We start from the raw sequence: 288,358 nt of genomic DNA on the forward strand, positions 1-288,358 counted from the left end.
CAGCGAATGACACACATGGCCCGTGAAAAGAAAGCGGCAAATTTAATACCTGAAATGAGGACAGCTTTGCTTGGCGAACTTGAAGAAAAAGAAAGAAACATGGGCTTGAAAACGAGGCTGCGCATGCATAGAGAGTACAACTGGTACACAAAAAAAATTGAAAGTTTCACATACTATCATAGAAATATAGCTTGTTTTCTACTAGTCAAGTTAGTTCTCAAAAAGAACTGGTTTTTTTTTTAGCCCCAATGCCTCCACGGTCCCAGACGGCTCCCTGCGTCCTTCGAGAGCCGGCATTGCTTTGTCAGAGAGAGCAGCTTACATGCTGCTCTCTCTAAGAAAAAGCAATCTGATTTCCTACTTGAAAGAGAGAGCAGATTAACTTGCTCTCTCCTTCAAATAGGAAAGTGGTTTGCTGTGGTAAAGTGGAAACCGCTACGTTCCCGCCTGACCATAGCAAACAGCAGTGTCCCAGGGGTAGGCACCCCGAGACACTGCAGGAGCCGGCCCTGGGAGGCGGTGGTCCCCGAGGCCATCAAGGGCTCAAGGAGGGGGTCCGTGTGACCCCCTCCCAACATTAAAAAGCCCCGGGGGTGCAGGTCCCCGGGGCTGAAAGGTAATTTTACATATTACTGCCCCAGGAAGGTGGCGATCCCCGGGGCATGTACGGGGGGAGGGGGAACTGAAAACATACTTTTTTTTAAAAAACCTAGGGGGTGGCGGTGCCCGGGGCTGCGGGGGGCCTTACAAGCCCCCATTATGGAAAAAATTGCCCCCGGGATTTGGCCCCCCCAGGGACTAATTAAGAATAAAACAGACTTATTTTTTTCCTTTTCCACCGCACACACGTACTATACGCGTATCCCACAATTTCTTATTTTAGCCTGAGCAGGCCTAGAAGGTCAGGATGACTCTACACTGCCTCCTTTCCTTATTTTTCAACTTTGTTTTACTGTTTTCTTGTGACTCAGTTCTACCGAGGCACAAGATGGCTGCCAACACTTCCTGGTTTGGAGTGTTGACAGACAGTTGACATCCAATCAGCATGCAGCTCGTGCTCGTAATTGTACGGATTTCCATACGCGTGCAGTACTTTGTCTGTAGATATCACTATGATTTTACTTTTTATTTTCTCAGGAACTACTGAACGGATTCACACCATTTAACAAAAAGCACAATCTGCGAACTGAACTCTACCTCTCTGCCAAATTTAGTGTAATTCTGTTCAGCCATTCAGGCTGTAGCCCTGGCTAAAGGTTCCTATGGAAAATTACATGGGGAAAACATGTTTTGGGACCCCCCTTTTTTCTCGGGCCCCACTTGATCAATCACCCCCAAACTTTCAGAGAAGGAGCGGAGCAGGCCATTTTCTTGGAGAAATTCGCGAAGATTCGTCCACCAGCGCCAAAGTTATTCCAAATAGAATGTTGTGGATTTCCTATGGAAAGTAGGTCCTACTTATAACTACCTATTGGCGACCGCCAGTAGATAATATATATATATATATTTATATATATATATATATATATATATATATATATATATATATATATATATATATATATATATATATATATATATATTTATATATATATATATATATATATACTTTTATAGTATTAAGTTGAAAAATAGCCTATTAAATGTAATATAATGCCAATTATATATTTGTAATCGTAGTGTTACATTATATATATGTATATTTAAACACACACACATATATATGTATATATGGTGTGTGTTTATATAAGTAAATATTGATATCTTGTATTCAGTATTATTAAAATGCATTTAATTAAAAATGTTATGATGTTACATAAGAGAATAATTTCCAAATTACAATTTTAAAGTATATATTTCTATATATAAAATTATATGTTTGTATTTGTTTAAATATATTAATGTCAAAGGTAATTCTCTTCAATATTTTTTAACTTAGTATTATAAGTATAGGACATGACATATTTGAAAACGATATTTTTAACACAATATTGTTTGTTCAACATTGGGTCAGTGATCCAGGAAAAAACTACAGCTGAGGAGGCTGAATCCAGGGCCATATCATGTGTGTGCAAAAATTGGTTTGCACATCACCACTAGAACAGATGCCGGCACGTTTCTTCAATGCTTGTATGTCTAAACCACACGTGCCTCTACCACGTAGACCGAACCACAAATGCATCTCAACCATTCATTCCTTTACCTCGCATGCAATTTTGTGGTAAAGGCATGAATAATAAAGAATGTGTAGCTAAGGTCGGGACCTCCCCTCCCCTAAACTACAAACACACTGTCCCTAACCCTTAATATACACCACCCCAAACGCCTCCCACCCCCACACTGTCCCTAAAACTACTCCAATCCCTTCCACTGCCCTTAGGCCGAAAAAACCCTAACCCCTATTTGTTTTTTTAAAACCCGGACACCAGCCCAAAAAACTATCCCTCCCTCTCCAGCGCCCTAAAAACTACCCCAATACCCTTAGTCCTCCCCTTGCCCTGAAGCCTAAAACCCTGTCCCTTAACATCCACTACCCTGACCCCCTCCCACCCTGTACTGCCCCTAAAACTACCCCAACCCTTTGCTCTGCTCTTAGACCTAATACCCTAACCACTAATATAGAAAACTACCTCAACTCAACCCCAGCCCTGAAAACTACCTCGACCTTCCACAGCCCTGAAAACTATCGTTGAACCCCAGCCCCGAAATTGAACCTGAGCCCCCCAGCTCTGGAAACAACCACCGTCTCCCAGCCCTGAAAACGACTCCCCCCCCCGCACCCCGCAAACCCATTCAAACTACCCCCACCAAACCCGGCCCCAGCCTCACTTACCTCACCCTGTCCTCTCTTCCTGGCGTCTTCCTGCTTCCGTCAAGCTGCAGCCAGCAGTTACACCGCGCAATGCCTTAATCACACATATGCGTGGTTAAGACAAGCGTAGAAATGCTTGCATAGGTGGAACACACATGGCTCTGCCCGCGTTGTTCTGACTGTTTCCCTTCTGCGATTTCTCTGACTAATCACTCGCCTTCTGATGGGGTTGATGATGATGCGGTATTGACAATTATTTAATCAGTTAAATGCCCGTTGTATGAAGCTGTGCCTAGCTTAAAATATGATTAAAAATAGGAAGACTTTTTTTATATACTGTAGTCCCATGGAGGAACAATGTCATGAAGTCTGTTTTACGGGAGAAAAATATAATCTGCACACCAATGCTAGTTACAACAGTAGACGTGTGCGCAATTGATTAGTATGCACATAACTCACAGAAACATGACTGCAGCTGTGCAAACCGAGGTGCGCAAATCAATTGTTGCACAAGTGCATATTGCTAGTAACTACCCTTGGTGCAGTCAGTTGCTTGTTGCATACTCTAGAGCGCGGCCTACATGATTCTGCTTTAAAGCTCTTGGCCAGGCAGTACCGATCTCACTTCAAGGAGTCTCTGGAGCATATTATCAAGGGGGTGTATCTCCGCTTTTTTGACTTTAAAAGCCAAGAAGGCGGAGATAAAATTATCTCCCTATTACCTAGCTGTCGCTAACACCAGTTAGCGACAGCTAGTAGGAGATAGCGACCATCTTGGACCCCACTTTGCATGTCAGTGATATTTATCACTAATTACATGCAAAGTGGGCGTGCCAAGATGTTAGCGACTGAAAACAGTCGCTAACATCGCTATCTCCTATTACCAACTTTTGGAGATATTCGCGCTAAGCGCGAATATCTCCAAAAGCTAACACCTGCCCTGAGCAGTTCTTAGCCATGTTATCCAATGGGAGGTGGATAACATGGCGAAGAGCATTAGCTCGGTAATGCATGAATATCGCAGACTTTTCAGCGATATTCATGCATTGCGGCGATTTTTATCGCATTTGCGATAAACCTTGGTAATACCAAGGGTTATTTGCGGTAAAAATCGCCGCAGCTCAGCGGTAAGTTTTTTCTCTAACCAAGCAATAGTGATAATTATCGCTATTGCTTGGTAATATCCCCCCTTTATTTTTCGCGATTGTAACGATGTAAAATAAGGTAAGATGACAAGGTTTTTTAGTTTTCGTTTTTTTTTTTGTCGTTTCACTTCACTTCTCCTGGGCTTATGAACAATTACAAATGGATATGAATATTTCTGCAGAAACTATATATTGAATAGCAGACAAAGTTGTTTCCTGTTAAAACATCTGTGAATTCCATTTCATCTCGATAAACAATTAGCAATATCATTTTAAATATTTTGAGCTGAAAGTATTCCCTGCCATGCCTGCAATAGAAAGGACGTGTTCTGATAGACTACTTAGACACTTCACTGTCAACACCTGAAGCAACCGTTCATCATTTACATGCTCCATCACTGCCTTAGAAAGGGCTGCTTAATAAGCCTTCAGAACCACGATTTTAACCCCTTTGTTCAGCAGAGGACAATTCTTTTAGAAAAGTGAAGCAATTAATTTAAGCTGCCAAATATGAGAGGAATCTAATCCTTTTTGAAATATCAAATCAGTCCAACTTAATTTGAACTTAAACGATTTTTCTGGTCCCTCTTCGTGTAGATACCTCTACAGTCAATTAGCATTGTCACTTTTCATTTCGGGTTTTCATATTCTGGTCGCTTCCCATTAAGATCGTATTAAGTATCATCGTCGTGGTCAGGCCAAACCTTTTGCGCCCACTGCACAGTTTCAGGCGAGGACACTGACAGGTTTTATAGGGTTGGCATTTCCTGAAAGGTTAGGTTTTACTGATAGATTTAGTCGATATTATGCAGCACATTAGTAAGTGAAAGTGAGAACATTAAAATTCTACAAAAATGTGCTTCACGCCTTAAGTGAACTGACTCCAGTCAGTCCCATTATTATCTGTGCAAGTTCGGCTGAATATCGACCTTAAAATATTGAGCAAGAAAAGACATTGATATTGTGAAAGTAAATATATAGGTAAGTACAACGTCACAATTCTTAGCTCCTCTTCTTTGTACCTTGAAAGTATATACTTTGTCAAGGTGTATGTTTGTAGAGAGGGAGTCAAGTAGAAAAATGGACAAGCAAGCCATTGATGAAAGGAGGGAATATGTTTGTCCGCTCAAGGTTTTTTTTCCACTATGTATAATTAATTAAAATCATTGCATGGGAAATACACTGCATTGTTTAAAAATAAATTGTCCTTCAAATTAGACATTTATACAATGGAACTGGCATTGGACAAATTATTAAATTAATCCAGGACCGGGGCAGTTGCTCAGGAAGAAATCCTCTTCAGGTACATGTGGGAATGGGTAGTACGCCCATGATATGGCTAGAGTGCAGTTACTGCATATGTGTGTGGAAAACCTTTCTAAAGAAAAGCAAATGAGAACATGTGTATGTACAATGTACATATTAATAGGCTGCATTTTATGGAGCAGGATTTGCCATGTACAACAAGTCAGTTTCTGGATTTCCAAATCTCGCAGTGTCACCAGGTGCAGTGCTGTGGGCGATCAAACCAAATATAGGTAACAAGTCAAGCAATAAGATATTGAAGAATTCTTAGCAACCTAAATAAGCACCCTTTTATACAAGATACAAGGATCTTCCTAGGTTTGACACTTTGAGGGTTGCGACGAAAAGGTTCTCTGGGAGCTCTTTGAACTTTGTGATCAAGATTGATATCTTCCTTTCCCCTCAAGATCGTATTCAGTAGCAGCTTGATAATAAAAGCCTTCATATCTGACCCTTCCTCGGCTTCTGGGACGTTCAGAAATCTCAAGTTATTCCTTCGGGAATGATTCTCCACTCTCTCAATGTCTTCCCTTAGTGTTTGGTTTTGCCTTGCTAACTTAGTGATCTCAGAAGCATTCTTCGCCACATCCTGCTTTACTATGACCTCCTCTCCATCTAATTTCTTTGTACGAAGGGTTACGTCATCCAGTTTTTGGGTCAACTCCAAGCAGGATGCTTGTATGCCTCTTCCTTGCCACCCCGGCTTCACCTTAACCATTACTTTAGCTCCTTGTGTTGATCCTGGAAGTGTATCTGGTGAAATCGGTACAAAATTTGTCTTACCTCCATTGTTCCTGGTCCTCAAAGTGTACCTGAAGGAAGCCTCACCTTTCTTGGTAGTACCTGTTTTCATATGCGAGGGTTGCCACACTCTCTTGCTTAGCTCTTCCCACTTCCACACTCCTAATGTGTTTCTCTGGTCTCCAGCTGTCTTCCTTGCTGCCTCAGAGGGCTGCTGTCAGGCTCAACTTGTTCTGTCTCTGCCCCCAGTCCTAACACTGTCCTCCCAGGTATGTTGGAGCTCCACTGCTGCCTCCCTCCATCGCGTCCCAGGGAATCCGAAAATCGGCCCCTGGCTCCCAGCAAGCCCACCTATCTCGCTTGTCAGTGGCATTCCACAATGTTGTAAGTTTTGAATATGTATTTTCCGATGGCAGACATCTCACTTGCGGCTCTCTCCCGAAAGCGCTTTCTCCCAATGGCGCCCGTGGCCATGACCGTCTAGCTCACAGCCGCCATGTTCCCCCTCCAGCGGCGGGCTTCTCCCACAAAAACTTAAAAACCCCAACCCATCACTGCTGACAGTATGAGCCTACTCATACCCACAAACACAGATCCCGAACATCTGCTCATTCACTGGGACCCTTTCACAACCCACACCACAATTGCCATCATAAAATCTGTGCACTCAGGATAATCCATGGACCCCCTGTCGGATGCAAGACGATTGATGATGAGCTCAGGAATGTCCTGAACACCTCCATCACCATGGCCTTCCCTGAGGACCGGAAACATATAGAAGTGAGGCCCCTCCTGAAGGAACCATCTGCCGATCCAGCAGAACCGTAGAACTTGCAACCCATTTCCCTCCTCTCTTTTCCAATGAAAGTTCTCTAGAAGGCAATTGACCAGCAAGTCACCGAACACCTAGAACACAACAACCTCCCGGACCCCTCTCAGTTCAGAACCAACCACAGCACCGATACAGCCACGGACGACATCAGGGTTCTCTTGGACTGTAGTGAAATGGCAGCCCTCAGCCTTCTGGACCTATCAGCAACCTTCAATACCAGATCACATCACATCCTGATCAACAGACTCCACATATTGGAATCAAGGGAGATGCCCTCAAACAGATTACCTCATACCTCTCCCGAATAACCTAGAGAATTTGTCTCCCACCATTCACCTCGGAACCCAAGACGACCTTCTGCAGCATCCGCCAAGGATCATCCCTCAGACCTATGCTCTTCAAAGTGTACAAGACCCGCCTAGCCAACACCGTCAGTTCCCACAGACTCAACATATTTTCCTATGTCAATGACACCCAATGCATCCTCTTAATGTCATAAGACCCTTCCAATACCAGAGCTAACTTCCACAGATGTATAATGAACATCGCCGACTGGATGAAGGACAACTGCCTTAGGCTTACCAAATACAAGACAGAAGTCCTCATATTTAGAAACAACAACTCACCATGAGACAACACATCATGGCCCACAGAACTCACCCACCCCTGACCCGACAGACTCCCGCAACCTCAGCTACATGTTGGAAAGCAAGCTATCAATGAAGCAACATGTAAATGCTGTGTCATCTGTCTTCTTCCAAACTCTGCACAAGCTTCGCAAAATTCCAAGTGGTTCGTAGTGAACACTAGGAGGACCATCCTACAGGCTCTCATCACCAGCAGGCTGAAATATGGGAACAAAATTTTTTTAGGAATCAACGCACTCCTCCGAAGAGGTTACAGAAAGAAAAACACTCAATGGCAAAACACATCCTCAACCTCCCGAGATGGACCCACATAACACCCCACCTTATGCATTTACACTGGCTCCCGATCCAGAACAGATGCCAGTTCAAGATGTTGACCCACACATACAAAGTCCGGCACATCGCTCTCTCATCCTTTGAAATAGATGTTCAGACTGGTGTCGACCCCTCACTGCAACTAAATAATAGATTTTCTGCTTTAACTGGGTTGGAGGTGTGTACCTGACTAAAGACCTCCAAGCCCTCTAATAATGAGCCCTGTGTACTTACCCATTCCCCAGCAAAGGTAGTTCAAAGGTCCATAGGTGAGATATTCAACAATTTCTTATCTTGGAACATCGCAGGGCTGGCAAATAAGCTTCAAGACCCATTGTGGATGCGGTTTGTGAGGCAATTTTCAGTAATTAGCTTCCAAGAAAGATGGTCAGTGGATTGCGACCTATTTTTTGAAGCCTTTAAGGCTTTTTTTGTCCCAGCTACACCTCCGGTGAGTGGAAGACCCAAGGGTGGTCTAGCTGTATACATATCCATGGCTGTCGAGTGTCAGATTCAGGTTGTGTCAACCTCAAACCCAGGAATACTGGCATTGACAGCCGAAGGGGGGACATTAGATGGGGCGTTATTAATTTGTACAATTCTGTGGCCTGTCCTCATGGTGCTTGTAATATTATCACTTTGGTAATCCCACCGTGAAAATACAGGTGGAAAGGGATTCGAGGGCCCGTAGCGGGCCCCCATTGTTGCTGCGCTGGGCGGTACACATGGACCCCTGCACTGCTTGGCAGGCACCGCATGGTGCCTGCCATGTGAGGCAGGGAAAAGCAGTACATGCAATTTTAACACTGCATACGGTGCTACAGCCAGCAGCACCGTCACCAATGTTAAAGGCCCTGGATGCATGGTGGCATGGAGGAAGCGCAGCGGACGAGCGCAGCGGGAGCGCCGTCTTCGCGCCGAAGTCGCGCACAAGTCAAGCCCGTCTGCGCCTGTCCGCGCCAGCACGGGCCCAGGGTCCAGTTCCTCTGCCCACGATTATGTAACCTATTCTCGCACTGCCTTACTGCGGTTGCGGGGGCCTTCTTGTTCCTCGAATATCATTTTTAACTGTCACAATGCGCCCACCTCTTGCCCAAATTGCAGCCTCTCATTGGAATCTTCCATTTCAAGCATAGACTGTATGTCTTCTACTTTTTGGAATATTCCCTCCCGCAGTCTCAGTTCCCCCTCCACTCCGCCCAATCCCTGTTCCCTTCTGAGGTTTATTAGTATTAATTGTCGATCTCTCTCGAAACACAAGAGAGATATTTTTGACCTTTTGGAGACTGCTAGCCCAGCTGCTATGTTTGTCACTGAAACCTGGTTAAACGATAGCTCTGGCCCTGACATCGCCATGGCTCTCCCCAATGATTACACCTATGTTGGGCGGAACCGGGTTCTTAAAGATGGCGGGGGAATCGCCATTATTTTCAAGAGAGAATTCTCTTGTAAATGGGAAGACCTCGATTTCCCCAACTGCGAAGCGGGTCTGTTCAAACTCTTACTTACTCCTCACTTTACTTTAACCGGCATGCTGATTTATCGTCCGCCGGGCTCTACTAGTAGTTGGGCCTCCTCCTTCCCTGAACTTATTGCCCCTTTCTTGGCGCAATCAACTAATTTTATCGTCGTTGGTGACTTAAACATCCATTTTAACTCTGCTTCGTGTGCTATTTCTACACGCCTCTTACAGGATCTTGCAGCCTTAGATCTTCATCTTCACAATTCCGACCCCACTCACAAGGCCGGCAATCTTTTGGACCCCATCATTTCTAACCTCACTGGTATTTCCTACCAATCCTCAACGCCGGTCACCTGGTCGGACCATTTTCTTGTTAACTTCTCAATTAAAATGACTATGGTTAATTCCTCTAATCCCGCTCTCCCTCACAAAGCCAGCAGGAACTGGAAACGTTTAGACATAGCCAAACTAAACTCCTTTCTTGCCAACTCAAAACCTGCGTCTTCCAGTATAACTACTAAAGAGCTACCTACTGTCAGATTGTGGTTGACAACAGCGTTGGATTCCTGTCTCCCGACGCAAAGAAATAAATCTCAAATCCATCTCCCACCGGCACCATGGTTCACTGACGCACTTCGTCAAGAAAAATCCAATTGCAAAAAATTGGAACGCTTATGGCGTTCCAACTATAACTCTGATCAGAAAGTAAAATACAAGGCTGCCCTTAAAGCTTATCACTCGGCTTGTGATAGCGCCAGAGCCAATTTTGCTAATAACACTATTCTTACGGCGCAAAATAGACCCAAGGCCCTGTTTAAAATAGTTAAAGAGCTTTCAGGTGCATCTACTGCACCTAAGGATCCCTGTCTGGACACTGCCCAGTGTGATGTTTTAGCCACTTTCTTTGTTGAGAAGATTGATAAGATCTATGATACTTTTAACTCTACTCCTGTTGCGTCCACTTACCCTGATCTAACCTTACGCACTCCCCCTCCTGCTATTATCCCTTGCTCCATTTCCGCTATTCCCCTACTTCACGCTTGGGATCCTATCTCCCCTACGCTTTTAAAAAAGTATCTGCAAGACATAAAATCTGGTTCCCCACTTGACCCAATGCCTCCTCAAGTTCTAAGCTCTTTGGACCCTGCCCTACTCCATATTATTTTGAAGGTTCTGAATGCATCACTAACTGAAGCTATCGTTCCTAATGAATGGAAGCACGCTATGGTGGTCCCATTATTAAAAAAGGCCAACGCAGATCCCAACAACCCATCTAACTTTCGCCCCATTTCTTTGCTTTCATGTTTCTCTAAAATTCTAGAGAAACACGGTAATTCTTTGCTCAATTCCCACGTCGAAACCTTTAATCTTCTTCATGGTTCTCAATCCGGGTTCAGGGCTGGTTTTTCTACTGAAACCACTCTCCTTGGTGTGTCGGAATCCATCAGACAAAAGGTGGACAATGGGGAGACAGTGGCACTCATATTGCTTGATTTGAGTGCCGCATTTGACACCGTCTCCCACTCCATCTTGTTGTCCACCTTGAAATCTGTGGGTGTCGATGGTTCCGCCCTGGCCTGGATTGCTAATTTTCTTTCTGACCGCACGTTTCAAGTTTTTTCTTCTACATCTGTTTCATCAATATTCCCCTCTAATCACGGTGTTCCACAAGGGTCTATCCTCAGCCCTCTTTTTTTTAATTTGTATGTGAGACCTCTTGCTTTTTTGGCGGAACAGGCAGGTCTTACAATTTATTCCTGTGCCGATGACACTCAAGTCATCTACTCACTCTCCACTAACAAAAATCTCCCCTCTTCCTCCCTTTAAGTTGGACTAAAACAAATATCTGCATGGATGCTTGAGCACAAATTAAAACTGAATGGGGACAAAACAGAACTGATCCTGTTTGGCTCTGACACCTCGCTCTGGGGCCCACAACATTGGCCACCGGAGATGGGCCCTCTACCTACCCCAACTACGACTGCTCGCAATCTTGGGGTCCTCCTTGACAATCAATTGTCCTTCAGGCAACACGTCGTGAAAGTCTCCGCCACCTGTACCACCATCATCAGGTGGCTGAGGAAAATCACATGGATGCTGCCTGTTGACACCCTGAGGACTGTAGTCCAGGCTCTTGTCACCTCACGCCTGGACTATGGGAATATCTTACTCCTGGGTGCCTGCAAGGAGGTTACTAGGAAGTACCAGGTGGTACAGAATATGGCTGTTCGCCTTTTTTGTAACCTACCCGCCAGAACCCCGGTCACGTCTCATATGCGTAAACTGCATTGGCTGCGAATTGAGAGCAGAGTCAAATTCAAGGCACTATGTCTCATGCACAAGATCATGACTGGAAGAGCTCCATACTACCTATCTGTTCTAGTGCAGCAGTATATCCCCCCCCGCACACTTAGGTCATCCACCCAGAATAAATTTAGGATACCTCGTGTCAAGAGAGCCAAAATGGGAGGCCGTTCGTTCTCCCTGTTAGCACCTTCTCTTTGGAACTCCTTACCCCCACCTCTGCATTCTGAAATGTGCTTCTTGACTTTCCTTGAAGGAATTAAGACCTGGCTCTTCAATACTTAAACTGCTGGTCTGACGCTCCTCTCTTCCTGTATATCGTTCTGTTTGCCTTAGCGCCGGGAAACCTCCGGGTAGCTGCGCGCTTAATAAATGTAATTATAATAATAATAATAATAATTATTATAATAATAATAATAATAATGCGCCCCCCCGTATGGTGGGCGCATCGTAATTGTGGTGGTGGGACCGCTGCATGTCTGGTGGGCATTCCCGAACACTGCAACAATTTCCGCCTGATATCGTAATGAGCCCCTAAGTCTCTTTTCTTGCCTGTTCCATAACGTATTCATAACACTGACAATACCTGACTTATGAACATTGAAACAGATCTAGGTAGCACAATTATACCATCTGTGTCATTTGACAGTACAATGACTCAATTGGAACAATTTTGAACAGCCCTCTCAACATTTGACATAACACAAAGGTCAGCTTCCTCCAACTTGCGGTTACATTCTTGAATATTAAGGCCTGTACCTTTTAAAAATATCTCTGCAGGCACCAACTACTCATTGACACATTATTCCACTTGCAATAATTGGAAATTCAGTGTTCACTGAAGCATCATCAATGTTTTGGTGAGTTGACATCTCCAAGTTCATCAATTTATCAAGTTGCACATGTATAAGTGTCAAATGTTTGATGCAGGCATGGTCAATTGTTCCATTTGTATATATTCACCTGATTCTCTCACAATCCTTGACAGATTGGTCAAGATACCTGTCAAAGACAATGTGCAGTTCTTGCAATGTGCACACTGACTTTTATATCTTCAGAACAGTCTGAATGATCTCTCCAAACATTTGCATGGATCAAAATTTGCAATTGTGACATATAGTCCACAACAACAAACGTTTTCAATTAGGACACCTTTTCGAAATAAAGTTCTTCAGGTGAACGTTTTTTTAGCTCTTGTACAAGTTTGTCCTTCATTGGATTGGTTGCAGCATCTCCATCAAATTGTACGCTTGTTGGAAGTAGATCATGCAATCAAATGTCCTTGATAACTTCACCCCTTTCTTTTGCTATAACCATCTCTCTATATCCTTGTAAAAGCTGATTTTTGTATCCTGTTTTGTGGTGACTGGTTTGACGAAACTCTTACTATGGCAATTAAAGAGTGGAAATGTATCTTCAGTGATTAAGTCATACAGCTTTTTCTCTATCAGTGCAGATCTCTCCTGCTACAGTTATGTGTATAGTTTCAATCTATGATCAAAGACTTCTACAAGATGTATATTTTTATTTCATTATCCACATATTGTTTGGTCACTAAGTTGTGTAGAAGCACAGGCTCAGTCATTTCAAAGGGGGTTCCTTGCGGCTGCATGAAAAGAAGAAGGTTGTTAACATGTTTAATAACAAGTTCCCTTCTCTTTCCCACAAGTTTGGTGATAAGGAACCGTTTCACGATGGTGCATTAATTTCAAATTTTCTCATCTCTCTGTAAACATTGCAAATAGAAATGACTTCATGGTAAACTAGCTGCCACTGAGCAACATAGTCACTTTTATGTGTCTGACCAACAATTCCCTTGGAGCTTTTCTGTAATCTATGGATTGTCTGTCCAGTTTCAAATCGAGAGCCACACCATTAAAGTTTCCTTCTCCGTCTTCTACCAAAAAATGCCTTCAAATGAATTTTCTGTAGCGGTATTGTTTTTCAACCCCAAGCCTCTTCACTCTTTCCAAATACCGGGACTCATATCCCAGGTTGTTTATGCAATCAAATTTTAAAAACACAGTGATCAGTGACTACATTTCTCACGAACAGCTCCCAATCACCTTCTCGATCAACATTAACCAAGTTTTTCACTAGAGCTAGTGTATTGAACATTGCCTGGCTTCACATTATGTCTTTTTAATGAGGTGCACCCTGTGCCTTGCTCACTTTTGAGACAAGATATGCAAAACCTAATTTGTTGTTCTTGTTCCAGGAAACAGTGTGCAGACATAATATTGAGTTTTTAATATCAACGTGCAGAAATATTGAGTCCTAAATATCGTGAGTGAGAAATATCGACAGCAAGAATATTGTGTTCAACTCCAAGCAGGATGCTTGTATGCCTCTTAAGGTAAGTAATATCTATTTTATTTTAAAAATATTAAAGTGTTTAATATCATTTGAAAAAATATAGTTGCTAAAAATATCGATTTTTAAAATAATTTTATGCATTTTAGTATTTATTTTAAATGTATGTGATATATGTTTTTGTATCAGAATTTTTTATATTTTTCAATGTATGTGTTAAATTTTTAGTAGTTATGAAAAAAAAGATTTTTTGCTTTTTAGTTCTCTTGTGGGTTTTGAAGGGAATAGGGTTGGGAATAATTACATTATATTAAATTAATGATTCTTTTGTATTTATTTATATTTATTTAATTTAGAAGTTGTAGTGTTAAATGTGTAAAGGAATGTATTATTAATTAATTTATTAGTGTCTGGTGCACCTGGGATATAGCTGGGCCACTAGATCGATTTTCTAGAAACATGGATTGTTATTTTGTATTAATTTATTAATTGCTAATTATTTATAGTAATTGTGTAATACATTTATGGTGAGTGTTTTTGTGTTTATAGGTGTAATGGATCGGATGTAATTTTTTAAATTAATGAATTAATAATTTGTTGTTCATTAATATTAATTAATTTATAATCTATTATGTTAATTGTGAACTATTAGGTGTTGGTTTTGGGGTTTATAGGGGTAAGGGGGCAAGTTTTTTTTATTATAATTGTTAATTAATAGTAATTAATTTATTCAAAATTAACTGTGGCAACTGTGTAATTCATTTTAGGTCTGTGTTGTAGTGTTGATATGGGGAAAAGGACAAGACATAATAAGTATTTAATTATTCATACATAGTTTTAATTAATGTTGATTATTTGATATTTATTTTGGGTAAATATTTCTGTGTGTTGTTTTTACTTTTAAAGGGGTAAAAGTGGGCATTAAATAAATTGAACTTACTTTACAATTATTTGTTTATTAGTGATAGTTTTTAAATGTAAAAAATAGTTTTAATTGTTTCATTTAATATTTTACAGTTTAATTTAAGTGAGTGTTGGGGTGATTATAGGGTTAAAGTGTGGGTAGTTAATACATTCTGTATTAGCTTTATTTTTATTATTAATATTAATTTTGTAATTGATAATTAATTATGTCAATTATGGAAGTACCTTTTTTATTTAGAAAGGTCTTGTGATTTGTGTTATATGGTAGGAAATAAAATTAATACATTTATGTAATAATGAATGTTTTTGTTTGTAAATATTTTCTAGAAATGTATCTATTATTTTTTGTTTTATACTATTTGTTTTATGTAATTAATAATATAATATATTTTCTTTTTACCTATTAAATATATTGGTATTTTTATTCTCTATCATATTATTATATTTATATATTTATATATTTATATATTTATTTTTATATTTTTATTTTATTTTTAGTTTGTCTTTATTTTTGAACTGACTGGAGTGTGAATAATAATTGTATTCCTCCTCTATCTAACACTTTACCAATTCGATTTCAAAGCTTTATTCGAGCAATATACTCATAAAAGCACAACATACATTTAAAAAATACAAGAAATAAAATTTACCCTTTTATACATTCAATAATAAAAACCGTTGTGCAAGCTTTAACAGGAAAAGAGTAAAAACAATTTTATACACATTTGCGCAAAAATCAATGTACATTAAAAGAGATAGCCCTCCGTCTGATGGACCATGCCCACCCCAGGTATTTTGCTGTTCCGACAACAATTGGCAAATCAGTGGAGGTACAAATAATTCTTAGCGCCTCAACACCACTAGATGTCCCTAAGTTCCTACAAACGGGAATTAACCATACTCTTCGAGGGGTTGCGTATGCCTTACAGAGGAATAAAAAGTGGCCTATGCTTTCCTTGGCTACACCACACACCGGGCAGCACGAGTTGGTCGTACTCCTCCACCTGCCTGTCAAAGATCTCAGGGGAGAGAACCAGATCTCAACAGGAACATTAGCTTCCTGTCTCCTGGGACAGTAATACTGTCCCAGTATAATTCTAGGAATGGACTCTGTTTAATTTCCAAGAAGCGCCCCCCAAGAGTCAGATCTCGTTCTACTCCAGAGTCTGCCATCAATCCTATCCCAATATAAACTTTTGATGGTGCTTTTACTAGGAAAAACTTCCCCAGAGGGATTGTTCCAGAGATTGTAGAGGCCAAGTTCACCTAGAGCGGCCCTGAGGTGTTTAAGCCATGTTATTTTATGGAAAACATCTGCTTTAATTATTGCAAGGAATCCATCGGCATAGTGTTGTATCTCTGGGGTGGTCCAAAGGCGTGGCCAATAATGAATTGGGCGCAATCTTACTCGGTCACTAGCTGATCTTCTCCCAAGATCAAGACCAAGCGGGATTAATGGGGTACTCTGGGGGAGTCCCGTTATACCCCTAAGAAACCTGTTCTCTGATGTCTGCAAGGGAAGAACCTTGTCAAAGCCCCATAGTTCCGCCCCGTAAAGGGCAGACCCAATGGCCTTTGCGTCATAAACTGCCAGGACTGCTTTGATAGGTTTATATTTTTATTTTTTGTGTTCAACCCTTAAAGCTCCTGCGATCTGTTGGTGTTTTAGGACCGCCTTTTCTATATGATAGGACCACTTTAGATTGTTGGTGATCTGGACCCTGAGGTAAGTAAATACACTAACCACCTCTAACTCGCAATTATTCAAAAATGTTTTTGGGCAGGCTCTACGCTTAGGCGAGAAAGTCATCAGCTTGGTCTTGCCCACGTTCACTTCCAAGCCGTGTTCCCCGCAAAAGTGGTCAAAGATATGTAGGGCGCGCTGCAGGCCACCCGGTGTTTTGGACAGAATTAATGTATCGTCGGCGAACATCAGGATCGGGACCCTGAGGCCCGCCAACGATGGTGTATCGACACAGGCATCCAACATCCGAGCCACAATTCTAATAATAAATAACGAAAAGAGCAAGGGTGCCATTGCACATCCCTGGCAAACACCACGTTCAATGGGGAAGTCGGCGGAAGATTCACCGTTCGTGCCCCACTGGACTCTAGCAAAATTAGCCTCGTGCAGCCTCATAATTAGGGTAAGTAACTCAGTTGGGAGGCCAATTTCACTCAGGACTGCCCAAAGCTTTCTCCTGGGGACCAGGTCGAAGGCAGCCTGCAAGTGGACAAAAGCGACAAACAGGCTGCCCCCGCCAAGCACAACCGTTCCCCATTGAAGTAAGGCAAACCGAAACACCTGTTCAACCGTACTTGTGGCCCACCTAAAACCAGCCTGGTAAGGGGACAATGCGCTATTCTCTTCGACCCAATCCATTAGCTTGTTTACCACCATTTTCCCTACCACTTTTTGAATGGTGGCAATCAAGCTTATCGGCCTATAGTTAGCCGGGAGGGACCTATCCCCCTTTTTATAAATGGGTATAGTAATCGCCCCCTTCCATACTTCTGGGACTTCAGCCCCTCTGGCGATAGAATTTCCCAGGAGGAAAACATACCTGACCCACCGACCCATGTCACTCTTGAAGACATCAGAGGGTATCCCGTCAAGACCCGGGGCCCTTTCCCCTTGGGCAGCACATATTGCAGCTTCTGATTCTTTAAGAGAGAACAAGTTCCCAAATGCTAATGCCAATGGAATCGTTTTCACAAACCCAACCTCCTTAGATTCTGCATATTGGGGTTTAAAGTATTCTACCCAGGCACCCTCGGCGACATTGTTATCGGGTTTATTCGGAGTACCACCTCTACCCCACTTTAATAATTTCCAAAATAACCTGGAGTCCTTACACTTTACCTATTGTTGCACTCACTGGAATGGGAATAGTAAATGAAATCTCTCTGCTATCTAACACTTACCCTACTTTTGCTCTCGTTGGAGTTGGAATAATAATTTTTAACGTTTCACTATCCAGCACTTTCCCTACTGTTGTACTCATTGGAGTGGGAATAATAATTGTTACCTGTCCCCTATCCAACACTTTCCCTACTGTTCCACTGACTGTATTAGGACATTTAAGTTTAAATATTGTTAAAAGTTTAATGTTTTAATTCAATATAGAATGTTTTTTGATTATATTTTAAATTATTGATATGCATATATATACATTTTATTTTTAAATATTTTAAACTTGAATAATAGTCTATTAATATTTTAAAGTAAATATATATTTGTGTATACATTATTATGTTTGTAAGTTTATCTTTTTTTAATTACATTTGTTTGTTATATTTTGTTAAAATGTATATTAAATGTATTTTTACTTGTTAAAATTGGTTTTAATATTTATTATATATTACTTTATTTTATAAATATTGAAATCGATATTTTGTACATCTATATTTCTTACATTAATATTTCTTAGTCTATATATTTGTACTTAGCTGGTTAAGTATAGGGAGTTGATAATTTTGTAGTCTAAATTTTTTCCTCAATATCTTTTACATCAATATTTGTGACATTGTTGTTGTGTCAGGGAAACCCAGAAAGCATTCCAATGCAATTTTTTATAGCCTCAGATATGATAAGCCTACCTTGTAATGAACTAACTTAATGAGTTTTGCTTAATACTGACTGGACAGTTTGGCTACAAAAGATTTCATCCTCAATAGGTGCATTGTCTATGTCACATCGACTGAGATAACTTCCTGCATTCTACAAGGCAACTTTTGTCATGTGGAAAACGTCATTAGATAAATATCAACACATTCTACTGGATTGCTCATAAAAATGTCAGTTATAATACCAAAAACAACTTAATCATAAAAAATGTGCAGGATAGACTGGTCTTCAAGCTGGGTGTGTACATTTTGGAATTGTTTTAGAGCTGTGTGTACTGTTGCGTAATTTATGACTGGAGATGGCATTACTGGTAAAAACCCAACCTTCGTCAGTGGGACGGTATTCTGGGTGTTCAGAGCAAGAATTCCAGCCCACAAAGGAATTGCCTTTTATTCATCTTTCAGTCTACAATGAATGTGATAAATTCACTTACATCAGCGTTGCAGACTGCAAAATCAGGTAGCAGAAGATCCATGTCCTCACCCACTTTTAAACTGTCTAGTAGACTGGGGCATGCTGATGGCTTGTAGTGATTTTACACACATTGGCAAGGCAGTTGGGATATACATTTGCAGCACTGTTTGTTACGCCTACAACTGACACAACGTATTTCTCAGCAGCTACTTCATTGATACAGTCTTTAAAAAGCAACATGAAGTGATCATTTGTGTTGGATGTTCCAGACAAAGAACTGCTCTCTTCAATATCAAAATTATCAAGTGTACCAATTGTAAATCCATTTCTGGTAAAGTGACTTGGTAGCAGTGTGCTATCAGATTAAGAATATTTTGCAGCATGAGCTGTTCTGTCATTCTAACTTATTGATATACCAATCGTATTCATTGAAGTGATTAGTTCGCTACTATTGGACTTGTCATAGATTGTGCGAACACTAATCATGTGTAGCAGAGTTTTCTTTTTGCTGTGATGTAATTAATAAAATAGGATTTAGGAAAGGCAGTATATTTACACAGCATATCCCTGTCGGTTCATCGGATTGGCTTCCATTTCTTTGCTTATATCTTCAGAACCATTATCAATGTTGTCAGCTTCTTTCTGTTCCAAAACCAAGAACTTTAGTTTGTCACCATTTTGATTTGCTGACTTTAAACAATGATGTAAAAAATGTTAAGACAATATCAGGCATTCTTGTTAACTCCTATGACTTGTGGAGCTCTGGAGCATCACAAAAATGTTATTAAGTTTAAAATCTAAATGTTTCAGTTCGTTTCCAGAAATGGTCCCTGCTGACTTGAATGCATCCTGTGATCATATTTTTGTCAGCAAGAACATCAGTAGTCAAATCAACTAAGAACACCATAAGTGGCTTATTCTTTTTGTTAGTCTGACAAAAACAAATTATTTTATTGTACATTCTCACCAGGGAAATGTTGATTTCATTAAAATGGATAAATACAGTTTCATCAATGTTGACCATTATTTCTCTGATCTCACTGAATGTGAACCCCTAGCCAGCACTGAAGAGTGGTTTTCAAAGAGTGCAAAGCAAACTTAACTAAAGGCTGTTGGTTATGTTGCTGCTGGGAGCTCATTGTACATTCATATTTTTGAATATATGCACCATGCAGTTCAGGTGGGGATACAAATCCACTGCAAATACCTTCACCTCACTGTTTACATCAGCTACTTGGCTTAAAACGTAATCTTGGAGGAAACTTGCTGCAGATAAAAATGTTTGAACTTTGAGACTTGCAGTTGGCCCTTTTTCTGGCTAAACCCCAAATAACACATTCAAGATCCTCTGCTTTCTGCTCAGTTGTTGGAGGTGGACAAGGGGTAGCCATCTATCTTCTGAGTGGATGGGCCTTGGGTTTGGTTGTTATCGCTTTGTCAGAAAACTCCGATTCTTGTTGTGATTCACTGGTTTGTGCTATTTTTGTAACCTATTTTTTTACAGGCTATTTGCATTGTACATGACTTGTAGCACTTGTTGTTAGAATGATAACATATTTGATCCTCTTCACCCACAGTTTTAATCTTTTGTGAACTTTGTCTTGATGTATTTCTGCAGCATATCAAACTCTGAAATTTTGATTTTGTAGTTAGCAGCACTCTGTCAGGAGCTAAAGAACTTCTGCTACCACCTGCTTTACTCATGTCTATGAATTTGAACTACCAGAGAACCTGGGACAAAAACAATATTAAAATAAATTAGCAATATGATCGCTAAAACACAACATTATAGAGCTGCCATTTTGGGAAAGAATGCAAGGGATGCTCTGAGGAGCTATTTTCTGTCTCTATAACACTACTTGATCTCCAAAACTTGAATGAAGCATATAGTTCTTATGGTTCCTGAAATATTACATATCATTGCAACACATCCCCCATTTTCAAAAAAGTCATCCAGAAAAATGCGGTCGGCATTAGAAATGACTCAAGCTAAATTACTTCTCTAATGATACAAAAATACAAATCAAAAATGAAAGCCACTGGACAACATTCTTTTATAGCGGTATATCAAGGGGTCAGGATTACCGCAAATGTTTTTTCGTTGAACTTCTAACGTTTTTTTAATTCTATTTCCTAACTATAACATCTCTGTGACCTTTAGTTTTTTTCACTTAATTTCTATGTTTTTCAAATTGTATTTTCTAACTATAATGTCCCTGTACCATTTGGTATTTTAAGGGAATTTCTATGTTTTTTTTTTGTCAAAGTAGTTTTTATTGTGGTTTTCAAAACACAACTCAAGGCACAATCCACCCACATGCCCTCGCAGGGGCTCTGCAAAGTGCAAATTACAACATTTACATCACTGGCATACAGTAAATCTGAGTGCCCCTTAGCTACCGTGTACCCATTCTCAGGCCATAGCATGTGGGTAGGCGTTGGTGGTGGGGCAAATGGGGAGCGATTGACACGTCACATACAGTGAACCATCAGGAAGAATGCTATCAAGTCTCTAGGTGTCCCTACGCTCCTTCTTCGGTCAATGCTCCCGTCACTGCCAAGAAGTCAGTTTGTGCCACTGACACGCCAAGACCCCCAAGGAGCTCGAAGAAGATCGTCAGTGGGTAGTGCATATCGAGTCAAATAATAGAAAAGCGCTAAAACAAAGGAAAAAGAACCCCAACTCATCCCCCCTCCCCTCCCCAGTAGTGGTGGAGCAGCACTATAGTGTGTCCCATCGTAGAGTGGATCTTAGATTTGAAATAGGTGAAGGGCCCTGATTGTGGAAGGACATACCGCCGATGGCAGACCCTTCGATAGAAAGGAGACCAAGGGACCCCAACGGAATTCAAAGTTCTTGAAATCTTTGCGGGCTATGTCGGACATACGCTCTAAGCTAAGTAATTGCCACAGGCGGGAGTGCCACAGGGACATCGCAGGTGCCTCCTTCTTATTCCACGCTGCCGCTACAGCCAGTTTAGCAGCCCCCATACAAAGCCACATTATCCTTTTATCGGCCCTGGTTTGATGTTCTAGTATAGGGTCTCTAATGCCCAGTAGAGCTTCGGTCATGGAGGTCGGGATGAGATACCCCAGGAGGGATTTTATCTGCTCCAGGATCTCCTCCCAGAATGGTCGAATGGAGGGGCAGTCACACCAGATGTGCTGGAAATCCCCCAAGAGTAGCGATCCGATGTGCCGGGAAATATTTTAGCTAGTTTGGACGGGTATAAATACCAGTCCATCATTACTTTCAGGTGGGCTTCTCTTAGTGCTGTGGATTGGTTAAACTTAAGGACATCTGACCATAGGTGGCTCCAGTCGTCCTCCGAAATGTCACGCTGGGCCATCCCCTCCCACCAGGCCTGATATCTCGGGCAGGGGCTAGTTTCCGTAGAGAGTAGGAGCTTGTATAGCGCCGAAATAGCCCCCTTCATGGATTTAGTTTTAAGGAGGAGTAATTCAAGTTTAGTGAGGGGTCTAGTGGCTCCCTCCCTAATCCGGGGGTCTAGGGCCCAATGTAACAGTTGTGCATGATGGTACCGTTCACGGTCCCCCACCTCATATTCTCTTGTGTAGTTCTCAAAGGTAAATGGGTCATAGTTGTGGAATAAGTGTGTCAATGCGAGGCAATCTCCCTCTCTCCAGACGGTCTCTCCATCAGTGCAGGGGGGAATTGGGAGGAAAAATGAAGAGGTGTCAGTGGTGAGCGGAAAGATGTCCAACCCTCCCTTGTAGCTACAGTGTCCCACACCTTGAGAGTGGTGCGTGTCGGGGTGCTGAGGTATGCATTTGGGGGCCTATCTTTCTTCGCGCGCCAAATCCAGTCCCTTATCGTCCTGCCTGCTACACTGCGGTCCATGTGGAGCAAATGCTTTTCCGACTCCATCTGCGTCCATTCAACTAAGATGAGCAATTGGGCTGCTTTATAATAAAGTTTGAGATCAGGGAGCCCTGCTCCTCCCTCTCTGTGCGGCTATCGAAATTATGGAGAAGGCGAGACGGGCCCATCCTCCCTGCCAAATAAAGCGCAGGATCATTGTTTTCATGAGCCTAAAGAAGTCCTCATCTAATTCTATGGGGAGAGCCTGAAATAAGTATAGTAATTTGGGGAGGAGCGACTTCCATCTTGTCAGTTCTGTTTGGATGCGGGCGAGGATAGGGGGAAAGTTGGGTGAATACAATTTCTCCAGCGTGGGCGTGAGCTGCACCCCTAGGTACTAGGTATTGTATGGAGGAGGGCGCCCACGCCAATGGCGTTAGAGACCGGAGAAGCAGGGACTCCGTGTGGGAGAGGGTTAGGTTGAGTATATGGGATTTACCCAGATTAACCTTAAAGCCTGCCGCCAACTCAAAGGAACTGAGAACTTCCTGCAGGTGTGGGAGTGAACTAGTCGGATTTGACAAGGAGAGGAGGATGTTGTCTGTGAAAAAGGAAATTTGATGGGAATCTCCAGTAAAGGGGAGACCCTTGATTCCCTGGTGCTCCCTTACTGCTATAGCTAAGGGTTCTATGCTAAGGGCGAATAACATGGGGGACAGGGGGCAACCCTGTCTGGTCCCCCTGGAGTGGCCGAAAGGAGGAGGATTGCACTCCGTTGACAGAGACTTTGGAAGTAGGATGTCTATAATTGGCCTGGAGCATCGTTATGAATGTGGAGGAGAAGCCAAATCTTCCCAATGTGGCTCATAAAAACTGCCAATCGACTCGATCAAATGCTTTTTCAGCATCCAGACCGACTAATACTGCAGGAATTTTAAATTTGTTGGCTTTTCGATTTAATGGACGATACGGCGGGTGTTGTCATGTGTTTGGCACCCTTTTATAAAATCCGACTGATCGGGATGGATGATGAGTGGCATAAGGTCCGTCAGCTGCCTGGCCAGGATAGAGGAGTACAACTTTGCGTCGATGTTTAAAAGGGCAATGGGTCGGTAGGAAGAGCAGCAAGTGACATCCTTTCCAGGTTTGGGGATTACAGCGATCACCGCCTCCGCCATGGAGGCAGGGGTGTCGCCTTCTAGGGTCATCTGATTGAAAAGCCGGACCAGGTGATGACTAAAGTCCCCCGCAAAGGTCTTATAAAAGACTGCTGTGTACACGTCCGTACCGGGTGTCTTATGGGGTTTCAGTGCTTTGATAGCTGTTTGTACTTCCTCCAGAGTAATGGGCACTGTGAGGGTCTAATTCCATTCTGGGGAGACTTGTGGGATAGGGAGGTCCTTGAGAAAGGCCTGCTGGTGGACCGTCTTGGGAGTGTCAGCTGAGTACAGCGAACCGTAAAAGGACTCAAAGAGTCCTACCTTATCCTCGTCTCTATGGAGTATGTTCCCTGCCCCATCTTGAAGTCCCCCTATGTATTCCCTTTCCTGCTTGTCCTTCAATTGTCTAGCAAGGTGTTTCCCTATCTTGTTGCCCTGAGTGTAGGATAGATTGCGTAGTTTAAGGAGGGCGAATTCTGCCCTGTTGGTGTATATGACATGTAACTTACCCTTGAGTGCCGTGAGGGTGCGTAGTGTCTGCCTAGTGGGTTTGAGTTTGTGAGCTTGCTCAGCCTTCTCCAGTTCCTCCTCCAAGCCCTTTCTTTCTTTCGCCCGGCGTTTATTCAGGGCTGAGTTGAGCGAAATACATTTACCGAGCATTACCGCCTTAAAGGCATCCCACGTGTTGTATTCATAGGTCGCATCTGGAGTATTGAGGGTAAAGAATTCAACGATAGCCTCCCTCAGCTGTGTCATTGAATCCTTGTCCTTCGTCAGAGCCTCCGGGAAGTACCAACGGCTGGCCTTGGGGCATTACCCAACCAGGAAAGGCACATGGTGTACATACCGTGGTCGGATACCGAGATAGGAAGTATCTTGGCATCTTGAAGATTACCCCGCAGAGGACTGACTCATAAAGATGTAATCTAGGCGAGAGTACATCTGGTGTACGTGTGAGAAGAAGGAGTAATCACGTGTGAGTGGATATAGGGTACGCCAGGTGTCTAGTAGGCCCATGTTCCCAATTTGTGTCTGCAGGGCCTCTGGGAAGGTACCCGTGTCAGAGCGGCGTGTGTGTGTGCAGTCAAGGTCCGGTTGCCACACTAGGTTGAAATCCTCCAAAAGAAATAAGGGTCCTTCTGCAAAATCGATCACCTTCCCCAATAACAAGTGTAAAGAGTGCTTTGGGGGCATAAAGTATGACAAACGTACAAATCTTACCCTTCAAGCGTCCCTTGACCATTAGCCACCTTCCGTCTTTGTCACCCATGGGTGGCCAAAGGTTTGAATTGTGCCCCCGGGCTGAAGAGGAGAGCCACACCTTTCTGTTTAGTGGAGGCCGAGGCTTTATAGATGAGAGGATATCTTTTATCTTTAAGACGATGATCCTCCTTCTTTAACAAGTGAGTCTCCTGGAGAGCCACTATATCTAATTGGTGGTCTAGAATGTACTTCCAGATCTTCTGGCGTTTCTGCGGGGAGTTAAACCCCTTGACGTTCCAGGTCCCTATAGTAAGCGGCATATTAGGGCAGACCCTGGGGCTACTTCAGTGAGAGCTGCTCCCTGTCCCGTTCCCCCTCGTAGCGAGCCATACCTTCCCATTTCCACTTGTGGTTGCCCCCCTGGATCTTCAGCGGAAGCATTAAGGCCTCCCACACCCTTCCCAGCAATCCCTCCCCCCATCTGGTGCCATACAGAATCAATCCACATCGTGTCCCCCAGAAGCCCTACGGTGAAATCCAGTACCACTTCCACTCCACCCCTCCCCCCCCTGCAAACCCCCCAAAAACAAAATATTCGTAGTCCCAAACAAAGAACAACAACTATAGTACATTATTCCAGGCCTAACCAAAGTCTGTCCGGGCCTAAAGTACATTATGACAAGAGTGGGTTATGTGGCAATGGCCGCTCGACTCCTCGAGACCCCCCTCCCCCACCCCAAAACGAGCTGCCATACTTAGCTAATCAGAACCATAGCTTCAATGTCTCATGAGCTGGCGCCAGTGTCTCTGGATACTTCTTGGATTGCTGCTGCTTTTTCTTGCTCCATCGTTTCCAGGTTCGGCTTGAGGTGTTTCCTGGAGGGACGTCCTCTTCTCATCTTTTGCCAGCCATCGCCATGTGTCCGGAGAGAACCGGACGGGGCCCCGGTTGAATGTCCCCCCTCCTCTTCATCTGTTCGGTCCTCCTCTTGCGGTAAACCCAGTAGGCTACAAGTGTCCTTCAGGGAGCGCAGTTGATGGAGCACCCCGTTCCATTTAAAGATCAGTCTAAAGGGGTGCCCCCATGAGTACGGTACCCCCTCTTTGCGGAGGAAAGTGGTGGCCATTTTGAACGATCTCCGCTTTTGCAAGGTGATTGCCGAAAGATCCTGAAAAAGTTCCACCTCGTGGTCCTGGAAGCGAAGAGGTTGTTTGGGCCGCGCCGCTTTCAAAATCCGTTCCTTGAGGGGGTAGTCTGGCAAGAAAGCCTGAATGTCCGGTGGAGGACCCTGAGCTTGGCGGGCTGGGCCCACCCGGTGGGCTCTATCGATGCGGATTTCGAAGTCCTCGCTGTCGACCAGCACCGATCGGAACAGGGCCTGCAAGTATTATTATTATTATTATTGGGCATTTATTAAGCGCCTGGTTACGCCACTGGCGTGTCCCCGCGCTATGACAAGTGGAGTGACTGTCCCCCCTCCTCCCAACCAGACTATCTACTGAAAAAGATAAGTTTTAAGTTTTTTTCTAAACTGAATTTCGGAGGATTCAAGCCGAAGCTCCAGTGGCAGATTATTCCAGCATTTGGGGGCAAGGTATCTGAAGGATCTGCCTCCCATGCGGGCTTTAAAAATTCTAGGTACTTTTAACAGCCCGGTCTGCGAGGACCGGAGGCTGCGTGTAGGCTCATAGTGGGCTATTAGGCTCTGAAGCGGGAGAGGTGCCTTGCCATTCAAAATACGGTGGCAAGTGGCAAGGGCCTTAAACTTCACTCTCCTCTCAATAGGGAGCCAATGGAGCGCTCGTAGGGCTGGCTTGGCAGATGCCCTCCTGGGGAGTCTGAGGACCAGACGCGCTGCCGCGTTTTGGAGAACCTGCAGACGACCGATGACCCGGCCTGTGGCCCCCAGGTAGAGTAAGTTCCCGTAATCAAGTCGGGAGGTGACCAAGGCATGCACCAGCGTCTGACGAGCAGAGATAGGAAGCAGGTCTAAGACTTTCCTAAGGGCTCTCAGAACACTGAAGCATACCCCCGCCACCCGACCGACATGTGGGCCAAAGGTGAGGTCCCTGTCGAGCCACACGCCCAGATTCCTGGCCTCACGGCAGGGAGCGGGAGCTTCCCCCAAACAAGGTGGCCACCATGCCGATGACCACGCCGACGGTGCACCCCCTACCACGAGCACCTCGGTCTTGTTCCCGTTCAACTTTAAACAGTTGGCAGACATCCAGGCAGCAAGGTCATTCATGCAGTTCCTGAAGATGTCTGCCGCAAGACCGGGCGCGCGCGATAGGGAGATGACCAACTGCGTGTCATCGGCGTAGGGCACCAGGCGGAGGCCATGACCCTCCACAATGGCCGCTAGGGGGGAGACATAGATGTTGAATAGAGTTGGGCTCAGGGACGAACCCTGAGGAACGCCCTGGCCCAGCTCAATCTCCCTAGAGTAGCACTCACCCAGTCTGACTTGGAAGCACCTCTCAGAGAGGAAGGACTTGATCCATCCAAGCGCAGCTCCTGTCACCCCTCCTCCATTCAGACACTGTAGCAAGGTGGAATGTGCTACAGTGTCGAATGCTGCGCTTAGGTCTAAAAGGATCAGTGCCATCGTCTGGCCCTCGTCTACTCCCTGTCTGAGTGCCTCCACCGCCACGAGGAGAGCAGACTCCGTCGAGTGGCGGGGACGGAAGCCAAATTGCGAGTCGTGGAGTAATGAAGCCGTCTCCACGAACTGCATGAGCTGTATGTTGGCTATTTTTTCCGCCACCTTCGCCATGTAGGGAAGAAGGGAAATAGGGCGGAGATTGTCCAGCTTTTCAAAGCTGACGTTGGGCTTTTTTTGCAGGGGAAGTACCACCGCCTGTTTCCAGGCCTTCGGGACCACTTGAGACTCAAAGGAAGTGTCCAGAAGCTGACGCACATAGGGCTCTAGCACTGGCAAGCTATCCTTGAGCCGGCTGGGGGTGGTCGGGTCTCTGGGGGAACCGGATTTGATGGATCCACAAATACGGAGAAGCTCCGTAGTGGAGGGAGCGACAAACATGGTCAACCGATGTTCCCCTTCCCTTCTTGGGGGTTCCAAGAGGGCAATGCCACTATCTGTCCTCTGGGGGAAGGAATTATATATATTGGAGACCTTGGTTGCAAAATACTCCGCAATCCGATTACAGCCCTCCGTAGTGCAAAGTTTCTTCGGTGCTGTGGCGGATTTTCCTATTGCAATAGATTTATAAATAGAGAAAAGCTCCTTGGTGGACTGCTTGGCTTCCTCAATTTTATTGCAATAATATGAAGATTTAGCCTTCCTAATCAACATATGATAGGCACGTCTGCAATCAGTGTAAGCAGTTTTGGCCTGCATGGAGTATGCAATTCTCCATTGCCTTTCGGCACGTTTACATGCAGCCTTGGCCGTACGCAGATCTTCATTGAACCAAGGTGCCGACCGCTGTATACGGCCGCCTGATTTCGACGTACCCAAAGGAGCCACCTGATTCAAGGCTTCCAAAATGCGTTGGTCCAAGTTGAAATTAACTTCATCAGCCCCGTCGCCCCCAGGATGACCTTTCTCAGTAAGTGCCCGATTGAATTTGGCCAGGGAGAATGCTGACCATCTGCGCCTAGGATGTTTATCAGCGGGAGGGTCATCGGGGCGGGGTCCCTGTATTTCGATGGAAAAAGGGACGAGGAAATGATCGGACCATGCGATGGGAATCGGGGCTTGGGCGTTCACTTGGCTCCAGTTAGCAAAGACTGGGTCTAAGAGGTGACCCAGCTTGTGGGTGGGTAGCAGTACCTTCTGCTCAAATTGTAGGCTAGCCATCATGTGGCTTAACTCGCTCGCCACTCTGTCCGAGGGGGTATCTAGGTGTAGGTTAAGATCTCCTAGGACCAGATATTTATCCGAGCGTAGGGCGGCTTCAGTGACACCTTCCACTAGCTTTCCAACAAAGGCTGTGGAGGAGCCTGGAGGGCGATAAATTAACAAGCCTTTCAGGGTGAAGCGGCCATTAATAGAGACGGAGAAGACGCCAGCTTCACTGTCGTCAATCACAGTGCGGTCCAGCTGACACTGATAATCTTGCCGCACAACAATGGCTATACCGCCCCCTCTCCCACGTGGTCTGTCTAGCCGTTGTAGGCAGTAGCCTTCAGGTATGGCCTCAATGATCTCCGGTATAGAGTCTTGATCAAGCCACGTTTCCGTGAGGAATAAAAGATTCCATTGTTTCTCCGTGAGGAGGTCGCGGATGTCAAGGGAATGTTTCCGTAGAGAGCGAACATTTAATAGGCCACATACCAAAGTGTGTTGGCCTGCGGGTAGTGCCTTACCGGTGTTAAAGATGTACTCGCAGTGGCTGCAGCCCGCATTGCTCCCTGCGTCTATGCTATGGGGGCATAGCCCGCATAGCTCTCTGCGGAGGAGAAGTAACTCATCTCGACTCCAAGAGACTTGACAGGAGGGAGGGGCAGGGGTTGTGGCCCCAGGCCGCAGTCGGCCGCGGACGGGCGCAGACGGGCTTAACTCTGGCGCAACTCCGGCGCGCCTTCGTCGCGCCCGCTGCGCTCGCCCGCTGCGCTGTCGACAACACATCCGCCTTATATCCCCCCCAGCGTTCCAACCACTAGTGCGCTGCTGTTCCCTACCGGAAGTGCCTGGCTCGGACCCTCCACGCCCTCTGCACAAACGGCGCTAATCACCGGCGTCAGACCGAGGCGGGAGGGAGGGGCGAGTCCAGTCCTCCGTGAACCGTCTAGCGAAGCTCAGCCGAGCTAAAATCAAGGGGCTCACACAACACGCTACCAACACGCTGTGCTTCCCAGCCAGGTGAGGACAAGTAATGAGGAAATTTAGAATTAAAATGCATAAAATGCTCACGCGCCGCTAAGCATGCGAGCAGAAGCGCTTTGGTTTTAAAAGCGGTAGGGACGCTGCCACAGTCCACTTACCACGCAAGGCTCCTGAATCCAGTGCCTTATATCCCCCCCAGCGTTCCAACCACTAGTGCGCTGCTGTTCCCTACCGGAAGTGCCTGGCTCGGACCCTCCACGCCCTCTGCACAAACGGCGCTAATCACCGGCGTCAGACCGAGGCGGTAGGGAGGGGCGAGTCCAGTCCTCCGTGAACCATCTAGCGAAGCTCAGCCGAGCTAAAATCAAGGGGCTCACACAACACGCTACCAACACGCTGTGCTTCCCAGCCAGGTGAGGACAAGTAATGAGGAAATTTAGAATTAAAATGCATAAAATGCTCACGCGCCGCTAAGCATGCGAGCAGAAGCGCTTTGGTTTTAAAAGGGGTAGGGACGCTGCCACAGTCCACTTACCATGCCATGTTGTCCCCCTCTGCCTTGGACGGCTCATTTCGGACCCGGATATTATTGCGCCTTGAGCGGTTTTCCACATCCTCCGTGTGTGATCGGAGATCAGTCTGTTGGTCATTGAGACTGATAATTTCTTGTCTCAAAAATTCCACTTGTCCCGCAAGTTCAGTGGCGGCTACCCTTTCCCCCAAGTCATCGACGTCCCGGCGCAGCTCCTTAAATTCCCCTGCCATTTCTTGTCGAAGGGAGTGGAAGTCCTCCTTAAGAGAAGCAAAGAGGGTCTCCATGAATTCTTTTGGTCGCAGGGGCCTCCCCCTTGCCGTGATCTTTCCCTTTAGGTGGGGGAGCCTGAGCCGGTTTGTCAGGGCTTTTGTCGGTCTTTGGGGGGGCCTTTGCCCAGCAGTTCGGTTATGGTGCGATTGCCTTTGTGTTTGGAGGAAGTCATCCTCTCTCCTCACCGCGAGGCTGCTTGCTGTCCTCCTAAACGGAACGCTGCCGAGGTGCAGTGGGAGAACCGGGGGGGATCGAGCTGTTCCTGGGTCCGGGGCTTGGGCCACACTGGGTCGTGGCCCCTTGTGATGGGTCGTTCCCAGCCAGGGAGCCCGGTCTTGGCGTGCGCCACTGCAGGGGTTCGGCAGATTCCCCCTTAATTCACAGCCCAGCACGACAGTCCTCACATTTGCCTTTGGCTATGCGTCCTCCTCGGGGGTCTGACCAACGCCCCGCGCCGCTGCTCTCGATCCTCCGCAGCTGTGGCACCCTTGCTTCGGCCGGCGGCCAGCCGCAGTGGGCCGTATGGCGTTGTCCGCTTTGCTTGGTCTTGCAGCCCTGCGTCCCTGCTACACCCGACAGGGCCGTCAGGTGCCGAAGTTCTCGGTAGAAGTCCCCAGCGGTGCACTTCCTGGCCACGTCGCGCCGCCTCGCTCACCTTCGGAAGCACCGTCACTGCTGGGTAGGCCCAAGCCGGAGCCTCGATTGCCTTCCAGAGCTGGCCTCGTGAGCACCGCCCCTCTCGGGTCGTCCCCTCGAGTTCCACTGCTGCATCCCAGTGAACGTCTCCTTCGAATCTCCGCGCCAGCCAGGGAGGCTCTCGGAGCAGACCACAGACCAATAGCTTGAGGAGGGGGTGCGCTTGCTTCCCTCGCCAAGGCGGGAGATCACCGCTTCCCGCTTCTCCGATGGTCTCCGACGGCGGCTTCGCCCTGTCGGTCACTGCTCTGTCCCCAAGGTCCACCTGACTTCCCGACCACTGCTGGGGAGTCCCCTGCGCCTGCTGGTGCCGGCTCTGGTGCTAGAAGATGAAACGGTCTGCTTTTAGACCCGGTTTGGGGAACGGGGATGGGGAGCCTCCGGAAAACACGTCTTGCTAAGCCGCCATCTTGGCCACGCCCCCTATTTCTATGTTTTTTTAAATTTATTTCCTAAGTGTAACCTGCAACCTTTGAGAGTGAGTGTGTTAGTATCTCAATGGGTGTGTGAGTTGGTGTGAGTGTCTAAGAGGGCCTGGAAGTGACTGTATTCGTGTCTCACTGGTTTGTGAGTGGGTGTGTGAGGGCCCGATTCACAGAACTAACTTAAGACAAAATCCTAAACTTACTACTTTTGGTATTCACAGAAGTTAGGATTTTGTCTTAAGACAGACTTAAGACAGACTTAAGTTAGGATGCTGTCTTAAGTCTGTCTTAAGTCTGTCTTAAGACAAAATCCTAACTTTTGTGAATACCAAAAGTAGTAAGTTTAGGAATTTGTCTTAAGTTAGTTCTGTGAATCAGCCCCTGAGTGTCTGAGTGTGTTTCTGAGTGAGTGCATGAGTCCCTGGGTGAGTCTGTCAGTGGGTGTACAAGTTAAGTGGGTCTGTGACTGGGTTAGTGAGTGTCTGAGTAGGTCTCTGTGTGGGTGTAAGTGTCTAAGTGGGTCTATCAGTAGGTGCATGAGTGTCTGAGTGGGTCTGTGAGTGGGTGCATGAGTCTCTCAGTGCGTTTGTAAGTGGGTGTATGAGTGTAGGTGCATGAGTGGCTTTAAAAAAAACTTACAAAATATATATTTCCTACAAATCCAGGTTCACCAGTGAATTGAACTTCCTATAAATATGTACAGTTCATGAATTGCATTTCTAGCTGCTTCCTAGCATGAGATAATATTATTGAATTTGGTATTGCATCTGAATACTTTCCAATGGAGCTGCCAAACCTGCTAAAATAGATTTTAGGACCTTAAAATTAACCTTTTACTTCTCCTACTTGTAAATGCCATGCAGTCTGCTTTATGGACTGTGATGCCTACTTTGGAAGACTTACTAATATTATTTTTTTTTAAAAAGAAGGTTTAGGCCTGTCAAAAAGGGTTATGTTGACAGGTCAAATGTGCTTGCAGTTTTAAAACTGTATAGCCAGGTTGATGAGGGTAGGCCTGCATTTATGTTTATACTGTCCCAATAGTGGATAGCACAATGGCTGCTGAAGTCTACTTGTGATAATTTGCTTACAGGTCCTGGGTAATATTTTCTACTATATACTAGGACTCATAAGTAAGTTAAATATACCAGTTCGGAGTATGCCGATTGATAAAAAAGACGGAAGAAACGTCAGATAGGGTCATCTCTTTATTTTCTGACTCCTCCCTTCACCAGCACTAAGCAACTGCCTCACTGAACATTCTAAGGTAGGCTCAAGGGAAACAAAGGAGTGCACCATAGAGGGGAAAACAGGGGTGAGCATGGAGGAACATACCATACATATTACTTATAAAATAGAAGTAGCATATCCCCAATAAGAGTGAAAATATATGTTGTAACAAATCTTTCCCCTGATTCAAAATAAAATAAGGTAATTGGTATTTAGACATAACAAAGTCCTTGTGCCAAGCAACAATCACCAATAGGAGTGAAAATAAACGTTGTAACAAATCTTCCCCTTAATGCAAAATAAAAAAAGGTAATTGTTATTGGGCATAACAAAGACTTTGTGCCAACCTGGAGTTTAGCAGGTTCTTTGAGTTGTAGATAAGTTGTTTGGATTTTGCCAGTGAGTCTCCGTGGTGAGTCTGAGATCAGATGATTTGCTGTGTGTGTGTTGCAATTTAGTTAATCTGTCCATGCTCCACATTTGATCATTGTCTAATTTGTCTGTGTTGCGTGTGATCGCTGTTATACGCATGGGTTTGGAGAATTTTGTTTCAGGATTGCTTCCTCTGGGATTCTCAACACATACCCAGTCTCCCACTCTCCATTGTGGAATGTTGGTTCCCTGTTTGGTGTCATAGTGAGTTTTATATTTGGTTTGGTGTGTACTTATCTTGTCTTTAAAAGCTTGCATGTCATTTGTGATGTGGGATCCCCTCCCAACCAGTTCGGAAAGAATTTGGTACTGGGTTTCCTTTCTCTCAAAGCAGAAAAAGGGGTGATGTCAGTAATTAGGTTAGGAGTGGTGTGATACGCCCATAACATCTCTTGTATTGCCTGTTCTGTAGGAATTCTGTTGACACTCGCTAATTGTATACAACCTTTGATCGTGCAGTTCATTCTCTCTACAAGACCATTGGCCCTGGGACAGTAAAGAGGTGTTCTCAAATGGGATATATTCAATTTACTAAGGAATTCTGTCATAGCATGAGAAGAAAATTGGACTCCATTGTCTTTGATTATTGAAGATGGTATGCCTTCTATGACAAAAGTATCTTTAAGAAATTGAATGACAGATAAAGTTGTTATTTGGTTGACCATCTTTACTACAGCCCAATGCGAATGGCAGTCTACTAAGACCAGTGCAAACTGTTTACTATCCCCCTGAAGTTGAAAGAACCTTTTATGTCTAATGCAATCTTTTCCCATGGTTTATCTGGGACAGATACCGGGTTTTCTGGTTACCTTAGATTTGTCACTACTGGTACATGTTAGGCAATTCTTCACTTTTGCTTGTGGTCTGTATGTATACAAAATTGAATGCCCCAAAATAAGAATTTAAATGTTTTCACACCTCAAAAACAAGCTAACGCTTCTTTTTCCACCACAGAATAGTTCATTTCTGCTTTAGTGAGAGATTGTGAGGCAAATGCAACAATCTTTCTTTGCCATCAATAACTTGTGAGAAGGTAGCCCCTAAACCTTTTCCGCTAGTGTCTGTAGTAAGAATAGTCTTACATTTGTGTTCAAAGTTACACAGGTACGGAGCTGATAGTATGCCTTCTTTTATTTTTGAAAATGACATCTGATGTTCAGCTGACCATTGGAAATAAGCATGGTTTTTTGTGAGTTCTATGAGGTTGGCAGTTAGGTCAGCAAAATGAATAACATATTTCTCCATATATTCTGCCAATCCTAAGAATGACTTAAGTTTGTCTTTTTTGGTAGGTGCTGGAGCATATTATACTGCTTCAAGTAAACAATGTTTAGGTTTAAACCCTTCTCTAGAAATGCAATGCCCTAAGTATTCTACTGATTCTACACCCAATTGTCATTTTTCCTTTTTAAGTGTGAGTCCTGCATTTTTGAATTTAGAAAGAACTTGTCTTAGAATATCGTTATGTTCATTAATGTTGGCACCGTAAGTTATAACATCATCTTGGAAGCATAATGTCTTGGGTAAATTTTCCAAGACCCGTTGCATAATTTTCTTAAATACTGCCACCGCAGAGGCCAACCAGAAAAGGCATGCTTCAGAACATGAATGTTCCTATGGGCGAATGCAGTGAGTCTTCTAGAGTTCGGATGCAGCTCCACTTGATGGTACGCCATGGAGAAATCCAGGACACTGAAATGAGTGGCCTCTCCCATGGTGCTTAGCATCTCATGGATGCGTAGTAACGGGTGCCTTTCTACTAATATGTTGTTTTTAATTCACATAAGTCAACACACATTCTGATGTATTGACTATGTTTTTTTTTATGATGACAATGGGGGCAACCCACTCAGAGCAATTAACGGGTTGTATGATGTTCAATTTGTCTAACCTGGATAACTCTTTTTTTAAAGGTTCCCACATAAGATGGGGAATGAGTCTGGTCTTGTGAATTACCGGTTTAGCATTCTGTTTTAACTGGATTCTGTGTTGAAAGTCTTTAAGTAATCCTAAATCTTCCAGAAATACATCTGGAAACTCGTTAGCAACGTGCTCACTGTTATTTGAAGGACTCACAGTCAGGACTTGTTCCGGATTGTTGGGGTTTAGTTTAATCCCCAGTTCTCTTTTGATGTTGGCATCCTAATAAGTTGGATCTATTCTCTACCACATTTACTTTTCCTACTGTGGAACGTTTTTTAAAGAAATAAGAGACTTGAACATTCCCTTCATAGGTATGGGGTCTCTATTGTAACCACTGGGAGCTATATCTGCTTTATAAAGTTTGTCTTGTTCTTTGCCTAAGATAGATTTGAAGTCGGAGAAGTTCACAAGGGTGAAGTGAGAACAAGAGTCTTCCATCATTTTGACACTTTTCCCATCTATGGAAACATCACATTCAGGATACTTTTGTTGGTTATTATCTACAGCCTCATTTATTTGCAAAATTATTTTTTTTACTTTGACTAGTCGTCAGTGAACTTATTTCCCCCAGTTTTCTTTGAAAAGAATCCACCAACTCTTGCTAGGTGCCCTTTTTTGTTACATTTCCTGCACCAAGCAGCTTTGGCTTGACATACTGGAATATTGGTCAAATGATTGTTGCTCTCACAGCGATAACATTACAATTTAAAGTTCTCTGAGTCTCCTGTTTGGTTGTGCCAATTATCAGTCTTGGTTTTAGGTGGGTCATTCTTGATTTTACAGATTTCTGACTCTGTTCTCTGAATTCATTCAAAAAGGGTGCTGGTTGGGACATGCTTGCAGCTGCCATAATAGGAGATACACACAGCAATAGAGGGTAATAAATATGAAAGGGGAAGTATTCTTATGGTGTGCGTAATACCGTGCAGTAAAATGGTTTGTAAAATGACACTCTAGAAGCTATTTTGAACACCGTGCATGTCAATTTGATAGTGTACACAGAGAACATTCTTATAGAGAATGCATATTGAACAAAATAAGTGTCCTCTGCACTAACGCTTCATGCACTCAGGTGTGCTTGCCACTGAGGAGAGGAATAAAACACAGTAATGGTGGGGAATAGTAGAAAGGGGTACGTGAAACACTGGTGCCTAAGGAGGACATGCAAAATGAGCAGGAGGCAGGTGTGCTATGACTGTATCAGGAGTGCGCGTCTCTGTGAATTCACCCACCAAATGAGCCAAACAGAAGTCTAAGTATGATGACACACAATTGTAGGTGTGCGTGTCACCGTAATTTTACTGTCAAATTTGGACGCACAAGTCCGTGTCTCCGTAATCACACTGATGAATATGGAAATAATTCAGGATATGCGTTAATATTTGTTTGTAGCGTTGGAAGGTACTGTCCTAGAATTAAATTAGCCCCTCAGCACCTTTCCATGGCTTTGCACGCCTCCATAAGATGTTAATGGTGTGCGTGTCACCGTAGTTTAACTGTGTGATCAGAGAAAATTTACAAAATGTGGAGTGCATGTCTCCGTAGAGATAACAACTGGCCTATAAATATTAGAATGTCAGCACGAGTGAAAATGTTTAAATGGGGGATGCAGGGAGGCAGTGAAGGAAACTGATGATACAAATATTGCCGAAACCTGGCCCCGAGGTGGCTGGGGTGCCAGAAGTGTCTCGCTGACAAGAAATTGACTGTAGGAAAATGACAATGAAAATATTGCCAAAACCCGGACTGAGATGGCTGGGGCGCCGGGAGCGTATCGCTAACAGGAAATTGACCGAGGACCCGGCCGTGAGGTGACTAGAGCACCGGGAGTGTCCCTCTGACAGGAACTGATGAGGATTTGAGGGAGTAGCCTATGCGCCGGGGCACGTCTCTTGGGAGGAACCAAGAAACGGAAAGGCAGGCATCGACAAACTCCTCAGCTGCACAGAAGCAGACAAGGACACAGAAATTCGAAGAAATCAGGGAAGGTCCACCAGCCAACCCACGGTGACACAGCTATGGTGCAACAAAGAAAAGTCACGGCGTCTCGCTGCAATTGTAGGCGGTAGCTGGCAACATTCAACGAAAGTAATGGTGTGGCGATGTGAGAAAGAAGGCAGAAAGTCCCTGGGGACACTCTGATGACTCGGCCAACATAGGATGAAGGAGCTGCATTCAGACTGATGACAAGTGAACCATTGTTATCAAGGAGAACCACTGAAGCAGCAAAGAAGAAGCGACCCACAACCAAAGACCAGCAACACCATCTGGTGTACCCCGCAGCAATGAAAGATTAACGATGATTCTCCCCTGTCTGCAGAGATGACAGTCAGAAGAAGATCTTGACAGTCTAGGCGTACATAGCAAAGTAAGATGTTTCACTGTAATACATTCTAATACAGCCTGTCATACAGACATACCAGGGCATAAAGAATGCGATGCGAAGGATAATTACTATTAATAGAGCTCACACATTGCCTCAATTAAAGTTCTTGAAGAAGGAAATGCCAATAGTCCCAAAAACACACAGAGTCATCTACCAGAATGACTTCAACGGTGGTCTCACGTGTGGCTGAAATGAAGCAGGTACTGGAAATTTCTAACGGACGCCAGCCAGGAGAAACACTGCCTTCACGAAGGAGTAGTGGAGTAGCACATCAAAAAGGGAGTTGGTTACATCTGTCCCCTTACACAGATCATCACCAGTGGTAAAAAGACTGAAGCAACTTCAGGCAAGGTCATCTCTTTATTTTCCGACTCATCTCTCCACCAGCACTAAGCAACTGCCTCACTGAACATTCTAAGGTAGCCTCCAGGGAACCAAAGAAGTGTACCATAGAGGGGAAAACAGGGGTGAGCATGGAGGAACATACCATACATATTACCTATAAAATAAAAGTAGCATATCGCCAAAAAGAGTGAAAATACATGTTGTAACACCAATCTCATGATGTTGAAAGAGAGAGCGCAGGCACTTTACCACTGGTTAGCATGGGGAAAGAGCACATAGTTTTAGAACCAACAAATGCCACTAAGGCAAAAATCAGGTGCTTCACCACACAGAATAAAGTAATTTCCAACACCCCATTGATGGTAAGGAAATAAATTCCAAAGGTCTCACCAATGGTCTAAATATTTCACACCATGGGTTGGCAAAGCATGTTGTGGATACAGGTTAAATGAGACACTCTGTTGTGTGAGTGGGAGAATACAAGATGTAATTGTTTGATTACATTGCAGATACATAGTATGCTCATTGCAGATTCCCTGGTGATAGGAGACTCTGAGATACCTTGACATTGAGCATAGAAATTCAAACAGGGAATGGTTTTAGGGAAAACTTTATGTGGGGGGATGGAAGTTGTGACACCAACTGAACTCGGGTTTTTATAAATGGTACAGAAACATTTAACAGGTTCAGCATTTTACGTGTTAAAGTTTCCCACTCCAGGCCTGGTCTAGGCATGGATACTGGAGCCCTGCTACTTTAATATAGCTTGGGAAAAGAAAAGCAACCCTCCTACCTTAGCGGGGAGGGGAGCAAGATCTTTCCTACCATGACAAGGAGTAATTTGGAGCTGATTCAAGCATCATACAGGTTACCACAAGGAAGGAAGCTGCTCAAATGGTATAGGTAGTTGGAAGCTGAGGTACTTAAAATTCCCTGAGGGGCGTCAGGTTTGAGAAAAAGGTCAAGTACCTAAGGAGTGTTTTGGATTATGTTATGTTTTAAACAAACAGGGGCAGCCCTATTACCTGAACCTTGGACAAAGTAAAGACAATGCACAAACCATACATGTATGTAATAATACAAATAATCCAAATATGAAATTATTGTAAAAACTGCATCACGTAAAGCAAGTTAAACACAATTATTAAATGATACCCTGACACAATATATGTACATTTACTGAAAAATGTAAAAGACAACACAGTAATGAAAATGTGGTGCTCACACAGTTACACTACAAACATTGTTTGAACAATTGACAGTGTAAACAGAAGAACAATATGTGAGGCAATTTATTTAGTTATGCCACATTATGACATGCTATGTCATGCTATGTTATTTATTATGATTGATATGTTTAGTATGTCTTATTATGTATGCTTACATTGGGCGAGCTTGCATTGTTGATGACCCATCTGTATCATTTCCGACCTTGCCTCCTGCCAGAATGGAAGTATAACAAAAGTTATTCACAGTTCCTTCATTGTATTTAAAGTGTGAGTGAAAGATGGGTTTACCTTAACAAAACATTAGGTTGTTGTGCCATCATAAACCTCTGGACTGGCTTTCCACCCACCACTTGCCTCCAGGTGAGACTAGCACTGGGCACATCCTATTAAGAGAAGGGTAAAGATCACAAATTTTGCCTTCCCAGGATTTCTGGATAGGAAAACACAGAATGGGCCCCTTGTGTATCAAAGCCATTATGTTATGCTTCCTGTAAACAGACTCCCACTTTAGGGGTTTGTTTTAAGAAAACAAAAGACCTTTTCCAAGCAGGAAGCATCAAACACTGTGCCTTCTTCACAAAGTTACCAAAGAGGTGTTCCACAGAAGGCCCAGAAATCCCCGCTTACATGCTTGGGGTTGCTAAATTGGTCTTCCACAAAGGTAGTGGAGACTATGGCCTATGCAGAAACAGTGGACAGATAGGGTACCACCTTGCGTCTAAACAATCCTGTAAGTATCACAACACTGACAAGTTCTGAAAACCAGAAATCATCACATGAATTTGAGTGGGGTAATTTAGGGTGGTAATTTTTAGTGGTGTCACTTTTGGAAGCGTTTACAGATTTTCTGCTACCTTGGCTCTAAACCTCACATAAGCCACTCTGCTGCCTTTAACAAGGGCAGCAGTTAGACATGGTATAATTATCTTGATACTTTACAGCATCCATTCCCCAGAATTTCTATGTCATTGAATGAAAGTTTGTTAGCAGAGCTCATTATCATTACCAAAGGCAACCAAACATTTCCACATATAATGGTTTTTCCTATTGTTTGCCCTGTCATTTGTAATGAACGGCCCTCCCACGTATACACTTTACCTACCGTTGTGGTCTTATCTTACTCCAGAAGGTTCTTGGACATCTCTATGTGACCTACCTTCTGAGACGCATATAGAAGACCTTTTCTTTTTTAAAGCTATAGTTCTGACTGGCCTTTGAAAATATTGAGTGCACCTTTTGTGTCATATTGTTTATGCGTTCCAATCAATCTATCACTTCCTGCAATTAGTTGTAACTGCTCACCCTTGCTGCACTTTGTACTTCAAGTGTACCAAGTGACTAGCATTGTTACTTAGGAGTCTAATAGAATGGCGGGCAGATCCACCCGCCGTTTCCCAACGCCCGCCCACTAATTCCCCCCACCAAATTACGATGGTGGTGGGGACCCTGATCAAACAGGAGAACGGGCGGAAAAGGGCTCAGATATGGTGGAGGTGTCTGCAAGACACCGCCATCCATATTATGACGGGCGGCGGTGCAGGGCTTTCCATGGCGGAGACTCCGCCATGGAAAGCCAGCGGAGATTGGGGTTGGCGTACACTTGGGGGGTACCAATGGGGTCCCCCTCCATTTGCATGCACAATGTGGCAGGCACCGTGCAGTGCCTGCCACATTGTGCATGCAAATGCGTGATATTCATATATTGCATTGTGGTGGGTGCTGCTTACAGCACTGCCCGCCACCATGCAATATATGCGGGATGCCACTGTGGAGTTGGCATCCTAATTTCCATGGTGGGACCGCCGCACCCATGGCAGTAGGTACTGTTCCTGGTACGGTGGCCCCGCCATCGTAAAAGGCCCCATAGTTTGAGTGCAATAGTAGCTGAGCTGCTAGAACACGCTTGAGGTTTGCACGGAAATGTGGATGAAAAAACCTCATGGGATCCAAGTAAATCATCCCATCCTGGGTTTTTCTAGGTTTCTAGTTTAGAAAATGTACAGATTTACTCTGTTTCAATGGGTGCCATATGAGCTAGTGCCCAACATCCACAACTATCCACTTTTGAAAAAATGGGCCAAATTTGAGTGAAAAAATTTGATGTATCCATGTTGCGTTTTGGGCCGTTTCTTGTGGCGGGCACTAAGCCTAACCACACAAGTGAGTCCCCACAGATTTCAGAACTTTCTATCACATAAAAGTGAGGATAATGTGTTTTTTAGTCAAAGTTTGAGGTTTGAAAGTATTCTAGGTTTAACAACCTGGTGGCAGCCACGCAAGTCACCCCATCCTGGAATTCTCAAGGTGACTACTATTAAAAAATGTACATGTTTTCTAGGTTTCCCTAGGCACCGGCTGAGCTAGGGGCCAAAATCCAGAGCTACTTATGTAAAAAAAATTGTCAGTTTTGAGTAGCAAAATGTGATGTATCTATGTTGCGTTTTGGGCAGTTTTATGTCTGGGGAGTTAGGCCTACCCACACATTGAGATACCATTTTTATCAGGAGACATGTGGGAATATGGATTGGTAGGATATTTGTTATTACCAATTGGATTGTGCTGCATTTTGTGCCTTCCAAATGTAAGCCAGTGTGTGAGAAAGAAGACATTTTAAAAAATATCCTCTTAATCGTATACAGCTATGGGTACCCACAAATTCAGAGATGTATAAATAACCACTGCACCTAAATTCCATATCTTGTGCCCATTTTGAAAATACATAGGTTAACTTGATACCTATTTGTCACTCTACATAGTTCACCAGATAAAGTGGTCTATACTCAGTACCCAACGGAAAATCCTTGTACGGTGCAGCTCCGTTATCGGCTCTGGGTGCCTCCGGTTCTTGCAGAACCTACAAACCCTACATATGCCCACAATCAAACGGGTGTAGCAAAAGTAATGGTCTATTACTTTGAGAAATCACCATTGTGACAAAAAATTACAGATGAAAACATTGTCACAAATTGCTGATTTTTCCTACTCGTTTTTAATATTTCTTTATTTCAACACTTAGGGCTTGATAACAAGTTTGGCGGTCTTAGAGCGGGCAGCCCTTTACCAGTGCCCGCTCCCAGACCACCAAACTGTAGTCAGTTCACCTGCCAGATTATAAGTGGTAATCCTGGCAAGCGGTCCTCCAGCAGTAGTCCCACAGCGGTGCCAAGCAAAGGCTCATAAGAGATCCTTAGAAAGGCACCGCCATAGGAGTGCTGCAGCCCATTCCTGAATGGACAGGAATGCTTCCTGCATGCACCCAATGCACAGAGGCACCCCTTTTTTTCTTCACCACTACCCTTTTCATGGCAGGCTCATCGCCATGAAAAGGGTCACAGTGAGAAAATTGCTAATATGCTTGGCGGTGCCACAGCACCACTGCCAGCATACTACAGCCTCATACTGCTGTGCTACTGCTGAAGATCAGGGATCCCCGGCAGTTGTGGTGGTGCTGTGGCAGTTCAACTGCCATAGTCTTAAAAAGGCAGGTGCACCGCCTGTCTGGCAGCCAGGGACCACCACCACAGGTTTGGGACTACTGAGTTCATAATTAGGCCCTTACACATATCCACCCTTGCTGAAGTTGGAATAATGTCCACTTTTCAGGAAACATATAGCTCACACTGCTTTACTTCACAAACTGAAAGTTGTTTGAAAGCACAAGAAATAAGACAAATTGGATACCTCTTTGAAAAATGCTAAAACTGTGGTAAAAATATTAGGCTTTTTTGACTCAGCTCTGCACGTTACTGAAAGCTAAGATGATGATGACTTTAGAACAGCAAAACCATTTGTTGATGCCATTTTTATGAGAAAAAAAGATACTTTTATCCAGAGTACTTTTTCATGTTTTACTCCATAAACTCAACATTTAGCTATATTTTGGCTACTTTTCTCGGTACCTTCCAGGGGAATCCACAAACCCTGGGTACCTTTAGATACCCCAGGATGAATGGAAAAAGGATGCAGATTTCCTGTGAATACCACATGTGGATAATCACTTCCAGAGGCCTAAGCACGTTCTAGCCTAATTGCCAAAAATTGTCTTAGAACTAGGTTGGGACAGGGCCAGCAGTTAAGTGGTGAAGTACCTAAAACTATGTTACAAATAAATAAAACTGTGCTACATTCTTATTTCTCCAAATTAAAGGTGCATCCTGTACAAGAAGGGAAAACATTACAAGGAAAAGATAATAAAGTCATGGGGCCTGATTTAGATCTCGGTGGATAGGTACAACGTCACAACGCTGATGGATATCTCATAGGACATAATGGGATTTAAATTTGGCAGTTGGGATATCTGTCACCATTGTGAGAAAGTAACTTGTCCTCCAAGGTCAAAATCAAGCCCCTTGACACCAAATTACTAGACATTAAGAAAAAAACACCTTGAAAGTAAGTAGAGTAACCTGATCTCAAAACTAAAATTATGCTTTAACATATTTAAAGAATAAATCCAACAACCCCCTACCTACATTCCAGAATTAAACATGACATAACAAACACAAATTGTCCTCTGAAGAGATTTCAGCAAAAGAAAACATTGATAAAAACCAGACCAAACAGAGCAACAAAGCAATATTTCACTATCAAAGCGAAGTAAGGCCAACATCTAAAAAATAATCTAAAAGGTGGAGCTGCAATGAAAAAAATGTAAAATAGATAGAGCATCATATATTTTTAAATAAGATTAATATGTATTTGCAATATAATAAACCACAAATAAATTGTCAGAAACTGAATAATATATCAAATCCCACAAAGAAAGCAGTTATTAAATTACAAAGGATATAAATATAGTAAGGAGAACACCAACAGCTAGAAAATATACTGGAAATGCAGCAATTATGAAGCAAATGCATGGTACAACAGGGCTACCACTAAAAATGAAATAGTTTAAAGTATTAGAGAACAGAACTATCACACTAATATTACTGAAAAAAAATCTGAAATATTTCACAGGACCTAAAAGAGACCAATACGAGCTCACAACAGGAAATATACTTAAAAATATATTATACAATACGTTCCTGAAATAGCAACAGGCCAACTCCCTGCCATTCAAACTCTAAAAAGATAAATTACCAGAACAAACGAAACAGACAGGGAAATACAAGTAGCACCTAAAAACTATTCAGATATGGAAATACGCCTATAGCTACTAATCACACAAACAAAATTAACTTTTTACTGTAGGACAACCTCAACAACAATAAAAGAATAATCATTTAAGCTACCAATAACAATTTACTAACCTTAACAAAATGTAAGACATGTATGACCAATTGACCTTTTCAATCATACCCTCCACCATTCAGTCAAATATACACATTACATGGTCAAAATCAAAATACAAACAGCCCATTGATGTGTAAAATAATTACAACCATGAAAATAAACTTGTCCCAGTAATGGATATACTGAGGATACTTGGGTTGGTTTCCTTCACTGATCCACAAAACCTATACAGTGCAATGGTTGTAAAATTCCTTCAAGGGTACATTTGAAAGAAGCCATCCTGCACTGTACCAATTTCAAAAATATTTAGTAAAGGAACAATAACACCAGGAGCTAAGAGTGGAGCAATCCCTGACACAACTCAAACCAAAAGTCTTGAAACAGAATAAACAAATGCATGAAAATGTAGCATTCAAAGTGAGACACTCTAATAAAGGCCCATGTTGCAAGAACTCTGCTTTAACCTCTTCGATGCGTCAGATGGCCCCCGACCGTCCGACGTCACAGTGGACATGTACCGAGGACGGCCCGGGACCATCTGTACCGCGCACGCATCGTTTTATTCAGCACTGCCGCGGCAAAGAGGTTAAATAAAACACGTTAACAATAACACAATTTAACCTCCCCAACACACAAACACTTATACTCTATTAATATATATTGTTAAATATGAATAAACTCAGAAACAAATTCAAAATACAGAATGTCAGATGGATAATTAATTGTTAATATCATTAAAATTTAAAAGCTAACAATATACAATGTAAAATCATCAAAATTACTTCAAGTAAACAAATACTTATTTACAGCATATATAAAATATGCTAACACCATAAAAGCCATTAAGAAAGAAAATAAATAATTAAACATAAGCTCAAAAAATTAATATTAACCTATCTATAACATAAATAAATGAGATAAATGTAGCTGAAGTCCTAGTCAGTAAAATAATGATCCCCAAAAACTATTCCAAAACAAATTGCATAAAATAAGCCCAGAAGAATGTAAAAAAACAGTGAAAATCCAATATAGGTCTAGAGGTAACATTCACAGGTACCACCAACTTCAAGTTGGTTGAAAGCCATTTGCAATCTTTTTTTTTTTTTTCTGCGTCCCATTTTCCTTTAAGGAAAACGGGCTGCATTTCTTCCCCCAACAATGCTTTATTTAAAAAGAAGTCACAGACATGGTGGTCTGCTGACCACAGCAGCCTGCTATCCCTGTGAATGCCTACCATTCCCAATTGGTCGCAAATTGTGACCTACCTCATTAATAATAATGAGGCAGGTCATTTGCGACCTATTTGGGAATCACAAGCAGTGTGTCAAACACTGTTGTACATTAGAGATTGCGACTCGCAATTGGTGAATCTCTAAAATTTGCAAATTGCAAGTCTTAGGGCCAAATGTATGAACACATTTTCCCATAGATACAGAATGGGTAAAACCCTCTGATACATCTGGCCCTTAATCTCTAATGGTCTCACATCAGGCCCCTTGTGCTACCTTAACTGGGACCACATTAAAAGGACCATCAAAACTAAGTTTAGCATCAGAAATCTCCGCAATCTCATTTCAAGATGCATATCAGTAATAAGTCCACAGGAATCTCAAATATGTGTAAACATAAATGAACACATTAACTGCACATGCCATACTGACAGAGATATTGTTATAACAAGGGCAACTTAATATGAAGCCTTTATTTGAATTCCTACTAACCAACAAATGTTTTAAAGATCTTAGGGCCTCGTATACTCAGTGCATAATTGGAAAAAAGAGTAAGAGCCTGACTGTTGTTTTGGCAGTGTTGCCCTGCTGCAACACCCACAATCCCATAGTCAGCCCGCCCTCCATATTCAGGTTGGGCGGCCCTGCGGTGGTGGCCCCCACCTTTCAAAGGCTCATAGTAGAGCCTTAGAAAGACACTGCTGTGGGAGCGCCGCAGCCTGTTCCAGCAGGGACGAAATGCACAATGTTATGCATTTCGTTCTGTGAAGGAACAGAGGGATGCATACAGACAGGGGCCACCCCCATGTGCCCTCCTGTGTGCATCACCATGCACAAGGGCAATAGGGGGCACTGTAGGGTCCCCTTAGTTTCCTAACTGCCACCCTTTTTATGGTGGGCTTACCACCATGAAAAGGATTGCAGTGATGAAACTCTTAATATGCTTGGCGGTGCTGCAGAGACACAGCCAGCATATTACAGCCTTACACTGATGCACCACCACCGCAGAATCAAGAATCCCCAGCGGATGTGGCGCTACTATAGTTGTAATACAGCAGGTGGACCACGAATCAGGTGGTCCAGGGACCGCCACCACGGGTTTGGCAATCCCATGGACAGCCAAACTCATAATTAGGCCCTAAGTGTTTTGGCCCCACCTTTCGTACACCCCATGCTGTCAAGAGGCCAAATACTAAAGTTGCATAGTCTTAAACCACCCCATGCCTTGTTAGTCCACCACCAGATACTCCCTGCATCTTTATCTCATTATTAAAGGTTTCTTGTCATCCCTGCTTGTGCTCTTTGTCACTTTTTACCCATCTTTGTCCTCATCTTTCCTTTCCATTATTGTGTTTTTCTCTCTCTTTCTTTGGATCAAAGTTTATTGAGGAAAATTAGAGCCAGGCCCAAACAATGATCCACAGTAGACCTAACCTCCACCCATTGGCTCAAATTAAGTACTGGATGTAGTTAACCCCTTCGATGCTCATGACGAGCTCAGCTCGTCATGAGGTACACCTGTGCTCATGACGAGCTGAGCTTGTCATGAACAATGGGAATCGATGATTGTCAGCATAGGGGGAGAATTCCAATAGCAACAATGGTATTAAGGTTTTTTCCCTTCATAAGAGTGTCTTAAAACAGTCTTAAATCAAAAAGGAAGTCTTAAGTCTCTTTTAAGCCAAGGTTGGGAGCCCCTTATGAACAGGGCACGGCCTTCATGCATGACCGTCTTAAGGCTCTCCTTCCCGATTTAAAACAGTTTTAGACTGTGTTGGACTTGGCCCTTTTGGCAGGTTCACCCCTGAACTTTTTGCCTTTTAATGTGACCTGATGGTAGTGATTTTAGGCTTCTGCCCACTTTAGCACTGTGGCCCAGTGTAAAGTGTGTGTGCTCTCTGAGTGTGTGTGGTGAGAGTGGCCTGCCCTCCCATAGGAATGCGTGGGAGATATCTGCTCTGAGAGGAGTGCAGGGGCGAGTTTTGTATGTGCGAACTAGTGAAATCAAATGCTGCACAATGGTGTGCCCAGATTTATTGTGACTAGTGGAGAAGTGCCACTTTTAGAAGTTGACATTTCTGTGTGCAGTGTCTGCCTGCCTGATGTGAATTGCATGTCTGGCTTGTGATTGACAGGAGCTGGCTGGTGTGCTTGGCTCCAGGAGCCAGGATGGGTCTGCCGGGAGATGAATAGGGGAAATCTGCATGTAGATGGGAGGGAAGAGTTACACCTGGGACCTGAATAGGGCTGGGCCTTCCCTCACAAGGCTGGCTCCACCTTCTGTGGTGCGTCTGATGTCCCTGGCCTGTCCTGTGAATAGAAAGGGGAGTGGAGCAAAGCAAAGTGCTCCAGAACCAGTTGTATCTGGTTCTCCCCTTGCCCTACAGTTTTAGACATAGGATGTAGTAGTATAAATAAGGGGCTGTGACCCCAAGTAAATGTATCTGGTTCTTCCCTTGCCCTACAGTTTTAGACAAAGGATGTAAATGTTCTCTCTTTTGGATCCTGACAGAGGGGGGCCTGCTGCTAGTGGGGCACAGGAGTGACCGCCATGGGGGGCTGTCTCCTTGCCGGAGTGCCCTGTATGCTGGCCCCTGGGCCCTACATTGCCCTCCCTGAGGCACAGGACTTTTTTGGACCTTGTTGCTTGTCCTTCTACTTTGCCAAGGCTTGATGCTGCCATTTTGCTCCCTGTGAGCGCGATGCTGTGAGTTGATTCCCCTCCCCCCGGGGAAAAGGAGCATGAGCGGTCCGTAGCGCGGCGCTGCAAACTTCCACCTGCTGGAGGGGAGAGAGGCAGAAGCCCACCCCGCATGGCCGCCTATTTAATTTTGATATTCTAATTGCAGGTGTCAACCCTGCATTATGGATGCTTATTACTATTTTTGATTAAGCCGGTGCCCACCCCGCTGCACATTCTGAATTACGGAGGGAGCCTACCCCTCTTACCGCCAAGAGAATCACCATTGCGGCCCTCACGGAAACCCGGAAGTCAGGCAGGCCCGCCCGGAAAGGGGAATGCGTGTGCTGTGATGCGGGGCTCCCATGCTCGAGGTAGAGCCCCGCGGTGGTTGCCGGGTGGAGGAGAGCCCCGGGTCCCAGGAGGGGGCACGGGTGAATTGAGGAAGGCGGCTGAGGCTGCCAACGGTTGTTCAGGGCTCCCAGGAGCCCAGGGGAGCCCCGCAGGATAAGTACTACCGCATCCAGAAGAGAGGAGTCTCGCAGTGATGGCTGCCCGAGAAGAAGAGTCCCCTGCGCCGGAGCCCATTGAGTAAGGGCTGGGCGGGGGACCTAGCTGCATTTCGCTCCCGCTCCTTGAGTGAGCATGTCCTATTTTTGGTGCCAGTGCAGGGTACTAAGTCAGAGCGGCCCCGTCTGTCAGCGGGCCGCTCCAACGGTTGTCACACAGTGGTTTCAAGAGCCTGGGCCGCTTCCACGATTGGGCGTTTGTTACTTGACGGGCCGGAGTGGCCCTGGGGCAGCTCCAGGCCCCACAGTTGTTTCCCGAGCCCGAGTGGCTCCCCCGCTCACATCATTATTTTCAGGAGCCCCTCGCTGCCTAGGCAGCAGCCCTGACTTTGTGGACTTAGGGCATTTGAGCCCCCTTTCTAAGGTGGCCAGTTGGCCAGGGGGATTGTTACCTTTATAGGGCACCAGCCCTAATGTGATTCATGTGCTAAATGTGATTGTGGTGCTAGGAAATGTACTGTTTGTAGTATGTTTTACGCACCCTCTTTTATACCTCAAAATATGGTTTTTTATTATGAGGTTGTTTAGCATATCATGGTTTGTGTTAGAGAGGTTATGCTTCACTGTATGATTTAGGCCCCACATGTGAGTTATACTTAGAAGGTTATGGTCTGATGTATTCAGACTTGTGTGATACTGTGCATAATGTAGTTTATGTCACAGACTGATGCAGAGTACAGTGACTACCAGTGTTTACTGGTTGTACGTTTTATGATCTGTTTTACTTTTACTAAGTTCACTTGGTGATGGTCTGACAGTGGTCCATGTGGCCCTGTCAGGTGTACATAATCCCTTGTAAATATTGCAGAGTGCCAGTTGGCACAGAGTACATTATGTGTTTACTATTCTAATGTGCTTTGAGAATACAAAGGCTATTTTTGATATAACCTTGTGTGGAGTTCCTTTTGAGGTGTGCCTGGGATGTTGTTGCTGTGTGCGTGCGCAAATGGTTTACACATTGCCTCCGGGATAAGCCTGACTGCTCGTGCCAAGCTACCAAGGGGGTGAGCAGGGGTTATCTTTGGCATGTAACTTCCTTGCCCTGACTAGAGTGGAGGTTTCTGCCAGGCTTTGGCGCAAGCCTTAGCCAACCAGATATCCCGTTTCCAACAGACTGTATTAGTTCACGTTTAAACTTTGGTTAAATAGGCATGTAGTACTGAGACAATACCCTCGCCCCCCGTTTGCACATGCTTTCATTAACATGAAACATTTTCAGCTAACATGCAAAAAGAAGCGCAAACAGAAGTCTACACACAAGCACATTTATTTACCTGCTCCTACAATAAAAGTGAAAGAGGGGCCTGTTTGATATGCAGTTAAAACACGACTCAAAACATTCCCACAAAACCTTTCTCTTCATTTGCATTTCTTTTTCTCTCTGCCGTATTAAACAGAACTTTTCTTATACACCAAGTAAATAGGTACTGTATTTATGAATGGACGCTAGAAATATAAACAGCTTAGTGCTCTTTGCATGATATACGTTCTGCAAACTGCTGCTCCTATTCCCATCATGTCCCTTTCTATTTTTCTAAGGGATTCACAAATGTTTAAATTAACTCAGTTGCAGCTGCTCTGTCAGGAACTCGCTAAGTGCTGCAGCCATGGAAGCAATTAAGAAAAAAATTTGCACAGAAGGTAATTAAAAGCCCTACTGGTTCTTGCTATTAGACTGACATTTTAAATGCCTCTAGATGTTTTATTGTGCCAATAACCTATTTCCCCGGTCTCCAGGAGAAATCCATCTGACATCAGTAATTTACCAAAATAATCTACAGGTATCATTATGATAGAAAAGCAAAAATAGATGGCTAATCAGCAACAACACAAAACACTGCTCAAGTCTCCGAAATAATTTCTGGATATATTCCTCCTACATAATATGCGAGACCCTCACATATTTCACTTAGATTTCTTTTTTCACGCCTCTTAAACATACATTTTTCCCCAGAGGTTAACACTGGTATACAGCCTTAGCAGAAATGCACGTTTTCGTATTTTTTGACAGCTGCAATTTACCAGGTGCTGTACCAGTTGGCAGGTGTATCAGCATAGCACATAACCAAAGCTAAGGCTAAACTGTTTTCTCAACTAAGGGTTCCAATATGAACTATCACATACTGTTAGGTCGTGCACAATTAGACTGAGACCTGTGAATCACATTTCAATGGCACTGGTCTCTGCATTGCCTAGACCCACGCAACGCTGTGAATCCCCAGATAGACTGGGGCTGCATACTACTTTGTGGGCAGGGTGGCCTAAAACTCAGTCATAGGAGCAACGCTTAAAGTTTCTCCAAACCAAAATTGGAGTCAGTTTTTGGAGTAAGCTCTGTACAGGCTGCCGCATGCACACACTAAAATGTGAGTGCCATTTAGTGTGTGGTGCATGTTGCGGATTGTGGTCTTCACCCATATCACAGAAGCAGTGTTGCTGTATCAGTGCTCTCTGCCCATGTGCTTGTGAGAGGTGTCATCTTTTTTGCCAGGTATACATACAGCAAACCTGTGAGACTTGAGTATTGACAGTTACCGATTGAGTTTAACACAATGAGTGTCCTGTTTGTCATTAAGGGCAGCTCCCTTTTCTGGCACAGCACGAGTAACATGTAAGTGGACATGGCCTTCTACCTTGCATCATATTTTTCCACATTAAATAGCATTAACCACATTAAAACTATGGGATGGTTACCTTAACTAGAGCTGATAGCAGCAAGTGTTTCCCTACTGCCAAAAGCTGAATCCACTACTAAAGCTGCCATGCACCTTGCCCAATCCCTAAAAAGGAAGCAATAAAAGAGCTTCTTGCCTGAAAATGCTTATCAGAGTTTTCCCCCGGAATACACCGCAGTGCAACCCTTATAGTAAAGCCTTTGTCCATAACTTCTTCTGCAATCAACATGGCATTGATCACTGCAAATTAATGGCAAAGTAAAGTTACTGAATTGTTCTTTGTAAACAACCCCAGAAGCACCATGTCACACCGAATGTATAGGAAACATTGGGGCATATTTACAGGAACTGATTCCTCAGCATCGATGTTCAGATTTCTTGCGCCTGCTGCAAATGCCCTAACGACACCATGGAAGCACTGTATTTACAATACATGTTGCATGTGTAAGGATTCACAGGTGCGTCAGAAATTCTGATGTATCTTTTGGTGCTAAAGTGACGCATTGCTGGAGTTTGTCATAAGACTGATGCAACTACAGCAATGCACCAGTACACAGAGGCAAGTCCCATGTTAACAGCCCTGCATCAATCCTTATGCCTGGTTTGAGAAGGCGTAGAGATTTTGAAGCAGTCAAGTCGTAGAGTTGCCCAGTGAAAAGTAGTAAATATCACTACATCAGGTCTACGTGGCTTCTAACGTGGCAATGCCTTCCCTGCAAGATGGCTTCCAAAGTGGGCCATTTTGTTGTTTTAAGCATTATTTGAAAGGCTAATTGAAGAGATGCATTTTTTGTTTTCAGCACATTGAGGTGCATTAAGTAACCTCCATTGTCATCCAGCCAGCATCCAAGGTGTTTGTATTTGTTGGAGTTAGTCATACAATGATTATCCATGAACGAGGCACCTGTAGTCTTTCTTTTTCTGCTAAACATTACACTATTCTAAAATTATTGTCATTGTGTTTGAGTTGCTGTGTTTGTACAATGCGCTAATCAGTGTTTGTAGCTCCATAACCATTTGAATGAGAAAGACTACATTGTCCACATAGAGCAGCGCAGTTATGGGTTGATCAGCAATATAATTCGGCACAGGTATAATGTGACACAGGCCTCTACCAACTGATGTATTGGGCCCAATTACGCTGCTGCGGCACTAGCTCCTTGTAGATATGACCCTGAGTTACAACCCACCAGAAAGTTCTGTCACAAATTCTATTTTAAATCCATTAATAACATGGTGCATGGAAAAAAGCAGCATTAAGAAATCATATGCAATTGATGTTGAAGTGGCAGAAAATGAGGGACTCTGCTGGTAAACAAGATCACAGTCAAGGCTATGACAGGGCATAGGGCCAATGCAGAGAACAGCAAACTTGAAATTAGAATTGGGAAAGGCAGCAAGGAACAACAGGCCTGTGTCAAAAGTTTGGCAGAGGTTACTGTACATTCCATGCCCCTCTGAATCAAAGAAGAAGAGATCTAGAATCTCAGAGAATCATAAGAATGGGTTCACTGTGCCTACATAGCTGCCTCCTATGGATGTGTCTAGAGAACATCACCTACTTTAGATCTGAATATTACTGCAGCTTTAGTAAAATACAGCCACTGCATAGGTCCGATGTACTTGATAGGAGGTCCCATAGATGCAAAGAGTTTCTGGAGGCCCCAATGACCAAACAGAAGTTCCTCTTCAAGAGTCCAGAATAACAGCTTCTAAGACGAGCTACAGATTAACCATGTTTACAGAATTAGTTTCCTCCGCTAATGACCAAAAAGAGGACATAAATAGACTTCAGGCACAGCTTCAGAAATCCCTGCTTGAGAAGAGCCATTCTATACCACGAACTGCATCACTTGCCTCAGTAAACCTTGAAACAGTGGAAGGCAAATAACTCAAAAACCCCTATTACAATCATATTTATTTACCTGACAAGTCTCTGTCTTTTTCTATTGCAACGTCCCTAGATAAAATGTCATAAATTGCAAACCTTGGATTATAGTCATCATTTAGGCTATTGATAATCTTCAAAATATCATGCCTGATGGAAAACCACAATTACTGACAGTTTGCTAGTAAAAAGGTGCACTTTTCACAGTTAAAAGTTTTTCCTATCTAAGGATGATACTAAAAGTACTGTATAATCTTGTTTGGGATGAAATACTGTATTCTGCTCATTGATATTATTATAGCTATAACACATGCAAAAAAATGGACTGCTCCATTCCTAAAATGTTGTCCGCAAACCCCATCATTCTCCATGACAGAAAATAATTGATAATATTTTGATTTCCTGATTCAAAAGGGGCATTTTCTATAATTATTGCATTGTTTTGCATCTATATATTCTCAAGTATATGCAATTCCCAATTCTGTCACCTTTGTTGATATCTTCCTTTTCCCTGATATGCAATTAAGCACTTCTGACAAAATGGAATCAACCAACTTTAAAATGTATTTTAGAACTCACCACCAGGGGAGGGGGGCTTCCTTTCGTTTCAAATCTGTTACTTTATCAGCTTGTTTCAAGGTAACAGTAGCTTTACTTTAATATTTGTCCTCCATGGGAATTTTAGGGATTTTAAGATACCACACATATGTAGCAATGTCTAAAATACTTCATTGATATCCATAGGAATTGGTTCTGGGCTGCTATCCTTGTCAAGTATGACATGTGTGAATTGTTTTTAAATGTTGGTCAGCAATTTCTAAAGTTTTTCTCCTTTCACATGAAAAGCCTTAAAGAGTCAAGTCAAGTCAAGTCAAGTAATTTATATAGCGCGCTACATACCCAGAGGGTCTCAAGGCGCTTGAAGAAGGGTGGGGTATTACAAGTCGAAAACCCAGGTTTTAAGTTGCTTTTTGAATGCAAAGTGTAATAGTAAAAGAAAGAGTAATACAGAAAGGTAATAATGAATGTTTTTCAATTAAGATTATAAGTTTTAGAATGTAATGCTTGTAATTTGCTTACATCTCAATTAAAACAAAAGTCTTAATGCTTCAATGCAATCATATTTTATCTTCTTGATTTTCTTCAATAAATATGATATATGTGTCCAATTGTCCTAAGGACTTCTCAAATGTAATAAGATATTGCGCTGATCTAACATTGTCCTTGATAGCAATGAAAATATCGTACCCAAATGTTTACAATTGACCTACCATCTTTTAAAGTCCTAGGATTCACTCTTGAGGTTCTCTCCTTCTCCTTGTTCTTATAGAGGCCAATATCATCTTGGAGGTGGTCTGGTTAGATAAATGAGTATTTCCAATGTCAACAGATTTTTAAATTAAAGTCTCAGGAAAAAGAAAACAATATATATAGGTTTCAGGCCTGATATAGTTAGGAATTAGCATTTAAAAAACGTTAGAAATTCACTTTAAAAAAACATAGGTTTTAGGGGTGTTATAGTTAGCTGGACATTTCACTCGTACAAAACCATTAAAAATCCTCCAGTATAGTTAGTTGTACTCACTATATCTCGCACACCCACAATCCACTGCTGATAATATCACATATTACATCATTCATGACATGGTCAGTGACATCACTGATGACATCTCAAATGAGTTTTTAAAGTTTTTTAAATGCTAATTCCTAACCACATCAGGCTTAAACCTATGGTTTTTCAGTGAATTTCGAAGGTATTGTACATGACTATTTTTAAATGTATTAATTGTTACATTTATTTATTTTATGCTGATTTACTAAATTTTTAAACTATTTATTTTTAAATAATGTATTTTTTAAATTACATTATAATTACATTAAACATTACATTGCAAATTATACTTTCTTAGAATGAATTACTTTAGTTTAAATACTTTGCAAATAGGCATTAGACTTTTAAGTACAGTAGTTACAGTTGTTGCAATGGGCAACACAATGTCAAGCACAATGCAACATTGATCTCAATGTGAATTTCTAGTTAAATGCTATTAGTTACTTTATGGATTACTTTTCTAACCACAGCAATGGATCCTAGATTCAGTCCTTGGACATCTCCTGTAATCGGTTGAGTAAAAGTGTTTTAGTTACAGTAGTGATTTTAAGGGATAATTATTGTATTTTAAAAGTTGACACTTAGAAATATTTACACATAGAATTACCAATGTTATCCTATAGCAGGAAATTCCTTTAGCAGGTAAGTAGTGCTATTGTCACTTTTTCTTACTCAGTGGTGGATCCTGGATCCAGCACTGGTGCATCTCCTGTAAACAGTTGAAAGAATGCGTTTAAGTCATACAGGCGATTTTTAAGAAATACTTTTAGTTGGTGAAAACCAGACAATGGATTCCTATGGTAGGAAATACAAGTTACTGGTAAGTATGGTTAGAATTACTCTTCAGGGTTAGTGCTGGGCTAAAAAAAGCAGCACTGAGGTCACTCCTGATGACAGGTGAGTTAATCGGAGTTCATAGGTCTGCTGATTTTAAAGAAATATTTGTACATTTCAAAAATCAACACTTAGAAACATTTCTGCTGAAAACCACACAATGGTTTCCTATGGAAGGAAATACAAGTTACTGTAAGTACGCTTAGAATTACTTTTCAGGGTCAGTGCTGGGCTAAAAAATGCCGCACTGGGTTCTCTCCTGATAACAGGTTAGTAAATCAGAATTCGTAGTTCAGCTGATTTTAGACGAATATTTGTACAATGGTGATGGAAGGGGGCAGGGCCTAAGGTGACACGTGTGCAAACACGCCCTGTGGCGTGTTTTAATTTGCATGATTAAGTGCCCTTGAATCCTGATGTCCCCTGGGGGCCAACTAGCCCACCAGGTACCTCCAGTATGTGCCTGGAGGCTGCGTTGCAGAGAGGTGTTCAGAGGCCATGCCCCTTTTGACAACACTCTGCAACGCAGCTCCATGGCGCTTAATGGAGGTAGCTGGTGGGATAGTTGGCCCCCAGGGACCGTCATTATAGACAAGGAATTAATTCCCCAACTTAAACCACTCCACAGGGTGTGTTTGCACACATGTGAACACAGGCCCTGCCCTCTCCCTTCACCACTGTGCAAACACGCCCATTGTGCATTTTATATTGGGGGATTTACTCCCCTGGGATACTGAGGGTCCCTGTGGTGCAACTAGCCCACCAGCTACCTCCAGTAAGAGCCACAGAACTGTGCTGCAGAGAGGTGTAAAAAGGGGCATGGCCTCAGAACACCACTCTGCAACGTAGCTCCCTGGCGCATATTGAAGGTACCTGGTGGGCTAGTTGGCCCCTAGGGGACCTCTGGATTGAAGAGGAATAAATTCCCCAACTTAAAACGCCCCACAGAGCGTGTTTGCACACATATCACCTTAGGCCCCGGCCCCTACTTTCACCACTGTGCAAACGCGCCCCGTGGCGAGTTTTAAGATGGGGATTAAGTCCCCTTGAATCCTGCTGTTCCCTGGCGGCCAACTAGCCCACCTGGTACCTCCACTAAGTGCTAACGGGCTGCATTGCAGAGATGTGTAAAAAGGGAAGTGGCCTCAGAACATCTCTCTGCAACGCATGCCCCTGGCACATACTGGAGGTTCAAGGTGGGCTAGTTGGCCCCCAAGGAATCCCAGTATTCAAAGGGAATTTTTTGCCCCTCTGCTAACGCGCCAGGGGGCGCTTTTGCAGAGTGATGCTGGTAGGGGGCGTGACCTCCGGGCCGATCCAGTTTAAAATTTTTTTTTTTAAAGAAGGGGGCTGTGTAGCCCCCTTATTTTTCTAATTTATTGGCCCTAATCCCCCCACGGTCCCACCGGCTACCCGCCTCCTGCGGGAGCCGGCATTGCTTTTCCATATGGGGAGCAGCTAACATGCTGCTCCCCATATGGAAAAGCAATTTGCTTTGCTTCATTGAAGCGAGAGCAGGTTTCCTTGCTCTCGCTTCAATGAAGCAAAGCAGTTTGCAATGGCAGATTGGGAGCCACGAGGCTCCCGCCCTGCTATTACAAACAGCAGTGTCCTGGGGGTGGGCACCCCGGGACACTGCAGGAACTGGCCCTGGGGTGTGGCGGTCCCCAGGGCCTGTACAAGGCTGCAGGAGGGGGGCTCAACGGCCCCCTCCCACATTTTTTAGAAGCTCCGGGGGTGGCGTCCCTGGGGCTGGGGGGCCTCAGAGTCCCCCACCCAATCTTATTAAGACCGGGAGAGCGGTGGTCCCTGGGGCTGGGGCGGGGGCTGAGAGCCCCCCACCCATTTGTTTAAAGCGCCGGGGGTGGCGGTCCCCAGGGCTGCGGGGGGGCTCGTGAGCCCCAGCATAAATTTAATTCTTGCCTCAGGGTCACGGTCTCCGGGGCTTGGGGGGCCTGAGAGCCTCCCGCATACATGAAAATCAAGTCCCGGGAGTGGTGGTCCCTGGGGCTGGGGGGTCTCAGAGCCCCCGTGTTAACATTTAAAAGCCCCGGGGGGCTGCTCATAGGGTACGTGGATAGATCTGCGGATACACCGCGCCCATAGATATATAAATGAATTTACCCGTAATTTTCTCGGAAACTACTGAACAGATTGACACCAGATAAGCAAAAGGCACAAGTCGGAACTGAGGACCACCTTTCTGCCAAATTTGGTGTAATTCCGTTCAGCCGTTCGGGCTGTAGTCGTGGCTAAATGTCCTATGGGAAATTGCATGGGGAAAACACGTTTTGGGACCACCTTTTTTTCTCCCTCCCGCTTGACCAATCACCCCAATTTTTAGGGAAGGAGCTGAACTGAGCTATGCAACAGTTTGGAAAATTTTGCACAGATTCATCAATTGGCGCCAAAGTTATTGTCAATAGAATGTTGCGGATATATATATTCACTGAAAAAACCATAGGTTTCAGCCACGTTATAGTTAGGAATTAGCATTTAAAAACCTTAGAAATTCACTGAAAAAACCATAGGTTTCACACACGTTATAATTAGCTGGACATTTTTGTGCTGTGCCACGTGCCATATGCTTCCTTGCATCTAATGGTAGTATAAGGTTTAATCCTAGTTCTGTGGTGGGCCAATACCTTAATCCTCCCTCGACTTTCATATTTATTCCTGCGCCGCGTGGCCGTACCTGGCCTGTTTTTTCAAATATCATGAATGTCTGATGCTGAAGTTAATGTAATGTGCTCTCTCTTAATCCTCCCTTGCTTGTAATAGTTGTTGCTGCGTCACATGGCCCTCCCAGGCCTCTATTCGTATAAATAATTCATGCATGATTGTAATAGTTATTGATGCGTCACCTGGCCCTCCCAGGACTCCATTCTTTTAAATCGTGTGTGCATGATTGTAATAGTTATTGCTGCATCACGTGGCCCTCCCAGGCCCCTATTCTTATAAATTGCGCGTGCATGATTGTAATAGTTATTGCTGCGTCACGTGGCCCTCCCAGGCTTCTATTTTTATAAATTGTGCGTGGTTGCTGCGTCACATGGTCCTCCTAGCCCTCTATTCTTTTAAATCATGCGTGCATGATTTTAATAGCTATTACTGGGTCCTGTGGCCCTCCCAGACCTCTAGTCTTATAAATTGTGCATGCCATAACCCCAAAGTTATTGTAAGTTTTCTTTCGCTCAGGGAATTGCTTCCTCGCGAGTAATGGTTGGCACTCTCTGTCCCTCGCTTAAAGTTCGTGGGCGGATTGAGCTGTGAAGACGGAGTGACTGCTGTTTTTGTAATTGTGTAATCACACACCTTTATAGTTATTTATGTCTTTGTAATTGAATGTGAGCATGTAAAATGTGTTCTTTACATCTATCATGCAATTCCCTTATCTTTTTTCTCGTTTATCTTTATTTGAAATAGAAATGGATGCCTCTAAGTACCAAGAGCTTCTGGATTATGTAAGCCATAATGTGTATCCTGATGGTTTCAGTAAAGTCCAGAAGCATGGATTGCTTAGACTGTCTACAAAATTTACCGTTGACGGTAGTATAATTCTCTGAGTATTGATTTATCATTTCAATGTGCAATTTAGAGTACTCCAATGTGTATTCTAATCTTCAAATTTATGTGGTATGTATTTATACATACATTTACTTGTTGAATACTCTACTTGTTAAAAACATGACATCTATTTTTTGCTGTGCTAATTTTTCTGTTTTTTCTGTTTATAAAATTTTTAATTTTTAAACATTTGAATAGAGTATATATTTTTAAATGGTAAATATCAGTGATTAAGTTTTATATTTCCTTTATTAGCTTGAGTTTGTACTACCAACAGAAAGCGAATATGCAGGTATTATCGCAGAAAAAAGCATTAAAAGAGCAGACGTGCAGAAGCAGACAAAGCAGAAAATTGAGTATGCCCAAGAAAATCAGAAAGAAAAATATAAAAAGAGAATTTCCAAGAAATATAAGCCATGCACCTTCAGAGAAGGAGATTTACTGCTTCTAAAAAATTGCAGTCGAACAACGAGGAAAGGAGGGATTTTGGAGACCAACTTTAATGGACCCCACTGTATTTCCGAAATGCAAGGAAAGCTTGTAAAGTTAGTCAATGGTAGCAACATGCCTTTACGTTGAACATATAATCTTGACATATTTAAGCCTTATAAATCGAGCGTGAAAGGTACCTTTTTTAAGTAATGGTACATAGGATGTGTGGTGTAATGATGTTCCAGTTACCTAGCCATAAATAATAAATCTTCATCAATATATGTACTGAAAACCTTTTATTTTAAACTTAGTGTTTAGCAATCTCAGCAACAGTGTCGTCCTGTATATCCCTTGGCAAATATCGCTCTTCCGCTTTTGGGGTAAATATTTATATCTGTTATGTGACTTTTCAGAGAGACAGGTGCAAAGGAATATTGAAAGTTAGTGATTCTTTGAATTAATACTTGAGAGTCGAATCGAGTAATGTTTAGAAGACTATGAAAAATGTAAGATGTTTTTCAAGGGAAATTTGTTTATTTTGAATGTATATTGCATTGATATTCACTTTTTCGAATTTTTGTAAGTCTAAACGTATGTATTTGGGTTGTAATGTAAAGTTATTCATGATTGCATTTTGAACTACAGGTACCTTTTGAGAAAATGGACAAATACTGGCTGTCATTGGATACTTCTGGCAAGTGCAAGCTTTTCAACATTTATCAGTCCGTTTTGAAAGTTATTGTTCGAAAATATGACTGGTTGTAATAGTTTAAAGAGCCTACATTTTTTTTCAAATAATTTAAAGGCTAATATTTTTAAATAATTTTGTAATGTATCTAGAGTAGACATCTGTACCATAAAATGTAAACTCTCCATACTAAAAATCTTATTTCTATAATGTTTTTTATAGAGTTTGAAACCTTTAACCAAGACAATAATCGTTCATGATTAACTGAGTAACAAAATTCAGACCTATCAAGAGTTTTTACTAAATTGAAGGTAACCTTTCCCTAAAAATATTTAACATAACCATTTGTACGTCTCTAAAGGGTTTTCCTACAGCAATTGAAGCGTACCGACTATGACAATGGACGTTAGTCGTAGAATGTAACCAAAAGCAACAGGGCAACTACAATTATGGTGTTGTTTGCATGCTGGTAATGATACTTCCATTATGGTTTTTTAAAATCTTAGGGGCAGATGTATCAAAGCAATTTTTGGTCGCAAACGCTGCGATTCGCAAAAAAGCAGCGTTTGCAACTAAAATTTAGCTAAACGGCATGTATGAAGGAAATTGCCTAGCAAAATTAGGGAATCGCAAAATTTGCATATAATTTTGTCCTAACCCGTTTGCTGTGAAACTTATATTTTCTTTTCAACCCCAATCCTATTGCAAACAATTGTTTTTATTTAAATTAAAATTCAGGTTGGACATTTGTACAACATATACATTTTTAACTCTCTTTTCAGTTTGCAGAATGTTACATATGTCAGCTGCCAGTTGCCCAGATTTTTATTAATGAAATATTTCTGGAGAATTATCTATTGAAAATTGCAATGGACCTAATATAGTCATCAGGTTAGACTCTAACATTTCAGTGATAAAAAAGGTGTAATACTCTAGTGATGTCATGAAGATTGGATCATTTGGTATTTTGTTTTGTTATATAATTTTTTTTAAAAAGGCATAACTTTACATTTTAACATAGTATAGCAAGACATGTTCATTATGTTTGTGAATTTTCAATTATGTTCATTGTCTAGCCATTACAATTTCGTTGGGACTGACTCATTTCCTTGATTTGAAAACACTTGGAAACATTTACAATATATAGCAAATTAAGTTTTCAATGGTTAGCATTGCTGTTATGATACGCTAATGTATATCTTTTTTACATTTAGAGTCTGTTGAAAAGTATTGTGGTGTCTGCAACCAAAAAGATTTCACAATATATACGGAAAACTTTATGGTAAGGGTCTTTTCTGAGTTGCGTCCCCCATGTTGGTTCACTGGCTATGCACCCTTCCTATTAATGGACTCAACACCACTTTGCCACTGACTGAGGACAGTTCACTATGTTTATTATCTAAATACATTTAAGTTAGCATAACAAAAAGCTATTGACCTTCATACAATGCAATTAGAATAACAAATTAATTTTCATTTTTTTCCCAATAGGCACAATGTTTGGAATGCTGCCGATGGGTCCACCTTCAATGTATCAAAACGAATGCAAGATCTTAGTTACCTTTTTCATGTTACAAATGTAAGAAATGTATGTATTAAGAAAGTAAAGATGTGATCGCTTGCCAGCTGTAGCAAAGTAGTAAATATCACTACATCAGGTCTACGTGGCTTCTACCGTGGGAATGCCTTCCCTGCAAGATGGCTTCCAAAGTGGGCCATTTTGTTGTTTTAAGCATTGTTTGAAAGGCTAATTGAAGAGATGCATTTTTTGTTTTCAGCACATTGAGGTGTATGAAGTAACCTCCATTTTCATCCAGCCAGCATCCAAGGTGTTTGTATTTGTTGGAGTTAGTCATACGATGATTATCCATGAACGAGGCACCTGTAGTCTTTCTTTTTCTGCTAAACATTACACTATTCTAAAATTATTGTCATTGTGTTTGAGTTGCTGTGTTTGTACAATTCGCTAATCAGTGTTTGTAGCTCCATAGCCATTTGAATGAGAAAGACTACATTGTCCACATAGAGCAGCGCAGTTATGGGTTGATCAGCAATATAATTCAGCACAGGTATAATGTGACACAGGCCTCTACCAACTGATGTATTGGGCCCAATGCATCAGTTTGTAAATACAAAGCAGTGTGGAACACTCATTGCGCTGCCGCTGTGTCAAAAACAATTACGCTGCTGTGGCACTAGCTCCTTGTAGATATGACCCTGAGTTACAACCCACCAGAAAGTTCTGTCACAAATTCTATTTTAAATCCAATAATAACATGGTGCATGGAAAAAAGCAGCATTAAGAAATCATATGCAATTGACGTTGAAGTGGCAGAAAATTAGGGACTCTGCTGGTAAACAAGATCACAGTCAAGGCTATGACAGGGCATAGGGCCAATGCAGAGAACAGCAAACTTGAAATTAGAATTGGGAAAGGCAGCAAGGAACAACAGGCCTGTGTCAAAAGTTTGGCAGAGGTTACTGTACATTCCATGCCCCTCTGAATCAAAGAAGAAGAGATCTAGAATCTCAGAGAATCATAAGAATGGGTTCACTGTGCCTACATAGCTGCCTCCTATGGATGTGTCTAGGGAACATCACCTACTTTAGATCTGAATATTACTGCAGCTTTAGTAAAATCTAGCCACTGCATAGGTCCGATGTACTTGATAGGAGGTCCCATAGATAGAAAGAGTTTCTGGAGGCCCCAATGACCAAACAGAAGTTCCTCTTCAAGAGTCCAGAATAACAGCTTCTAAGACGAGCTACAGATTAACCATGTTTACAGAATTAGTTTCCTCCGCTAATGACCAAAAAGAGGACATAAATAGACTTCAGGCACAGCTTCAGAAATCCCTGCTTGAGAAGAGCCATTCAATACCACAAATTGCAACACTTGCCTCAGTAAACCTTGAAACAGTTGAAGGCAAATAACTCAAAAACCCCTATTACAATCATATTTATTTACCTGACAAGTCTCTGTCTTTTTCTATTGCAAAGTCCCTAGATAAAATGTCATAAATTACAAACCTTGGATTATAGTCATCCTTTAAGCTATTGATAATCTTCAAAATATCATGCCTCATGGAAAACCACAATTACTGACAGTTTTCTAGTAAAAACTTTCACTTTTCACAGTTAAAAGTGTTTTCTATCTAAGGATGATACTAAAAGAGGTACTGTATAATCTTGTTTGGGCCGAAATACTGTATTCTGCTAATTGACAGTATTATAGCTATAACACATGCAAAAAAAAATGGACTGCTCCATTCCTAAAATGTTGTCCGCAAACCCGATCATTCTCCATGACAGAAAATAATTAATAATATTTTGATTTCCTTATTCAAAAGGGCATTTTCAATAATTATTGCATTGTTTTGCATCTATAAATTCTCAAGTAAATGCAATTCCCAATTCTGTCACCTTTGTTGATATCTTCCTTTTCCCTGATATGCAATTAAGCACTTCTGACAAAATGGAATCAACCAACTTTAAAATGTATTTTAGAACTCACCGCCAGGGGAGAGGGGCCTCCTTTCATTTCAAATCTGTTACCTTATCAGCTTGTTTCAAGGTAACAGTAGCTTTATTTTAATATTTGTCCTCCATGGGAATTTTAGGGATTTTGAGATACCACACATATGTAGCAATGTCTACAATACTTCATTAATATCCATAGGAATAGGTTCTGGGCTGCTATCCTTGTCAAGTATGCCATGTGTGAATTGTTTATAAATGTTGGTCAGCAACTTCTAAAGTTTTTCTCCGTTCACATGAAAAGACTTAAAGAGTAATACAGAAAGGTAATAATTTATGTTTTTCAATTAAGATTAGCAGTTTTAGAATGTAATGCTGGTAATTTGCTTACATCTCAATTAGAGCAAAAGTCTTAATGCGTCAATGCAATTATTGCATTGTTTTGCATCTATAAATTCTCAAGTAAATGCCATTCCCAATTCTGTCACCTTTGTTGATATCTTCCTTTTCCCTGATATGCAATTAAGCACTTCTGACAAAATGGAATCAACCAACTTTAAAATGTATTTTAGAACTCACCGCCAGGGGAGAGGGGCCTCCTTTCATTTCAAATCTGTTACCTTATCAGCTTGTTTCAAGGTAACAGTAGCTTTATTTTAATATTTGTCCTCCATGGGAATTTTAGGGATTTTGAGATACCACACATATGTAGCAATGTCTACAATACTTCATTAATATCCATAGGAATAGGTTCTGGGCTGCTATCCTTGTCAAGTATGCCATGTGTGAATTGTTTATAAATGTTGGTCAGCAGCTTCTAAAGTTTTTCTCCGTTCACATGAAAAGACTTAAAGAGTAATACAGAAAGGTAATAATTTATGTTTTTCAATTAAGATTAGCAGTTTTAGAATGTAATGCTGGTAATTTGCTTACATCTCAATTAGAGCAAAAGTCTTAATGCGTCAATGCAATCATATTTTATCTTCTTTATTTTCTTCAATAAATATGCTATATGTGTCCAATTGTCCTAAGGACTTCTCAAATGTAATAAGATATTGCGCTGATCTAACATTGTCCTTATTAGCAATGATAATATCGTACCCAAATGTTTACAAATAACCTACCATCTTTTAAAGTCCTAGGATTCACTCTTGAGGCTCTCTCCTTCTCCTTGTTCTTAAAGAGGCCAATATCATCTTGGAGGGGGTCTGGTTAGATAAATGAGTATTTCCAATGTCAATTAAAGTCTCAGGAAAAAGAAAAGAATATATTTAGGTTTCAGGCATGATATAGTTAGGAATTAGCATTTAAAAAAACCTTAGAAATTCTCTGAAAAAAACATAGGTTTTAGGGGTGTTATAGTTAGCTGGACATTTCACTCGTACAAAACCATTAAAATTCCTCCAGTACAGTTAGTTGTACTCACTATATCTCGCGCACCCGCAATCCACTGCTGATGATGTCACATATTACATCATTCATGACATGGTCAGTGACATCACTGATGACATCTCAAATGAGTTTTTAAGGTTTTTTAAATGCTAATTCCTAACCATATCAGGCCTGAAACCTATGGTTTTTCAGTGAATTTTGAAGGTTTTGTAAATGACAATTTTTAAATGTATTAATTGTTATATTTTTTTATGCTGATTTACTAAATCTTTAAACTATTTATTTTTAAATAATGTATTTTTTAAATTACATTATAATTACATTATACATTACATTGCAAAATATACTTTCTTAGAATGAATTACTTTAGTTACAGTTGTTGCAATGGGCAACACAATGTCAAACACAATGCAACATTGACGTCAATGTGAATTTCTAGTTAAATGCAATTAGTTACTTTATGGATTACTTTTCTAACCACAGCACTGGATCCTAGATTCAGTCCTTGGACATCTCCTGTAATCGGTTAAGTAAAAGTGTTTTAGTTACAGTAGTGATTTTTAGGGATAATTATTGTATTTTAAAAGTTGACACTTAGAAATTTTTTCAAATAGAATTACCAATGTTATCCTATAGCAGGAAATTCCTTTAGCAGGTAAGTAGTGCTATTGTCACTTTTTACTACTCAGTGGTGGATCCTGGATCCAGCACTGGTGCATCTCCTGTAGACAGTTGAAAGAATGCGTTTAAGTCATACAGGCGATTTTTAAGAAATATTTTTAGTTGGTGAAAACCAGACAATGGATTCCTAAGGAAGGAAATACAAGTTACTGGTAAGTATGGGTAGAATTACTCTTCAGGGTTAGTGCTGGGCTAAAAGAAGCATCACTGAGGTCACTCCTGATGACAGGTGAGTACATAGGAGTTTGTAGTTTGGCTGATTTTAGAGGAATATTTGTACATTTCAAAAATCAACACTTAAAAACTTTTCTGCTGAAAACCACACACTGGCTTCCTATGGAAGGAAATACAAGTTACTGTAAGTACGCTTAGAATTACTTTTCAGGGTCAGTGCTGGGCTAAAAGATGCCGCACTGGGTTCTCTCCTTATAACAGGTGAGTAAATCGGAATTCGTAGTTCAGCTGATTTTAGACGAATATTTGTACAATGGTGACGGAAGGGGGTGGGGCCTGAGGTGACATGTGTGCAAACATGCCCTGCGGCATGTTTTAATTTGCATGATTAAGTGCCCTTGAATCCTGAGGTCCCCTGGGGGCCAACTAGCCCACCAGGTACCTCCAGTATGCGCCTGGAGGCTGCGTTGCAGAGAGGTGTTCAGAGGCCATGCCCCTTTTGACAACACTCTGCAACGCAGCTCCGTGGTGCTTACTGAAGGTAGCTGGTGGGATAGTTGGTCCCCAGGGACGATCATTATTGACAAGGAATTAATTCCCCAACGTAAACCACTCCACGGGGCGTGTTTGCACACATGTGAGCACAGGCTCTGCCCCTCCCTTCACCCCTGTGCAAACACGCCCGTTGTGCGTTTTATGTTGGGGGATTTACTCCCCTTGAGTACTGAGGTTCCCTGGGTTGAAACTAGCCCACCAGCTACCTCCAGTAAGAGCCACAGAACTGCGTTGCAGAGAGGTGTAAAAAGGGGAATGGCCTCAGAACACCACTCTGCAACGTAGCTCCCTGGCGCATATTGAAGGTACCTGGTGGGCTAGTTGGCCCCTAGGGGACATCTGGATTGAAGAGGAATTAATACCCCAACTTAAAACGCCCCACAGGGCGTGTTTGCACACATATAACCTTAAGCCCCGGCCCCTACTTTCACCACTGTGCAAACGCGCCCTGTGGCGAGTTTTAAGTTGGGGGATTAGGTCCCCTTGAATCCTGCCATTCCCTGGTGGCCAACTAGCCCACCAGGTACCTCCACTAAGCGCCAAGGGGCTGCATTGCAGAGAGGTGTAAAAAGGGAAGTGGCCTAAGAACATCTCTCTGCAACACATGCCCCTGGCACATACTGGAGGTTCCTGGTGGGCTAGTTGGCCACCAGGGACTCCCAGTATTCAAAGGGAATTTTTTGCCCCCCTGCTAACGCGCCAGGGGGCGCTTTTGCAGAGTGATGCTGGTAGGGGGTGTGACCTCTGGCCCGATCCAGTTTTTTTAATTTTTTTTTTTTAAAGAATGGGGCTGTGTAGCCCCCTTATTTTTCTAATTTATTGGCCCTGGGGACCCCATCCCCCCGGGCCTGCCCCCAATTTTCAATAATAAAAAAAAAACAGGAAGGAAGCCGCGTGGCCCCCCTCCCGAGGCCATAATTTGCCCCGGAGACCCCATCCCCCGGGGCATTGCCCTTTTTAGAAAATATATATTTTTGAGGGGGACTGCCTTGCCCCCCTCCTATTGCCCGGGGACCCCATCCCCTGGGGCATTTCTTTTTAAAAATTGTATTTTTTTTTGGGAGGGGGGCCGCGGGCCTCCCTTCCGGGCCACTACTAGTCCCGGGGACCCCATCCCCCGAGGCTGGCCCTCTTCATTGGGGACCGTGGGGGGTCCCTAATCCGCCCACGGTCTCACCGGCTATCCGCCTCCTGCTGGAGCCGGCATTGCTTTTCCATATGGGGAGCAGTTAACATGCTGCTCCCCATATGGAAAAGCAATTTGCTTTGCTTCATTGAAGCGAGAGCAGGTTTCCTTGCTCTCGCTTCATTGAAGCAAAGCAGTTTGCAATAGCAGAGTGGGAGCCACGAGGCTCCCGCCCTGTCATTACAAACAGCAGTGTCCTGGGGTGGACACCCCGGGACACTGCAGGAACTGGCCTTGGGGGGTGGTGGTCCCCAGGGCCTGTACAAGGCTGCAGGAGGGGGACTCAATGGCCCCCTCCTACATTTTTCAGAAGCTCCGGGGGTGGCAGTCCCCGGGGATGGGGGGGCCTCAGAGTTCCCCACCCAATCTTATTAAGCCCCAGGGAGTGGCAGTCCCCGGGGCTGGCGGGGCTGAGAGCCCCCCCACCCATTTGTTTAAAGCCCCGGGGGTGGCGGTCCCCAGGGCTGTGGGGGGGGCCTCGTGAGCCCCCGCATAAATTTAATTCCTGCCTCAGGGTCGCAGTCCCAGGGGCTTGGGGGGCCTGAGAGCCTCCCGCATACATGAAAATCAAGTATAAGCAGGACAGTCACACAAGAACCGTACGTCTAGCTACCGGATTGCCTAGCAACGGTGGACGCTATGACATCATTGCGCACTGACGCCCGGTTGCTTAGCAACGAAGACGTCCTCGAGACTGAATGCGGAAATAGATTTATTTGCGTTCTCATACCCGGTGCGCCGTAAGGATTACTAGAACTGAACGGACGGTGACCATATAGAATCCTGGATGGAAAATGAGAATCTCCTTGTTACGGTGAGTGCGGCTTACCTTGATCCCACTTATCGATTAAATAAGTCCTCAACCTGACCATACAGCGTAGTACTAGTATTTATCGACCCTCCCTTTTAATCTTTAACTTTCAGATTGCCAAAATCAGTCACGGATACCCTGGTAGAGTGACCAGGTCACTGAATCGTGCCTTACAATAACAGAGGCGTTGTTGAAACCTTTGAACTAACTGAGATGTTGTTGAAACCTTCACATAATGGTGAGTTTTACGGTGAGAGTTCACAATGAACACAATACTCGTTTTAAGCTCAATACAATGTACTAATGACAACCCACATGAACCTTAAATTTCAGATCGTTGGAAGCAATTGATATACGATCTTCATAAAATGAAAGAATATCGCCATGATTGAATCAGGATAATTACCACAGGTCAAATCTGCTCAAAATAGGTGAGTTGACAACACCCGTAGGGTCTAATCAAAACTCTTAGTTAATGACCAACCAGCATATTTTTGACAATTGCATCTTGTCACACAGATTCATCAATATAGGAGAGGAGACCCTGACCAGTAGAATCTCTAGGTGTCTGACTTATGAAGATATCTGGTAATTTTTACCCCAAATCAGTTTTTTCTTTTTAATGCAAATCCTGTGCAAAATCCAAACTTGATGGCCTTTTTTAATTGAACCAACAGGCGCAATATTTCTTCCCTTCCCCGTCCTGAAGAAGACCCGCCAGAGACCCATAAATAAGGCGTCTACATGGTCGAAACGTCGACAGAATATCACAAGGACCAGTTAACCACGTCCAACATACCATAGCTAACTAATATAGCGTGTTGGACTTGAGTACCACTAAATCAGGAATCAGCTTTCTAACTTCCTTCCCCTCCAATACCCCTCATTCACATGTATATAGATCACTAATTGTTATATCACTGAGTCACTATTTTTTCACTTTATGTCACATTGTTCACTGATTCGAATTGATGCGCCGTATTTTGTAAATAATTGCTATGCATATATCAAGGTGTCAGTAGAAAAGAAAAAACAAATCATGAATGAAAAAGTAATTAAAAATATTTACTGAGCCTTCTCTTTGTTTGGATTTGCACTTTAATGATTTGATCAAGGTGGCATAATGAGTAACAAAGTTATGTCATGATTACTGTTGAAGATATGTTCAGAATTTAAAGCAATTGTGTTCATACCCGACAGGACCACTGTTGAAATTATTAATGTATTGCCCAGGTTCTTAGGGATACTGGGTTGCCCCATAAGAAGTTTGCTATTCCAATTACAGGGCCTGAAAAGAGCCGGTATTGTTATTTTTTCATCCCTAACACCCGGAGTCGGGAGTAGGTAATTTGAACAATTACTGCCTGCCTTGGATCTGATAGCCGTTTCTCAGGCTCCCACTCGTTGGATGTAGTTGCCAATTCTTATTCTAATTCTCATTCTAAGCCCTCAATAGAGTCCAGTATTGTTGTTTTTGGTAACTACTTCCCCGACAAGTCAGTGGGTAATTTGCGCGTCTTCTCTCTTCGTTGGATGTGGTTGCCAATTCTAAATCTAATTCTAATTACAGGCTCTTGATAAAGCCCAGTATTGTTGTTTTTGGTAACTACTTCCCCGACAAGGCAGTGGGTAGTTTGCGCATCTGCTGCCTTAGTTGGATGTGGTTGCCAATTCTTGTTCGAATTCTAATGCCAATTAGAAGCCCTCGATATAGTCCAGTATAGTTGTTTTTGGTAACTACGTCCCGACAAGGCAGTGGGTAATTTGTGCATCTGCTGCCTTCGATGGATGTGGTTGCCAATTCTTATTCTAATTCTAATTCAAATTACAGGCCCTTGATAGAGCCCAGTATTGTTGTTTTTGGTACCTACTTCACCGACTAGGCAGTGGGTAATTTGCGCATCTGCTGCCTTCGTTGGATGTGGTTGCCAAATCTAATTCCAATTACAGGCTCTCGATAGAGCCCAGTATTGTTGTTTTTGGTAACTACTTCCCCGACAAGGCAGTGGGGTAATTTGCACATCAGCTGCCTCGTTGAATGTGGTTGCCAAGTCTTTTTCTAATTCTAATTCCAATTACAGGCCCTCGATAGAGCCCAGTATTGTTTTTTTTGATAACTACCTACCCAACAAGGCAGTGGGTAATTTGCGCGTCTGCTGCCTTCGTTGGATGTCATTGCCAATTCTAATTCTTATTACAGACCCTCGATAGAGTCCAGTATTGTTGTTTTTGGTAACTGTCCCCGACAAGGCAGTGGGTAATTTGCACGTCTGCTGCCTTCTTTGGATGTGGTTGCCAATGCTTATTCTTATTCAAATTCTAATTCCAAGCCCTCGATAGAGTCCAGTATTGTTGTTTTTGGTAACTACTTCCCTGACAAGGTAATGGGTAATTTGCAAGTCTGCTGCCTTCGTTGGATGTGGTTGCCAATTCTTATTCGAATTACAGGCCCTCAATAGAGCCTAGTTTTGTTGTTTTTGGTAACTACTTCCTCGACAAGGAAGTGGGTAATTTGCACATCTGCTGCCTTCGTTGGATGTGGTTGCCAATTCTTATTCTAATTCTATTTCTAATTCCAAATACAGACCCTCGATAGAGCCCAGTATTGTTATTTTTGGTAACTACTTCCCCGACAAGGCAGTGGGTAATTTGCGTGTCGGCTGCCTTCGTTGGTTGTGGTTGCCAATTATTATACTAATTCTGATTCCAAGCCCTCAATAGAGTACAATATTGTTGTTTTTGGTAACTACTTCCCCGACAAGGCAGTAGGTAATTTGCGCGTTTGCTGCCTTCATTGGATGTGGTTGCCAATTCTTATTCTAATTGTAATTACAGGCCCTCGATAGAGCCGAGTACTATTGTTTTTGGGAACTACTTGACTGACAAGGCAGTGGGTAATTTGCGCATTTGCTGCCTTCGTTGGATGTGGTTGCTAATTCTAATTCCAATTACAGGCCCTCGATTCAGCCCAGTATTGTTGTTTTTGGTAACTACTTCCCCGACAAGGCAGTGGGTAACTTGCGCGTCTGCTGCCTTTGCTGGATGTGGTTGCCAATTCTTATTCTAATTCTTATTCCAATTACAGGCCCTTGATAGAGCCCAGTATTGTTGTTTTTGGTAACTACGTCCCCGACAAGGCAGTGGGTAATTTGTGGGTTTGCTGCCTCCGTTGGATGTGGTTGCCAATTCTTATTCTAACTCTAATTCCAAGCCGTCAATAGAGTCCAGTATTGTTGTTTTTTGGAACTACTTCCCCGACAAGGCAGTAGGTGATTTGCGCGTCTGCTGCCTTCTTTGGATATGGTTGCAGATTCTAATTCTAATTCTAATTACAGGCTCTCGATAGAGTCCAGTATTTTAGTTTTTGGTAACTACGTCCCCGACAAGGCAGTGGTTAATTTGCGCGTCTGCTGTCTTCATTGGATTTGGTTGCCAATTCTTATTCTAATTCTAATTCCAATTACAGGCCCTCGATAGAGTCCAGTATTGTTGTTTTTGGTAAGTACATCCCCAACACTTGCGACCTTCCTTGGATGTGGTAGCCATTTCTCAGGCTCCCACTGTGGACTCCGACTCCCACTCTGTGTAATGGACTAGAAAACCAAACATCCAAAAGGCCTTAGTTGGATGTAGTTGCCAATTCTAATTCCAATTACAGGCCTTCGATAGAGTCCAGTATAGTTGTTTTTAGCAACCACGTCCCCGACAAGTCAGTGGATAATTTGCATGTCTGCTGCCTTCGTTGGATGAGGTTGTCAATTCTAATTCCAATTACAATCCCTCGATAGAGTCCAGTATTGTTGTTTTTGGCAACTACATCCCTGACAAGACAGTGGGTAATTTGCCCGTCGGCTGCCTTCGTTGAATGTACTTGCCAATTCTAATTCTAATTCTAATTACGGGCCCTCGATAGAGTCCAGTATTGTTGTTTTTCGTAACTACGTCCCCGACAAGGCAGTGGGTAATTTGAACATCGGCTGCATTTGTTGGATGTGGTTGCCAATTCTTATTCTAATTCTAATTCCAATTACAGGCCCTCAATAGAGCCCAGTATTGTTGTTTTTGGTAACTACGTCCCCGACACTTGCTGCCTTCCTTGGATGTGGTAGCCATTTCTCAGGCTTCCATTGTGGACTCCGACTCACACTCTGTATAATGAACTGGAAAACCAAACATCCAAAAGGCCTTCGTTTGATGTGGTTGCCAATTCTAATCCCAATTACAGGCCCTAGATAGAGTCCAGTATTGTTGTTTTTGGTAACTATTTCCCCGACAAGGCAGTGAGTAGTTTGTGAATCTGCTACCTTCATTGGATGTGATTGCCAATTCTAATTCAAATTACAGGCTCTCGATACCGCCCACTATTGTTGTTTTTGCTAAATACTTCCACGAGAAGGCAGTGGGTAATTTGCGCATCTGCTGCCTTCATTGGTTGTGGTTGCCAATTCTTATTCTAATTGCAATTACAGTCTCTCAATAGAGTCCAGTATTGTCGTTTTTGGTAACTACTTCCCCAACAAGGCAGTGGGAAATTTGCGCGTCTGCTTCCTTCATTGGATGTGGTTGCCAATTTTTATTCCAATTCTAATTGTAATTCCAATTACAGTCCCTCAATAGAGTCCAGTCTTGTTGTTTTTGGTAACTACTTCCCGAACAAGGCAGTGGGAAATGTGCGCGTCTGCTGCCTGCGTATGATGTTGTTGCCAATTCTAATACAAATTCTAATTACAGGCCCTCGATAGAGCAGAGTATTGTTGTTTTTGGTATCTACTTCCCTGACACGGCAGTGGGTAATTTGCACGTCTGCTGCCTTCGTTGGATGTGGTTGCCAATTCTAATTCCAATTACAGTCCCTCAATAGAGTCCAGTATTGTTGTTTTTGGTAACTACTTCCCCGACAAGGCAAAGGGTAATTTGCTTGTCTGCTGCCTTCGTTGGATTTGGTTGCCAATTCTTATTCTAATTCCAATTACGGGCCCTAGAAAGAGCCCAGTATTGTTGTTTTTGGTAACTACTTCCCCGACAAGGCAGTGGATAATTTGCACGTCTGCTGCCTTCATTGGATGTGGTTGTCAATTCTAATTCTTATTCTAATTCTAATTCCAAGCCCTCAATAGAGCCCAGTATTGTTGTTTTTGGTAACTACTTCCCCAACAAGGCAGTGGGTAAAATGCGCGTCTGCTGCCTTCATTGGATGTGGTTGCCAATTCTAATTCTAATTACAGAATTATGTCTAATTCTTATTCTGAGTTAAGTGATAGGAAATGTCAACTTGCTCATTTGTTATTTTTTGTAACTACGTCACTGAGTCGTGAGTGTGTAGTTTGCGCTTTTGCAGCCTTCCTTGCATGTGGCTGATGTTTTTCAGGGTCCCTCTACAGACTCATACTTTACAATTCCTTTTTACCTTATTTAGCATTCGTGTGGAATGAAAAGCTTAACAAAGCCACTTTAATTCTTCTTCAAAGTTGCTAAGCCACATGAAATGTCAAAGCTCTTCAAATCCAAACACCCTACAGGAAACAGACTTTATTTCTTCTACCAAGTTGTCAACTTTCTCAAATCTTCTTTCATATTTCACCATGGTAGGCACAGAAAGTAGCATCGAAAGTTTAAAATGGAGACATCTGAACGTTTTGTCGTTTTGAGGAGAACGTGCGATCGTCCCGAGGTTATGTAGAGTATGTATTTTGTATGTATGCCTTCAAAGCCGAACATCGAGCTGACGACAGCAGGGGAAATCCAAACATCCTACAGGACACAGACTGTATTTTTTTTTACAAGTTGTCAACTTGCTCAAGTCTTCATTCATATTTCCATTTTAGCACACACAAACCTTCATTTAAAAAGATCTAACTTTATTATAAAAGGCAGCACAGTTATCAGGCGTTTTCTTGGGCAAGCTGTCCTCCATCTTTTGCAAATGGTAGAGGATACTTTATTTCGTGTTCCAAGTTGTCAACTTGCTTAAATCTTCTTTCATATTCCCATTTTTAAAACACGCACACCTACTATTAAAAAGTTCAAATTTTATTTAAAAAAGACAGCACAGTTATGCGACGTTGTCTTGGTGATAGACAAAATATTAATAAATAATATAAATTTTATTAATAATTATCTATTTCGACTAGAAGGCAGAAGTATCTCCCTTGTGGTCAAGGGGAGTGACTCCCCAGTTCAAACAGTCACTTAATTTTGCCACGGAGGAGTGTGTCCCATGGCTTAAAAAATTAGGTACCCTTAGTTTAAATAGAAATGGATGCCACTAAGTTCGAAGAGCTTATTGATTATGTATATCAACAGATCAACTTTCCAAGAATAGATGCTGACACTGAAAATACCCTATTTTGAAGATTCTTACATAACTCAACATCCAAAACCAGACATTTTAATAAGTTCTACATTTTTTGTGGGTTTTACATTCATAATTGCACACCTTTATTCACATTGATTCACACCTTCTTGACATTAATAGATCTTGTTCACAAATAATAGAGAAATGTTCACTTTCTGTGTCGCCTTTTTGTGCTGCGCCACCTAGCTGTTCCTGGTCTGTTTTCTCGAAAATCATGCATGTCTAACGCTGAACTTAATATAATGTGCTCCCTATTATTCATGGTGTGACAGCAGGAGGTGTGAGGAAGATAGGAGGAGGGTTGGAAGTTGATGGGGTGGTAACGATAATGCTGAGGTACGTGAAGGGGTGATTACAAAGCCTAAAAGGGAACGCTGTTGAGAACAAGTGGGATGGGTGAGATGATATTTGTATGACATTAAGTCAGGCAGATCACTGCTGCGCCCCTCGCAATATTGTTGTCCTTGGCTTATCCCAACTTGCCCATGTTGAAGGCCTGCACTGTATAGTAAGCAAGTTTCCCTATTGCATTTACTAACATATATATTTACACATAGGTAGAAGCATATTATACTCTTAATAACTCTATCCTCTTCATCTGTCTTCAAATATACAAACAATAGAGTCAATTCCCATGCACAATGTCATCAAAAGGAGGAGACAGCCTTACCACGTGACTAAATAGACTTCTTCAAAGAAAAACAACTTGCAAACAGCCCAACACAATGCGAGATGGCAGTACTATGGAAACCATGTTAATCTACAGCCTTACATGCCAAGAAGAAATGCTTAATGTGTAAGTGACATTTTCTAGCTGTAAGATGTAAGATCTGTCAGTAGTAAAGAAACATGTTCTCAGTGAAGTGAAATGAGTTATTCAGATACATTGAAACTATTTTCACAACTTGTTTACTGTTCTATCAGTTTTTCTGATCCTCACGTTAAATATTTTGAGCTGCACTGCAACTATTTTTACAACTTCTTTTCTGTAATAGCGATGTTTGTGGTGCTCACAAAATATTTTGTGATACATTGAAACTATTTTAAAATCTTCTTTACTGTAATATCTGTGTTTGAGGTGCTCATGTTAAACTATTTTTTGATACATTGTAACTATTTAAAAAACTTCTTTACTGTATTTTAGCGTTTGAGATGGTCACATACATTTTTTTTGATACATTGTAACTATTTTAATAACTTCTTTACTGTAATTTCAGTGTTTGAGGTGCTCGCAGAAAATAATTGTGATACATTAAAAATATTTTTACAACTTTGTTACTGTAATATTGTCGTATGTGGTGCTTCTGAAGTATCTTGGTAATGAGGAAGAACTCTGCACGCCGTATGGTGATAAAGGATCATTTATTTAGTAAGCCGAGATAGGGAGAAGTAGAGCCCACGCCAACCGCTGCACCAGAATGCCAGGAATGCCTAGACATAGGATTCCAGATTCCAGTGCATGCGGCGAGCACGAGAACAAGCATGAGTAAGCACGAGGATACAACACATCCTCCTTTCTAGAAAAGAAAAGAAATTACAATAACATAAAATTCATACAGGCAAAACAATGAATGAAATTACATAACAGTTTGATGAAAGAAAATCATTTACCAACATTGTAGTCTTTGAGCCAAACAGGAGGTTTCCTCAGACGGGGAATACACATATTGCGGGAGGGAATGGGAACTGGCAGATGTGGATGAGAGGTAGTAGGAAGGTGACATGAATTGGAAGAAGAAAAAGAGGTCCCTGACTGGTTAGGAGAAAAGGAACCACTAAGGAGAGACGGAACTTTGACAACCTTGGAGAGGCTCCAAACATTGCCGTCTGACAATTCCACAACTTGCCTACCCACTCTAACAACTAACAACGGGTCAGAGAAATGTGATACACCAGATCTAAAAAAAACAGACTTTCTCACACGTACCCAATCTCCAACCTTGCATGGATTGTTGGAATTAGCAGACACCACAGGAGAATTGCGTCTAATAAATTTCCCATCGACAAGATCCCGCATCCAGGGCTGGCTTAAGTTACACACACCCTTCCTCCCCCGCATTTTTTCAAAAGGGGACAAATCACCATCGGACTTTGGAGTATTCCTATAACTCCACCAGAGTTTCCTAACAGCATCGTAGCAATTCTCACTGTTGCACACAGCAAGTTGCAGACCTTCTTTGAGTATCCTAATCCATCTCTCTACCATGCCGTTGCCTTGAGGATAATAGACAGAAGAGCGTTTGTGCAAAATGCCATGGTTGCAACAAAAGGACTTCATCTCCGCAGAGGTGAACTGTGTGCCATTATCAGAAAGGATGGAAGTAGGGAAACCTTCTTTTTCAAAAATTGAATTGAGGAAATCGATAACTACCCTAGAAGATACATGGGGAACAAATTTCACTTCAGCCCAACTGGAGAACTGGTCTATCAAAACAATGGCATAGACAGGACTATGACCTAAAGACATCGGACCAGCAATGTCTATAGAAACGCATTCCCATGGTTTTGATGGTCTCGAGATAGAATCATGTTGATATTTAACAGGTTTTTGTGATTTATCACTCACACAACATTCAACACAAAATCTTACCTTTTTCTCAATTAACTTGTCGACACCAGGGCACCAAAATTCACTCCTTGTTCTTCTTTTCATACTGGACATGCCCGGGTGACCCTCATGAGCCATGTCTAATACGGTGTCCCTTAAGCTGTGTGGTACAACTAAAAGTAAACCTCTCAACAGAGTTTCCCCCTGGATGGAAAGTTCTTGAGCAACCTGAAAGTAAGGCAAAATACTAGGGGATAAACTGTTCTTGGAAGGCCAACCATTTTTAACAAAAGACACAACATCCAAGTAATCACGATCATTACTACAAGCATAAACCCAATCATCTTCTCGGATGCACCCATTGGACACTTCACAAATTGACACCACTTTGTCAGGATCATCATCAGGAGCAACATGATTATCATCTTCTACAGGTAACCTAGAAAGAAAGTCAGCAAGGACATTCTTTGCACCGGGAATATACTCAACTGAGAAATGAAAATCCTGTATCTTATACTGCCATCTTGCAATTCTGGAAGTGGCTTTGCCACATCCTTTGGTCGTAAAAAGATCTACAAGGGGACGATGGTCAGAGCGTACAACAAAATCTGTACCGTATACATATCTGCGAAAGTACTCAATTCCCCACCAGCAAGCCAACGTTTCTTTTTCAAGAGTGGAATATTTTGTTTCAGCACCACGTAACGGTCTCGATGCAAAAGCAATTGTGACAAAACCGCTATTTTGCTTCTGCATCAGAACCGCACCAATGCCAACATTGCTTGCGTCCGTGACAATAAATGATTCACAATTGGTGTCAAACGGGGATAAGGCAGGAGCAGAAACAATGCATTTCTTAACAAAATTAAATTGACTTTTGCAATTGTCATCCCAAATAAATTGTTGTTGGTTTTTCATCAACTTACGTAAGTGAGAAGTTTTATCAGAAAAGGAAGGGATGAACTTGGCATAATACTCGGCTAAACCGAGAAAGGATCTGAGCTGATCCTTGTTGACTGGTTCGGGAGCATTTTCAATAGCCTTAACTAAACTCAATTTGGGAGAGATGCCCTCTTTGCTGATGGAATGGCCCAGATAATCTACTGAATTTTTTTCAAATTTGCACTTTTCCTTGGTGAGGGTAAGACCATTGTCTTGTAAGATGGACAGGACTTTAAACAAAATTTCAGAATGTTCACATTCGTCTTTGCCGAAAACTAATATGTCGTCCTGAAAATATAACACATTAGAAACATTTTTAAACATGTTGTGCATTACCCGCTGAAACACTGGGGACGCGGACACTAAGCCAAAAGGCATCCTTTTATATCTGTATGCACCCTCAGTGGTTATAAACGATGTAAGATGCTTACTATCATCATGAAGAGCTATCTGATGATATGCGTTAGATAAATCCAATGTGGTGAAGATAGATGTATCCTTAAGTTTAGAGAACATCTCTCCAATATTGGGTAGAGGATGCCTATCAACCCACACATTGGAATTTAAATGGCGCATATCCACACAAAGACAAATTTTCCCATTGGGTTTGTGGGCAAGGACTACAGGCGAAAGCCACTCAGAGGATTCAATTTCCTCGATTACATCTAAGTCGCATAATCTCTGAAGTTCTTTTTTAACAGATTCTCGTAAGGCTAAAGGAATGTTGCGTACTTTGTGTACCTTGGGAACAGCATTATGTTTAAGAATGATTTTGTGTTTAAAATTTTTAAGCAAACCCAAACTAGGGGAAAAGACCTGCGGAAAAATAGTTTCCCATTTGTTGTCAGAAGACACATCAACTGAATTGATAAAATCAGAATATCCCAAAACCTGATCAGGATGATTAGGATCAAGTTTCATCATCAATTCTCTTCATTGTCGCCAACCTAATAAGCATGACCCATCTTTGGCAACATAAACTTTAGCATGTATTGACTTGCCCTTAAACGATAAGGTGGAGTGAAAGTACCAAAATACCTCAATGGGTTTTTTACCATATCCCCTTAGTTTTATGTCAGAGGGAAATAAGGATATGACATCCGGGAATTCTTTTCACAAAACATCATCAACAATTAACGTGTACTTTGCACCAGAGTCTGCCATGGCTTTTATAGATTTGGATCCAATTTGAAGCATACAGAAAGGTGAGTCTTTTTTTTCTTCTCCAACTTCATAGATGGTGAAAATATCATCGTATACATCGTCATCAATGTCCACCGGTTGAACCTCAGAGAATCTGGGGCGTCTAGAATTAGAAGAAAAGTTCTTTGATCTGTTGCGACTTTTGCACATTCTGGCGAAGTGACCTCTAGATTTACAGTAGTTGCAGAATTGTCCGATAGCGGGACATCTCTTATCCGTTGCAACGTGGCCTGGAAAGCCACATTTGAAACAAACCACTTCTTTTCTGAAACCTTGATGTGAGGAAGAAGGAAATATAGGTTTGTTGGGAGCAAATTCAGTTGGGTTTTTCTTGACATTTTGAACTACAGAAACATTGGGTTGTTCCAAAGAGGATTCTTTTGGTTTTTTATCGGACAATTCTTTGATGCCCAACTTCATATCTTCAAATCGGTGCGCAATGTCAAGGGCCTTTGAAAGTGATAAATCCTTTGCATCGAGTAATTTCTCTTGGAGTTTTACATCAGAAACGTTATGCACAAGCTGGTCTCTTACCATTTGATCATGGAACTGTTGATAGTTGCACTTGGCAGCCAAGATTCTTAAATCCTTAACAAAAGAATCAATGGGTTCAATGGGAAGTTGTTGTCTGCTGAGAAACTTGTGACGTGCTACAACTTCGTTGACTTTTTTGATAAACTGTTTATCTAGTTGCATGATAGCATTTTCATAAACATCAGTTTCTTCTTCAGAGGAATTGTCTAAAGCCAGAGGAGGAACATGAGAAAGAACTTGTCTTCCTTCAGCACTAAGAGAATGTTTGAGAATAGCGAGTTTGCGTTTGTCTGTATAATTTTTACCACCAATGGCTTCTAGGTAAGCCTCAAAACCTTCACGCCATTGCTTCCACTCTAATGGAGGTTCGCCTGGACTTGCAAGAAATGGTGGTGGGGCATTAAAACTTTCCATTGTAAAATGTGCTTTCAGAGATAAAATAAAGACATAAATAGTCTTGAAAATAGTCTCAATAGGAACTAAATCCTTCAAAAGAAAAGAATCATTAAGAGATAATGGTGGTTCTTTAATGAGAAGAGAAGCTTTGCGATGTCATAAAGAGAAAGGATCTGCAAAAGTAAAGTTTGCCAGTGCTGACGCTGCCTTTATGATGTAGGGTAGAACGTGGAGCACGAAGTTTGCTTGTGCTGACGCTGCTTTTGTGATGTTGTGATGACGCTGCCTTTGTGATGTAAACAAAGGAGAGGAAGGCGAGTTCATGCGCATGCGTTCGCTTGCTCGAGAAGGAGAGTTCTTAGCGCGAGAGGATGCGCATGCGCTGATTCAAATAGCAGCGAAAATGAAGAAAAACGAAGAAAAAGGATACGAGTCTCACCGCTTTAAGAGGAAGAGCGGGATTTTCAGGATGGTTCTTATTCAGAGATGACAGAACCTCGGAGTAGCACGTTGTGAGGATTGCGCAGGAGGTTTCAGCAATGGTAATCTTGTCCGGGAGTTCCGGGGCTGCAGGCTCTGAAATTGGGTGGGTTCGATCTCCGATGTCGCCAGTGCAGTATCTTGGTAATGAGGAAGAACTCTGCACGCCGTATGGTGATAAAGGATAATTTATTTAGTAAGCCGAGATAGGGAGAAGTAGAGCCCACGCCAACCGCTGCACCAGAATGCCAGGAATGCCTAGACATAGGGTTCCAGATTCCAGTGCATGCGGCGAGGCCAGCACGAGAACAAGCATGAGTAAGCACGAGGATACAACAGCTTCCTATGAAATTTATTTAATATTTATTTTCTAAATGAAGGCACAAAGTTTAAAGTTGAGTGTACATTTTTTTTAAAACATTAAATAAATAAATACAATAAATAAATACAGTGTCACTTTGCATTGTGTCAAGTGCTTTATTTAACATATACAAGAATATGGTCACTTTAAGGTCATCACACACAAAGCCAGACAAAAAAGAACAGTGCAACGCAAGCGCATTACAGAATGGTGCAAACCATGTAATTTGATGATTGGGTATTAGGAATGACATACAGAGCTCACATATAAAGTGATTTCCGAACCTTCTTACTTTTTCTCTGAAAGAGTTGTTAAGGTCTTTCCAAGATGATTTGAATATTTAAAAGGGGAAAGTAGGAGGTGAAGAACAGAAGTTAGAGGCTACATCTCAGGATGAAAGAATAGATGAAAAGGGTGGTCCAAGGTCTGTATGTATAATAGACAGTGGAGGCGTTTTCAGGGCGGGTACACTCAAGGTGTTGTATAATGTGCAATATCTGATGGCGGTACCAACACACACACAGAGTGGGCAAGGGCTGATGAAATGATGGATTGTATGTGCTTGGACTCTGATGAGAATACACTGCAGGAGGACCAGGTCAAGTGCAGAGATTTGATAGATAAAGCATAGCAAAGGAGGTGGAAACAAGGGGCAGGAGGGTCCATGAGTGGTGGAGGCGGGATTTCCTAATCTGTATCCTACCTACTGTGTTGCAAGCTTGAGACCGTGATGACCGCATCCCCTTACTTTGTCTACCACATTACATGTCAATGAGAGTGAAGGGAGGGAAATGGAAAGAAGTAAAGAACATGTCTACTGATGTACTGGTATGTTCAGGACACTGGATCAAGCACTGAAGAACCAAGGTCAGATATAAAACAGGATACACAGAAGGTACCACAAATAGGACGGCGGATCGTGTACACAAACTGGTAAGTCAGCAAAAGAACAACAAGGCTAAGAACACTGGAACAAATGGATGCTACACTGTGGAACTGATTGACATGAGATCTAGAAGAATACTGTAAAAAAAAAGCCAGGTTCAAATACAGAAAAGAGAAAAAAGATATCATATATGATGACAAACACACTGGGGTAACACTCTGTTGTCCAACACAGAAAAGATCGTGCAGAAATGATATGTTAGAATGTTTAAGGAGCTGCAAAGGAGGTACACAAATAAATAAAATACAAATATATTTATAAATAAATAAAATTAAAAAAATAAGCCTATATAAGCTCCCTTCTGATTTAGGGGGTACACAAAAATACGGGGAGCAGAAATACTATCTGCTCCCCATCAGCGCCAGCCAAACCCTAGTCCACGCACACTGCCAACTAGAATTGGCCTGTATAAACTCTCTCTTCAAAATAGGAAAGCAGTTTGCAATGACAAGATGGGAGCTGCAAGACTCCCACCCTGTCATTGCAAAAGGCAGTGTCCCGGGTGTGTGCAGCCCGGGACACTACAGGAGCCGGCCCTGGGGGGTGGCGGTCCCCGCGGCCATCTTGGGCTCCAGTAGGAGGGCGACACGGCCCCCCTCCAACACTTTCATGAAGCCCCAGGGCTGGTGGTCCCCGGGGCTGGGGGAGCCTCAGAGCCCCCCTCAATTTATGTTTTAAAGCCCCGAGGGGTGGTGGGGGCTGAGGGGACCCAAGAGCCCCCCACACATATACATTTACATTTGCCCTGCACATATATTTAAAAAAAGCCCCGAGGGTGGTGGTCCCCGGGGCTGGGGGGCCCCTCTGGGCCCCTATTATAATAAACTAGATTGCCCCAGGGGCTAATTAGCACTAAAGCGATCTTCAGGTTGTTTTTTTCCCCACGCAATATGCGTATCCTACGTGCATTCTGCGATTTAAAAAAAATATTAATAATACATTTTGGGCCTTGGGGGTCCTTGTGGGACCCCCTGAGGAGGCATAGGGCATCAGGGTGTTTCCACCCTGCCCCCTTTGCGTTTTGTGTGCACTTGTTTTTCAGTTTCCTTGTACCTCAGTTCTACAGAGACACAAGATGGCTACCAACACTTCCTGGTTTAGAGTGTTGACAGACAGCTGACAGCCAATTAGAATGCAGCGTGTGCTTGTAAGGGTACCCGTACAATCCTCGGACGGTACTTCGTCCATAGATATATATTTGATTTTACTTTTGATTTTCTCAGGAACTACTGCACGGATTTACACCATTTAACAAAAAGTATCATCTGCGAACCAAACTCTAACTTTTTGCCAAATTTGGTGTAATTCCATTCAGCAGTTCGGACTGTAGCCCGTCTTAAAGGTCCCTATGGAAAATTGCATAGGGAAAACACATTTTGGGACCCCCTTTTTCTCGGCCCCTGCTTCACAAATCACCCCCAAACTTTCAGGGAAGGAGCGGAGCGGAGCAGGCCATTTTCTTGGAGAATTTTGTGAAGATTCGTTGACCAGCGCCAAAGTTATTCCAAATAGAATGTTGCGGATTTCCTATGGAAACTAGGTCTTAACTATAACTACCTACTGGTGACCGCCAGTAGGTGATATACATATATATATCAAAAACCAAAGCGGATTGCTTTTCTGCATGGGAAGCAGCATGTTAGCTGCTCCCCATGCAGAAAAGCAATGCCGGCTCCCGCAGGATGCGGGGAGCCATCAGGGACCGGCAAAGCAGCCCCCCTCCTAATAAAAAATATTATTTTTAAAGGCCAATGCCCGGGGGATGGGGTCCCCTGGCAGAGAATGCCCTTGGAAGGGGGGCCACACAGATAGTTGGCCTTCTGGGACCCACAGTATGCAAGGGGAATTAGTTCCCCCTCTGCAAACGCGCCAGGGGACTGCGTTGCAAAGAGGTGTAATGAGGCCATGCCCCATTTTACACCTCTCTGCAATGCAGCTCCATGGCGCATACTGGAGGTTCCTGGTGGGCTAGTTGGCCCCCAAGGACCCCCAGTATGCAAGGGGAATGAGTTCCTCCTCTGCAAATGCGCCAGAGGGCTGTGTTGCAGAGAGGTGTAAAAAAGGGCGTGGCCTCATTACACCTCTCTGCAACGCAGCCCCCTGGCGCATACTGGAGGTTCCTGGTGGGCTAGTTGGCATGCCCTCTGAACAGCTCTCTGCAACACAGGTCCCTGGCACATACTGGAGGTATGTGGTGGGCTAGTTAGCTTACGGGGGACCTCAGTATTTAAGATGAATTAATTCCCCAACCTAAAACGCTCTACAGGGCGTGTTTGCACACAAATCACCTCAGGCCCCTTCCCCTTCCTTCACTAGGGAGCAAAATATTCCTCTAAAATCAGCCGAACTGCAAATTCTGATTTACTCACCTGTTATCAGGAGAGACCTTAGTGCTGCATCTTTCAGCCCACTACTGCTCCTAAAAAGTCATTCTAATCGTAGTTACAGTAACTTGAATTTCCTTCCATAGGCTAACATTGACTGGTTTCACTTGGAAATTCTTTTAAGTGTGGAGTTTTGGAAGTTTAAAAAATTCCTAAAACATCAGCCGAACTACGAATTCCGATTTACTCACCTGCTGTCAGGAGAGACCTCAGTGCTGCATCTTTCAGCCCACTACTGATCCGGAAAAGTAATTCTAATTGTAGTTACAGTAACTTGAATTTCCTTCCATAGGATGCCATTGCCTGCTATGTAAAATATATATAAATTAAAAATATATATATATATATTACATTTTCAATAGTTTAAAAAGCATTTATTTCAATTTATATTAACAATATGTAATTTAAAAAATAAAATATCTAAAACTAAATACAAAAACCTTTGAAATTCACTGAAAAAACCATAGTTTTCAGCCACGTTATAGTTAGGAATTAGCATTTAAAAACCTTAGAAATTCACTGAAAAAACCATAGGCTGCAGCCACGTTAAAGTTAGGAATTAGCATTTAAAAAACCTTAGAAATTCACTAAAAAAAACATAGGTTTCACACATGTTATAGTTAGCTGGACATTTCACTCATACAAAACCATTGAAATTTCCCCGTTATAGTTAGTTCAGCTAACTATAACTCGCGTGACCGCAATGCACTGCTGGTGAAGTCACATATTACATCACTCATGACATAGTCAGTGACATCACTCATGACATCATTTGGACCAACAACTCTACTTCCAATTCAGATCAGGATCTTTGCGCCTGAAGTGCTTTTCATACAAATGGTCTCCCATTTGTATGAAAAGCTCCCAGCTCCCAGCTCTTTGCTTGCCCCATCAATACTGGCCCGCAGAAAGTTTGGCTGGCTCAGCTCTGTAAGAATCTGGGCACATGATCACATAACATCGGCCTTTGAATCCTTTGCTCTGATCCATCACCTAGGTAATCAATCCAGGTGGCAAAAGTCTTGAGGTCGAAGTGGCAAATTCGTTCCAAACAAATCAGGGCTGCTAAATTATCATGATGACATGTTCAATATTGTCTAGGTGCATGTGGGCATAGCGGGACTTGTGCGGCCCATTACATCTGCCAAGGCTCATGAGACTGTTTGGACTTGATGTTTTTTTAACTTTGTTTTGTCATGTGATGTCTGATATAAGGATCGCTCTGATTGCTTCTTTGCAGAAATGTTTTAACCTAGATTTTAACTTCTGCACTGTTGATTTTTTAAACTTTTTGTTTCTGTAATGCTTTTATGACTTGCATAGTCGAATAATGCATCTTTGACTACTTGCTGCTTTCCATAAAATGAGAATTGCAGTGTATGTTTAGATTTTGGATCAAAATTACAATACTGCTTCAACTAAAAGCTTCATGTTATAGTAACCATGACTTCCTTTAAAGACGGTTTTTCATAGTTTTTTGCCTCTTTTATACAGTTTTTGTAAAAAGTGCCCGGTAGTTGCTTGTAACCCCACACTCAAGCACATGCAAGCATGGCTTGTAGTAACAGCTTGTGTCCAGTATCTAGGCTTCTAGCTCCTGGTGAACACTGCATTTTGTGTGTGTACAGTAGACTCTAGCACAATATGGCATATTCCCTCTGCAGAATACAAAGCCTCTGTACCCACTGGACATGACCCATAGCTACCATAGATACCAAGAGCACCCATCAGCCATTCCTCCCTGGAACCAAGTCCTGCAGCATATGGCCATAGGCCATGCCTAGAAGGCTTTAGGCACTGTGGGTTGTCTATACTGATTTTTTTTTGTCCTCATATATGTCCCCAGATGTAATATGCTCTAGATGGGTCTCTCTGGTCCCTTCTATACTGACGTTTTTGAGACTGCCCCGGGGTCAATATACAGCAACCAGAGATCTCCCAGAGGCGGGTTGTTTCCTTATCCAACTCCCCTGCCTTTTAATGGAATACCTCAGACTAGGGGAGGACAGGACCGACACAGACCTCTGGCATAATCATCGGACCATTTACTTTTTTAACCAGGCCTCAAGTTTAGACCATACGTTCTCTGAGTTTTCCGCCCGACCAGCCATGTCCATCTTACAAATTTCCATAATATTTTTTAAACAGTCTGCGAATCTGGGGGGAGCCGCTGACTTACACTCTTTACATATCTCCCTTCTAGCTATAACTACCACGTAAAATATGAATTGTGATGAAAAGTCGTTAATATTATACCCACATGGTAGACCAAAGAATACTAGCCTAGGAGAACAGGAGATAGTAGTTGATAAGACTTCACCCATAAAACCAACTATGGCCTTCCAATACTCCTGGATCTCAGGGCACTCTAGAAATACATGCATATCGTTTGCTGCTAAAAGTTTACAGCGGGGACAACAATAGTTCTCCTGTGTTATCTTATACAATTAGGCCGGAGTCCAATACACCCGATAGGCCGTAAACAGATGGTTCCTCCTCAAAGTAGCCGGTTTTAATAATCTCTGTGACAGAGAAAAGAAATCTGTCCATATCTTACTAATTTCTTCAGGGTGTTGGGCTATGATATTACCCCAGAGGCTTATCAACTCATGATCTAACATTCCTTTTGCCTCTGTGAGCAGTTTATATCAAAGTGATACTTTACGGTTCCAACCTCTCCCCCTACAAATTGAGTCGAGAATTTCAGTGTCTTTTTCCCCGCTGTAATGCCTGGCTTGACCACCATGTAGATAGTTGATAGAATTTGAATCTTGTCAATGACTCATTTGTGAGTGATACTAGAGAGTTCCAATCCATAAGGCCTGAATCCACGCATAGATCACCCCATTTCTGAACTCCAGCTGTTTTCAGAGGCAGAGATAACTGGTCCTGGAGACACAGTGGTGTGCCCGGAGAGTCCCAAATCGGAGTATAAGTATGGTAGTATGGGATTCTAAAGGCTTTCCGAATAAACCCCCAGTTTCTAAGTGCGGTCTTCAAGATCTTAAGACGGACTTTCTTAAAGAATTTCTGGTCGCCAAACTTAAATAGGAAAAACTCTTGGCCCTGTGGCAAATCATGTAATAAAGCCTGAAATAAACGGCCCTGTAAAGATGAATCTAATACATTAACAAGTAACCTAAAGTTTTTAAAATGGAAGGCGTGGCAATACAATAATACGTCTGGTAAAGCCAGACCCCCAATCCTTAAACCCTTCCTCAGTTTCTTCCAGGCTATCCTGGGTGATCTACAGTCCCAGATAAAAGAACCAATCCTGCCTTGGAGATTCGCAATGTCTTTCAAAGGAAAATATAAAGGGATGGAATTATATAGAAAAGTCAACTTAGGAAGTATGGTCATTTTAATAAGGTTAACTCGTCCATTTATGTTTAATGGCAGGCTGCGCCCTCTCGTTAGTATTTTAATGATGTCTTTCACAACAGTCTGCCAACTAATTTCCGAGATATTCTTTAATTCTTGAGTTGGATAAATTCCCAAATATCTAATTTTTTGTTTCACGCCCTGAATAGGAGTAATATTGTTTCACCCCATTATCTCTGTCTTCTCCCTGTTGATCTGATATCCGGATAGCCTTCCGAATTCCTCTGCTAAAATAAATAGCCTAGGTATAGCTTCTGTATGATTGGAGGTATATAGAAGAAGGTCATCTGCATATAGGGCAGTTTTTAGCTCCATATTTGCTATTCTGAAGGGTTGAATTACATTGTCCTCTCTAATACCACAAACAAAAGATTCTATTTAAATATCAAACAGAAGAGGGGACATGGGACAGCCATGCTGAGTTCCACGGGAAATGTTAAAACAATCAGATAAAGCGCCATTGACCAAGACTTATCTCATGGGTTTTGATATAGTGATTTGATACCCTCTATAAAAACTGGAGGGAACCCAAATCCAACCATAGTGGCCCATAAATATTTCCAGTTTACCTGATCGAAAGCCTTAGCTGCGTCTATTGGAACCAAGGCTAATGGAAGGCCTCTATCCTCAGCATAATTAATGGCTCCAATCACCTTAAAGGTTAATTCGTTCAATTGCCTTCCCGGGATAAAACCCCTTTGATCTGAATGTATTATGGACTTTATCATTTTGGCAAGTCTAGTTGCTAAGATCCCGGAGTATAGCTTCATGTCTGAGTTCAGAAGGGAAATTGGCCTATATGATGTAATTTTCTTAGGGTCTTTGTTAGGTTTTGCAATAAGGGTTGAAAAGTCTATGGGTCGCACACTTCTGACCTCACCAGCGGGTGTAACCCTCGAGCATCATGGTAAATGCAGTCTTTAGGCGTGTGCGCCTTTCGTAGCTCTGGACGTGTAACAGGCACAGTTGCAGCACCAACTCTGTACACCGGTGTTTCGGAATTGTTGTTCCTCATCAGCAGAGTGTAGGTTTCTTCAGGGATTACTGGATAGGTCGCCAAAGTATTAACAGGTTTGGTACACCTCGTGGCCCGAAGATGCGGTGTCCGAGCTCGTCATCTCCAAGGTTCAGAGGAACCATATAAAGTGAAAAGTCTATGGGTCGCACACTTCTGACCTCACCAGCGGGTGTAACCCTCGAGCATCATGGTAAATGCAGTCTTTAGGCGTGTGCGCCTTTCGTAGCTCTGGACGAGTACAGGCAAAGTTGCAGCACCAACTCTGTACACCAGTGTTTCAGAATAGTTGTTCCTCATCAGCAGAGTGTAGGTTTCTTCAGGGATTACTGGATAGGTTGCCAAAGTATTAACCGGTTTGGTACCCCTTGTGGCGCAGAGATGCGGTGTCTGAGCTCGTCAGCTCCAAGGTTCAAGGGAACCATATAAAGTGAAAAGTCTATGGGTCGCACACTTCTGACCTCACCAGCGGGTGTAACCCTCGAGCATCATAGTAAATGCAGTCTTTAGGCGTGTGCACCTTTCGTAGCTCTGGACGTGTAACAGGCAAAGTAGCAGCACCAACTCTGTACACCGGTGTTTCGGAATTGTTGTTCCTCATCAGCAGAGTGTAGGTTTCTTCAGGGATTACTGGATAGGTCGCCCAAGTATTAACAGGTTTGGTACCCCTCGTGGTGCGAATATGCGGTGTTCGAGCTCGTCAGCTCCAAGGTTCAAGGGAACCATATAAAGTGAAAAGTCTATGGGTCGCACACTTCTGACCTCACCAGCGGCTTTAACCCTTGAATATCATTGTAAATGCAGTCTTTAGGCGTGTGCGCCTTTCGTAGCTCTGGACGTGTAACAGGCAAGGTTGCAGCACTAACTCTGTACACCGGTGTTTCGGAATTGTTGTTCCTCATCAGAGGAGTGTAGGTTTCTTCAGGGATTACTGGATAGGTCGCCAAAGTATTAACAGGTTTGGTACCCCTCGTGTCGTGAAGATGCGGTGTCCGAGCTCGTCAGCTCCAAGGTTCAAGGGAATTATATAAAGTGAAAAGTCTATGGGGCGCACACTTCTGACCTCACCAGCGGGTGTAACCCTCGAGCATCATGGTAAATGCAGTCTTTAGGCTTGTGGGCCTTTCATACCTCTGGACGTGTAACAGGCAAAGTTGCAGCACCAACTCTGTACACCGGTGTTTCGGAATTGTTGTTCCTCTTGCAATAAGTGTTATTGTAGCTTTAGCCCATGTGGGTGGGATACTATAACCATGGATCAGTAGACAATTGAAAAGTGTAGTGAGGACTGGCACCAGTTGTTCTGTGTAGTCTAAGTAAACCTCAGTCGGTAGCCCGTCTGAACCGGCAGCTTTGCCTTGTTTCATTTTCTTCAATTGATTAGTTACTTCCCCCTCCATAATCTCCCTTTTTAAATACCTCCTGTCTGTGTCCGAAATTTGGGGTAGATTTCTATGGGTCAGCCAGGTCTGGATCTCCTCTAACTCTGGGTTCTTATCTTCTCTATAAAGGATGTGAATAAACTTCCTGGCTTCCTCCCTGATTTCTCCATCTTCAGCAATTAAAACCCCTATCTCTCTCTGTATTAGAACTTTAATGTTGTTCCTATTTCTTTCTTCTCTGGATTTCCAGGCTAAAAGAGCCCCGCCTTTTTCCCCATATTCATAATTCTTCAATTTGCTGGTCTCCCATTTTTATTTTTAATTTTTCCATCAATGATTTTAAGTTGAAGCTGTAGATCCAAGAGCTCCTTCTCCAACAGCGGAATCCTCTCTCTGTTTGAAGAAATAGCTCTTTGTAACTCAGTCTTTTCTAGTTATAGCCTCTAGTTCTTCCCGCCTTTTATTTTTTACAGTCTTCCTTTTGTGGGCCAATAAAGAACTCAGGATTCCTCTCAAAAAGGCCTTATAGGTTTACCAGACACCCTGATGTGGAGAGGAGCCTATGTTAATTATAAAAAATTCATTGGTCTTTTCTCTCACTTCTCTTTTGACCTGGTCATCAAGTAACAATGTCCTTTCCAATGTCCATAAGGTGTTTAAGGGACTCAAACCTAATAGGTGGATCAATTCCATGACAGCATGATCTGAGATCCCAACAGGTGTAAATGAGACAGAACTGATGTCTGAAAGAAGATGTGGATCCACTAAAAAGTGGTCTATTCTCGAATAATGTTGGTATTTTTTGCTATAGAATGTAAATCCTCTGGTAGAACCATATTTATTCTTCCATACATCTGACAGGTTGAAGTCTTTAATCATACACCCTAAAGCAGAGAGTGACTTAGTGGGAGCTTAGAGGTTCTATCTAGAGTATGATCAAAAACCAGATTAAAGTCACCCCCAAATATCACCGGGCCCGTGTTCCCCAGTAAAGCTGCCGCTAACTTAAGTAGAGGACTGGGGTTATCGACATTGGGACCATAGTACACTGCATACGTGTAAGGGATATTGTAGATGAATAAAGCTGCTACCAACCATCTTCCTGTCTGATCTGTTTCACATTTTTTCAAACTTATCCCTCTGTTCGCCCAAGTGATTATTGTGACCCCCCTAGTTGTTCCTGTCTGTCTAGAACATACGATTTCCTGCACCCATCTCCATTTTCCAAAAAGTGCACTACAGGCATTTTCCTCGAGATGCCTTTCCTGGAGCAACATAAGGTGCGCTTCTGAATTTCTTAAGAACTCACAGACTGCTTCCCTCTTTCCCCCAATCCATTCACATTCCATGAGAGGATTTTATTGTTATTTAACCTACTCATGACCCAGCTCTCTTTTCCTGCCCATCCAGAACCTTAAATAAAACTTATTTTTCCATATTTTTCCCACCTAAGCCCTCCACCCAGTCCCCCAACCCCCCTCCCCCCTGAGGAACCCTCCCAACATACCTGGCGATGAAACCGCCTTTGGCACCCCAGGAGTGATGCCTCTGGCTGAATGTAATTTTCAACTGACCTTAACAGCGGGTTATTGATCATAGCTCACTTAAGGGTAAGTTCTTTCTACATATAACTCAAATTCAATTTGAATTTTTCTCTAAATACCTCTATATATCACTCAGTTCATTGAACAACTTCTATTTTAAGTGCTTTATATATACCCTCTCTTTTTTTGTGTGCTTTTTTAAATTATTTTATTTCAGGGCAGCCCAAACCTCACCGGCTCTTGCTTCTACTAATTCTCATAATTCTCTCTCATCAGAGCTAGAAGGTTATCAACATCTTCGGACTGTGTAAAGCTGTACATTTTGTTTCTCCACATGATCTTTAACAGGGCAGGGAATTTCATCTGTACCTGGGCTCCAAGCGATCTCCATTCTGGCATTCTGGTGCCAAGCTCCCATTGTCGCTGTGCTGTTCTTGCTCCTAAATCTGATGTAATGAGATAAGGGTTTCCGATAGTGGAGATCTGACTTAGATAGACATCTCCCTAGGATTAGCTCTTTGACACTGAAGGTCTGAAAGTTTACCAATATTTTCCTTGGCGCTTTCCTGTCTGCATGCAACTTGAAAAGGTCTCTGTGTACCCTTTGTATCTCCGCCTCCAGGTCTATATCAGGACGGTCTTTTAGGACCCCCTCCCTTAGAAGCCTGCAGACAAATCCTTTAATGTCGTCCAATTCCTCACCCTCTCGGATTTTTAAAATTCTCAAGTTGTTCTTCAAGCCTGTGTTTCCAGTCTCTCCACGTCTGTAGCCAGAGATCTATTTTTTGCTCTCAAAATATCAATGTCCTTTGAGTTTTCTCGTATGGATTTATTTAGGGCTACAACTTCCGTTTCCAGCTTCACAGTACGGCAGATAACATCATCTAACTTAGACTCCAGTAGGTCAAACCTATCATGTATCACCTTTTGGTTACCTTCTGAGATCTCGAATTTAGTCATTAAGTCTCCCCTTAGAAACTGAAAAAGATACCCCAACCTGTCTCCGTCCAACTCGCCTGACTCTCCTGATCCTAATCTCGATCTCGAAACCACCGTGAGACTCTGGCATTGATCCGGGTCCTTATCTTGGTGCTGGTGATGGCCTAAAGTTGAGTTCTCTTCTTGGGTTGCTGTCAGGCTATCTGAGGGAGGCTCAACTGTTGCTAAGGGTGTCTTAGGTCTAGTATCTTGAGGAGAGATATTAGTAAACGAAGCGGTGATTGAAGAGACGCCACGCAGAGCAGCTCCGGGAAAACTAGCCGTGTGCCCACATTAGCCACGTGTATGATACTACCCGGCTGCAAAATAGAAACCCAATTTCGGCAATCTGACCCACTACTCTAGCAAAACTAAGCGCGAAGAATAAATGGGAGGCACCAAATTGATTATGCCCGTTTGTACAATAAATAAGGATTGTGCAAAGTCCGTCTTGGATTAATTTTCAAACAGACTGGTTTTGGAATAAAAGCGCTTCCTTATACATCGAGGTAGGATTGCAGAAGCTTGATACTACTACAGGCGAACACCAGAGGAATACTACACATTTGGTAGATTACCACTGGAACTATAACCATTACGGTTTGACATTTAACCTGTGGAGAATATATATACAAACTGTCCTGAGGAAGGAAGCCATTATCATTTGATGCTTCCGAAACGCGTCAACGCCAATTCCTAAGTCATATTCGGCGTTGCCAACAATCAATCTGGTCTAAAGGAATAATAATCCTCCTATTGTTGACAAAGGAGGGCCCGAAATGATATGACAAAGACAGATATTAGTGTCTCTTTTGATTAATTTCTCCACATCCACATTAGGTGGTTTTAACTGTGTATTTTATTTGTGATTTACATGTTTTTAATTGATAATTCATTGATATCTTTGTATTTTTTTACAATAAATTGTACACTTTTTTAATTAAAATTAGATTGGGTGTGTTCCTTTCTGGTAAGTGTTCTCCAGTTCCACAAAACGAATGGTGTGATTTGTGTTTGTCAGTTTGAGTCCTGATCTAGGAGCAGGAAATAATACTTCCCATAGGGAAAACTCTTTGTTTTACTTTTCAGTATATTGGCGCTCCATTTCCCTATGGGTTATTAAGAGCCCCTCTCTTCCTTTTATACCTAGTATCTTGAGGGCCTGACACGTTGTCATGAGCCTGGATACCGTTGGAGGGAGAGGGAGGAGGAAGGGAGGAGGGGGGTGAGTTGGAGCTTATTTGCTTTGTTTGCTGTAGCTGAACCTGCTGTGGCTCAATATCTTGTCTTAAATTCAAGGCCACAATTGCCTCAACCTCTTCACCTCCTGCCAACGCACCTGACTGTTCTGACTGCTTATCACCCTCGGCATTAGACAAACTCTCCAGGGGACCAAATCAATTCTTTAAGGGGAACACAGTACTGCTATGCTCTAGCTGTGTAGCTGGACTAGTTGACTGTTCATGATTTTAAAAAAGGTTTTAAGGGAAGGAGTATTCTTTACCGACTGCTGAGCAGTGTTAGACCCCTTAAGCTTTTTTACACTAGTCGCCTTTTTCTTTCCCTTACAGGGGGTTAACGGCATAGGCCGCTCCCTCTCCTCAAAGTCTAAAGCTCCTCCTGCTTTCAGCTCCTGCCGAGATCGCAGCTGATATCTGTTCTTTCGTCTCTCTAGTGGAGGAGAAAGTTTGACTTTTGGAAGTCTTGTTTTCAGACCTGAACCACCTGGAGCAGGTTCCACCTCTAGCTTCGAGAGCTCAGTTTGCCTTTGTTTTATAAAACTCGGGTTATCCTCGGGTTTTGGAGCCCCCCCTCAATAACAGCTTTAACCGGGGCCTCTACCAATGCTAAATCCATAAACCCCCGCTTTGGTGCTGACTTTGGGGATGGTCCTGATGTTAACCCCTCTACACCACACCTTACCGCTTGTAGAGACTCATCCTGTTTTTTAGGTAGGGTGCGGCTGGTTGCTTCGCTGGTTGCCTCGCAGACTGGCCCCCTGAATCTCTGTTGTGCAAGCGCGAGGCGCGTCTTAACCCAGAGGCTCCGCCAGCGTTCTCCCGAGTTTCCTGAGTCCCGCTGTAGACACGCCTCCTCTCGCGTCATACGAGTCGCTCAATGCGCTGGTCCTAGCGCCGCACCGTCAATACTGATTAAGTGCCGATAATCTCAAACAGAGGAGAGGGAGCGTTTTAGTTCTTTGAAAAGCGTTACATTGCCGCATTCATCTATAACTTACCCTTGCAGTACAGGGCGTTCAGCCTCTGGCGAACCCGCTGAAAACGTTCTGTAGTATCTGCCATCGGGTTTCTCCTGGAGCTGCCGTGACCAGCTCTCAGCCCGCCGCCATGTTCCTCCGGTTGTCTATACTGATGAAACGATGTATACAAACTGCAGGTTTGTTGACTGATAATCATTGTCATATTTAATGACACTGAAACACATTTGGCCTAAAAATACACAAAGACAAGATTTGATGCTGATTGACCAAGGAGAAATTTTCATAGGAGTCACGAAAATAGTATTTCCCTTTTAGATCCCCTCAGGAGTGTGGACTGAATGTCAGCTCAAATGTTTCTGGATCAAAAAATACCAAGCTTGTCTATGAAATTAAAGACCTGTGCATTCTGCATGCTTTTGTCATTCAGTGTAAATTTGACCAGTATTTAAAAAAAACAAATTGCCTGAATTTGTTTTAAGAACTATTAGAGATATATTGCATGGTTGACCAAAGAAATTAATTTAGAATGTTACTTGCACAATTCAATAGGTTTAGAGAGTGTATTTTGCACCAACGATTCTCAGAAATGCACAGTGGGTTAAAGGAAAACTGTTATTAGAGAAAATATGCCCTAGTCATCATCATTAAGCTTTATTCGATTTTGTTTCAAACCATAAAAGCATACAGTATAAAAAATACAATCATAATTTAACAAACAACATACATTTTAAAAGCAACATAATCTCAATAGGTTAAATAGAATTAGCTAACCCAGTAATTATTATTGTCTGAGTAATTTACACGGTATGCACCAGCCTAATATTGACAGTTAATATATGGCGTGGACGGGGTTAAATTGAGGTAGGTTGCTATACTTAAAACTGCTTTGCGGAAAAAAGAATCGTTTAAAGGAGGGGAAACTGCGCTCATTTGATGGGCAGGATCTGTAACCCAACTTAGTGTTGTGATCGGCGGTTTGTTTCCGGAAGGGGGTATATGATTCACTTGGGTAAAAGTCGTGTAGGTCCCAAGTTGTTATAGGACCATCACCTTCTTGGGGCTGCCAAGACTGGAGATAGGGGACAACTTGTCTGCTCCTAAATCTGATTAGAACCAGGTCGCCACAGATATCTTTTCGAAGGGGACCCAACCATCCCACTCTCCTCACGCTGACTATCCTGCCATCAAGGTTGTGGGGTAAGGGTCTGTTTTTCGATAGCCAAAACTTGACTTTATTTAGCAGATCGGTGGTTCTCTCAGATTTTCCATGTTTCAGAGGAGGAACCCCCGATAGGATGGACACGAATGGAGCGGCCTCTGGGGGAAGATTAATACAAGGAATCTTAATACTTTTTAATCTAGGCTCAACATTGCGATCTGTGGCAGGTATAGGTGGTGCTTTAGGGACAAGTGGGCACACAGTAGTGGAGACTGTTACTTCTGTTGGGGGAACTGTGTTTTGCATAGTTTGTTTGGGCGAATTGAGAAGACCAGCATGGGGTGAACACTTAGATGTTACAGTGTGGGAAGATTGTGCCAGATTGAGTTTAACAATTCCCTCGATCCCCGTCAGTCTATCCCCCAAGATGTTAATTTTTTCGATCAGGGGATGGATAATAGTTTTGATCAATTGTTCTATCATGGTCAGTAAAACCAATTGGGGAGAGGATGCTGGATCATCTAGTTTTTTGCCCATCTCTGGAGTTAACAGAGCCGTGATAACAGGCGGGTTTATATCTGATGACGCACTCTGCAGTTTTGATGTTTTGGTTTGGGACCCACTTTCTCCAACCCCGTCATGTTTCCTTTTACCAGATGTGACCTTAACGGGAGTTGTACTTTTTGCATTTAATTTTATGGGTATCGGTAGAAGCCCCTGTGTACTAACGCTACAGGCTAGCGGGCTGGTGTTAGTTACCGGATTGGGTGATGTAACAAGGGTATACCTGATATTACACATACTGTTTAAATCGTCTAGCCAAGGGAGATTAGGCGCTGTACTAGAAGTTTTAGAAGGGGGTTCCATGCTAGTAGAGGTATGTTTAAACTGAGCTGTGTAAAAACGAAAAAAAGAAAATACAAACAACTGTACTATACGTTCATTCGTACCACATTTACGATAGCATGCCCGTCTTGTATCTTAGGGCATAAGTTCAACCAGGGGGATATATTATGTAACTACTCCCTTATAGGTATGGGTAACAGTATCTAGCCAGATGCAATAGTCAGTGGGATGGTCAATCAGTGGCTTTAACTCCTCTTTGAAGGCCAAGGGGGGTGGCCCGTCCCGGCCTCCTCTGGCCCTGGACGGCCACAGACGGCCCGCCCTCTGCCCGGGCTCAGCCCGGCGGTCCCGCGCGCGTCCCGCGCGCGTCCCGCGGGGACAGGAGGTGTTCCGCTGTTTGTAGGCGCCTCCTGGCGCAGGCAGTGACGTCCCAGGTGCGCCTCTGCCACCGGGGCACCTGGGGATTGTGGTCTGGTTCCTGCTTGCCGTTTCCCTCACGGCGCTCGTTGGGGTCTGTGTTTCAAGAGAGGTGAAAGTGCTTTAGGACTCTGCCGGTCCCCCTCCCGTCAAGGATCAGGTCAGAAATGGCCCCCACGGAGCTGTCGGTGCTCCGCTGTTTGTAGGCGCCTCCTGGCGCAGGCAGTGACGTCCCAGGTGCGCCTCTGCCACCGGGGCACCTGGGATTGTGGTCTGGTTCCTGCTTGCCGTTTCCCTCACGGCGCTCGTTGGGGTCTGTGTTTCAAGAGAGGTGAAAGTGCTTTAGAACTCTGCCGGTCCCCCTCCCGTCAAGGATCAGGTCGGAAATGGCCCCCACGGAGCTGTCGGTGCTCCGCTGTTTGTAGGCGCCTCCTGGCGCAGGCAGTGACGTCCCAGGTGCGCCTCTGCCACCGGGGCACCTGGGGATTGTGGTCTGGTTCCTGCTTGCCGTTTCCCTCACGGCGCTCGTTGGGGTCTGTGTTTCAAGAGAGGTGAAAGTGCTTTAGGACTCTGCCGGTCCCCCTCCCGTCAAGGATCAGGTCGGAAATGGCCTAGTCACCAGTGGAAAGGTGGGCGGGTGACTTCTGCAGAAAGGACTAATGTAGGACAGGTAGGGGCAAAAATGCATTTTTTAGTAACAAAGATTACTGAATTTTCTCAGTTATAAGTTGATATCTCTATTTTTATTTCTATGCCATATTACTATGTGCTTCTCTTTCTCTCATGCACCCAGGCTTATTCCTAATCTTATCCATGGCCATATAGTAATACCTTGTATTGCATGTATGTTTGGCCTTGCTGCACAAATCTTTAATGGTTAAAATCAGATTTTAAGTTACAATTTTAAAAAATGCCATGTTCAGAAAGTTGCTATTTCCTTCCTTAACTATTTGGTGCCTGGCGCCTCTTCCTGGGTCACATCACAGAGTGTAGTTGGCAGTTGGAATTTGTTTATTTCTCCCAGACAGCCAAACAAGAAAGCGATTCGGTGTGACTTGATGGGGCACCCCATGTTGGATGGGGCAGAGTTGAGCACAGATCTGTGCTCTGTAGTCTACCTTCATACAAATGACTTGCCCTCCCTGTATTGTTCATGCAGCCAGCTTGGAGCCAGGCATGCAAAGCAGAAATCTTCAAACACTTCAAATGGAATTCTGTAAACACTTCTCCTACTTCAAAGAAGGCACCAGGCATAATAGGGCCCTCAGTCCCACTCTTCGGTTCACTTTCTGGACCTTCAAAAGGACTCTCAGAGGTCTTCCTGTAGCTGTGGCCTGCTGTCTACTTCAGGGGAGTGCTTGCTGCACCTGAAAGGACTGCTCTGCTGCCCGAAGCCTACCCTGCATCCTCAGTGGCCTGTCCTGCTGATTGAGCCCTGGTCCATCTCTTGAACCCAGGTTTGCCTTAGTGACTCCAAGGGGTAGTTGACTTACCTTCTGATCAGAGCCTCATGGACAGAATTTAACCATCTTGAATCCACACCTGCCCCCAACCTGAGTGAGTCCTAACCTCTCAAGTGTTGCCCCTCCAGTTCTAGAACCTAGGTGGTGGTGCTAAAGGTGCCCAGATAGCCAAAAGCTAAAACTTTGGACTTGGAACATTTTGGGGCTAAAACCTGCTCTGAGAACCAAGAGGAGACAGGGACAGACCTGTTCATCTATCCATCTAAGGTGCATCACCAGTTGGCCCAACTTCATGTCAGCTCCCGCTATGTTCTGCTCAGAAGCAACAAATCCTGTTCAGCGGTCCTTCGCCGAAGGCGTATGCGGATTGGTGGAACTCTCCCCAGCTACAGCCTCCAGCTTTGTAATTCTGGAACTTTGAGACTTCCAAAAAGGGCCTGATTTAGAGCTTGGCAGACTGGTTAGTCCGTGACAATGGTGACTGATATCCTGTCTGCTGAAATATAAATTTCATAGGATATAATTTGATTTATACTTCCACAGATGGGATATCCATCACCGTTGTGATAGAGTAACCCATCTGCCCAGATCTAAATCAGGCCCTAAGTCTAAATGTAGAAAACTTCACAGTGGCTCTGCCTAGCGACTCTGCAATGACAACACCTTTCCCTCTGGGAAACAGCCTGTAGCCTTGCCCCATTCAACTTTTCCCTTCTCTGAGACGTTTTCTTCAAATTCATTCTACGTTCGAAGGTAACTGCCAACATGGCGCAATCCACCTTTTGTATCCAACTGGAGTTCCATTCTGGTTGGTCATATTTTTTTAACTTTGACCAGATCTCGCACAACTAGATTTCAATGGTTGTAGATTTGATATTTTAGGCTTTGACCTTACATTTTTGATATTCATAAACTTCTATCCTACTGACTGGATATTTGTGATTTTCATGTCTTATTACAACTTTTTTTTTAGATTTTTTTGTGTTGTTGCTTAACTTTATTACTCTCTGTGTGCTGCTTAAATACTAAACACATTGCCTCTAAATTAAGCTTGGCTCGTTTTGTGCCAAGTTACCAAAAGGTCAAGCACAGGTTAATTAAGTGTTTTGTGGTTTTTCCTAATTGGAATTAGGGTGGCCCCATCAATAACATCACTATTACCATCACACATACAGCAACCAGCAATATTGTTTTCCACTCTTAGAACACACATTTGAATGACTGCAGTACATCCAGATGTCCATGTAAGTCATTTGTTGGGAAAAATGCTTCACTTTCAATGACCATGAATAGATGTACTCACAGTTTTATTTTAGAAAACAACACTGCTGTTATCAGATGGAATCACAGTTGTTTCCAGCATCTAAGACAGAGCCTTACTGCTATTACAGATGTTTAAAGGTTGCAGTATGATAAAAACCAAAAAATTGTAAGGCATCTTCAAAGAAGGTTTATGGTCATGGAAGCCCTTCATGGCTCCAAATTGTCATCATATCAGCAAAGCAGTTCTAAAACAAAATTGATCATTTAAATCTGATGTTTAAGATTGTGGAACTTTTTTTACATATCTTACAGGTAGGTCTGTGCAGTCAATAGATTGACCTACTAGTATGCACTATCGTCCAAAGTATTACTGATTCCGAGTTTTTGTGGAATATAACTCAGTATTAAACTAGTCTTGAAATGTTATCCCCTTGTTTCACTGCTTGGGAGAGAGACAGAACAGTGGTGGGTGCAGTCTTTAGGATTGGACATTTGGTTTTACTGGATAGCCTTTTATTGGGTTGTAACCTAGCTACTGTGAAAGACAAAATGAATCTGTGAGCTTCGTACTGTATTTGCAGCTGCCTTCACTTTGTCACACTGTCCTTCATTTTTGAAATGTCAGTGTGGCATTGTGAACTCACATGAATTGAAAGGTTGTGAGAGACCTTGGGAGGTTACTGATCTGAGGACTAATGATGCTGCCTTTGAAATTCTGTGTTTAGACAAAAATATTGGGGTCCAGCAGTGCGGTGACAGGCATTTTGCCAGTGCAAAGACCGCCCGCCATGGATTCACTACATGCAATCATTACGATTGCCTGGCGAGCAGTCTGCATGCATAAAATGGTGGTGGTGCCTAGCCGGCACCGTCCATCAAATTACAATGCTTGCTACAGCTGTACAATGCTGGCTAGAGTTACAGCTGGCTATGGTGAGTATTGGTTTAGGTGGCATGTTGTGGGCCCCCCTTGTGTTGGGGTAGGTGTGGGTTCACATGAGGGGTACCCATGGCACCCCCTACATTTCACTGTAATAATTGGCAGGCACTGTGTGGTGCCTGCCACGTAGTGCGATGAAATGCACAACCTGATTTTTTCACCTCAGGGCAGGTGCTGCAGTCAATAGTACATTTCAAGATGTGACCACCATGGTGGCAGCCGCATCCTAATTTTGTGTGCGGACCACTTCATGCATGGCGGGTGTTCCTGATCCCCACCAGGAAGGCGGGCGGACTCACGTCTGCCCGCCATCGTAATGACCCCCTATGTCTTGGATTAGGTGGAGGCTCAAACTCTTCTGTTATCTTACTGTAAAGGTCAGCACACAGAGATGGGGTGTTCTATCATAATATAATTTCAAATAATATGGTAGGATATAAATATTGTCAGGATCTGAAGAATATCATGGGATAGAATATCATAGGTGAGAATAAAAAAAGTGAAACATTTTTAATATTGCAGTTAAAATCATAGTTATATTTAATAATGTTGTGATGTGTTTTGTTTTATGTGTATTTAGTTTGTCTTTTAATTAGTTTAATGTTTTTGTAAATTATGTTATATATCCTATTATAATTTTTAGAAGTGGGATGTAGTAGTCATAAATGAAAAGTGTAGGGGTAATATTTTATTTTTAGATTTAAATAATTTTCATATTGTTTTATGATATTTAAAAACATGGGTATGTATTCATATTATAATGTAGCATTATTTTGTTAGGTAATTGTGCATGACATTTGTTTTTTTGTGGGTAATTATTTTGATTTTAGTTGTAATTAATATTGTTAATACTGTTGTGATATATTATAGCTCTGTTTGTTTTTCAACAATGTTATGAAAATGTTATAGTCATAATTATTTTTTTGTAAACTTTGTTTTAAAGGTAAAATATATTTTGTTAAATTGAATTTAATTCATTACTATATGATATGATTGTCTTACATCATTTTAAGCTTTTCTTTAAAAAAAAGGTGGCAAAATATTAATGGTGCTTATTGGAAATTGAATTGTAATTGATAGATTGTTTTAACTTTTCTAAATGTTTTTCCAATTAATGGGTGAATTTATTTATAATTGGCTTTTCGAAGTGAAATATCATTTATGGGTACGTTTTTGTATCTGTAGTTCTATTTAGGTTTTATTTTATTCTCTATTTTTTAATGTATTTATATTTTGTTGTCACTTTTAGTTATTTACTAGTCAATTTTATTTTTGTTTGGTTAATGTGGAGTGGAAGTAGTTGATTTGACTCCTCCAAAGTCCCCAATATGTCTATATTTGGAGTGATAATAGAAATTATCCCCAGTCTAACACTTTCCAACGTGGCTATGCTTGGAGAGGGAATAGTAAATCCAAACCTTACTCCGATGTGGTTAAGTTTCAACAGAACAGTAAATACTACGTCCTCAAAACCCAACACATTACCCAATGTAGCTAAGGGGATCATTACGATGGGGTAACGAGAAATACCCCTGCCATATTATGATAGCAGGGTATCACGGCGGACACAAAGTCTGTCTGCCGCTTTTCCGCAAGTTGGCCATCGTGCTGATGGCCGGCGCGGCAAAGCCGGGCCAGTAATATGGTGGCAGTGCCTAGCAGGCACCACCAGCCATATTACGATGTGGGTTGTACACAGGCCCTTCCATGGCAGCGATGCCGCCATGGAAGGGCTGGCGGGGGTTGGCTTTGGAGGCCCATTGTGGGCCCTCAGGAGGGGGTTAGGGAGGTGCACTTAAAAGGTACCCATGGTAACCCCCTGCAGTTCCCTGCACCAAGTGGCAGGCACTGCCTGGTGCCTGCCATGTGGTGCAGGGAAATGCCAGACATGCAATATTGACATTGTGGCGGGTGCTGCTGTACATTTGGTGTGGGAATAATAAATCTAACCTCCCCAAAGTCCAACACATTCCCCAGTGTGGCTTTATTTGTGAGTAGGAACAGTAAATCTCACTTCCCATTTGAATACTTCTGCCTATGTGGTAAGTTTGGCGTTTAAATAGTAAATCTAGCCTCTGTAATTTTTTGCCATTTCATAATATTTTTCACTTAGTAGTTTGGATACTTATTTCATTTTTGGTAGAAATTATGTTCTTTTATGTTTTATAAATTATACACATTGACAATATTTAGTTATAAATATTTTCTAAATGCATATTTTAACATGTGCCTTTTTATAGTATTCTGCATATTTTAAATGTTCACACCAACCTTATTGTAATATTGTTTATTAGTAACATACTATATTTGTTTGTTTTACTGCAAAAAAAGGAACATTTTACATGTAATAGCCTTTTTTATGTATATATGTTTTTCCATGCTAGTGTACAATTCACTGAAACTTGTTTTAAGGACTTTTTTGACATGCAATTTTTTTTCACATTAATCTAGTTTTTTTAAAATACATTATTATATGTTACATAGTACTGTAAAAATGTAGTAGCATTTGATTTTCAGTATATTTCTTTACATGTTTGGAACAGGAAAATGCATTATATCTTTTTTGCCATGTTTAATATTAAGTTATAAATAAATATAAAAGTATCCTTTACATTGTTCCCTATGGGGTATGGATGTAGATATTATTTATGTTCATGTACCCCCCATTATTTTTTTTACAGTATGCTTTCTTTTGCTATCTATATTCATCATTTTGGTCTGTTTGTGGACTTTGTGGTCATGGTTTCACATTCCTGCTTCCCGGTTGAGGTAACACTGCTTTAGAGTTATTTCCTACATTTTTCGTTTTTGTTAGTCTAAACTGTAATCACTATATTCGGATAGTGTGGCAGGCCTTATTACAATTTATAATATGTGTATCTATTTTTTTGAGTGTTCTACATTATATATGAGTGTTATGCTTTACAATGTGATGTGTTTTAAATTTGTTACACTAAGGAGTAAGGTCCTGGGGCGTGGAGTCAGCTGGACCCTAATTTTTCTCAAAAATGTACACAAATTGCCAACCCCACACTTCTCTCTTGTCTCCAACACTAAGAGCAACAAACCAATACTAGTCTTGTGTTTGTTAGGTATTTTTATTTTTACCCTTTAGTTTCCTACTTTTTGATTTTTGATTTTTCAATTTTCATGAATGGGAAAAACACTGTACATTTCACACAAATGTGCACATATATACAAAATAATTTTGTAAAATACATATATACACAATATATACAATCCACATCTATATTAAAACACTTTTTCACCACAAACAGTTAATCTTTGCCCCAAGTATCTTCAAAATAATCCATAAAAAAGACTAGTTTTGTTTTGATGCTTTTGGTAATAGGCGTTTTGAGCATTTTGGAAATCATTGCATTTTCAAAATCTATGATGATTTTCTTGTTTTTACAGTTGTTGTTTGTTGTTTTGTATGTGTTAGTATTTCATTGTAAGTTGCATTTTGTTTAGGTATCAGTGCATACACCAATGGCATCAATTACATGTTTTTTTTTGTATTGATCATGTATTGTGTATACAACTTTATTTGTTTCATTGTGTTAAGGATACGAAATAGTTGTTAGTAGCATACATTATACTTCTTTTGGCATTGTCATGGTTGTCATATAGCAACACATCTTTTTATGTGTATTAGGAGTTGGGGGTTTGTCTATTTCCTCATTTCTTCCCATTGCTGATGTTTACCTAGAAGTTCTACATGTACTGGTGTTTTCCTGGATGTGATGTGTTGCATGTTGCTGTTTACGACTTTATTTCTGTGTGTTTCAGAATATAAATATTATATAATAGACGTTATATTTGCACATTCATACTTACATTTATGATGAATTCAGCCCTTCGGTTTCCCTGTAGATTTCTGTTTTAGAAGGCCATATGCTTCTGATTTTGGTAACAGTTGGCATTTGTTGCAATCTGTGGAGGGATAGAGATATATTTGCTGTGTTGTTTTATTATCTACTAATTATTTATTTTGAGTTGATTAGTTTTCATTTTGTGTTAATTTATGTCTATAAATTATTTTTACTTTTAAGGTTAATTGTGTATCTTAGTTACAGTTAGTAACTTATACATGAAGAGAGACACAAATGGATTACAACGATTACTGACAAGATTACTGGATTGGTTACTGGTTACTGGTTACTGGTTACTGAGCGATTTGCCTTTATGCAGTGCAGCTTGAAATTGGTGTGTGACGACGCACCATGTATATTTTGGACTTCTTTCTAAAAGTGGCATTTTCAAACACACAATTTAAAATGAATATTTACTAAAAGATGTGCTTTAATAAATTCTGAGTTCAGAGAGCCTAAACCTTATTCTCTATCTTGTCCTAATGTGAAATTGCCATATTTTACAAAGTATTTTCTATTCTATCCTATGGGACAGATAGCCTATCAAAAGTGAAAAACGAAGAGGCATATTACCAAGCAATAGCGATAATTATCGCTATTGCTTGGTTAGAGACAAAAATTTACTGTTGAGCTGCGCTGAGTATTAGCAAGGTTTATCGCAAATGCGATAAAAATCGGCCGCAATGCATGAATATCGCTGAAAAGTCAGCGATATTCATGCATTACCGAGCTAATACTCTTAGCCATGTTATCCACCTCCCATTGGATAACATGGCTAAGAACTGCTCAGGGCAGGTGTTAGCTTTTGGAGATATTCGCGCTTAGCGCGAATATCTCCAATAGTTGGTAATAGGAGATAGCGATGTTAGCTACTGTTTCCAGTCGCTAACATCTTGGCACGCCCACTTTGCATGTCATTAGTGATAAATATCACTGACATGCAAAGTGGGGCCCAAGATGGTCGCTATCTCCTACTAGCTGTCGCTAACTGGTGTTAGTGACAGCTAGGTAATAGGGAGATAATTTTATCTCCGCTTTCTTGGCTTTTAAAGCCAAAAAAGCGGAGATAAACCCCCTTGATAATATGCCCCAAAATTGGCAGTATTTACCTATAGGGCATGTCACACACATCAGTACATGTCCTACCTTTCACATACACTGCACCCCACCCTGGGGGGTACCTTGGGCCACTAATAGGGGTGCCTTACATGTAAGAAAAGGGATGGTTAGGGCCTGGAAAGTGGGTGCACTTGCCAAGTCAAAATTGCAGTTAACAAACTTCGCAAAGACACTGCAGTGGCAGGTCTGTATTACCTTTTCAGAGCTACCATGTGGGTGGCACAATCAGTGCTGCAGGCCCACTAGTAGCCTTCGATTCACAGGTCCTGGCACACTTCAGTGCACCTTTCTAGTGGCTTACCAGTAAATCCAATATGCCAATCCTGTAGAACCAAATGTAACAATAATTTACACAGGGAGCACTTATACTTTGACACGGACCAGTATTGGCAAAGTGCTCAAAGCATCTAAGCCAGTAAAAACGAAATTCAGCACAGAATCAAAAACACAGGAGGTAGAGGCAAAAAGTCTGGGGAAACCACGCCAAAGATGCCAAGTCTAACAACTGGTATGAGGAGGGGCAAGTGAAACACTACAAGAATTCGTTTTTAAAAATGGACAATGGCTCAGGCAAATTTTGCATTACAATGCAAAACAAAATCATTAATTGTCCTTAAATCCCGAACCAGAACCAGAATTCCAAATTCCCAGTAGACGACGTTCTGCAATTGATACACTCAGTAAAGATTAGTGAAGTGTTTTAAGGCCATTAGTATATGACCAGAAACATAAATGGGAAGAGGAATTTGACAGGGAACATGAAGATAAGAAGTGGAAGCACATACTAGAATACACACACAAAGTAATAAGACTACACAATATCTCCAATGCCATTTCATCACATGTCCTATGTGCTCACAAGAAAATGCAGGATGTTTCCGGATGGTATGGAGCTGTACAGACCCTGGCCCATACTAGGGAGGAGTCAGAAATCAGAGAAAAATCTGGTGGGAAAAGGGCTTCACTCCCCCGGCACTTGCCTACAGGGTCAGTATTTCTTACCTGAAAGCAAGGAAAGTGCCAACAAATGTATTGATATTACGTTGATGTTTGATAAAAGAGAAATTTTCATAAACAGAAATCCACCTCAGCCTCCATAACAGTAGTCCTGTGCAGAGAAGAAGCAAAAAGTCTATTGACAACTTGCAAATCCAATGGCCCAAGAATAACACTATATCACAGATGATGTCACTTAGTGGGCCTAACAACCTTAACACAGTAAAGCATGACCCTCTCTGCGCCCTCCCGCCTCAATGTGCACTGAGGGATTGTGGTATCTATCACAACACCCCCTCACCCAATAGTCGTTAGAAACAATGCACAGTTATTGTAACTAGGACATGATCACTATTCACAACACACAAAAGGTCCTACTTGCACACCCTCAATAGTTGATTATGCTGTGGTTCTTTCTTTAAAATGTAATAATCTGAAATATATAGATTTTCTTGGACTGTTAAGGAAGTGACGCAGTGTGGCAGCGCAAGCCCTTTGGCTGCGCCACGCTGCGGCACTTCCGAAGCACAGGAATGTGACATAATTACAATATTACGGCACATTCTAGTGCTCTCCCCTGCGCTGGCAGATAAACTGTAGCCATGCGCCGGCGCAGGCATCCTTGCACCATGGACGCAAGGATGCCTGCGTCATGGGGAGATTGAATGTCTACAGGCATTTTCAATGTGTGCTGTAGAATGCAGCACGCTTTTAAAGAGGAAAAATCGAGGAGAAATGAAAACATTTCTCCTCGTTGTGCCTCACTACGCCTCCCGTGGGGAGGCTTAGCATTGACACACATTTCCAGATTTACGATTCTCGTAAATATTAAGGATTTAGGTTTGTTTATTGCACAGTTAATTAAAACCAATACGATACAATAACACAATAACAAAAGTTAAAATGTAGCATAAAAAGACGTTTATTTAAGACCAATGCTATACAATAGCAAGATAAAAATAAACAATTCAACATGAAAGGATGATTTTGTTTGCAGGTAGCATGCCATAGTATGCTTCCCATCTACTATGATGGCCTGCTAGTCCATTCATGATTTGTATAAAATGTTCATGAAATTTTGTGACATAGATGATTTCTACAGTATAAGTTAGAACAGGTGTCCTAATTTGTTGAGTTTTCCACAGCTTTTAAAAATTTCACAAAGCTGCAGCTCAGCTGAGGGTTCAATGCTGAGAAGCAGGTTAGCAGCGCGCTCCTTCGTGTGCGTACCCCCTGTAGGATGAAATGGCGTTTCAACAGGAGCTTCCTTTCTTTTTGCAGTTCCTCACACGAGCATAGCAGGTGCAGAATGTCTTCTGCCCCGGTGCCACATAGCCTACATAGTGTTCCTGCTTTCGATATCAGCCAATGAGGGAGGTGTTGAATACATGGTAGCAAGCCCAGTCTGTATGTTAAGAAGGTCAATTTTGTTGTTTTTTGCGTAACCTCGACCGAAATAAGGCTGGGGGACTTGTGTCTGGTATGTGTTCAATACCATCCATGCATGGGATCTTTTTGATAGGATGGCTTTATCCTGGACCCATGACTGTAGCTTGATCGATTTCTTTACCAGCCTGTTATGTTATTTATGATCTGCAGGGGATGCCGAAAGCTCTGCCAGCTCGGTGTTCTCTAAGCTTTTTGCCAGGTATTTTGCTGCTGGTGAGTTTTGGGTCTGCTCTAGCTCTTTCCATAAGTATTCATTCAAGGTCCCTTCGGTCGTTTTTCTCACTTTATCCCATGTGCAGATATATGCCCCCTGTCGTGCCAAAAGCTGTGACTGAATTCCAAATTCCAGTCTTATCTGTGCTGGGGCGGATCGCATTGGAAGGCTAAAGATTATTCTGTATGCGGACACAATTGTATTGTCGAGTAATATGGCATCTCTGCCTCGGTGGGCCTCGCTCCCATAAGTTAGTGTTGGTAGCAGTTTGGCACGTATGACATGTAGTAAAGGAGTTAAAGAAGGGCCGGAGAGGTTGTTGTTTAGTGTTTTTAAAGCGATTGCCAGAGCCAGGCCTTTGCCTCTGATGCTAGCCCTTTGTGTGCTGAATTGGCCACCACTATCCATATTCACACCTAGATATTTATACGACGAGGTGTCTTTGATACGGGTCTTATCCCAGAACCTTGGAAATGTGTCTCCTTCCATGGGAGTTGCGTGGGAACAGTCAAAACAACACCCATGGAACGCCCCTTCTACTCAAAGTGCTGCGCATGAAGGGGCCATACTTCCAAGGAGAGGAAAAGTCACGAAGGGTGGGTTTTCCTCTCCTTGTAAATATGGAGAAGTGAAATGTGCCTCCAGTACGTTACAAAAAGTGAAAGTGTACTGGTGGCGCAGGGGGCTTGTAAATCTGCCCCTAGGGATGTGCATATAACGAAGCAGGAGAGTACATACACAAATTGAGATTGCTGCATCGGTACACCGGTTTGAAATGAATAATGTACAATTCAGATGGTCGGATTTGCCTTTTATTCAATCGTTGAGTTCTCTGGTGGGCTTGAGCCACTTGAGGCCAGTTTAGAAATGTCAGAGCCGCTCCTGGTGCCTCAGATACTTTTCCCAGCTCCAGGAGATTAACTGCAGCAGGCACAGTGAAGCTTCAAATAGAGAACAATAAACGAAGGGAGGGAGAAGGAGATTAAGAGATCAGACAGACAGAGGAGATAAAGATAGAATGGAAAGAGAAAGACATGGCGAGGAGCGGAAGGGGGTGAGGCTGGTTTGAGGATTTTCACCAGGGCTGCATTTGTTCTCTAGTCTACTGGGGAAAAGAGAACAGTAAGAAGACAGAGGAAATCCTTTCAAAGTGGGCAATGTGGCAGGGTCTCCATACCTTCGTGCCCAGAGCAGGCACGAAGTGACTGTACCCCAAATAATAACATCACATTTCCACCTGTCCTAGCTCCCTTACAGCCTCCATCTACCCCCTACCCTAAACACCTCTCTGTCGCGCCTTCCTAGCGCGCCAGACACCCACTCTGGAAGGTAGTGACATGGGAACACCACTAGTCTCCTGTAAAACTTTATGACCGTCGAATAATTGTGCACTTTCTGATGTCACAGTCCAATCGTAAAAACAAATACATGCATATGTAAAGATGTATATTACAAACCTCAAAACATTTCTGTAACTTTTTTCTTTCATTTTGGGGCTTCAAACTACTGAAAACTTAGAAAGTCGTTGTTGAACAATATTTAGCACATATCTGAAAAACATAAATGTGTTTTCTCTCTCTCTCATCTCCACCCAGCCCAACTTCTAGTTTGCCGCTTGATCCTTGGCAAAGGGTACAAGATATAAGTGTCTGATGCTAATTACCATTTATCCAACACAGGTCTCAGGGTGCTATGCTGACACAGATCTGTTGATGAGCAATTGCATGAATTATCATGTTATCAGGCTACAGGCCAAATTATAATATTCAATTTCTCTCTCGCAAAATTGCCAGAGAATGTCAACAGGATTGTTGTCAATTTAGACTAACGCGACTCATCTTCTCCTACTCATAATGCTCAGAGACATATCCAAGTACACTAATTGGACGAAACGTGGATTTTAAATGCTCATCTGCATATTCAAGCTATGTACATACTGCTTTTAACTATTTGTGCACCATGTTTTTCCAATGTTGGTAGATTATGATGCCTATAACATTGAAACAATTGGAATAAACGGATGCAGTCACATATCCAAAACTCAATAGGAGGTGCATGCTCACGTGTGCTAACACAAGGAAGTGCATGCTCACTTAAACTGAAGCAAAAAATACTTTTAAGATGTTGGTCATTGTAAGGACGAATGTCCATGGTACCCTATGCAGTACAATCAAGCCTATTATCATTGGGGATCCTAGTTATGTTATGTATATTTGTATAGCGTACAATTCACTCAGATGAATATCTGGCACTAAACTAAGAGCTGTATGGGCAGAGCCAGGCCATGGATAGGTGAAACGCCAGGTTTTCATAATTTTCCTACCAAATTCAAGAACTTAGGAGGTGGCTCTGATGTGGAGAAACATGTTGTTCCAGACTTTAGGAGCAAGGTAGGAGAAGGCATGACTGCTGGACTTGGGTCTGCATATTGGGGACTTTGTGTAAGCAGGACTGCGGTTGAGCAGAGGTGTCTGGTAGATTTTCGGAAGTTTATGCATTTGTTGAGGTACATAAGGCCAATGTTGCATAAAGCTTTGTATGTGTGTGAGAGATAAGTTTTAAGGGTGTTCATTTGTGGAGTGAGAGAAAGTGGAGTACTGTGAGGTGTGCGGTGCTGTGAGTGAAGGGTAGAAAGTTGAGGGCAATCTTGGACAATGAGGGGCATATTTACAGGGGGATTGCGCCATGGCAAAGTCACCTTTTATGATGTTCCGGCGGCGCAATGCCCAAAGTGGCTTAACGTCATTTTTTAAATATTGTACCATTTCATGAAGTTTTCTGCGTGAAAGGGGAACGCAGGGGGTGTTGCTGGGGGCAGTCTATCACAACACCCATTGCTTTTTGCTGTTGCTCCAGATTTACAAGGATCTGTAAATCTGCGACAGCACCAAAAACGAACGCAATGCAACAGCAGGTGTTAGGCTGACAAATGAGGAGAAATACTTTTATTTCTCCTCATTTTTGCTTAGAGCAACACACATTTAATGATTGTTTTTGTACAGGAAGGTGTACCTTCCAGCACATGAGCAATCATCAAATAATGACAATTTGTTACTTCTATGTGTGCTGCAGAATGCAGTGCACATAGAAATAACAAATCACCAATATTGATTATTTATGTGCAAGAAGGTACACCTTCCTGCACATAAACAATCATTCCCTGCAATGTAGGCACCTTTGCACTACACAGTAAGGGTATCTGTGCTGGCGCTAGGCATGCATTTACATTGCCAGCTCAAGGGAAAACAAAGGGGTGTGCAGTATTGTTGTAAATATGGCACATCCCTGCATTTTTGAAATGGCAGAGTGCAGTGCTGCAAAATGGGCAGCAAGTGCCACCCTCTGCTATTTCCTTGTAAATGTGCCCCTGAGTTTTGTATGGTCTGGAATCTTCTCATCAGCTGAGCGTTGATTCCAGCAAAGAGTGTGTTGCAGTAGTCCAGCTTGCCGGAGATGAAGGCTTGGGTGACAGTTCTGCAATTGTTGGTGTGGAACCATTTGAAGATCGTCTTAAGCATCTTGAGTGTGTGGAAGTAAGAGATGTAGACTGCGTTCACTCGGCCAGTCATGGTGATTTGGTTGGCAATTACTTTTCCAAGGATCTTTGCTTTGGTTACGGGAGGGGTGTGTGTCCATGTTCGGTTGTACAGGAAGTGGAGTCTCAGGTGTATTAACTGAAGATTACTACTCCCATCTTGTCCATGTTGAGCTAAAGGCAGTTGAGTTTCACCCATCTAGCTATTTTGGTCATGGAGGCTGTAAATTGGTTTGGGAGTTTAGTGTCTTGTCGAGTGTGGGAGTATGAGCAGGGTGTAATCAGAGTAGGATTTGACATTGATTCCGCGGGAGCGGAGGATGCTGGCAAGTGAAGTCTTGTAGGTGTTCAACAGGGTGGGGCTGAGTTGATGCTACTCTGGGTCACCTTACCTTGTAGTGTTTAGGTGGTAGCCTTCCTTAATCCTTAATCCAGTCTAACAAGACTTTGCGGGTAGCAGCGTATACTTGTGTATGGGGTCTAGTGCCATCCAGGAGAATTGCTTACCAACATTCCCACTGCCCACCACATTCTTGAGGTGGTGGGCAGTGGATTTTGTATCTATTGATGCATGTGTGTACATTTCGACTGCACATGTGTGGAATGTACACATCTGTATAATACTTGTGGAAAAATACAACCTACCCATTGCCGGAGTCTGGTCTATGTGTGGTCAGTCCAGCAATGGCTAAATGTTACAAAAAGGACTCACCTGTAGACCGCCGCAAACAGAGTTGTATTCTTTGGGGTGAAGATGCTGCTGTGAATTGGGGGCCTAGAAAAAAGGATCCACATCGATCTCTGCCTGGAAGAACAGGAGAGTGGTGGGTATGCAACCCAAATCCTTTATTGCCACCGACTTGAAGCTGGCAGTTAAACCGCTGCGAGTGGCTGATTGAAAAGCCAACTCATGATATGGATGGTGGTGGAGCTCTTCAGTACGTCCTATGGCAGCTGCCTTTCCCTGACCGCAACCCCAGCGGTATGCTGGCGGGTGTCGTAGTTTCAGCCATGGTCCTTACAATAGCAATCCACCCATCTCGTAATATGGAGGTCAGACCACTGAGCTTGCTGAGGTCGGACCACTGATACAGCAGTCCACTAACTGCCAAACTCGTAATAAGGCCCTTTGTGTCAGTTTGCTTTGCAGACATACCCATTCTGCAGAATGGGGTGTCTGTTGTGTGAGGCCCACTGCTCTTCAGGCATGGACAGTGTACATACCTGTCTGTAAATACTGGTGCCCTGCTGAACTAGGTGATGAATGGGTTAGATTGACATGCACATAATTTACTAATGCTTGATGCAACATGTTTTATCATATGTTTGTATGTTTAGTTTATGGATGGTGTAAAATGGCTTGATGAAACTGTAAAAAAAAGTTCATAGTATTAATTCTACAGCTGTAGTAGGTACACATAGGAGTCCTTTCAGGGTTTGAATGTATTGCTTGCATTGGATAGAGTGGGGTAGCTTGCACAAGATCTAGAAATAACTTCCGATGCCACAGGTATTTTAGAGCTTAACTTTTTTAATGGTGTTATCAAACGGTAATTAATAAGAAGTGCTTAAATGTTGCCCTACCTGAAGGTTGCTCATGAAGGTGCCTCTCAACAAGCACTTAGGTTGCTTTTTGCCGGTAGGTAAATATCAGCCACTACTTTGACGGTTAAAATGTCTCTAGAAAGACTTTTAAAATCCATACTCCATTGGAACATAATTTAAAACTGTTTCTTTCAACATGTTTACATCCGCAGTTTGCATAGTATCACAACCTGCTATATTCCTCAAACCCTCCATGAAAAATGTACCTTAAACTTTAACTTTTTTCTTTCCTTTAATTATTTTGAATGTCCCTCCCTTCTAACTCCCACCTGCCTCCTTTGTATATATACTGTGTATTTAGACTGGCTATAAGCCTGTCTGACTTAATTTTGTTTCATTCAAAACCATATCCCTGCAACCTAACAATATCTGTTCATCACATCCCTCATTTGCTTCTTGGATAGCCCAACTGATGATCACACTTAACTCATTAATATACCAAAAATCAATCACAGAAATTTATATAGCGCACTACTTACCCGGAGGGTCTCAAGGCGCTAGATAAAATAAACTGAAGTACATGCATGGAATATTTTACCTCAAGGAATAAGATTTATCTCCATATTTATGCTACTCACCTTAAATTGCTTCATTACTCCATCAGGAGTAAAAAGTGCTATATAAATTCCATTCATTACAATTCACCTTAATAAGATATGTGGAATGCTATTTATTTTATTTACAATACACAACAACGGTGTAGGAACCATAGGTTTGGCTGTGAGCTCTGAATAGAAGATTTCAGTTGGGAAAGTGCAATTTTAATATCACAGTCTGGATCATAGAGTTGGTGGGAAGCTGAAATAAAGTTCTCACACAATAATTGTCCAGGTTTTTCAACATATATCTGTCAATAATACAGCTCCTTTCACAACCTGGGGGATAGTGTTTCCTTTTCCTGTCTTAAATCAAAGGAATGGCGGAATAGCTACCATATTAAAGACATGCAAAACTAGCATCTCATGATTGTTTTGAAGGAAACATTAAACCTGTAGATGGAACCTGTTATCATTTCCTCTACCAAAACTAAAATATACATTTTCTTTGTCTCTTTTGTAATTCAAATGTTTTCTTGTTTCTGCTATAGTTTCCCATTTATAGAACAATGGGGCATATTACCAAGCAATAGCGATAATTATCGCTATTGCTTGGTTAGCGTGAAAAAATTATCGCCGAGCTGCGGCGATTTTTATCGCAGATAAACCTTGGTATTACCAAGGTTTATCACAAATGCGATAAAAATCGGCCGCAATGCATGAATATCGCTGAAAAGTCAGCGATATTCATGCATTAGCGAGCTAATGCTCTTAGCCATGTTATCCACCTCCCATTGGATAACATGGCTAAGAACTGCTCAGGGCAGGTGTTAGCTTTAGGAGATATTCGCGCTTAGCGCGAATATCTCCAAAAGTTGGTAATAGGAGATAGCGATGTTAGCGACTGTTTCCAGTCGCTAACATCTTGGCACTCCCACTTTGCATGTCATTAGTGATAAATATCACTGACATGCAAAGTGGGGCCCAAGATGATTGCTATCTCCTACTAGCTGTCGCTAACTGGTGTTAGCGACAGCTAAGTAATAGGGAGATAATTTTATCTCCGCTTTCTTGGCTTTTAAAGCCAAAAAAGCAGAGATAAACCCCCTTACATATTCTTTAAGACATACAGGGCCTGATTCACAAAGATAAAAGATTGTTTGCTATTCACAAAAGGATTTACGAGTAGTATCTTTATTGGCTCAATTGTCTCCGCACATAAAAAGATAGATTTTTAAGAAAAGAAATTAATCTATAATTTCCAGGGTTTCATTTAGATCCTTTTTATGTATCTGTTTTATAATGACTATATGTCATATTTCAGGAAACTTGCAATTTTTTTCAAGCAAGTGGAAAAAATGGTTAGCATGTTTGATAACCAATATGGGTTATATGCAAAGATTCCAGGTGGTCAATTATCTGAGTTTCAGGCTCTGGATTTACTAATATCCATTATAAATTATCCAACAACCTCTCACTTATTCGTTTTCAACAAGATATCAACATTCTCATACTCATTCTGGATTTATTCATACCCATTACAAATTCTCCCAAAATCTCGGGCTACTTCGTTTCCAAAAAGAGATCACTGATACATATCGACTCAATTATATCGTAAACAAAAATATTAACACACAATACACAAAATAGAAATTACACTAATATAAAAAAATACTGTTTAATGAAATATCGATGACAAAAATATCAACAACAAAAATATACAACACTAAAATATCAATAACAATAAAATAAATTAAAACACATCAAAAATATTGATAAAAACAATATCAACAATACAAACATCGAAAAAATTAATTTGAACTACATCGAAAATAAAATGTAAACATAAAAAAATAGTATTTATGGCATATTCCAGATACTAATTAATATAAATAAACAATACAATAAATAACAAAGTTACCACATTAATTTAAATAAATACATTAAGTATACATAAACAAATTAATAAAGAAACTATATTATATATAAAAAAAATAAAAAGTAAGGAACATAAACAAACAACTATATATAATAAAGAAAAAAATATAAAACATTTATCTACATATAAAATTAAATAACGAAAATAAATTAAAAAAATAAATAAATTCACATAATAAGCATTAAATGAATTACAAGGTAACAGCTTAAAATTCAAAATGCTATCCCAGCCAATACATTTAAAACACCCAACCACAAACCAATAGAAAAATCTAACTAATTAAAAAAACACTATAAAAGTAACCAAATAATAAACATAAAATGTACTGTAAAATGGAAGACCATGAAGGAAGAATGAACGTTTGAGAGAGAGAAGACAAAACAACTACACAAAAAACTACTCCAAACATCCCGCAATAAAGGTAATCAGAAAACCTGATAACTAAATAATTAAAATAACTTGTAAAATATTATAATATCATTTCCTTTATATATAACAGATTCAATATCACTAAAATTGCACCTCAAAATTTCAGCACAAAGATTTACATACACAAAAACAATAAAATATAACACAAAGTAAGTATATCACTTCACCAACAACTAATGTAAATTCCTTAAAAGATCTAAACTAAGTAAAATAATAAAACATAGCTAACAAATGTTCTTTTATTTTTAACAGCCTCTAAAAAAGTCTGCAAAAGCAAATCATCTACTAAGGACATTCCATCAACTAAAACAAGTAAGTATATATGCAAATAAATAAAAATAAACACTTAGGGGTCCATTAGAATGCAGGGTGGATCGCCACCACCCGCACAGTGATCTGCCCTACAACCTACCCCACCCATCACCCATTTCCCCTGCCATATTAGTATGGCTGAGGGACCCTGGCAGACAGAAAGACTGTCCGCCGGTCGACCAGTTGACCGGGCCGTGAAAGTGTTATATATGGTAGCGGTGTCTGCTAGACACCGCCATCCATATTAGCATGGGAGCGGGAAGCAGCCTTTCCGTGGTGGCATGTGGATTTTGCTTACAGGGCCCCGTTGCGGGCCACCTGGTTATTGGGGAGGTGGAGAGTGCACATGGGAGTACCTATGGTGCCCCCTGCATTGTCATGGACATGTTGGCAGGCACCTTGCAGTGCGTGTCACCTTGTGCATGACAATGCACACCGTGCATTCCCAGCATTGTAGTGGGCGGTGCTGTGAGCACTGCTCACCACAATGCTGGTAATAGAGGATGCCACCGCCGTGTGGGTCTGCCGCACCACTAGTGGCCGGTCCTTCCGCCATCCTAATGGGCTCCTTAATAATATAAATAATGAAATAAACTAAAATTAATGTAATGTTTTCTTTTTCACAGATCATAATTCACAACTCCACCCAAACTCCCCAAGAAAACATTACATTTGAAGAGAAAACCAAAATCTAAATAACAGAAATGTATCATAAAAAGTAAGTATATAAAATAACCAACAATTAGACCTATATAGTGGAAAAGATAATTTAAATAAAAAACTAATTATTACTAAAAAATACTTTTCTCTTAACAGCTTCTACAAAATTCAACAAAAAAACACATTAACGAAAGAAACTTCACCATATGCATTTATTAAGTATTTTTATTTCTCCAATAAAATGAATAAACTTAAAAAGTGAAACAAACAAATAAATTAAAACTATAACCTTCTATTTTATATTTCACAGATTACACTTTAATAAATGTCCACCTTAAAGCAGCAAAGCAAGAATTAACTTCAAAAACAGAAACAAAAACAACTTTACAGAAAACAATATAATTAAGTATGTAAATTAACTAACAAATAAAACAAACTAATAAATTAAAAAGCAAATAACTAACAAATATTTTTCTCCAGCCACTTTCTACAAATTACAACCTACAACAAAATCATCGAAGAAAAAAATCATCATTAAAAAATAGTAAGTATTATTTATCAACTAAATAAAAATGTAAGCTAAATAATTAAAATAACATGAAACAATTTAATAAAAATGTAATTTTGCTCTTATACCAACTGAAAAAAAACAAGTGAATTATCATCAACAACAGAAAGAAAATACATCAAGAAAATAAAATCTAAATACATGTAAGTTTCTTGCAAACATATTAATTGTTCAAAATGTTTATTGTTCAAAATAGTCTAAATAACAGATATAAATACATAGATTAACAAAGAAAGGGCAAAGGAAGTAAAATTCATTACTTCATAAAAAGGGAAACTACTTCTCTGCTACATGGGATACACTTATACACAAGAGAAAATGAGTGGAAACGAAACACATTGGAAATTCAGTAAATATTACTCTAATTCTTGCTCTGGTAGAGACACTACAATAGAAACCAATGTAGTAAATGTCAAAGAACATAGCCAACCCCCTAAATTTAACTGAAGTTGAAGTTAGAGATGCTCTCGAGACAATAAGAGAAGCAAGCACAAACTCACGACAAACAAGTACCCAAATACTAAAAAAGGTGTTAACTAGGGTACCTAAGCATGTTACAGGACAACTACAGTCTATCTCCACTCCGAAGAGATTAATTTCCCAAACTAAAAGAACTACAGCTCAAACACCACCTACCCCTCAAACTTTTGCTGAAATACAAATAATACCTGAATATACGATCACTCACAAAGATGACATATTCCTTCTCCGTTATAACATAAGTCATGAAAAACAAATTCTCATCTTCACAGCAAATACCAACTTATAAAAACTTAAAAAATGCAACACATGGATGTTGGATGGCACATTCGAAGTTTGCCTCAAACTTTTCTATCAATTATACACAATCCACGGTAAAGATGATAATACTAACATACCCTTCCTAGACGTACTACTTACTAATAAACAGAACCCCATATACATAGAGCTCCTAACAATAGTCAAACAATACAAGACAACTACTTTCCACAAAAAAATCATCATTGATTTTGAACAATCAATGATTCAATCAATTTTAAAATTCTACCCACACCCTGCAATACAAGGTTGCTATTACCACTTTAACCAAAGTATCTGGAGGCACCAACAAAAATCTGCTTTGACCATAGATTACGCCACCAATAGCAACTTTGTCTACCAAATACAAAAAAATAATAGCCCTTGCCTATGTACCAACAACTGAAGTAGCAAACCATTACAATTTACTTCTTGAAACCCCCTTCAATCAGGCAAATGAAAGACAATTGACTCCCTTCCTAGACTACTTCGAAGATACTTGGGTGGGAAGGCTACATAGATCAGGGCACTGTAGGCAACCCTGTGGAACTTATACAATAGTACTCTAGCTCAAAAAGCAAACTCAAAAATGCATTGGAAGGATAGCAAAATGCCTTCCAAGCCGCAATTGGAAGCGGACAACCATCCCTTACTTAAACTTACAGAAGCTATTTAAAAAGAACAAAGCCATCAAGAGCTCAGACTAGAGCAATCCCTAACACAAATCGGCCCTAAACTAAGTAAACAAACTAAAAATATGTATGAATATCTGCAACATAAAACTAGACTATTTACAAACACCATAGGTCTAGAATACTTAAACATGATAGCTAAATCTATAGTATAGAAAACAACAATATTAAACCCCATAATCATTTAAAACTTCAAAACATTAAAACAACATAATTCTACTCTATTTTAAATTATTAATTATAACTATGTCATGTAAAATTTTAAAAACAACACAAATATATATGACATATTATGATTATTAAATACAAAAATACAAATAAATCAACCTAACCAAAAACATTTCCTACCCATAATAATTAAAAATAACTTACAGTTATGTAGCAGTAGACAATCAGTTAAATCCATAGAAAATAAATCGATAACCAAATCCAATAGAAAAGGGAACCCCATAAAACGAAAAAATACAACTGTAGAAAAATTATCCAACAATGCAATTCTGTCAATAATGAAAACCTCAAACCCACAAAAAAGAATAAAAAACCCCTCCAACAAACCGAAAAAACCAAAGGAAATGTAAAAATTCTTGTTTTCAATAAACAAAATAACATCTTGTTTTTTGTAAAAAAAAAGGGTTGAGACTACCATCTATTCACAATCATGAAAACCTGAAAAAAATAAAAACAACACCCACCCACAATAGCATGTACAAACCCATTAACATTAACAATAAAAACAAAATAACACAATCAAACAACCCATAACAAACACTACATAATACTCTACTCTAGTTCAACACTAGGGCAAACACATAAAACAATAAACTACCCAAACAAAACCTAACTACACTAAAAATGAATAAATACGGTTCTCACAACCCTAACTATACTCCTACTACCTCATCCCTACCCTAAAACTACCTTAAAAGTCAATTAAATCAATCTTACCTTAAGCAACGATGTGCAGCTCCCAACTGCGAGGTTTCTTCTTTGAAAATTACCTAAAAATGAAACAGATAGAAAAGTGAGGAAACTAGAAAAGAAATGGCTGCATAATAAAAAAAAACATTTTTATATATTTAAAAAAATTACAAATGTTAATCTTTAAAGTATATATTAAATATTACATAATCAAACAACTAAAAATATAATATTTAATATATATTAAAATGTATGTGTATTTTATGTACTGTAAATTTGCTAACACTATTGAAATGTATACTGAAAAAACATATGTTAAAATATACATTCGTAAATTATATAATATATTAAATAGTATTCTAATACAAAATAATATTCAATATTATACGTAATAAAATATACCAAAAATATGTAAAATACCATTTTAATTGTTTTAAAAAATAAAATTATATAAAAAATATTTAAAAATGTTTACAAAAAGAAATATAAATGTTTACATTTTATCCTAAAAAATAATAAACAATCAAAGTCAAATTGTTTAAAATAACTATTAATATATTTACTTTACTATTCCATGACTATACTACAAAAAAGTACAAACTTGCATTTATGTTTTAAAAATATATGTGTGTTAAAAATATTGCTAATTCTTCAATTCTACATTAAAGATTTATGTTAAAAAACATTGTTAATATTGCAATTTGACAAGAAAAATGTGTGTTTAAAAATATTGTTAATTTTCCAATTCTACATAAAAATGGACATTAATAAATGTTGTTAATTTTCCAACTCTACAAAAAAAGTATATAAAAAAAACATTACACTTTGGGATCGGTTCCGATCTGGGTCAGAAGGCTCTCTGACCGAGCCTGATCTGGAGTGTTTTTCGACCGAGCCGTACTTCTGCAGTCTGACCGAGCGAGTACGATGCTGCCGAACTTGGTTCGGTGGGACTCCCATTGAAGTCAATGAGAGCCGGTCGTACGACACGTACATGGACTCCCATTGACTGAATGGGTACGGCTTGCACAAAGGTGCCCCCTACAGTAGGTTTGCTTCAGTGCCATCCGCACTATACATTCCTGCGTTGGGGAGACCCTTGGGTCTCCCCCCTGTGTTCGAGTCGTAAGGGTATGGGTGGCAGGGTATCCAATGCCGACCCCCAAAGACAACATCCTGGGAGTTTTGCGAGCCAGAAAATTCAGCTCGTACTGGCTATCCGGCACGTGCATCGTACTGGCTCAGTCCCAAATCGGATCCATTGCACGGCCCGGTTTTCCGAGACGTACGGAGCGGTTCCGACCTGGAAACGATTCGGTCTGTAAATTTTGCGTTGCTTGCATCGTACTTGCTCGCTCATTCATCTTCTGACTAGATCTTGTTCGGTGCACTTACGAGCGAGATCGGAATCGGGCGCTTTGTACTAAATTTTGAACAACATAAAGTTACCTGGATAATGTTTTTAATATTGTGAGGACATGTATAACAAATGCAAATGAGAAAAAATCTACTTTAAAATAAAAACATGTGCAACCAATAAAAATGTTTACAAAAATAACTAACATGCATCCCCTTTTCAATTTAAATGTACATACAAAATGAAGTAACTAATAAACAATATAAAATTACTATTCCAACTCCAAAACCAACAAAACTCAGGAGAAGTGCTGGATAATGAACAAAATTAAATTACTATTCCAACTCCCAAAAAAAATAAAGTCAGTGAAAGTGTTGGATAATAAAACATAATAAATCACTATTCCAACTCCAAAACAAACTTAACTTAGAGACAGTGCTGGCTAATAAACCTATTTAAATTACTATTGCAACTCCAAAACCAACACAATTCTAGGATAGTGCTGGATAATAAACCTAATTATATTACTATTCGAACTCCAAAACAAAATAAAGTCAGGGAAAGTGCTTGATAATAGAACATAATACATAATTATTCCAACTCCAACACAAACTAAAGTCAGAGAGAGTGCTGGATAATAAACCTAATTAAATTACTATTCCAAAACCACCAAAACACTGGGAAAGTGCTTGACAATAAACCTAATTAAGGGCTCCATTAGCCCACCACCGTAATGAAATGCAGGACTATCCGCCGGCAGTGACTACCTCCGGCCCGGCGGGGGCGATCCACCCACCATCCTAATGGGGCCTTAAATTACTATTCCAAATCCAGAACAAACTAAACTCTGGGAAAATTTTGAAGAATAAAATATTATAAATTACTATTTCAACACCAAAACAAACTAAACACAGGGAAAGCGCTGGATAATAAACCAAATGAAATTACGATTCCAACTCCAAAACCTACAAAACTCATGGGGGAGTGCTGGATAATAAAATATAATAAAAAACTCCCAAACTAAAAAAAAACAAAGAAAGTGCTGGGTATTGAAATATACAAATTAACTATAACAACTCCAAATGTATCATTAAAACATTAATATTTTTGAAATGTTTACAATATTTATCTTTATAATACATTTATAAATTATAAAAAGAATACTATTTTATTACAAATAAACAACATTGAAAATACATTATAGAAAAATGTACTCAAATATAAATATAATCTCAATGTTTTCCATTTAGAAAGACACCACCACCATATTATTCCTTTTCCGCCCCGGCCGCAAGGTGACCGGGGTGGAAAAGCGGCAGACGGTCTTTCCGTCCGCCGAGGTCCCCCCCGCCATACTAATTTAGCGGGGGGGGGGGGAAACGAGGGATGATGGCGGGTGGATTGCCCCCACCAGGCTGGCACTGGCCACCACCAGCCTGGCGGGGGCAGTCCGCCCGCCATCATAATGGACCCCTTAGAACCTCAGTGAATTAGGTGTGCCAAAACTCACCTTAGTATCCAAAATCCCCTACCAGACTAGCAATCAGTGTCTCATTGGTACTTACAAAAACCCAATCATTTAGACAACCCAGAACATGGACTTAGAACACCTCAGGAAACGTGGAACACATGAACACTCTTTCGTTATACTAGCATATCAATCCAAAACGAGGAGTCAATGGGGACATGTGCGAGTTTGAAATGTTTATTTCTAATGCAGTGTTCTCAAACGCAGTATCTTAGCTAATACAAGCAAACATATTATAAAGATCAAGGTTAAAAGTATAGTTACTATTCCATAAAATACAAAGGGTGAAAGCATGTTAAAATGCTAAAGGAAACCGGTCTAAATAGAACCTCAGTTTACCCTCCCTAGCTAGTATATTATATTATATCTACAGAAGGGCTGTTTGGGTTTAGCAGGGCGGGCCCATACCTTTAGGTTCAGTGGAAATTGATCACATCATCTCCTACACCAACACTCTGCATACGGATATTCATCAAGTGTGTGTCTCTTGCCTTGCCTTGGTATCTGACTGGACAGGTCCTTGTCATTCGACCAGCAGGCAATAAGACTATCTGCCATTTGTTTCGGCATCCTCAGAGTCATCAGAAAGATCCTCCCTCTACTCCCCTTCCAAGCAAGAAAGACCGTGGTTCTGGGCCTGATCCAATCACGGTTAGATTTCGGGAACGCTCTATACCTGGGAGCGCCTGACTTCACCCTGCGCAAATTGCAGTTGATACAAAATTGCGCTGCACGGACTCTTTTACAAATCCCCCGCAGATCTTCAGTAAAGTCCGGCACTGGCTCCCCGTTAGGGAAAGAATCAATTTTAAATCACTCTGTATTGCTCATCAGGCCTTTTGGTCTTTAGGCCCAGTAATCAATCTTCCCCTCATTACACCCTATCACCCTGCGAGCCAAAAAATTTTGCGCCGCTGCATACACATTCCAACGACCCAGAACACCATGCATCGCTGCAAAGGCCTTAATCCCTCCATCAGATCAAAGCAATTCATGAATAACTAAGGGACTCATAAGCTGCTTATAATCCGCTTCGGGAGACACCGTATTGCAGAGACACAAATCCAGGGCCCATTCGAAGTCGCAACTCAGGCAATGGAAAACAGGCTGATTGCATGCGAAGTAGGAAAATCGAAACGATAATCCATACACTGCACTCAGTGTGGCAAGCGGCAGCACACCATAGTACTCAAGCATCCGGGCGCGAAGGAGCCCTAGCCGAGACAGCCTTTCTTGCAACACAGGATGTGCATCTATTTTGAAATAGACAGAACAGCAATAGCACGCCAGCAGCAGGAGTTAGTAGCAAGGGAAATCCACCAACAGGCTGGAGAAAATAGAATGAAAGAATGCTGGAATGACTCCGAAAATATTTTGGAAGGAAGTCACCAAGCCACTGCTTACAACTTTAAAAAAGTGAGCCAGCCCCGAAGTGGAGAACGCATTGAAGATTGTATGAATTAATTCACCGAAGTACAAGGGCAAATCAGTATTTAATAAGGCATGTACTTCTGTGCGGGTGTTAGCCATGTGAAGGACAAATGTTTCACGAGCAGATGTGAGGGGAACTTCTTTCTGAGACAATAGAGCTCTTATGCGACTCATCCTATTGAACTCTGCTTTCAAGGTCGGAATTTTAGGCAAGATGGAAACATCAAGTTTCCCTTGCGGGGGTGGATACATTACATTCTTGCAATAAACTACACTTTCACTGACTTTAACGGCATAAGCAATCCCTTTAATTAACCCACAACAATTCTCATTGTTCAAAAGTAAATAACTCCCGTTAGCCAGCAATGTGAATGTGGGAACTATTGCAGGCAGGGGTGTACCTTTCAAAACACAGGCTAAATTAGACTCATTTTGGTTGCAAGAGCCATGTAATTGGATATGTCAACACATTAAGGAATGATCTGGTGTTTCATTGCATATGGCCGGGATGCCCGCCACCCCCTCCCAACACCAATTCCCCAAGGGGAGGAGACAGACACTGGTTTGAGCTTTTGGAAGGCGGGGGGGAGTTACCCCCCCCCCGGCCGTATTTATTAAAATATGAAACAAAATTTAAAACATTAAATTAAAACGTTTCATGAATTTATGTACAATTTTACTTTAGTTACATTTTGATGAAGACATGTTATTTGGCTAACCTTAACAGTTCTCTAATACAAAGGTTCCCTAGCTAGAGTCTAGCATCCTGAAAATGTATACATTCTAAATTAAAATTGTACATCCTAGCATTAAGGGCCAACGGCAAGGTCTTAACCGGTGTCAGATCCCTAATACCAAACTCCCGCCCTCATGGTGTGAGTGGCGCATGCGCAGAGGACTTTACCCGCGTTGTCAACTGTAACTTCCCTTGTCGTGGGGGCCCCCTCTTACTCGACGCCATCTTAAAGGTCGTCCGAGTCCCCGTGTGAGGTATCTGTAAGAAGGACAGCGTGGACTCCCCCCCTTCCCCACACTCTCTTCCGCCGTGGCGGATATCCGGCCCCCGGGAAATTCGTAGGAGGGGCATCTAGCCGTCTCCCCCCTGGGAGGGGTCTATGGCCGTCTCCCCCTAGGCGACCCATCCATAGTGGGTGCCGCCTACCCGTGGGAGGGGCCAATGGCCGCCTCCCCCCGGGCGCTCCCATCCATTCTGGGTGGCGCCCCCCCTAGGGACCTTGAAATTACTGCTCACCGATCATGACCTTACCGCCACAGGCCGGATAGTTGACCGACTATCCGGCCCCCCCACACCTCCTAAAGGTCATGCCTCCTCAAACCCCTTAGCCATGCTATGAAGTCTCCTATTAGTATCTCATTCCCCGCCCTGGACAGGTGAACCCCATCATTCAGATAATAGTGATCACCCCGAATACACCCATGGGGAATGCTATGCAGGTGCGCGGAGCGAAACAGTTTCCCAATTTTATTGTTCACCCTCTTAGCCGAGTGGTTCAACGCTGACACAGAGAAACCCCCCGCCAAACTTTCCTGGGAATCATGTGGGACCAGGCAATTGTACACCCCGGGAGCCTCTTAGCCAACCAGCTGACTGCCGCCAAAATGTGTTCCACTAACACTCGTCTCCCCAGTTCTACCAAGTCATTGCCCCCCAAGTGTACTATGATTATAGATGGCGATGACCTTTTCTGCCCTAAAAGACCCTCCATAAAAGATTGAAATTGGTCAAAACAGAGGCCTCCCTTCCCATGGAAGGTCACTCTGAACCCGTATTCCCCAGATGCGTGAGTCGCGTCACCTGCCATGAATACTTCTCCGGCGCGCCTCACTTATGAGTGGCCCACAACCCATACCACTTGCTCTCCAGTCGGTGATTCTCGACCGTTGGTCCTCCGGTGATGGGTTGATCCCAGATTCCGCCCCGCGTCACAGGCTCGCGAAACTGTAATTCAAGCAAAAGACAACAAGCGTGAGTGCATTTCATCAGTCTTTTACAACTTATGCAGCCGCACATACCTTTTGAAACAGTTCGAGGACCAACGGCCTAGCTGTTTTACCTCTTCTGCACCCAGACCCCGAGCCGTAGCCTCAGTAGCGGCCCCTATCCTGAAGGAGTGGGTCCCAAAATCGCACGGGTCCATGCCCGCCTCGGCGATTGTCAGTGCTAGCACCCTCTGAAACTGAAATCTCGTCAGAGGGGTGCCATCTTTGTGCCTTAGCAGGCTCCCTCCCCATGTCGCCGGCCTCTGTGCCAAGTATTCCTCTAAACACTTTATCGGACAAGTGGGGCATCCTCGAGCGCGTTGCACAACCACACTATCCCCCACAGCATCTTGGTCTGTCTTGGACCTAGCTATCGAGATCAGCATTGAATCACCCCGTATTTGCACGTGATCCCTGCAAAGGCCCCCATCCCAATCTTTCTTGTTCCTCGCCACGAGTTCGCTTACCCGCATGGCCCCATGAAATGCCAAGGCGAAAGCTGCCCGGAACAGAACTGCTTCGGAAGGGGAGGAGCATGTCTCATCCAGCTTTGCTAAAAGCTGAGACAATCTCTTTAAACCAATCGGGTGCCTCGTATCTCGTTTGCGACCCTGCAGGCGTTACCAGCCGCAAAGCGCCTTCCTGACTAAAAAGGAACCAGATGGATCCCTTATACCGTGGAGCTGTGGCATGAATGATATGGCCGCCCTATGCCTGTTGGCAGTTGCGGCTGATCGGCCTTCTCTGTGCAGTGCTACTAGGAACCCCAGGAAGGAGTCCTCCTGCCCCCAGCTATGTCTCCCTGCTGGGCCATAATAAGGCGCAGTAAGAACGAAACGCTCCCTCATAAGCCTTCCTCGTCCTGGGCGCTAAACTGGCTGCCACGAGGTCCTGTAATCCGGGGCACCGATCCGCCATAGTGCTTCGGGGAACTGGTGCCGCCGTGGGTAGATAGCCCCTGAAAGCCTGCATGTGTGAACGAGAGAGTGCATCAGCTGCATTATTCAGTACACCCGGCACATGTTTCGCCCTGAACTGTACATTTAATCTCATGCAAAGTAACACAATCTCTTTCAACAGTCTCAAGATCCACTTGCAGCGGGCCGCTTGCTGGTTGACGCACTCAACCACAGACATATTGTCCGACCAAAACACTATCGATCGGTCTCTGAAATCGTCTGGCCGTGCCAACAGAGCCACCCAAATGGGGAACAGCTCCAAGAACCCAATGTTACCTGTTAGGCCACTGGTGTGCCACCACGTCGGCCATACTTGTGCCGACCATCGATTACCAAAGATGGCGCCAAATCCCACGCTCCCGGCTGAATCGGTCCACAAACCTAGTTCATCCGACGAAGCTGGAGGTTTGTTCCACACTACTCGACCGTTGAAGTCCGCCAGGAATGCCAACCGAATGCGCATATCCTGGTGAACCTCTGCCGACAGTCTTGTGCGGTGGTGTCCCTCCTTGAGGCCGACCATAGCTTGTGCAATAGAGCGGGAGAATGGGCGAGCCATCGGTATTACTCTCAAGGCAAAGTTAAGCTGACCCACTGTTTGTTGTAACTGGTGCAGGGTCACTTTCTCTCTGCCCAGGCACTGGGTTAAGGATGCCCTGAACTTGGCCACCTTCTCCATTGGCAAATGGAAGCAGCCTTCCACCGAGTCGAGCTCAATTCCCAGAAACTCGAGTGAAGTAGATGGACCTACCGTCTTACCTGGTGCCAATGGGACGCCAAACTCCTGCATTAGAATGCAGAAATCGTGCAGTGCCTGTGCACAGTTTGCCGGCCCCAAGAATAGGAAGTCATCTAAATAATGCATCACTGCTCTATGTCCTGTAGCGCTAGTGAAAGCCCATTCTAAAAAACAGCTGAACATCTCAAAGTAAGCACAAGAAATTGAGCAACCCATGGGCATGCATTTATCCATGTAATATTTTCCTTGGAACGTAAATCCTAGCAATCGCTGGTCCCGCGGGGGTACCAGGAGCACCCTGAATGCCGATTCGATGTCCGATTTCGCCATCAGAGCCCCAGGGCCCAAGCGATTCAGCAGGGTCACAGCATTGTCAAACAATGCATATCGGACTAAACAGATATCCGGATCAATGGCTTCATTCACCGAAGCGCCCTTCGGGGCCGACAGGTTGTGAATGAGTCTATACTCCCCTGGGTCTTTCTTCGGGACCACTCCCAGAGGTGAACACACGAAATCCGCCACCGGCGGGCAAGGGAAGGGTCCCGCTACCCGCCCCAGGCCGACTTCTTTGGTAATTTTTCTGGCTACCACTGCAGGGTTGTGTTGGACGGATAGCTGATTTTTACAAAAGGGGGTCCCCCAAAAATTCCCCGCCGGGATGTTGAAGCCATATAGGAAACCATTCCTCAACACCCCGGCGGATATATGATCAGGGTATTTGTTCAACCAGGGAGTCAAAGCCATGATGTCGATGGGTGAAGGGGATTGTTTACCCAGCATCACCTCACTCTTGCTTGGACCCCCCCTTTCCTCCCGTACCACTGTTCTTGGATCTACAGCTATTCTCCGGGTGTGAGGAGTTCCCACAGCCCGCACAAGCATGCCGGAACCTACACGTTCCCTGAGGTCTGTTACAGTTTCCTCTGTTGAAGCCCCAACAGACCCTGCGCTTGCCCCCGTTCCCACCAGTCTTGGGCTGTGACTCGCCACCGGTGCTTGCTCGAAAGGGCTGCGCTGGCCTTTGCTGAACTGTCCCAAGCCCGCTCCCGCCCGGCGAGGACGTACCTGCCGATCCAGGCAAGAGCTGCTTGTGCCATGATACCGTGTCGAGGCAGTCCCATGTCAAAGTTGCATCAAACTCTTTAGACTTTCGGAAATGCACATCATATCCTTTCCACTCATTCCCTCCGTACATGGTGTAAAAATCCATGATCCTATTCTGGTAAACAGGATAGCTCAGTCAACACTTCAGGCTTACGCTCCCCCATTACTGCAGAAAATATTGAGAAAGCCTTCACCCAGTTCGCTACAGTCTCATCGACCCTAAATTCTGCCATCTTGGCCCGCCACACGCTGGGGTGCCATAGATCTTTCTGGGTCTTTGCGTATTCCATCTCGCGATGGTCGGTCAATAATGGAAAACATGTTCACATACTTGTCCCCCCATATAATTTCCTTAGTGGCCGCTGGGATGTGCTGGGCCACCCTCTCACGCCGCGAAGGCACTGAACTTTCCCCCACCATTGGCAATGGATTCTTACAAGGTTCAACCGCCGTGTCTGTTGTCTTTTCCCGGCCAACCGTGGTTGTTCCTGGCGTTACCTGTGGGGAGATAGAAGGAACATTCGCCATCCCGGCTTCTCTCGATAGCCGCAACTGCTCAATTATCTCTCTTGCCTCCTCGGCCAGATCCCCCGCTGCCACTGCCCCCCCTGCTTTCTTTTTGAGCCAAGGCAATACTGCCGCCAACTGAAGAGCCAATTCTGGGGGCATCTGATCATCACTAACAGGGGTAATTAGAACCGGGATTGGTAAACCCATATCTGGACTTGGTACCGGGCTGTCCGCCGGCGTGATGGGGGCGGATGGGGGTACCTCAGGAACCAGATCCTCCCCGGAAGCCGCCCTCCTCTTAATACGCTTCCCCCTACCCTCAGGGACAACTCCCGGCAAGGCCGGGCCTATTACCTTCTTAGGGCGGCCTGAGGGGTTGTTCTGGGCTGCCAACTGCTTTTTAATTTCGGCCAAACCTCGACCGATCAAATCAACTTTACCGATCTTCCGGTCCATGATTGCCATTCGGTTCGACAAGGTGCGCAGTACCTTCTCCAGCTCGGAGCCCTTTCCCGCTTTTTTGCCGGCCATAGTTTCGTTTACTTCGCTCAAGTCGATCAACGAGGTCCCAGATCCTTCGAACTCTCGATAACTGAAAGAGAAAAAACAAGATTACAAGTTCTCAAAATTGCCGCTTGTTCCGTCGAGGGCTCACGAGCAACGAGTGGTGCAGCCTTCCGAGCACTGGAACAAGAGGACGCTTCTTTGGATTCCCGCTCTTTTATCCGTCTGCGGGAGGGCGGGGAACCTCCTCAGGTACGCCCACAGGGCGCGGTCTTCCGGGTGAGTGTCTAGGACGACCTCTTCTGGCCGGGAAGGGCGTGCTCCGGCTACGCCACTTTGGGCATACCAGCCGAACCACGCCCCCGCCCAAAATGGTTTCCCGGGGGGATCGGGGCACCCATCCATACGTTCGGGGGGACCGAGTGGTCTTCCCTTTCCATTCTTCACCATTCAAATAAACTTCTCTTCCCTCCCTAAGACATCTGTATGTAAAAGGAAGTGACCAGGCTTCATGGAGATAAGAACTTTCTAGAGGCTCGTATCTGCCAATGGCAAAGTACTTCACACAATTTGTAAATGCAAATAAAGGAAACGGAAGAGTAATCAAACCATGAATAAGCATTGTAGCAGCATTGGCTTCCGCCACAGAAAAAGGTAAAGGTTCTAATTTCTCAATGTGTTGCATGGAAAAAGAAGCATCCTTCATTGATAGTAAGCGTTGCTTGTCAGTCAAATTAAAGGGGGCAGACAAGGAGGACGTATTCAAGGAATGCCATGGCACTTTAAATGCCTTAAGGGTCTGCATTGTCCAAGCAAACTGCATAATGGAACGCAACTGATTTTGACCGTGGTACAAGGCAGACACCTCATCTTGCAAAATATCCACAACGGATGACACAATATTATCGAATGTGTAAATGCATGAAGAGAGCATGTTAATGCTGTTATCTACAACTGCTAGCACTTTTTCTAAATTAGCCTGATCTATAGCTCTAAGGCGGGTAGCAGCCTCAACCTGGGAGGCTTTCCAGGTTTCGTTATAAACAGCATATATCCATCTTTTTGATCTACCTTTTGCCGGGCCTTTAAAAAAATCATTCAGATCAACATCATCAGTCAGTTTAGATAAATGCAGTTTAACTGACGCCAAGGTAGAATGGCTGAGCCAGTTCTGACACAATTTGCCTACAGAATAGGTAGTTACAGAATGGCCACTTTCAAAACGGGGATCTACCCTGACCTGTGTAAAGCCGTGAGCTAAACCCAGAAAATGATGCTGGCATGAATCAGTACTTCTGTGCCAGAGCAACCAGCCTTCAGGATCCAAACTGGATATGTTAAAGGAGGAATTCAATAATAGAGTTTGTAACTCTCTCATGGAAAATTTAGTAAAATTACCCCAACCGGAATATTCCTCTAAATCAGGAAAGGAAGGAGCATTTAATCTTTGAGGAATAGCCAATCCAAAGCATGTTGTTTGTGAAATAGTAGAATTCAAAAACAACATATGGTTTGAGATGAGGCATGCACGGTGCAAAGCCTCAGTGCCTTGCACTTGCCAGCTTTTAGAACCCCAAACTGATTTAAGGTCATTGTATCCTTCCACAACTCGTAGCCCCCAAAAGCCGACTGGTCTAGAAAGGACTTTGAATACAATAATTTAGTATCGGTAAGTTTAACTTTGGATATGGATTTATCACCCATTTTAAAATAAAAGGCATTAGGATTAGATTGATTAAAATCTGTAAAGTAAGTGAACCTTTTCAAAAAGGTAGCAGAACTGCCTTGTATTGGAGCTGGACAGTGTTCCCACTGGGTGTCATTTACAGTGAGTCTCCTGGTATTAGCTTTATGCAGATAGTGATTGCAAACATTTTGATAACAATACAAATCACCGTAATTAGCAGACTCCAAGTACAAATCTTCAGCATCAAAGGCAGCTTAATATTTCAAATCAGAGAACAATGATTCAGCAGCCTGAACATCCCAATCGTCAGAACGTATATTTTGTTTAACCACATCCCCCATTGACACTCCAAGCATATCAGGGACATTTATAACCTCAGTGGGCCCATGAATTTGAAATCGAACCGCACCCCATACAATCCCATCTAGGACAGGCCAAGCTGTGATGTTAACAAAAGCGAAGTCTCTCTGCACTCTGTGCGATGAGGAATGGGGAGCTAAAGTTCCATTGATATGTTGAATGTCAGTTCTCTCCTCGACATAGTGTCCATTGACGAGAAGGAAAAAATAAAACACAAAACTAATTGTCATAAAAAGGTAAATCGAAAAAATCGCCATCCAAATATAAGTTCAAGGGGCAATCAAAACATGTTTTTTAAACAGTCTTGCCAAATTAGAAATCTTCGAGGGCTTTTTAGATGTGTGGGATACAGTGTCAAATGAAAATCTGTATTCTGTAGCCTAGCGAGTTTGTAAATCAGGCATCAATAAGTCAGTAGGATAAGTATAGTCAGTTTCATCATGTTGATTACCAGGCAGTATACTCAATAAAGGACTGGAAATTGCAGGCAACTTGAGAGCAACATCAGGCACAGGATTGGAAACCGGGGCCAAAACAGAATTTTTCAAAATCGAAGGACATGAGACTGCCGGTGTCATACTAAGAAGAATCGGCCACTCTGTGTATCTTGACATTGTCAATGGAGATATACCTGTTCTCCTTACAACCTGGAAGTCGTGGTAAAATGACTGTTCTTGTGCCCTTCACACCAAGCACTGGAACCGGAGCTCGATAAGAGGGACCAAATTCTTTCTTGTTATACATCTTCTCACGAACTAGTTCTCCAACTTGGGGTAGCCAGCCAACTACCGGGATCTGCAACGAATCATCCGAGGTGGAGGGCAAATGTTCCTTTGCAAGGCTGTCTCTTGTCTTTTGTAGATCCTGTAAAACATTGCAATGTTCATCTATGTCAAAGGAGGCGGCTTGAGCCACCGAGTCTAGACCGTCAAGGTCCGGTACATACATCTTGATACCAAAGAGCATTTTGTATGGGGTCCGCCCACCCAGAGACCTTCTAGGGAGATTGTGAAGAGCACGCTGCACACCATTGAGATGGGCCAGCCAGTTCCTGCCAGTGCCTATAACTCGAGCCGTCAAAGACTGCTTTAAATCTCAGTTCATTCGTTCCACAACACTATGACCCTCAGGACGGTAAGGAGACGAAAACTTGATTAGGACCCCCAACAAAGTCATGGCATCCTTATACGCCTTAGAGGCGAAAGCCGGACCCTGATCCAAATGGGAGGTACCAAAGGCAAAAATCCCTACAAAGATACGCAAGTCTCTTATGACAGTCCGTGAATCAGCGCAGCGGTGAGGCCAGACCCACACAAAGCGTGTGCATGAATCAACTGCTACTAAGATGTACTTATACACAGTATCAGAAGAAAAGGGACCGCAGTGATCTAAATAAACACACCCAAGGGGCTTATTAGAAATGTACAACTGTGTCTGTGGCGGACGCGCAGCAGTTGAAGTTTAAACTGCTCGCAAATGTCACATTGAAGGACATAATTACGCGTCTGTTTGCACAGTCCCCGCCACCAGAAACGTTGTTGTAACTGAGCTACAGTAGCCGAAGCTCCTGCATGCGCAGACGCAACACCTTCATGGGCTGCGGTAATCAGAGTAGGCCTGCGGTCCACGTTGGGAAGCAATCTCTCACCAATGTCAGGAATTTTCACATAAGGAACTTTATCAGGACTTAAGTGGTATGAATACTTCGAAGGGAATCCTTTTGGATATTTACCTCCCTTCTCAGTTGCAGCAACAGCTGCCAAGATATCATCATCAATCTTACTTTTGGAACGTGTAACTGCTGCAACCAAATATGTCGATACCGCTGATTTTGCTGCCTCATCGGCAAGCGAATTGCCAACAGCGTGGACTCCCACACGCTGATGACCGAGAGTATGAATCACAAACACGAGTGGCAACTGCTCTTTAAGCTCAGCCACTCGGACCCAGATCATTTTATGTTTTATTGTGCTACTCTTGGAATTACAAAAATCATTCTGAATCCAAAAGAAAAGGTTTTCATTGTAAGACTGGACACAGTAGTAAGAATCCCTCACAATAAGAGTTGACACACCAGGATCAGCGTACTCCAATGCAAGCATCAGAGCACGAAGCTCTGCCAATTGTGCGGTGCAGTCCCCTAGAGTCTGCGTGTGCACGACTCAGGACTTGAACTCGTCATTCACCATGGCACCTACCACAATAGCGCAAGCAGAAACGTATGTGTGTTTAGACCCATGCGCAACCTGCGCAGAACCATAAGTGTATATGATTCAATGGAAGTCCTCCAAAGGCCGCATAGCCAAAGGGGCAGGATAAACAAATTCATACTGCAAGAACTCCTGCGACTGTAAGGAGGCATCAAAAATAAACGTGACATCCGTAGACGTCAAAGATGCTGCCCATTGTATCCACCGAGGGTCCAAAGCTTTAGAATTTGGTACTCCGGCTTTCGTCACTGCCTCTAACGCAGGAAACGGGGTAACAACCAACATGCGTTTTCCCTGTGACAGTGCATGTTCCTTGAGAATCACCATTTGCACTGCTGTTAAAACCTTTTCCACAGAGGAAAACCGCATTTCAGCCGAAGTATACAAGTGTGACTTGTAACCAATAGGTACTGTGTCTCCTTCGTAAAAAGTAAGGTACGTGAAACCCACCGCCCCAGGGATGATTCTTATCACCAGGTTGGTCTGGTTATCATGGGTCAGTATGAATTTAGATTCTAGAAGATCAGCTTGCATAGATTGCATAATAGCTTAATGTTCCGGCAGCCAGCAAGATTTGCTAAAAGTAGGTTGTATCAGAGCATACAAAGGCTTGATACGCTGGGCATATTCGGGAATATAAGTACGCCCGAAATTCAAAAATCCCAGCAAGGACTGTAATTTTTTCAGAGTTGTAGGGGCGTGCAGTTGTGCGCATTTCTCCAAGAAGTGAGAAGCCAATCCTCTATCTTCATTGTTGAGCTCATAGCCCAGGAACAACACTGTATACTCTGCAATGTGTGACTTTTCAAAGTTAAATTTGTAACCGAAGTCTGCGAAGTTACAAACTATGAGGTCAACTCGACACAGATGCGCCCAAAGTTCGTTGTCTGTGAGATATATGTCATCCACATACGAACACACATCAGTGTCTATCCCCTCTAAAAGAGAGACTATACGGGCAGCAAACATGCCTGGACTATTCATATAGCCCATAGGTAAACGAGTATAGTGGCGTTGTTTGTCGCCACAGGTAAAACCGGTCCACTGGGAACTCAGTCCGTCCAAATTGTGGGCAAAAAAAAGGTTAGAAATGTCAAGTGTAGTTTTAAAACGTTTACGCACAAGACCATCCAAAAGAGCAGAGCCGTGAGTATTCTGTACTGCACAGGTACGGAAATGCCAGTTCAAGTGCCAGTAATCCAAAACCAAACGGTACGAACCGTCAGGCTTGGTCACAGTAAAAAGAGGGTTATTCATCGGTGACACACAAGATTCAATCACACCTTGGTATTCCAATTGTTCAAGGATTTCCGCGTCGGAAGCCTCAGCTTCTCGTCGGATGGGATATTGAGGTTGAGGCTGTGGCATAGACCATAAAGGAATCTCGTGGTGTGGGGAAAATGTATCCCAACCACATTGTGTACGGTACAAAGCCAGCGCAAGAGCCTTAGCCTACTCTTCTGCAAAAATTCAGCGCATGCTCTTTCGAGACCGTGTGCGGGAAACTAGGAAGGAATACGTCCTCCCCTCTCGGAGCTGCGATCACAAAAGGTGGGGGCCAGTCAGCCTCCGCTAACAAAATGTCATACGTAGTTGTAAGATTCTCCCAAAATACCCCCTTGATTGTACGTTGTATGTCCCCTTCAATTAAAAGGACTATTTCATAAAGTCTATCAGGGGGAGCTACTCTAGTATCAGCTGTCTCCACACCAACATATCGATCAATCGCTGTCACCTTCAGTAGCGGACGCAGGGCCTCTCGCACTATGTTAATCTCCGCCGCGCTGTCCAGCAAGATCAGAGCCCATGTCTGATTCCGAAGCTGCGTTCTCACTATCTGTGGCATATCTCGCTGTTAAAGTGGCAACTTTATTTTTCTGAAACTGGGGTCTCTTCGGTGTTGAATCGTCCTGCTTGCCTTTACCGTCTTTCGGACGGGGCTGGTCGCATCCCTGCTGGCCATCCCGACCTCTGCCGCCTCCTCCACCACCGGACGATGAGGCCGATGAGTCCTGAAAAGAACGAGGAGAGCGTTGTTCAGAAACCTGAAAATGATCAGGTGATTTTATCGTCGCGCGATCGCGCAAGTCATAAATACGTTCTGTAGGCGCAGGTACTGGTGATGCAGGACAAGACTCCTGTTTCTGCTGTTGTTGTTTACCCTGTTTTTGTTTTTTTGGCCAATTTTGTTTTTTGGTCTTGGGCTGTTCGTCATTTTCCGACTTCGGCCCTTGGGGTTGCTTTTTCTCCTTAGTGGAGAATGGCTTGACACCCATGCTATTGCGACCTACAGTCTTATAAGCCGCAACAATAATCCTCAGTAACTGATTTGTCGTCATCGGGAACTGCCTTCAACGCAGTGGACACCTGAAAGTTCACCGCATCCCCCTTGACATATGCAAGAATGAGATCAGAAACTACATCAAAGGAGCTGCATAGGCGCATACCCAATTCAACAGCTGCCTCAGGTCTGCGCTCATCTTGAACACATTTAATGACCGTCGGAAGGACAGTCATGGACGGAGTGCCAAAGCACCTCGCATAAACTGCTGTAAAGATCTTCCACCAAGACTCACAGTCACCAATTTCTGGGGTCAAGTCTTTTGGCATGCTAATTGTCAGAATCCTGTGCTTTTCACCAGGAGTTGTGTTAGGAAATACTGCTTCCAGCTGGTCAAACTTCTCAGCAAGCCAGAAAGGAAATTCATCCCTATCCTGGGGGTGCTTGCCCATTACAGGACTAAGTTTCATTCCGCCCTGTCCAGCAGGAAGCAACGCACCGCCTGGGGCCCGCCCGGGAGATTGCGTGTAATGTATTGCACTAACGACCTAATCACGCTAAACGCGACTACATGTAGTTGTCTTAACTCAGCAACTGAACATGTTCCGTGCTGAGGATGAGGTGTAAATCCAGCCAAAACAGGCCAAGTCGCAAATGGAATGGACAAGGCACCTAACCTCAGACCTGTTAAAGAGTGGGGTAGGATGCCATTAAACCAAACTCGGTGCTGCCAAGCGTTAATCGGAACCTCCTGTGTCCTATACGGAGCATATTCGTTTGGAACAGCCGTGGCAGCGTATGTATCGAACACAGGTGTATTTGCCTTCACAGCCGGGAAGGTCACCCACAAATAAAATATTTCGTATGGGTAAGCCACTTCCGCACTCACCACCATGATCACAGCCATGCCATCCACGGGGACATTATAAGTCTGCAAATAATTGCACACCGCAATGCGACTATGTTGCGGGATGTCCACCGCGGCCATAGTGACACAGAAAGAGAAAGGTACAACAAAAAGTACGTAGCACAACTGGGTAGTAATTCAAGGAAACCATTTTTAAAGAATCAAGCTTGAAAGGACCTATATTAATATAGGCAGGTTTGTGCAACACTACTGTTTTCCGGAAACAATAGCGAAGTGTGTTAAGGACCGCTATAAGTACTACTCAAGTGTCATGTAATAAGACCACCAACGATTGGGCGCCATGTAGCAGGGATTTCTGCTCCTATACAGAACTGTGCATAGAGACTTAGAACCTCAGTGAATTAGGGTGTGCCAAAACTCACCTTAGTATCCAAAATCCCCTACCAGACTAGCAATCAGTGTCTCATTGGTACTTACAAAACCCCAATGATTTACACAACCCAGAACATGGACTTAGAACACCTCAGGAAACGTGGAACACATGAACACTCTTTCGTTGTACTAACATATCAATCCAGAACGAGGAGTCCTTGAGGACACGTGCGAGTTTGAAGTGTTTATTTCTAATGCAGTGTTCTCAAACGAAGTATCTTAGCTAATACAAGCAAACATATTATAAAGATCAAGGTTAAAAGCATAGTTACTATTCAATAAAATACAAAGGGTGAAAGCATGTTAAAATGCTAAAGGAAACAAGTCTAAATAGAACCTCAGTTTACCCTCCCTAGCTAGTATATTATATTATATCTACAGAAGGTCTCTTTGGATTTAAAAGGGCTGGCCCATACCTTTAGGTTCAGTGGAAATGGATCACATCATCTCCTACACCAACACTCTGCATACGGATATTCATCAAGTGTGTGTCTCCTGCCTTGCGCAGTGCAATATCATTTGCGCCACAGCTGCATCCATATTATGTCTACTCTGTGAGCTGATCAATCCAAACAATAAGTGCTGTGTTGAGATAACCTTGAAGGCCTCGGCACTCACTGTACAGACATAGCTTACCAAGCAAGACTGATATTATAAGCAAACATGTTATTCTCGTATAAAGCAAACTACCTAACTAGGCGAAAAGCATTAATAACAAAATGTGTTGTGTGCAGAGACAGCAGGAAAGGAAAATGACGTTTAAAACTCTAACTAGCACATGCCAACTTAACACAGTGCAAAGGTGAAACCAATACACAAGACAATAGAGGTAACGGGACCTCCCACCGACCATATGGCGGTCCCGCCACCCCAATCAAAATGCGACCGCCACCACGGCAGCTGCGGTTGCTGCTGGCTGCAGCACTCTCCGCAAAGTTAACATGCCATATTGTGCATTGTCTTGCAAAATGTAGCAGGCACCACGCGGTGCCTACCACTTGTGCATGGCAATGTAGGGGGATACCTTAAATACCTCCAAGTGAAGGCCCCCAAAGCAAATCCCTGCCAGCCTTTCCATGGACGGCAACGCTGCCATGGAAAGTCCTTTAAAACCATACATCCTAATATGCAGGCACTGCCATCATATTGTGCCCCAGCTCCACCAGGTCGGCAATCATTAAACAATTGCCGGCCGGCTATAAAAGCGGCGGCCACAATTTTGGGTCTGCCGCGATACCCCTGCCATTATAATATGGCAGGGACAAATCGGGTGCGGATGGCGGGCGGTGGCGATCGGCCTGCAATCCTAATCAACCCTAAAGTTTTTAACATAAATGTTTTTAAATCTATTAAACATATAATAACTAATACAAATGTAATAATAATAAAATACAAACATTCATAAAATATCATCATGCATGTACATTTCTATGAGATTATATGATCCAAGTGTTCTACGTGTCATCTTGTATGGCCTCCGCTCAGCATTTATGTATTGGTGTTCTATGTGTTTTTTCATGCTTACACACAGTGGTACATAACACAGTGTCACTGAAAGTTCCTCTTCTTGTCTCCCATGCTTGCAGCTAAAGGTCTACCAGAGTAAGGAGGGCCATTGCATGCAAGGTGCGGGCTCTGGGTGTCTCCAACCGACGGCACACACACACTGTCACAAGAAGTAGGATGACATCTGCGGGCTGAGCAAAAATGTTGCAGAGATACCCTGGGGGTGCTCCCTCCGAGAGGCAGGTTGGCGTGCAGGATCGTGACACCACTAACTGCCCGCATCTTGGCAGTGACACAGCCAAAGCTAGATGGACGCTTGAGGGCCCATCAGCAGCAAGTTGGGGGTGAGTATTCTGCAAAGTGTGACTTTGGGCGCGAGTGACTGCATGAATCCCAACCCTGAGCCAGTGCAGAGCTCTGTGATGTCTCTAGTGTGATGCAATGGCTCCTAAGTGGCCTCAGTGTTGAATGTAGCTGTTATGCATTTTTACAACATGTGGTATTTCATGTGTGTAATACAATGACCTTTGACATTGACAGATGAGATATGGCCTTGTGACACATGCTGCAGTATGAGTGGCATAGACATCACCTGGCCTTGAACAGCAGTGAGCATCATGTTAGTGTGCACTTATAGATATGTGCTGTGCACAACTTAAAATTTGAGACAGCCACACAGCTGACACCAATGTGCAGCTGTAGTGGTGCTTCAAAGCATAACATGGTGGATAGTAGGAGCTCGTGGCCATTGCAAAAGGACATTTGGGAGTCTGTATCTGTGGTGGTCCCTTAAAGTGAGTCCATATGTGACAGAGACAACATTTTTAAATGTATATCCATCTCACCTACATGCACATATGTGTGCTTACAGAGAATAGTATGTTAGGTTAAAAGGAGGCATGGGCCAGCTATTTTTTTTTATTTTTTATTTATTAACTTTATTTCGGCCGTTTTGGCCATAAAAGTCATGTACATACATAAAAAATCATCATAAATATAACAATATTTTCTTTTAAAAAGGGGAAAAAGTGTTATACGGACATAGTATAATTTGCACAGTTCATTCATTTTTACAAGGACAATCATACATTATATTTCATGTCAAGGATTTAAAAAAATTAGTTAAGAAATATCACAAATACATTAGTTGGATAGACATATACACTTTCCCAACTCAGAGACAATATCCTTGTTTTTTTCGGATTATGAAAACAGAATATAGAAATTTACTTATGCTAAATACAATGAACTGGGTTGTATTACTTTTCATGATCCTAAAAGCTATTGAACAGGACCTAGTCCCCAGGAGGTTACACATTGGTTTCAACCATTTCTTTCTCGGTTTCGCGTATGCGCTACAAACAAAGAGCATGTGAACCTCATTCTCGGAACAGTCAGTTTGGCACATAGGGCAGCTATTGGTTTTAACAGACAAAGCCCCCAGTTTCTTTTGTGCCCATCTTTCTGTATTGTAATTCAACATAAGTGTCCCATATCTAAACTTTAGAAAAAGAGTTTTTGCAATAGGTGGCTCTATCTCGTCCAGGAATGGTTCAAAGTAAAGTTCATCTTTAAATAATAAAAAAGCCTGGACTGCGGAACCAACACTAACTCCATCCACTAGCTTCCTACTTATATGATTCCAGAATGCTCGCTTAACTACCATTTTGGAAAAGGTAGGCATTTTATCTGGAGTCTCCCACATAGAATGTAGGTCCAAAAGTATAAGCCATTTTTTGATGTGCACTAGCCAGTGTAGGGAGTTAAAGGAATCAAGCATCATCAGTTCTTGCAGGCCATATCTATAATCTATCAGTTCGGGTGTGGTCCAAAGCCTAACCCAAAATAGTAATGGCCTTAACATAGTTAGATGATCTGTTCTCCTAAAGTTTAGGTCAAGTTGGAGTGGTAAAAGTGGTGTACTACTAGGTACCCTAACGGAGGCACGCATGAATTTGTTGTCCAAAACGTGGAAACTATTCTTTGCCCAAGGGCCCCATATTTCTGCTCCGTATAGTACAGCAGATTGTATTTTAAATTTAAAAAGTTCTAGAACCGGGGTAACACTCTTGCTTGTACTGGAATTCATTTTGCTTATGATTGGTTTGACATTTTGGGCATAGGTTATTTTACTTTTCTCAATTTGGGGTTTCCAGCTTTGTTTGGAATCGAGTACAACACCCAGATAAGAAAAGTTATCCACAGTATCTAGTTTTTGGCTGTTTAGGGTCAAAAACCCTCTATTTGGCATACTGGGATTTAATAACATGCATTTCGTTTTATTTGCATTGATTTCCAAGCCCTTTGTCTGGCAATAGCAGCTGAATGAGTTGAGGAGTGCCTGGAGACCCTTTTTTGTTTGGGATATAAGTATAGTATCATCTGCAAAGAGCAGCGCAGGCACCCTTACACCATTGAGCTGCGGTGAATCATTGACACAAGCATTTAAGTAGTCAGGGACATCGTTTATAAACAAGGAAAATAAAGTAGGGGCCAGGACACACCCCTGGCGAACCCCACGTTCAATGGGAATATTGCGAGTTAGCTCACCATTTGGGCCCCACCTGATGTTTGCAAAATTATCTGCATGTAGCTCAACTATTTGAGCGAGGAGGCATCCCGGCAACCCAAGGTCTTGCAGTGTTTTCCAAAGTAGGCTACGTGGGACTAAATCAAATGCAGCCCTCAAGTCAACGAAGGCTACATACAAATGACCTCTTTTCAGCTGGACATATTTCCAAATCAAGCAACAAAAACGAAAGATTTGATCTGTTGTGCTTGTCTTACTCCGAAAACCAGCCTGAAATTTGGAAATTATGTTCGTAGCTTCAAGCCAATCATTAATTCTGAATAGAAGATGTTTGGCATATAGTTTTTGAAGTGTGTCCATCAAGCTGATTGGCCTGTAGTTGGAGGGTGTCATTCTATCCCCCTTTTTAAATATTAGCACAACCTCTGCTGCCCGCCAGCTCTCAGGAAAGTTGCAATTTGAAGATAGGGCGTTAAACAAACGATTCAGATAAGGGGCCCAAACTTCAGGTTCATGTTTATAAAGATCCCCCGGTATTCTATCCGGACCAGGGGCTTTAGAGTTTTTAAGATCATTAATCGCCCTTACTGTCTCCTCCAGAGTAAAGTTGAGCGGTTCAATAGGCGGCGGGGACCTTAGGCTCCATTGGCTATCGCTGTCGTATTGTTTGTAAAGATTTGTAAAATGAGATACCCAGGTCATCTCATCCAGGAATACATCCTTCACGACTCTCCCAGCATGACCGCCATTGGCCACTAGTCTCCAGAAGCCAACATTGTCGTTAGTTTTTGCGGCAGATAACATGTCGGCCCAAATTGATTCCTCCCAAAGTTTTTTAGATGTTTCCAACGTGCGTTTATATTCCACCCTTGCAGCTTTTACTTCTTCTTTGGACTTGTTTTTAATAGCAAACAGTAGGTTTGTTTTGGCAGTTCTACACGCGTGGCCATACCATAACTTTCCGTGGTTTGCCACTCTTTGATTTTGCTGCTTCTTTTTCGGCATTTTTGATAAGAGCATTTTTAATTCCGAAAAGAAGATTTTGTGTAGATCAATAAAATGTTCAAAGTGTTCCGGTAGGAAGGCATAGTCACCTACATGTGCAAATGTTTGTTCAAAAAGGGAGTAAACCAGTGCTAAGGCTTTACCATCTGCCAGAACACGTGGCCATCTCACTGCACGCCTGTTATTACTTATGTGGACATCCTCACATAAGGTGACTTCGGTGGATTCAATTGTGGATAAAGTGATATCACTAACCATGCTCTTGTTGATGTAAAGTTCCAAAGGGTAGTGATCACTTTCCCCCCTACTTGCTACTTTCAGATCTATCATAAAATGCCATATACTGAGAGAAACAAGTACAAAGTCTAAGTTGCTGTTAGCTTTAGAGAAGGTTGGATGTTTTTGCAGGTCAGATGGGAGTCAGCCATTGCCCGCTCTGAGGCCGTGATCTGCAGAAAGTCTTAAAAGTTGGCTGGCCAATGTCGTATATTTAACAAATTTGGTGGTCTCAAGCTGGGGGATGTTATAGGCTGAGTCCTCATCTTCGAACACTTCAGAAATGCCCAAAACAGGTTCAAAATTGCAATTTAGGTCTCCTCCTAGAATGACCGGGGTGTCTCCAATTACGTTTTTAAGCAGGAGCTCCAGGGCCTCAATTGTTGATGATACCTTCGAGTGACTGGTTGGTCTATTATAAACATTGACAATAAACCATTCATTGCCACACGATGGAGTTGCCCTTAGAGCAAGAATATCCGGGGAACCTGTATCCACAGTTTCAACCTGCATGGCTAAGGTGATTTTTAGCCAAATTAATAGACCCCCTGATGGTCTTCCTCGATTAGACTGAACTGCCTTAGTGCCAAAGGTTTTGTAGCCTACCCGGTGAGGAACTTCTAAGGCCCAAGTTTCTTGTAGTAGGCAAATATCACAGGTGTCAATGTAATTTGCCCACTCTGGGTCTTTTAAGTTCTTATAAACACCTGCAATGTTCCATGATAAGATAAGTAAGCAAGGGTCAGTATTCTGAGTGGCCGGGGGGGGGGGATCACTGCGCACGGATTGCGCCTAGTGCCTACTTGCAGTGATGTTATGTCTGTCTCTGCAACCTTTATCTTTACTCCAGCTACAGGGGTTGCACTCTCATCCCGACCACCCTCAGCTGTGCAACAGCATATATTTCCAGCTCTATAGAATGATCCCTTTTTCTGTGGAGCTGGATTAAACTTGTGCATCGTAATCCTTTTTGGCTGTTTATCATCATGGAAGTGTGCGGCATGTTTAGGTTTGGGGTAGCCTTTGCCCAAGTTACAGAAGCCATCGTATAATTCGTGGATGCAGTCAGGCATAGTGGCAAGTCAATCCACAGCATCTAAGCAGCTGAATCTGTTGAAGGTAGAAATACCAGACCACATGTTGTAATCACCATGTCCAACCAAGTTTGGAGCACCAGACCACGTATTATAATCTCCATACCTAACCAAGTTTGGGGCACTATTTGAATACTGCTTAACAGGATTCCAGTTGGGGCCGTGATGGATATGTCTTGGTGGAGGATAGAAGAATGATAGGGGTCTGGCTTCAATAGGGGGGTTCATACCGTACGATTTCCAATTGCAGATTTGTTCAGCACTCTGGGGTTCCTCAAAGGATATGACAATGCAATCGCCCGTGATTGATTTTGCAGTTGGCCCTACCCATGGTACCCTCCTAACCATGAGGATCTTACTTTTCAGGTGGTTAGGAATAGGTTTGTATTTGTTTAGCCAAAAAATCACTTTGTTTTTTAGCGATTGGAAATTTTCTTCGTATTGACTGTCCAGTTCTGGCACCCCTGTGAGAACAGCTACAAATGTACTAGCGTCTGGTGGCAAATCTATGTATCCTCCTCTAAAATTGTTGCGAGTATGGTTGGACTGGTAGTTTGGTTTATGGGAGGCATTAGGAAAAATTTTTGTCCTGCATGGATTGAATGCCTGCAGCACTAATGTAGGGATAGGTAGGAATATTAGGTTGAGGTTTGTGTAAAATGGATGTGCTCTGATTGAAAGAGTGAGAAGAAGAGGGAATTTGTGGTAAGGGAGAGTTGGTATGTACTTGGTTTTTCTGAATCGATTTATTAGTAGTATTTGCAGCTGTAGCCGTGGAAGTTGAAGGGGTTGGATTTGGTTGGTTTTTAGTACTACTTGATTGAGTAATGTTTATGTTATTAGCTATCCCTACCTTTTTTTGCTGCACATCTAATGGCTTAGTATGTGATTCTTTCGATGTAGTCGGGACAAGGACCGGAACTTGCTGGGTGACTCTAGGCACTTCAGTACAATTAAGACTTATACTGGAAAGAGTGATAACACTTTTCTCAACTTCAAGAAGCTGGTTCTCAATTCCAGTTAACCTGGTTTCTAATGGTTTAAGTAATCTCTTGAGCGTTTCCCATACTATTTTTAAAAATTCCTCTCTTCCACCATCTGGTTCTACCATGACACAAGGGGCTCTCTGTCCTTCACTACCTGAATGATCAGACTTATCTAGGGAAATGTGCTCATCTATGCTGATGTTAGTAATGTCAGTGTTAGCTAGTGCTAGATCATATGCAGAGCTCTCAGATATTACAGCAGGCGTATTAGGAGTCCCACCCTTAATGTTATGACTAAGAGTAATTTTTGCTTTTTTCCTAGCAAAAGCGGTGAGATGCTTACGCTTTCTTTTGTGCTTTGAAGGAGCTTTGGCTGGCGAATTGTTTTTAGAAGACTCTGTTTCGACTGGCAACTGGCTAGTAGGTATTGGACATGTGGTTGGAATCGTCTCTGCTAGTGAGTCACAGGGAACCCCATCTGAGAGGACTTCGACAATCTCCTTTGAGGGTGTCAACTGGGATGAACTTCCTGACTCAGCCCTAGCTAGAGGCCCATGGAGCTCCTGGTTAGTAGGAGGAATTAATTCCTCTACTACCGAGTGCACCTCGGCTAAGGCTATGATTGGTTTTGGGCCAGAAATGCGCTCAGGAGTTTTAGATGTAGCAATGCTGCCTAGGGAAGATTTTTTCCTAAGCGCAAGTTCAGTTGAAAGCCTCCTGGCGCATTCAAGTTCAGTTGATACTCTATGCTGAAGTTTGGTAATTTCATTGTCAATGGAGAGGCTGGTCCTGGTGATGAAGTCATCTAGGGTGCCTGTGGCTATTTGGGGAATCTTTGTGGCCTTACTCCTAGTTTCACGTGAGGAGATTATGGGGAAGGAAGGAAGAAAAGATACAATAAATACGTAAAATAGTGCAAGTATGCTACTGAGACTCAAGAGGATAAAACCAAGGGGAGTGGCCCGGTCCGGTCTCAATCGGTCTCTAACGGCCTAAAACGGCCCTGTCTTTGCCCAGTCTTAGCCCGGGCTGTGTCCCGCGCTGCGGGAGTGGGCTGATGTTATGAGGCCTCAGGAGGGCGGGGGGCGGGCCAGCAGGGAGAGCGGACCGGAAGCTCTCCGTCGGTCTAGCAGGGACTTCTGGGAATTGAAGTCCCTGCACGCTCGCAGCCCCGCTGCAGCCACACGCCCAAGCCGCTTACCTCCTTACTGCCTCTACGCTCCTCGCTCGCAGCTGCTGGTGTGTCTCCCTCCTCAGGCAGGCGAAGGGGCACCCGCGAAGGGGCACCCGCGAAGCGGGTGCGCCGAGAAGTGGTCGGATGCCAGGTGAAGACAAGATGAGGCAAGGTGAGCCGCTCTGACTCGTTGCTGGCGCTAGTTTCCTCCGTTTAGGGCTTGACGTGGCGATAATGTCCAAAACAGTGTCCCATGGGCCAGCTATTTGGCTGTGTCAACGTCACATGGAGCATTAATATAAATCCATGCATCTTCTGATAATCCCATAAAGGTTGCACATGCTGACTGAACATGGAGGAGGGCAACATGGGAGTATCATTTTCAAGTTGTGTGCTTTTATCGCATATGATGTTTGTGAGTATGGCACTACACTGAACCTATGTCTCTGTCTCTTGCAGCATCTATAGAGGGCACAGAAGGACAGGGGACAGACACCAGTGGGGAAGCTTCTGGCACAACTGCTACACATGAGCTCAATGATGTGAACAGCACCTCGGAGGGGGACAGGATTGCGCTGGATGAATAATGCCCCGAAACACCAACCTCCATATCATCAGACTCCAGTGGTGACTCCTTGATGTTGGCAGGCACAGGAAGCGCAAAATCTGCCTCTTCTTCCACCACACATTGTCCATTGCCCACCTTCCCAGTTGCAACCACAAGTGCTGTTCGTGCCCGCAGCTCTAGGAAGGTTAAAGACTCTTTCCCCCCATGCACCGCTGCCCCTGCCCCTGTCCCCCCTGCTGCCCTCAATGTGGAGGCAGTATACCTTCTGCACAAGCTGTGTGTGGGTCATACTACTCTCCTGAATGCCTCCCAGGATCATGACAAAAAGTTGGCCCTTGGTAGTTGTCTTCATGGAGGGGATTCATTCTAATGTGGGCGGCCTACACCGAACTGTCCAGTCTTTGCCCCCCACAGTGATGGGAGCCATTCAGCATTCACAGCCTCCCAGTCCAGCTCCTGTCCCTTCAGCAACCACCCTGCCAGTGGCACCATCTGACGAGAGTGCCCAAATGACACAAACCCTCAGACACCAAGTCCTCCACACGCAGCACACAACATCAGCGCTTAAAGCGGGCCAGACCTCAGGCACCATCCCCAAAACACAAAGCAGGCACACAGGATCACAAAAGCAAACGTCCATCACGTGACACTCATGGGCATCAGGCCAAGAAGTAGGCATCAACATCACATTCATCAAAATCACCCCCCTCTAAGGGCACTGCCATCCCCACACCCACTCCCAAAGACAAGCAAACAGTTGACCTGCCTGCTGTGAACCTGGTGCCTGCAACGACTAAGCACAAACACTTCTCTAAGGCAGATTCACCCACAACCTCAGCTCCCACCCACACCTCTGTGAAGCTGGGACAGGAGAGTAAAGTGGGGGGTTTAACTGGACAACAGGGGATGCAGGGGAGAAGGCAAGGCAACCCCAAGCATACCACCAGATCCAGCAAATCCCCACAGGGAGAGCCACCTGCACCTGATACACCTTTGGTGGAGAGTAAGGCCATTGTGCCCACCTCACTTCCCACTCCGGCCAAGTCACTTGTGGGCTACTGAATCCCAAAGAAGTTAAAATCCAGCCCTCAACATTCACCCACACACACTGTGAATTGCAGTAGCAGTAGTAGAAAAGCTTTATTCGAGTTATATACTCATAAAAGCACAACATACATATAAAAACATAACACTTATGCAGTAGCATTTCTACACCTCCCCGTGCCCCCACACAACCCGGTCCAAGCAGCCCTCAGGGTCCCACAGCCACTGATGCCTCTACCTCAGCCAGTCCTCTCTCTTTCAGGTCCAATCCGCCAACTGGCACTGACAATCAGCCACCTCCCAGTTCAACTGAAAGCCAAAGTTGAGTCAAAACCCCCCTCCCCACACCATGTCTCCCACAGCGGTGCCTGGACTGGCCATTTGTATCCCTTGAGCTAGGGTGATTCCCATGGCAGTGGATGGTGTTACCCATTCCCTGTGCAGTTTCTCATGCGCACATCTGTATACTTTGAATTTGTACTTGCCAATGGCCTTGCTGTTTGTCACTTTGGATGCCCATACCCTGTGCAGTTTCTCATGCACACATGTGCGCACTGAAACCATGGACTGACTATTGGCCTTGCTGTTTGTTACTTTTGATGCCCATTCCCTGTGCAGTTTCTCATGTACACATGTACATACTTTGAATTTGTACTGGCCAATGGCCTTGCTGTTTGTCACTTTGGATGCAGATTCCCTATGCAGTTTCTCATGCACACATGTGCATACTTTGAATTTGTACTGGCCAATGACCTTGCTGTTTGTCACTTTGGATGCCTATTCCCTGTGCAGTTTCTCATTCACACATGTGCATACTTTGAATTTGTACTGGCCAATGGCCTTGGTGTTTTGTACTTTTGATGCCTATCTGGGTATTATGTAATAAAGACTGTTACTCCTGTTATCTGCTATGTCAATGTTCTTGCTAAATAAAAGGTTTTATGCATGAGTATTGGTTTATGTGACACATGCTATGTATGCCACTTTAACATTGCCAATTGCTTGTTTTACTGTTTCAGAGCTTTACAGAGGTAACAAGCACTTTTGTTCTTCTGGAGCCTGAGGCTTGAGTGTGCAACGATGGTTCATCTATGCTCATGTTTGCTAAATTGTACACATGTCATGTTAGGATGCATTACCAGAACAGAGGTGAATGCTAGCCACAGGATTAATTGCAGGGTGGCCAGAATCCGGCATTTCTGTGGGCTCTTTCTTGATGTGTGCACAACAGTGTTCATGTGTAGTCATCTTGTGTGGGCCTGTCTTCATAATCACATGGGTACATTTAAATGTGTGAACTTGAGTTGTCATACAGTGTGATTGGCGTGTCATTGTCAGTAGTGTTGATGTGTATGTGCTCCTTTACATGCCAATTACACACATGTATGATCCAGGTAATGAGTGCCTGTTTGTTAACATTGTCAGACATGTGCTTCAGATTGTGGGAACATGTAGGAGTTGTAGGTTGATCACTGTGCAGTGTGTCTGTGTGTCCTTGCACTCCTAGGGTACACCTACTTGTTATTGCTGTTAGTTGTGAGTATACAGAGAGTGTGAATGCAAAGTCTGTGTTGTGTTTTGTTGGTCAGCCATGTGTCCTGTTTAAGGGTGTGCTCACTGTGCTGACCTGCTCAGCCACACTGACATTATTTGTGAGTTTTTTCATGCATTGCTGTCACTTGACACATGTTTTGCTCCAGTATGGTATGTGGTATGAGGAGTCATTCCATTCCAAAAGGTTCTTCATATGCCTACACTTTGTGAGTTACTCCTCTCTGTGTTTGTGGACTGTACACCCCTCGCCTGTTCACTAATACACACCACTTCAATCTCATGTTTTCCACCCCATGGCTTGCCAGTGTGTGAGCCTCCCCACCACTTCATAGTGTGACACTATACTGTGTGAGGATGATCAGTGTACAGGACCAATGTGCCACTCAGGATAGTTTCGCAATTAAGTATATGTTATTTTCTTCTAATAGTTTGCAGTCATGGCTGCTCATGTGCAGTACATATGTTAGAGCAGCACAGTCCTCGAATCATGTTGTTTGCATCTGTGTCTCACTGAATTGTGCATCTGTGGGTGCTGGCTAAGCTGTATGTGTGTTTGCTGAGGATCTGCTGCCCTTCCTGAGTGTGATGTTATCTCTGTGCTATGATGAATTGTGTTGTGGGAGTTCATGGTGGGGCACTCAGATATGTGTGCTACTGGTTTGGTTGGTGTGCACACAGTGCTTGGTGTGCATGCAATGCTGTCAGTGTATGTTGCCTTGTACTTGACTGGCGTGCATCCCCCTGATATTCAGCTGAGTTTGCTATGTGATGGATTGGTGTGTGCATCTGTTGTATTTTTGTTGTGGGTGGATGCAGTGTTTGGCCTGAGTTGGTTCTTTCTACTGACAGGTGCAATGTGTGTGTGATGTTCTATTTATATGACATTGTGTGTGAGTAGGTTGTTCATTGTGATACATTCAGATGTATGTTGAATGTGTAGTGTGCATTTTGTGTGTGTATGTCACAGTATCAAGGTGGATTCTTGTTCATTAGCTCATTTTGTGTGCACAATAGTGGTTTGTCCTCCTATGTTCGACTTGTCACTTGTCAGGATTGTGCATGTGCATGCTTGTCGTACAACTTGACACCATGTTCACTTGATGACTGGTGTGGTGGTCTGTGTTAGCTGATTTGTCCCCTTGATCCCAGTTAGTGTGCATGATTGGCTTTTGATGATGCAATTATTGTTTGTGTTGGGGTATGGTGTCTGCATTGGTCCAGAGTGAAAATGTTGTGTATTCCTGTTCTGTCTAGGGTCACATTGTCTTTCCACTGTTTGGCTGCACATGGCTTGGCGGACTTCTGTGGATGTTGTTTGTGAGATTTGTGTTTGGCTATTGTTTTTGGGTTGGCATTGGTTCAGCATCCCTGAGTGTGAGTCTGACATTTTTTAATGTACCCCAAGGTGTGTGATTGGTTGTCAGTATACTCACAGGCCCTTATTTGCAGCATTATGTGTGCTTCTCACAGGTGTTGAGTGCTGCAGGTGTGAGATGGGTAGATGAGGGGTATGTGTGAAGGTCCTACTTGGGTTTGACAGTCAGGGAGTATGACAATGAGACACATGTATTGTGCTAGTGGCATACACATGTCAAGTAAGTTGACACAGATGAGTGAATGGTCACTATATGACTTCTGACACTATAATTCCTGTGCCTATGCATAGCTTGCGTTGATGTAGCCCTGAGTTGTTGCGCAGAGGTCACTGTGGTTTAAATTCATGCACTGTGCCACCCATATCTGATTTGAGGGCCTAAGGGTAGTGTGATATGTTCCTCCCCTTGCATGTGATATACACATGCTATGTGGCTTGCTCCATGGTTTTCCAGCACTGTGCACTTCATTTTGGGCCCGACCATGTATTGTCCTCCATTGCTGCTGATATATGGTATGTGTATGTGGCAGAGCGTCAGTGTGGGATCCTTCTGAGGGACTTGACAAGCAGTGTGAACAGTTCAATGGTTGTTCATATGCAAAGTTAGTCTTCATTTCTTAATTATACTATAATGTAGATGTGAAGAGGAGGGTTGTTCAGCCCCTGACCTTCCGTGCAGGGTGTTCATCTTCACCACCACCTTCCCAGTCACTCTACATCGCCCTTTGATGTGAGAGGTGCGAGGTATAGCCACACCAGGGTGATAAATTGTGCAGGGGGGGACAGGAGGGACACACCGCATGTGCCGAAATGGGTGTGGAAAGCGTACAGTGGGTATGGTGAAGGTGGAGCCCTGGGAAGCTTCCCAGAATGCCCATGCTTGGCGCCGGCCCTGCCAACTATATTGTGCGCAGGTTTTCCCGAGTCTTCACCACTGCGGTGACTTGCCCTGGACGCTGCAGTGATTTCGAGATTGATGGGTGACCCGGATAGGGAGGTGTGTATTTCTAGCAGGCAAGACATGTGTAAGTACACTGGGGGATATGTTCCTGTCCCCACCAGAGTATCTGATGTGGACAGGAACCGTATTTCAGCACAGGAGTTGTGTGTTGTGGTTGTATGCAAAGTTGTGTTTTTACGTACCCGCGGTGTTGACTGCGGCGACGTCTTATTTGCTGGTACTGGATGAGGTACAGCAGTGGAAGGGCTTGAAGAGCTGGATCCATAGTGGACAGGACCGCGTGGAGGTGACCGGGATTCTAGTTTCGCTCTCCACAGTAGTGCTTCTGCTGTCTACGGGTGTCTGGAATCTCTGCTGCGTTGTGATGGGCTGTTTGAGGCATCATGATTTGTCTGGCGGTCGTAACGTCATTCCGCACGGCAGTGTTTCTCTATTGGCTCCCTCCACCACTGATACGGAAGGACAATTCTGGTGGATCACGATACTCTGCAGCGGATGGAAAATGGGCTATATTTGCCCATTGTAATATGGTGGATGCGAGGACTGCCGATGGAGTGTGGAAAAGGACATTTTCCGGCAGCACTGCGGATGTGCCTACGACCGCCATCCTAATGAGCACCTAGGAGTGGTCTCCGTATAGCTAGCCCCTGAGACCTATCCATCTTATTTTTTAACTTTTATACTGCTTCACTTCCATGCATATTGCAGAGCCATACTCACTATTCCTGCCAATTTAAAACAAAAGCATAGGTGTACCACACATAGATTTCAAAACAAGAAGAACAATTGTATAGTCCGTATCCAACACTGATGTTCTTCAAGGTATTCTTTTTATTCCATTTTCAATCGTTTTAAAAGCGAAGACAAAATATAACTTTTCACAACGATACAGCCGACGCGTTTCGTCCTAATACAGGACTTCTTCAGGGCTGTTAGGTTTAACCAAATAAAAAAAAAAATATATATATATATATATATATATATATATATATATATATATATATATATATATATATATATATATATATATATATATATATATATATATATATTTATATCAATAGGCAAAACTCACAACAAAAATAACACATTACATACTATACATAGATAACCCATAACTACATAGTAGTACATTTAGACAATACAAAAAACAATCAGCAAACTGTAAAACAGATCGACATACTTTTATCAAATGCCATTATAATGTTCCAAGCCTATGAACAGTGTTTAAACAAACATTCCTAGCCTGAAAATTATTTTTAGGGTAGTTTAGTTTACACATATTTCCAATTTACACCATCTATATTGACAAGGCTACTATTGCAAGTTCATATGATCAGTATAACAAGAAAAGTGATTACCCAAAGATACTAAAAGGTAAACAGAGCAGCAGGAAGAAAGAAAGGGGGGTTGAGAGAATATTACATTTAGAGCAGGGTCAAGATGTGGATTTTATTCCATACCTCTATGCCAAACCAAGTCATGTTGGCAACAGGTAGTATTAAATAGAAGATAATGATCTGAGATAAAGGCTACCCACCAGTAGGAATTGAGTGGATAAATCTCATCCAGAGAGAGGCCAGTAAAAGCAGGCTTCGTGGGCTACCGAATCCCCATAAAGTGACAAAGCAGCAGAGAGGGAGGTTTTTTGTAAATCATGATACATGGCCATGCTCCAAATATCATGGCGGTTTATTCTCTTTCTGTCCCTGACTAAACGCATTATAAGATGGCCGCCACTTAGGTGCTTGGAAATTAGCGATACAAGTCTGTGATAAGGTGGCCGTCATCCCTGCTTTTCTGAAATCAGGTATATATTTTTCAGTGGATTTGCAGGCTCCATCGATTTGTAATAAATCATATTTTCCTCAATATACATAATATTTGAGATTGCAGAACATTGTTTTTAAACTCAGGGGGGGTTCAATCGTGGAGGTATACCGTCGTACACGTCATTAAAGATACCACATCCTTTGATCCTTAAGTTTACGGGCATATTTATTACCCGTTATATGATTAGGAAAAGGTATTCGTTTACTATGGGCATAACGTTTCCACATTAAAAGTGGCAATGGGTTGTACGACTAGTACAATTCAAATTGGCCGCCTTGAGATGCACGCAAGTCAATATGTCTAAGGGATACCCCTGTATATGTAACACAGGCGTTGTCAATTGTCTCTTGTTACTGTGAGTAATTAAATTGATTTGGAGAAGCTTTCGGCCTCTGGTCTTTTTCATATCCTCTTTGCCGCGACTCTGGGTACTTCGTGGGATTGGAGGAGATGATACTCGGTTTCGCTCTGTTTTCCTTCGGGTCTGTGACAGCTCTACTGCAGCTGCCGGGTTCATCACAAATGAGCGAGTGTCTAATGCATTTTTATGACATATGGCCCTCCCTCCTCCAAAACCCCAGATATTTTAGCATTCATATTGCATATATATTTGCAATAAGGGGAATGGGGTCTGAATGCATAGGGTGTGGGATTTCATATGAGGTAGCATGAGGGTGGGGAGAAATGGGCCCGAGCTCCGGGGGGACTGTCTTCAAGAGCAGCACCCATGTTAACAGGACATTGTGAGCTCGCAGCGGAAGCTATGCCCACCGGCTTTTGTACTTACTTTCCTCTTTATTTCCTTTATAGGCTGCTGGTCTCTTGCACATTCTGTATAATACTTACTTGATGAGACACATTTTGGGACGCCGTCTTTTTTTGGCATGGCCTTTGGTACGATGCTTGATGTGAGTATGGAAGCTTTGTACTGGGGCATATTGAAAGTTTACATTAAAGGTATTAATCAAAGACAAATAAAGGGTGAGATAAATGATTGATATGAATTTAAATGTTGTACTTTTAATTTGAAGGTTAGATGGGACTCATTATGGGCGATTTTGTTCTTCTAGATAATCCCACAGACTGATATAATTTAGGCTCATAACAGCCTGGTGCTGTTGCTTGCCCAATCTGTGGGCTCTCCTTTGTATTACTGGTGGATCTGCTTTATGACTAGGAATTTGCATCTTTGGTTAATATTTAGTACGTATCACCGCTCTGGAAATGACATATGTATTGTCTTCTCAAAATTGATTTTCACGCTCATATGTAGTGCTAATAGTGATTCTGCATTTCTCTGCTTTAGACTATAAATCATAAATCTGGGATGTGAGCCAATTTGTAATATATAATCGCTGTGATCTGCCTTTTGATGGTGGCATCTTCCTACTAGCCTTGAATGGCATAGCCCCTTATTTCTTTTTTTTTTTTTTTTTTTATTTGTATAGCGTGCTACTCACCTGGAGGGTCTCAAGGCACTTGGGGGGAGGGAGGTCCGTTACTGCTCGAACAGCCAGGTATTGAGTTGCTTCCTGAAGGAGAGGTGGTCTTGGGTAAGACAGAGGTGGATGGAGAGGGAGTTCCACGTTTTGGCTGCCAGGAAGGAGAAGGATCTTCCCCCCATGGTGGCTCTTCGAATGCGTGGGACGGCGGCGAGGGCGTGGCTGGTTGATCATAGCTGGTGGGTGGGAGTGTAAAAGGTCAGGCGGTTGTTGAGGTACCTGGGGCCCAGGTCATGGAGGGCCTTGTGTGCGTGGGTGAGGAGACGGAACGTGATTCTCTTGCTGACGGAGAGCCAGTACAGGTCTCTCAGGTGTCCAGAGATGTGGCTGTGTCGGGGGATGTCCAGGATGAGTCGTGCGGAAACGTTCTGGATGCGTTGGAGTCTTTTCTGCAGTTTGGCTGTGGTACCGGTGTAGAGGGTGTTTCCGTAGTCCAGTCGGCTGGTGATGAGTGCCTGGGTGCCCGTCTTTCTGGTTTTGGTGGGGATCCATCGGAAGATCTTTCCGAGTATGCGGAGGATGTTGAAACACGATGATGAGACGGCGTTGACTTGTCTGGTCATCGAGAGGGAGGAGTCCAGGATGAAGCCCAGGTTGGTTTGGGTGCGCTGCCCAGGGCGGGGGCCACCAGGAGTCTTCCCAGGCAGATGGTGATGATCCAAGGATGAGGACTTCCGTCTTGTCTGAGTTCAGCTTCAGGCGGCTGTTCTTCATCCACTCGGCTACGTCTTTCACCCCTTCAGTCATTATAAAGAAATGGCATACATTTGATACTGAGTCATTTTTTTTTTTGAACTGGGCATGTAATCTTTAATTATATGTACCTAGTGGTCGTACTTCTATAGCTCCCTGATTGAACCCCACCCCCAGAGTTTGAAAAGAATGTTCTGCAATATATATATATTGAGGAAAATATGATTTTTCCAAGCACCTAAGAGGCGGCCATCTTATCATGGGTTTAGTCAGGGACAGAAAGAGAACAACACTCCATGATAATTGGAGCATGGCCATGTATCATGATTTACAAATAACCTCTATCTCTGCTGGTTTGTCACTTCGTGGGAATTTGGAAGGCCACGAAGCCTGCTATTCACTGGCCTCTCTCTGGATGAGATTGATCCACTCAATTCCTAGTGGTGGGTATCCTTTATCTCAGATCATTATCTTCAATTTCAAATTAGCTGTTGCCAACATGACTTGGTTTGGCATAGAGGTTTGGGATAAACTCCACATTTTGACCCTGCTCTGAATGTAATATTCTATCAAACCCCCCCTTGTTTTCTTCCTGGTGCTCTGTTTACCTTTCAGCATCTTTGGGTAATTGCTTTTCTTGTTTTACTGATCATATGAACTTGCTGTAGTAGCCTTGTCAATAAAGATGGTGTAAATTGGATATATGTGTAAATGAAACTACCCTAAAAATATTATTCAGGCTAGGAATGCTTGTTTAAACACTTTTAATAGGTTTGGAACATTATAATGGTATTTGATAAAAGTATGTCGATCTATCTTACTGTTTGCTGATTGTTGTGTGTATTGTCTAAATGTACTACTATGTAGTTATGGGTTAGATAAAAGGCCTTAGAGGAATCCCTGGAGACCACTATGCATCACTTAAATCCACTCCTTACAACATACATACCATACCCAAATAGGGCCTGACTAATTTCACAATATATTCACACAGTATAATGAAATGCTAGCGATATTTTATTCAAATACAAAATCTCATTTTTTAAAAAAAACATTCCTATGTATTTAAAATTCGGGAATACATTCCAAAGCAGTGAAAACAAAACATGTATTACATAATGCTATTCCACAATTTATCGATCCCACTGTACATGGCTACCCTAAAAACCATATTCACAATTTTATAAAAAAAGAACACAAAAATTAATAAAGGATAAAAAATACACAAAACAATATCACCCCCACTTAAAGAACAGCGTTATTTGTTCAGTTAAAGCTTTAAAAACTGATCCAATGGCCAAAACATCATATAGAAGGACCTATTGTACAGAATTTCTCTTGTATCTCGTATGGTCCCTTGGCTTTTTTGGATTCCTTTTGACAAACAGGCGTCAACGCGTTTCAGTAGTTGGGACCAATGGATATGGGGCCACCTTCTTCAGGACTATTTTGTATCTGGGATCACTTCTTTCACTTGACTATTATAATATCTTGGAAAGTTCCATGGTCATTCCAAGGTTGTTTCGCTGTAGACTTTGATGTAGTCTATGCGTTGATGCTTGCAAATAGGATGCCTTATATCGTTCCCGGCTTGATAGTGTGTCACTTCTTAATTTTTTTCTGATGGTGATGAAGTGCTTCACTTTCTTTAAAGAGTCTAAAGGAATACACTTTCCCGTGTCTTTCTTTAATAAGTGCTGTGATCCCTCATCAATAATGTCAGATACCACGGAATCTTCATATGCACCTCACGGGGGATGTATCTTTTAACCTTTGGATGCTCCTTGTAGGTAACGGGCACGGCCTTTAAATATCGGTCCGCTTGTGTACCCTCTCATCAATCTGGTGGCTAATTGGCTAATGTTGGTGAGGCTCAATTTATCTGGCTGGAAGTAAGTTATCCAGTTATGGGTTAGATACCTTACCCCTGTTTTATCTATGTATAGTATGTAATGTGTTATGTTTGTTGTGAGTTTTGTCTATTGATATGTATATTTATATCTTTAAACCTAACAGCCCTGAAGAAGTCCTGTATTAGGATGAAACGCGTCAGCTGTATCGTTGTGAAAAGCTATATTTTTGTCTTCAATTTTAAAACCATTGAAAATGGAATACAAAGAATACCTTAAAGAACATCAGTGTTGGATACGGACTATACAATTGTACTTCTTGTTTTGAAATCTATATGTGGTGCACCTAAGCTTTTGTTTTAAATTGTTAGGTTCCTATCGAAACTAGCACTGTGATGGTGGGTATGATTCAGTGTGCAAACAGACCCCAGCAAGTACAGAAGGTTTTAATATTCGCAGAGTTATAGCAGGTTAGGTGTTGTTATTCAGAGGGCTCCACTGTCAAGCTCACCTGTTCACTCACTATTCCTGCCATTTGCACAGTTTTCTTTTTTTTGCTGTTCTCCACCGACCCTCTTCCTCATACCAATCTCAACTGCCCAAACAAAAAGTGTATTAAAGATGGGTTATCATGGTATCTTCCTGCCCTTTCTCGTGATGGACTATGATTGTGAGAGCCAAGACGCCTCTAGTTCTACTGTCATATTAGTGCCAGGTGGATGATGTACAAGGCAAACACGCTGTCACACATCTGGCATAGATATGTCCCCAACTCCACAGCCAAGCCATTCTGAGAAGGCCACCAACATCAAAGGTCATAAAATGTTGTATGCACTCAGATGTATGCTACTATATTGCTATGATTGTGTCCTCAAACGTTGTTGCTTTGTTTAAACAATTACATCCTATGAGTATACAGTTTATTATGCACAATTACAATACAGTATCACAACCTGAATGAAAGTTTAGTAATGGAAAAAAACATTACCATCATGTGTTTTGGCTATTTCTTAGATTTTCTCATCATTCTTTCCTTAAAAAAAGTTGTTTGTGATCTCTGCCACACTTGTCCCACCCTGCTGATTCTGTGGTGGTGGTAGTTCGTAATCTGGATCTGATTCTGACTCTATGCTGGCGTTGTGAAGACCCTTCCTTATGGCTATGTTGCGAAGAATAGTATATGTAGCAATGCCTTTGCAACAGGTCTCCGGTCTGCAAAGTAGTGCTTAAGTGCGCATCTAAAATATGATGTTAGTATTGCAAAAGTACGCTTAATTATTGTTCATGTTGTTTTTTGTACCCTGCTGTACTGTCTTTCACTTCTGGTTCTTTAATTTAGGTACGGTGTCAGTATCCAAGGGCGCAAGATATATATAGTTTCTCCTTAAATAGTATGAGAAGGAGAAACAATCAGAATATTTTACAAACATGCTATTAAACACTGTATGAATTGAGTTTGCAATCTTTTTACCAAATAAAAACAAAACATTGCCAAATTCTAGCTGAGACACACAGATATTCATTCCACTGGAGTGAAATATAAAGGAGTCATGTGTCCTACCTGGGAATCCGGCAACAAGGTCAGTTACAATGCATTAGGCATCACACACTACCAAAGCACTGAATGAATGGGTGCTTTTCCTGTTCCTATAAATGAATTCATTGTCAGAGGGAGGACACATGGTAATATGTGTACCATCTACACAACCAATAACATTTGGAAACTGTGATACCTGAATAAAACGTTAGTTTTTTGTACTGTATATCTTGGGGTGTATTTGGAAGAAAATATATTGATTCAATTTGCCAACCATGATGTCAAAAAAACTATGAAAAAAAAGTGAACAATGTACTTTGTGACACTCCCTCTGCCACTGCTATAACTCCCTGGTGACTGCCAGAAGCCAAAAGGTGTAGACAAAACAATGCTTACATGCGGTGGAATTTCATTGCTTCTGAGTATTGGGGTTTGTATCTAAGGATGTAATTCAGCAATTAAATACAAAATGAACATACTACTCAGCCTATACATCTCCTCTTCAGTCTGTTCAAACGGATTGACCTTCACCCTAAATATCATCTCCTGTCTCCTTTTCCATCTCTGCCTGCAGCCATAATCCTCATTCTCCTCACCAAGACATAAATAGCTGCTATTCTGGAAGAACCAGATGCATTTTAGGTGACTTTGTATAGGGTGCACCTGATTACCACCTGAAACATATTGATGCTTTTGTATTTATTAAGTGGCCATTATGCGACTGATTTGCATTTCCTAATGACCTGAAATATCGATTTACACCGTTAGGAATCCAAAATGGCTTTATACATCCGGCCCAATGTTTTTAATGAGCTCAGTTAGGAACTGTTTCATTTGGTCCTGATCTTCTATGTCCTCAGGAATTTTAATGAATTGTAGTTTCTGTCTCCAAGATCAGTTGTTAAGCTCATTTATAATGGCTTTAGCATTTTCTCATTTTTTTTTATATTCTGTTGATATTGAATCTTGCATTTTCCATCCATCAGACCCACTTCCTCCTCTACTTCTGTTAATTGGTAAGAAACTTTTTTCAGTCTATTTCCTCTATCAGGTTTCCAATATTTTGCACCTCTGCACCTGTTTCCGCCTGCATAATATTTGACAATTAGACACTGTCTAATATCTGACGAAGGGGACTAGTAATGTTTTCATGACAACGCATTTTTATGGGCACATATGGTGACTGTTTCCAATCTTGCCACATCTGCTAGTTGTGAGACAAATTTCTCAGCTTCACTTGTTTTCTTTAGCATACCCATTTTCTTCAGCTTCAATTTCGAAAGCCCATTCTTCTCCCACATGAAGAACTTGAGATAACGACATCTGACTCCAAACCATTAGATTACACTTAAGAATTATTAATGATCTCCACAGAGTTTGCAGATGCTGTGGGCAGTTCTATAAGATGAGGCTGCTTCAATTGAATCTTAGATCTGACAAGTCCTTTATGTAAGTTTCCCCCACTTAACGTTTCAGATGTCTTGGATGTTTAATGTTCGAGGAGAAATAATTCATGCTAAAGGAAGGCTTCTTTAGGTTATTGAAAAAAAATGATCCTCCTGCTGTCATCAAGCACTGCCGTAGATTTCATTCTTTCTTAAATTTCTCTCCCACTCATACTTCAGGACCCACATTTGGACGAACAGCTTCATCTCACATCTCAATTCCCACACCTATAATGGGTCAAGCATTGGCAGCTCTATCAGCATTGCAGTTCTACCATGTTCAGTGACAAGCCCTCATTGAGCTGGAATTTGTGTTTCACAGGTCATCAACTATACAAATAATGATATTTGGCTGCTGCCAGCTTTACCCTAGCCTTCCTCTGCAAAGGCAAAAGCTGCCACACGATCGTGCATATAGTCAATGACTCCTTTTCTAATTACATAAAGCAAGCCATATATCTGTCCACCTCTTTTTGAACAAGTTTTCCCACAGACTATTGAACTTGTGTATAGTATTCCTGGGATCACACAAAGCAAGTGCTAGCCTGATCCTGGCCTCCTTTTACTTCTGTTCCATGACTGTTCAGCTTCACCTTTTTGACCCTGCCATAGAACAATGAGTATATTACTTTCGTTGTGATTGAAGATGGGTTCAGATGTAGTGTAAGTTTAGATAATTGTCAGGAATGTGGCTATTATTTGAGAGGAGAGTATCCATAACTCCACTCTGATTAGGTCAAAACACAGTGAACATGCTATCTTCCCAATCCCGGTTACCTATGGCACAAGCATCAGGTAAACCTTGAGATGTACATGTGTTAAATCGAATACTGGGTTTATATCAAACATCTTTATTTGTAACAGCACAATACAACTAGGACTGCATGCAAACAAGTCCCCTAGCGACAGTCTCCCAGAAGGAATCTAAACTCTCTCTGAAGACACCAGAACCATAACGGAGCTTGAAAATAAACATAATACTTACACAGGCTATGTATATGTAACACATCTTCCCCCTTAACAATAATGCAAATAAAATCCTCAAACCTTGTTGTTGGAAAACTGGTCCTGGCACTTTTTTTCACTCTTGATGCTACAGATTCATCCACCGAGGAACGTCCCATGGCAGTAGCATCAAATCACAATTTATCATTTATTCCCCAGCTTTGCTGTTATTTCTTCCAACCACAGTACATCTACTCTGTTCTCTTGAACTTGAGCTCAAACCTGACTTCTCCATTCCAACACTAGGACTTTTCACCTAACATTCCATTGCACCTCTGCACTTAATCACCCTTTTCACATTCCATACTAAGTTGCCAGACTGTTTGTATTAATCTTCACCACCTTAAGTGCATGACCACATTTAGAATCTCCCTTTACATTAAATCCAGGCTTGAGTATCTTCACCCAATCTCCCAGTACAAAAGTGGGCTCTCTCACTTTACATTTCTCATCGTATCTCATTTATTTTCATCTTCCCTTGTTTCTCCTTCACTTTTTCAGCCACTTCACCAAGATCTACAATGCTATCCTTGGTCATCTTCTTTTACTCACCATGGACAAAACTGCGATATAGGATCTCTTCCTTTCAACAAAGGGAAAGGACTCACTTCAGTTATGGAATGAGAAGTAATACGATACATCCAAAGTCTCTCTCTTTTAAAAACTTTTCCACCCACTTCCTGAATTACACACTACTAAGATATCTTCCTTAAGCACAGGGTTGTAGCGCTCAACTTGACCAGTAAAGCTGTAGCGACATGGATGATGCCAGCTAGTTAAAAATTCCCCCATTTCATGTGACTTAAGTTGCACTGCATTGACAGTCACCAGGACATCTGTACAGGCTTCTCAAGGAAAAACCTCTATGAAGAATTAATTTAAAACCTGAGATGTGGGTTGTGCAACAAACGTGACCTCTGGCCACTTTCAGTGATAATCAGAACAACTAGAGAGTGAGGGAAAATAGCACTCTTAGTCCCCCAAGTTAAATCTGCAAAAAACAACGGAAGAGTGGCTACTTGAAGCAGCTAATATTAAAGGGACACACACTAGTTTGTTTTAAGGAACCTCACTCACCAACCTGGTGGTGATATGCTTCATCATAAGGTCCCCACCATGGAAGCGGAATGCTTCCGTGGTGTGCTAGCCCGGCTGCAACTGCAGCAGAGCTGGTTGTTTGTGTGTGGGGGGGGGGGGTTAGTGTGAATTTAAAAAGTCACCAAATACTACCTATAAAATATTTTATTCCAGGTGATCTGGTTACTATTAAAAACTGGTGATGGATCTGTACTCCCTAATAAGTGTAGCCAGGAGGATCCTATACATTAAGAACGTGAAAAACGTTCATCTGCACGGTTTCTGCTTATACATGCTTATACATGCACTATCTGCAAAGCTTTCATCAGGACCAACTAGAGAGAGACCATGGCCGTATACTCGTGCTAAGGCGTATCCTAACCTCTGGTCTTAAGTGATGGCAAAACTCACGGATCGCCACTTCGATCTTCAGGAATTTCCTAGATCGGGGGTAGTCTGTCTCTAGTTGTTCTGAATATTTCAGCAGCGCACAGCTGCGAGAGTTTAAGTGTTTTTACGGTTCAAGGGCTATCTATTCCCGTGGCAGCCCCCCTACTTGAACAGCGGCATGGAGAATTTCGGCTTATCTTTCTCAAATGAGGAGGTGGATGCCCTTCTGGCAGATCCTCCATTGTTTTCGGATCCTACAATTGCCCAGACCATTTCACAAACCACAGAATGGGACAAACTTACAGATCAGAAGCAAAGCAGAATCAGGGCCATTTTACATGGTACGATTCTAACATCATATCTGAGGAATAATGTTGCCCCTAAGGGATTACTGGTAACAAATGCACCACGCATCTTCTTAGATGACGCGCAATTTCGCAAAGAATGGGCTCAGATCCTGTGGCACTGTACCTGCGACTGGTTAGTCCTAATAATCAAAACAGCTTTAAGACTGTCTGAGGCCATAATGGTAGAGATACAGCTTACAGAGACACACTTCAGAGCCCCTCTGACAGGATATAAGAAGAGGCTAGATGAACTAAACAAAGAGATCAATGAAAACAAGGACTCACTTGCCCAATCCAAAGCACAGAAGTTTCAGAAAGACCTTGCGAAATGGTCTTTTGACAAAGTCAACCCGTATGCCAGTTCAACATACAGTCCCCCAACCAGGAATGCAGGGGGTAGGGATAGCTCTGATAATGGTTCAACAGTGAGTGGGTCTAGTGGTGACAGCTCTAAATCACGCCAAAGAGGAGGAGGAAAGAACAGGCGACAACCCTATTACCATCAGAACTGGCTACCGTTCCCACAACCTGGTGCAGGTGGTTACCAAGGCATGTTCCATCCTCCCGATTATAAACCAATGATGGGATGAAATTCCCCTTTCCCTCCACCAATGTTCCAACGGAATATGTACCGACTGCCTTTTTTAGAGAGGGGCCAGAGAGGCCGCAGGAGAAGAAAGGGCAACAACCAGGTACATTGGGAAGAAGAGGAAGCAGTGGGGGACAACACCCGGAGCACGACAAAAGAGCAGAGAGAAGGTCCGAGCAATCAGTAAGCTTAGTTACTAATCTGTCTTCCATTACTTTGACCGAAGCAGAAATGGGAGTTTTGGAAAAGGTCTTGGGTTTATACCAACAGCCAGACTTGATCACTTCAAACTCCATTGTGAGTTAGCAGGATTCTTCCGTAAACTCAAGTTGAATAGTTTTTTCGAAAAACATGACTCTGAGGGAACACAGACTACTCAGGGTGACACATGGTTCAGGTTGAAATCAACCTTTACTCCTCCTCCTCATTGCGTACCTCCCGAGATCACTGCTTTTGAACAAGCAGTATTTAACAATATTGAATCCTTTGAGGATGAGCCCTCATACAAAAACTTGAAAGCATGCAAATTCCAAGCCCTTCCCTCTTTACAGGATAACTCTAACATCGTGATAAAATCAGCAGACAAGGGCAGAGGCGTGGTATACAAGATACAATAGCCTAAGATAAGGAGTGCAAACGCCTCCTATCTGATGATGAAAGTTATACGCGCCTTACGCAGGATCCCACACCGATCTTACAGGCGACTATCGTGGAGTTGGTGACAGAAGCTGAAGCAGAAGGACACATTACCCAACATGAGGCTGATTTCCTCACGACCACCATGGGCATTATTCCCTATTTTTATACGCTACCTGAAACGCATAAAAACCACATGCCTCCACCCGGTAGGCCGATTGTGTCCAGGATCGGTTCACTTTTGGAGCCCCTTTCTAGCTATTGCGATTTCATTTTGAAACCTCTAATCCAATCGACCAGCACATACCTGAAGGATACCACGAGTCTTCTTGCTCTGTTACAAGACATGGAGCTAGAGGATGAACCCACCTATCTCGTAACACTGGATATTGAAAGCCTCTACACATGCATCCCCCAGGATGACACCATCCGAGTTATAGAGGCTACTCTTGACGAAACACCGTGGGATTATGTCACCCCCAAGGAATTTGTCATCTCCTGTGTGACCCTGGCCCTGAAAGAAAACGTTTTTGAGTATAAAGGCGACCTTTACTTACAATCAAGGGGTACCTTATGGGCAGCGTTTTTACCCCCAGCGTGGCCGGGTTGTACGTCTTCAACTTTGAGAGAAAACACATCCTCTCAGATCAGAACCATATCTCCCCTACCTGAACTTCTGGAGGAGATATATAGATGAAGTGATTGTTATCTGTCAGGGACCAGAAAATGAATTACTGAATTTCTTTGCCTGGATCAACACATGTGACCCCCACCTCAAATTCACCTATGCCTATGACAAGACTGAAATGGTATTTCTGGATGTCGTGATTACCAAAGTTGGGAACTTTTTCCAGACCCAGACTCATCATAAGCCGACGGCAAAAAACAATCTATTGCATCTTACCAGCTATCACCCACGCCCCTTACGGGAAAATCTCCCTTTTGGGCAGTTTTTGCGACTGCGACGAAACTGCATTGAGGTCGCAGTTTTCAAAACACAGGCCAATGAGTTAACAGAGAAACTGAAACAACGTGGTTAGTCCGAAAAAATCCTTAAGAGAAGCTGTAAGAGAGCTCGGAACCAGAACAGAGAAGCTCTCCTAGAAGATACAACTAAGGCCCCGGGAGATATCCCTCTAACCTGTGTATCGACCCATAACAATGCTTCCTATGCTGTCAATAAATTGATCCAGAAGCACTGGAAGATCCTTGAAAGCAACAATGACCATTGGGAATTGCCTCTCTTTTCTTATAAGAAATCGAGGAGCCTGAAGGACTCTCTAGTACACACCCGTCACAGGATACAAGACACAGCCACCACTCAAACTATCACCAATGCATGGGGTCTGCCACCAGTGACGGGGCATTTCCCATGCGGTACATGCAGTGTGTGCCATTTGATGACTGCTACTAAACAACTCATTTTGGAACCAGATAAGGTTTGGCGTCAGACATCCCACACAAACTGTAATTCCACCAATGTGGTTTATTTGATTACCTGCCCCTGTAATCTGAGATATGTGGGCATGACAACCAGGAAGGTGAAGCAACGTGTGTGCGAACACCGGAGCAACATTAGGTGGCGCAAGTACAAAACTCACTGACCATTTCTTGGCTATGAACCATACCACCAATAATCTGACTTGGACTGTCATTGAGCAGATCAAACAAGGTCCCAGTACCCAACAAACATTATTTGAAAAGGAGCAACAATGGATATATCGGCTCTCTACCCGCCATAGAGGGATGAATGACAACATCCCATGGAGGTCGGTCCTAAAATAGCCTTTTACCTGAATGAGTGGCTCTGTTTTGGTATATCTCACGCTTCCTTGATTCTCCTGTAACATGGGCTCGAAAAGCTTGACACTATGTCTACTAAGTATTGGGCTTGGTGTATCTGGTCCTTTTTGTCTAGCACGCCCCCATATCTAAACAGGATATATCTTGATTCAACCAAAATATTTCATCTCCCGTTTATTGCCAGAATTTGTATCAAATACAAAATAGCCTAATTACCCACTGCAGGCGATTTCAATAAGTTAACTTTAACATCCATCGTTTTATTGGCATACCTGAGTTTTGGTAATTGTTCAGAGCACACACAATTGCACAATACTCCCATTGCAGTGAGGCCCACGAACATTAAAGTTTGAAAGATTTTGAATGTTTTTTTCGAGCGCCAGGGCAATTCTGCCAGCGTTCTAGCCTTTTTCGGCTCACGGGGTGATGTCACTCATTACCCAGCGTCCCCGCATCACGTGACCCGGAAATTTGATTCTAGTACAGGAGAAACATTCGATTCCCTAACATTCGGGCCAAGGCGTGTCTCATTAGATGGACGGCGGTATCCTGCTAAGCTGGAAGTAAGGTGGCTAGCGGCTGTTAACAGTTGGACGTGATGTCCCAGGTCATATTGTTGCATCAATAGTTGATTATGTTTCCTTGTTTATTTACAATTTCCTGGCAGCTCCCCCGCCTTGGACTCATGATGCAAGTTGCATCTGTTTTTAAAGTAAGCCGTTCTCCTACATGCCGCTGTGAATTTTTACACCTTGCACGATAACTTTGTGCTGTTCCATGTGCGCTTACACAATCAAAGCCATGGTTAAAGGGGCTTTTAGAATACACTGTGTGTATTGTTACATCACTTGCTGGGAAATCATTCCAAATAGCGACATTACCTCGAATCTCTCTCTACCCTCGAGATGAGGGTGATTGCGCAGGATGCTAATAGTTTCCAGGGTGTCTTGAGTATGGATGAAAGTAGATTCATGATTTCCCTCCCACACTAAAAAGCATGGTGTGGTGGTGGTAGGGCGCCTGCTCACAATTGAATGCCAGGTGTTGTTTGTTCGTTTAATAATGTCACAAGGGAACACACTATGTTGTTCAAAAAGTCACTTATTTGGGAAGACACGACCACAAAAATGTGTTAAAATGTATATACATGTGGTTTGCTGTTATTTCTTTTTCAGCCTACCCCGATCTAGGAAATTCCTGAAGATGAAAGTGGCAATCCGTGAGTTTTGCCATCATTTAAGACCAGAGGTTAGGATATGCCTTAGCTCGCGTATACCGCCATGGTCTCTCTCTAGTTGGTCCTGATGAAAGCTTTGCAGATAGTGCATGTATAAGCAGAAACATGTTGACCGTTTTTCAGGTTCTTAATGTATAGGATCCTCCTGGCTACACTTATTAGCGAGTACAGATCCGTCACAAGTTTTTAATAGTAACCAAATGACCTGAAATAAATCATTTTATAGGTAGTATTTGGCGACCTTTTTAAATTCACACTAACCCCCCCCCCCACACACACAAACAACCAGCTCCGCTGCAGTTGCAGGCGTTGTAGCACACCAGGGAAGCATTTGGCTTTTATTTGGCTTCCATGGTGGGGGACCCCATGATGAAGCATGTCACCACCAGGTTGGTGAGTGAGGGTCCTTAAAACAAACTTGTGTGTGTCCCTTTAATATTAGCTGTTTCAAGTAGCCACTCTTCCGTTGTTTTTTGCACTTTTAGTGATAATCAATTATTTCCAAGGCATATCTGGCTTCATGGGGAAACTGTTAAATGGACCAGAGATATCAAAAGCCAGTTTATTGCATGGTGAATTTTGCCACGAGACAGGTTTAAGAGGAGCAGGGAACAATTTCTATGATTATATCTGCCAGGCAACCAAAAATTATCTCTGATGAGCCTTTGCATGGAACACATCCCTTGGTGCCCCTCGAGTGGCACATCTAAAATGTACCCTTGAATGGTGCCTAAAGGAACACACTTCCTCCCTTTGAAAATTAAATTCTGCAAAACCTTGAGCAAAGGTTGCACTTCAGGCGGCACACATTTCTCTTTAAGCCATCCAACCAGCAAATACTTCTTGACAAGCTGCCACACTGCATACTCATTTGGCTCTCTTTGCCATACCATCTTAGACAACCCCATAAACTCTGCACTCACAAAATTTCTAACCGTAGCAATCATTTCAATTCATTGTGATCCTCACTTCTGTCATCCAGACACAGTAATCTGGACAGACAAACTGCAATGACATTATATTTGCCTGGTACATACTCCATGCTGAGGTTGTATTTCTGCAACCTAGCTGCAAATCTAGCAATACATGCAGTGGCATTCCTCCCACCACCTGGTGATAAATTTTCTACCAATTGCTTATGGTCAGTCCTCAGAATGAACCTGCTCCCCCACACATAGTTTCAGAAGTGTTCAACGGCCCACACACATGATAACAGTTCCTTCTCAATTACTGTGCCCTTTCTATCCACTTAATTGAGCGTCCAGGACGCAAAAGCCACATACCACTCATCTTTCCCACTCTTTTGTCCCATCACCCCTCTAATGCCATACAAACTGGCATCTATAGTTACAATGCTAACTTTGTTAAGAAAAAATGGTTTGAGGGTTGGTGCATGTGCAATCTCTTTATTAAATTGTTGAAAATTGGCTTGCTCCCTATTAACTCCCTGAGAGGCTCCATTTTGCCGACAAATGCCTGTATACACTTTCTATAATATTTGCGCAGCCCTGCAAAAGACAACAACTTCTCTCTGTTATCAAGACCATTTCCAGACAAGTGTGCTGTACATACTTGACTCACTCACAGATCAAACGTGCATCTCTCCCCTTTACATGTCAGACCACGACACTCTAAGAGTTTGCATACTTTCACAAAATGCTGCATGTCCTCCTTGTCATTTTTTAAGAAAATCAGAATGTCATCCGGAAAGCATCTATCAAATCTGCCCAAGTCCTTAAACATCTGAAACATTTCTCTTTGTAATATGGAAACCGCAGAGGCAAGGCCAAAAGTCATTCAAATGAATTAGAACAAACCCTGAGGGGTAAGGAATGTGGTGAGATGCCTAGATTCCTAAGTTAACTCAATCTAGTGGTATGCTGAATGGAGATTCAGTGTAGAAAAGATCTTGGCACCTTTCAGCATACATACAACTTAATTGATATTTGGCAGTGGATGTCAATCGAGTCCAAATTAGCATTTAGGGCTCTAATGTCCACAAATAACCTCAGACGTGTGTCAGCCTTGCTGAGGAAATCAATGAGGAACACCCACACTGAAGACTCCACTTCTTCAATGATTCCATCTCTGACCAGACCTTCCAATATCCCTCTAAACTCTTCTGTAACATTTACAGGCACACCCCAAAGTTTATGTTTCAAAAGGATGGCATTCTACTTCACTTTAATTTTGTGACTAAAACCTTCCTGTTTTCCCAATTGTTCTGCAAATACAGTGGGAAAGCATTGGATCACTACCTTTTGTGTCCACACCATCTGAAACTAACAAAAGCAGATCTTTACTTCAAGGAGGCATGTATTACTCCATCTGAGTGGCCCTGCCTTTGAATTCAATTACCGCTTCCTCATACCCATCAATATCTATTCTGGAATCATCATAAATGTTCAGCAATAATATCTGACTCCTTGAGAGAGTTCAAATGCAAACTGTTACCCAATGATTGCACACAATACTCTTTCTTATTAATAGCCCATGGCTGACCAGAATCAGCTGTTAATTCCAGTTTTATATTCAATATGACAACAAGTTTGGGTGGCCTCATTACCACCTCCTTCTTCAAATATCCTTCTCCAAAACCCAAGACCAACTGTCCTTCTGAACCTAAACATTGTGAAATAATATTTTCCTTTCTTTCTGCAGCTATCCTTTCCCTATCAATGGCCTTGAGATATGTTACAAACTCCTCCTTCCAACTCAGCCACGGTAAAGGTGGTTCTACTTTACTCTGTAGAAACTTGGATGGAGAATCAAACTGCATATTATCAGTAAATGCAAAACCAAACAAAAAAATGCTAACACAGTCCTTGCAAGCAGAAAAGAGAAAATTAATAGAATTGCGACCCAGTTGGAAAATTTGTTGATAATCCACACAACGCTCAATAGGTAGATCATTTGTTTAAAGTGACAGCATGTAAAAACATCTCAGTATAAACCCTGTCACTCATAGGCAGGCAATATTAAATTAATACTGCGGAGAAGCGGAGCCTGAAGCGAAATGCCTGATAATGATGCACGTAACTATTACAATGTAGGGCTCTAAGAGACGGAACTTCAACATGAGTTTATGCATCACCGTTGCCATAACAACATATATATACCCAGCTGAGAGGTTCCAATAATGGCAGGTGCACACGCTGACAGCACACAATTGATTCCTCAATGATAGCAGGTGCGCATGCTGACAGCATACTCTTGATTCCTCACTCTCACTCACAGAGGTACGTTGCAGAGGCCAAAAATGCAGAAAATACCCAAAATTGAAGAGCAGCAATACCCGAGATCGGACATCCTTGTGAAAAGATGGTAAATGTCCAGATGTAAAATTCTGACTGTTAGCCACCTCAGTTTTAAGATACCTCAATTTGCTAACCTGCAGAAAATTATCCTTGGGTCCTTTGAAGATAGAATCACTCCTATGCTGTCAGTGTAGCAGATACTTCTTTATAACCCGTCACTTGTTAAATCCAATCGTGGGTTTATATAAAACTTCTTTATTGGTAACAGCACATTAAAATAGGGACTGCATGTGAACAAGTACCGCTGGTAACTGCCTCCTAGAAGGATTCTAAAACAACTCTGAAGACAGCAGATCAATTACAGAGCTTGGAATTAAGCATAATACTTACAGAGGTTATGTATATGTAACAACATTCTAATTTCAAGCAGTACCAACATTTTCAAAGTATGGACACTGTACATCAAAACTCCCAAGTCAATTTAGAAAAATAGAAACAACTGCAATGAATAAAAAAACACAGACACCAAGGGTGTGATTCACTGAAGTGCTGAGTGCGGAGATTCCGCCAACAGTGTCGAAACTCAGCACTCGTAAGTCCATTTGTTAATCGGGCACCAGGATTGTTAAAATAGTGTAAGGGGAACAGGATACATACATTTGTAAAGTTTTAGGGCAATAAGAACCACACAAAAAAGTGAAGCATCACTCACAATTATAGTCTATGGTTGACCAGGAATAGACACAAGCTGAGGCCAACTGTAATGGAACAGAGGTCAAACACATGAAGCAGGTTGTCCTGGTCAAAGTGTTTCCCCCAGGTGCAAGGTGCAAGGCTGTTGCTGATAAAAGTCCCTCAAAGTTGAATACATCATGACATGCTTCTCCTTAAGCAGTTTATTTTGGTGTGGAAGTCAACCCTTTCTCCATTTTTTACTAAATCGTACCCCATCCGTTACCCATGAATCATATCTGCTGACTAGGAACCTGCTGTATAATACAGGCTCTTAGGAGAACGCTGAACAGCAGGACGTATTGTTGAGTGATGAAGAAGACTAGGCTTGGAGTAGTGAAAATGAGTGTCAAGTAAGGGTGTCACTCTTTATTATGCATGTTCAACTCAGCATACTTTAGAACAATTAAGACATTATGGCTAAAGGATATTGTTACAGTGGAACACATGCATGTCTCTCTTTCCTCTGATTAAGTAATACTTGTTGTGTCATAGTAGATAATTGCATTTGCAACAAATTTACATTAAAGAAGCAGAATCATTTTTCCCCATCACAAACATAGAAACATGGCTGCTGAAACCATTTCTGCTTTTATAGTTGTGAATGATGAATACTTTTCGGCTGGATGCTTGGAGCGTAGGACAAAACTTGGAAACACATCAACCAGTCTGATTTAGGACCCACAGACAGGAGGGGGTCGCTAGATTGATGGCATACATGGTCTCTTTTGGTTGAAGCTTCTGTCCCACATCAAGGCATAAAGGAATTGATAGCACAGTGGGCTATCAATCTCTCAGCAGTAAATGGGACTACTATTTCCCAGGAATAATGGCTCATATTAAATCCTTTGACATTAAATGGATTAAGAACGGCACAGTAGCAACAGGGAAGTATATGTTTCTAGCGATAATACTGAGCTGCTCCCTGACAACAGTCTCTGAAATCATAAGTGCATTAAGCTAGTTACTATACATTTATGTTTTGCCATTATCTCAATGTTTAAAGAAAATACATATATTGTGAAATGTGCTTTAAACATGGTTACACTTTTTTCTGAAACAGTTTAAGTGCCAATGTCACTTTGAATGAGTGTGAATTCCACAAGGTTCCTGATGTGTCAACCTCCCCTGCTTCTCACCTTCGCCAACCCTACCTTTTCATGCAGTAAAAGTCATTTTTTTCTGTCAATCTCGTAGGGATTAAAACATTTTAGATCCAATAAAAGCTATTTTACTTGTCAAGAATTACAATTGCCATATAAAGGAGATTTAAACATTGATTGGAATTTTGAATCTTTCCATGAAAACTGTATACATTTCTCACATTGTTTCTTACTCAGGTGACAGGATTGTTAGTTTATTTTTAATTTTAATAATGATCGTCTGTGCTATCAATCCTTCATGGCCGGTGAAACAGATTACATGTGGATGTTTTATCCCATTTAGGTTATCCTCATCATTTTTTATATATAATTTTTCTCTTTTCACTTTAAGATGTACAAGAGTTGCTAAAATAGCCTCAACGTTTCTCCTTGTCAAGGATAAAATGTAAAAGCGGACAAATCTATCCTATAAAAATCCTAACAGTAAACGCCATGACCATCCTTATTTGGAAAATAGTAAAGAAGTAGTGATGCAGTGCACCTCTGCCCCCTGGTCCTTCTCAAGGAACCAAGAAATTTGTAAAAATAGTGTTATTACCTCATTTTTTGTGATTCACATGAATACAGTCAACAACTATTTCAAAACTCTTTTTCTAATAATATGCTCTATGTCAGTGCCTACCCACACTACTTGTGAAACGTACTTCTGATCCAACTGTTAACAACTGTACATTTTCAAAACAAAATTAGACTTTTCAATGGATTTATTGTTTTTAGGTTTTTTTAGTAGTTTGAAAACCTGCATTTCGACTGGGCATCTTCAGGATTCTACATCATAACTTAACCTAAATTACTATAGGAATAGTTGACATACGTATAACTAAATCAAGATGTACTCTTTGGGCATCCCTGATAGTATGGCTTGAAAGCTGTTGCTGGCTCGGTTTGCAGGACTCTTTTGGACTTTTTATCCCTTTCACAACTAAACAACCTGCCCCCAGTACTGCACTATTTCTTGGACTATTTAGGGTAGTTTGTGCTTCGGCTTCCATAACTTTTTGTCCACGTGAGCTATCCATGGCAAATGTTTGTCCTTTTTTTCCAACATCCTGGGGATTTGTGGGAGGTTTGTGGATTTCCAAGGAGGAGTCTAAGAAATTAGGCAAAATTTAGCTACATTTTGATTTTTTTATGAAAAATGGGACAAAGTGCTGTTTTGTTCCCTGCAAATGGCAATAACGAAAGGTTTGCAGTGCTAAAATCACCATCTTCCCAGATTCCATGAGCAGGAACACTTGATTCAGAAAACCAAAGTTTATAACACAGTTTTGATATTTTACTGGGAGATAGCCCAATTTTTAATTTTGTTTGTACTTTCAACCTCCTTCCATTTTGTGGCGGAAGTGGGTGTGAAATCCATGGTGGATCACAGACAGCTATGTGTTTCTGAAAACTAGACAAAATACTGTATTCAGCAAGGGGCCTTTTGTGCGGCTCATTCAAGGTTTTGTGAAAGACACTGATGGAGTGATTATGATAGCTGTGAACCCACCACCGAAAGCCTGCGTGTGGCGGGTTCACCGCCATCATGCAGCCAATTACCGTCCACCAGATCAGGTTGGTGGGCGGTATGCCTGGCGGTTGGAAAGCCCGTCCGCCACGGGTGCAACACAGGCAATTGTTACGATTGCCTGTTGGACCTACCCCGCATCCACAAATGGTGGCAGTGCCTAACAGGGACTGGCCGCCAGATTTGGATGATGCATCCCCGCCAGCCTGTCTATGATGGTTCAACCAGCATTTTAAGGCTGGCAGGGTAGTACTTTGGGGGCCCTTAGTGAGCCCCCCTTGTGCAGGGGCATGTTCATTTTGCACTTGGGGTCACCATAGAGTTCCCTGCACCAGGTGGCAGGCACTGCATTGTGCCTGCCAAGTATTGCAGGGAAATGCACAACATGAATTTTTGTAATTGCTGTGGGTGCTGCAGACAGCAGCACCCGCCGCAATGGTAAACATGCACAATGCGACCGCCACAGTGGCTGTCACAATGTAATTTCATGTGTAGGACTGCCACCATATAGGCAGGCGGTCCTAATTCCCGGGATGATGACGGATGGACTGAAGTCAGTTCGCCATCATAATCACCCCCAAAGTGTTGAAAGAACGCAATATCAAAAATTAGTATGAGAAAATGGTCATTTGTGACAATGTTTTCATTTGTAACTTCTGATTAAAATGACTGATTTACTAAAGAAATATACCACTACAAATGCTAGATCCTTGTGGTTGCAGGAATTTGCAGAGTTTGTGGGGTTTTCAAGAACTCGAGGTACCCAGAGCCAATAACTGAGCTGCACTTTGCAATGGTTTTTCATTGTGTATCAGGTATAGAGCAATTCATGTGGTGAAATATTAAGAGCGAAAAATAGGTATCAAGGAAATCTATATATTTCCAAAATGACATTAACATATGGAGTTTATAAACAGTGGTTATTTGCACATGTAAGAATGTTTGGGTACCCATTATAGCTTGTGAATTAGAGGGCATTTCTCACAATGTCTTCTTTCTTGTACACAGGTTTACATTTGGAAGGTTCATGTGCAGAGAAATACAATTGGTAATAACTACTGTTTTGTATTACCCTAAGTGTCTCAATACAAATGGTACTGCACTTGTGTGGGGTGGGCTAGTACACATGACAGGAACGGTTCCTTAACGGAACATGGACACATCAAATTATTTCTCTGAAAACTGACCAATTTTTTGTAATGTGCCTAACTGTGGATTGTGGGCCCTAGCTCAGCTGGCACCGAAAAAAAACAAGCAAGCCTGTCCATTTTTGAAAAGTAGACATGTAGAAGTATCCGGGATGGGGTAACTTGCATGGCTTTAACCACGTTGTTTTACCCAGACTCCCTTGCAAACCTCAAACTTTGATTTAAAAAAATCACATTTTGTGTCACAATTCTGTGATGGAAAGTTCTAGAATCGGTGGGGATCCACAAACAGCCTCCCACCCATCATTCCCATAACCCTTCTGATAAAAATGGTACCTCACTTGTGTGGGTATGTCTAGTGCCCACAACAGTAAATGGCCCAAAATGCAACATGGATACATCACATTTCTCCACTCAAAATTAATTTTTTTTTTAAATGTGTCTAGCTGAGGATTTTGGGCCCTAGCTCAGCCTGCACCTAGAAACCTCACAAACCTGTACATTTTTTTAACTAGACACCTAGGGGAATCCAGGGTGGAATAATTGGCATGGTTCCCACCAGGTTTTTATTATCAGAATCCCTTGCAAACCTCACACCTAAACTAAAAAAACACATTTTACTCACATTTCTGTGATGGAAAGTACTGAAATCTGCGGAGAGCCACAATCTTCCTTCCATCCAGCATTCTCCTAAGTCTTCTGATAAAAATCGTACCTCACTTGTGTGACTTGGCCAAGTTTTCAAAAGTCTATTAAAAATAGTCGTTTCCATAGTCAACCTAAGCTGTAAAGTGCAGCCATTTCAGGTGCTCCAGTCCTAAAGTTACAGTGTCAATAGTTTATGTAAATATGAGTAAATGTTCTGATTCCATATTGCTATCATCTCCTACTATCAAGGGAGGGGATTAATGAAAATGGTAGATAGAGGAAGGATCACCAACTCTCTTTTCTGCAGTCTAATATTTCAATCATGACAGGATAAATGAACATTACCTATATGGACAGGTGCCAGTGAAGCCATCAAGGAAGAATAAGGCATATGACAAGTCTGGGGAAAATGTTAAATGCAACCCCAGAAGGTTTAATGATGAGACAATGTCCTCACGCTGATAAGAATGAGATGGAAGATCCACCTCACAGCCCTACACCTTTTAAGTAATTAAATATAGAGTCGCAAGGACAGATAGTCCGACTCACTTCAATATACCCAAGAGTGAGGATTTCAGGAAGGGAGAAGGTAGTTTGCTTACTAGTTCCAGTGCAGCATACTGAAGGAAGGACAAGGCCCCATGCTAAACTTCACAGGGTCCACATGGATGAACCATGTTTTTCTACAAGACTACCTCCAAATTCACCACACTCCAGGGCCAGCTAAGGCAACTGCAATTGCCTTCCAAACCAGCTAGCAAGACCCTCCATTAAGAATAATGGGGTAAGAATCAGCAAAAATCAGCAAAAAGCATGGCATAGATGCACAACATCACTGCAGCTTTGACAATATGCAGAATGCAGAACAGGAATTAACTAGCTTTAGTTAGTGCAAAGAATACAATTCCATGATTGATCATTATTTGAAAGACCAATGTTCAGGTACTCTTTTCCAGACTATTGTCCCTCTTTAGAGAGCTGCCTCATGATGACATAGTATTAGCATGCTACAACATCACAGAAAAATCATCTTACATCCATAGTCTGCTTAAAAAGTCACTGCTTTGTTTGAAAGATGGTGGTCATGGTGAAAGTATAAAAACATTGCAGATACAATTTCTTTTCATTACTCTGAGGCCTACCTCTCCCATAAGATAACATTGGGCTACCTTATTACATTTAATAGGGGCTAACCTTTAATTGGGAGAAGGTAGAAATATCATATTTGATCTCAAAAAAACTATCATTTAAAATCCTCTTTAATGGTAAACTCAGATTTTAATTCACAATTCATCAAATTATACTTTTAGAAAGCTGGCATTTTCTTGTCCTAGTCATTTGGTTCCTGGTGCCGCTGTCCTGTGTCTCATGACTGTGAATAGTTGGTTAGTTGGCCTTTGTGTATTCCTCCCAGACAGTGAAACAAAGGAGTGCAAAGTGTTAGTAGGATGGACCACCTTGCCACAATGGGAGGAGCGAAGCTGTTCCCTTCTCCACCTATATTCCAAAGGGGCTGTCTCCAGAACACTCACAAAGAACTTGAAACCAATCTTTTGTCAGCCATGGGGAAATATTTCCAGACTATAATAATAATATATATATAATAATATAAGTAGAAGGTGGGGTGGGAGAACGTGCCGATGAATGAGAGACAAGCTATGGTGTGCGTGTTTCCGTGCAAGAGACTGGGGGGGGGTGGGAGAGAGAGTCTGTGGGCTGCTTGTGTTTTTGTGCGTATTTCCGCAAGTGAAAGGCAGAAACGTGCAGATGAATGAACGAAAGAGAGAAGCTAAGGCAGGGGGGGTATGCTTGCAAGATGCAAGTCTAAATGTTGTCAACGTGTGCGTGTTTTGCGTGCGTGAATGGAAAACAGAGAGAGTCTGTGGGCTGTTTGTGCGTGTTGTGCGTGTTGCCGGCCGTGATTGGGATAAGATAAGCAAGAGGCACGCACCTGTGCGTGATACCGTGCGTGAATGGAACAGAGAGACGTTTTGGTGTACGTGTTTCAGCAAGTGAAAGACAGGGTGGTATGCTTAAAAAAAAAAGTGCACGTCTGAATGTTGTCAAGGTACGGTGAGATAAGCAAGAGGCACGCGCAGGACAGAGAGAAGGTGGGCGGAGGAAGCAGATTCAATGAGGCGTGGACAAAGTGAAGAGCCAATGAAAAAAAACAAAGGCTCGGGAAAAAAAAGTTTATGGCACAAAAGCGCGTGCCTGTGCCCACGTGAATTCGAAGAAAACCGCACGGGAAAAGCGGTAGTTTGACGAGTATTTTGAGCACTTGAATTCTCCCCATTTCCCATTCCTGCGGAATGGAAAAGGCGAGACCTAAAAACGATTTTCATTTTTTGTGTTTACTGTCTATGCCTGTGGTTGTTACAGTTAAAAATTGCAGTTTTAGCCTGCCTGTAATTGCATTTTTTGTCACCTGTGTTGTGAAGCCAGTGAGGCCAGCCCCCCTCCCCCCCCCCCCCCCCCCCCAGCAACAGGGATTTTCTACATCAGAGGGTGCTTCTGTGAGCTGTTGAAACTGTATTTACTGGGGCCTGTGCACTTCATTTTTATGGCCAGCAGGGGGAGTAAAGCTTTATTCAAACAGTATTGTTAGATTTTGAGTTAGTGAACAGGAGCAAGCAGCTTCCAACTCCCTGGCCAGCAAACCTTGTCTGAGGTTACTGGGACCTTATATGGTGTGCTGATGGATGGCACATGTGTACACTGATTGGTGGTTGTATCTGGTGTTTCTATTGGGTTAGGGTTAATGTCCTCAATGTCCTCACTACAAATGCTAGATCCTTGTGGTTGCAGGAATTTGCAGAGTTTGTGGGGTTTTCAAGAACTCGAGGTACCCAGAGCCAATAACTGAGCTGCACTTTGCAATGGTTTTTCATTGTGTATCAGGTATAGAGCAATTCATGTGGTGAAATATTAAGAGCGAAAAATAGGTATCAAGGAAATCTATATATTTCCAAAATGACATTAACATATGGAGTTTATAAACAGTGGTTATTTGCACATGTAAGAATGTTTGGGTACCCATTATAGCTTGTGAATTAGAGGGCATTTCTCACAATGTCTTCTTTCTTGTACACAGGTTTACATTTGGAAGGTTCATGTGCAGAGAAATACAATTGGTAATAACTACTGTTTTGTATTACCCTAAGTGTCTCAATACAAATGGTACTGCACTTGTGTGGGGTGGGCTAGTACACATGACAGGAACGGTTCCTTAACGGAACATGGACACATCAAATTATTTCTCTGAAAACTGACCAATTTTTTGTAATGTGCCTAACTGTGGATTGTGGGCCCTAGCTCAGCTGGCACCGAAAAAAAACAAGCAAGCCTGTCCATTTTTGAAAAGTAGACATGTAGAAGTATCCGGGATGGGGTAACTTGCATGGCTTTAACCACGTTGTTTTACCCAGACTCCCTTGCAAACCTCAAACTTTGATTTAAAAAAATCACATTTTGTGTCACAATTCTGTGATGGAAAGTTCTAGAATCGGTGGGGATCCACAAACAGCCTCCCACCCATCATTCCCATAACCCTTCTGATAAAAATGGTACCTCACTTGTGTGGGTATGTCTAGTGCCCACAACAGTAAATGGCCCAAAATGCAACATGGATACATCACATTTCTCCACTCAAAATTAATTTTTTTTTTAAATGTGTCTAGCTGAGGATTTTGGGCCCTAGCTCAGCCTGCACCTAGAAACCTCACAAACCTGTACATTTTTTTAACTAGACACCTAGGGGAATCCAGGGTGGAATAATTGGCATGGTTCCCACCAGGTTTTTATTATCAGAATCCCTTGCAAACCTCACACCTAAACTAAAAAAACACATTTTACTCACATTTCTGTGATGGAAAGTACTGAAATCTGCGGAGAGCCACAATCTTCCTTCCATCCAGCATTCTCCTAAGTCTTCTGATAAAAATCGTACCTCACTTGTGTGACTTGGCCAAGTTTTCAAAAGTCTATTAAAAATAGTCGTTTCCATAGTCAACCTAAGCTGTAAAGTGCAGCCATTTCAGGTGCTCCAGTCCTAAAGTTACAGTGTCAATAGTTTATGTAAATATGAGTAAATGTTCTGATTCCATATTGCTATCATCTCCTACTATCAAGGGAGGGGATTAATGAAAATGGTAGATAGAGGAAGGATCACCAACTCTCTTTTCTGCAGTCTAATATTTCAATCATGACAGGATAAATGAACATTACCTATATGGACAGGTGCCAGTGAAGCCATCAAGGAAGAATAAGGCATATGACAAGTCTGGGGAAAATGTTAAATGCAACCCCAGAAGGTTTAATGATGAGACAATGTCCTCACGCTGATAAGAATGAGATGGAAGATCCACCTCACAGCCCTACACCTTTTAAGTAATTAAATATAGAGTCGCAAGGACAGATAGTCCGACTCACTTCAATATACCCAAGAGTGAGGATTTCAGGAAGGGAGAAGGTAGTTTGCTTACTAGTTCCAGTGCAGCATACTGAAGGAAGGACAAGGCCCCATGCTAAACTTCACAGGGTCCACATGGATGAACCATGTTTTTCTACAAGACTACCTCCAAATTCACCACACTCCAGGGCCAGCTAAGGCAACTGCAATTGCCTTCCAAACCAGCTAGCAAGACCCTCCATTAAGAATAATGGGGTAAGAATCAGCAAAAATCAGCAAAAAGCATGGCATAGATGCACAACATCACTGCAGCTTTGACAATATGCAGAATGCAGAACAGGAATTAACTAGCTTTAGTTAGTGCAAAGAATACAATTCCATGATTGATCATTATTTGAAAGACCAATGTTCAGGTACTCTTTTCCAGACTATTGTCCCTCTTTAGAGAGCTGCCTCATGATGACATAGTATTAGCATGCTACAACATCACAGAAAAATCATCTTACATCCATAGTCTGCTTAAAAAGTCACTGCTTTGTTTGAAAGATGGTGGTCATGGTGAAAGTATAAAAACATTGCAGATACAATTTCTTTTCATTACTCTGAGGCCTACCTCTCCCATAAGATAACATTGGGCTACCTTATTACATTTAATAGGGGCTAACCTTTAATTGGGAGAAGGTAGAAATATCATATTTGATCTCAAAAAAACTATCATTTAAAATCCTCTTTAATGGTAAACTCAGATTTTAATTCACAATTCATCAAATTATACTTTTAGAAAGCTGGCATTTTCTTGTCCTAGTCATTTGGTTCCTGGTGCCGCTGTCCTGTGTCTCATGACTGTGAATAGTTGGTTAGTTGGCCTTTGTGTATTCCTCCCAGACAGTGAAACAAAGGAGTGCAAAGTGTTAGTAGGATGGACCACCTTGCCACAATGGGAGGAGCGAAGCTGTTCCCTTCTCCACCTATATTCCAAAGGGGCTGTCTCCAGAACACTCACAAAGAACTTGAAACCAATCTTTTGTCAGCCATGGGGAAATATTTCCAGACTATAATAATAATATATATATAATAATATAAGTAGAAGGTGGGGTGGGAGAACGTGCCGATGAATGAGAGACAAGCTATGGTGTGCGTGTTTCCGTGCAAGAGACTGGGGGGGGGTGGGAGAGAGAGTCTGTGGGCTGCTTGTGTTTTTGTGCGTATTTCCGCAAGTGAAAGGCAGAAACGTGCAGATGAATGAACGAAAGAGAGAAGCTAAGGCAGGGGGGGTATGCTTGCAAGATGCAAGTCTAAATGTTGTCAACGTGTGCGTGTTTTGCGTGCGTGAATGGAAAACAGAGAGAGTCTGTGGGCTGTTTGTGCGTGTTGTGCGTGTTGCCGGCCGTGATTGGGATAAGATAAGCAAGAGGCACGCACCTGTGCGTGATACCGTGCGTGAATGGAACAGAGAGACGTTTTGGTGTACGTGTTTCAGCAAGTGAAAGACAGGGTGGTATGCTTAAAAAAAAAAGTGCACGTCTGAATGTTGTCAAGGTACGGTGAGATAAGCAAGAGGCACGCGCAGGACAGAGAGAAGGTGGGCGGAGGAAGCAGATTCAATGAGGCGTGGACAAAGTGAAGAGCCAATGAAAAAAAACAAAGGCTCGGGAAAAAAAAGTTTATGGCACAAAAGCGCGTGCCTGTGCCCACGTGAATTCGAAGAAAACCGCACGGGAAAAGCGGTAGTTTGACGAGTATTTTGAGCACTTGAATTCTCCCCATTTCCCATTCCTGCGGAATGGAAAAGGCGAGACCTAAAAACGATTTTCATTTTTTGTGTTTACTGTCTATGCCTGTGGTTGTTACAGTTAAAAATTGCAGTTTTAGCCTGCCTGTAATTGCATTTTTTGTCACCTGTGTTGTGAAGCCAGTGAGGCCAGCCCCCCTCCCCCCCCCCCCCCCCAGCAACAGGGATTTTCTACATCAGAGGGTGCTTCTGTGAGCTGTTGAAACTGTATTTACTGGGGCCTGTGCACTTCATTTTTATGGCCAGCAGGGGGAGTAAAGCTTTATTCAAACAGTATTGTTAGATTTTGAGTTAGTGAACAGGAGCAAGCAGCTTCCAACTCCCTGGCCAGCAAACCTTGTCTGAGGTTACTGGGACCTTATATGGTGTGCTGATGGATGGCACATGTGTACACTGATTGGTGGTTGTATCTGGTGTTTCTATTGGGTTAGGGTTAATGTCCTCATTGGTTGGGTATTTGAGGGTTCTGATTGGTTTCTCGGTCTGTGATTCAATCATTGCAGGGTTGGGACTAGGGCTAGAGTTCGGATTTCTATAGGAAGTAGGGACTAGGGCTTCCTATGTTATTGGTTGTTGGGAGTAGGGTGGGACTAGGGCTAGGGTTAGTCCTTTAATTGGAAGTAGCTATTTAGTGCTTCTGGTGTGATTGGTAGTTGGGCCAGTTGTGGGACTAAGAGTAGGGTTAGGCTTTCTATTGGAAGTAGGGACTAGGGCTACCTGTACCATTGTCTGCTTGGACTTGGGTTGGGACTAGGGGTAGGACTAAGGCCTTTACTGGATGTCGAGATCAGGGTTTTAGAACTGATTGGGTGCTTGGACTCGGGTTAAGATTGGCTGCAAGGTCCTGGTCTCCTATTGGTTCTAGATGTTAGGGCTAGTGTTGTGATTGGATAGTGTTAGGGCAGGGTTCCTATTGGCTGAAGGGGTAACCTGATTACTAGGGCTACAAAAAGGGCCAGGCTTAGCCTCGACGCCCGGGCTGAGACGCCCTAAGGGTGGAGAGGACAAGGGTAGTTGCCTTGTTTGGGCCTGTTGGAGACTGGTTGGGACTAGGGCCAGAAATGCTGCCCTTTTTCTCCTGAAAAAAAATCCTTCACTCTTTTATCCCTCCACTATCCGTTTTCTATCAAAATTAACAGACTAACATGTTCACTTCTCAAATTCCATGTTCCATATTCAACTATACTAATATACTGCCCAAATAACTGAATAACATATTTACTACTCAAATTACTTCATATTTATACTATACTAATTTTCAACACTAATCCTTTATGGGTTCCGGAGTGGCGTACTACTCGCCAAAAAATCGCTTCAACACCCTTCAGGGGTAACAAGTGCTATATGAATGCAAATCTTTCTTCCACTTTTATCCATCCGCTATCCTTCTCACTCCAAGTAACAGACTAATATCCACCACTGAAATTACCTCATATTTCACCATATTAATTCACCACTAATCCTTTTTAGGCTCCCTGAATAGCATGCGTCAACAAGCGAGCGATAAATAAATACTAACCTTTGTCCTACTCTATCCTTCTGCTATCATTCCAAATCTAAATAACTGACTAACCTATCCACCACTTAAAATGTACTTGCATGTTTCACTATATTAATTCAAAACTAATCCTCTGTGGGTCCCGGAGTAGCGTGCTACCCGCCGAAAAAGCGCTTCGACGCCTCGTCAGGGGTAGTAAGCGCTATATAAATGCAATTACAATACAATACAATACAATACAATAATGTAGAAAGGCCCAGAACACTTTACCACGTCAACTGCTGGCACCTGGTATAAATACAGGACTCTCAGATCGACTCTTAAGTTCACTCCTGGACCTGCACAGGACCCCCAGAAGAACAACTTTAAATATTAGAGGACTGCCCTCCTTTTTGAGGCTTGCTTTGTACAAAATCTATTAGCTGAGCTACTAATATGTGTGTGACCAACAGTTGGCACCCTCTTAATACCCTTGACAAAGATTGTCTGTTGAGCCAAGCTCACAATATACATTGAGTTACAGTTGCCGCTACAAGATTTAAATCTAACGTTAAGCATATTTCCCGATATCTTGCAAGATGTATGACTGTACACATTCTGGTTAGGAGATATAGACTTACAAACTAATCTGTCTGTTGCCTGAATAGGCTGAACTGGACCCATGCATTCTGTCTTCAACCACTCGAAGACACATGTGACTCTATTACTCACTCTGTCATTGAAGGGGAGGTATGAAATGTAACACTGAGACAATAAGAGCGACTGTCTCCAGTTAAAACCTGTAACTTCCCTAAAACAACACCACATATCCCACAAATGTTTGTTGACTAAAGAAAGTATCCAGATAACATAACAAGTCAGAAGGAGCACAACTACACCTCCTTAGCCATAATTATGGCATATTTTACAAAATATCCTTTCTCCATTGGGTGAACAGAACCTCAGTATATAACCATGAGAACCCATATACACACAATAGGCAAAGCTTTGACTCAACCCATACAAAAACACTATCAATGTAATGATAATTTTTCTTCACGAATGACAAGTACCTAAAGCAACCAGTAGAATCAGAACAATTAATAACTCCATTAAATATTAGTAGAACAACATCACATTGAGTGTGAAACAAACGCATAAATACATGTAATGAAATGTAATATTTGTGTTGTTTGTCTATCTTGTTTTTCTTTCTTTCCCAAATATAGGCAAAGTATGTACTTATAACACACTTCAGATCTTGAGCAACTGAGTTCACTGATGAAGAGGGGTAAGTGAATCCACTTACTCACCTAGAGCAACTTCAAAGGCAGTCGCCCTCACTATGGTCCTGAATAAGGTCCACTGACCCGTTGGGGAAACAAGGACGGAATATGTCAACCTATCACGACCTAACACCAGGTGTGGTGGATCAATAACACATCCACTTGAGCACCATCCACACATTTCTTTTAACATTGCCACTTCCCTGTCAAATAAAAGACCAAACATGGGAACAGAGTACATTTTAAACTCACCTATTTTGACATACTCACCTTTTCATCACAACTGTCTTGAAAGCAGACAGTCTCCCTCCATGTGGAGGAATGTAGATTACTTGGAGAACTGAAAACTCAAGTGATAAAGACCCAATGATGATGCTATTCAACTAACTGACGGATCGGAGAATCAACATATACTGCAACCTGAGTTAGGTCTCCAGAACAAGATCGTTAGACCCTGGAAAAGTAAGACATGTGATTCATTCTCCTCTGATTATGACCTATGGAAACATAATGAATCTCTGCTTCTCTCTCAGTCTTTTGTTTATATGGAGAGATTGAAAGATCCCCACTTTCCTGATCACATTCCTCCCACGGCCAAAAAAGGCTTTCCCTCTGCCCGAAGAGATAAGCTCAAGGAGAGCCGTATGTACTGCCCGGATTGCTTTCCTACTCCTGGGCTGTACTACATGCAAATTAGTTTTTGGTTACAACCCTGAGCAATAATGTAAATTGACTGGTCTGTATCATTTTATATTTTTTGTTCAGAATTCACGGTTAGCATTTGTGTAATGTATTTAGTTAGAGCTGTTGTGTTTGTAGTTATAATTTTGGATCTACTTCCAAATGGCTTGTGTTCGCTTTTTTGAAAAGAAAATGTGATGGCGGTGAGCATGGACTGTCTCTTGGCTGGTGGTGTGTGTGGATTGGTGTTTGGCTGGTGGTGTGTGTGGACTGATGCTTGACTGGCAGCATGTATAAGCTGGCATTTGACTGGCGGCTGAACTGGTGTTTGGCTGCTGGTGTGTGAGTAGTGAATTGCTGCTGGTCACTATATACATTGCTAGTCAAATACCAGTGCACACACACATCAGCTGCCAACGGTATGATTACTGTGTCAAGTCATGTGGGCATATGAAAGTGATGGCCCTTGAATAGAATTGTCCGTTGATGTGAATGTTAAAATGTGCCTGGCCCGCGGCAGGCGGTGTAAATGGTCTTTTTTGTGTCATGTATGAAAGATATGTGAAGGTCCTGTAAAGCTGCTGGTGCCTTGTCGCTACTTTACACCTCACGAACTGCGAGTCATTGGTTCATTATTTGGAATGCTCAATTATTAACAGTACATTTCATTTTTTTAAAATCTCTTCTCAATAAAATGTTACCTTCTGATTCTTCACTCGCCCTCATTCCAAATCAAACCAGTATATGTGATGGTTGAAAATTCATACTTGACTTTTCTGTCTGTCTCTGCCAGGGTGTACATTGTCTATACAATTTCAGTTGATGTGAGTGTTGTAATGTGCTTGGTCTATGTCTGGTGGTGTGAATGGTTCTGAGTGTGCCAAATATAAATGGCATGTAAACGGCGTGTAAAGCAGTTGGCGCCTTGTTGAGGCTTTACTGTACACGTGCTGTGAGTCATTGGTTGCTTGTTTTGATATTTCAATTATTAACAGCTCATTTAACTTTTCTGAAATCTCTTGTTACTAAAATATATGTTTTGAACCTTTCACTCACCCTCGTGCCAAATCAAACCAGTATGTGTGGGTACTTGAGGAATAGATGAGTGTGCAGTAATATTTGTCTTTTCAATCTCTCTCTGTCAAGTACATTCTGTCTAAGGAAAATCTACCAACTGTAGATTTATGTAAACTAAACAACCAGGGGAGTACAGAATGGTGTGCCACTTGTGGATCCTAACAAGGTATCTTACCCACAATGCCCTGCTAACCTCAAAATGTGTCTAAAGTCACACATTTTCCTTCCATACTGTGCCATAATATTCCAGAGTCAGAAAGAAACCACACATCTCCTACCACCTAGACTCCCAAGGGAGTCCTGTGAGATGTGGCTTGCATGGATCTCCCAACATTTTACTAACATGGATAGAGCCACAAAAGTCACCCCATTCTGGATTCCCCTATCCTGGATGTCTAATGTCTAGATTTCATAAATGTACAGGTTTGCTAGGTTTCCCTAGGTGTCAGCTGAGCTAGGGCCAAAATCCACAGCTAGGCACATTACATAAAAAGGGTCAGTTTTAATTGGAAAAATGTGATGTGTCCACGTTGCGTTTTGGGCAATTCCATGTTGTGGGCACTAAGCATACTCACACAACCAATGAGGTACCATTTTAATTGGGAGACTTAGGAAAATGCTGGGTGGGTGTAAGTTTGTGGCTCCCCTCAGATTCCAGAGCTTTCCCTTGCAGAAATGAGAAGACATTTTTGATTTTTTAGACAAATGTAGAGGTTTGCAAGGGATTCTTGGTAAAATAATTGAGAGATCAATGCAATTCAGACAATCCTGGATTCCCCTCTGTTTCTAGCTTTTTAAAATGTACAAGTTTGCTAGGTTTCTCTAGGTGCCGGCTGAGCTAGGGTCCAAAATCCACATCTAGGCACATTGCAATAAAAAGGGTCAGTTTTCAGTGGAAAAATGTCATGTCTCCACATTGTTTTTTGGGCCATTCCCTGCCACGGGCATTGAGTAACCCTGGGCAATGAACTCCGCCTGCGGAGTTTGCAGAGATTTGTTAACTACGCATTCCATTAAAAACATGGAATTCAGGCAAAAACTATGTTCCTCCACTTACCGGAGTCAGCTACTAAACTGCACCACCAAATGCTTTGCTAAAGCAACTTTACATGCTAAAAAGCATATAACTAATTCACAAAAGTGAACTTTGAAAATGAAAAATATCAGGCAATGAGAGAGGAGATGATTTTGGGGAGGACCCAGCAGATGCCTTGAACACAAAGAGCATATCATGCTGAACGAGTCAGCGGTGGTCCCATCCTCTTAGGTTCACCCCAAGCGCAGTTATGGGCAAAAATACAATCCCAACTAAAGGCCTGCAAAGCATTATGGGACAAGATTAGCAGTGGGCAGTGAATATTATAGTATCCAATATCAAAATAATTCTACGAAGAGCTGCAGTTCAACTAGTCGTTGCTAGGTGTCCCTCAGGAGTCAAATGCAAAAGCATTGAAATTATTGCATCAAGCTGCAGTTCAACTAGTCATTGCTAGGTGTCCCTCAAGTCAAATGCTTTTGCATTTTACTCATGAGGGACACCTAGTAACGACTAATAAAACTGCAGCTTCATGAAAGGGTTTCAATGCTTTCGTATTTGACTCGTGAGGGACACCTAGTAATGACTAGTGGAACTGCAGCTTGATGTAATAATTTCAATGCTTTTGCATTCGACTCATGAGCGACACAGTTTAAAGTAGTTAGGATCAGAAGTTTTATACAGTGTGAACCCCTCCGACGGATTGCAGGCGAGCAGATAACATAGCAATGTTGGGCCAGCATCCAGCCAATCAAAGCAAGCCACAAATCCGACCAACGAAAGAAGCCCAAAAGTAAAACTGGAAGCCGGGGAGCTTGAAACCCCCTTGTGCATAGGTTAATTTCATAAACAATATGCCCAAATGAAACTATCTATGACACTGTTAATTTCTTAAAGAAAGACGAAGGGACCTGCAATGGAATAGAATGAAATAAATATAGAAATTTGGGGAGGATATTAATTCTTATAACGTTACACCTCCCATAGATTCTTAGTGTGAGCGGGGTCATAGTCATAGGGGGTCATAGTTTAGTGTTACATTGTCATCGACCTGACTACTGAGAAGTACCTCAAGATAAGGTGCAGTCTGTGTGACCCCTAATGCTGGAGGAAAAGCTTCTGATTGAACATTGACAATTGTCTGAGTTTTGGCTTAGTTCAACTTTTAGCTTTAAAAGGAACCAAATAACTCATTCTTGCATAGTATGTGTAATGGTTCGCCAGGATTGACAGCGAAGACTGCGATATTATCAGCGTACCCTGTGACCCTGAGTTCCGTACCATTGAGAGGTACAGGGGAAATACCTCCATTGAGCAACAGATGCCTTATATATGGCTCGATGTAGAGGGCAAATAGCAGAGGTGACAATGGGCATCCCTGACGTGTTGCCCGTTGGAAGTTACGTTATATATAAAGGGTTGACCCAACGGCACTGGGACCTGGGTAGTCAATATTACATACAGAGGGGTCCCAGTTGAACAAATTCTAATACACAGAAAAGAAAATCTCAAGAAAGAATCACAATCGTAAACACTATATTTTCAGAGTGATGTTATTTAATTCACATCCTCTATTGCAGATCGGTTACATAAACATTCATCAAAACAGTAAACTTATTCTTATTGCCAAAAGCAGGAGGGGCATGGGAAAGAAGGACAGGTGAGGGGGTAAAGTAGTGAGGGTAGTGTGGGTATAGACAAGTTGCAAAAGAAATCATAAGTGGTCATTCATACATTTTGAAAATGATTCCACAAAGGCATAATCGTATTGCCATTCAAATAATTACTATATTCATTCATATTCCTATACCAACACATTAAAAACAGCCAAAAAATGATCTGTTGTTGGTGGCTAGGCAAAGGTGGTTGGTATGTCGATGTTTCAACCCCAGTGTTGTAGGCTGATTCTTGCCCTACTGCGGGGTCTTCATCAGGACAAGTGAGGTGAGGGATGAGGGCGGGCACCTATGGTTAAAAACGTGGTATAGGGGAAAAGAGTTTGTTGTTATTAAAATGGGCTACTCCAGTCACAAAACATTTACCTAAAAGGCCACCGTGGGAAGCGTGGCACCGTCTAGGACATGTAGAGGGCCCAAAGGCTCCAGAAGTCAAGGAGAGCGTCAACCTACAAAAGTTAGGCTATTGTCAAATTCGTGGACAAAATTCAGATAAAGTCCCACAGAACTGCAAACTTAATTATATAAAGGTGTGCTATCATTAAGAAAGCATCCTAACATTACCCAGCCCGTTGGAAGTCAAGCATGGTTGATGTCAAGCCATTCAATTTGATTGTAGCAACCAGCTTCTTATACAGATTCTATACAGCAGAGATGAACCAGGAGCCAAAGCCGAATTACATTATGGTAAGCCATAAGGCCTCCCAGCTCACTCTAACGAACACCTTTTCTGTATCAAGCATAACCAAGCCCGTCTGTATATTAAGTTTGCGCGATACGTCGAAAGCAGCTCTGGCAGTACCCATTGTTGAAAACTAGTACCTGAACTAACAGAAGGGCTGAATTATTGTAAGCACAATATTTTCCCAGCTCCACTGCGCACCAGAATTCACTATGTCCTCAGAAAGAAGGGGGAAAGGATAATAGGAAGATAGATACTCTGTACATACCCAATGCTAATACATGTCAATATATATATCTACACTACTATTATAAAGAGAGAAAACAAACCTTTTGGCAAGGTAAACTCCGGAACCACAGTGCCAATCCACACACCCAATACACTGTTGTAATCCTCAGGGTATGCAGATGGACATAGGCTATAGAAAATAAAAAAAAACGTACATTTTAAAATATAACTTTAAAAAAAATTAGTGCCCTGAAAGTAGCGCCGGCCGCGACGTAGCGCTGGCCGCAACGTACGTGATGACGAGGAGGAGCGGCAGTGAAGTGAGGAGCTCGGGGAGGAGCGGCGGCTCAGGTAAGGCTCTGGGACACGGGACGGGAGGGAGCCAGTGCGGGAAGTTGGCCCGGAACAACTGTGGTAAGGCTCAGGGTCTGGGGGCAGCATTTCAGGCTTGCGAGGAGGAGAGGCGGTGAAGTGAGGAGCTCGGGGAGGAGAGGAGGCTCAGGTAAGGCTCTGGGACACGGGACGGGAGGGAGCCGGTGCGGGAGGTTGGCCTGGAACAACTGCGGTAAGGCTCAGGGTCTGGGGGAAGCATTTCAGGCTTGCGTGCACCCCCGCCCCGGCCCCCGCCCGCCACAACATTGTTCGGGACACAGACAATGTCGTGGCGGGCGGGGGCCGGGGCGGGAGTGCATGCAAGCCTGAAATGCTGCCCCCAGCCCCCTTCTGCCCCGGGCAATGCTGGGGCGGGCTGCTAGTATATATATATATATATATATATATATATATATATATATATATATATATATATATATATATATATATATATATATATATATATATATATATATATATATATATTCACTGAAAAAAACCATAGGTTTCACACCAGTTATAGTTAGGAATTAGCATTTAAAAAACCTATTAAATTCACTGAAAAAACCATAGGTTTCACACCAGTTATAGTTAGCTGGAAATTTTACTGATATAAAACCATTGAAATTCCCACGTTATAGTTAGTCGGACTCACTATAACTTGCGCGTGCAATGCACTGCTGATGACATCACATATTACATCACTCATGACATGGTCAGTGACATCACTCATGACATCACTGATGACACCATCCAGTGAATATGTGTCTTTCTGAAAAATAAATATTAGTGAGTTATGTTTAAAAATTTAAATACATATATTAGTGTTTCACTTTGTGTATAAGTGGCTACATGTGTTGATAAGTAGGAACCTATAAAGCTTAACTGAGACTCATTTAGCATACAAAGACAGGTCATTGTTTGGGACAACTTGGCTATGGCACACTAATGATTTATAGGTTCCTCCCTAATTAAGCGCTGTTTGAGAGATTGATTCAATCCTGCAACATTCCAGCACATATGTTTAATATCTGACATTGGATAGTTTTAGTTTCTTGAAAACCTAGCATCTTATTTTTAACATCTACACTTCTAACTGTTAAATGGATGTTTAACCCCCAACTCCCCCTTTCCCCACCCTAGTCACCCACTGAAAAGCCAATATCCAATGTGTGAATCCTCCCCCATATCCATGAGGGAGCCCCACCTCTAAGCCCCGTCAATGCCTACAGAAAGGAATCCTTCCACCCGAGCTGTCACTGACTGAAAGCTCAAGGTGGATGTCCACCCCGACCCCTCCACAACCCAACGACCTTGCATCCTCCCATCATACCTCAAATGGAAGGAAAGAGTTTGGGCTATTAAACTAAAAATAAAAACAGTATTTACCACACAGTAATAGCCGTTCCCTCTCCACCTCCCCAGCACCACTCCCCCACCCCAAACAGGGTTTATAGATTCCAAATCTTGAGAAGAGAAGAAAAAAATGGAGAGGGCTGGAGAAGGGGAAGGGAGAGGATGAGAGAAGATAAGAAAGCAGCCAGGCATATTGTGCTCAATTTCTATATCTGGGCGCTTAACACATCTCAACCCGCAGTTTCAACCTGCCATTTCGACAGAGCATGTCTGGCCTCCTGTTCCGTAATGAAAAAGTTTCTTACGATCTTCAAACATGCTGGCTCCTGTAGATAAACTTGGGAACACACCGATTTGATTAGCTGCTGCATCATCCATCGTCGGTCCATTGTGGACTTACACAGATCCAAGCGCACAAACATAGTAATGGTGTCTAATTTGACAGGATGAGAAGGGCGCGCTTTGGTGTATATTGCTTGGCGTAGCAAGAAGTTGCCTAAGAATACCAAGACAGGACGTGGTCGGGCGGATTGTCTTGATTGCCTCGTGAGATAATAAAAGGTATACGGTGCGCCCGTTGAAGTTGTGAATCCATGTCCCAGTCTGATAGTTCAGGAAATGCTTGCTAAAACAGATTGACAATATACACCCATGGATCTGAGCCATTTCTCCCTTCTGGTATGCCAAAGACTGGTAGATTGTGGCGATGTTAACAGGTTTTGAGATCATCCACCTGAGATTGTAGACAAGCCACCTGGTTTTTGCACGCTTTAGCGACACTTGCAGAGTGAGTGTTAACTTCTACAACTACTGCCACACGTTCTTGACATTCAGTAATCTCTGAGGACAAAGAGGCAACCTTACTAGTTACTTCGGTAAGAGCTAGATTGATGTCTTGACTGTCTACCTTTGCTTCAGTGTAGTACTTCAGAGCCTCGGCCCTCTGAAGAGACAGCGCCGGCAGATCTGTAGACAAGGAGGGTATGTCCTTCTGGCCTTGTCATGGTATTATTTCTTTCTGCTGGCATTGCAGGGGCAGATATTGTCCTGGTCTCAGCCAGTTCTTTGTCCCTACCACCCCCTGAGGACCACTGGTGACGCCATAGGGACCATACCAGAGGGGAACATAGATGTAACTCACCACCCTCATCAGCTGCAGCCCCCACCAGTGCATTAGAAATGGTGCTGCAAGTGTTAGAGAGCCCTGAGACAATGGCTTTGACTTCTCCCTCTGATGCCATCAACTTTTGAAGAGGACTAAAGCCAGTGTCAACTTCATATCACTTGGAGTATGTTCTTTATGTCCCCCTGCTATAGTAGTAGGGGGACTTTAGCCCCACCACAACCTTTTCTGCTTTTGCCACCTTTGGACCCTCTGACGGTTTTAGGGCCTTTTCCCGTTAGGCACTTCTCCTCCAACCCCCACTGGCATACACACTGCAGATATGTCTGATACTTCAGTGACCTCGATTACACCATCACCCCCATCACCCTGAGCACCACCAGCCACGTTTGCTAGCTGTATCGATGTTCCCAGCAAGACATCGCCCAGTACATCCAAAAGAGCCTGATCGAGATAAGCAAACATAGAACAGTCCGGTAACACTCTCTTGCCTTTGAAGTTGAATAAGGGTGGTGGCGTTGGACTATCCCAGTAGGAAACCATTCAAACTTGGGGGTTGGGATCCACATTATTGAGTATGCCCGGGTTAGTATTGTTGTTGTTGTTATTATCATTATTGATGCTTAGCGGAGGTAAGACTGCTCCTGCTCCTGTGCTGGTTGTATTGACAGAGTAGTTTGAGCTCTAATTACCACATTAGGACAGTGATCACCAATTCTGAGAGCGCTCTTTATTGAAAGGCTCTCACTTTCACCATCTCTGCCGCTTTCCTCCTGAACTCCGGTACCGTTGGGGTCATCAGGTGCCATTGCACGAGGACCACATGTCCGTCATAGGAGAGACAGTGTCTCTGTATCCGTAGGTGCGCTGGTAGAGGATGGCCCTTTACCTCCAGGCCATCCTGTACTGCTGTGGTCAGGGCTTCAACCATCTCCAGCCCACCAGCTCTGCCTGACCGAAGTAGCCGGAGGATTGGCTGCCAAACTTGGAGCTGGAATCAAGGTCTGCTAAAGCGTCCTGGCCCTCGATCTTGCATGTACGGATCACCTCAGTGAGAAGACTGCTTCCTGATGCCAAAGTATCTCCTGTGCGCCCCACCTTTTGAGGGCCAAAGTAAGAGGAGGAGCCATTACCGTACTGGATACCACGGGTGTCCACTGACCACCACTGGCTGTTGTACGAGCTAGAGATGTAGCTTCTGGAGCAGTTGCCTTGGTGTAACAAAGTAGCAGCCCAGCATGAGACCAGAACGCTACTCGGCTCACTTATACGTATGGTCAGGGACTACTGACCATCCCCCTCCCTTGCCTTGTGTTTCCATGACAGTTATTAAAATTGGAGATGAGAGGATTTTCTTTGGAAGGCGGGGGGTCTTTACAACCCCCCGGCCGTATTTATTAAAACATAAAAGCAAATAAAAATATTTTAAATAAACAATATTTACACAATTATTTACGCAGAAAACATAGTTGACATTAGATTACAATTCAAGTAGACAGGTATCAAAGGGCTAACCTTAACATACTTCTAATATGAAAAATTTCCTATCCGGAGCTAATATTTTGAATCATAATCACACATTATTACATTTCTGCATAGCCTACTTGGGCCTACGGCAAGGTCACTAACCGGTGTCAGATCCTCATCAATCAGCCACGCCCTCACATATGAGTGCGCATGTGCAGAGGGCCCGTTTACTGAGATGGTACTCCCCCCCTGGTTACCCCCGTACGCTCCATGAACTACATTAAAAAAGGGGGACCCTTGCACTCTGCACCATTTAATGACGTCATAGTGCATGTGCGGGGTGGCCAACCAGCCTAAAGAAAGCATGATTCCCCCCTCCCCCGCACCACTTCTCCAGACGTCTCCTTCCTCACAGAAACCTGGATGAACGCCTCCTCAGCGCCCAACATCGCCATAGCCATCCCGGACGGATACAAGATCACCCGAAGGGACCGCGTCAACCAGACAGGAGGAGGCATCGCCATCGTCCACAAGAACACCATCCGCATCACGAGCAACTCCGATGACACCCTCACAGCCGCCGAACATCTTCACTTCCAGATACACACCGACCCCAAGACCACACTCAGAGGCACCCTCATCTACAGCCCCCCTGGACCCCACACAAAATTCAGCGAAGACATCGCAGACTTCATCAGCCCACACGCCCTCCCCTCCGCTGACTACATTCTCCTAGGGGACCTCAACTTCCACCTGGAGAACAACAACGACAACAACACTACCACCCTGCTGGACAACCTCGCCAACCTTGGACTCAAGCAAATGGTAAACACCCCCACCCACTACGCCGGACACGCGCTCGACCCAATCTTCTCCTCCAGCAAGTACATCTCCTTCAGCCACTCCACCGGACTCCACTGGACAGACCACAGCTGCCTCCACTTCAGCTTCAGAAAGACCACGACTCACCACCTCCCGCAACAGGTTCCCCGCAGGAGCTGGAACAAGATCACCACTGACCACCTCACCACAGCACTAAACCAGAACCCTCCCACCGGATCAACGGACTCCAACCAAGCAGCCAACAACCTCACAAAGTGGATCACTAACTGCGCTGACGACCTCGCACCCCTGAAAAACCATCCCAGCAGGCCCGGAAGCAAGAAAGCCTCCTGGTTCAACGACGACCTCAAGAACTCCAAGAAGAACTGCCGTACCCTCGAGAAAGTCTGGCGTAAAAACCAGACCACAGACAACATGACCGCCCTCAAGAACGCCACCAGCAAACACCACCAGCTGATCCACACCACCAAGAAGTCAGCATTCAAGGACCGACTAGGCAACAATGCACACAACAGCAAGGAACTCTTCAACATCGTCAAAGAGCTCTCCAACCCCAGCGCCGGAAACAACAACATCACTCCCTCACAAGACCTCTGCGACTCACTCGCCTCGTTCTTCCACAGCAAGATCGCAGACATACACAACAGCTTCAGCGAACAGTCCACGCACCCAACCACAGAACCAACGCCCCCCCACCACCACCCTCCGCGCCTGGACCCCGGTCAGCACCAAAGACACCATCCACACAATGAACACCATCCACTCCGGATCACCAACCGACCCATGCCCCCACCACATCTTCAACAAGGCCGACTCCGTCATCGCACCCCAACTCCGGGACATCATCAATTGCTTCTTCAACACCGCCACCTTCCCGGAGAGCTGGAAGCATGCCGAACTCAGCGCCCTCCTGAAGAAACCATCTGCAGACCCCACCGACCTCAAGAACTACCGCCCCATCTCGCTCCTCCCGTTTCCTGCCAAAGTCATCGATAAAACCGTCAACAGACAGCTTGCCGCCTTCCTCGAGACGAACTGATCCCTCGACCACTCACAGTCCGGCTTCCATGCCAACCACAGCACCGAGACCGCCATTATCGCTGCCACTGACGACATCCGAACCCTGCTCGACAACGGGGAAACAGCGGCCCTCATCCTCCTGGACCTCTCCGCAGCGTTCAACACTGTTTGCCACCGCACTCTAGTACAACGCCTCAGCAACGTCGGTATCCAGGAGAAGGCACTGGAGTGGATCATCTCGTTCCTCGCCAGAAGAACCCAGAGAGTCCGCCTCCCCCGTTCAGATCTGAGGCCACCGAAGTCATCTGCGGCATACCACAAGGATCATCACTCAGCCCCACCCTCTTCAACGTCTACATGAGACCCCTCGCAGCCATCGCACACCAACACAACCTCAACATCATCTCCTATGCTGACGACACCCAGCTGATCCCCTACCTCACCAACGTCCCAGCCACCGCCAGAACCAACCTTCACGAAGGGATGAAAGAAGTAGCCGAGTGGATGAAGAACAGCCACCTGAAACCGAACTCCGACAAGACGGAAGTCCTCATCCTTGGATCATCACCCTCTGCCTGGGACAACTCCTGGTGGCCTCTGGCCCTAGGCAGCGCATCCAAACCAACGGACCATGCGCGTAACCTGGGCTTCATCCTGGACTACTCCCTCTCGATGACCAGACAGGTCAACACCGTCTCATCATCGTGTTTCAACCTCCTACGCATGCTCCGAAAGATCTCCCGCTGGATCCCCACCGAAACCAAGAAGACGGTCACCCAAGCACTCGTCACCAGCCGTCTGGACTACGGAAACACCCTCTACACCGGAACCACAGCCAAACTGCAGAAAAGACTCCAACGCATCCAGAACGCCTCCGCACGACTCAGCCTGGACATCCCCCGACGCAGCCACATCTCCGGACACCTGAGAGACCTGCACTGGCTCCCCGTCAGCAAGAGAATCACGTTCCGTCTTCTCACCCACGCACACAAGGCCCTCCATGACCTGGGTCGCAGGTACCTCAACAACCGCCTGACCTTCTGCACTCCCACCCGCCGACAACGATCGACCAGCCACGCCGTCGCCGCGTTTCCACGCATTCGAAGAGCCACCATGGGAGGAAGATCCTTTTCCTACCTGGCAGCCAAGACTTGGAACTCCCTCCCCATCCACCTCCATCATACCCAAGACCACCTCTCCTTCAGGAAGTAACTCAAGACCTGGCTGTTCGAGCAGTAGCGGATCCCCCTCCCCCAAGCGCCTTGAGACCCTCCGGGTGAGTAGCGCGCTATACAAATTTCTTGATTGATTGATTTACCCATCCGTCCAACCGGATGTACCGCCCCTGGAGTTCCCACAGAGACCACTTGTCCCTCCCCCTGGGCGACCCCATTCAAGAATGGCGCCGCCCCCTAAGGACCTTAAATTGACTGCTCACCAATCATGATCTTACCACCACAGGCCAGCGTAGTTGCCCGACTATCTGCCCCGCCATCCTCCTACACTGAAAGGTGATGCCCTGACTTAAAACCCCCTAGCCAAGCCATGATTTTCTCCAAAAATATGTCATTGCCCAAACTGACCAAGAATATCAATAAATACGACAATTGCTGACCTGCAAATGGGAAAAAAGTCCTAAGGTCAAAATTCACACCACATCCAAGGTACTTTGGGACAAAAAACGAAATGTATACAAACAATATTATCACTCAAGAATGACTCTTTGGTTCAGGGGATGGTGGGTGGGGAAAAAGATACCAGCCTCCTAGCAGGCTGGGGGGCAAAGGGCAGGCCTGAGGAGCGCGGCAACAAGAGAACACCTCCTGCGCTCCCCAGCCTTATAAACCCTCCCCAGTCGGACCAGTTCTAACTGGTCCGACCTCAGCTCCCCCCTTTGAGCCAGAAGCAATCTAATTGGTTCCAGGTCAACCGGGGGGGCTCTAGACCAATCCATGGTGAGGTGCGCCTACCGCATCATGATGACGCGGCGGGTCGTGCCTCCACCATTAATTGACGACACAAGGGGGGGCGGCGCCCTGTCATACTTGCGCCTTTCCTTGAATGACCGACCATCCCCCTCCCTTGGCTTTTGTTTCCATGACAGGTATCAAAGGGCTAACCTTAACATACTTCTAATGCAAAGTATTTCCTATCCGAAGCTAATATTTTGAATCATAATCACACATTATTACATTTCTGCATATCCTATTTGGGCCTACGGCAAGGTCAATAATCAGTGTCAGATCCTCATCAATCAGCCATGCCCTCACGTATGAGTGCGCATGCGCAGAGGGCCTGTTTACCGAGAGGGTACTCCCCCCCCGGTTATCCCCGTACGCTCCATGAGCTTCATTAACAAAGGGAGCCTTTGCACTCTGCGCCATTAAGTGACGTCATAGTGCCAACCAGCCTAAAGAAAGAGTGACTCCCCCCTCCTCTCCACCCATCCATCCAAACGGATGTACCGCCCCTGGAGTTCTAGGAGAGACCACTTGTCCCTCCCCCTGGGCGACCCCATTCAAGAATGGCACCGCCCCCTAAGGACCTTAAATTGACTGTTCACCAATCATGACCTTACCGCCACAGGCCAGCGTAGTTGCCCGACTATCTGCCCCGCCATCCTCCTACACTGAAAGGTGATGCCCTGACTTAAAACCCCCTAGCCAAGCCATGATTTTCTCCAAAAATATGTCATTGCCCAAACTAGTCAGGTGAACCCCGTCTTTTAAGGAGCACAGATCCCCCCTGACACACCCATGTGCTATGTTTTGCAATATAGTTGACCTAAATAACTTCTCTATTTTATTGTTGATCCTCTTTACCGAGTGGTAACACAGCATGCACTTTGCATGGAAACACGGTTCCTTATTGTGTATTGCGTGCCACCAACTTAAATACTGCCCTTGTTTAAGAGCGCGCACCGAGCTCGAGTCGATGCGCTGTTGCTGGGAGAGTGCTTGCTCACTTCCGCGAAGAAATATTTGCTGCTTTAAAGTAAATCGCATCACCACTTTCAATGAAACACTCTTCAGCAGCGCCGACGCAATGCCACCTCTAATTAGATCGGCTCATAAATCTGCTGTCCTAAACCGTAGTTTATGTTAGCTCCCGGGCTCAAGGCAGCTGATTTATGCGCTGCTGTGGAGCCCCCGTTTAAACAAAACCCGGACCAAGCTTGAGCCCTAGCGCTCCTGATAGGAGCGTGCTGCTATCGCTATAGCGTCCTCCCCCCCTGCTCCGGTCCTTACAATACCTCTTTTCATGTACTCGGATCAGTATTCCTTCACGTCTCTGACCCTGCGCGTATTTGCCTGCTCCGGTCCCGCTCAACGCCGCAACACCAAAACTGCGGTGTAAACCTTCCTGTTCCAGAGGTCCTCACCGGCTGCCGATCCCGCCTGAAAAAATGGCCTGCAGCAATAAAAAAGGAAACAAACAACTGTCCGTCGCTCCACAGAGGTCCTCCAACGACGCTCCGGTCTCCACGAACCTGCCGGTATTCTCCGCCACCTGAAAGAGAAATGCAAGTGAAAAAGATACCAGCCTCCAAGCAGGCTGGGGGGCAAAAGGCAGGCCTGAGGAGCGTGGGAACAAGAGAACGCCTCCCGCACTCCCCAGCCTTATAAACCCTCCCAAGTTGGACCAGTTATAACTGGTCCGACCTCAGCTCCCCCCTTTGACCTGGAAGCGATCCAATCGCTTCTGGGTCAACTGGGGAGGCTCTACACCAATCCATGGTGAGGCGCGCCTACCGCCTCATGATGATGCGGCGGACGCACCCCCACCATGGGTTGACGACACAAGGGGAGGGGGGGGGGCGGTGCCCTGCCATACTTGTGGGGGTCCGATGCGGCCTCTGCGTTTCCTTGACCGTGTGTGACAGCTGAGCCAAGCCCCCACATCAATGATTCGGCAAGCGGCCTGCAGCTTGATGCCTGCTATTGAGCCATCCAGTCCACCGTTTAGCAGTCTGTTTGGACAGACAGGTAATTAGGTGAGAAGCCGGGCTGCTGTCTGAGGGGCTTTAGAGCACCCCCCTGTGTTTGAATGTCGTGCCGAGCCTTTGCCTTAGCCCTTAGACGCAAGAGTAAGGGGGTCCACGTAGTTGAAGGGGAGGTCAATGAGCGGCATCCACCAAAGCGGACTCACTCCGCCATCTTCCTTTACGCTTAATATTTATATAGTTATGTGTTAAATTATTAGGATATTTTCTTTCTTTAATATTTCTAATTAAAGAAAGAAAATATCCTAATAATTTCACTTATAACAAAACCTAGCAGAACACAGCACACAAAAACATTCAAAACAGAATGCAAAACATCACAGAAAAGTAGATTATAGTAATAAAGCAGCACAAAAATACGAAAGCATAAAAACACAAAACATTACTACCACAAAGAAATGCAAAACAAATGTGCAAAAACATTCATTTCACAAGCTGCTACCTCCAAAAATCTATTTTCATTAGAGAGTGGTAAAGGCTTCTTGCATAAAGCATTACATTACTTACCACCAAGATCATGTATTTGGTCGAGTGAAAAATGTTCTTGCACCCTGTTATTGCTAAAAGCAGGGGGGTGAGGATGTGTGATTGCTGGAAGTAAACGCAACGCTCCTTGGTTAAAAGCTGGCTGTCTAAGATCAGCATTTGCAGATCATGATTGATGAATCCCGGAAATATGTATTCAATATTGGATGTTTGGCAATGCGTGTTGGTGCATTTCAGAATGTCCCTCCTGACATATGCATTTGAACTTGACCTCATCCTCCTGCCAGACTTGGCATACATCGTAGGCCAACTAATTAATGGTCATTGCACCTTACTATCCCAACCCTTTCCTCACTGCCATATTTCAGGATAAGAGTCTCTGCCGCCATTCGTGCATTAGTGAAACTGATTATAGGGCAAGCCTCGCCTTGCAAGCTACCCATATGCATCATGTCACATTCGTGTCACTTTCAATCAGACCCCTGATGAAAGAACCCGTCAGATGCAGCTACTATCTTCCTCAAATCAATACCTGTACACAGCATTTATCTATAATTTCTAAACAGCTCTATCAATCAGTGGCTTCTTTATCCAGAAGCGCTGCATAGACTCCATTCATCAACATTTCTTTTTCTTCAGCACAAAAATGTGAAAGAATGGTTCATAAATCATAGGTGCTAATGCTTTACAGGAAGGATGTGACACAGGGTAACTCATCTTCACGCATTCCATCATATCACCTCCGCGGCTCTTCTCTCGCCTTTCCCACATTGCTAGGCGCAGGGGATGTTAAGCATCGCTCAGGCAGAAGGAAGGGTCTACTTCTTATGCACTTAGGACATCCATTCTAAGATGCAGCTATAGCCATGTGATTTAAACAATGAACATATGTTGCTGTAATGGCTTTTCAAGGCAGCGCAACATGAGTAAACAACCAAAATATGTTTCGATGTGCTAATAAGCGAATGCTGCTAGATAATACATTGGCATGGCCACTGGCGGTTCTGACTTATACTAGAGAGACTCATTAAGTGGAAACTAAGAATTGTAGCCATAGTTTAGTGTGTGAAAAAAATGTATGCATGTTTAAAGGTAGCCAAGTATTTACATTACAAGGGAGCAAGCTGAATAAATCCTTTGTATAGGTCACAATATGGATGACCAGATATTTAATTGCAGATTGTCCCCACTCCCCGTCGTTACTCAAGGAAGGACTATTAAAAATACTGAACTGGATGACAGCAAACCAGTTAAAACTGAACGGCGACAAGACGGAAATACTGATTTTGGGAAAGGACAAAGCTCTCTGGAACCCTGCGCATTGGCCAGACCAGATGGGCATTTTTCCTACCCCGGTGTCCCATGCTCGAAATCTGGGCTTTGTACTGGACAATGCCTTATCCATGGACAAACAGGCCAGTAAAGTTACTGGCTTGTATCTCACCATAGCTAAATGGTTGAGGAAAATCCTGTGGATGTTGCCTATGTCAACACAAAAGACCGTAGTCAATGCCCTTATCACATCAAGGCTTGACTACGGCAACATCCTCTATCTGGGCGCAAATAAATCTGTCATCGGACGACTGCAGGTAGCGCAAAACGCTGCGGGCAGACTCCTATGTAAGATTCCTAAGAACTCTGGAGTCTCGAACCATCGGCGGGATCTTCATTGACTCAGGATAGAGAGCAGAATTCGTTTCAAGGCCCTGAACTACATGTTCAGAATAAAAACAGGAGTAGCACCAAAATACCTCCAATCCCTTGCCTGCCTCTACACGCCCAAGAGAAACCTCCGGTCTCAGACAGCAGCTTGCTTCTGCATACCAAGATTTAAACGTGCAAGATCAGGGGGCAGATCTTTTGCCTATCTTGGACCCTCCCTGTGGAACACGCTTCCCCCAGGCATCCGGAAGGAAGAAAACTATTGTAGGTTCAGAAAGCTTGTAAAGACCTGGCTGTACGAACAATAACCGCTTAATCAGTTCCTCCTTTCTGTCCTTATTTCTAGCTGTGTCTAGGCGCCGGGAAACCCTTCTTGGGTAGCTGTTGCGCCCTATAAATTGATAAAATAAATAAAATAAATTAGGCTATCTAATGCTACTTGCAATCAAGGCCGGACTGGCAGTACCTAGCAGGAGGCTGGAAGGGTGGGATGTCTTGTTACTGGGAGCTGGTTTTTCAGCAGTGCAGTAGTTTTAAGAGCACCCTCTTCAGAGTTCCCTGTATATCCAGCACTGTTCAAGCAACAATAAAAGTGTCAAGATAACTTGCAATTAATGTATACACTGGAGAGAGATGAGAGTTTTGTCTAGTAGCAAATTTGAGGCATCCAAGTTAGCACAGAGGGTTAACATACTTGCTGCAAAGAACCTGTACCATGCAGATCACAGAATAGTATTTTATCTGCATAGCTGTGCTTTTCGTCACAGAGATCCTTTTTCTACCGAGCTGATCATAAATTACATTCATAATCTAGCACAATGAGCAGTTTAACTTTTGTTTGCAAAGAAATAAATCCTTTTTAGCAAAGACAACACTAACAAACAAACAAAAATGTGTTCCTGGTGTAACACAACTGGTGCTCATGTAAAGCGGTCTGATACCTGATACATTCGGATCAAGTTTTCTATATAAAAACCAATGTGTTACATTCTAAATCCAGAGTTTGTCTTTCTCCAGACCAAGCACTCCTAAAATATAGCTACCAATATGTATGACATGTGAATCCTAAGCCTTGTAATCCCTTCTGTCATATGTAACCTTTTCTATACACTAATGTACACACATATGATTTATTTTCTCTGTATGTGTGTGTGATGTAAGGTGCTCCAACACCCTACACGGTAACAAAGGCACTATAAAACAAATTAAATTAAATGCAAGTGAGAGAGGGTCTATGTAGTGATGAGAGGCACTGTTGGAGGGTGATAGTGGGGGAATCCTTGAAGAGCCCCAACAAAGATTGTCATGTCCTGGTGCATTGTAAGTCCACCCTTTACTATGGATTAAAAACGAATACAATTGAATATATAATGAAAAATGTGTTTAGGAGTGCACCATTTTTGCAATTTGTTTCCCGAACTATCTTGGTGGGAGAGCCTCCCCAAAACCCTTTTGCAGTGGTCAAGCTCGCTGACTGAGTTCGCTTGCTACACACCTTATGGGTACTGGTCTGACAAACATTTGCCAGGGCTGCTTTGGATTCCTATTCTGGTCCTGTCTGCAAATAATGAGGGTCTCTAGAAGGAAGCCAGATTTTTCGATCACTTGATTCCCTTTCCTACTTGATCACCAGTTATTCAATGTTGATCATTTTGCAATTAAATTCAATTGCTTGCTTCGAGTGGGGCCGATTGGAGAATCTTGGGAGGTGTGGGAACTTCCTAAATCGTCTAACCTCTGGGAGAAACCTGGTTTAAGTAGAAGAGAAGCCTCATGGAGAGAGTGGGTCATAAGAGGTCCTGGAGGTGGAAACTGGATTCTACAATTTGTAGCACACAAAAAAGAGAATGTTGATATTTGGGAAAATTTGCTTTGAAGGTGAGCTTTTGTACCATGAATTTCAAAGTACTTCTCGATTCTATCTTAGATCTTACAACTTCATCTGTCGATAGGAAAACACCCATCTAAGAAATTAGTTGAGAGGGATGACAGCCCCACTCAACCTGTGCTTAACCCTCATGTAGCTTGGCACAGCAGTCATGTTTAACTTAGAGGCAATGCAAAAGTATTTATGCAGCACACAGCCAGTAATAAAGTGAACACACAACATAAAAAAAGTCCCAAGCCAATTTAGAAAAATACAGTAATTTAAAAAAAATAAAATGACACTAAACTACTTAAATAGAGTCTGTAGGACTGGATTTATGATTTTTTAAAACTTTATAGTGAAAGATAGCACCAACAAGAACAAAGTGCGAGTCACGCGAGCGCGTCGACAAGATGGCCGCCGCCACCGGAGCTCCGTAATTTCGTCAGCCTAATGAGCTGAATTGCGACGATTTTGCCACAAGGTTTGCTCAATTACCGCAGCGCTTGCCTCCTATGCCGGCCCCCTACCTTCTCTGTCAATTTGGGGCGTTTTCATCGTGTGGGGATCCCTCTGTCTGCTTCCTGGTTCCTATCCCCTGCCTCTGCTCCGATTCAGCCGATTGCCTCAGCACAGGGGGCGGTGCACTTCTGCAGAAAGGGCCTGGCTTGGGCCTAGCCACTCCCACGGCTCAGCTTAACTCCTGCACTGCCTTTTGTTCAAGTACTTCTGGAGCTTTTAATACCCTTTTCCCTCATATTTATTAACATTTTGAGGTGGATTTGGTTTTTTACATTTTACTGAGGCAAAAAATTGTTTTTCCTCCTCAAGATGGATAACAAAAATTCTAATGTCAACAAAAGGAAGCAGCAGGTGTCTCCTCCCCCATAAAAGTCTACGGTTGTTGAAACTTCTGAACCTTCACTTACTCTGATACTGGAAGAAATTAAAGCGCTGCGCATGAATACTGATACTATTGCAAACAAAGTGAAAAATGTTCGCAAAGATATGGCGTCCATGTCCATGAAAGTTTCCGATAATACTATTAAAATTCAGGACAATAAAACCAAACTCGACGCTTTCACACCTTTGATGGCTCAGATAGTACCAATGCATAACCAATTATTGGAATTGGAGAACAGTAATAGACAATATAATCTCCGCATTTTTAATCTGCCTGAGGAAGTTGAGGGCTCCGACTGTCGCTTATACTTGGAATCTTTGCTTCCTGGTCTTCTAAATATCAAATTTCCGGAAAAATTTGAGGTGGACAAAGCGCATAGAATTCCCTCACACAGGAATCCACGCCATACTAAACCCAGGCAGGTGATTTTCAAGGTCTTGCGTCACCATCACTTGGTCCTCATAAGGAAAGCAGCCAGAGACATTCCTTCGCTTCTGGTAAATGGCTCCAAAATATTTATCCATCAAGACTTTGCTAAAGAAATGGTCGCTATTCGCAAGGAATTTTCCTCTCTGCGGCCACAATTGAAAAGCCTTGGTTTTAAGTATGGTCTATTTGATCCGTCTACAATGCGAGTTTGGAAAGACACCTTTTCAAAATCTTTTCACCGTCCTGAAGACTTAAGACTTTTTCTGGACCAACAAGCTTCGTCATAAATGGATACTCAAGCTCCTATTACCTGAACGCATTTAATTTGATCATTCCTTGCGATTCCTCTTTCTTCATGGGCTCCAACGGTTTCTGGCCATGCTTGTGGAACGGGTGTGCGTCTCTGTGTCCTTATTTATGTACCCTGTTTGTAGCTTTTTCTTCCTTTTCTGTTTCTTCCTTTTGTGTCTTTCCCTACCTTCTCTGGCTTTCTACATAGAGTTACTTTTCTTCCATGGCTGTTTTCTCTCTTCTCTTCCTCTATCTCCTCTTTTCATCCTCATTTTACTTCTTCATGGCTACTATTCATGATGGTAAAATTGTTTCTCTTAATGTTAAAGGTTTGCGACATCCAGTTAAAAGAACAAACATTTTAGACTACTTGGGTGCTTCTAAAGCTGATATATGTTTTATTCAAGAAACACATGTTGATGATAGCATTTTACAATATACGAAAAAAAAGTGGGTAGACACTATAGTTTCATCACCTGCCCTTGGTACAAAAAATGGGGTTGCGATTTTCTTTGCAAAGAGTTTACACTGTCAGATTATTAATAAATTCACAGATACAGAAGGTAGATTTATTGTTGTTAAAGTTAAAATTCAAGACTCCACCTTCTTTTTACTTAATATCTATGGCCCCACAGCTGATGATCCTTCGTTTTGGTCTAACTTAGCTACAGAAGTTTTAAAGTTGGGACAAGTTCCTTTGATTGTTGGAGGGGATTTCAATGTAATTATTGATCCGCTACTTGATAGACTTTCTACTATGAAGTTTAGACCCCCTAACGTTTTTCATGCTTTTAAATCTTTCCTTAGTACAACCAAACTGGCTGATGTATGGAGACTACATTTTCCCACTGAAAAATGGTTTTCCTTTTTCTCTAATCCCCATAATTCTCATTCAAGGATTGATTATTTTTTGATTTCACCTTCCCTACTTCAGTCAGCTACAAATCCTGTTATAGGCACTATAGATATTTCAGACCATGCTTTAATTTCTTTTGTCTTAAATATCTCTTCTACTTTTACTAAACAAAATAGATGACGTATGAACTCGAGCATTGTCCTTACTGATAAGCATAAACCTAAACTATTGCAGGCTATACAAGACTATTTTTTATTCAACCCTGAAGATTCCACATCAATTGTCACCAGATGGGATGCATTTAAGGCCTACATTAGAGGTACCACTATTTCCATTATGTCTCATGAAAACAAACAATTTAACGCTAATATTAAACATTTGGAAAAGCAAATTGCTAAATTTGAACGTTTGTTTATCTCTTCTAATGACCCACAGTACAAACTTACACTTCAAAAACTCCGCTATGAATTTAATGCCATCCTTAGTCAGAGAGCAGGAGTTCAACTTTCAAAGTCAAATGCTAAATTTCGTTTTAATACCAATAGATCTGGAAAACTCCTTGCTAATTACTTACGAATTAAAAGAGATAAGACTCAGATTACCTCAATACGAGGATCTCAAGGCAAAGTGGCTATTTCTCATAATGATATTGTGCAAGAATTTTTACGTTTTTATTCTACCCTTTATAGTAAACCTGACACCTGCTCTGAATCTTTAATTGATTCTTTTTTAAATAAGTGCAATTTACCCCATATTTCCTTATCAGATAGAACAGGTCTAGATTCTCCAATTACATCTGAAGAAATTCTGCTTGCCATTAAGTCACTTCCCAAGAATAAATCCCCAGGTCCGGATGGTATCCCAGCAGAATTTTACAAGGAGTTCCAATCTCATCTTCTTCCTTATTTGAATACCCTTTTCTCTCACTTTAGCTCCTCTGGTACTATCTCAGGCTCCTTTACGGATGCCTTAATCATTGTTCTGCCCAAGCCTGATAAAGATCCTACCTTAGTTTCTAACTATCGCCCTATTTCCCTAATAAATCAGGATTTTAAACTTTATGCGAAAATCCTTGCTACTAGATTAGCTCCTGTCGTCCATTCCATTATTCACCCAGATCAATCTAGTTTCATGAAAAATAGATATTCCGCTAATAACACTAGAACTCTACTACATATTATTGAACAAAGTTCTCACCTTACTTCTCCTGCAGGAGTGAGGGCCTTAGATGCAGAAAAAGCATTTGACAAGATTCACTGGCAATTTTTATTTAAAACTTTATTGTCTTTTGATTTTGGTGCCCCTTTTATTCGTATGATTTCTGCTTTATATTTTGCCCCTACTGCTCGTTTGTTCATTAATGGTCAAATTTCTAATCAATTTCCTCTCTTTAGAGGAACTAGGCAAGGTTGTCCCCTTTCTCCACTGTTATTTCTCTTAGGTATTGAACCTTTTCTTAATTATATTCGCCTTTGTGATGACATTTAGGGTATTGTGATCAATGATATTATGGTAAAAACTTTAGCCTATGCAGATGATGTTTTATTATTTATTAATAACCCTCTTTCTTCTGTTCCTTCCCTATTAGACATTATTGCTCAATACTCTATGGTTTCAGGTTACAAATTAAATGTAAGCAAGACTGAATTTTTTCCTTTAAATATGTTTTGTACCTCAGAGATGCTCCCGAACACAGATATTCTTTGGCAATCAACCAAAATTAAATATTTGGGTATTCTATTTGCTTCATCGCTGCCAGCTACATTAAAACCTAACTTTGATTTCATAATTGACTACATTAAAAACAAAACGTCCAAGTGGTCTGCTCTTCATCTCACTTGGTAGGGAAGAATGGAATCTATAAAAATGAATATAGCGCCTAAAGTTTTTTATTCTTTAGCTATGATCCCCACCCAATTTCCTCTCAGTTTTTATAAAACTGTTTACAACAAGGGGTGGTGAGGGACAGAGTCTCTGAATTAAACAGAATACTCTCACCCAGTCAAGAGATCAGGGCTAGATCCAACACCGTTTTTTAGCTCACTGCACCATCCCAGTTTCAGAACCTGGCTGTATGCAAATTAGTCTGTTCCTGTCCCAGTGCATGATGGGAACAGGGCAAACCAAACTACAAAAGCCAATTCTTACACTGGGAAGGAAACAAGCTACCGGGGACCGGTTTCTGGCATTTCATCACTGCTCCATCAGGATTCAAGCAAGCCGGGCCGAAGAGGCTGAAATGCCAGAAACCGGTCCCCGGTAGCTTGTCTCCTTTCTGGTAAAGAATTGGCTTGGTAGTTTAGTCTGCCCTGTTCCCATGATGCACTGGGCCAGGGACAGACTGATTTGCATATAGCCATGTTCTGAGCTGGGATGGGGCAGTGAGATAAATAACGGTGATGGATCAAGCCCTGATCTTTGGACTGGGTAAGAGTGGTCTGCTCAATTCAGACACTCTGTTCATCACCACCCCCTTTTGTAAATCGATTTTGGCCACTATAGGTGTGGCAGGGTATACTCAGACATGAGTCCCTTTCTCACTGCTCCATCAGGATTCAAGCAAGCCGGGCCAAAGAGGCTGAAATGCCAGAAACCGGTCCCCGGTAGCTTGTCTCCTTTCTGGTAAAGAATTGGCTTGGTAGTTTAGTCTGCCCTGTTCCCATGATGCACTGGGCCAGGGACAGACTGATTTGCATATAGCCATGTTCTGAGCTGGGATGGGGCAGTGAGATAAATAACGGTGATGGATCAAGCCCTGATCTTTGGACTGGGTAAGAGTGGTCTGCTCAATTCAGACACTCTGTTCATCACCACCCCCTTTTGTAAATCGATTTTGGCCACTATAGGTGTGGCAGGGTATACTCAGACATGAGTCCCTTTCTCACTGCTCCATCAGGATTCAAGCAAGCCGGGCCGAAGAGGCTGAAATGCCAGAAACCGGTCCCCGGTAGCTTGTCTCCTTTCTGGTAAAGAATTGGCTTGGTAGTTTAGTCTGCCCTGTTCCCATGATGCACTGGGCCAGGGACAGACTGATTTGCATATAGCCATGTTCTGAGCTGGGATGGGGCAGTGAGATAAATAACGGTGATGGATCAAGCCCTGATCTTTGGACTGGGTAAGAGTGGTCTGCTCAATTCAGACACTCTGTTCATCACCACCCCCTTTTGTAAATCGATTTTGGCCACTATAGGTGTGGCAGGGTATACTCAGACATGAGTCCCTTTCTCACTGCTCCATCAGGATTCAAGCAAGCCGGGCCGAAGAGGCTGAAATGCCAGAAACCGGTCCCCGGTAGCTTGTCTCCTTTCTGGTAAAGAATTGGCTTGGTAGTTTAGTCTGCCCTGTTCCCATGATGCACTGGGCCAGGGACAGACTGATTTGCATATAGCCATGTTCTGAGCTGGGATGGGGCAGTGAGATAAATAACGGTGATGGATCAAGCCCTGATCTTTGGACTGGGTAAGAGTGGTCTGCTCAATTCAGACACTCTGTTCATCACCACCCCCTTTTGTAAATCGATTTTGGCCACTATAGGTGTGGCAGGGTATACTCAGACATGAGTCCCTTTCTCACTGCTCCATCAGGATTCAAGCAAGCCGGGCCGAAGAGGCTGAAATGCCAGAAACCGGTCCCCGGTAGCTTGTCTCCTTTCTGGTAAAGAATTGGCTTGGTAGTTTAGTCTGCCCTGTTCCCATGATGCACTGGGCCAGGGACAGACTGATTTGCATATAGCCATGTTCTGAGCTGGGATGGGGCAGTGAGATAAATAACGGTGATGGATCAAGCCCTGATCTTTGGACTGGGTAAGAGTGGTCTGCTCAATTCAGACACTCTGTTCATCACCACCCCCTTTTGTAAATCGATTTTGGCCACTATAGGTGTGGCAGGGTATACTCAGACATGAGTCCCTTTCTCACTGCTCCATCAGGATTCAAGCAAGCCGGGCCGAAGAGGCTGAAATGCCAGAAACCGGTCCCCGGTAGCTTGTCTCCTTTCTGGTAAAGAATTGGCTTGGTAGTTTAGTCTGCCCTGTTCCCATGATGCACTGGGCCAGGGACAGACTGATTTGCATATAGCCATGTTCTGAGCTGGGATGGGGCAGTGAGATAAATAACGGTGATGGATCAAGCCCTGATCTTTGGACTGGGTAAGAGTGGTCTGCTCAATTCAGACACTCTGTTCATCACCACCCCCTTTTGTAAATCGATTTTGGCCACTATAGGTGTGGCAGGGTATACTCAGACATGAGTCCCTTTCTCACTGCTCCATCAGGATTCAAGCAAGCCGGGCCGAAGAGGCTGAAATGCCAGAAACCGGTCCCCGGTAGCTTGTCTCCTTTCTGGTAAAGAATTGGCTTGGTAGTTTAGTCTGCCCTGTTCCCATGATGCACTGGGCCAGGGACAGACTGATTTGCATATAGCCATGTTCTGAGCTGGGATGGGGCAGTGAGATAAATAACGGTGATGGATCAAGCCCTGATCTTTGGACTGGGTAAGAGTGGTCTGCTCAATTCAGACACTCTGTTCATCACCACCCCCTTTTGTAAATCGATTTTGGCCACTATAGGTGTGGCAGGGTATACTCAGACATGAGTCCCTTTCTCACTGCTCCATCAGGATTCAAGCAAGCCGGGCCGAAGAGGCTGAAATGCCAGAAACCGGTCCCCGGTAGCTTGTCTCCTTTCTGGTAAAGAATTGGCTTGGTAGTTTAGTCTGCCCTGTTCCCATGATGCACTGGGCCAGGGACAGACTGATTTGCATATAGCCATGTTCTGAGCTGGGATGGGGCAGTGAGATAAATAACGGTGATGGATCAAGCCCTGATCTTTGGACTGGGTAAGAGTGGTCTGCTCAATTCAGACACTCTGTTCATCACCACCCCCTTTTGTAAATCGATTTTGGCCACTATAGGTGTGGCAGGGTATACTCAGACATGAGTCCCTTTCTCACTGCTCCATCAGGATTCAAGCAAGCCGGGCCGAAGAGGCTGAAATGCCAGAAACCGGTCCCCGGTAGCTTGTCTCCTTTCTGGTAAAGAATTGGCTTGGTAGTTTAGTCTGCCCTGTTCCCATGATGCACTGGGCCAGGGACAGACTGATTTGCATATAGCCATGTTCTGAGCTGGGATGGGGCAGTGAGATAAATAACGGTGATGGATCAAGCCCTGATCTTTGGACTGGGTAAGAGTGGTCTGCTCAATTCAGACACTCTGTTCATCACCACCCCCTTTTGTAAATCGATTTTGGCCACTATAGGTGTGGCAGGGTATACTCAGACATGAGTCCCTTTCTCACTGCTCCATCAGGATTCAAGCAAGCCGGGCCGAAGAGGCTGAAATGCCAGAAACCGGTCCCCGGTAGCTTGTCTCCTTTCTGGTAAAGAATTGGCTTGGTAGTTTAGTCTGCCCTGTTCCCATGATGCACTGGGCCAGGGACAGACTGATTTGCATATAGCCATGTTCTGAGCTGGGATGGGGCAGTGAGATAAATAACGGTGATGGATCAAGCCCTGATCTTTGGACTGGGTAAGAGTGGTCTGCTCAATTCAGACACTCTGTTCATCACCACCCCCTTTTGTAAATCGATTTTGGCCACTATAGGTGTGGCAGGGTATACTCAGACATGAGTCCCTTTCTCACTGCTCCATCAGGATTCAAGCAAGCCGGGCCGAAGAGGCTGAAATGCCAGAAACCGGTCCCCGGTAGCTTGTCTCCTTTCTGGTAAAGAATTGGCTTGGTAGTTTAGTCTGCCCTGTTCCCATGATGCACTGGGCCAGGGACAGACTGATTTGCATATAGCCATGTTCTGAGCTGGGATGGGGCAGTGAGATAAATAATGGTGATGGATCAAGCCCTGATCTTTGGACTGGGTAAGAGTGGTCTGCTCAATTCAGACACTCTGTTCATCACCACCCCCTTTTGTAAATCGATTTTGGCCACTATAGGTGTGGCAGGGTATACTCAGACATGAGTCCCTTTCTCACTGCTCCATCAGGATTCAAGCAAGCCGGGCCGAAGAGGCTGAAATGCCAGAAACCGGTCCCCGGTAGCTTGTCTCCTTTCTGGTAAAGAATTGGCTTGGTAGTTTAGTCTGCCCTGTTCCCATGATGCACTGGGCCAGGGACAGACTGATTTGCATATAGCCATGTTCTGAGCTGGGATGGGGCAGTGAGATAAATAACGGTGATGGATCAAGCCCTGATCTTTGGACTGGGTAAGAGTGGTCTGCTCAATTCAGACACTCTGTTCATCACCACCCCCTTTTGTAAATCGATTTTGGCCACTATAGGTGTGGCAGGGTATACTCAGACATGAGTCCCTTTCTCACTGCTCCATCAGGATTCAAGCAAGCCGGGCCGAAGAGGCTGAAATGCCAGAAACCGGTCCCCGGTAGCTTGTCTCCTTTCTGGTAAAGAATTGGCTTGGTAGTTTAGTCTGCCCTGTTCCCATGATGCACTGGGCCAGGGACAGACTGATTTGCATATAGCCATGTTCTGAGCTGGGATGGGGCAGTGAGATAAATAACGGTGATGGATCAAGCCCTGATCTTTGGACTGGGTAAGAGTGGTCTGCTCAATTCAGACACTCTGTTCATCACCACCCCCTTTTGTAAATCGATTTTGGCCACTATAGGTGTGGCAGGGTATACTCAGACATGAGTCCCTTTCTCACTGCTCCATCAGGATTCAAGCAAGCCGGGCCGAAGAGGCTGAAATGCCAGAAACCGGTCCCCGGTAGCTTGTCTCCTTTCTGGTAAAGAATTGGCTTGGTAGTTTAGTCTGCCCTGTTCCCATGATGCACTGGGCCAGGGACAGACTGATTTGCATATAGCCATGTTCTGAGCTGGGATGGGGCAGTGAGATAAATAACGGTGATGGATCAAGCCCTGATCTTTGGACTGGGTAAGAGTGGTCTGCTCAATTCAGACACTCTGTTCATCACCACCCCCTTTTGTAAATCGATTTTGGCCACTATAGGTGTGGCAGGGTATACTCAGACATGAGTCCCTTTCTCACTGCTCCATCAGGATTCAAGCAAGCCGGGCCGAAGAGGCTGAAATGCCAGAAACCGGTCCCCGGTAGCTTGTCTCCTTTCTGGTAAAGAATTGGCTTGGTAGTTTAGTCTGCCCTGTTCCCATGATGCACTGGGCCAGGGACAGACTGATTTGCATATAGCCATGTTCTGAGCTGGGATGGGGCAGTGAGATAAATAACGGTGATGGATCAAGCCCTGATCTTTGGACTGGGTAAGAGTGGTCTGCTCAATTCAGACACTCTGTTCATCACCACCCCCTTTTGTAAATCGATTTTGGCCACTATAGGTGTGGCAGGGTATACTCAGACATGAGTCCCTTTCTCACTGCTCCATCAGGATTCAAGCAAGCCGGGCCGAAGAGGCTGAAATGCCAGAAACCGGTCCCCGGTAGCTTGTCTCCTTTCTGGTAAAGAATTGGCTTGGTAGTTTAGTCTGCCCTGTTCCCATGATGCACTGGGCCAGGGACAGACTGATTTGCATATAGCCATGTTCTGAGCTGGGATGGGGCAGTGAGATAAATAACGGTGATGGATCAAGCCCTGATCTTTGGACTGGGTAAGAGTGGTCTGCTCAATTCAGACACTCTGTTCATCACCACCCCCTTTTGTAAATCGATTTTGGCCACTATAGGTGTGGCAGGGTATACTCAGACATGAGTCCCTTTCTCACTGCTCCATCAGGATTCAAGCAAGCCGGGCCGAAGAGGCTGAAATGCCAGAAACCGGTCCCCGGTAGCTTGTCTCCTTTCTGGTAAAGAATTGGCTTGGTAGTTTAGTCTGCCCTGTTCCCATGATGCACTGGGCCAGGGACAGACTGATTTGCATATAGCCATGTTCTGAGCTGGGATGGGGCAGTGAGATAAATAACGGTGATGGATCAAGCCCTGATCTTTGGACTGGGTAAGAGTGGTCTGTTCAATTCAGACACTCTGTTCATCACCACCCCCTTTTGTAAATCGATTTTGGCCACTATAGGTGTGGCAGGGTATACTCAGACATGAGTCCCTTTCTCACTGCTCCATCAGGATTCAAGCAAGCCGGGCCGAAGAGGCTGAAATGCCAGAAACCGGTCCCCGGTAGCTTGTCTCCTTTCTGGTAAAGAATTGGCTTGGTAGTTTAGTCTGCCCTGTTCCCATGATGCACTGGGCCAGGGACAGACTGATTTGCATATAGCCATGTTCTGAGCTGGGATGGGGCAGTGAGATAAATAACGGTGATGGATCAAGCCCTGATCTTTGGACTGGGTAAGAGTGGTCTGCTTAATTCAGACACTCTGTTCATCACCACCCCCTTTTGTAAATCGATTTTGGCCACTATAGGTGTGGCAGGGTATACTCAGACATGAGTCCCTTTCTCACTGCTCCATCAGGATTCAAGCAAGCCGGGCCGAAGAGGCTGAAATGCCAGAAACCGGTCCCCGGTAGCTTGTCTCCTTTCTGGTAAAGAATTGGCTTGGTAGTTTAGTCTGCCCTGTTCCCATGATGCACTGGGCCAGGGACAGACTGATTTGCATATAGCCATGTTCTGAGCTGGGATGGGGCAGTGAGATAAATAACGGTGATGGATCAAGCCCTGATCTTTGGACTGGGTAAGAGTGGTCTGCTCAATTCAGACACTCTGTTCATCACCACCCCCTTTTGTAAATCGATTTTGGCCACTATAGGTGTGGCAGGGTATACTCAGACATGAGTCCCTTTCTCACTGCTCCATCAGGATTCAAGCAAGCCGGGCCGAAGAGGCTGAAATGCCAGAAACCGGTCCCCGGTAGCTTGTCTCCTTTCTGGTAAAGAATTGGCTTGGTAGTTTAGTCTGCCCTGTTCCCATGATGCACTGGGCCAGGGACAGACTGATTTGCATATAGCCATGTTCTGAGCTGGGATGGGGCAGTGAGATAAATAACGGTGATGGATCAAGCCCTGATCTTTGGACTGGGTAAGAGTGGTCTGCTCAATTCAGACACTCTGTTCATCACCACCCCCTTTTGTAAATCGTTTATAAAACTGTTGACACACTCTTATCCATATTTCTTTGGTCTAACAAAGTCCCTCGTATTGCTTACAAAAAGTTAAAAATTCCTAAGTCCCGGGCTGGTTTTTCCTTGCCAGATTTTCACCTATACCATAAAGCTTTTATCTTAAAGCAGAGTGCCCTTTGGATTAATACTTCACATATGGTAAAACCTCCAATTTGGTTGGATATTGAAGCATCCATTGTACGGCCCTTTTCTTTACCTTCATTGATGTCAATGTCATCCACAGCGAAGGTTGTTCATCTTTCCTCTATCATTAAGTCCTCCAGATTGATAATTAATGACTTCGATTCTAATTTTGAATTACCCCTACTCTCCACGGTCCACTTGTCTTTATGGCACAGTGCGCTACTTAAATTGAACAGAAACATTTCCTTCTGGTCCTCTTGGATTTCAAGAGGAATTTTATATCTTAAAGATGTATTTAATGGTAATGCGTTTATTCCTTTTGAACAGCTACAGTTAAAGTTTGGTATCCCAGCTACTGACCTTTTAAAATATCAATTTTTGTGTAACTCTATTTTGGATTCCTTCCCCAATGGTATTCCCTCTTCCACCACAAATGACCTATTAATTTACCTCACAGCTGTAACATCGTCCCCTAAAGCTGTCTCTGTTTTTTATAAAAAACTCTCCTCCTCACAGGGCTCCAATGTTCAGATTATTTCGTCGTTTTAGAACAATGAACTTTCCATCTCCCTGTCAGATAACTCATGGTCCTCTATATGGCTTGACAGTATCTCTGGCTGGCTCCCAGTGTCCCTTTTAACAAACCAATGCTTATATTTTATTTAACACTTTATGGACTCCATCACGTCTATTCCATGCAAAACTGTTACTTTCTGATGTTTGTTGGCACTGCAACGCTAGCCCTGGTTCACTTCGCCATATGTTATTTGAGTGTCCAGTTAATATGAAATTTTGGTTGGAAGTATGGAATGTAATTTTGAAAAATTTACCTTTACAAGATGATATTTCCTTTAATTTATTAATTTGCAAATCGATTGCCCTAACTCATCCCCTTTCTGAGTCAGAGGCAAAATTGTTTAATTTTCTAATCACAGCTGCCTTAAAATCCATTACTTTCTGCTGGAAAGATGCTTCTTCTCTTTCAGTCCATGCTTGGTGGTCATGGATTACCTTTACGAGAAGAGGTGTGCAGCTTTCTCTTAAAGGCGTTAATCATAATCCACAATCATTTAAATCGTTTTGGTCTCCTATTGATTCATATGTTTTGCAATGATATTGTTATACATTTTCTTATGTTCTATTTTACATTACATTTTAACTGTAACTCTGTAGTTTATGAATTCACGTTCCTATGACATGTTATTTCCATCCCCTCTCCCTCCCTTTCATCCTTACCCTTCCTCTTTAATTGCGATTCTCTTGTATTATTATATGTTAATATTGCGTATTTTGATAGAATGCATTTCATATTGGTTATTTGATCGCTTACGCTTGTAACTTCCTTCCTCTTTTTTGTATTGTACTTATTCTTTTTCATTTTGTCTTAAAATTTAATAAAATCTTTCTGAACATAAAAAAAAAAGAACAAAGTGCCGACCACGGTTATCTGGTTGCACAAGATCGAGCCAAAGTCACAAGTTCAGGCCAACCGCGATGGAGAGAAGGGCCAGGTACATGCCAGAGTGCGGCCTGTTCCGGTGAACCCGCCATTTAGGACCAGGGAGGTGCTGCAATACGGGTTCCTGCATCAATCTGTGCCACTTTGCATCGGTTACGATGGAGCCACTGATGAGGATATGCGAGGTGCTGCATATGAGGTACTGCATCAGATTGCATCACACTGCATGGATTCCGATGATGCCTTCAGTTGTGTTTGGAGGACTATTCTCTAACTCAAGCCAAGGTTCCAGGACCTGGGGAGGTTTCCTTTTAGGAAACAGGACTCACTCCAGTAGAGACACACTGGCAGGGCTCTGGCGGGCCCACTAGTAGCATTTAACGTACAGGCCTTAGTACATGTAGGACTTATAGGAAAATGACATGAACCACTTAGGTCTATCAATATTTATGAAGCAGGTCGCATTTTGTGACCCATTGGGAATGACCAGCACTCACAGGGATGGTGGCCTGCATGGCTTAAAATAAAGCCTTTTTTTAAATGAAGTCCATGTCCATAAAGGAAAATGGGATGCTTTTAGAAAAATAAAAGTTTTCTGTTGAATTTTCTTTAGAGTAGGAAGTGGTCTGTGGGACCACTACCTGATCTTAAAAAACATATTTGCTTCCCAACACAGAGGTTAATGGGTCACCTGGGGACTCCTTCCCATTTGAGACTGGGTTACCAAATACCTAAAGTAGGTGGCAACTGAGATTCTTTTGCGACCGCAAAACTATTGTACATAACAGTCCGACTTACTTTTAGGAAGGGACGCCATGGGTACGGCCTTTTCTAATAGCAACTCATAAAGCCTATTTTGCAAGTCAATAATAGACTACTGACTCGCAAAATAGGGTTTGTATATACCACATCCCTTCTTAGCAGTCTCAAATGGGCCAATTTTCTGTTTGCCACTGCTAAAAGGGTCATACATCTGGCCCCAGATTCCTAGGACATAACTGTCTTATAGGATGTAACCTTCCATCTCTCGAATTAAGGTTTGGCAAATGGATTAGCTAAATGGGTGAGTCAAAAAGAATTCCTATCTACAATCAAAATTCCAAATGTCATTCCGACAGTCAAGGCCAATAGGTTTCCAGACCAGCTATATAAAACTATCTCCAGATTGACAGCACTACTTTTCAAAGTGAATGTAGCCATACAAGAAGAAAAGGTTCTGACCCTTTTGCAAGAAGTAATATTTTCTCTGTTCACCAAGATTTCTAAAAGTAAGATGTCTTGGAGTTCATATTGTAGGGCTTGATTTTGGCGAAACAACATAGATTTATTACTGGTCATTTCATGATGAACAAATTTAAAAATAAACAAAGATTGTATCATGTTAGAGGTGTAAAAAATAATACAGTTTGGTTAAAAATAATAAAAGTATTATAGTGAAAATAAATGTAGGATCATGTTAACATTTTCTTTATCTGAAAATGTCCTTTTATCATGAAAATATGTTAATTATTATTTAAAAGTATTAAGATTGTTACACCTAAAAATGAAAAAAGACTGAACCTGCTTGGCAATATAGTGAATATAACAATACTTGAATTTTAAAACAACAAATGTAAAATAATAAAGGGGCATATTATCAAGGGGGTTTATCTCCGCATTTTTGGCTTTAAAAGCCAAGAGAGCGGAGATAAAATGATCTCCCTATTACCTACCTGTCGCTAACACCAGTTAGCGACAGCTAGTAGGAGATAGCGACCATCTTGGGCCCCACTTTGCATGTCAGTGATATTTATCACTAATGACATGCAAAGTGGGCGTGCCAAGATGTTAGCGACTGGAAACAGTGGCTAACATCGCTATCTCCTATTACCAACTTTTGGAGATATTCGCGCTAAGCGCGAATATCTCCAAAAGCTAACACCTGCCCTGAGCAGTTCTTAGCCATGTTATCCAATGGGAGGTGGATAACATGGCTAAGAGCATTAGCTCGGTAATGCATGAATATCGCTGACTTTTCAGCGTTATTCATGCATTGCGGCCGATTTTTATCGCATTTGCGATAAACCTTGGTAATACCAAGGTTTATCTGCGATAAAAATCGCCGCAGCTCAGCAGTAAATTTTTGTCTCTAACCAAGCAATAGCGATAATTATCACTATTGCTTGGTAATATGCCACATAGTTCAATCTGGCTAAGACTAGGAAAAATCCTGGCAGGGGGATTTACTTCTCTAAATTCATTTTTACACATTCTGTTGGGCTGGGGAACTCATTTAATTACTCCAGTCTCACAAATATTAGAATAAGTGCATCCATTGTAGTGGAATTACTATTCTATCTCCAGTTTCCAGAAACCCTAGGTAAAGTGCAAAAATTCAGAGGGCAGATTTAGTAATCTAACTTCAGTCTACAAATACTGTGCATAAAAGTGTATATATTCTGTGGAGGGGAATATCTATGATTCTATCTCTAGTCCCAGAAACACTGGGGCAATCTTGGAATGCAATTCAGTGTTTAAACTCCTCCCACTAACAGTATGAAAAATACATAAATCCTGGGGGTTGATTTACTATTCTTTCTTCATTTCAACCAACATTTGGGAATGAGCATAAGTCGACTGAACCTAATTGATCACTCCAACTCCTGATCCACAAAGTGTGGAAAACTCATGAACTCAGGAGGGCATATTTACTATCCTAACTCCAATCCCACAAATCGTGAGATAAGTGCATAAATACTGCGGGCTACTTTACTATTCTAGCCCCAGTTCTACATTAGGGAGAGTACTTACAATTGGTGGCATATTGATTATTGTTACTCCATTACAACCAAAACTGGGGAAAGTGCACACATTTGAGGGACTGATATTATTCTAATACTCCCACAAACATTAATGAAGTGCAAAACATTCCAGTAGGTAGGTAATTTACTATTCTAATTCCAACCCAACAACCATTTGGGAAAGCACATACATTAAAGGGGCAGCTTTATTATTTTAAGTCCAGATCCTCAAATATTGGTAAAATGACAACATCCTGAAGGGGAGGGGTAATTTACTCTTTTAACTGCCATCCCACAAACACTTGGAAGAGTGCATTCTTTTTGGGGGAGTAATTTGTATTCTAACTCAGGTCCCACAAAAGTGTGTAAAATCCAAGGGATGAGTATGATTTATAGTTATAACTAAGGCTCTGTTTTCTGTTTTTACTGATTTTTACAGATAGATACAGACAGAAATATTTTAATTTCCTTTCTGTATTTATTTTTAAATGTGTGTTAAAATGGAAATTGGATTATTTTTGTCTGTTTCTAAATGCTGTCAATCATGACTGCTTGACCAATAGCTGTGCGGGTTGACAGGCAAAGGGTTGGGAAAAAAAGACATTTTAGTAAAGAGGCTTAAACAACAGTAGATATCCACATCCTTGATACTAAAATGTTCATGCTTTCATATTTGAGCATTGATTTATCATCTTTGGGTGTTCATGTCATTGAGACCTATCAGGCGTTCAAGCACGTAAGCATATTTATCAATTACATAAATGTGGCAAAGTACTAGTTTCAACTTCATTTTTTCACAAAACCCAAAATAAAAATGGATAAGTACAGATAAAGTTAGCAAAAAATAAATATGGATAAATACAGACGGAAATGTCAAAAAAATCAATTAAATACCATAAAACCGGGAGCACTATTTATAACTCCTGTCCATTTGTCCAACAACTATTAAGGAAAGTGCATAGATTTGAGGGAGCATATTTACTATTATAATTCCACTTGAACCAACATTGGGGTTTAATATGTGGTTGGAGGAGTAATTCCTGACAGAAGGAAAAAAAGTATTGCAATAAGCAAGATGTTATCATTTTGTTCTCAACTGAGGGACTGATTTCTTCTCCTTGTGAGCTGAGTTGCTTATGTTGTTCAGATGATTGTATGTTATATTTTCTGCAAAATAAATGCAAATGCAGGCCCTAGATATGTAATTGGTCTTGCCTGCTTCACATTTACTCCACTACTTCATATGACCCCAAGTAAAATACTGACATTAGAAAATCTGGCTAATAACCTCAGGTCCTCCCCCGACCCCCTCAACAAAATGTAACGGATCTATAACAAATATTTTCCTGAAGGCGAGTGTTAACATTGGATTAAACCGATAAATCATATAATTTGGTCGGTGTTTTCATTTCTTTTGTCAGCTGATTATTTAGTCTCTGGTATCAGTGAGCAGTGTCGATCTACTGCTCACTGACAACATACTGTAAAACCGAAACTTTGGCAGGAATAGTTGATGGTTCAACTACAAGTGCACTGCATGGTTAGTTTAATGCGTCGCATTTTAATCATCTATATCTTCACACACCACAAAAATATAAACAATGCTTTTTGTGTGCTATTGATTTTGCTTTTCATATCTGCAGATAAAAAAAAATGGAAAATATACCATAAAGCATTTGCATGACATTGGCTTTGATTTTCTGATCTGCTGTTTCAGGTGACCTTTGTTCTTTTCATTTCACGATGGCATTATGGATAATTACATCTTTTAAGTTGTAACTTGTGTCTGAAAAAAGGCTGGTTATCTGGCTTGTCTTTCAAGAAGACATCCAATTTAGATCCTTCCCGGCAAGGAAGGGAATCCCTATGGGGATCAGTGCGGGCGCGTGCAGCACACGCTATTTGTTATCAGGATCCTCTCAGCAGCGCGCATCTGATGATGAATGGTATTTACGTAGCAAGTTGTGCTGCCTGCTGCCACAGAACGAGATAAACCTTGCAAAACATAGACTACTGCAAAACATTTATTAAGATTTCATTTCCTTCCAGTGGCCTTAATACTTTTATAATCTGGATCACGACACGCAACAAGTCAGAGATCATTGATTGACAAGCAAGAATACAAAATTGTTGCTTCTAAGAAAACTGATTATTAACTTTTTTTTTTAGTCCAAATCGGTTATTACTAGGAAAGAAGGGATGAGGGCTTACTGTAGTACACAATAATACTTCCTATCTAAGGCTATACAAAATAGGCAGGCTGCAATAAACTTCTATTAATCTTTAAAAGGAAAGTACCTCCTGTTTGCTTCAACTTCGATAAAATAAATGTTTGAGAGCACAATCAGCACATAGAAGTGTGCCGATTCTTTGTAAGGAAATTAAGAAATGAATCCCAACATCATTAGGAGGGGGTAAAAAGTCGACCTATTGTTTCTCTAGCCTCATAACTGAAATGATATGCTCACATATTCTCACTAGTCATTATACAGTGTACATATTCTGCATAACATATACCTGCTTGAATGAATATGCAGGTAAGCTAACGTTAATATATTGCCTTACCCAAGACGTGTGGCCATAATACAGGGATTTTCACACCAATGTAGAGAGATAGAAAGATCTCTGGTCATGATCCACAGAACTAATTTAAGATAACATCCTAAATGGGAATGCCAATGCTCCGCCCATGGAACGCCTCCCTGACGCAAGGTACTTCAAGGCAATGCATAGCACTTTACTTTTTTGTGCCAAGCAACGCAACTGCACATAAATCAGTCCTCTGTGGCTTAGCAAATCCCGAAATACAGTTTATCTCGGAGCTTCATTAACAAAGTGGCATACCACTGACACAAATTGTTAGCAAATCTGTGCCCTAAAGTGGCTTGCTTCTTTCATTCGAAGACCAAGAGAATGGGCCCGAATCACAGAACTAACTTAAGACAAAATCCTAAACTTATACCATTTTGGTATTCACAGAAGGCACTTACTCATTTTGGTATTCACAGAAGGCACTTACTGATTTCGGTATTCACAGAAGTTAGCACTCTTAACTTTGTGACTCCTAAATGCCTTCTGTGAATACGGAAAGTCTTAAAGTTAGGATTTTTCTCAGTTTAGGAGTAGTAAAGTTAGGACTCAAAAACTTGAGGTCAATAGGCCGCTCAGGAGAATCCGAGCAGAGGCTCCCCAAAAACAATTCCTCAGGGTTTGGATAAAAATAGGGCCAAATCCCATTACCTCCAGTACTTCCCACAGGTACACCCAACAGACTCTGTCAAATGCCTTGGCCACGTCCAAGGCAACCATGGCCAATGGATCAGATCTCTCAATGGCCAGGTAGATGTTACCTATTAACAGTTGTGTCTGATCCTGGATGTCCCTTCCTGCAACAAAGCCCTTCTGGTCAGTATGAACCAGCTTGGGGACCAATTTCGCCAGAATGCCCATAAAGATCTTATAATCAGCATCCAGCAGGGAGATTGGATGGTATGAATCGGCTTTTAAGGGGTCCTTGTCTGGTTTTAAAATCAGAAAGATTGTGGCCTCCTTCCAAGACTCTGGGACATTGTCAGCGAGACAATAGACTGAATTAACCCCTCCCTGCTGGCGACGGAACCACTCTGTCATCAGCGGCGGTTGCGCTGTGCTGATGACAGAGCGGTTCTGTCACGGCCCGCTCGGCACGCCTGCGCGGCGCGGATTCGGCACCTGCGCTGAGCGTTCCATTGAGCGGGCGGGGCCGTGACGGAACCTCTTCGTCATGAGCATAGCGCAACCGCGGCTGGTGATGGAGCGGTTCCGTCACCAGCATGGGCGCGCCCCCCGCCCCCTTAGCACTGCGGCGAAATACCCAGTGAAGGGGTTAAAGGTGGAACCCAGGACAGGGATCAGTACCTCTGCTAGAAGCTTGTACACTTTGTTCGGGAGCGAATCCATGCCTGCTGCCTTTTTGTTCTTACATTTTTTGATTTGCTCAGTTATTTCTTCCAAAGTAAAGGGGGCGTCTAAGTTATTCCTGCACTCCTCTGACAAGGAGGGCAGGGATTTGGTCCTCAGCCATGATTGTATGGAGCTTGGGGAAGGAGCCAGATCTTCTTTATAAAGATCCGTAAAAAGGGAGAGTAGACAGGTTTGCATATCTTCAATGCTGCTGAATGTCTCCCTGTTGCTGTTAACTATCAATTTGTTGATGTTATTCTTTGTCTGATCAACTCTGGCTTTCCAGGCCAGTAAAGCCCCGTAATCAAAGTTCTGCATATTCTTGGTGTGCCATTGAGCTCTGCACTTTGCATCTAATTTCCCCCATACTCCTTGTGATAAACGCTCTGGGCCCCAATATGACAAATTCATGGAGAGTGTAGCACAGAGATTCCTTTCTTCCTCATTATTAAAGTCAGTGCTCAAACTCTTGATAAAACTGTTATGGAGATGCAACTACTATAATGCTGAGGATGGTTGACATTCTCCAGGACTATGTCATGTTTTGAGCAACGGTAGGTGGCCCATGTAGAAAACGACAGATCCCAAGAATAATGCAAGTGGATGAATACAAGCTGGAATTAGTTTGCAGAAATCTTTACATTGGCCCATTGGAGTGCAATGATCTTTAACACTGACAAATTCAGTACCAGTCATTGCATGAATGGAGCCCCTTTGTCAACCAGAAATTGAATTTTCAGGCCACATATGACAATGTACAATTTATGTTGCCTGATCCCTTCACATTTGGTTATCATATTGTTAAAAATAAAATTAATGTGGATATTCCATAGAGCCATTTGTGTAGACAACTCTGAGGACTCCCTAAAGTGTTTCCCTTCTGTTGTCACCTCAGTGCTGATTATTGAGATTTGAGCACCTTGTCCCTCAAGGAAGGAGGTAATTAAGTGGAGGTAAATGGGATGAGCAAAGGCTTTTAAAGTCTTTAAATTCACTGATATTTCTAAAGAGGTCTTTCCTTCCACATTTGTTGTAGATCCAAAAGCTCTGAGCTAACAACAGCACAGGGATGCAAATCACACTCTCAACCACATGTCTTGTTAGGAAGAGCTCTTGACAATTATTCTTCATAAATCATTTTATGCAAAGTCAGAGTTCTGCTACCAAGCAATTCTGAAAGTTCTCCTTGTCTTCAGTTTAAGGTATACATTTGGGAGTGGATGACATTTTTTTAAATATCCATTACAAAGCAGGAGGAGGAAAAGAAGAAATAAGTAGAAAATCAGGGAGAGACTTGAAAATAATAAAACATCTAAATTGGGTAAGTCTGTTGCAGTTCATTAAAACTACATCCACATCTAATCTATTAGTACTAGAGTACAATTAGCACAAACTTGCTCCAGTCAAGCGCTGGAGTGTGTCACACAGCAGGCTTGATTATTCACAGGCACTGCAAAAGAAATCTTAGGACGCAATTATTAACCCTACCAGTACAAAGAACGACAGCTTAAATATTTTGAATAAATTAAAGGAAAATGGTCATGTAACTTTATACATTGCAGCCACTCATATACATCAAATTGCAGAAATAACAATAATAGTATTAAATAAGACTCACCTCACAGCTAACACTTCTCTACACACACTCAAATACACATCATAATACACTGTATGTTCCAAAGAATCATACACTAGGGGTTTGTATAATTGGTATAATTACCGATGGTGTAACTATGTGAAATTTGCAAAACATTATGGGGCATACGTACAAGGAGTTAAGTTAACCCCGCTAATGCAGCGAAATTTTTACTGCCCTATTAACAAGCTGTCGCTAACAGCCGCTAGCAACAGATTTCTGGCAATACCTGCTGTGTTAAGCATCGCCACCTATGTTAGCAATAACTATCGCTAATGATATGCAAGGTAAGTGTTCCCATGCAAAAACACACGCAAACCCACTTTGCAATATTTAAAATGCTTGCACGGACCCGCAATACATTAAAAAACACAGCTGTTAAACCCCATTAGCGGCTGGGACTTAAGAAATAACGTGGTCTTAAAAATGGTGATAAATACCAGTGCATAAGGGAGACTAGCCCAGAACCTCATCTGAAGACCCACTGATGCCATGGAGGTACTACTCACGCAGTTTGGAGCACCAAGAAGGCCACAATAACCACTGTCACTGTCACCTCCCCCGGGACCAGCATAGAGGCTGCGCTGAAGAAGACAGTGGGTCCATCGCCCAAGCCTCACCCTCACAGACATAATACCAGAGGATGTGATCACCCACTACAGGCTCAAAAGGTAATCTATCCTCTGCATACTGACCCAGATAGCCCCCAGGCTGCAGGTCCCAACAGAGCGGAGAACCAACATCCCTCCACAGACAAAGCTGCTGGCAGTGCTGCACATGTTGGCCTCCAGTACTTTCCAACCAACAACTGCCAGGGGGAGTCTCACAATCAGCCCTTTCAAGGTTCCTCCCAATTGTCTAGGATGGCATAATCAGCCTGACACCCCAACACCTACCCTTCCCCAACAACTGCACAGGAATAGCTTGAGACCAAGCAAGGATGTTATGCCATTGCAGGCTTCCCACAGGTGTTGGGGCAATTGACTGCACACATGACCTACTTTTGCCCCCTGCGGACACTGCACACATATACTGCAACAGGAAGCACACACATTCCATCAATGTGCAGGCAATTGTGGACCACCGGGGCTTGTTCACCAATGTCGTAGCAAAGTTCCCAGGGAGTGTGGATGTTTCCTACATCTTCCGCCAGTCCATCATCAAGCAGCGGTTTCAGAATGGCACATATGGTAATGCACTACTTGTTGGTAAGTACTAACTGAACACACCACACACCTCAAGTCCACACTCCTGGAACTCACAAATGTGAGAATGCACATGTAGCAAATTCCATACAACATGCCAAGTAACATGTACACCTACCATACACAACAACCCAAGTGACTGCGGTTACTGGGACTAGCCTTGTAGACAAACTATCCCCACATGCACAGCCCTCCGCCACACATTAGCAAATGCTGGGAGAGGTGGGAACCAAGTAGTTACAAAGGAGGGTCTGGCCCCATGAAGAAAGCATGAACAGAAGTCAGAGTCTGGCAGAGGTGTCCTGTATAGTCTTGATTTCGCAGTCACAGGCTTGTCTATGCAGGCATATGGGGCATTTCCGTATTCCAGTCTGATGGTACTGACTGCATGGGTGACTGTCTTTCTTGACTCGGGGGATCCATTTGAAGGTCTCATGGAGGATGCAGAGGGTGTCAAAGCAGCTGGAGGCCATGGCGTAGACCTGTTGGTTCATGGAGATTGAGGAGGTGAGTACGATGCCCAGGTAATTGGGGTAGTTGGTAGGGGGGGCCTGCCGAAGGCAGTTGCCCACCAGATGTCACATGCTGATGGGGTTATTATGAGGATGAGTACATCTATCCCCTCTGCGTTGAGTACCAGGCAGCTGTTGATCATCCATGTTGCAACTACCTGTAATCCTTCCTGGAAGCCCAGTCTGGTGGGTGTGGGCGCTTTGGTGAGGGAGAGTATGAGCAGGGTGTCCTGTAGGTGGTGAAGTCTTCTGGGTGTCTTGATGTTGCTCCAGTTCTTCTCCAGGTATCTGCAGATGCATTTAGCATCTTGGAGTTTGGTGGTGACCGAGCCCGCTATTCTTGCATACTGTATGTTGGAGTTGCATAACAGGGCAAGTGTGTAAGCGCAGTTAGAGATACATGTGTGGAAATCCCACCCAGTGGCATCAGATTTGGCAGCAGTGGTGTGGGTGTTGCCATTGATGGTGGAGTGGAGCAGCTCCTCGGTTACTCAGCTCCAGTTCCTTTGTGTGGTGCAAACTGTGGAATTGAGTGGATTGGGTTTCTCAACGAGAAAGTGTATGCAGTGGTTGTCACTCCATGGAGCTTGAGTGGTGTTAAAGAAGTGGATGCTGTTTCCACATGCGAAGATGGGGTTGAGGGTTTGTCCTGCCTGTAGGTCAGTGTGGTGAAGATTTGGGTCAGTCCGATGTTTGCGAGCTTTGGCCAGAGGGTACCGGAGTTGGAGTTGTTGTGATTTGGGAGGTGGAAGCTCAGGTCGGAAATGAGTACATAGTCCATGGAGTTGATGGCATGGTGTGTGATAATATTGATGGTGTGAGCGAAGCGGGCCCGGCCCCTGGGGGCTCTGCAGGCAAGGGTGCTGTGGAGTGTTGCTTTGTGGCTGGTCTGTATCTGGAAGTTCAGGTGTTTGGCGGTGGTGAAGATCTGTCGGCAGAATCAGTAGGAGAACTGGATGTGGGTTGTGTCTGGTTTGGCCTATAGGCAGTTGTACTTTCTCCTTGCGTTGACTTTTAGGATGGCGGGTGAGTCGTAGCGCTAGACGGTAGGAGAATCAGGGTCACTGTTGCTGTTTGCATTTTGTTTGCGGACAGGGGACACAGACGATTTGACTTTGGCGCGTCGCTGGAGTGCCAGAGATGCAACCGCGCAGCGCACACAATTAAATAGGCTATGGGATAGGGACGGGCAGCTGTGAGGCAATTATTTCCATTGATGCTGGTTAATTATCTGGAGCTTCACATGGCTAACCTGAATTTCAAAGTAGCACAAATAACACACTAAAAATATAAACACTGCAAACAGCCTGCACAACAACTTATGAACACATCTCTCCATTACATGTTTCAGGTGACTGAGGATATGCACTCTCCCCATGGCTGTTGACACCCCTCCTAGCTACAAACACCCAGGCCCAGAGGCAGTATAATTTGGTCCATGGACACACAAGGGCCATTGTGGAGCACACTTTTGGTGTGCTAAAGTCACATTTCTGGTGCCTTGACATCACAGGTGGCAGACTGTTGTACAGCCTGGAAATAGTGTGCAAGATAATCATAACATGTTGTGTGTTGCACAGTATATGTGTACACACCTATGCGCCATGGATCTAAGTGCCAGATGCACCGGACAATGTTGAGGATGATGAAGAAGATGAGGCTGGTGCTGCACAACCCACAGTTTCTGTTGTAGGAACTGCCCGAAGGAACCAAATCATAAACAATTTCCTAACCTGAGCATGTCACAATGTGACAATCCTTTGTGAAAATTATGTTCAAAATGCACCCAAGCACAGTGTGTGTAACAAAACAACACAACACATGCATAAGTACATCTCCCTGACTAGTGAAATTCAAAAAAAATTTGGTACGCAATGTACAATTGTAATTTTGAGGGTGGGAATGTCTTTTGTGGTATGAGGTGTTTTTATGTGTGTAATTTGGGGTCAGATATGATTTTTAGGTTGTCGTATGGTGTAAAATATGCTTTTAAGTGTGTCACTTGGGGTCAGAAATGCTTTTAGGGGTATCATTTGGGGTCAGATATGCTTTTTGGGTGTCATACGGGGTAAAATCTGCTTTTAAGGGTGTCATTTAGTGTCGGATATGCTTTTAATGGTGTCATTTGGGGTCATATATGCTTTTAAGTGTGTCATTTGGGGTCAGATGTGCTTTTTAGGGTGTCTTTTGAGGTCCGAGATGAAATTACATCTAATACTGTTTATCTGTGTGAGAACTTGCACGTAGCGTGCAAAATGTGGCCACATTAAAGTTAATGCGATGTTTTTTTCAGTATCGCGATGAAAAATCTATTGCTACACACATTGAACAAAAGAAATGTTACCCCTAAGTCTATTTGCACGCAGACTCACACCACAAAGTCAAAATATGGGCCGCAAACACATAGAAAGTGATGTCTGCATGCTTCCAGGAAGAGTGCTGTGCACTTTCACTTTCTCTTTTGAACACATTGCTGGTGATTGTGGAGAGTGTTGGAGGTATATGGTGTTGTGGGCTGCAGATTTTCGATTGAGAGAGTGCTGCTGTGTCCTGTGAACTGTTGATAGTGTCTCTGTAAAGTTGTATGTACTTGTTTTTATGTGTTTTTGCATCTTGTCCTCAATCTTGTCGGTTGTTTGTCTAAGGGGTGGTTAAATAATTACTAGTTGTTGGGGCATATATTGGGCAGTTTCTTTCTTAGTAGTGAGTTTAGGTGTGTGCTGGGAGATGGTGGGTGTGGGTAGGGAGGGCAGGATGTCAACGGGGCCATTGGGAGGCTTCCTCTGGCTGGTGAAATTGTCCCTGCCCTTGATGGTGGAGAGTGGGGGTCGTATCCTTTCTGGATATCCCGTCCATGTGGGGAAGGTCAGGTGGGAGCGCATGAGAGCACAGATGATGGGTGCCTTCAGTGTGGACAGGACTGTCTGCCAATGGAAACACCAATGGCAGGATTGCGTGGGCCGTGAGGGTGATCTGTTGGACCATCTGGGAGTCATCATTGGCCTACAGTTTGGTAAGCTCAACCCTAAAATTTATACATGAACACTCATACAAAAAGCCAAAAATGCAGTGTGTGATACAATGGTGTATATGTGCACAAAAAGTGGCATGCCTTCATGCCTAACATTGCCACATCAGAAATGTAATGCGGGACCATATGTACAAGCATAGTGTGCAGGCTAGCGATTCCCCAGTGCTGGTGCAACACTTAGCACTGTAGTGCCAATGCTGGCACCCTTGCACCATAGTGTGTGTAGGGCAAATATTTCATGTACAGGAAGGTTGGCTGTACATAAAAAATCCAAGGCATTGTTTTTTGGACATGTGTGCTGCACACCAGCAACAGTAATATTGCATTCCTCCTTGTTTAGCAAAGTTAGGTACGCTGCGCTTGTACATAGGCTGAGAAAGGAACACTTGTTCTAGTGAAATAGGACATCCCCAGAGTTTCATACACCACCAACAGTTGTGACATAGCCTTGTGCGATCTGCTGCAATGCTATCATCCACAGAGCATGTATAACATCATGTTGGGAGTGGGGAAATGGGGCTTTGGGAATGTGTCACACAAGTAGTGTGTATAAATTTGTCAGCATCATTGTCTTGTTGGACTAAGTCAGCATTCTCGGGTGTTGTGGGAATGACAAGCAAAGTATACAAAATCATGTAGGCAACATGGACTGCTTTTGTTTAAAGAAATACGTAACCTTTTGTGTATTAATGAAATGTAGAAAAAAGAATAATGTGAAAACATTTTTTTGTAATAATATGTCTTTTAGGGAAATGATTTGTAGTTCACTTTTTACTATTATTGATGAAAACAAGTAGAAAACATTTAGCAAAACTAATAATAAAAATATCCTTTTGATATTATGTTGGTGTTGAGTGGATTAATGTCTCACAATTAATTTTTTCTAAGATGAGCCCATAGGAGTAGATTTAGCCCTATGTTAAAGAAATAGATGTCAAGTGGGAGGTTGTACAATAGTATTTTTGTTGTGGTTGTTCCCCCTTTTCTCCCAGACCTTACTTACCTTTAGAGGGGGTCCCTTCTATAGAGCAAGGCAACATGGACTGCAACAGTACAGACACAGACACAGAGCATTGTCAGTGATGGTGATGAATTGTATGATGAATATGACCCGTGTGATTTGACGTCTGATATCAACATACGTTTCATCTCATGTCTGACAGCTGGAAGACGACTTCTCACCCAGGGGGACATCGACACCTTCAGGGAACCACATGCCACTGGCGAGTTCAGCCATTTAATATTGGCATTGTGAAATGTGATGGATGTCTGGGTGAAATCATTGGCGTTGCAGCATGCAGGATTGTTGTGCATCACATGTACCTTGCCTCCAGTTTGATGATGTTTTGTGGAAGTGGGAAGTGTGTACAAATCAGTAAGGGAAGATGGAGCAATGCATATGTCTTCCAGATGTAACTTTGCACATCCCCAGGCAGTGATACCTATGCAAGTGACATCTATGGGTTATTTCACTACAGCACATGCATGTGGATTACAGAGCCTACAGATTGGAGAGGAGACATGTGAGTGGTGTTGCTGATGAGTATGACCAGACATGTAATGCATGCACATCCTTGACTGAGATGACTGTACAACTGGGCCCGCTCATGTCCAAGGAGTCAGTGGTGTTCATGCCCTGTGTGGTCAAAAACAGGTCTGCACAGTCTAATTGTAGGCATGCTGCACACCAGCTTCACAGAAGTAGAAGGGCGTAGCTTTAAGCCAAGGAGATCAATGGCACGTTCCCCAAACACCTAGCAAAGATGGCCCTATGTATCTCATTGGCCTATTTTGCCACTGCAATGGTGTTGCCAAGCTGCATCCTTGGGATCATTCCCCTGGTAGACTCCGGGGCAAATGTACAAGCCCCTCTCGCCAAATTACTGACATCACTCAGCATGCATTTACCCTGCATGCTTTTGCTCTGCAGTTATTTCTGCAAAATATATTTTACAACTCAGGCCTCTACAACACTATTTTTTAAAACGCATTTCCCATTATAACACAATTACCATTATGACTCCAGGGGGCTGTTACTTAGGGGAATGCATTGTAACACTTTGCATTGTAAAGCCCTGCGTTGTTAAATTGTCAGTGGAGTAAAAATTGTGGATCAAAGACATGCAGATTTATAAAAATTTAGTAAACTGCGTTTCCCCCTCTCACTAGCACCATGTCACCTATTATGAAGTTGTGGTGGAGAGAGAGCCTGCCCCTCATGTACAAGTCAGTTTTCAGCCACCTAACATGTTTCCATGTGTGCTGCCTCATGCAGCACAAAGGTAGCTGTAAGTAGGGTGTTCCAGAATTTCTCATGTGCAGGAAGGGTAACCTTCCTACACATAAACAAGCCCCCCTGCCTGCAGACACCCTTTCACTGTTGTGCAAGGGTGCTTATGTTGGTGCAGAGTTGTGGAACTTCACACCATTGCTGGGGGATATATAAGGTATGTACGCTGTGTAGTCCAAAAAGTCACACTTTGAGTTTCCTAATAGACAGTAAAATATTTTTGAAAGTGCGTACTCTGTCTGAGTCTCCTTTTGAAGGATAAATAAGTATTGGCGAATTAATTTAGCTGATCTTTCCCCTTAAGCTAGGTGTACTGAAAACTGTGTTAGACCTTCCCAGCAGTGCTCCCAGACCCTTACTGAACCCAGTCCCAAAAATGTAGAAGACCCCCAATCAGATCTCCAAAAAAGAGGCCTAGTAGAAAATGGTGACAAAACGTACTTTGAAAGTAAAGTAGGTCCAAATCCCCCCTTACCCACCATGGATTGTATTCAAACCACATGCAAGCAAGCAAAAGTATCCATACCCAGCATTGCTCCAAGACTCGCAAACCCCCCCACAAACACCAGGAACCCCCACACACAGCCCCCCGAAAACGGTAGAGTAAGCAAAATCTCAGAAAATAGAAAAACTTTTTCCCCAGGGATTGCCTCCAAAACACTTTCTTTCGGGTATTAGACCTTCCCAGCAATGGCCCCGGAACTGTCAACCCAGGCGAAAACAAGTTTAACCCCCCCAACAAGCCAAAAGGCAAAACCCGGGAAAAGCCACACTTAGAAAACTTTGGGCCTACCTGGAATTCAGTCCAAATGCGCTCTGCAGCTAGGCCCCAACTCCCCTTTTCCACCATGGATTTCCTGAAAAACAAATGCAATCAACATTAGACTGTGCCAGCAGTGCTCCCAGACCCCAAAACCCATCCACAAAAATCTGGAAGCCCCCCAAACAGCACCCCAAAGACAGGCAAGTGAGCAAAAACGCAAAAACTTTTTCACCATGGATTTGGTCCAAAACACTTGAATCCAGTATTAGACCTTCCGAGCTATGCCCCCAGACCCCTGCAGACACCCGCAAAAAAGCAGAACACCCCCAAACAGGCAAAAAGCAAAATAGGGCCTACCTTCAATTCAGTCCAAATACGCTGTGCAGCTAGGCCCTAACTCCCCTTTTCCACCATGGATTTCCTGAAAAACAAATGCAATCAACATTAGACTGTGCCAGCAGTGCTCCCAGACCCCAAAACCCACCCACAAAAACCTGGAAGCCTCCCAAACAGCATCCCAAAGACAGGCAAGTGAGGAAAAACGCAAAAACTTTTCCACTATGGATTTGGTCCAAAACACTTGATTCCAATATTACACCTTCCGAGCTATTCCCCCAGACCCCTGCATCCACCCACAAAAAAGAAGAACACCCCCAAACAGGCAAAAAGCATAAATGGGCCTACCTTCAATTCAGTCCAAGTACGCTGTGCAGCTAGGCCCTAATTCCCCCTTTCCACCATGGATTTCCTGAAAAACTAATGCAATCAACATTAGACTGTGCCAGCAGTGCTCCCAGACCCCAAAACCCACCCACAAAAACCTGGAAGCCCCCCAAACAGCACCCCAAAGACAGGCAAGTGAGCAAAAACGCAAAAACTTTTTCACCAAGATTTGGTCCAAAACACTTGATTCCAATATTAGACCTTCCGAGCTATGCTCCCAGACCCCTGCAGCCACCCGCAAAAAAGCAGAACACCCCCAAACAGGCAAAAAGAAAAAATGGGCCTACCTTCAATTCAGTCCAAATACGCTGTGCAGCTAGGCCCTAACTCCCCTTTTCCAACATGGATTTCCTGAAAAACAAATGCAATCAACATTAGACTGTGCCAGCAGTGCTCCCAGACCCCAAAACCCACCCCCAACAACCTAAAAGCCCGCCAATCAGCACCCCAAAGACAGGCAAGTGATCAAAAGCGCAAAACTTTATCTGCTCCGATTTTCTCCAAACCACTTTTATCCGTTATTAGACCTTCACAGCAATGCCCCAGACCCGTAAACTCACCCGCAAAGAAGTAGAACACCCCCACAAGTGCAGAGTCTTTCTTCATTGGGCGTAATCCAGCCATCTGCTTTCAGGGAAATAGGAGTCTGGAGGTTGAGGATAGAGGAGCATGTTCTTGTGAACTTGTGAACCGTAGGAATGCAGACTGCGGCACCTTCAAATCAATAAGCAAATAAATGAAGACAGTTCTGCTGATGGGCTTCTTCTTTTTGTGATTAGGTGAATAAAGTTTTTTTATATAGATTTTGCAAAACAAAGAAAGATAGACACACAGGAATAAAAGTGAATAAGGACGCAAAAGAAAGTTAGTGATTCATTGACTCCTTTTCAGGGCTTGGTGTCAGCGAAGAAGAGCTCGTCCTCAAACTCTGAAAATTTAGACGGGAGTAGGTCAGTTAACAGAGAAGAACTTCCCTCATCTAAGTTGGTGTCCTCCCCGTCTTCTTCCTGCGTGCATTCTCGTATTTTGTAATCTGGTGGTATAAGGTGCTGATTCATCTTGATCATTGTTAACCTCTCCACATTTTTGGGCGAGAGGCAGGTCCTTTTGGAAGTTACAATGCCACCAGCAGCACTGAAAACCCATTCAGAAGACACGCTTGCGAGTGGGCAAGACAAGTAATTTATAGCCAGGTTGGTGATCTCTGGCCACACATCTCTTTTCCTATGCCAGTACGCCAATGGGTCATCATGAACATAGACCTCTGTTGAGTCATTAAGATAGTCCTGCACCATCGACTCAAGGTTCTCCAGGGTTCCTCCACTTTGCTTACTTTTTTCTGGGACCTTTTGAGAAGCAAACCCAAGCTGAGTTAGCCAATCCTCTTCTTCACACAATGTTACTGTTGTGTCTGGTGCAGATGATACGGTTGCTGGTGTTGTTAATGGCTGAGAGGGAAAATCACTCACTTCTGCCACAGCCACAAATGCAGAAGTGGATTTTTTTGACTCCGGATGGCCTGCTGATGCTGATGTACTTCCTTTTCCTTCAATTTCCTGCTGTTCTCTTTCAAACCGACTGGCTGACACAGCTAGCCAATGTTTGTACTTTGTAACATCTGCGTCATCAAAAGGAAAGAATACTCTGCCTGCCACAGCCTTTTTGTACCGTGGATCCAGAATAGTAGCAGAAACGTAATGCTGTTCTGTGTGGATCTTTTGAAGACGTTCATCGCAAAGTAGGCGCTGTAATAACTTCTCTGCCAACTCAAATGCTTCTTGCTTTCCATTTTTTTGAAACGTGGAAGACACCGCCTTCAGTTGGTGCTCTACCATGCGCAACAATGGGATAGCTTTTTCCAAATTACAGTCCTCCCTGCAGACTGCACGCGTGAAGACCTTAAAAGGACAAAGCATGTCTGTCAGGCTTTTAACTAGCTCCCATTGCTCCACCTGTATCCTCCGGTCTATCATAGGTGTACCCAGTTGAAAGAAATACTGATCGACTACCGCATACTGCTCATACGGACGCTCAAGCATGTAGAAGGTTGAGTTCCAACGTGTTACCACCTCCTGGATGAGTGCTTTCACTGGCACTTTACGTTCATGTTGCAGGCACCTCAGCTGCTTCTGGGCCTTAAAAAAACGGTTGAAATGTGTGCACATTCTTCGGCAGGTGGTCAGTAACTCGCACACTGGACTTTCTTCACTCAATAATTTTTTAACAACCAGGTGTATACAGTGTGCCAAACACGGCACTCTGAAATAGTTACCCTTATCCATGGCCTTAACTACATTGGCGCCATTATCCGTGGAAACATAGCCAATCATGCGTTTTCTTTGGGACAGCCATTGAAAGACCTTTGTGTTAAACTCATGCAAAATGTTTTCTCCTGTATGATTTTTCTCCATGGCAAACATGGCTAGTGTTGCATGTTTCCGAGCAGCTTTATAAACTCTGTCTGTGTCAACATCTGCGGTTACCTTTGCTTTAACCCCTGAAAAAGAGACCCAGTGTGCAGTGATGCACATGTAATCAACGGCTTGGCAACTGGTCCACATATCTGTTGTCAGATCTATAGTTTGAACAGCACTCTTCTGCAAAGCTGCCCCAATCACCTCCAGCACATCTTCATGTGGTGCTGGAACCGCAACTCTGGCAAAATAGAACCGGTTAGGAACCTTCCATTTAGGGCAGAGCATTGCCACTAATTCAAGAAAACCCACCCCTTCCACAAAAGAAAAAGGGAGAATGTCCAGCGCTAGCATTTTAACCAGCTTAGTGTTATACAGACGCGTCAGTGGGTGGTTGCGTTCAAATGACGTATCTGAAAACAACATGCTACTAATGGGTGGGCTGGACCTTTTTACGGGATGATGATGACTTCTTCGACCCAGTTACGCTCGGTGATGATGATCTTTTTTGCATTGGTGTCTCACTCTCTCCCACACTCTTAGTGTGGCTCATATATCTTGCAGGGGGTGTGCTGCTGACAGGGTTACTGGGTGTAAGTGAAGAAATGTTTGACGCTTCTTCCTCCTCATCATCATCAGATGAAACATCAACGGATACAATTTGTTGACTTGCAATTTGGGCTGCCTTGATCTCCTTTAGGTTCGCATGCCATTTGATAGTGTGCTATCTCTCAAGATGACCTCTCTGGCCTCCGGAACCATAGTTGGTACCAAGCTTACCACGACTAACTCGAACCTTACAAATGGAACAAATGGCTATGTTTTCCCTTGTTGGGCTAACACTAAAGAAGTCCCAAACTGCGGACTTCAAATGTCTGTGGGGGGCGGAGGAGGCGATACTGGGAATGCTAATGCCAGATGAAGTGGAGGATGTGTGTTGCCGAAATATATTACGGTGTTCTCTTACAGCTCCACTTTTTGAGGAAATGGAGGTCGAGGTGGATGGAGGTCCCTTCTGGCGAGAAAATATGGAAGCGATAGGTGGTGGTGTACTGCATTGGTGGTGGTCCCATTGCCACATCGCCAACATCACGCTCAGCAGCATTTCGGGATAGGGTAAAAATGTCTGTTTGCTGCATGCCCGCTGAGGCTGGAGTTACGTGTATGATGACTGCGTTGTCGTCCTGAGAGTCTTCATCAACAGGAGTATACGCCACTTCTTGTTCAGCGTCATCATCACACTCCATAACTATGAGACTTTCGGGGACCTTCCTTTTAGCCTTAGCTACCTTTGTCAGATCATGGTGTGCCTGACTCTCAGACGGCCGTGGTGGTTCCCAATTTTCATCCATATCATCAGAAGGAAGGGGGCTTGAAGAAGATGTAGACACCATCCTTGATCTTTTCCTTGCTAGGGATCTGGAAGACAATGAATGATCAGGAGGAGTGGCTTCATCAAATGATACCTCGGCTTGAATGTCAATTTCCTGATGTGCCCCTTCTTTAGGGAGGAATAACTATTGTGGGCACTTGTGCCGCTCCATGCACCTCTGCTTGCGCCTCTCCTTGCGCCGCCTCTCCTTCCACATGTACTTGGGCTTGTACTTGCACATGTGGTTGTTGTTGCGGCTGTGGTTGTTGAACACTCGTCAGATGAGTGACAACAACCTGTGTTGATTGAGGAATGCTGCTACTTTCTTGCGAATAGCCAACATCACTGGGTGATAGTGATTGAACAACTATACTGGCTGCCTCTGCAGCACTCAAGGGCTTGGACCTACGTTGGCGTGGTGGTGGTGGCACTGGGCTAAATGGAGCGGAGGTGCTGCTCCCAGCTTGGTCCCCAGCAGACCCCGCTGCTGCTGCAGGCATACTTTTTTTTCCCAAAAAATGCGGCGGCTGGCACACCAGTCTCCTTGGTAAGTGGCGCCACTTGCTTCTTCTGCTCCTTACTGGCAACTTTCTTGCTAGAGGCGCTACGGGCAACTTTTTTTGGGGCCATTTTCTTCAGATGTCAGAACAGCATGCCGCAGTTGCACAAGTTGCAGAGTTGTCTGTGGCCACACGTGACGTTGTGCTGCACACACCGCAGCAGGACTTGTTCCTGGCACTGATGAGGAACGATGAGGCTGATGATTCCTCTTTCTGCATCTAAAAGCAAATGAAGCCAGAGGAACATCAGTTAAATAAATTTTGCATATGTAGCGCTTCAATTAATAGTTTGCAAGTAAGCATTTTTATTATACCCACCCCCCCAAAACGGAAAGACCAATAAAATGCACCACTGACTGAGTACCCCTGGGCATAATGGATGAAAGCATGGCAGACTGGGCACAGACCTATGGCACAACAAAGCACACTGCCTGGCTTCAAAATGGACCCTAGACCCCCACCCACATGGCCAGGCCCTGCCTGGACCAGGCCTCAAAATGGCCCCCACCCACATGGCCATGCCCCATCAACACCCCAAAAAATTTAAAACACACAAAAATCACCACAATCCAATGCCATCCATGCCCTCCATGATGTTTACATTAAAGAGACCCCACAGAAAGACTCCGTCCATGCACCACTGAGTACCCCTGGGCAAAAGGCCCCAACAACAGCCAAAATATCGAAATACACACAAAAATCAGCACAATCCAATGCCATCCATGCCCTCAATCATGTTCAAATTCAAGACACCCCACAGAAAGACAGGCCCATGCACCACTGAGTACCCCTGGGCATAATGGATGACAGCATGGCAGACTGGGTGCAGGCCTATGGCACAACAAAGCACACTGCCTGGCTTCAAAATGGCCTCTAGACCCCCACCATATGGCCAGGCCCTGCCTGTACCAGTCCTTAAAATGGCCCCCACCCACATGGCCATGCCCCATCAACACCCCAAAAAATCGAAAAACACACAAAAATCACCACAATTCAATGACATCCATGCCCACAATCAGGTTCAAATTCAAGACACCCCACAGAAAGACTAGGCCCATGCACCACTGAGTAACCCTAGGCATAATGGATGAAAGCAAGGCACATTGGATGCAGGCCTATGGTACAAAGCATACTGCCTGGCTTCAAAATGGCCCTTTGACCCCCACCACATGGCCAGGCCCTGCCTGTACCAGTCCTCAAAATGGCCCCCACCCACATGGCCATGCCCCATCAACACCCCGAAAAATCGAAAAACACACAAAAATCACCACAATCCAATGCCATCCATGCCCTCCATGATGATTACATTAAAGAGACCCCACAGAAAGTCTCAGTACATGCACCACTGAGTTCCCCTGGGCAAAAGGCCCCAACAACAGCCCAAAAATCGAAAAACACACAAAATCACCACAATCCAATGCCACCCATGCCCTCAATCATTTTCAAATTCAGACACCCCACAGAAAGACTAGGCCCATGCACCACTGAGTACCCCTGGGCATAATGGATGAAATCATGGCAGACTGGGTGCAGGCCTATGGCACAACAAAGCACACTGCCTGGCTTCAAAATGGCCCCTAGACCCCCACCATATGGCCAGGCCCTGCCTGTACCAGTCCTCAAAATGGCCCCCACCCACATGGCTATGCCCCATCAACACCCCAAAAAATCGAAAAACACACAAAAATCACCACAATCCAATGACATCCATGCCCACAATCAGGTTCAAATTCAAGACACCCCACAGAAAGACTAGGCCCATGCACCACTGAGTAACCCTGGGCATAATGGATGAAAGCAAGGCACATTCGATGCAGGCCTATGGCACAAAGCACACTGCCTGGCTTCAAAATGGCCCCTTGACCCCCACCACATGGCCAGGCCTTGCCTGTACCAGTCCTAAAAATGGCCCCCACCCACATGGCCATAACCCATCAACACCCCAAAAAATCGAAAAAACCACAAACATCACCACAATCCAATGCCATCCATGCCCTCCATGATATTTACATTAAAGAGACCCCACAGAAAGACTCGGTCCATGCACCACTGAGTACCCCTGGGCAAAAGGACCCAACAACAGCCAAAAAATCGAAAAACACACAAAAATCACCACAACCCAATGCCATCCTTGCCCTCAATCATGTTCAAGTTCAAGACACCCCACAGAAAGACTAGGCCCATGCACCACTGAGTACCCCTGGGCATATTGGATGAAAGCATGGCAGACTGGGTGCAGGCCTATGGCACAACAAAGCACACTGCCTGGCTTCAAAATGGCCCCTAGAACCCCACCCACATGGCCAGGCCCTGCCTGTATCAGGCCTCAAAATGGCCCTCACCTACATGGCCATGCCCCATCAACACCCCAAAAAATCGAAAAACACACAAAAATCACCACAATCCAATGCCATCCATGCCCTCCATGATGTTTACATTAAAGAGACCCCACAGAAAGACTCAGTCCATGCACCACTGAGTACCCCTGGGCAAAAGGCCCCAACAACAGCCCAAAAATCGGAAAACACACAAAATCACCACAATCCAATGCCATCAATGCCCTCAATCATTTTCAAATTCAGAGACCCCACAGAAAGACTAGGCCCATGCACCACTGAGTACCCCTGGGCATAATGGATGAAATCATGGCAGACTGGGTGCAGGCCTATGGCACAACAAAGCACACTGCCTGGCTTCAAAATGGCCCCTAGACCCCCACCACATGGCCAGGCCCTGCCTGTACCAGTCCTCAAAATGGCCCTCACCCACATGGCCATGCCCCATCAACACCCCAAAAATTTGAAAAACACACAAAAATCACCACAATCCAATGACATCCATGCCCACAATCAGGTTCAAATTCAAGACACCCCACAAAAAGACTAGGTCCATGCATCAATGAGTAACCCTGGGCATAATGGATGAAAGCAAGGCACATTGTATGCAGGCCTATGGCACAAAGCACACTGCCTGGATTCAAAATGGCCCCTTAACCCCCACCACATGGCCAGTTCCTGCCTGTACCAGTCCTGAAAATGGCCCCCACCCACATGCCCCATCAACACCCCAAACAAATCGAAAAACACACAAAAATCACCACAATCCAATGCCATCCATGCCCTCAATCATGTTTAAATTCAAGACACCCCACAGAAAGACAGGCCCATGCACCACTGAGTACCCCTGGGTAAAAGGTCCCAACAACAGCCAAAAAATCGAAAAACACACAAATATCACCACAATCCAATGTCATCCATGCCCTAAATCATGTTGAAATTCAATACAAAAGTTGTATCATGCACCCATAACTAACCCTGGTCCTACTGGATACTGTGGCTACCCACAATATATTTTATTTAATGTTCTGAAAAAGTTCCAAAATTGTAGTTGCAGCAACTGTAATGTCCCAAACAAACCTACTTGTGAAATTTCTAATCCAAAAGTGATCCAAAGAATGTCAAAAAGGCCTCAAATCCAAATATTTAGCAGCATCCACAAAAAGTAATCCTTCCAGGTCAAGATCCAAATCAATGTGACAAGGACATGAACCAAGCACTGGGAGGAGCCTGCTGGACAGGAAGAGGAAGTTGGAGACTGTGGGGCACTTCCTTCCTCCCACCTCCCCCCCAAAATGGACTCCTTGCAAAAAAAAGTGCAGGCAAATGTCAACCTGAGGAGTTATTCTGATAAAAATCATCATTTTCAGAAGGTTTATGCTGCCTGCTGGTGGATTTCTTGTGAAGAATTGCAAATTTAGTAATTTCGCAAACGCGAGATTGTTGCTGCCTGCCGCATCTACGTGTTCGCAAATGTTTACTCCCGTGATGCGTGATCACGGGCCTTTATGACGTACTCGCGTCGACAAACTCTTGCTGTGCAAGGTGGCAAGCCGCGATGACGTAATCGCGGTCGACAAACTCCAGCGGGATCCCGCAGCAAGATCCAAAATGGCGCAGCACACGCAAAACATGGAGAAAAACAACTCTGTAAACGCTGAATGACGGTCAGTGAATGCCGCGCGCCGCAATATTGTATCACCAAGCAAAAAAATCCGCTGCCTGCGTATTTGCAAATTTTCGGGAAATTCGCGAGAATTCGCGGATCGCGAATTTGCCGAAAATCCACAAATTCAACGATCGGAACGGATCTTACGCCCATGCTTATTTCAAACGTCTGTCTGAGGGGGAAATACAGAAAAAACTTGCAATCAATGATACATACCGCACATTTCAATGATTCAATTCCCTCCCACCTAATAAAACAGATTGACTAATACATTACTCTTGTGTGGATGAAAATCGTGAATGCCTCTCTTCAAGTAGTATTCCTGCCTGAATGCCTAAAGAGGGGCTAAGTATCCCTCCAACTAAAAAAATTGGCACTGACTGGAAAGACTTGAACAACTTCCGATCAGTATCGAGTTTTCCTTTCCTGTCTAAGATGTTAGAAAAAAGTGCCCATGACCAACTATGTGAACACATTAAGAATTTTAACCTATTAGGCAAACACCAATCTGGTTTCAGACCATACTGAGGTAGCCATACTTGACATCCTAGAATAAATTCAACCATCACTAGACAAAAACTAATCATGTCTCCTAATACTTCTGGATTTACATGAGGCGTTTGATAACTCATGGAAACTCTTGAACTCAGAATAGCTCTAGCAGGTACTTTCCCTAACTGGTTTTCTTCCTTGCAAAATTGAGAACAAAGACTTAAAATAGGCAACATCCTAGCTGATGTAACAGACATTGATAGGAGCGTTCAGCAAGGACGTGCAATTTCACCAATGCTTTTCAATCTTTACATGGAACCACTCACTGAAATCATGATAGAATCAAAAATCTCATGCCATATGTAAGTGGATGATACTCAACTATACATCAAAGTGTCCTCTCAAGAGGATATCTGTAGACTAAATGATACACTGAGAAAACTTCAACACTGGTTTTCTCACAACCATCTAAAATTAAATCTATAATTTTTTTAAAATTATTTTCCCCTCACCCCTCCATCCCCAACAACCTCAACTAAGGTCTCAACACCTCAACTCGTTAACTGCACCCCAAAACATCTGCGACTCTGCAATTCACCCTAGACCTACATCTAAACAATCTAAACATGCAGCTCACATGCAAGGTGCACCCAGGTGTCACACCTACATCTTCATTCCAAGAAAACTGAAACCCTTCATAATGCTAGGAGACCTCAAAATTGCGGTGTAATCCCTAGTGCCCTCAAGCCTGGACTACAGAAATGCTACACTCACAGGTCTACCAAAAGCCCGCCTAACCCCGTTGAAGGCACCAATAAGTGCAGCAGCAAAACTTTTAACAGGCACACATCATTATGATTTCATCTCCTCATTACTCAGAGCCCTCAACTGGCTCCCACTTGAAGTTAAGATTAACTGAACATTGCATTCATAATGTGCAAAGCGCTACACAGTTCTTGCCCAAAATATATTGTTAAAGCAATTAAGCTCGGGGTGGAGCTTGCCGGAGCCGAAGATGGCCACCACTGAGCGAGCTCCATGTGGATCTCAATTATCCTACAATTATCCTGCGTCCATGACTGCTGATTAACCTCCCAGACTTTTCTGGGGACTGCCTGCAACATTGACATAGCCCAGGGTGACTTTCTTCATGGCCGCTGCAGTTTAGACACAGTGGCTCGCTGGGGCCTGCTCAAATGCTTGGCGCACTGGTTGGACTTGCGGCCTCTTCTGCCGTTGCCCGCCTGTGAGCGGCTGATTCCAGGCCATGCTACGCCTCGGTCTGTGTCGCTGAGCCCATTGGATTCCCTACCTGTGGACTCACCCTTGTCCTGGGAGGCCTGAGCTGGGACGGAACCTCGCCCGGAGGCTCCACTCCCCCAATGTGGAGATTGGCACGTTTGGTGCTGCTTGGAGCCTCAGCGAGGCTGGCAATATGGAGTACTTTCCCACGCCAGGATACTCACAAGTAACAGAGCGCGCTACAAAACGGTTTATAACATAACATAACATACTGTGTGGGCCGCACCACCTGCCGAGAAGTGTGAGAGGACTCCTGAGCATGGCTGCGATTTGAAGGTGAGATGCGATCGCGGCCTTGGGCAGAGTGCGGCGTGGCTAACCCTGCAGCTGCTGTTAAAGCCAGCCCTGTGCATCCGCCTCGCACTGGCGCCAGCAGCGAGGCGGCGGATTGCGGTGGGGTGCGCCGCCCAACATCCTTCAGCGAGTAGAGAGGGGGCTTGTGTTCCCCCCTTAACTGGCTGCCATTTAGCATTGAGCATACCCCTGGTTTACACCTGGGTTTCTGGACACCTGCTTGCTATATTCAGGGGGTTGACGAGGAGTGCCTTCTGACAGTGTATTGGAGTATGCACCACACAAGAAGGGAGACGGAATCCTCCTCCCATTATCTGCATTTTCTCATCGCCTATGCTGTTGGGCTCACAGGGCTCATTCTCAACAGGTACAATAGTGATCATATAACTCCTTCGATCATCGCCCCCCGGCGACAGCTGGGGTCCACTGGGGTGGCTGAGGCTCTGCTCAGAGCAGCTGGTGGACTCACACCGGGACTCCCTTAGAATTCATTAGGTATCTTATAAATCGGAATCTCCCAACAAGAAGACCTGTGCCCTTACAGTCCTGTCATGCATTCCTCTCGCTCTTCCTAACTTGTTGGCCTTCTACCTTATCAAACAACACCCGCGGGGCGACTCCTTCAACACTGCTGGTGTGAGTGACCCCTAACCTGTGGCCTGATTTCATCGCCTGGGCTGCACATCCTTCGCCTTCTGTCAGCCATAGTATCTGTTGCACCTTGTCCGCAATACCTGGAAATTGAGGTGTGAGACCCCTTGTGGTCTCTGGACAGTATATGCATTGAGGCCTGGTGAGCTGGTCTCCCCACTGTTTTAGGGGCCCCTAAGTGGCGCTGAGGAGAGGGGCGGAACATAACTTGCCACGTTGCTCGGGAGTGGTGTAGCTGACCCTCTAGAGCACAGCCCACGTTGGCTTCACGACATACAATTGGCAGAGAAGACAAGACACAGCCAAAACTTCAATTCAGGCAGCGCAAGTCGAGGACTAAGAATGTGGAAGATGTCCTCCCTCCCACTGACGACCGTGAGGAAGTGTCCGTGGAGACAGCGGGTGATCTAAAACAAATCTTAGTGGCAATGCAGAAAAGACTCCCCACCATCGATAGCAAGATTGACTCTTGCATACCGATGGACAGAATGTCAGAACGTCTTGACAAACATGGCGAACAAATTGATATGACCTAAAGAAGGGTCACTGAGGTCGAGGAGGCAGAGACGGAGGTCAGTAGGGCACAAAAACTGCTTGCTAAGGCGATAGCTGCCCTGCAGGAGAAGACAGAAAATCTAGAGGCAAGGTCCGGGAGGAGTAACGTATGCATTATGGGACTGCCAGGAATGACACCCACTGGCAATGTGGAAGTTTTTACCGAAAAAATGCTGGTCACACTTCTGGGTCGCAAGATATTTTCAGATATGTTCATAGTGGAGCGGGCTCACAGATCGCTGGGCCCTAGGCCTCCCCCAGGGGCTCCACCAAGACCAGCGATAGCTAAGCTCCTGAACTACAGGGACATAGCCCTGAAGCATGCAAGAATGAAAGGCACCCTCTAACTCGAAGGCTCTGCAATCTCCCTGTTCACGTGGAAGGTTTAGGAAGCCAGGCGTCAGTTTGCTCCGCTAAAAAGCAGAGTACGTGATCAAAACATTGAATATGCAATGCTTTAGCCAGCTAGACTGAGATTCAACTTAAATCGCAGTCCAGAATCTTCCTAGAGCCCAAATCATTCCAGAAGGCATTGAAGGACCTTCCTAAAACAGCTGGGCGCAGTCAGGACTCCGAGGAGTTGGGAGAGGCTTCCGGTGGTGCTGCTGGGGACAAGGACTGAAGTGTCTTTTGCAGATCTCCGCTGGAATGAGAGTCATTGCAGGGCTTGGACTAGCGTGGCCCTCCCCTCTTTCCCCTTGTTCGATTTGGTTGATCCTAGCTTTTTTGCCTGTATCCCAGTGCCTGCTCTATACCGTCCATGTATCCAGTGTACCGCAAGTATAGTTTAGCCTATTTACAGAAGCGGTTTTCCTTCTATGTCCCGCTGACATACCTGCTCTCATCAGCTCTTCGCCTAGCTAAAGTGCCCGCTTCATCCATCACAAGATGGGCAGCTGTTCCTTGGCCGTTAAGGCTGCCCAGGCTTGGAATGCCCTTCCATTTCTATTGCGGAATACTCAATACACGTTAGCCTTCAAGAAACTTTTCAAAGCTCACCTTTTTCCTTAATGATGGTGGTACAGTTCGAGGATTCCTCTTGGGATATTGCGATAAAAAGGTCAGTACTCATGGGGTCCTCAGCGGAACTGTTCATACTCATTGTTCCTCTGTGATGTTTAAATGTATATCAACGACTAATACAATTGTCTCCTGTTATTGGTCATTACCCCTTATCGTAAAGTCCCTCGATACTGTACATTCCACATAGATGATCTCTGGACCAAAAATGTATGTATACTGTGACAGTTTTGTTTTTATATTTTCTTTCTCTTAGTCAGAAATGACATTATTTGTATTGTCATTCTTGAAGGCAAAACTCAATAAAGAAATTAATTAAAACAACAACAACAACAAAAAACGATCAAGCTATGCTATCAGAAGGCAGAAGAGGCTACAAAGGTGCTAAACCCCACATACTAGAACCAGCCAGATAAAAAAGGAAAACTCAATGCCTCAATTCAGTTGGATTTGCTCCAAAACTATGTAACAATCTTTCTCCCTTACTGAGCGCAGTTACCTCATTCAGGCTGTTTCAGGAGCTCTGTGTACAGCATTATCTTAGGTGACAAATGTCTTCCCTGTACTGCAACATGCATCAGCTCTCTTGGTACAGGTCTTTGATACGGTGATAGTAATGTTCATGCTTTATAAAGCACTTGAAATAAATAAATACATGAATAAATAGTCTGGAAAACAATTACCGCTAATACTCAGGTTCATATATCCCTCTAACATGATGTATTGTTCTTGGGTGCGGCACATGGTGTCTGGTCTAATGAGAGAATGCTTGGAAAATGTGTAGATCTTTTGATTTCGATTACTATTCATGTTGTGAGGTGAAACAAGAATAAGAAGTGCCAGGGGGATATAAGCAAAAGCATCAAACCTATCAAATACCTCTAAAGCCTTAAAACCTATATAGTTATGCATGCATTGTGATAAGAATAAAAATAAAATTAGCTGGAGTGAGAAAAAAGTATGTATGGCATTACAACATAAATAGTAAGTGGTGCCCATATACTATTTCATTTATCAGATAACTGTATGGAGATAAGACTGTATGTGTCTAGCCTGCCTTCCACAATGATGTCTCCGCCCCTTTGTGGGGTGTCTGAAGCCAGGGCTCACACTGACAATGGAGGTTTTTGTGCATTTGCAAAGTGCCCCCCAGAACTTGTTTGGACTGGGCTCAGATCCCTGGGCCAGGAGAGAACACAGAGATTTACTGTTTAAATATTGGGGCCCAGTCCTCAGACTTTTAGATCACTGCTGAACTAAGGAACCTGCCGGGAAGAAGGAACAGGAAAGCTGGAAGAGGAGTACTGCCCTGTATTGTGTGCTGTTGGAGTTGGTCTGCAATGGTTGCTTCTGTCTTGGGCATGGAAATTACTGATCTGTACTTTCATAATCCTGCTGTTAGAGCTTTCTCCAAGGGCTTGAAGTAGAGCTTGCCTCCTGTTAGAAGTCTCAGGGGTAGAAAATACTTCAAAGATCACTTCTGGGAATCAAGAGGATCCTTTGCCAAGGAGAAGAGCTGAAGAAGCTGAGGAAGAATACTACCTGTGTTTTCTTTGCTGTCTGGGGTTGTCCTGCAGTGGCTACTTGCTGCCAAGGAAAGGAGAAAGGACTTTGCTGTTTGCTGTGTCTCCTGCTTGAGGAAGATCTCCAAGGCCTTGAAATTGAACTTGCCTCCTATTCTGAAGGTTCAGGGACACAAAGACTTCACCACCAGCTCCCCTGAACTTCCTTGCTGTGAGGTCTGACCTGCAAAGAGGTGCCTGCTGTTGTTTTGGACCTCTAGAGACTGTTTTGCCTCTGGGAGCTGGAAAAGCAACGCAACTACAAAAAGCGTGATGCATCCGTACCTGTTTCTGAAGTATCGCTGAAGAAATTGTTGAAGCACCTGCCCGCGGCTTGAGAAATCGCAGTCCAAGATCAACGACCGATTCTGATGCAAGCCCTGCTATATGGCTGCAAGCATCCACTCATCATCCTCGATCTTTGCATTGCATTGAGGCACCAAGTCTGCTGCATCAATGGGGGACGCAACAAGAAACAGATGCATCAACTCCGCACGCAGTAAGAAACTGACGCACCACCTATTCTCCGGTAAAGAACCGACTCATTAACTCCCCTGCGCAGCAGTAAGGAACGGACTCATCACCTCCCCAGAGCACGGAACCGATGCATCAACTTCACTGAGTGTAAGGTACTGACTCATCACCTTCTCTGCGGCCCTTTTTGTTTGTGTGCGCGAGGCATCCGAAGTACTTACTGTGAAATGTGTTGCTTCTGCATTTTGCTTTGAACTGAACTATTCCTACCATTTGAAAGTCATATTTGTATTACATTATTGTGGATTTTTTTTCTTTTGGTCTTGTTTGGTTTAGAAAAAGATTACATATTTTTCTTAACTGGTGTGGTGTTCATTTGTAGTGTTTTCACTGTATGTCTTCACAATTGCTTTACACCCTGCCTCTGAGATAAGCCTGTCTGCTCGCGCCAAGCTACCAAGGGGGTGAGCAGGGGTTAGAAGTGTATCTCCCTTACCCTGACTAGGAAGAAGGGTTCCTATGTGGACAAAGGTACCTATCTCTGCCAACTAGAGACCCCCATTTCTAACAGTTACATTATTAGAGCAATTGCAATGTGACTGATGTAATCAATTGATTGTTGATGTATTTTATGGTTTTAAATTGCGAAGCTGAATAAAGAATGAAAATGAAGTAAATTGATATATAATATGCCCGTCTAATGCAAAAGTTGCAATGCATGTCATAGATGCCATGTTACCATCTGTGGGTGAACCCAATAAGGTTGGCTAAAATGCTGAAACACACAAACGAATCATAGGACATAACATCAGCCCGTGATTTTTTACTTTGTTATCTGGCTAAACCATTCCAATATTCGCCTTTCAGATGATACGAAAGTGAAGGAAGCTGCTGTATTCTATCAAGTCCTGTTAATGGGCAGTAATGGAGGTTGAGGATGAAATTCCCAAAAACAAAATACATTATCATCCACACAAAATCACCAGTATCACCCCCCACTGAAAACCCCACGCATCATCACTTTGGTGTAAAATGTGCTCCAGGGTAATACATGTAAATACTCGTTACATAAATCTTAATGTCCAGGAGAGTGATACCACACTGTGGATTAAAACCATTGGAACCTAAAAATTATCTGATTGTAAATGTGGTTTAAGTAACTGGTAAACCTATTTTGATGAAAAGAAGAAGCAGTACATCATAAAAACATGCTTCAGAGAGCGACCTGGATTATTTCTTACGGTCTTTCTTGTCTATAAGTTCCAATTTGATTGACACATTAACAATTACATTTACAAATCAAAGAGGAGCACCAAAAATACCACAGTTTTGAGTGTGGTTGATAATATAGAGGGTCATATTTGCAAAACAGTCACACAGCGCTGCCTGACAAGGTAAGGGCAGGAATGCACTGTATTTAACTTCCCAGTGCTGGTGCACAATGTGTAAGGATTGTTTTTTCCTTTTTCTATGTGTGCTGCAAAATGCAACACTCATAGAAAGAGGAATTAACAAGGAGAAAGGTATTGCACACTGATGCATTCTAAGGTCTACCATTAATGGTAAATTAATGGTCAGTCTGGGAATACCTTAAAATCCATGGGTGGGTTTGTGGGGGAACCCACACTCCACCCATTGAACTCTTTCCCTGGGAAGATTAACTCAACTCACCAATTTGCACTGTGTTGCATTACTCTGGATTTATCAAGCTACTCAGGACCAGGCAAGATGCCCTTGCATGGCTTGATGAATCCAACCTAAGGGTTGCGACGCTTTTCCACCCTTTTGCAGTCCGCAAAACCGATGCAATCCTATGACAAATATGCCCCACAAGGAGTGGTGAGATTGTTCCTCCTACTTTCATTCCAACACAGCAAATAGTGCAATTTAATCCAAAGCACAAAGTCTTTTTACAATATATTTGTTTGGGAAGGCAAGCAATCCTGTGGTCTCTCCCAAAGCATGTATGAAATGAAAAGTGAGCAACAATTTGGAACATTATGCCGAAAAGCACTTATGCAATGGCCAAATGTATGCCAGGTGTTGCAAATAATTCAATAAACAAGCAGCAAAGCAAAGGTTGGGTGGCATCCAACCTGTACAATCACCACTGAAAATCTATGATCATTGGAAATGCTATCGAAGCCACATCTGTCAGCGTATGGCTACATTCTAAAGGGTCACACAGCACAGACTGTGGGCACAATGGACAAAGCTTTATCTGTACTATGTGCGCAGTAGCCCATCATTTGTGCTTTTGTTTCAGATGTTTTATTAATTCAAGCTTCCGTATGCTTGTTCAGAAAATGTATAAAGATGATTACTTTTCAGTTCATTTAATATAATAATTGTTAGACCTGTCAGCCTGGAGTCTTCTTTCATCAAACATTTTGTCTTACTCCTGTATATTTGCTGATCTTGTTTTTGTAGACCATAGGGGTCTGCACACTTTACCACTGCTAATCAGTGCTGAAGTGCTTGAGCTCTCTACTTTAAACAGGTTGAAAGTAGCCTACACTCAATTGGCACATTTAATTTATTTGCAAGACCCTAGTAAAGTGGCACTACATGTTTCATGTCCCCTGTAAATTAAATGTTACTAGTGGTCCTGCACCACTAATTGTACTACCCAGTTATGTAGCCTATTACACATGTCTCAGGCATGCCATTGCAGCCTATGTGTGGAGTTTTAAACTGCAATGTCAACCCGACAAAATAACTCTTTTGCCAGGCCTAAATATTCCTTTGTAATACACATACGTAAGCCCTAGAGTATGCCCTAAACACCCAGAGTGCAGGGTACTATGTATTGAAAACGTTTGAAATGCATTTTTAAGTTTCACATGTCCTGGTAGTGCAAAACTCCTACATACATGTTTCACTCCTGCAAGGCTCACCTCCCATAAGATAACATTTGTTTGCCTTATTACATTCAATAAGCGATAACTTTAAATTGGGGTCAAGTAGGAATGTTGAGTTTGGTGTATAAAGAATTGTAATTTAAAACACTCTTTCATGGTAGAGTCAGATTTAAAATGTGAAAAAAATGCTACAAGTTGGCATTTCCTGAATTTGCCATTTAGTGCCTGTAGCCTATCTCTGGGTCACATGTCTGTGTAGTTGACAGTTGGGTTTTGTGTATTCCTCCTAGACAGCCACACACAATAGAGAGCTGTGGTGTGCCTAGATGGACCATCACCGGCAGAATGGGGTGTGGAGCGGAGCACAGTCCTACCTACACATGAAATGGCAGTGTCCTGCCTCCACGCAATAGGCAGTATACCTCCTGTAGTTAGTTAACCCCTTGTATGATAATGACGAGCTGAGCTTGTCATGGCATACAGTGCTCGGGTGCTCAAGACGAGCTCAGCTCATCATGAGCCCCACCCACGGGGGGAGCGCTGGCACGCCCCCCCGTAGGTGCCCAATCTCCTTCATTTCTACGGGGAAGGCAGGGGAAGACCTTCCCCTGCATCCCCCCGCCCCCCGCTCGCGTCATGTCATTGGAGGTTCCCTTTGTCCTCCGACACACAGGGAAGCCATTTGCTCCCTGCGCGTCATAGGAGAAACAGGTAAGTTTGGGGGCTGGGGCGGGGGGATTTAAACTACAGAAGCATCAGGGGAAAGGAAAGGGTTTTTCTTTCCCTCAATGCCTCTTTAGAGCATTCCTGCTGCAAGATTGTGCGATCGTGCAACAGGAATGGCCACTAGACACCAGAGATTTTTTTTTTGAAACTCGCAAAGTTTATTGGTTTGGGGAGCGGCCCCTTGGGCAAGGGTTGCTTCCCTTTAGGGGGCATATTTTTTTAAGTTGTTAGCCACCAGGGAGGGGGCACAACTTTTTTTTTTTTAAATAAAGCAAAATCAGGTATTGTTTTTGGGAGTGGCCCCTTAAGCAAGGGCCACTCCCACAGGGGCCATTTTAGGGCAATGCCCAAGTAAATATTTAGTTTTGTTGAGTGACCCCTTAGGCAAGGGTCGCTCCCCTTTAGGGGGCATTTTGTAAGCCTTTGGCTGCCCCCCGGGGGTCACATTTTTTGAAAATAAAAAGGATGTGCTGGGGAATGGCCCCTTAAGCATGGGTCACTCCCCTTGGGGGCCATTTTAGGTACCCACAATGTTTTTTTGTGTCGGGGAGCAACCACCTAAACTAGGGTTGCTCCCCTCTTGGGGGTAAATTTATTTTAAATTTTGGGATGTGCTGGGTTGTGGCCCCTTGGGCAAGGGTCACTCCCCTTGGGGGCCTTTTTTGGAGGCCCACTTTTTTGTTTTTGTTTTGGGGGTCCTCCTTTTAGCTTTGTTTGCCCCCCTTGGGGGGCAAATTAAAAGTTTTAATAATGTATTTGACACTCTCTGCCAATTGTGTAAATGTAGTGGGAATGGCCCCTTGGGCAAAGGTCACTACCCTTTCTTGGCTCAAATATTTTGCCTTGCCGTTTTGGTATGCCCATGATGTTAGGTTTTAGCTCACTGCAGCACCCCAGTTCAGACATGGCCATATGCAAATTAGTCTGACCCTATGCCTCATGGGAGAAGTCCAGCCCGAATTGCCAAGCCATATCTTACCTGGCCCAGAAACAACCATAATGGGACTGGTTACTGGCTAATCAGCCGTTATCAGCCAGGTTAGCTTGAGTCCAGTGGCAAAGTGAGCACGGAACCCAGGTCTGCCAACTTAGGGCAATCAAAGCGCAAAGGGTCAGTCTGATTTGCACTTGGCCATGTTTGAACTGGGTTGGTGAAGCGAGATAAACAATGATGATGGATTAAACTAAGATCAGTTGACTTGGGGTGAGTGTTAGATTTGCTCATACGCTCTGTCCATCATCCCCTTTAGTATCACCTTGAAGGGCAGTTCTGCTTTTTTTTTTGTAGGGCCGGGCCACTAGGGCACCAGGGTTTATTTTTACGTTGGGGATCCGCCCCTTGGACATGGATCGTTCCCCTTTATGGGAGGATGATTGTGGCCTTTTCTGCCCTCTTTGAATGGCAGAGTAGCAGTATGTGTTTAGTCCCATCTGTCCCCAAGGGGGGCAGAAGCCAGTAGACACCAGAATTGTTTTTATTTTTGTCTTGGTGGGGGTGGCCTCAAGGGCAAGGGTTGCTCCCCTATTGATGTTATACTGTTAGGCCCACCTACCCCTTAGCTTGGCAGGTTTGACTGGTGCATTTTTTGTATATGTGATTCTAATGTTTTTTTCTTTTTTTTTAAATCTAGTCTAAAGCTTTTGATTCCTGTTTGCGGTTTCGACAGTGGTTGTTCTGCAGTTTTGTGTAGTTGAATATTTTAGGTAAGAAAAACATTTTGGGTGTATGTACTCCAAATGAGTACTACTGCAATGTATGAATTATTTTTTGTAAGTGGTGTCATGGTGGCATTTAGTCAGTGTTTTGAGCATGAAAATCTTTGTGATGTGTTTTGCATTGTCTTATGTCTATTTCTTTTCTATTTCTTTTTAGTGGGATATTGTTGATCCATACTGTGTCTGTGCAGACTACATGGTGGTGAGCTTAGCTGCTTCTTGCAAGGGAGTAGTATTGTTTTGCAGTGTATAGGTATTTTTGACAAAGGTGAATTTTGTTTATTGCTTATTTCACATAGTGATTGTTGTTGTTGACTTGTGTGTCAAGTTACCTTTATTAGTAATCATTATGGCTAGCCGTAGAATGACTGCTCAGCAGGTGATAGGTATGCTTCTTGAATCTTCCTCTGAGCCGGATTACGACACTGATAGTGCCTCTGAGGGAGAGGAGGAAGGGGAAGATTCTGCCAGCGATATTTCTCTCCACATGGAATCTTCGGATGATGAAGGTTCTCTCAGTGTAGATGAAGGGCCTGTTTTAGAGGAGAATACTGCTGTGCCGATGGTGCAAGAATTATCTGGATTGCAACCTGAGGCTGCTAGCCTTCCTACTGGATTGATCCGAACATGGTGCAGCCGGTGTTGCCTGCCTATAGCGGTGATGCAGGGTGTAGAGTGGATTGTGAATTTTTTTTGCCCATACAGTATTTTCAGTTATTTATGAATGATGTATTTTTGGGTGAGATTGTTGAGCAGACTAATTTGTATGCTGAACAGTTTTTGAGGGACAACAGTGACAAACTTAGGCCCCACTCTAGAGCTACAAGGTGGACTCCCACAAATGTGGAAGAGCTGAAGAACTTTTTGGGTTTGACTTTATTGATGGGTTTGGTAAGGAAGCCGAACCTGGCTTCATATTGGTCTTCCAGTCCCTTGATGGCAACAGCCTTATTTACAGCAATTATGACTCGTGATCAGTATTTACTTTTGCTACGCATGTTGCATTTTGTGGATAATTCTTTGGCGTTGCCACGTAGTCATCCTTTTAAGATTCGGCCTGTTCTTGATCACTTTGTTGATCGTTTTTCAGAGATTTACATTCCAGGGAAAGAAATATCTATTGATGAGTCTTTGGTTTTGTACAAGGGTCGTTTGGTTTTTAGGCAGTACATCCCTAGCAAGAGGGCACGCTATGGAATTAAACTGTATATGTTGTCTGAGAGTAAGAGAGGATATGTTTTCAATTTTCGTGTGTACACTGGTAGAGATTCCACTATTGACCCCCCCTGGTTGTCCGTCCACTTTTGGAGTGTCAGAGAAAATTGTGTGGGATCTTGCTAGAAGACTGTTCAACAGAGGTGACCATGTGTACCTTCATAACTTCTACACTGCTGTGCAACTGTTTAAGGAATTGTTTAAAGTGGACACTTTTGCATGTGGCACAATCCGCTCTAACCGCAAAGGTTTTCCGAAGGAGCTTGTTTGCAAGAAACTTCAGAGGGGTCAGTGCAGTTCCTTGCGTAGTGGAGAGCTACTAGTTGTGAAATTTGTGGACAGGAGGGATGTGTACATGCTGACTACCATCCATGATGAGAGTACTTCACCTATGCCTGTTTGGGGTCAGGTTGCTGATGTGCACAAACCTGTGTGCATTCTGGACTACAATAAGCACATAGGTGGTGTTGACAGAGTAGATCAGAGGTTGGAACCTTCTACAGCTATTCTGAAGGCTTATGTTTGGTATAAGAAGTTGGCCGTCCATTTTTTCAACTTAGCAACTTTCAATGCTTTTATTGTGTTCAAGGAGTGTTCTCCTGCCTCCAAGTAGACATTTCTTCAGTTTCAGGACTCTGTGATATCTAGCCTTGTTGTTGTGGAACCAGTAAGTGTTCCTAGATTTGGGCTGGTGGAGGAAGTGGCTCGATTGAAAGATCGCCACTTTCCTGATTACATTCCTCCCACATCTACAAAAGACTTTCCCACTAGGAGATGTAGAGTCTGTTGGCAAAGAGGTTTGCGGAAGGAGACTCGTCTTTTCTGTCCTGGGTGTCCTCCTAACCCTGGGCTGTGTGTGCCTTCTTGTTATAGAGCTTACCGCACACAAAAAAAATTGGGAGAATCCATGAGTGGTAAAATTAGCTGTCTGGTCTGGGTCATTGGTTCAGTTTTTTTGTCCATGTAATTGACAGTGCATTTCGTTGTGTAGGTGGGTCAACGACCAGCAACAGGCAAGGGCCCAAAACCTAATGAGGCGACATCAAAATTACCTATCACAAACCAACCTGGTTTCGCAAGGGGGTTCCCATGAGTTTTTGGCCCGGGGCACGGCGGCCATCTAGGGAAACCTACATAACCCACACATTTTGTAAACTAGACACCCGGGAGAGTCCAGCGAGGTATGGCTTTCTTGGGTCCCTCATCATTCTCCCCCAACGTTTTCCTACCCAGAATTCCCTGCAAACCTCAAATTTAGGTAACAAAACACATTTTCCATATATGCATGTGTGGAATCACCATGCTGGCACAAATTGACAACCCCACAGCGTTCCCCTTAGTGTCCCGATTAAAATGATTCCTCACTTTTGTGGGTGTCCAAAGCAGAACTGGCTAAAAATGTATTTTTTTAAAAATGTAGCGTTTAGAATTCTTAGTGCTATGTTGTAAATACCACTGTGTTGGGCTCTTCCTAGTCACAGGCCTTTGGCCCACCCACACAAGTGAGGTATCATTTTACTCGGGAGAACAAGGGGAACGCTGTGTGGTAGGAAATTTGTGCCAAAACAGAGATCCCGCGTAAAAATGTATGGAAAAAGTGTTTTTTTTTACCTAAATTTGAGGTTTGCAGGGAATTCTGGGTAGGAAAAAGTTGGGGGACCCACACATGCCATACCTCGCTGGACTCCCCCGGGTGTCTAGTTTTCAGAAATTTTTCAGTTTGGTAGTTTCCCAAGATGGCCGCCGAGCCCGGGGGCAAATACTCAGGTGCCCCCCACCAAAAAAACAAGTAGTTTTGCTATAGGTAATTTTAATGTCTCCACCGTACGACTTGGAACTTTTCCTGTTGCAGCCACTATGCCTACCCATTCAAGTGAGGTACCATTTTCATCGGGAGACCTGGGAGAACGCTGAGTGGGAGGAAATTTGAGGATCCACGCAGATTCCACAACTTTACCGCACAGAAATGTGAGAAAAAAAGTGTTTTTTTTTGCGGAATTTGAGGTTTGCAGTGGATTCTGAGTAGGAGAATGATGAGGGACCCATGCAAGCCATACCTCCCTAGACTCTCCCGGGTGTCTAGTTTCCAGAAATGTGTGGGTTAGGTAGGTTTCCCTAGATGGCCGCCGAGCCCCGGGCCAAAAACTCATGGGAACCCCCTTGCATAACCAGGTTGGTTTGTGATAGGTAATTTTGATGTCGCCTGAGTAGGTTTTGGGCCCTTGCCGGTTGTGGGTCCTTGACCCACCCACGCAAGTGAGGTACCATTTTTATCGGGAGACCTGGGGAAACGCTGGCTGGGAGGAAACTTATGTGAGCCCAGTGATGCACGCTTTTCCACACAAAATTGTGTGAAAAAACTGATTTTTTCAGTTAAAATTGAGTTTTGCAAGGGATTCTGGGTAAGGGAACGTTGGGGGATCCACACGAGCCATACCTCCTTGGAAGCCTCCGGGTTCTAATTTTCAGAAATATGTGGGTTTGGTAGGTTTCCCTAGATGGCCGTCGATCACGGGGCAAAATCCCAGGTGACCCCCCTTGCAAAAGCAGGTGGTTTTGACATAGGCAATTTTGAGGTCGCCTCACTACATTTTGGGCCCTTGTCTGTCGCAGGCACTTGGGCCTCCAACACAAGTGAGGCACCACTTTTATCGGGAGACCTGGGGGAACGCTGGGTGGTAGGAAATGTGTGGATCTACGCAGATTCCAGAACTTTTCACACAGAAATGTGTGGAGAATGCATTTTTTTTGTAAATTTTTTAGGTTTGCAAGGGATTCTCGGTAACAGAACCTGGTGGGAGGCAGTCGAGTCACCCCATCCTAAATTGCTCTGGGTGCCTAGTTTTGAAAAATGTATAGGTTTGCTAGGTTTCCCTAAGTGCCGGCAGAGCTAGGGTTCTAAAACTACAGGTAGGGACTTTGTCAAAAAAGGGTCATTTTTCACAGTGAAATTGAGGTGCAACCACGTTTTGTTTTGGGCGTTTACAGTCGCAGGCACTAGGCTGACCTATGCAAGTGAGGTACCATTTTTCTCAGAAGACTTTGGGGAAAGCCAGGTGGGTGGAAATTTGTTGATCCACACAGATTCCAGAACTTTCCACCACAGAAATGTGAGGAAAGTGCATTTTTTGTCAACTTGTTAGGTTTGCAAGGGATTCTGGGTAACAGAACCTGGTGGGAGGCAGTTGAGTCACCCCATACTGAATTTCCCTGGGTGTCTAGTTTTCCAAAATGTATAGGTATGCTAGGTTTCTGTAGGCGCCGGCAGAGCTAGGGTTCAAAAACTACAGGTAGGCACTTTGCCAGAAAAAGGTCATTTTTCACTGCGAAATTGAGGTGCGACCATGTTGCGTTTTGCGCCGTTTCCTGTCGCAGGCACTAGGCTCACCCACACAAGTGAGGTACCATTATTCTCAGAAGGCTTTGGGGAATGCGAGGTGGGTAGAAATTTGGTGATCCACGCAGATTCCAGAACTTTCCACCACAGAAATGAGAGGAAAATGCATTTTTTTGACAATTTTTTAGGTTTGCAAGGGATTCTGGGTAACAGAACCTGGTGGGAGGCAGTCGAGTCACCCCATCCTGATTTTCCCTCGGTGTCTAGTTTTCAAAAATGTATTGGTTTGCTAGGTTTCCCGAGGTGCCAGCAGAGCTAGGGTTCAAAAACTACAGGTAGGCACTTTGCCAAAAAGGGCCATTTTTCACTGCGAAATTGAGGTGCGACCACATTGCGTTTTGCGCTGTTTCCTGTCGCAGGCACTAGGCTGACCCATGCAAGTGAGGTACCATTTTTCTCAGAAGACTTTGGGGGACGCGGGGTGGGTGGAATTTTGTTGATCCACGCAAATTACAGTGCTTTCCACCACAGAAATTTGAGGAAAATGTGTTTTTTTTGTCAATTTTTTATTTAGGTTTGCAAAGGATTCTGGGTAACAGAACCTGGTGCGAGTCACCCCATCCTGAATTCCTCTGCATGTCTAATTTTTAAAAATGTATAGATTTGCTAGGTTTCCCTAGATGCCGGCAGAGCTAGGGTTAAAAAACTGCAGGTAGGCACGTTGCCCAAAAAAAAAAGGCAATTTTTCACCGCGAAATTGAGGTGCGACCACATTGCGTTTTGCACCATTTCCTGTTGCAGGAACTATGCTGACCCACGCAAGTGAGGTACCATTTTTCTCAGAAGACTTTGGGGGACGCGGGGTGGGTGGAAATTTGTTGATCCACGCACATTCCAGAACTTTCCACCACAGAAATGTGAGGAAAATGTGTTTTTTTGTAATTTATTTAGGTTTGCAAGAGATTCTGGGTATCAGAACCTGGTGAGAGGCAGTGGAGTCACCCCATCCTGAATTCCCCTGTGTGTCTAGTTTTCAAAAATGTATAGGTTTCGATAGGTGACGGCAGAGCTAGGGTTCAAACACTACAGGTAGGCCCGTTGCGTAAAAAAAGGCAATTTTTCACTGTGAAATTGAGGTGCGACCTCGTTGCGTGTTGTGCCGTTTCCTGTCGCAGGCACTAGGCTTACCCATGCAAGTGAGGTACCATTTTTCTCAGAAGACTTTACGAAATGCGGAGTGGGTGGAAATTTGTTGATCCACGCAGATTCCAGAACTTCCCACCATAGAAATATGAGGTAAATGCATTTTTTTGTCAATTTTATAGGTTTGCAAGGGATTCTGGGTAACAGAACCTGGTGGAAGGCAGTCGAGTCACCCCATCCTGAATTCCCCTGGGTGTCTAGTTTTCAAAAATGTATAGGTTTACTAGGTTTCCCTAGGTGCCGGCAGAGCTAGGGTTAAAAAAAACTACAGGTAGGCACTTGCCAAAAAAGGGTCATTTTCACAGCGAAATTCAGGCGCGACAACGTTGTGTTTTGCGCCGTTTCCTGTCGCAAGCACAAGGCCGACCCACACAAGTGAGGTACCATTTGTATCGAGAGACTTAGGGTCATTCATATTTGTAAAGCTACTGGTATTACCTGTTGAGATTTGATGCACTTCTGCCTTCCAAATGAAAGACATTGTGTAAAAAAGAAGTCATTGTGAAAAATTACCAATAATTCTCATGCTAGTATGAGCATTCCCGCTTTTGAAAATGTGCAAATATGTACTGTTTCTAAACTCTCTATTTTGTACCCATTTCAGAAATACATAGGTGTCCTTCATTCCAATTTTTCCATGTTTTTCCTTTTTCACAGAATATTTGCTCTAAACACGGTACATAATAAAATTCCATTGCAAGTTGGTGCACAGTTTTTGGCTCTGGGTTCGTCGGGTTCTTGGTGAACCTACAAGTCCAATATATCCCAACAACCAGGAAGGTACAGCAAATGTAACGGTATATTGCTTGCAAAGAGTTGTCATAATTATAAGAAGTTACAGATGAAAACGTTGACACAAAAGACTGTTGTTTTCAACTAATTTTCATTTTTTCCAATATTTAACTGTTAGTTTCAATAAAGAAACCTTCATGGATTTAGACAAATGACCCTTTTCTGAATTCAAAATGTTGTCTTCATTAATAAAATGTATAGCTTTCCAGGATCCATTATTGCTCTCATACTCATTTTTACCATTAACTGGAAGGAGGTTGGAAGCATTAAAAATAGCAGAAATAGGCTATGTCCCAGAAAACTGCCAAAACTGTGAGAAAAATGTTGGTTCTCTGACAAAAGACTGTCATTCTCTAAAATCTGGGGAAATTGTGATTTCAGCACCACAAACGCTTTTTTGATAACATTTGCAGGGAACAACCCACAGGCCTTCCTTTGCAGCCCGTTTTTCCCATTTTTCTGAAACAAACAAACAATTTACTGTATTTTGCTTAATTTCTGAGACCCCTCCAAGGGAATCCACAAACCCTGGGTACCTTTACAATCCCCATGATGCAGGAAGAGAAGGACGCAAAATTGGTGTGGATACCTTATGTGGCCAAATAGTTACAGGGGCCTAAGCACGCACTACCCCAAATAGCCAAAAAAAGGCTTAGCACAGGAGGGGAAAAAGCTTAGCAGTGAAGGGGTTAAGAGCCAAGAAAAGGAAGGTAGGATCCTGGGAGCTTCTCCCCACTTCAAAGGCACACCTGGGTATAAATATGGACCTCAGACACAAACTCTTCACTGCACTTTTAGATCTATGTTTACTGTTCGAGGAAGAAGGACTACTGTGCTACTGACAGGACTGCCATTCTTCTATGCTCAGACGTGGGTCCCAGGCACTCCACACCACTGGAGTCAAGCTAGCCCATTTGCATATTGCCATTGTCTAACCCAGGGTGGTGTAGAGTGCAAAAAAAACGATGGATTTGGGCCCAGATCTTTGGACTGGGGTGAATGTGTGACATTGATCCACATTCTGTCCATCACCTGTTTTGTTTGCAATTGCCGCCATAAGTGCGCTGGGGATGCTCAGACCTGGGTCCCAGGCACTCCACACCACTGGAGTCAAGCTAGCCGGGCTGATGAGAGGTGTTACCTCGAAACCGGTCCGGTCCTCGGATGCTTGATTCCGTTCTGGGAAGGACATGGCTTTTGTAGTTCGGACTGGACTGTTCCCATGGGGCACAGGGTCAGAGCTGATTTGCATATCGCCATTGTCTAACCCAGGGTGGTGTGGAGTGCAAAAAAACGATGGATTTGGGCCCAGATCTTTGGACTGGGGTGAATGTGTGACATTGATCGACATTCTGTCCATCACCTGTTTTGTTTGCAATTCTTCTAGACTGCTGCTCTGAAGGGTTGTTTCCCTGCTGTGCTGCCTGCATCTCTTGAACCCAGAACCCCAGAGTGATGCCAAGGGTCAGTTGCAGTAGCGGTCAGTGGTGGGAGTAGCTGCCGGGCGGTGACGTGGGGAGGGGGAGGGGCGGGTGGGGGGGTAGTAATCAATGGATTAGGGAGGATTACAGGTAAGTAAACATATAAATAAATTGAACGAATTTCGTAGCGTGCACTGCTTCGCATTTGGGGATGCAGTGCACGCAACAAAATTAGTTTTATTTATTTATAGGTTTACTTACCTGTAATCCTCCATAATCCAAAGATTACTACCCCCAACCCTGCCCCTCCCCCCCCACATCACCGCCCGGCAGCTACTCCCATCACTGACCACTACTGGTCAGTTGTCTGGCCTCCTGATCTTAAGCTTCAGGGCCATTACAGGCTTCACCCAACTTTGCACCTGCATCTTGGCTGATGACGGCTGATAGCCAGAAACCGGTCCTAGGATGCTTGATTTCGGTCCAGGGAAGACATGGCTTGGCAGTTCGGGCTGGACTGTTCCCATGAGGCACAGGGTCAAAACTGATTTGCATACGGCCATGTCTGAACTGGGGTAGTGTGGTGAGCAAAATAACAATGGATTACACCCAGATCTGTGACTGGGGTGAATGTTTTGCCCTTGTGCAACATTCCCTCCATGAATTGTTGTTTTTGCATTTGTTACCCCAAGTGGGACGGGTGTGCTCAGACGTGAGTCCCGTGCTCTCCACACCACTGGAGTCAATCTATCCTGGCTGATGACGGCTGATAGCCAGAAACCGGTCCTAGGATGCTTGATTCCGGTCCAGAGAAGACATGGCTTGGCAGTTCGAGCTGGACTGTTCCTATGAGGCACAGCTTCAAGTCTGATTTGCATATGGCCATGTCTGAACTGGGGTGGTCTGGTGAGCAAAACAACAATTGATTTAGGCCCAGATCGCTGTACTGGGGTGAATGTATGACATTGTTCTGCATTCTGTTCATCAACTGTTGTTTTTGCATTTGTCACCCCGAGTGGGACGGGTATGCTCAGACGTGAGTCCCGTGCTCTCCACACCACTGGAGTCAAGCTATCCTGGCTGGTGAAGGTTGATAGCCAGAAAACGGTCCTAGGATGCTTGATTCTGGTCCAGGGAATACATGGCTTGGCAGTGCGGGCTAGACTGTTCCCATGAGGCACAGGGTCAAGGTTGATTTGCATATGGCCATGTCTGAACTGGGGTGGTGTGGTGAGCAAAAAAATGATGGATTTAGGCCCAGATCTCTGTACCGGGGTGAATGTATGACACTGTTCTGCATTCTGTCCATCAACGGTTGTTTTAGCCTTTGTAGATACAGCAGAACCAATGCATTTCCACAGCTGCATGGCACAAACCTGAGTAGAACAGACGTATTGACACATGAATTGTACAGGCCACAGAAACATGCATCATCGCCACAGCCCTCAGCTTCTTTGGTACTGCCGTTGCGTCACTCATCCCCGGTGCCGGATCTCATGTCTCCTGTAAATTAAACGCTGGCATCAGCTTTGACGATGAAATCGGACCCTTCTGAACTGATGCAACACCCCAACTGTACATTACACAGAGAATATGAATTAATTCTGACTACCTATGTAAAGCTACCAGAGGGTTGGGCTCTGGTTTATTTAGCCTGACAAAGATTGTGGTGCTGCTTGACCAGGGCTCACACCGCAGTCAACCAACAACCCAGTTTCTTACAATTTTTGATTCCAGTTATGTAGACCATATGATAGTGTCCAGTTGAAATTAGCTGGAGGCTATCACAGTGTTAACTTAAGAGAGCTGATGTAGCAAGGCATTTTGTTTTAGGTTATAGAACCCTAATTTTCAGACAGTAAGTAAATCTTCACAGCGAAGGGAGGTCATCATTTGAATAATGTCTGCGGTCTCAACTTCGTAAACCTCCATACTCTGCCATACTGTAGACTAGGCCACAATCAGCGCACTCTACTCAATCACTAAACCAACTCTTCTCTGCCATGTTTTATTTACCAGTACATTGAAGCAGTTTAATTCACTGTATAACATGCTCCTCACATTTCACATTGTTGCCATTTTACATATTGACTCTTGGCTAATTTTTTTATCACAATTTCTGGGTGAAAAAGTCCTGCATCCTGACTTCACCTTCTACAGAGTTATCTCCTCTTTATATCTGCATTCTTGTTGGCCATGATCCTGGCAAGCGGGTGACAGAGAATGGAGAAGACTGCTCCTTTTCCACGCACTGAACAGTGTTGGGTTGGCAGAAAGGTATGGACTGCAAGCAGGATAAAGGAGCTAGCCCCAACTGTATCACAGATAGAACGATGCTTGGCAGTTTTTGCTTGTGGTGAAGTTCCCCTGTGGCCACAGACTTGCATGTTAATACGTATGTGCATGTAATGTTCGAATTGTCTCTTGGCATGTGCCAGCTGCCACGTCTATCAAAAGTAACAGGAGTGCACCCACACCTACCATTACAGAGATTTATTTAGTAAGGACAACTCTTCAGAAGTATTCCTTAAGTTTTAGATGCCCACTCATTTTTGGCCTATCTTGGTGACAGATTAATTCTCAAAAATCTGGTAGGTTACTCTCAAATCATTTTTGGATTTTGGAGTGAATATAGTAGGGCCTTCACTTTCTAACTTTGTGGAAGTAAACTTCTTAAACATTTTATGGATTCCACTAAACACCTATATAAAAATCTCTTTTTTATTTGGAGTCTTCTCCGCCTGAGAACGATTGCATTGGCTCTGGGCAAATTATTGTGGTTATAAGTTTCAAAATGTGATCAAAACTGATAGGCTGCTCAAATACTTTTCAAGTCTTTGTATCCAATGCTTTTTTTAATTTGCCAGCTTACAAGAACACTGGTATTTTTTTTTTATTCTCAAAATTAACAGTGCTTGCCAGTGGTTTGGGGAGATTGCTTGTACAAGAAATTAGAACTTACATAAAAATTCTTCCTTTCCAAATTCCTTTCGTATAAATCCATGTTAGAGATTGAGTTATTTTACAGATAGCAACTAAGGGCCTCATTATGATGTATGTCATAAAGACTCAGGATGGCATTCAGTTTGTATCAATCAATCAATCAATCAATCAATCAATACATTTATAAAGCACGCTACTCATCTGCGAGGGTCTCAAGGTGCTGAAGGGTGGGGGGGTCGCTACTGCTCGAATAGCCAGGTCTTGAGGTGTTTCCTGAAGGTTATATGGTCCTGGGTCAGATGTAGGTGTGCGGGGAAGGAGTTCCATGTCTTGGCGGCCAGGTAGGAGAATGATTTTCCTACCATGGTGGTTCTGAGAATCCGTGGGACGATGGCGAGGGCGAGGCTGGCATAGCAGAGCTGGCGGGTAGGAGTGTCGAACGAGAGGCGGTTGTTGAGGTATTCGGGGCCCATGTCGTGGAGTGCTTTGTGTGCGTGGGTGAGGAGCCTGAACGTGATCCTCTTGCTGATGGGGAGCCAGTGCAGGTTTCCCAGGTGGGCAGATATGTAGCTTTGGCGAGGGATGTCGAGGATGAGTCGTGCGGAGGCTTTCTGTGTGCGCTGAAGACGTTTCTGAAGTTTGGCTGTGGTTCCTGCGTAAAGGGCGTTCCCGTAGTCCAGTCGGCTGGTGACGAGGACATGGGTGACCATCTTTCTGGTTTCAGTGGGGATCCACCGGAAGATCTTTTGGAGCAGGCCCAGAGTGTTGAAGCATGTGGATGAGAAGGCGTTGACTTGTTTGGTCATCGTGAGGGAGGAGTCCAAGATGAATCCCAGGTTGTGTGCGTGGTCCATGGGTGCCAGTGGGGTGCCCAGCGCTGTGGGCCACCAAGAGTCGTCCCAGGCGGATGGGGTTTGTCTGAGGATGAGGACCTCCGTCTTGTCCGAGTTCAGTTTCAGCCGACTGAGCTTCATTCATTCTGCAACGTCTTTCATTCCTTCCTGGAGGTCGGTTTTGGCAGTGGCCGGGTCTTTGGTGAGGGAGAGTATCAGCTGAGTGTCGTCAGCGTAGGAGATGATGTTGAGGTTGTGTTTGCGTGCGATGGCGGCGAGGGGTCTAATGTAGATATTGAAGAGGGTTGGGCTGAGCAAAGAGCCTTGGGGTACGCCGCAGATGATCTTGGCGGCCACGGAGCGGAACGGCGGGAGGCGGACTCTCTGGGTTCTGTTGGAGAGGAACAAGGTAATCCAGTCCAGGACTTTTCCTTGGATCCCAGTGCTGTAGGGGCGGGTTATTAAGGTGCGGTGGCAGACGGTATCAAAGGTGGCTGAGAGGTCTAGGAGGATGAGGGCGGTTGTCTCCCCGTTGTTCATCAGGGTCCTGATGTCGTCGTTGGCTGCGATGAGGGTGGTCTTGATGCTGTGGTTGGCTCAAAATCTGAACTGGGATGGGTCGAGCGAGTTGTTTGCCTTGAGGAATGCAGTCAGCTGTTTATTGACGGTCTTCTCGATGACTTTTGCAGAGAAGGGAAGAGGAGAGATGGGGCGGAAGTTCCACAGGTCTTTAGGGTCTGCTGTGGGTTTTCTCACAAGGGCGTTGATCTCTGCTTGCTTCCAGCTCTCTGGGAAGGTGGCTGCAGCGAAGGAGTTATTTATGACGTCCCGGAAGTGGGGTGCGATGATGGTGTCGGCTTTGTTGTAGATGTGATGGGGGTATGGGTCAGAGGGAGAGCCAGAGTGCAGTTGTGGTCAGTCCAGTGTAGTCCTGTGGAGTGGCTGAAGAAGGCGAGGTTGTCGAGCTGGGTGGTGGTGTTGTTGTCGTTGTTGTTCTCCAGGTGGAAGTTCAGGTCCCCTAGGAGGATGTATTCTGGTGAGGTTAGTGTGTGTGGGCTGACGGTTTCGTTGAATTGTGTGAGCGGGCCCGGGGGTCTGTAGATGATGGTTCCTCTAAGTGTGGTTTTGGGGTCGGTGTGGATCTGGAAGCGTAGGTGTTCGGCGGCGGAGAGTGTGTCTTCGGCGTTGGTCGTGACGCTGATGATGTTCCTGTAGATGATGACGATTCCTCCTCCGGTTTTGTTGATGTGGTCCTTCCGGGTGATCTTGTAGCCGTCTGATATTGCTATGGCGATGTCGAGGGCCAAGGAGGTCCAGGTTTCCGTAAGGAAGGCGAAGTCCGGTGCTGTTGTGTCGAGGAGGTCCCAGAGTTCGATGGCGTGCTTGTGGATGGAGCGGGTGTTGATGAGGATGCACTTGAGGTGGTTGTTGTTGATGTTAGGTCCGGCAGGCGGTGTGCATGTTCGGAGGCGGGTGAATTTGCAGGCTAGGCAGTTGAAGGATCCGTGGGTGCGCTTCGGGGTGGCTTGATAGCAGGTGCGTGGTGTTCCGGTGTTGAGTGCGTTGAGGGCGTCGGTGTTGTATCTCCTGGCATCGGCTGGGAACAGGGGTTCTGGTGCTAATCGTGGTCCAGGCGCAGACTGGTGCAGACGGGTTTGCACGCATCTCCATATGAGGGGTAGAGGGAGGGAGGAGCAGCTGGGAGGTGGGAGCAGGGCGGCGAATAGAAGACAAGGGGCGGGGCCACAGGGACGCAGCAGCGGGAAAACGGTGGGGGACACGGAAGGTGAGGGAACATAAAAGAAAGGGGGCACAAGGGTAAAAAACAGACACAGGTGTACATAAGGCAAAATGGACACAGATGCAAAACAATAACAGAATAGTACTTAGCAGTGATGCAGGCGGGCTAACACGGGCGGCAGTGGCAGCGATTCACAGGTCACACAGGGGGCTGCGTGGCGGTGAGGGTAGCGACCTGCCTGGTGACAGGGTCAGAAGGTCACCAACATTTCCGTGTCGGAAACATTTCCAACTGCCTGATTACAATGAAAGGTAACTTCGGTCTCTGTTCTGACCGGCATTCGGAGAAACCGAGTCTTCAGAGCGGACTCGTACAGCTCTACGCACCCCATTTCTGACCGATGTATTACCCCCATAGGTCCTAACCAGAGGTCTCTAAGTGAAGAGGGGCCTGCTACAGGTCCCCAAAGTCAGATTCCGACAGCCATTCCGTGTCGGACAAACCGAGTCGGAAAGGCTGTCTGAATCTGACTTTGGGGGCCTGTAGCAGGCCCCTCCTCAAGTGGAGGCCTCCGGTTGGGGCCATGGGGGTACACATAGGTCCACTGTTTCAAACCATGCACGGTGTGGCAGGCACCATTGGGTGCCCACCAAAGGGTGCAGATTATTCCACAACCACTCCTTTGTCAATGGGAGCCTGTGTTGTTGATCAGAGCACAGGCTCCCATTGAAGTGAATGGTAGTCCGACCGAATAGTGTTTGCCTCCCTGAATTCCAAGTCAATTGGAAAGGATTCTGATACTGAGTTGGTAGGAATGCTTTCCGACCGACATCGTAATGAGGCCCTAACTAGTAAAATGTATATTTTAAATATGCTAACAGCATTCTTGAAATAGTTGAGCCTATAACCTTCTGTCAGTGGTAATAGACTTTTGCAAAATAAGTATAGAGACTCTGGCACTGTTTGCTATATTTAACAACAATTTGGATTTGAGCTTACTTATAGGTCTGGCTGCATGCAGATTTCTTTGATAGTCTCCCAAAGCTGATGCCCTCAACACTCTCAAATTCAGAGAGTGGGCTTTGGATCTGTTCCCTTCACCTTTTGCTTGTTTGGCATGTTTTCCAGTTTTGTATGACCTCACGAGATTATTGTGCAGATATACATTTGGGGGCAGATTTATGAAGGGCTTGCGCCACGTTTACGCCGCCGTTGCGTGACGCAACGGCACGGAAACGTGGCGCATCCCTGCGCCCTATTTACAACGTGACGCATCTAGGAGATGCGTCACGTTGTACAGCACTGCGCCATGAGGAGGCGTTCCTGCGCAGGGGGGGGCGTTCCTGCGCAGGAACGCCTCCTGAAAGTGGCTGAGTGAAATCTATGAGATTTCACTCAGTCACTTTCAGGGCAATGCTGCGTCAAAACCCTGCGCCTGCTTGAAGCAGGCGTAAGGCTTGAGGCAGCATTGAAAGAATAGGCCCCCCCAGAGCATTGCTGGAGCTGCGTCGCGCTTGCGACACTACTCTAGCAATGCGCCACATTTCCGGCACAGATGCGTCACGCATCTGTGCCGTTTTTGCCCCATGGTGCGCCGCATCATAAATGCGGCGCACCATGGGTGGCGTAGCTGTGGCGCACTGTGGCGCATGTTAACTGGCGCATCCCTCGGGATGCGCCAGTTAACATAAATCTGCCCCATAGAAAGGTGATTGCGCATTGATGACTAACCAAAAAGGAGTGTGTGTCAATTGGGACTCATTCTCATCTATAAAGGCCACCAAGAAATAGCATTTTAGACGAGTGGATTCAGCCTGCTAGCATTTTAGAAACATGTATATTTTCAAAGATAGGTGGTTTTAAGATTATAACAATAGTATAATCCGTACAAAATCATCAAGACACACAAAAATTGTTTACTGGAGGAGCAACTTTTTCTGTAACGATGACTTTTGTTTTAGTAATGTTTCCATGAAAACGTAATCGTAGTGAAATATAATAGAATGTCATGTAACGTTTTTCAGGCAACCGTGGTACTGCATTTCATAATCGTTTGCACCTGATTGAAATGGTGATTTTCATGTTTAGCTACAGAAAGAAACACTGACCACAGTACAAGATTTAAATGTGTTTTAAATGCCTTGATTTAGTCAACCGAGGTATAAATACAAGAACCATTTTAAAACAGTATTGATAAAGTATGACCGCTGCTATTCTCAATTCACATTTATCAGCAATTAGTAATGAAGCCTGAAGACCAGAGCGATCGAAATGGGATGCACCATTTGCAATGCTGAGCAAAATAAACTTCTTTCAATGAGGGCGATTCTGGTTCTTGTGATTTTTGTCTTTTTTTATTTAAATATACCAGTGAACCGCGCTACGTTTGAAAAAAAATGGAATTAAGTGGAACGGTATTTTAAATTCCTGTCAAAGCCATCACTATACAACATAACATGAGAGTTTGCACTACCTAGCTTTGGCGATTTACACATTAAGAAACATGTAAAACCCCTGAATAGAGGGCGAGAATGATCCTATTTCACAAGCTGACATTTTGGAGAAATAATATTTATTTTAAAGTGGATTTAATGTCCTTGATTTCATGCAGCAAGGAAAGTGTGAACTACTTTAAACCACTCAGTTAAGCAGACTTATCAGGACATCTACTAAAGACCTGACCTGAGGGACTACAACCTCCCTGCTCCCTTCAGAAGGATATAGGGCTTTAAAATGCCAATGGTAAAGAACCTGTCCTACTATACGCTTCTTTTGGTTTTAGAGGGACCTGTTAAATGACCTGAGGTGTTGCACCCTTTCCGATGACTTGAGGTATTTAGTAAGGACCTGAAGTGCTGCACCATTGTCCAGTTGGCAGTGTAGTTGGAAGGAGCAGATAAATAAACCACTGCTAGAAAAGACCTTGGAAGAGCCAAGAGTGCAGCATCATCGACATTTACACTATGCAGTTTACATAGGAAAATCACTTTGTAATGTGAGAACATTTGGCATGTTTATTGGTGTGCTTGTAGTTGGAATGTGGCAGTATCATTCTGTGATGGTATAAATGTAGGTATATTTCGAGGGTTAGTGTGACGGAGAACATCTCAATATGTCCTAGGAGTGAATAGTGACGCAAATGTGCCAAGGCAATCAGGTTTTCAGAATAATGATGCAAATCTGACATGAGACTCAAGATTTCTTTTTTTTTTCGTCACAAAGAAAAACCAAATACAGTGTTTCCATCACTTTTTTTTTTACCAACACCCCCCCCCCCCCGCGCCCAGGCACTCTTCTAAACCTTCCTCCCAATTCATGTCAGGATAGCTGACAGGATAAATAGAGTAAAACAGTATTAATTATACTGTTCACAGTAATTAATTCCATGGCATAGAGAGGTAAGAAAATATAAGTAAAATTCTGCAAATTGAGGCCGCCAATTTGGTGATAGGGAAAAAAGAAGAAAAGATAGGGGAACATTTTCTTAAACATGCCAATATCTAACTTCGCACCCCATCTATCCAGTTTCCTAGCTGTTCCCATACAGCCATTCCATTTTTCCTGGCCCGCTTGCCTTTCATGGCGTAAATAGCCTTCTCTAGTTTACAAGTGGCTAGTAATCTTGCCTGCCACTGTGCAAACGATGGGGGGTTCGGGTCTTTCTAGTGGGCCACGATACAAATCCTATAAATAGTCATTGCTACAAAAATTAAAGGGCTCCTGGTCCGCGTGCCATCTTCCAGTCCCAATAAAACAACAGACGGAGTTAATTGTATATCTTGTCCCAACACCACCCCCATAAACTGTTTCATTTGTTCTAAGAGTGGCTTTAGGTTTGGGCAAATGGCAAACATATGTGTCTGATCTGCTGAATATTCTTGGCATCTGGGGCACAGGGTTCCGCTTCCAGTTCCCCACTTTGCAAGTTTGCTAGGTGTAATAAAAAGAAAAAACCCTGTCTTATAAAATTGCGCCTGCAACTTTGTGGATAGTAAATATTTATGAGCTAGTTTCAGTGCAGTTCAAAAGACATTCTGGTTAACGTTCAGTTTTGTTTGCCACTTTCCGTCCGTTTCCTCCAGATCGTCTGGCATTTTTATATTCAGGCTAGAGTAAATTGCTCCAATCCGGAGTGTTTTATTTTCCTGTATTCTGTCAATAAACTCCATTCTGTCAAATCCAGCTAGTCCCCCAGTCTTGTGATCTAAAAAACTTTTAACCACATAGTAGTGAAAAACCTGATTTTCTTCAATTAAAACCTGCATTTTAATTTCCGAAAAGGGCCGGGTCCCATTCTGGGTGATCAAGTCTCCTAATTTAGTTACGCCTGCATTATACCATTTTTGTAGGTATGCGCCCTCAAAGATTAAAGGAAGCATTGGGTTATTTTTAGTGGGAGTGTAATAGTTTAGTCTGCCGAGGCCAAAAAGTTTTCGAAAATTGGAAAAGACCCGGTATGCGTTTTTTAAAGACTTGAACCAAACCCGTTTGAAATACCCAAACGCGAGCTGTCTCCAAAGGCATCCTTTGCAGTTTTACCCAAGTAGAGCCATGTATGGGGAGGGTAACCCTGAGTGTGTCTGACCAATGGCTTCATGTAGTAAAAACAGACAATACTGTAACACAGTCGCCAAGCAATATAGCTTACGATTAGGCAGCGCCCAACCTCCTCTCTCCTTAGGTAGGGACAGTAATTTGATCTCCTTGTATTTGAGTATGACCATATGAATTGGCCAAATATTTGCTCAAATACCTGGATGATTGCATTACTAAATTCTAGGGGAATTGTTCTGAAGAAATATAATAGCTTTGCAAAATAGGTCATCTTCACTACATTACACCGGCCAATTATGGTTAAGTGTAAGTTGTCGATTTTCTTGAGTGCTTTTTTCGTGTCTAAAGATAATGGTATCAGATTTTCTTATACTATTGAGTCTATGTTGGGCGTAATATTCACCCCCAAATACTTTGCTTTAGAGACAACCCGTCTATTAGACCAGGTTATGTTTTCGTTCAGAATTATCTGGGTCTTTGTTGAATTCAGAGCATACCCCGATATTTTCCCAAATTCCTGTGTTTCACTTTCCAGGGCCTTAAAGGCGCATTTAGGGTCTGGTGTTACAATTGCCAAATCATCGGCATATGCAATAATTTTGGTGCAAGTGCCATGTCTAATAACTGCAGGTATTTCTGGGCTTGCTTCTATTTTAGATATGAGTGGATTGATATATAGGGCAAACAACAGTGGGGAGCAGGGGCATCCCTGTCTCGTACCACGTGAGATTTCTATAGGTTCTGTCAGCTTTCCATTAACCATAATTCTGGCCTTAGGGGGTTTATATAGCGCCTGAATTGCCTGCAGCATATTGGGGCCCATACCCGCCCGTTTTAGCACCTCCCATAGAAAAAGCCAGGAGACCCGGTCAAAAGCCTTTTCCGCATCTAGCAATATTAGAGCGATCGGGTCTCCTGCTACCTTCAAACAGCATTATTGTTCTTTGTACATGTTCAGTTGTTCCTTTTTGGGGGATAAACCCATGCTGACAATCAGAGACTAAGCTCTGTATGTTTTGAGAGATTCTACTGGCCAATATTTTGGAAAATATCTTCGAGTCTGTATTTATTAAAGTGATTGACCTATAGGATGCCATTTCAAGTGGAGATTTGTCTTTCCTCGCAAAAATTACGATTTTTGCAAGGGACCACGATGGAGGGGGAGGGCCCACCAAAGATTGATCCAACAACTAGTGTAAAAGCGTCTTTAATCTGTGGCTCAATGACTTTATAGAATTCTGCAGGAATACCGTCTAAACCAGTTGCCTTGCCTTCCGGTAAGCTCTTAATTGCGCCTAGTATCTCTTCCCAAGGGGGAGGGTACTTCATCTGTACTTGTGCTTGTGGATTGAGTTTGGCCATAGTTATAGGTCCTAAATATTCCACAATGTCTGTGCTCCTATTTTCTAAGGGTCTATTATCTTCCTCGGTATAGAGATCCCTGTAGAACCCTTCAAAGGCTTTATGTATTTTCCCCGGGTCTTTTGTAGCCCCCTCCGTGTTGGTATTAATTTCGGTTATTGTATTCATGGTTATCTGCTGTCTAATTGCTAGTGCTAACTGGTGCCCTATTTGTTCCCCACATTCGTAGATTTTCCCCCTAGTCGCAGCCCATTTTGCGGTCGTTCTTTCTGAGAAGACTAAACCTATTTCTGCCTTAACTGCTGCTACTACATGTCCCTCTCCAATTTTTATTGCCTTAGCTAAATTCGTTTCTTCTATTGTAAGTTTATCCTGGAGTTTCTGCACCTGTTCTTTTTCGGCTTTATTTCTCTGTATTGAAAAGCTGAGGGTCTCCCCCCTGACCCCAGCCTTGAATGTGTTCCATACTATCATAAGAGGGGCTGAGCCTAAAATTTACCTCAAAGAACTCCTGAATCCACCTCTGCATATGTACTTTATATTTGCCATCATACAATAGTGCTTTTTTAAAGGTCCAGGTTGTATTCTTGCTTTCGGGCTTTAAACCATCCAGGGTTAATATGAACAGGTTGTGGTCCGACATAAATCTGGGTGAGATCTCAATGCGAGAGGAATGGACCAGGGATGAACAGATGAAAAAATAATCTATTCTTGTGAGTGACACAGGGGGGCAGAAAAAAAGTTAATCCCTCTTGGTTGGGTCTTAGTTCTGCCCATACATCGACTAAGCCATGTGTCTGAACCAGGTTTAGCATGGCTTGAAACACCCTTGGTTTTCTCCCAGAGTATCTCCAGTTCTTTTCTGATTGCCAACAGGTAGGTAGGTTTAAATTCAAGTCTCCACATAGTATGATGGGAGTCGGCCAGTGTGCTAACTCTCCTGTTACCCAATTAATTACCCCCGGATCGTCCAGGTTGCTCTCATAGATTGAACACAGTGTGAGAGTACAATTTGAAGCCAAAGAGCAGCTCACGATAACCCATCTCCCCAGGCTTTCTGCCTTGACCCTATCTATTTGTAAAGCAAGCCTATAATTTGCTAGCACCCCTACACCTTTCACCCTAGCCCCTTGAGTTGTAATTCCAATTACCGTGTACCCAAGAGAGTTAAAAAGATGTTTCTGGGCCCCCTCAATATGTGTCTCCTGGAGACAAATTATGTCTGGGCCCAGTGCCCGCAGCCCTTGTTCAACTTTCTGCCTTTTTGCTAAATCGTTAAGACCACAAATGTTGGCAGAAATTATTTTACTTTTATTTATATCAGTCATCTTATGTTAGTGATTCTCTTAGCTTTGCTCCTATCTTACTGCCTTCCTGCCTATTTCTTACTTTTTCCTCGACCTTTTTAATGAAGTAATTTAGTGCCCTGTGTTTTATTCCAAACTGGCCCTTTGTGCCCTTCCTTTCACATCCTTTTAGTGCCCCCTCCCACTCCCCCACCCTTATTGAGCAGCCAAGATGACCTTGTATGATGGATGTCAAGTGTGAGTTCCAGCCACCCGACCACAAACAAAAAAAACAAAGAAGAAAACCCATTAGAGGCCTGGGGATCCTAATGCCTAAGACCTTAGTGTAAAACATAATTCTAGAATATAAGTCAATTCATCCGTTTTTGTTCAGCTATTTCCTTTAAGAATTCTCCAGCTTTAACTTCTGAGAGGAAGACCCTTGTTTTTCTTTGGTGCATAACCTTCAGTCTGGCCGGATTCATCAAGTAAACTTGGGCCCCTTGCTGTTGAAATGGGGAGATCAGCTGGCGCAGCCTCCATCTTCGTTCAACAGTTGCGTGGCAAAAATCTGGTTTTGCAAAAAACTTTACCCCATTCGCCTCCTTCTGAGAGATTTGTCTTGCCTTATCATAAATCATCTGCCTCAGTAGAAAGTTTCCAAAGAAGACTAGGAAGACCCTGGGATTATCGTTAGTGTTGCTCTCGCCCCACCTAGACTTGACATTAAAAGGGAATCTATGGGCCCTTTGCACTTCCAAGTCCCAATTCCAATTAGTCTCTGTGGGGAATGCCGCTTGCAGTAGTTTGACTATAAACCCTCAGGGATCGTCCCCCTCGACTCCCTCTGAAATACCCAGTAGCCGCAGGTTATTACGGCGTTGTCTGTTTTCCTGGTCCTCTAGTTTATTCATTAAGTCAATTAGGCATGCCTCATGCGAGTTCCCCTGTTCTTTAGCCTTAGCGGCCTCTCCTTCAAGTATCTCAGTCCTGGCCTCTGCCATTGCAACCCGGTCCCCAACGTCTATACAAACTTTGCTAAGCTTCCTGATCCCACTTTGTAGTTACTTGGAGGCGGCTTTGGCAGAGAGGCTATCAGAGCATACCTCCTCATGAAATTTCGTAATGGAGTTTAGGATTGATGTTAAAGAGGGTGCACCCCCTTCATCCCTGTTCTTATCTGGGGCAGAAGCGGTTCTCACAGGTGGTCTTGTGCTGGGGGTATTCTCAAGAGAGAGCAGGCTAGGAGAGTCAGAGTAATCCCATTTTAGTTGATTCCATTTCTGCCTAGACTGTCTCCTCTAATGACAATATCGACCAATTTACTTGGGGCTGCCTCCTTCTCGCTAACGTTCTCTTCTGACAGTGAGTCTTCTGTTGAAGAGGGGCCTTCTTTGCCTGTGCCTGCATCTGATAGCGATCCATCTGATACTGAGTAAAAATGTTTGATGCTAGGATCTCGGGTTTGAGGCTGTGGCCCCCCCGGATTGCACGCAGCAGTCCGGTTCTTTCCCTGCTCTTCTGTTCCTGCCAAGGCCGCGCCTGGCAGGGCTATATGAGGCACATTGCTTTCTTCCATATTGTTTTGGCTGGTTTCTGTGTTTGCCTAATGAGAAATCAGCGGTGTTTGTGATTCTATCTCAGTAGAGGAGACTTGGGGGGTACCGTTGGAGTGATCTTTGCAAATCACGCTGTCCCCACTCCCTGCTGGTGTTATTGTTCTTAGTACAGGGAAGTGTTTACTAATTGAGGGGGAACAGCCGTTATTGGCCAAAGCAGCCTTCTTCGTAGGGTTTGGTTTAACAGTCTTCTTTAATGGCCCCCAAGTCCCTCTTACCTTTCTGACATGGGTCTGATTTCTCTCCTTTCTTTACCCCCTCTGTCTGCATCGCGGCCAGTTTTGCTTTTGTTTTCTGGCCTCTTGTCGCCATCCTTGCCGCTGGATACAGACTCTTGTTTGTCCGTGCTGTTTGGCAGTATACGATCCCTGAGTTTATGCAGACAGCCGCTGACACCGAGGCTGTAAAGAGAATCCGTTCGCTGAGCGGCGATCGAATGATCAGGTGAATCTCCGCATATAGCCCCAATCGTCTGCGCGAGGGATAAAGCCTCCGTGCTTTACTCGTGGTCATGAGACTAAGCTGGTTCTTGTCCTCTTTCTCCTGCTTCAGCAGTCTGTTTCGGCTGACTGGCTGTCAGGCTGTCCATGTGATGAGCGCCGAGCATCAGGATTTTCCCAGTATGCAACAGTGGCGAGGTGGCTAGATCGCGGCTCCTCCTCACACAGGCTCCATTACTGCTCTCCGAGACTCAAGATTTCTAAGTGAAAATTTGGCAGTCATTCAAGATGAATGAGTGGTGGTGACAATCTCAGAAGTCACATAGCGTTACTGAGTGGAGAGGCAAACTCAAAACTATGCTAATGATACTGAGTAATGGGACAAATCTTAAACATCCAGTCTGAACTTGCATTGAGGATTACTGAGCAATGGGCAAATGCTTTTGGTAATATTATTATTTCTTGATATACAGTAGATATTACTTGGAAACCAGTTCGCTCTTCTACATAATGATTAGACTAGGATAATCCTTTAATTCATGACATATTGTAGGCACTCTTGGAACAATGGCGCCCACTATTGTTGTAATGCTTACAAAGGCCTCACATTTGTGAATCGTCCATTTTTATAAAATTATTATCATTGCTATCTAGGGCCTCGAACTTTAGGAGTGACATAACCTCTCTCTACTTGCTCATTATTCCTTTCAGTCATTCACGAATCCATCCAACCATCCATCAATGTAATCCTATATTCAACCAATCATACATCTGTGAACTCACTCACCCTCTATTATATCAATTTACTGAGTCATTTGATCACTCATCTATCCACCTGCTCACCCAATTGTTGAATAATTAGTACATTCAACCACTTCCCCATCCAGACAAAGCAAGAATTATCTCTATTTCATGACTCATGCTATAGTTTTATACTGATGCTGACAGCAAACTGGGTGACAGGTCCTCATGGGCTACCAATGTCAATGTTTACAACTGATCTACAGGCAAGGCATGTGGGATCACTCCCTTAGATAATGCAGTACCCCAAAGCTCAACTATAGCTGGCTCTTGGTGGGGTCCATACTAAACCAATCTTCAAAAAAGCAATGTTAAAAAGTCTGCAAACTAGTATCTAATTTCACTTTTAGATGTTGAAGCCCAAGCTTACACTAAACTGTTATTAAATGATGTCAAAGAGTGGGCTATTGATCATAAACTTCTGGCACTATTGAAAATCTATTTTGTGCCTCTATCTTTGCCTTCTGTTACAACCACAACATCGGATCTGAGATGAATTTCTGGTTTATAAATTAAATTGCGGCCTTTGACTGCGTACATAGTGGGTTACTATGGTCTAAACAACAAGAAAAGGGAATAAATAAAAGCAATCCATGTTTTATATATTGACACATGGGTACAGATTAAGTATGGAAATGATGACTGGTTATCCAATCATATTTTCTCTAACAAAGGCCCAAACTTTAGGGATGCATACAAGCTTGCTTACTTTTCACACTTTACACTGCAGATATGAGTGCATCATTGTCCCACGCCGGGTCATTTCACTAAAATATCTTCCTCTCGCTATCATCCAATAACGTTAAAGACAAAAATCTCTTTATGGATCACTACAAGGACAAATGTATACCCTCTTCTGCATATGGACTCAAGAAAGCTGACCTGCTCTCTCGTCCAAGCACAATGCAGCGCAGCAACTTTGATTCCTGCTCTGTCTTGACTGTATACTTTTTCTTTTCTATGTTTGTCCATGGGGAAAATATTTGTTTCAAGGAGTACCCCTTTCGACTGCTTCCTCAGCACTTTTGAAGGCCATCAATGCAGTATAGTGAGTTTATTTGCACTAGGACCATTGTGGCTCTGGGCAGAATCAACAAGTGATTACGTAACTTGCTGGGAGGTGGTACGATGTGGTTATTAATAGTTATGATGTAATGAGAGTGCAGTGTGTGATTGTATACTGAGGAATCGGGTTGTACAATCCAGAGCTCCAGGTGTGGCTTATTCCTTTGCAAGCTCCGGGGACTGGGAAGGACCCTACCTATTCCACCCCGAAAGAGATGTCTTCTCCCCTTTGCTGAAGTAAAAGTCCAACCATTTCAGGTTGGGATCGGTGTTTGGAAATGCCCACACACTCATACTTTTGTGGGGAGCTCACACAAAATTTGGATTAAGAATTGACTGATTTCCCTGATATTACCACTTTTTTTGCCTGTATGCTTCACTAATGGAGGTCGCTTTTATTTGTTTTGGTGCCCGGGCCTATTTGTTGTCCCAGTCCGAATCTGGCCTTGTTCCACCCAAACCTCACCCCTTATGAGGGTTTATCACAGTGTAATTATATACACTCGTAGTAGAACATGAAACAGTATTAACATTATTTGAATATTTGAATTCTGATTGGAGTAAGTGAATACATTTTCAGCCCCATTTACGGCTGAAAAGGCCTTTGTGAATTACCCACCTGTGGATTTCTTATATTTTCCTTTCGACACGTCAGTATTTGGTACATTGTTCTAAACCATGCATCCATAGCCATGTTTGGAATGTTCAAGGTATTCACTTTGCAGATGTTGCATGTATAAATAGAATTAAATATATTGCTCCCATCTTGTGCTTTGGTCTCCTAATCGAAGCGGCCATTCTAAAAAGAGACTTGAACACGAGCACATTCCCTATTTGTTCCCTTCACAAAAAGTTCATCTCATCAATGCAGTATGCAAGGTTTCCTACAGAACTATAATGCGGGCAATAAAAAGTCTTTCTCTGCATCCCTGTGCAATTTCTCCCACATACTAAAGAGGTGATCTACCACTCAGATGGAACCATTTTCTGGCACTTGAAGATGAACCATCACCTATTAAAATGTGAATTATCATTCAATAGTTCTCGCCTACAAGATTCGCCTGCAAAATTGAGCAGTGGCTGTTTTCCCAAAAACCGTTCATTACCTCTTTTGCATGCTTACACATCGCAATTATTTTTCCCTCACCTGACATTTAAATTGAGCAATGTGTAAAACGAAAAAGGAGTGCATGTGCAGTCTGTCAAAAGCACAATCTGTTACCGCTAAAATTTAGCCTCAGGCGTTCTCTTCCAACAGAGAACGTGAAATATTCTCAGAGAGGTTTTATTTCGGTATCTGAAAAATGCTCCACTCACTACTGTGGGCCAATGATATGACAGATACCATATTATTGCTTCTTAATAGTTTACCTATTTTACGTGACTTAGACTAAATAAATAAATAAATCAAAGGCTGTGCATAGGTCAAAGAATTTAATTATCTTGTGGCAGGGTCAATGCAAGGACATTGGCGGGCGTAGGTTTCCTCTCCCATATATTCACTGGCAAAGTGGCAGCATTCACTCATTGTAACGTGTGATCTGGTACTCTCAGCTGTTTTCCCCATCTGCAACTGTCTAGAACCAGTCCTACATGACTGTACACATGGGCAGCAGTTTCTGGCAGGCTCAGCAGCTGCTGGATCGCTTGCAGCCCATGATATCCACGGGAAAGTATAACTGAGTTTTTAGGCTATTCAAACAATTAAATTCATAAAGATATTTCACTAAGGTGAAGGTCCCTTTCCCAGCTTGATCTTCAGGATTGTTGAAATCACTGCAGTGACACAGAACCATTTGCACAACGTAACTATGGGCTGATTAGTAAGTCCGCCGCCATCCTCGCGGTACTGGGACTGGCCGCCAGACGTGCTGCGGTCCCGCACAGCTAATTAGGGGATGTATGACGTTACAACGCATACCATTACAACTACCTACCATTACAACGCGACCATTACAACGCATACCATTACAACGCATAGCGCTTAGAGGTGCTGGATAGTGGTAAGTATAATTTACTATTCCAACTCCAGTCCCCGTGGACACTAGGGAAGGTGTTGGATAGTAAATTAAACTTATTCCCTATCCTAGAGCGCCCCCCAGCGCAATGCGTTGTAATGGTATGCGTTCTAAAAGTTGCGTTGTAATGGTAGGTAGTTGTAAAAGTTGCGTTGTAACAGGTGTATACCCTAATTAGGATGCAACAGCCACCCTGGTGGTCGCATTCCCCGTTGTTGACATTGTGGTGGGTGCTGTTATAAGCAGCACCAGCTGCAATGCCAAAGTGCTATGTCATGCATTCCCATGCACAATGTGGCAGGCACAGCGGGGCCTGCCACCCTGTGCATGGAAATGGAGGGGGGTACCAAGGGTACCCCCCAAGTGCACTCCCACCCCACAACCCCCCGGGGTCCCGCAACAGGCCTCCATTGCAAACCCCACCAGCCTTTCCATGGCGGCATCACCATATTGGTGGCCAAGTCCCCGGGCCGGCAATCGTAACAATTGCTAACTGATGGAAAAGCGGAGGACGCACTTTGCGTCCGCCGCAATAACCCCGCCGCCATAATAATATGGCGGGGGTAAATCAGGTTGGGATGGCAGGTGATCGCCACTGCTGGGCCGGCGTTGGCGATACGCCCGCCATCCTATTGACCCTCTATTTGTCTGGAAAATTATCAAAAGTTTCCTATTGATTTGTAAATGCTCAGTACTCCATCAACCAGGCACTCAAGAGGCCTTTTTTGTAAGAAGGTCTGAGGGACAAAACGTAGCCAATGCTCATCTAGCACATATCAGAAAATCTTCTTGCACAGTACTACTCTAGGCAGGGTCATCTATTTTGTTATTTTACAGACAGTAAGTATGTAATTAATAATTATTGTATGGTAAAATAAAACCAGTGCCTAAAAGAGGAATCAAAATGCAATATATAATCCGTAGTTAAAAAAAATGATATAAAACACAATTGCCTCGGTTGATAAGATCACATAGAGCAAATTTATAGTTGATGTTGTCGATCGATGTATCAATGAGCATGTGTGCGAGCAGAGTCTTGCAACGAATAGGACACGTTACCCAGCACACTTATACCCCGTGTGCCATTCTTCTGCAGTTTTTACACTGCAAAATCTTTTACAACACACAGCTTTACAACACAATCCATTACAACGCACTTCCCATTATAACGTAATTTACTATTCTAACTCCACAGGGGCGTTACTTTGGAGAGTGCGTTGTAATAGTTTTCGATGTAAAGACCTGTGTTGTAAAAGATTTTGCGGTGTCAAAAATGCGGGGTAATGGCATGCACTGTAATGCATGAGGGGTAAACAATGTTTCCCCTTGCAACACATTCTTATATGTCAGGAGTACCAATTTGCCCTGGTTCCGAGTCTTCCATATTTGGTGAACCTGGGAGGAGAAAAGTGCATTGTGTCCATTTAAACAAGGGGCATTTCCCATCAGTGCTTCCATGGAGAGATTTGTGTTTTATAAATCTAAGCATGTAGAGTAAAGTGCAATGCTTAGGAGCCAATTTCAGGGGTTGTGGATTGAAGGCTACTCGTTTCCGTGGTCTCCATGGATACCAAGGGTGCTGTGTGTAGGCTGGCTTTTTTTATTTTTTTTCTACAAGAGCAAGAAACGTTACCAACCTACAATTAAACGGTGGGTCCTGTGATTTAAAGCGGGCCAGCACTGCCTATCTCCATGTGTGGATCGCTCTTGAATTGAACTGCATTTTAAGCAGTTAAGGCCTTTCTTCCTCACATTGTTGCAGATACGAAGCAAGTGTGGCAGGTCTTCTGTGCCTTTATCGCAGCAGGTTGAGGTTTGCTCCCTCTGCCAAGGTGGAAAATGCAGTGCAGACAGGAGCAGACCCAGTCAAAGTTTTAAGAATTGTTCTTGTATATTCCTGGAGTAGCCTTGGCTGAAAAACATTTGAGGAGCGAGTGTGTGGTAGCTGCTAATTGTCATCTAGGCCTTAGAATGAAGCCTTATCTTCTGACAATGGGAGGCTTTTGATTGATTTCCAGACCGCTTTTTTGAAAACTGCATGACTGGTTGGAAAGTCCCAAAGCTGGGGCAGCCTGGTGTTTGCAAGGGAGTCTTGGAGGAAGCTTCTGGCAGGCGATGTATTTCTGTGCTGCAGTTCTTGCCAGAGCAGGTGGTTCAGAGTGTTGGTAGCGGCGTTCCTGATCTTCTGCCAGGAGACTATTTATGCTTCTTGCTTGCCAACAACTGTTTCGTTAGGTTAAACTGCAACCGGATCTGTGCTGGTGGGGAGTAGTTTGGAATGTTGAACATGATTCTGTAGGCCTTGACTAAAGTGATGTCTAGAGTTTTGGAATCTCCACCTCTCATGGCTTCACTTCCATAAGTAATTGAGGGTAGTATTTTAGATTGGGCTACTTGGATGAGTGGTATCATCACACAGCCTTTACATTTCAATTTTAAGTTCCTCAGCATCACTGCCAGTGCCAGGCCTTTCCTCTTGATCGTATATAGCTGTTTAATCCCTTCTGCGCGGCGCGAATTTTCGCGCTGTGCTGAAGGTTCTAATGAGCCTATCGGCTCATGACGGAACGGTTCCGTCATGAGCACAGCTCAACCGACGCTCATGACGGAACCGTTCCGTCATGAGCATGGAAGGGGTTAATGAATTGGCATTCATTAGTGATATTTATGCCTAGGTACTTATACTCTGCTGCAGTCTGGATTTGTGTAGCCCCCCGATGCCAGACTGGGTTTATTTTCCTGCCCCAGATGATGGCCATTGTTTTTGGCTTTTCAAGGTTTAGTTCTAGGAAATTTTCAACTACGTATACCTGCATTGCGTTAAGGAGATGTTGCAGGCCCACCTCTGTGTTGCTGATGAGGTTCATGTCACCTGCACACAGAATGCTGGAAAGTGCCATGCACCCCAGCCTTGGAGCATGAAAATTGCATTTGTTGTGTGTCTGTGTCCGGTCCACCAAGTAAAGGTTGAAGAGTGTGGGGGCGTGCAGTCACCCCTGTTTGGGGCCTTTGGTAGTTGGAATTTGCCTGGAGAGTTGTGTGCCCTCACCCAACTTTACCTGCACCCAAGCATCTGTATGAAGTAGTATTAGCATATCCAGCAGTGTGTAGTGCTAGAGGCATTCTTGTGGTCTGACACCACATAATGACCTTTGACTACCATCATTTTAATTGACTTTGGTGTGTTATTATATACTAGCCAGAATGTATGATGTCCTGCTGATGCCATATTTCTCTTGAGGATTTCTTCTTGTAGTTTTGAAGTGGGAGCTCTCGCAGTAAAACAGCTTGCTAAGAACAGAACGTGTGGGATATGCATTTGAAAACATTAGAGAGAGAGGTGTGGAATGTACTGTTTGGTCTTGAACTACAGGTATGAGCAGTGGTGCACAAATGTGCACTGTGTTGTACATTGAGAGATGAAGTATGTGATGTTATAAGCAGTGGTGCACAAATGTTTACTGTGTTATACATTGAGAGATGAAGTATGTGATGCTATAAGCAGTGGTGCACAAATGTGCATTGTGTTGTACTTTGGAACGTATTCTGAAGCTCCTACTATTGGCTTCGACATGGCCTCATGTCATCCTGAATTCTGACTCTGCCTTGCTTGAGCTTTTCTGTGTGCACAGACATGCCCCCAGAGTGTTTGCAAGTTGCTTGGGTTAATCACGTTCAAGGTTTGTTTTGTGAGAGATTGTTTATTGTACCCTGGAGTAAGGGTAAGATTCAATCAAATGAGATTGTATCAAAAATAGGCGAAGGCACTACTTTCATCTCAAACAATGTCGCTAATGACCGTATTTCTCTAGTTGAAGTACAGAATACTTTTTTCACCTTAACCTCAACAGGGAGTTGGGTGACTGTTTTTTCCTCCGATAAAAAACGTGCGCAGCAAAATTAGAGAATACCAAGAGCTGGCAATAGCTTGTTAAAACATTAAATGATAATCAACCATTGTCCCATAGATTTGGATCTCATTCCCAACATTGGCCTGAATATAGACCCAGATTCCATTCGCAATTCTGGTCTAAAAGCGTTCTTACACCATTTTAGATGGGGGGGACAAAATGTTAGATAAAAAAATGGCACTCCTTTCGAGTCTGAAGGTGGACATTATTTATGTACCTGAGACATGGAGCCCCACAGATATTGACCTAGATAAATACATCTCAATTAACTTACCGGCATTATCCTCAAGAAGGGTGGCATGTGAGTGGAGGAATTGCATTTTTTCTGAATACGGACCATGTATGGAATTATTCCAGTTTCACACATGCTTCTAATTTAGTAAAAGGATTAAAGTTTATGGGGCATCATTTGGTACACAAATGTTTTCTACTGAATGGATGTATCCCGCCAGGCATACTGAATAACTCTGTAGCAAAGCAACTCCTCTCCTATTCGTCACAAATGATTTATAAGCATGAGGGAGTATGGGTTCCTATTGTAGGGGATTTGAATCCAAAGGTATCCAATTCCACCACAGAAGACTGTGAAGAGTTTGAAAAACTAGAAGTTTTATATATTCCAACCTTTTTTTCCCAGTCACAAATGTAATATACACAAGAGGGCGAATGCTTCTACAATTTGTGAGAAAACATGATTGTTTTATCTTCGATAGGAGAATCAACAAAGACAAAGAAATTTTGCTAATTTACTTACAATTGTAACTCATAGTAATCTATTATAGACTATGTAATTGTGTCTTTTACATTGTTTAGGTTACTCTCTAATTTTAAGGTGATTAATAACTCATAGAGTGATCATTACATTATTGTTAGACTTGGCTTTTTCAGCAGGTTCACCCCCAGACTTTTTACCTTTTGACCTCCTATTTTTGACCTTGTTTTTGTTGGTGTTAGGACTCTGGCCACTTTACCATTGCTATTCTGTGCTAGATTGCATTTGTTCTCCATGTAAATTGTGGTTATGGTCTGGCGTTTTCATGCTTGGCTTATTTGATTTACTAATACTTCCCTAGTACAGTTCACTGTGTGTGCCCAGGGCCTGTAAATCAAATGTCAGTAACCTTTCAAAGGGGTTCTCAGACCTGCCACTGCAGTGTCTGCGCGCAGTTTCTAATTGCCATGTCGACCTGGCATGTGCACCTACTTGCCAGGCCCTAACCTTCTCTTTTCTTACATGTAAGACATACCTCAAGTAGGCCAAAGATACCCCCATGGACAGGGTGAAGTGCATGTGAAAGTAGGACATGTACTGGGGTGAGTTACATACTGGACAATTCGTTTTTCATTATTGCAAGGCTATCTATCTCATAGGTCTACATGGGAGTTACTTTGTAACATCTTACAAACGTAACTTTCCATGGGGACAAGATAGAGAAATGGTGTTAAGTCT

This window comes from Lissotriton vulgaris, chromosome 2_1 (genome assembly GCF_964263255.1).
Source record: "Lissotriton vulgaris chromosome 2_1, aLisVul1.2, whole genome shotgun sequence".
NCBI lineage: Eukaryota > Metazoa > Chordata > Amphibia > Caudata > Salamandridae > Lissotriton > Lissotriton vulgaris.